This window comes from Oreochromis aureus, linkage group 7 (genome assembly GCF_013358895.1).
Source record: "Oreochromis aureus strain Israel breed Guangdong linkage group 7, ZZ_aureus, whole genome shotgun sequence".
Lineage (NCBI taxonomy): Eukaryota > Metazoa > Chordata > Actinopteri > Cichliformes > Cichlidae > Oreochromis > Oreochromis aureus.
In genome coordinates, this window is record NC_052948.1 from 19,704,337 (window position 1) to 19,992,694 (window position 288,358).

The 288,358-nt window shown below is 39.2% G+C and overlaps 9 protein-coding genes and 3 long non-coding RNA genes across 31 annotated transcripts; 7 read left to right on the plus strand and 5 right to left on the minus strand.

Annotated features, from left to right (window-relative positions):
• Positions 1–10,177: 10,177 nt before the first annotated feature.
• Positions 10,178–15,003, minus strand: avpr1aa (arginine vasopressin receptor 1Aa). 2 transcript variants are annotated; one of them, XM_031728895.2, is made up of 3 exons: positions 13,953–15,003; positions 11,979–12,200; positions 10,178–11,576 (listed from the first exon to the last, which is right to left on the minus strand). In XM_031728895.2, the coding sequence occupies exons 1-3, from the start codon at positions 14,899–14,901 to the stop codon at positions 11,464–11,466; spliced, it is 1,284 nt and encodes a 427-aa protein (XP_031584755.1). In that variant the 5' UTR covers positions 14,902–15,003; the 3' UTR covers positions 10,178–11,463. The 2 variants fall into 2 exon arrangements, with proteins under 2 accessions (XP_031584755.1, XP_031584823.1); XM_031728963.2 differs by having other exon boundaries at positions 10,178–12,200.
• A 56,248-nt stretch (positions 15,004–71,251) lies between these two features.
• LOC120441230 lies at positions 71,252–72,920 on the minus strand. 2 transcript variants are annotated; one of them, XR_005613898.1, is made up of 5 exons: positions 72,881–72,920; positions 72,074–72,183; positions 71,824–71,883; positions 71,638–71,728; positions 71,252–71,468 (listed from the first exon to the last, which is right to left on the minus strand). It is a non-coding gene; the product is annotated as an uncharacterized LOC120441230 (long non-coding RNA). The 2 variants fall into 2 exon arrangements; XR_005613897.1 differs by having other exon boundaries at positions 72,876–72,914.
• Positions 72,921–79,547: 6,627 nt separating this feature from the next.
• On the plus strand, positions 79,548–84,169 carry LOC120440970. The gene is made up of 4 exons (XR_005613679.1): positions 79,548–79,603; positions 81,720–81,750; positions 81,841–81,982; positions 82,148–84,169. It is a non-coding gene; the product is annotated as an uncharacterized LOC120440970 (long non-coding RNA).
• Positions 84,170–84,256: 87 nt separating this feature from the next.
• si:ch211-272n13.3 (ankyrin repeat domain-containing protein 26) lies at positions 84,257–123,236 on the plus strand. Of its 10 annotated transcripts, none has more exons than XR_005613678.1 (46): positions 84,257–88,074; positions 88,333–89,295; positions 89,608–89,722; positions 91,418–91,591; positions 91,733–91,839; positions 91,944–92,081; positions 92,348–92,505; positions 92,630–92,656; positions 94,024–94,060; positions 94,148–94,217; positions 94,296–94,347; positions 94,439–94,638; positions 97,090–97,270; positions 101,057–101,118; positions 101,202–101,286; positions 101,545–101,649; positions 102,087–102,154; positions 102,239–102,308; positions 102,396–102,440; positions 103,083–103,349; positions 103,515–103,613; positions 103,697–103,767; positions 105,213–105,902; positions 106,814–106,989; positions 107,284–107,499; positions 108,135–108,165; positions 108,258–108,399; positions 108,565–108,778; positions 110,436–110,610; positions 111,121–111,267; positions 111,440–111,902; positions 112,186–112,691; positions 112,817–112,969; positions 113,094–113,269; positions 113,458–113,551; positions 113,659–113,685; positions 114,108–114,185; positions 114,458–114,592; positions 114,676–114,788; positions 115,308–115,449; positions 115,598–115,888; positions 119,676–119,911; positions 120,055–120,286; positions 120,683–120,740; positions 122,317–122,362; positions 122,467–122,548. XR_005613678.1 is itself a non-coding variant. In XM_039614533.1 (46 exons), exons 3-46 carry the CDS (start codon positions 89,096–89,098, stop codon positions 122,592–122,594), a joined length of 6,942 nt encoding a protein of 2,313 aa, XP_039470467.1. In that variant the 5' UTR covers positions 84,259–88,074; positions 88,333–88,776; positions 89,012–89,095; the 3' UTR covers positions 122,595–123,236. The 10 variants fall into 10 exon arrangements, 9 of the variants coding, with proteins under 9 accessions (XP_039470467.1, XP_039470472.1, XP_039470469.1 ...); XM_039614533.1 differs by lacking the exon at positions 120,683–120,740 and having other exon boundaries at positions 84,259–88,074; positions 88,333–88,776; positions 89,012–89,295; positions 122,467–123,236; XM_039614538.1 differs by lacking the exon at positions 120,683–120,740 and having other exon boundaries at positions 84,259–88,074; positions 105,213–105,839; positions 122,467–123,236.
• A 4,510-nt stretch (positions 123,237–127,746) lies between these two features.
• Positions 127,747–132,873, minus strand: LOC116332982 (myoD family inhibitor domain-containing protein-like). The gene is made up of 4 exons (XM_031756463.2): positions 132,715–132,873; positions 132,103–132,192; positions 131,611–131,847; positions 127,747–128,950 (listed from the first exon to the last, which is right to left on the minus strand). The coding sequence occupies exons 1-4, from the start codon at positions 132,773–132,775 to the stop codon at positions 128,679–128,681; spliced, it is 660 nt and encodes a 219-aa protein (XP_031612323.1). The 5' UTR covers positions 132,776–132,873; the 3' UTR covers positions 127,747–128,678.
• Positions 132,874–135,091: 2,218 nt separating this feature from the next.
• On the minus strand, positions 135,092–146,364 carry LOC116313196 (forkhead box protein P2-like). Its single transcript, XM_031730846.2, has 15 exons — positions 146,212–146,364; positions 144,138–144,242; positions 142,934–143,014; positions 142,377–142,488; positions 141,956–142,133; positions 141,417–141,521; positions 140,509–140,596; positions 139,434–139,565; positions 138,514–138,694; positions 138,339–138,409; positions 137,046–137,147; positions 136,817–136,938; positions 136,195–136,264; positions 135,980–136,110; positions 135,092–135,890 (listed from the first exon to the last, which is right to left on the minus strand). Exons 1-15 carry the CDS (start codon positions 146,362–146,364, stop codon positions 135,761–135,763), a joined length of 1,761 nt encoding a protein of 586 aa, XP_031586706.1. The 3' UTR covers positions 135,092–135,760.
• Positions 146,365–147,387: 1,023 nt separating this feature from the next.
• Positions 147,388–148,567, plus strand: LOC120441001. The gene is made up of 3 exons (XR_005613706.1): positions 147,388–147,906; positions 148,044–148,110; positions 148,225–148,567. It is a non-coding gene; the product is annotated as an uncharacterized LOC120441001 (long non-coding RNA).
• Positions 148,568–150,426: 1,859 nt separating this feature from the next.
• On the plus strand, positions 150,427–156,731 carry ppp1r3ab (protein phosphatase 1, regulatory subunit 3Ab). Its single transcript, XM_039614385.1, has 4 exons — positions 150,427–151,426; positions 151,939–152,003; positions 152,112–152,200; positions 152,985–156,731. Exons 1-4 carry the CDS (start codon positions 150,585–150,587, stop codon positions 155,892–155,894), a joined length of 3,906 nt encoding a protein of 1,301 aa, XP_039470319.1. The 5' UTR covers positions 150,427–150,584; the 3' UTR covers positions 155,895–156,731.
• Positions 156,732–159,978: 3,247 nt separating this feature from the next.
• bmt2 (base methyltransferase of 25S rRNA 2 homolog) lies at positions 159,979–167,233 on the plus strand. Of its 2 annotated transcripts, XM_031729140.2 has the most exons (6): positions 160,126–160,230; positions 162,516–162,668; positions 162,791–162,932; positions 163,056–163,184; positions 163,843–163,957; positions 164,262–167,233. In XM_031729140.2, coding segments are annotated over exons 2-6 (1,020 nt in total). In that variant the 5' UTR covers positions 160,126–160,230; positions 162,516–162,667; the 3' UTR covers positions 164,895–167,233. The 2 variants fall into 2 exon arrangements, with proteins under 2 accessions (XP_031584923.1, XP_031585000.1); XM_031729063.2 differs by lacking the exon at positions 162,516–162,668 and having other exon boundaries at positions 159,979–160,230.
• A 622-nt stretch (positions 167,234–167,855) lies between these two features.
• Positions 167,856–172,830, plus strand: tmem168b (transmembrane protein 168b). Of its 2 annotated transcripts, XM_039614512.1 has the most exons (5): positions 167,856–170,255; positions 170,357–170,499; positions 170,652–170,926; positions 171,341–171,876; positions 172,580–172,830. In XM_039614512.1, exons 1-5 carry the CDS (start codon positions 169,122–169,124, stop codon positions 172,808–172,810), a joined length of 2,319 nt encoding a protein of 772 aa, XP_039470446.1. In that variant the 5' UTR covers positions 167,856–169,121; the 3' UTR covers positions 172,811–172,830. The 2 variants fall into 2 exon arrangements, with proteins under 2 accessions (XP_039470446.1, XP_031585115.1); XM_031729255.2 differs by having other exon boundaries at positions 171,341–172,722.
• An 800-nt stretch (positions 172,831–173,630) lies between these two features.
• ptdss2 (phosphatidylserine synthase 2) lies at positions 173,631–197,031 on the minus strand. Of its 7 annotated transcripts, none has more exons than XM_039614513.1 (13): positions 196,905–197,031; positions 194,935–195,268; positions 191,160–191,261; positions 188,473–188,555; positions 186,277–186,344; positions 185,503–185,637; positions 183,477–183,527; positions 183,116–183,229; positions 182,154–182,272; positions 181,944–182,058; positions 181,034–181,179; positions 179,884–180,069; positions 173,631–176,849 (listed from the first exon to the last, which is right to left on the minus strand). In XM_039614513.1, the coding sequence occupies exons 2-13, from the start codon at positions 195,138–195,140 to the stop codon at positions 176,696–176,698; spliced, it is 1,479 nt and encodes a 492-aa protein (XP_039470447.1). In that variant the 5' UTR covers positions 195,141–195,268; positions 196,905–197,031; the 3' UTR covers positions 173,631–176,695. The 7 variants fall into 7 exon arrangements, with proteins under 7 accessions (XP_039470447.1, XP_039470450.1, XP_039470448.1 ...); XM_039614516.1 differs by lacking the exon at positions 196,905–197,031 and adding an exon at positions 196,120–196,262; XM_039614514.1 differs by lacking the exon at positions 196,905–197,031 and adding an exon at positions 195,950–196,002.
• Positions 197,032–202,388: 5,357 nt separating this feature from the next.
• LOC116312175 (cyclin-dependent kinase inhibitor 1C-like) lies at positions 202,389–204,981 on the plus strand. Its single transcript, XM_031729570.2, has 3 exons — positions 202,389–203,275; positions 203,437–203,554; positions 204,118–204,981. The coding sequence occupies exons 1-2, from the start codon at positions 202,762–202,764 to the stop codon at positions 203,550–203,552; spliced, it is 630 nt and encodes a 209-aa protein (XP_031585430.1). The 5' UTR covers positions 202,389–202,761; the 3' UTR covers positions 203,553–203,554; positions 204,118–204,981.
• The last annotated feature ends 83,377 nt before the right edge of the window (positions 204,982–288,358 follow it).

The following is a 288,358-nucleotide window of genomic DNA, read 5'->3' on the forward strand; positions in this document are numbered from 1 at the left end:
GAGGAAAACAATGAAACACAGAGGAAACAAAATATATGAGTAATCTAAACAGATAATTATATAAACAGGTATCCATAACTCAGGAAAAGCTAGGAAGGAACCAGAGATGATATAGTGTATTAAGAAAATAGTTCAAAATACTAAGATAACAAAGAAATTATGAACCGAAACATACTTGGAAAATCAAATCAAAGATTCACTTACTTCTTGAGGAAACAGACTCAGAATGACAAATAAAGAAATCAAAACAGGAGTCTAAAGCTCAGACTTTGGAGACATGGAATAAAAGCTTCCAGGCTGTGTTTTAATGTTGCACTTTAGCTTTGTTCTATATTGGATGAAATCTTGATTTCAAAATTTGTGTGTTACTAGTTTTTATGTTAACAACCGACATCCCAAGCCCTTTAATATTTTTTTTTTTACATACCTTTGCGAAGTCTCTACAGAAATGTAAAATGCACCCCGATACTACCAGCTAATTTATTCTGTGTGTACCCTGTTGTTTTATTCTCTGACCAGTAGATGTCATCAGCTTACTGAAAATGTTCGAGGGAGTTCCTTTGACGTTTATGAAAACCACATATCACGTGGCGTGTCTGGCTGGATGTTGTTGTGCTTTCCTTACTAAAATACCGGAACGTATACTGTTTTTTTTTATGTGATACAAGGAGGGGACTAATATCACACCAGCCTCAGACTATAAGAGATGAATGTGTGTTATTTATAGCTGTTATTGAGCCCAGATTCTTTTCCCATCTCTGCAGTCACAAAGATAAGCTCGGGGTGGTCAGATTCCCCACAGGGTGAGCCTGGACTGAGCGGGCTGGGTCTGTGTGTGTTACTGCTTTTTTTCACTCTTTGCTAAACAACATCTCCCCCATGCAGAGTTAACTGGAGAGACTGTCAAAAGAAAAAGAAGAAGAAAAAGTCTGGGTTGCTGTTGTTTTTGGAGAGGTGTTAGGAACATATTCAGTGACAGTGCCATATCAGTGTTTAGTAATTAAGAATGACATCACATTAAAAAAAACAAAAACCAACTCTCTTGCTTTAGTGTGCCAGAGAGATAATTTGCAGCCTCTAGCTAAATCTCATGTTACTGTGTGTGTAAGCATATAAATAAACACATACAAGCAGAGGACATAATGTGAAATGGTGCTTTTTATTGCTTTATAAATACATGTCAATTACAATTGAAAAAACTTTTTGACATGTGACTTACAACTAAATGGATCATGTTTTTTTCACTACTGATTTTGCAGTTTAGGCTACATCATATTAAGAAAATATTCAAACATATCAGTTGCATTTATTTCATATACTAATATTTGTATTCTGTGTATTACACTTAATTAATGGAAACTCATACCAACACATCGCTACGTTTTACCATCAAATTGTGCCCCAGGGAATGGTGCAATATCCCATAACGGTCATAATAAAACCTTAACTGCTTTTCTTCTCGTACATTTAGTCGAACAAACTGGTAGCCAGATGACCCACTGACATCATAATGCTGATGAGTCAATGTTTTAAAAGGGATGTGGCTTTAATGACACCATAAAATCAAATTTATGCAAAAATAACACGCTTGACGGGGAATGTGGTTTTATTGTCCGTGACTAGCAGAAGTGGAGTTTTTAACCCCTAGTCTTACTATAAATCACTAGTTTATTAGGTTCAATGCATGAGAGTGAAGAAAATCCACGGACAAGATATTTACTTTCCTGCTGGCAGACTCAGGTACTCATCCAGACTGACTAACACAGGGCTGAACAATCCTGATCATGAAGGATCTCAAGGGTACAACAACATAAAACTATCATCCAATTACATACCTCTTCACAACATGGACGCTCCTATCAGGCATCATAACAGTTAATACATGAGCACAGCTCAGAAAGTCACTGGAAAAAACACCAGAATGCCAAAGCACCAACTCGAGAGAACAGTACAGTAGATCGCCAAGACCAGATGGACCAATCTCAGCGCTGCAGGGATTAACTACAAGAAAGTGCACGACTCCATACATGGATGGCACTGTACAAGGCTCATAGTGGACTAATAACATTGATCAAGAACTCAGTGGGACTATAGAAGACAGCACTGAAGGCCAACTCCAAGGCAATTACACAAGTCAAGGTGCTACACTGATGTTCTGCATGGGCCTCATCCCCTGAGCTAACGTATAACTAAGTGTTTATGTGGATATAGATTCAGGAGTAGAGTGACCATCAGCCACCTTAATAGCTGAAATACAAGACAGTACCTGGGTATCCCACAGACCAACAAAAACCCTGATGAAGATGATCAGATAGGTAAATGATGTAAAAAAGATTGAAGCCATTAAAACATATGCCCTACCAATCATCAGAATCCCAGGCAGAATCAAAGCTAGCCACGGGAGGAGAGATAGATGCCACTTATGTCAAAACTAAAAAATTCTTCACAATACATGGAGGTCTCTGCCTGGAGTCCAGCATCCTGAGGGTCCACGAGCAATGGAAAGGGAGGGTGAGGGCTGGTGAGTGTCAGAGCAACGATCCAGGAGGAAACACAGAGCATCCAAGAATACATAAAGAATGAGATGAGCTGCTCCCAGAATGCCTCAGCCAGCTCAAGACAGATGGTGATGCAGAACAGGAAGAGGATCTATCGTGGACCACCAACTGGCTGGAAAAGTATACAGGAACATCTGTACTGCATATGGACTACAAGTCCAAATATGCTGATGGGAGACGCCACCAAAGCTGCTGAGAACAGTACTGTGAAATTTTCAGTTCCAGCTGCTGGCAAACCAATCACACATCGTGGTGGTTAACAAGGAACAAAATTTTGTGAAACTTCCTCACTCCTAAGTATTTTGCAGTCAACCACTGGTTAGTGGTATTATAACAAAGTGGAAGGGATTGGGAATGACAGCAACTTAGCCATGAAGTGGTAGACCATGTGAAATCACACAGCAGGTTCAACAGTTGATGAGGTGCATAGTGTGCCATGGTCATGACTTTCTGCAGAGTCAATCACTGCTGATGTCCAAACTTCACGTGGCATTCAGATTATCTCAAAAACAGTACTTAGAAAGCCTCATAGAATGAGTTTCCATGGGCAATGCAACCAAGCCTGACATTACTAAGTGCAGTGCAAAGCATTGGATGCAGTACACTGCACTGTACCAGTACACCAGTGCAAAAAGCAAGGTCCATAAAGACATAGAAGAGCGAGCTTGATGTGGAAGAACTTGACTCGCCTCCACAGAATCCTGACTTCAACCTGTCAGAACAGCTTTGGGATGAATTAGAGCCAAGACTGCAAGCCAGGTCTTCTCATCTGTGTCTGTGGAATTCTTTTCCCAGAAGAGATGAAGCTGTTATAGTGGAACATTAAAGCCTATGGATTAAGAATGGTATATTTACATTCAAAAAACAATGCTAACAATATGACAAGTTCTGGTATGGTCTAATAATGGGGCCTTTCTTTGGGATAAATATCTCAGACTGCTATTTATACAGTCAACAATCAACTGTTATTGTACACTTACATTTAGGTATTTTGGTTATAGCTTAACAGGCTGTCAAAAACACAATCATAATGATTGAATTTCTGTTTTATTTAGTAATATCCTGTCATATTTTGAAATCACAGACATTTGTGGGCACTTTACTTTTACTCTCTACATTTTGTCTTGTTTTGTTTGCTTTAACAATTTTCTGCCTCACCTGTCTATAATCAAAGTATATTATCATCCCAGTATATAGGCCTATGTTTAATTACCTTGCCAGTTGCCTTGTTGCATTTTGTAGATATCCAGGAAATTTCTCATATTTTTTGTAGTTCAAGTCTATTTCTTTTCCTAATGTATGACCTACCCTATCTACCTACAGCCTTTCTTTAGCACAAGGGCGTCAAACATAAGGACTGGGGGCCAGAATCAGCCTGGTGAAGACTCCAATCTGGCCCACTGGATGACTTTGGAAAGTAAAAGAGGACATATACATTTCTGACTTTTAACTGTGTTTTAAAAAGTTTTTCCTATTGATAAAAAACTCCCCCATGGCTATGCACAATACACCAAAGTAATTTAAATATAGATTTCAGTAATTTTACACACATTTACCTTTTATCATCTAAGCCCAAAGAGACATAGATATTGTTGAAATTGCACCAGATGTGTAGTTAAACTTCTTGAGCTTAGGAGCTAATATAGAAAAAAAAGTTATAAAGCTACATGTTTTAAAGACTCTTGGCCCATCCTCCTTTTTATAATGTCCAGAAAAGTGAGCAGTACACATTAACAAGTTTACATAAAGTCTGTTTTCATTTATAAAAGAAATATTGTGATTCCTCTGGTTTTGGTCCTCAACATAGCCTAACGATTCTCAGGAATTCTCGGGGAACACATGTCTAAGAAGGTAACAGATTGTGCTTGTCAGCTACTGGAAAAGACATCGATCAAGCAACCATGCAATACCTCATCTCTGCCCTTCTAGTGACCACAGAGAAGGCTTTCATAATTAACGAGGGTCAAGATTCTCTGACCTGTGTGCATAAGCAATGAAATCCATTGAGCTGACACTTTGTTAATCATTGTCCACAAAAACAGTTTGACCTGCTACTGGTGTCTAAGCAACAACTCTGCTATGAAGGTATCACTCTCCTCTCAGGTTCTGGCCATTACATGCTCCACATTTTTGTGCAAAATATACCCCAGACTAGTAATAAACACCTATAGAGCAATATACTGTGATGTTTTATCATCATAATTTAATTATGTTACCAAATTCTTCAGTAAAGAATTTAATTATGTTTTGTATATTCTGTTTGTAATGCAGGGGCTGGTGAACTAATGAATAACATGTCCAGCAGCCTGTCATTTTGCCTCTCGTGCTCTGCCTTTGATTTCCGCCTGGGTTCTGTTTTTACACAAGTCTGTAATCTAAATGCAGACTACATACAACCCTGCGCTGTGATCCCATGGCACATCAAAGCACCTGTTTTGATTAATAAAATCTAAACATGTGACCTTTCCTTCTCTTTGAGAAATGAGACAGAGAGGTTGCTTAGGTGCATGCTAAAAGCACGAAATGCCTATCTAGAAAAAAAACCTGCTGGCTGTATTAAAGAACATTTATTTTTGAAAACATGTGATGTTTTCAGTGAAGTCATAGTTGCCACATTTCACTCATGTAGCAGTGGCAACAGAGAGAAGGTCACATTACTGAAAGGTCTCTGTATGAAATGTGTGACTTATGTCTTAAACCTCCACCCTTATAACCTTTAGAATGAAGTTTTTGTACCGTAGTTTTTGGATCTTTCTCAAAGTAAAAAATCATCACATTTACACCCACAACATACTGGGTGTGTACAGTTAAGAAAGTGTATGAAAAGCATTCTTGTTTCCTTATTTACACACCTGTTTTGTCACTTGGGTGGATAAAAAACAGACAAACAAACAAACAAACAAAAACAGCTATACTACTAATACTTTCAACAGGGGATTCTACTGAACAAAGTTGCCATCGTCGCTCATCTTTCACAGATTAACACATCTTGCCCCTCTGTGCTGTAGTAGGGCAGTTACCCTGCTTTGGGTGCAGCTGTAAAGAACTGCTATAATCACTTTGAGCCTCAGCTGATGTTGAATGAACAAATTAGCTTTAGCATGCTTTGGCTTTAAATTTTCTGCACAGTGGATAAGATGAAACACATGACCGAAACTATCTTCTATCTTACTATATGTAATAATCATTTCATCCAAAAATGTAACAAATTAACGTAAGTAACACATGTAACAACAAGTTAATGTAATTAATGTGTGTAACAACAAATCAGCACAAGTAATAACAAATTAATGTAAGTAGCATCTACCCACAAATTAGTGTAAGGAGTAGCAAATTAATGTAAGTAATGTCTGTTACAACAACTTAATATAAGTAGCAAATGTCACATCTAATTAAATAACACACAACTCTAATTCACAAATTTAGTACAACCAAAGTGGCAACATCCAGGGTTTTTAAAGGTCAATACACAAGTGCAAAACAAAAAAAAGAAAGGAAAAGAAAATTCTAATGACACGGCCACTTCATAGCAGTTATATAAGTGAGAAAGTATCCATACATTTATATTTAAAAAAACCCCCCATTTTTTAAAATTGATATTTGGTAATTGTACAAAAGGAGGACGTCTAATTAGCAACTGTTCAAGTATGCATACAGTCTCTGAATGCATCTTGCTAACTAAGAATGCTCATATTAGCTGATAACTTAGCACCCCAGGCTCTAGTCCCAATATACCCGTGTTCTCCTTTTTATACAGTCTGTGGTTAATGAAGCAATGCACATTCCCAGAGTGGTTTTAGAGCTTAAACCAGCTGAGCTACCCTCCATCATACAGTACATCTTGATCATCACCATATTAATTATTTGTAGTTTGTTTAGCTCATTGTCACCTACAAAAGTACTCAGCTTGTCAAGTCAGAACGGTCCAAACCAACCAGTCTACCTGGACTTTTTACCAAAAACACATCCAGATTCTTCATCTTTTGAATTTTTCTGTGGCAAACTATTTTTGTTGTGTTGTTGTGTACTACATATTTGAGAAATTTGTTTTAATAATAAGTTGATCATTACTACTATTAAGCTGTCCATACCAGTTTTATTATTTTGATATCAACTTAATGCTGCTTCTTTATTTAATTTTGTTTAGTTTCACTTTAGTTTAATGTTGTATTTCTTTAAGAAAATCCCACCTTAACATAATGATTTTATAAGTAATCAAATTCCACTCATTCAACAATCTGAACTAAATAAATTCTGTTGCAACTAGGAAACAATAACTTACAGTCGGTCATCTGGCCTAAGAAATTTGCTGACAGCTGAGACTAAAAGTAAACAATAGACATGCTGTCCACAATCTATGTGAAGGAAATTTGTTTGGTAACACAGAACATGAATAACAGAAAAAAAGTTAGTTATGCAAGCCTTGTCTGGACGGATGTGAATACCTGAACTATAATGCTTTCTTTTCCAGATTTTGCATACTAGCATTATTTTTTTTTAGATCAACCTGTTTGAATAGATTGATTGATCTCTGGGGGGTGATTAAAGAACACAATGGTAAATAGAAATATGTGTTATTTTCATGGACAACAGAAGGAGAACAATGGAGCAGGAAGACAGAGGCTTCTATGTAACCGAGGCAAATATGCTGCCACTCTGACAGACCCTCTTCTCATTTAACTCTCATCAGAGGTGAAAGAACTTCCTGTATTTGAAACTCTTTCAAGTCGGATCCACTTAGAAGCAACACATCTGCTTTGTTATGTTACCATTAACCAATTGCAGTCTAATTCAGCCAAAAAAAGAAGAAAGAAATCTGTATCCCCCATTTGTTAAAATGAACACTTCTGTCAGATTATTGACTTTCTAAACATTTTGTAAAGCCTGTTTCGTTTACATTAGCATGCAAGCAAGAATCTCTGTACCGGGTTGAGGAAAGGCCAGGGTGTCAGGTGGAGGGAAGGCAGCTGTGGACACAATTGTCCAGATCATAACAGAAAACAGGACTTGGTTCCTGCTAGAAAAACACGAGTTGTTTAGTCATTAAGAAAGGGAGTATGAGTCTTCTTGGCATGATTCCCGAACAATGCGGGATCAATGTTTTTTAGGCTAAAGAATATGACAGATTGGATATTATTAGGAATTCTTGTGCTGAATTCTGTGGCATGAACTTAAATGCTGAAGGAGAAGGTAAAGGATTTCCAAGAAAGAGCAAAGTGGTGCTTGAAAAATCATGTTTCATGGCTTTGAGATTTTGGAGCGAAGTCGGTGTGAAGTCGCTCTTCAGAAGGGTGCCAGCGAGCAAAGACCTTCATATGCATCTGCAGCTCATATCTCTGCATTTTTCAGCCCCCTTACTGACATCCCTCCACCTCTGTCTTTGCCTGAGGTATCCATAGATGCGGCACACAAAAGATATAAAAGTCTTTGATGCTGTCGCTCTTCACAGACCCCTGCACTCCTGTGAGATCCATTTATCCTTTTTTTGTTCATCTCCCAAGCAGCTCAGGGTGAATGAATGACTGTATGCTGAAAGTAATTTGCAAAAATAAGAAAGAAAAAGCCTTTCTCCACGAACTTCTATGTAAAAAGACCATCAGAATAAGGCATGATCACAGCCTGATACAAAATGCTCTGGTTTCTATAGGTAATAAACTACTTCATAACAAATCTAGGGGATAAATATTTTTTAGCTGTTTAATTTTTTTAAGGCTTCAAGTTACAGATGTATCCACTTTGACTGGCAGTTGGCTTCACCTAGACCACAGGTGTCGAACTCCAAGCCTTGATGGCCGCTGTTCTGCTTGTTTTCCAACTAACCTGCCCTTGTAGCTTCTTATCGGCAAAGCACACCTGATCCAGGTAATCAGTAGCAGGTAGGGCAGGGATATCTGAAAAACAAGCAGGATGCTGCTGGCCCTCAAGGACTGGAGTTTGACACCCCTGACTAGACGCTGTAGGGTTCACCTCTCCTGATAGACATCTCTGGCCATCTCACCTGCATTTGTGGTTTTGGTTTTGTACAAATCACATTGCTCCATGTTTCCAACACAAATATAGAAAACCTTGGGTTGTGGACTTATTCTGTGGATATGCTCCTAATTTTGAAGTCCTTATCCTAAGATGTCTGTTTTCTGAATTTCTAAGTTGGAGTCCTAGTTGTTCGAAGTCTCTAATGAAGCTCAGTTATTATTTTCTAAGTCTAGACTCTGACTGCAGACCCTGTCCCCCTATCCCTGGCTCATGGCCAGCGTTCTTCATGGTTGGCATTTTGTAATGAGATTCAGAGTGTATGCTAGGTGAGGAATTTGAGCTATGTTCACCATATCTAAAATAACTGTCTCTCCAAAACCAGTCAGAACTTGATGTACTCAGCGCTATTTGAAGGAGTCATCATTTCCTGTAACAAGTTCCTCTGTCATCCATCTATGACACAGCCAACAGACCCTTGTATTCTTTAAATCACATGGTTGGTGATAAATTATACCATAGAGGACATAGTGGGGTTGAAAGGTTTTAGATACTGCAAAGGAGGAACTCCAAAAAGGGTCATTATCAACAGATGCACTAAGCAACAGCAGATATCATTCTTGTTCCAAATGCTAAGCAGCAGTGTGGCGTGGCTGCTAAAGTAAATGCCAAGGAAACCTTAGCATATTGCTCAAATGTGTTAAAGCAAATGTTGTTTTCCACTGAAGTACTTCATTACACAATTAGGTTTAAATGAGAGGAGTAAGACATTTTGGTTATTGTGAAACTGAATAATGCAATAATATGATGTGTTACACAATCATACAGTATTATTATTATATTACAGTATTACCACTATTATTAAATGAAATGAAATTGCATTTCTGATGGAATTTAATGGATGACTGAAGGGTCAGCTTAAATAGGAAACATGTTTTCTCACAACGCTGGTTTCATGTGTCTGGATTTTAAGGATTTGTCTCTGAGATTTGTAGAATTTTGATTTAATGGATGAAGACAATAAAAAACAATACAAATCTTACCAGAATCTGGAACAACAACCTGGCCCTCTGAAAACTATTAACACTCTGTTTTGTGAAGCCTGTTGGGAACTATGGTTTTTGGATGGATTAAAGCAATGGTCTGGTGTTTGGGGAAGTGTGCTCATCTGGTTTCTTGTGTTGAGATAGTCTGTATGATAAATGTGATGCTACTGCTCACAACTGGTTAGCTTGGTTTATCATAAACATTGGGCTAGTCTGTCTTTGTTGTAATGATAACAGAATCTATTAAAAAGTTATGACTCATTAAATCTCCTTTTAATCAGCTAGAGTTGCCAACAGCTGGCAAACTCAAAGCAACAACTACTTTGCATCAAAACCCTGGAAAACTGTGGCACATAACACAGTCAAATCTGTAAAAATACAGTACGGTTTTACTATGAAGGGATTTTTCTTGTTAGACTTTTTCCCCCTATTGTTTTTAACCGCATGTTGAATTTGACCCTTTATGAAAAAACGGACAAAATTACCTGGACATTTTCCATTTTTCCATTGCCCATTTTTCTACTAAAGAAATCCTACAGATGGATGTATCTCAAAACCTCCTCCTGCTGAAAATAAACAGTAAAAAAATCTTTACTCAGTTGAATCGGTAAAATGACCTTTTAATGCAATGATTTATCACTTTATTACAAGGTGCTATTCGTTCTATTGGGACATATATTATCCATCAGTATGGGGGTGGACAACATGTTGACAAAAGGCTGCTCATTAGCAGAATTTCCCATTCACACGTTTTCAATTGAAAGGTCAAGCAGTTGCATAATCCCAGAGCTTGGCAAGCTTCAAGTGCTTAGATTGGCAAGAGACATGACTTCACAAAGCACTTCATTTTCAACAGAAATAACACACATAAATTTCCGTGGTTGTGCACCAGCTTCATGAAGCACAAACTATGAAATGTTCCATGTAGTAAAAACAGGAACAAAGACAACGTAATATTTAGTACATTGGCGTGTATATTTCAACATAAGGTGTTACAGTAAGTTACTTCTTAAAGATTTGCACAAGCCATTACAGACCAGCAACTCATGCCCAATAGATTTACATATATTACTCCTATTTACAGACATTTAAGTGCTTTTAATATACAAATATGCAACATTTGAATTGATATTTACATACTTTGATACACAGTGCACACATATATACACAACATCTATGTACAATCTTGATTCAATATAGCTTTTTTGGGGGTGGGGGGGATTAATTTTAATCCGACAACCATTACGGTGTCACATATCACATTGATTTCCAGGAAATTGTTTATCATGAGTGCAAATGAAGCCAAAACACAGAACCTCCAGTGGTGCAGGATGTCCGAGGAAAATCAGGAAGTGTGCTGACGTGTTGTGTGTGGAATGTGTGAGCTTCTTCCCAAGATTTTATGAAAGACATGGGAACAGTTTGTGAGAAGGTGGGCTGACTTATCCAGCAGTGGTCAGTCTCACTTCATCAGAGCCCCCTGCTTTCTATCTGTGAGTGTATGTGTGCGTGTGTGTGTGTGTGTCCATAAAACTTGAAGGAGATCTCATTTACCAATGCTGAGCAGAAATGAAAGCCATCAAATTTAGGACTGTCTTGTGCAACGTGAAACAATTCCTTCAACAAATCATAAAAGTGCACATAACCACAAAAATCTGGTTGATAAATGTAACTCCACATGCTTCCCTTTTTTTATATTTTATTTTACTTTTTTTCCCTCAGGTCAAAGCAAAAGGTTCGAATCAAATTTACAAGCCACTAAAATGTGGTTCTAAGAAAAACAAGAAAAATGGAAAGCTAAACACAAAGGATGAGGTGACTGCCTTGGTTACTTGGAGACGAGTGGTCTGGAAGAGTCGTTTTCACCATCACTACACACATCTCGGCTGCTATATGGGTTTTATCTTTGTAAACACTTTAACAGGAAAGGGTGTTCGGCAGCACTGCGGGGAGGCACAACAACCTTTGAAAGCATCAGGATTCCTGGAAAAAAAGGTTCTCGCTAAAGAAAAAAAAGAAAGAAAACACTCAGAAGAACTCATGCAGGAATCTGCAAAACACTGAATATTGAAGATTTATGATTACATTTAAGAGAACAACTTAAAGCCTGTGCACGCTTTTTTCTCATTATTTTTCTAACGTTTCTGCTGAGGTTATCTAAAGAAAGAAAGAAGATGTATGCACGTTCCCTAATGTGTCCATATTTTCTGCTTCTGTGAACCTCGCATCACCCTGCTTCATGTTTTTTTTCACACTAAAAAAAAAGCTTGATTCTCTGTATAATTTTCAGAAATTGCAGTTCCTGTCATTCATGCCATTTGGTGCCACTGCCAAACATGTGTTTACTCTGCTTGAATAGAGGACTTGGAGGAATTATCCAGCTCTCTCCAGTAGCCGGTACTACCTGTTGGGCTCCGATTGGTCATCTTAGTCAGCAAAGTCGTTCTGCGGAGGCTACTATCTGAATCTTCTTTCTTGAAGTCGGTGTTGACTTTGCGGCAACACGAGAAGCACTGCACAAAATCCTGGAGGAGGTGGCCGCTGAAGATCATGTATATCCACGGGTTACAGCAGCTGTTGAGACTGGCAAGGAGTGCAGACAGAGACACTGCTGTGTTCTCTGAATCTGGAGAACAGAGAGAGGAAGGAGGAAAAGGATGATTAATTCGCAAAACATCTGGTACAGGCTGTAGAAATGCCTGTTTAACTCAATGCCTCTGGTGTCTAAATGCTGCCTAAATGTGCCAGATACACAAACTCTGAAAGTTACAAAGGTGTGCCAAAGTTAGAAGAAATCTCTGTTGCAGATCCAACTAGTTTTAAGACTTTTGGAATAGAATGTAATTTTCATAATATAAGCAAAAGGCGGTAATCCACCTCCTCATACGCTGACACTTAGTCAGATAGATTTAAGTATAAATTCCTTCTCTCTTCCTACATCTGAAACACTTTAATTGGAGGATAATGTGATCACTGTCACAGAGTTCCTCACACTAGTATCAAAGGAAGCGACGATAAATTAACACATTTAAAAAAAAACAGGGTCTGTTTTCACTGCAGCCACGATCATTTTCTAAGCCAAGACAAGAAATTTTGGTGCCTAAAATTATAAGGAAAAAAATCTGTAATGAAGACGAGGAAAGCTATAAACAGTGGTCCAAATCTGGGAGGAATTTGTTTCATCAGCTGCCAATATAGTAGGTCCATATATATTAATTAGCACCTTGAGACTTGAGTTTATAGAGCTATATAAATGTTTTATTTTTGTTTTGTTTTTTTACCTGCAATCCTTCGCAGGTTGAGGACATATATAACAACAACAACAACAAAAACTACCATGGTGCCTTTTTAGAAACCAGAATCTGAAAATGTGTAACTGTGAATCATCTGTAAATTTTCCTTTGGGCCCAATTGTTTGTGGGCCTTGGCCTTCCAGCTAACTGCCACAATATCTGACTTTATCATCTAATTACAGTTGTCATTGTTTTTGTTTGAGTTGTTGGAATTATCCATCTCACTAGGACTTCAAAACCTTTATTTCAAAACACCAGAGATAATAATTAAAAGTGATACAGCTAACCTAAGAATTTTACTAGTAAATTTTAATTCTTAACATTTACCCCAAGCCCACCCATCCCAACACTGTCACCAAAAGTTAACAATTGATTCAGCCAAGAACTGAATTAACTTATCAGCTAGTCAGCAATAATTAATTCCACTGATCCACAGTCAGAATGATAAACTTTGAACAAAAGGCTGAAATATTCTTCTCTGAATTCATTTTTAACAGGTTGAAATACTTCAAGTAAGGCAAAGTAGGGCATTTGCTGATTAGTGCAATAATATAGTATTGTTGTATTAGTACCATATAAATTGTATAAAACAGGTTTTGCTAATGTGACTTACAACTTTTTTTAAAAAAATGATGTAATCTGATTTTGTCAAATTATTTCCATACACGGTTCCAAAGCGGTTCCCGTAACATTTGGCCACTTAACGTCTCAAAATGCAGATGTAGGATATTTTACTTCCTAAATCTCCGTGGAAAACTCAGGGTTTCAAAACCTAAAATTCGGCAAATAGAGACGCACGGAGCATAAGATTTAATTTATTTGGTGAAATGTAGTTGTGGGTGTGCGTGTGTGCGCGTGAAAGGTTTGAAGCTGTATAGGTTTTAAATTTGTATGTTTACACATTTTGGTTTTGTTTGTCAAATACGTTCGTGCGTAAAGGCGCGCGATTCGTGGATTTTTTTTCCTTGCGCAACGCGATTCTTAAGTTTCTGTTACTTTTCTCCCCCTGCAATTCTCAACATTTTTTTAGAACGATTAAAAGTGTGACACTTAATAAGTATTGTGTTCATTTATACAGCACTCACCATCCCACTGGAAGTTTTCATCCCACACAGACCACATCTGCACGATGAAAAACGGTGCCCAGCAAATAATGTACGCCAGAACGATCACAAAAGTCATTTTAACGGTTCTCAGTTTGGCTCTTGAGATAGTTGTAACGCTGCTGACCGAGTTCTTTCCAATCAGTCCGTTCCTGCTTGCAGCACCAGCCGTCGTTTTTCTTTTCTTGTATTTAATATTCTTCCAAATACTGTGGCAGATGAACCCGTAGCACATCATTAGAATGACCACGGGCACGAGAAAGATGCCCACGGTTATCCAGGTAATGTACGCCCTGGCGCCCCAGGGCTCGATAAAGCGCGCCCAGCAGTCGTAGACGCCCGAGCCGTTCTGGATCTCGCTCAGGGAGAAGATGAAGTACTGTGAACAGCTGAGCACCAGGCTGCAAATCCACGTGGAGATGATCATGATGTACGAGCGTCGTGTGGACTGCTGTAGGGTTTTCAGAGGGTGGCAGATGGCAATGTAACGATCCAGGGTCATCATCACCATCATGTAGGTGGAAGCAAACATTCCCATCACCTGGAGGTGCTTCACAATCCTGCAGAGAAAGTCTGGGCCGTAGAAGCGGAAGGTGATTTCCCAGCACAGCTGTGGCAGCACCTGGAAGAAAGCAACCACCAGATCGGCCAGGCTCAGGTGTTTGATGAAAAGGTGCATTCGCGACATCTTCTTCTTTGTGTTGTACATGGCCAGCAGGACGCTTACGTTCCCAATCACAGCAACCACGAAGGTGATGCTCAGAACCATTATCTCTATTTGAGCCACCTCCTCGTTCCTTGCAAACGGATCTGATCCGTTATGGTGGTCGGTGCTGTTTCCAGACGTTCCCATCATTAGGTCAGTGGTGACAGTGAACACCAAAGTCTGGTTCTCTTCGTTCAGGAGCATGCGTTTGTCAGGAGCGTACATGGCACTGCCCCTCTGTGCGCCCTAGCAAGATTCAGTGCCAGAGGGGCTGCAAAGTGCCTCTCCAATCCGTATATGGAGCTACCTGGAGCCCACAGAGAGAAACTCGTTGCTTTGTGAATTGTGTCTCCTGTCAGCGCTTTTTAAACTCGAGTCAAATTTCAGACTGCTTGCGCAAAGCAGGATGCACTGCAAAAACACGAGGCACCTAACGGTTAATTTATATGGTGGCAAGTTTGAAGCACACATTTATGCAAGTAAAATGTAAAAATAAATACAAAATGAACACAGACACAAATGAAGGGTACTTTTCAGTGAAGATGTAGCCTACCCAACGCAATCTAAAGTGTTCAAATATGCAAAATATGCATTTTCTTGAAACTGCGTTTGAATATCAGCATAAATATAATGCAGCCAAAAATGATCCGTGCTGTGTTTCCTATTCCTTGTCTTGCTTTGGAGACAAAAAGTTTAAAATGTTTCAAAACATGTGACTTCCACAGCATTATGGCTAAAAAAAAGCATTTTTTGCAGTGCAGAGCCAAGCCCTTCCCGATGCTTTGCACAACATCCACATCACCACAACTCCGCGTAGGTATTGCTTAGAAGGAACTTTTGTGGGTATTAAAAAGTCACAAAATGTGCTGAAAATGCAAAGTATTTAGAGTAGAATGAACTGAGTAACACATTTTTATTTTTATTTTTTTTTTTTACACACACTTTATAAATATTTGAGGTCCAATAAGAAAAGACAGTCTCACCCAACAGTTCACAAGTAAATTTAAATGCTTTTTTTCCAGCATAATAAGCTTTGCAGAGGAATTGTTATAAGGTAACGGTAGCTGAACCTGCAAACATTCGGTTCTCTAAATGTGTTGCTGTGATGTTGCTTTAATAGGAATGTGTTAGGCAACAGGCTGGAATGTTGTTTTTGTTAAAGCCCAGATAAAAACCACACTTGACAAAAACTGTTTAAACCGAACTGTGACTTGGTTTATTCTGTAATTAATTAATTCCAAGCTGAAAGAAATCCTCTTACTAATGATTAATAACATTAAAATTAGCTGATTTGCTGCAGTCGTTTTAGCTTCAGTTTCAGTCAGGTTTCCAGCAACTGACTTACTTTTAGCACAAAGTGGTTTTAGTTTAAACAATCAAAATGCACTGATTCATTTCCGAAAGAAATATCTGAAGGCATTTACTGTTCAAACTTGTGGAGAGGTTTACTGATGTTTTCAGGAAGCTATCCTGTTTTAGCTTCCGAGCTGCTACACAGAAGTGTTCAAAGTTTTGTTTGAAGATGCCAAAACATCCTAAATAATGTAAGTTTTCAGTGCTTTGAGCAACAGGTATATTTCCAAATACACTCTATAGGATATGATTATAAAGGAACTTTCAGCACATGAGTGGGAACAAAAGATGGAGGTGAAGACAGCCTTGTGCTGCTCAGTGGGGATCAAACCTCTTTAAATAACAAAGGAAAAGCACATTTATCAGAAGGACTTTATTTTTTTGCTTGACATCACTACAGTATTCTGCCCTGCCTGCAACATTTTCAGTGCATCACCTCTGGCTCTCCTGTCCTCCACAGTTTAACCTCCACTGCTGCTTTCTTACTTCTGTTGTTAGTGACGTTTCCAGGTGACCCATAATGTAACGTGAGTATCCCAGTTTCTATTAAAAAAGCACATGGTTGCAAACTGGCTGCGGATGTCTGGCAGCAATTCACCTTATCTGATCCATGTGCTGATACTGAGGATGGTTATCTTTATTGTGTTCACATTGCACCTGTCATCCAGATCTGCACTTTCATTTCCGGTTGAGCTCCAGTTATGAGCACTGCAAACTGGAGCTCCTGTCCTAAAATTTCCTGTGCACTGGTTAAACTGGTTCACTGTTATAATTAAGTTTTCTCGGCGACCCCAAGTCCATTTTTTGATAATCTTTTCATCAGAATCATAAGCAAGGGTAATTTCTGTTGACCAGCAAAACTGCTTCCTCCCTGGGAGCCCTGTTTTGTGTCAGATTACTATCCATCCACATGCTCTACAGCAGCCTTAGTGTATGTTGAGGGGTTCAAGGACAGTATAGCGGATGTCTTCCTTCATGCTGGACTTAGACACATTACTCTCATCTCCTGTTTTTAAATATGTTCACCAGAAACGTTTTGTGCTGTTATTACAGCTCCAGGGTTGATTTGTCCCATTGGTTACAAAGCGTGACAGCTCCGTTCACCAACCTAAACTGCGTGTTGTGTGTCTGGGCTCAGGAATCATGGGAATGCACGTTGTGTCTGCAGTAACCAAAGCAGTCAGTCTGAATCATGTCTGTGATGTTTCCCTCTCATTTGCAGGAGTATGTTTCAATAAGAGCTGCTCGGAGTCTTTGAGCATTTTGGATTTTTTTTTTGTTTGGTTTGTTTTAATGAGGGATAAAGAAATTTTGTCAAGGAATTCAAACAATGGATGCCACAGTACTTTGTCCAAACCATCTTCTTGAGGTGCGTAGCTTATAGTATTAGTAGTTTGGGACTCAGAATGCATTTTAAAAATTCCTTTCATTCTGTTGTTTGTACTTTCTCTGAAATGTTTAACTTTGCCATCCATGCTCATCCAATTTAGATTTATGGGGGGCTGGAGCCTATCCCAGTTGCCATAGGGCAAAAGGCCCTATGGCAACTGGGCAGGTTTTGTTCATTAATTCTTTTTGGCCATTCTAGAAGGGTTTCTGGGCTCAGTCTTCAAGATTGAATGAGTAGAGTTGCTACTACTCCTCATTAAATGAGAGTTGAGATGATGTGAATAGGATGCCTTCTTTATGCAGGACCTACCAGATGGAGGCCCCAGGGCAGACCGAAAACACAACTACTTTAAGAACTCCCTTGCGTCTCCCTTCAGAGGAGCTGGAGAAGGACATCTCTGCTTAGACTGCTGCCTTGGGGTCAGACAAGCATCAGACAATGGAGGGATGGATGGTAGATTTTGATGTTGATAGTATTTTTAATTACAGGTCAGCAATTTTGATTAGAGTTGCTAAAAAAAGACTAGTAATTTAAAACAACATTAAAAAACATTTGATGATGGTGCACGGTTGAGCAGTGGTTAGCACTCTTGCTTCATAGCAAAAGGGTTTGAATCCACAAGCCAGAGTGGTGCCTTTATGTGTGGAGTTTACTTGTCTATGCCTCTTCCTAACACATGTCACTTCATTGATAATTCTAAATTAGCCGTACTCTGCCTCTTGCCTCGGCTCCAACCCAAACCCTGAACTGGATAAACAGAAGAAAATGGATGGATTGATTGATTGATGAGCGCCCAGACCTAGAAATGCTTTTGTAACTTTTTTTGTTTTGCATTTCTAAAATGTTTTATCTAAGGTTCTGTGAAAGTGAATCATCGTTTTCACCAACGTCCAACCTGCTCCGTAAGTGAGAAGTCAGTGAGCTAACTTATGTGAAGCTCAGAGCACATTAAGCAAGCATTTGGAGCAGAAATTCTTGTAATTCCAACAGATTCCAAAGGATTTTCTCACACCTGTAAATCTTACCTTGAGATTGTATATGTTATTTATGTGACAGACATATTCAGTTTCACGCAGTAGAAGAATTTCCGCTCTGATAAATTGCTTTGATGCAGTTTGTTCTGTCTGGCTTACGTCTTCAATACCTCACACAACACAGTAACCCCGAGTTCATCATTTGACATATTCTGTGAATCTGACACAGCACGGCGCCAAGAAGGAGCACCTGCAAACGTGAAACAAAAGGGTCAAAAGAGAAACTTTAAAAGCCAAGAGCCTGTACCTTCTGATTTAGACTTCTGCTTCTCTTATAAACTCATGACTCAGATTGTCTCCTGGGCGACTTCAGTCCAACAAAGATCACATTAAACAAAACATTAAATTAACTCTGTTTACTTTATGACTAAAATGATGACAATGAACAGTGTCTCCAGAAGGGTCACTTATAATAGGTTCATTACATAAGTTTGCATGTACTTTTGCATGCTTTTGTTTGGCCTCCAGGCTGATGATAAATCAGTTCTTTAGTAAACAGGACATTGAGGTTTCTAATCATGACCTGCATAAATGACATAATCGAAATTTAACCAAAGTGTAATTTAGTAAACAACTGCTCGCACGATGATTAGAGAGATGATGATGAGAGATGATTGAGCCGACAGACATATGAAACAGTTTTTGTTTTAATTCAGCACATATCCCGGTCATTCAACTCAGGCATTTCCTTATTTGCCTGTTGTGTTGGTGCCCTAGTTTCAGTTCTTAAAATTAATGGATGCTGTGATCATCTTTAAGCTGGTGGACCTCCAGGGTATGAGCAAGGCAAATACAGGCTATATCATCTGAGGAGGGCTTATTAGCTTTGTCTGCTTTACACTCACCAGACACTTCAACTGATTGTTAATGCTAATATCTAATCAGACAATTACTTGGCAGCAATTCATTGCATTTAGGTACACAGACATGGTCAAAATGCCCTGCTGAAGTTCAAATTGCACATAAAAAAAAGGCTGAGGCTCTGGCTGTGCCTGAGGAGCTTGAGTTCTGTTTGTGTATTGCACTGGGGCCCGGCCCTGACACTGGGGCCTTCAGTGCATTGGTGGAACTAGGGGCCTCTTTAGCTGGCAGGAAGGTTTTCACCATCTTTTTGCAGGTGGTCTCTGATTTTGAGGAGCCCACTCTGCAGGCGGTGGAGGATCTACCAGAGGTGGAGCACGGACTCAACCTGGGTGTCTATTGTCTAATGTAGTTTGGAAGTTGACTGAATGTTAGCGTAGGTGTAGTTTTTCCTCTGCAGTGGGGTCGGGTGGACTGCCCCAGTCTTGGTGACACTTGGTGGTGCTACTGGACCCCTAGCTGGATGCCCTTTTGGATCCACTAAGGGGCAGGGGAGGTATTCCTTCTCTGTCCCCTCATGTGTCTCAATTTTATTCCACAGCTTAGACAGTCTCATTACTTATATTCTCATGACACATACAAATAGGGCCTTGGTGGTGGGCACACTGAACGATGTCCAGAGGGGTGCCAGTGCCCACTTCTCATTTTTAAATTGCATGTAGACATTGAGGATTTCTTGGGAGGAGCCGTGTTGACACCAGCTGTTGTCTGGCAGAGGGCCATTGGTGCCATGTCCCCCCCTGTCTTAAATTCACTATAGAACAGCGTGCATCAACACTACATATGAGCGGGTGGAGTAAGGCATGGGATTGACCATCTCTTTCCCCACCAAATCCCACCCGTCTCCCTGAAACTTTTGCCTGATTGGCTGGAGCCACCAAAGCTTTAATACATTTAGGGCTGCCACAAATGATTATTTTGATAGTCGACTAGTCACCGATTATTTCTGCGATTAGTCGACTAATCAGATCATGCATCCACTGGACGTAAAACATACAGTTTATTGCATCAGCATGCATCTCCTCTTATATAACTATCATTAGCTTACAGCTTGAAGTGTTTAAGGTATGTGCTAACTAAAAATAAAGACAAGATGATAGTTTATTAAATTTTAATGTCATTTGCAGATTGTTTAGGTGGAGTTTAATAAACTCAGCCGTCTGCTCCTTGCTATCTAAAATTTAACAGGACACCAGAGTATACTCTCGAGCATCTCACACTTCTGATAATCAGTTGTCTGCTTGATGTTTATTCAGCTGTGTAAAAACTATAACTTCTCTCAGCCAAACCGATTTACTCAGGAACAAATAAAATACTAAAAAAAGCCAAACAATAACATTTTTAAGTTATCTAAGTGACTTATATTACATGTTTAACCTGAGTAGCGAAAGACAGCGGTGGGTTTGAAAACGATTTGCCGGGAGGGTCTAGTGAGCCTTGAACCCCGGCTAGCTATCGACCTGGTGGGTAACAGACGTCTCCGAAAACGTCGGAGTGCTTTTGAAAATATGTGGTGTCTTGATAAACTGAGCAGATATTTGAGGTTAAACAGCTACATTCTGGCCTGAAAATATGTTAAACTTTATTTTGTGACCCCCCAAAAATAATAAGAGTGATAATAAAACTAACTAGCTGCCGCCATTGTTGACAACTGCGCTGGGCCGCGCTATGAATTCTGGGACACAGTTTCTTCTTCTTCGGGGTTTAAGGGCAGCTGGCATCCTTACACATGCAGTGCTGCCATCTTCTGTTTCAGTCCGTCATTACACTCTCAAATACTACTACTTATTCCTGCGTCTTTTCGGATTTTACAAAGCTTCAAACGACGCGTCGACTATTAAATTAGTCGTCGACGATTTTAATAGTCGACGTAATCGTGACTAGTCGACTAATTGTGGCAGCCCTAAATACATTACATACTAGTTAAATTAAAAAAAATACTGAAGACACTTTAAAACATAAACAAGAATACCTGTAAGTCAAAGCAGCACACATCACACACATCAGATGCCTTTGTGTGGCTTCCACGCTCTCATTTAAACTCATTTTATTATTTCATTAATCATTTCATATAATTTCATATTATTTCAATACATTTTAAACCACTCACTTTTTGTATTGTAACCATTAATATACATTTTTAAACATTTAAAAACACAATGAGCTTTTTTAAAAAAAAAGAGTCATCAAAATAAAGGAAGTATTTCAGCAGAGGATACAAGTGTAAAAATCCTACTATGATAACTGTCCTATTTGAAAAACTCAGTCACATTCCTCTGTTATCATAGATATAAATATCTCTCCTTTAGTTGCTTTCGACATTAGCATCGTTTCTCTACACTAACAACAGTGGTGAAATGACTGTGTAATGTGTGGATTTAAGCAGGTTTTATCACATTATTGTAATACAGTTTTTTTCTTAATTGTATCTTAAAAAAATAACATTGAAAACAAACCAAACCAAAAATAAAAGTGTTTTATTACAGCTCCACTTATACCGTAGGTTATTTGCTCAAACAACAGCCAGGCTGCACCTAAAAGTTTCTACACGTTCAACGAGTCACTGTGACGTTCAAGATCATTTCCTCAGCTGAATGTGAACTTCACTTACACTCATCCTGTGTAATGACCTGCTGTTCTGCTCTCACACAGTCATGGGAGTCTGATCCCATCTTACGTAAGATACTTGGGTCGTTGCGTTTTTCAGATCCCTCTTCACATGTCATTGCATTTTTGTTGTACAATCCATTCCCAATCACAATTCCAATCCAAAATTAGAGTGTTTAATCATTTACAGTACACAATGTTTACTTTTAGTATTTTGTATTTTATTCAACTCAGTTTCTTCACAGAGTCTGACTCATTCAGTAAGTTATCACTTAGCCTCCTCCATGGTACAGAGACCAAAACAGAGGTTCTTTTTTTGGCCGTCACATTCACCAAACATGTACCAGTGGAGGACTTGTGGTTGATCTTGTGTTAAACAAACACCATCATCATCGAAATCCCAAATAGGCACACATAAGCTTATTGTGGAATAGTCATCCAACAGCTTACTGCGGTACTTTATCTTGGTTTATCATTTGTTACCAACAGCAACTTTTCCACAGGAACTTTTCCCATGGACTAAAAACTTTTGGGTGGACTCTTTCCACAACAGGGTCTAAATTAAGACACTGGGAAATTATTTTTGACCCTGCCCCACCTCCTCCCATGAAAAAAAAAAGAAGTATTTGCTCAGTAGGTGATACTTTCTGAATCAAAAGAGTAGCCTGTTTGTACTGTTTTTGCTAGCAGTTTTTACCAAAGATTGGTAAAAATTAATGTGAAAATTGCTCATTAATGTTTACAAATCTGTTATGTAGACGTCGGGCCTCTTACTCTCTTTAACGTGGAGGCCAGGGGGGTTAAAACACAGTAAATCACAGAAAAAACAACTATATTTTCTAACGTTTTCTAGGCAGTTATGCTCTGAAGCAGAAATTATTTCCACACACCTCTGAAAATTTCATTTTTCATGCAACCGAAGAGCTTTATCCTGTCTGTTGTGGCTGCACAGCATGTGTGAGTGTATCTACCACCCATCATGCAGACACACAGACCTGCAGCTCTGATAAAAACAGACAACCGAGAAGGGAGAAGGAAGCAGCTGAGATGTAACCTGCCTGCTACGGTTTGTAAAATTCCATGTTTCGTAAGAGCAGTCTCTATGTCGGCGCACAAATTTGTCTAATCCTTGTGGCTCCTTAGACCACAGCAGAAACGTAGACAGTCTGTTAGATCCTTAAGAAAAAAAAGAGTCCTGGGATTAAAAGTTAAAGGCATTTTAGTTGGAAAAAAACACATCAAAGTGTGGTGTTGTTTTCATTTTCCTCTGCTTGTTTACTAGGACTGACAAACCACCCATAGCTGGGATTTAATCAGTGGAATCTCATCTTTAACCTTCACAGTTAATTAGAATATCTTAATCTTTATGGTTAAGACGCTGGCACAAAAGTGATGGGGCAAATGAGCCTAAGCTCATCAATGTCCAACACATCATTCAGGAAACAGGGTGTTTAATAATGACAGTGTTTCTAACGAGCATGCTGTATATCGGTGATGCCAAGAAAGGCTGATGAGGACAGTGTCATCTTTAGGGCTAAAACTCAACACTGTCAACAGCTAAAAAGCTTCTGCCAGTCATGAGACTGACATTACCCCTGAATAGATGAAACACACCTGGAATATAAAATGAAAAGTACTAATAAGAAAAAAGAAGACAACAGTTTTAGCTTTTGTGTTCAAATTCAGATTCTACATACGCTCTCTGTAGCCATCTTTCTGAAAGGTTTATTTAATGTTAGACGGAGTTTACAAGGTTATCACCCACATGCCAAGGAACGCGCTTAACCTGATTTACAAGTACAAGAAAGAATCGGTAATTTAAACTGACTGCACTTTGAAGTATGCGTGATTAATGGCCTGCTAAATTGTACTTGACTGCTTACTACAGCTAATACGGCGCACAGTATAAGACAACAGTATTCTTTTCTTTGTAGCCGGGCGGTCAGCTTATTGGCACCTTTATATTCAAAAACATCTGTTCTGAGGTATGATCACGTTGTTTTCTGCGTGAATAAAACTCCGGCAATATTCCTGCGGAAAATGCTTTGAAACCGCTGCCACGTTCTGTATAACTCAAAAAGCCAAGGCTGTTTGAAGACTGAAAGCTTTTCACAGAACACAGAAACTCTTACATCACCCAAAGAGGAAGAACCTGAACCTTGATCTTTTGAGCTGTATGTAATATTAAAAAAGTCATTTCGATAACACCTGAGCCTTCGCGGGTTGTTCCTGGTCTTATCGTTTCGTCTGTCATTTTTATGACCACTGAAAGAAAATCAGTACAATTCCAAGACACAGTACTGACATTTAATCCGAGTATTTTGACTCCATTACGTTTTACAGTGGCAATCTTGTATGTTTGAATGTACTTACTTTTATCTGGGTATCTGAGTACTTTTCCCACCATCATAGAAATTGTTAAACAGCGCATTCAGTTTGGGAGATGTTTGAAAAGGCTGGTGAGAAAGTCACGTAAACAGCTGCGCACTGTGGGGTTATTTGTACAAGGACAGATTAGCCGAGTGGAAATGCTAAAGGCGAGCGGGTGAACTTTGGGTGCGTGTGTGACATGTATGCAACTGGTGGTCTTTGTGTGCAAATATGTGCCCTGCAGCCAGAGCTTATGGGAAACTCGGAGGCACTGAAACAACTTATCATCTATCAGGAGAGCAGACAGCAATGTTCTCACTGCTGTTCCTTTGAATCCACACACAGTGACCCATAAACAACACCAACCCTCTCGGGGAGAATCACTGCCTCCCTTAATAAGGCAAACCACTGGACTGATGAAACAGATCTACATTTTTTTCCTACATCCCTAACTGCTTTGTTTCATTGAATAATTATTTTTGTCCTTTCTCTCCCTCTTTCCCCTTCCACCCATTTATTTATTTGCTTTTTTGAATTCCGGTGTAATGCCTGTGGGATTGAAAAAGGATTAAGTTATGAATAAAAGATATATTAAGAAAGAGCATGAGTAAAACATACACCCACATGTTTTTCACTTAACATTCTGGCTTTGTTTAAAATCTTAGACTCCCTATCTTTAGGATATAGATGAGTCAGTACCAGACAGACAATGCTTTTTTGTGTGCCGTTACTAATGACTGCTAATGGTTCCAGTGCACTTCTACTTTACTTTAATTGCTGTATGATTTTTTTTTAATTAGAAAATAGAAATTACATAAGATAATTGAATAAGATAAAAGTTATCCCTTTTCTTTTTGGCTTGCTTGAAAAGATTCAGCAGATATTGCCATTAAGTGCATTTGCACAATGGTTAAGAGGGTGGATTGAGTCCCATGTCTCTCTAGAGACACATAATAGCTCTCTTACTTCAGTCTGCAGCAGCTCAGAGAAACACAATGAATATATGGGGTCACAGGCAGGACAATGCAAACTCCAAAGAGCAGGGTTTAATGGACTGATGACGAGATGAATGTATCTTTATTTAGGTTGCTTGGCAAATGTAACCACGAGCTAGTAACTGAAATCACAGCTTACTGCATTGAGCATGTGTGTTAATTAAAAACAGCATTAAAACAGTAGACAGAAAAAGTTCCCACTATTACTAAATTCAGTGTGTTACAGATGCCAAAAAGAGGAATTCATACAAAATCAGGTACAAGATTTTTCTTGTTCTGAATGAGCATTTTTGACTGCACATTAGAGAGAGCTGAAGTCTGCTTGTGACAGATCTCGTCCGAGCTATGATGCCCTTTAGAGAAATCTGATCGGCAAACAGAAATAGATTTATCTGAGTTTGGAGTCAGCGTGCTGATAACGAGTATGAGTAAGAGTACTCCAGCTTGGCTTTTTACCTAGCCTAATTGCAGTCCTCCTCCTCTTTCGGTCATGCTCATATTGTGTGTAATTGACTCACAGCATTATCTACTGAATGTCATCCATGCAAGCTGAGGCTTTTTATTCCTGAGTGTTTATTCCTACTGTACATAAGTATTTGAACAGCACTGTAAACTACTCCCACCATGTAAATCTGCATTTTCAATTTACATTTACAGGTTTTAGCAAAGACTATTGTCAAAAGCTGGAGACATACAAGAAGATCGACTTCTTTAAATGTTAAGTAAAGTGTTGTTGTAGTGTTGGATTTGTATTTGTAGGATTGTAGATGAACGGTGAGTGATATATATATATATATATATATATATATATATATATATATATATATATATATATATATATATATATATATATATATATATATATACACACATATATGTATACATATGTATACATATATATACCACAAAAACAAGAATCATGATATGACCAAGTGGGAAAAGCCTTCTTCCTATTTGTGGATGCAGCTTCCAGTAAGGCATGGGAGAGATGTTATCGAAAATTAATATAAGTGTGAGCGTTGCTTGAGGTTCTGTCTCAGCACTCCAGTCCCCTGCAATGAAACCCAGACGGACTTCCAGCGCATCATAGTTTGTTTGTTTTTTAATTTGTTACATAATACCTTCCGGATTCACACTAAACATTCATTTTGAGATCCCCTAATAACTACTTATTCTAAAAATGAATTGATAAAATTAATATAAAGCACTCACAGAGTTTCTATGATAATATATACGAAAATATATTAAAAATCTTAGCTTATCTTAGCTAAGCTATAGCATGAGGAACTATTCACAGAAAATAGTTCCTAAATGTCGTCCTTGGTGTTGAGAATGACACCGTGTTTTTCTGCAGTATCCTTCTAAGGCAAAGGAAAAACTAGAGCGATATTTTCTTCATACATCTGTTCAGCACATGAACCTCATGAGTCATATTTCAGCAGCATGTGAGCTGTTTTGATGACCTTTGATGGCTGTATTAACTGGCACAGCTGTCAACCACATTTAAAATTTCATATCATTAGATTTTAAATATCACGCGACTCTGTCTTACTGCCCTGTATCGTCCGATATTTAGATCACATCCTGGTTCAAAGACATTAATAACATTACCAGTTTCTCGTGATTTATACACAGAAATGCTCTCCAGTATGAAACAGAAAGCAGAGCAGAGATCTGTGAGAAATTAATATGTTAGTGAGAGAATGCCTGGAGGTGCCTCCACTGATCTGCCTTCTGTCAAGGGTGAAGCAGAGTAAAATTAACGGGTATTGACAACACACACACACACATAATTTCTTCCAAGTAAATAAGCTGTTGACCATATCAGAACAGTTTGCTAATATGATATGGTTTTCCCGAGCTCCTGTGTAGCATTGGTAACACATCTGTCATAGAAACATCTCAGGCTCAAATGGAAACATCTGGACTTATCGGGAGCAACACAGACTGAACCATAGCAGCAGCCGAAACAATAACCATACCTAGCGACGGCTTCAACCATCACAGCCAGGCAGAGCAGCTGCAGCTGTTTTCGCAACAAGCAGCTGGATACTGTTGCCGATTAGCCTTTAAAAATGAAAAATGAACACTAAATGGATCGAGTAAAGGGTCACGTTGTGTCTGTCTTCCATAGTATGTGCAAAGTGTTACAGCTGCACTCATCAACACACCATCTATCGTTTTAGGGATGTAAAACCTGTTGGGATGGAGCAAAAATATATTGACAGAAAGGCAAAGTGGTAATATAAAATAATCCAGAAAACCAAAATCACTCTAGGACCTTTTTAGGAGATCTTAATGACTCTGATGGTTTAAAATACCCGAATTAGCCAGTTTTAGGGTCATTATTTATTTATTTATTTTAAATAGACTTGGATCACTTACTCTTTTTACTTGTGGAGATAGATATCTTTCAAATAATGAAATATATGAAATAATGAGGACATAGAAAAAACTCAGATAACAACAAAAAGCAAAAATATCTGTTGTTGTTTTCCCAACGCGGTGTGGGCATTATGCTGTCTACAATTATCTGTGGACGGTAAAGTGTGAGAGCTCTCAGGACTGAAGGAGCAAAATACAAAACACATTTTTGCACTCTGAGTCAAGACAAAGACGGGTGATTTTCCAGGTAACCACACGAAAGCACTCTAAGCCATCTCGAGAAAGCACAACATTACCTCAGCCCGGCAGCTTTACCATTGTTGCTTTGCTTCACGCTACCAGAGTCTTCTGTCACAAAAATGATCTTTGGGATCTCTGATCAAGCTGTTTCATTTACCTTCTGCCATTTACATCTGCAGCAGTCTGTCTTATTTCTGGATCTGCAGACATTTTCACTGAATACTGGGAGGCTTGAAATGCTCCCTTTTGCTCATCTCACTACACTGAGCTGGACTCTGAGCTTTGCCAGAAAGATTCCCACAGAAAGCTGCATGTGAGTCACAGCCGACAAATGGCCCTTTGACACCGTGTGCCTGTAGATCCCCCCAAAAATGATAATGAAAAGCCGATGAGTTGTGTGTCATGCCAAGTCATAGAAGTTGCACGAGGGCCTTGCGGGTTAGTTCCTGAAGCCTCCAGTGAAATTTTGACTACTGTGTCTACAAAATATTCAAATGATTACTGGACCTCATTCTGACTTTGTGGCTGCTTTTTGTCCTGCTTTTGTTTTCACCGCCAGATGCTAATTTGTGACTAAGCCTCCTTAATGCTTTTCTCTAAGGGATTTTCACCAGACCCGTAACCACTGAAAGTAAAACCTGACACGAAATCCGAGATTCTATGAAGTCTGAGTTTTCAACTGCACGCGGATAAATCTGCGTGATCGAACTCGGGCTGTTTCTGATAGTCCGTCTTTATCTGTGCAAAAGTTACATAACCTGTGAGGGCTTTAAGAGACACAAAAATGTTGGCCTCCATATATCAGCGTCTGTAAAATAAATCTTAGCAGTGCATTAAGGATTTTGCCAGGGACAGGACAGGACAGTACTGTAAATCCATGGAGAGCTCAAACTTGCATATCAAATACACTGAAAGCAAATTAATCTAATCCAGTGATGTTATTTTGAAGTATTTAAAAACTCTTTACATATATAAAAATAAATGCAGTTTCTGCTATCGTCTTCCAGCAAATCTATCACCAGCTCTGTTTCGCCTACAATACGTTTGCACATCAAACGTGAGGAATTTGTTTTCTTATGCCAACTGAGCTGGCCAGATTTTTTTTTGTTATTCTCTTTTTTTGTCTGGCACGCGCAGTGTCGATAACTCGCATGTGCTAAAAGATGCCCATTCTTTAAGATTAAAGTCATAATTTACTGAGTGTTACAGAGTGAACTGCTACGTGAGGTGACTGCCAGTGTGGAACACATCTGTCACCACATGGAACAAAACCTCAGCGCTGACTGAAAGCTCTGGACTGGACGCCAGCGCTGCTGTCCTTCTCCTTCTTTGAGAATCTTTTTTCAGGATCTTGCACATAATTTCACAAGACTGTCTTCTGAAAGAAATTTTTATTTTTATTTATTTATTTTTAATGGATACAGTGTTGCTTTAACTTCAGATTGCTGAGGCAAGCATCTTAACGTGTATTACACTAAAGATATATGTAATAAAGCTCCACTAAAGCAAAGCTTACAAAGCACACACCCTGAGCTGAGAACTTTTACACACGGATGCACATACAAAGTCAATTTATAACCCCTGTGGCCTTTTCACAATCGGGCATATCAGCGTTGTCAGCATGCAAAGTGTTCCTTTTAACGTTAACCGCTGTTGATCTATTCTGCTGTTCTTATTCTTATTCTGTGGTTCAGTGCAAGCATGCCAAAATAAAATTTATGCATTCAGAAAACATCACTGCTGCTGCTAATCTCTTCTTTTGCCTATCATGCTGACACAGGCACCTCAGGACAACGGAGCTGAAATGGAGAGGCCCTTATTTTTGTCTAAGCTGATGAGCCATGTTTCCTCAAGAGGCCACTTATCATGTCTGTGTTGAGATTCCAGACCCAGTCTAAATGGTAAAGCGGCAGAAGAAAGCATGTCCTAAGGCTGTATAGCTGCACCTGTATTTCTATAGGCAGGATATGTATTTTTAAATCTGTTTTAGAGCCATGTCACTGTTTTACAGAGTATTTATGTAAAGAGGATTTTAAGACATATTAATAACTTCCTTATTGTTAAAGACACATACACATTTTAAGGAAATATTAGGGAAAAGCATGGAATTGACAGAATCAAAGCAGCAGCAGATTTGTTTTCACAAAAGCATTTCCTAGTTAAATCTGATTATTATGTCCACTTAGCCTTGTTGTTCACAAAAGTTTTAATAGGACCACTTGGTAGTTTCAAATTCTTAAGTCGAGGGAACCATAGCTTTTTTGGGAAGCTGTAGTGTATGGTTCAAAATATTTTCCAGTGTTTTGCACCACGCTATCTTTTAGCAGAGCTTGAGATATAATTACTACAAATGAAACACTGAAAAGTACACACGAGTTTTAGAGCAACATATGCTGCCATCCAGATGTCTTTTTCAGGGAAGGCCCTGGATTCTTCAGCAAGACAATGCTAAACTGCGTACTGCCTTCATTGCAAGGCATAACTTCATAGTAGAAGAGTCCATGTGTTAAATTGGCCTGTCTGCTGTCAGGACCTTCCAGCAATGGAAAAAACTGGTGCATCAGAAGTCCAGCAGCTGGTCTTCTCAGTTCTCGTATGTTTACAGACTACTGTTAAAAGAAGAGGGGACGCTACACTGTGCTAATCAGTGTAGCGTCCCCTCTTCAGCAGTTTGATACAGGGCTGATCATAGCCCAAACCTTTTTCAAATGTGTTGCTGTCATCATTTTCAAACTAATTTTTGTTTCTTAAAATAGTCGATTTCATCACTTCAAACGACTGTTATGCTTTTCTGTGCTCTATTGTGAATAAAGTGTGTGTTTATTAGGTTTGCAAATCATTGCATTCTGTTTTATTTACATTTTATAGAGAACCCAAAGTTTTTGGAATTGAGGTTGTATGTTAATGGATTACATCAGGGATTTGTAGCAAGATGAAACAGACTTATTCAAAGTTTAGTTAAAAGTTACTGATATCCAGCAAAAAAGAAAAAGACCACCTTCATGGTTGTAGCATGCATGGCTCTGGCTATTCATGTTACCTGAACAAGACAATTTTCATTTCAATCCCACCAGCAGATATGGAGTAGCTGTAGCACTATATCACATACTGTGCTACTGAAGTCTCCCTTGAAAAATATGAATGACAGATATAATTAATGCTAGAGATTGTTCCATATTTGGCCAAATAACTTAAAGCAGAGGTGTGCGATCAATTTCCTGATATTTGTATTTAATAATGTCTTTTAAAGTGCCTTTGACTGAGGCGCTGTCTTAGAGCTGGGGTCAGTCCCTGGGTGCTCTGTGCAGTTTTTAATTCTGTTAATCCTCAGGAGGTGCTAAATGTAAAGAATAGTTCTCTCTATAGAAATCAAAGCAAGATCGCTAAATAATTCCATTCCTCCACATACATACTTTGACTTGTACCTGACTTTGACTTTTATTGTTCACTTGATTTACTTTGTCATAGAATTTGCAGTACTATGTCAGTTACAAGATTTATTTAAAAACTCAAACAGGATTGGAGCATAACAGCTGGCAAGGGACTGAGAAACAGGGCCTGAAGCACAGAGAGGATCATCATTAGCACATCGTTAGCTGGCTATAGAGCGTAGCTTTCACTGGAGGTGAAGCAAGATTTTGTGAAAACAAAGGTTGATATATTGTTGCTCATGAAAGGATGAACTGTAGAAAAACCAGCTGCAGAAGCTGGGACGTGGTAGGTTAGTAGCAACACAAACTGTGTTGTGAACAAGGATATATAAGGCTGTTATAAGGAAACCTATATGTAGAGGGGAAGACAGAGAAAAAACACGACTCTTGGCAGAGCCATAACAATGTCATACAGCATACTCTATATACAGTCTTCATGTGCTTTCTGAGTGGATTTTAGTTTGTTTCTTAATTGGATTTATTTTATTTCTTTATTTTTTTTTATGTTGCTCATAACTTTGCTGTCATTTGTCTTTTACATTATTCTGTGTTTAAATGTTTTAATATGCTTGCCATGTACGACTTCGGTGAAAGCCTGTAAGATGATCTGCCTGATGCTTTTGGAATTAGGTGTTAAATAAGATTTGGAGTTTGCATAAAAGTCTTTGTTAGACACATTGGAAGAGTTAAATAAAAGAGATTTGCTTATTAATCTAACCACCTCGTAAAGGCTGAACTATGAAATAATTGCCAGAAATTTCTATTTTTTTTTCTAGATTTTCAAAACTGGAGTTACTGAACCATGTGACCATTCTTTTTTAAATGTAATAACAATTTGGCCTTCATTTGCATAATTTTTGCTATTATTTTTGTGAATTTTTTTAGGATTTCAAGGGGAAAAATCACAGTGATAAGTCTCAAAACCTTACAAAAACACATGTATCAGATGGCATACACTAGCGCTGTCCGATACTGCACATTTTCTTATTGATTGGATAACAAGGAAATACAAGGCCAGTATTTCCGATACCAGTACCAATACTTTTACTGTATAAAGGCAGCTTGTGTAGGGCAGAGCAATGTTAATGATTTTTAAGATTTATGAGATTTGCATTTACAGATTGCAAATTCTGAATACATATTATTGATCACTAAATCACTGTAATTGTTGCTTTCCGCAATAATCAGTTAATGCAAAAAAAAGAAAAGAAAAAATCCCTGCACCGTTCAGCTTTTCATGTATTTTGAAACTTGTTTTTTGGAGACCTGGAGTATAAATGTGCCCTTCTCTAACACTTTGGTGACTTAAATGTGCTATGGGCCATAAATAAGACAGACATGGCACATTTCATAGTTAATGTTTGAGGTATTATGTTTTCATTTCGCAATAAAATAATTTATTTGACATAATTCAGTGGGCTATACTGAACTTAGAAGCAAGAAACAAAGTATCAGTCCGATCACGTTAGTATCGATCCCATACCAATACCAATGTTGGTTTCGATACTATTGATATTTGGATCTGCCCCCCTCTAGCATACACTTGGCTTTACAGGGTTCAATATAAAACCCTGAGTTCAGTTTAGTTTAAAGACTGGAAATGATTAAAAGTGTTTTTTCTTTCTTTAAACAGTATGAGTACATTTGAAGTGTATCACTTAACATGCTTTTTCTCACAACCAAAATTGATTTGATTGAGCCCACTACTCGGCAACATTGCTTTCAACAGGCGTGACTATCTGCATAACATTATGAGTAAAAATCTTTGTGTACCCTTTGGGATGCTCTCGAAGCCCCATTTAACTACAGGAAAACTCTCAGCAGTTCTCTGCATCTTTTTAATTTAGCAAAAGTCAACACAGCTGTTTTTAGATGTTACCATTTTTTAGGGGAATAAATCTGGATCTCCCCATTTTTACATATTACAGAAAATAAAGCAACCAGTTGTGGGTGAGTATGTGGAATAGGCAAGCTTCTCCTAAAGAGCAAGCCAAAGCAGCTATAAAAAAGGGGATTTAAAAGGCTTCTAGCAGGAAACAGCAGTGATTCATCCACAGCTCTAAGGTGAGCTGATTCCAAGCTCGTCAAACAGCTTCTGCTCACTGTGAAAGATAAAACTGATAATTAGGTGCCACTTTTTAGTTACAGCTGAAATAGCCATCCATTTTCATGAACACTTACTCAATCCAGGGTTGCAGGAGCATATTCCAGCTGTCATAGAGCAAGAGGCAGGGTAAACCCTGGGTAGACTGCCTGTTTATCAGAGGACCAACACAGAAAGACAACGGCTACGTCCACACTAGCCCGGATAGATTTGAAAACGGCGTTTTCATCAGAAAACGCTCCGCGTCCACACTAGCGTTTTCAGTCGTTTTCACAGAGTTGCACATAGTACTGCGCATGCGTGAAATGCAAGAAGATTTGACCTGACTCATTTCTGTCTGCCGCTTATTAACTTTCCGGCTCTTTGACATGTTGCGGCAAAATGTTGAGGAAAAGCACCAAGTTTTTTAAATGGACTAACAATGAGGTGGAGTTGTTGCTGCGAGTAACACAAAAGTACAAAGTTGCAAAAGCGAGTGAGAGTTAAAGAATTTGAAGAAAAGCTATCTGGAGCATGTACAGACTGATATTAATCTTTAATAGGGCTGTCAAAACTGAGAGCAAACAAAACAACTGCTGTATAATGCCCTCCGCTATCTTAGTTTAATTGGTCACATGTCTGCATCATATGACTAACATGCGTCATCGTTTTAGAAAGTCTGCGTTTTTGCTGTCCACACTGTGACGCGAAAGCACCGTTTTCAAATGTATTCGCTTTCGAGAGTGTTTTGAAAACGCTGCGTTTTCCATGAGCGAATATGCCGTCCCGGTGTGGACGGGAGGGCAAAACGGAGAGAAAACGATGCGTTTTCAAATGAAAACGCATTAGTGTGGACGTAGCCAACGATTCATGCTTATTTTCACATCTGTGCTGAATTTTGAATCACCAATTAACCTAACATGCATGTCTTTGGATTGTAGGACGATTCAAAGCAGAAACTGCAAACTTTTTCTAAACACCTTTCCAGTTAACATTTAGACTTAAAAAATAACAACAAACCATTAAAAATAACCCGAATTTGCATGTGTCTCATTTTGATGAGTAATTTACTGTCTGCAACTGAAAAAAAGCATTCTGTTTGATAGTTCCTATCATTCTCAATACTCAGTGTTCTTTGCATGTGAAAATATGGAAATTTTCAGTGCTATTATGTGAACAAAGGAATGCCTGTTGAAAACCATTTAGGAGTATTTCAAGCCCAGCTGTATATGCATATGTACACATGCTCTAATTTGGTGAAAATAAAGAATGAACAGATGTAACAGGAACAGAGGTGTTTGAGCTAAATCAGCATGAAAGTCGCTGCTGAGGATTAAGATTAGTCTTTTCTGTTTCCTTCACACTTTGACCGTTTGTGTGCACACTATGGTTTTATGTCAGCAAAGTGCATTTTTATTTTTAGCTAAAGCATTTATTCTTGATCCATCCTAATTGAGCTACAGAGCACATTTCCACTTCTCATTGAGCACAAAGACAATTTAATACATAAAGCGATCCAGGCAAGGCACGAACCCAATGACGTGCAGCCCTGGTCTGGTTAACGGCAATGTCTTCTTAGTGTTTGCCAAGATTTGTTGCTACAGACACCTCAGGCAACAGTGTCATGACTTCATTTCATATCCTGAATCCCATTACTGAACGCTGTAAAGAACATCAAATATTGATTCTTCTTCTGTGGTTTATGTGTTTTGTGGCAGCTTTTATCTGAAACAGTTTTTCGATAAGGCAGCATCAGTGAGAAAGATCAGCAAAACTTCCAAAGGGTATTAAGATAAGATAATCTTATACCTTAGACAATCTTAAGCCTTGAACCAGATTAGTTAGCTTCAGGATCCCCATACAGGTTTTGCTGCTTGGAAAAAAACAAAACAAAACAATTTAATGAGGACTCAGTTCTCAATCATGCTTACAAAAATCATCAATCATACTGTGCAAAAATCCTTGACTGCATAATCTTGAATGCATTTTTTGTTTTTAAAAATGGGAAATAAAGGCGATTTATTAAAATGTACAAACAATATATCAGGCAGAAACAGATACTTGAAACTCAATATTTGTTTTGACCACCTTTTGTCTTCAATGCAGCCCAAACCTTCTTGCATAATTTCTCTAAGTGGTCTTTAGGAATAATTCTCCAGACCTCTTGATGGGCATTCCAAAGCTCTTCTTTGGATGTTGGCTCCCTTTTGTTCCATGACAGAGCTCCCACTGTGTGTGTTACAGATGGCTGTAGACACTCTCTCATAAGACCTATTGCCACAGATTTTCAGTCCAGTTCATGTGTAATTTGGCATACCTTAGCCTTTACTCCCTGTTTCCCTTCTCTAAGAATGGATTCTTAACAGCCCCTCATCCACTGAGACCTTTTCTGATGAGGTTTTTGCAAACAGTAGATGGATCATCTGAAGGGCCAAATGCATTTTTCAGGTCTTGGGTCAGATCTTTGGTGAATTTTTTTCCCCATTTCTTAAGGACATGGATGTCAGATACTGTTCATCTGCTAAAGGTTTTTTAGGCCTGCCATTTCTTCTCTTGTCCTTCACTTGTCCAGTTTCCTTAAAAACTGCCAAGGAAACACTGAGATATGGTAAGTTTTTAGCTAATAGCTCAGGAGTAAATTTGTAGGAGCAAAACTACGATTCTATTTCAAACTAAGTTATCTTTAGTATTTTCTTGTAATTCCAGATTAAGAAATTGGAACAAATTCCATGTTTTGTGTGATTCTGCTAGCAATGAAGTGCCTAATGATACAATCTAAAACTGAATCTTTGCTAAGTTCTCTGTTATTGCAGACAAAGCACTATTTTACCCACTGATCCTCTGAAAATGGTCAGGTTCAAGCACTCAAATGAATGAAAAGCAGGCAATGCCCAAAGAAAGCTTTGGAAGACCCCAAAAAGCCTGGAGAACTATTGCTCAATACCAACTTAAAAACTACAAGAAAGTCAAGACTTTTGTATATCACTGTATTCTCTAAAATAAACTCCCCTGCAAAATTTCGAATGATTTGTAACTGAAATTGATGATTTCAAATATATTAACCAGTTGCATGAAAAATGCCTTATCGGAGAGGTAAAACAAAACATTCTCTATAAATCCAAACCTTAACTTGGTTTCTATGTACAAAATAAATTAATGAATTATCGATTTATTAACCGGATTTAGTGAGCTGCCCAATGACAAATTAGCTGGTATTCTGTGTTTCATTAAAAACATGTACATGTAAACATATACCTTTTTTTCCTGTCCTGGAAGAGAAAAGAAAAGTGGAGCACATGTTCACAAAGATAAGAGAGCTTCCTTTAACTACTCTTTTCTCCTCTCAGTGTTTGCTTTATTCCCAAACACAAGAGGATAATGTGGCTTAGCCGAGGTTGTCTTTGAGGTAAAAAACAAAACAAAAAACAATGTGTAAACTAACATTAGTGAGGTCTGGAAATGAACATTAATCATAAAAGAAGAAAAAGAGGGAGTTCCATGTCAGTGTTCTCATGGCCAATGGTGCTGGTGTGGTTTCACTGATAAACACATATTATACAACTGGTATCTTTGCATGAAGGTAATTTCTTTATGTCCATGGACACCGGTGCAATTCTAAAATTCCCCTGTGTTCTTCTGATATGAATTATTTGTAAAAGTTCACATGATGTCCATGTATACCACCGTTTCAAAATTACACTCAATTAGTAGTCTTAATAGTAATTTCTTCCACCATACATCTACCCTATCATCTATCCTTTTTTTGCTGGGTGTATTAGCCTTTATGCTAGAAGGCAGAGAGGGGGCTTGATCCCTCAGGTCTTATCCCAGCTGGACATGCATCCACAGACACGAAACCAATAAATTTGTCAGTCCCCCAGAACTATTCTTCTCCCATCCCTAAATCAGACCCAGAGGTACAACCCCTCACCAACCCAGAGTGAGCACTTCATACCTTTTCATCCTAGAACCATGCCGTCAGAGTTCAAGATGCTAATTCTTATCTGAGCTTTTTTTGCTATTGGCTGAAATCCTCCAAGTGTGGCGCTGGAAGTAACCAATCCTGACACTCTTCACTGCTTGGCTGCACCTAGAAATAGTCCATAAAAGTTATCGACACATTTGTGATAATAAGCAGTCCGGTGCCCACTGGGAAAGAGTTTAGGAATGTTCTGCATTTTGATTCAGGGCAGCTAAGCTTGGATGCTTTGCAAATTATTTACCACAAATTGTGAGTGAATAGAAAATGTTCTTTACAAAAATGCTGTCATTATAGAAAACCTCTTTCATCATGACTGAATGACGACTTACCGGTAAATTGCAGTCTGTTCAGTTCAAGATCCTTAATGCAACTGTTATAGTAATCATTTTGTTCTCAGTGGTTGAGAGATTTTGGACAGAAAAAATATTCCTCTCTCCATGTGACCTTTGGAGTTGGGCTGGGGAAACTAAAATTGTCTTTTGTAAGTTAGAATGCACAAATTAACGTGAAGAAGACCAGTGCTCTATGAAACATCATCAGTATTAACCTGCCAAGAAAATCCTTCTGCTTGGAACCAAAGTGAACTAAAAAAGAAAAGAAAAAACAGCCTACAAATGGAAACCCAAAGGCTTCCAAAACCCAAAAGCTACTGACAGATTCTGCATGTTAATATGAACATTTCTTTTCTGAAGTTTAACTTATAAGATGCAACAGTGACTCACATGATTTTCACATGATTCACACTCTTAAATCCCAAGAGTGACTCTTGAATCATCCGTTCTTAAGAAAAGTGGCCCAATAAAGATCAGTAAGCAAGGCTTGTCTCTGCTACTGACCTAGGGCCATTTTAATATCAGAGATATTGAAAACCAAGGGGAATTTCATTCATCAAAACCACTTTCCTGTCCCAGCTGACATTAAAACGCAATTTAGAGGATAGAAAATCAAAGTGTGCAATCTTTGCTGTGAGTGTTGTTCAGAAATTAGGTTGTCTGAATCATTAAACTGGCACAAAAACAGAAAATATGAAGGTTCTTGACCTCAAGGGTTGAAAACCACGTTCTCCCCTTGCCTCTTCAGCTTAACTGCTTTCATACAAACTAGGGACCACTTCTAATCGTTTTGTGACAGAGCCGAACAAGTGCCTCAGGGCGAAGTGGAAAGCAGCTCTAACAATGTAATGTATTTGTAATATAAAGCAACATCTGCTCTCCTGATGCAGCCAAGCTGGAGGAGCACTGAGTGGACAGAATCCTGATGCTTTAAACAGCCTTCATTCATCCTAAGCTCAGGTGGGAAATAGGTTATAAAAGCTTACAGAGTAAAAGACACTTCATTTATTGTGTAAAGTCAGCACACAATGATTTATCTTGGCACGAATACGGACACGCGCAGGAGTAACCAAATATCTCATTTAGAAGATAGTGTAGACATATGTATCATTTGTCTCTTTGAGACGATCATACTGGACATATTTCTTTACCTTAAGGGTAAAGAATGCACAGAGTTCAGTTAAGTTAACTTGTATGTAAAAAGACAGAAGAGAACATGTGCATATTATCTTAAACTGCATTTTTAACCAGTGTGAGTGTCACAATTCAAAGTTTCTCAAACCCTCAAGGCTAATTTGCATGTTTTTTTTTCTAGAACAGGGCTCAAAGTGCCATAAGCGCTAGCTAATAGGAAAAACAGCTGCAATGCCAATATCTAAAATACAGATGAATGATCTCTTACATGCCAAACTAAAAATGTATTGTTGATAAATGTGTGAATCCAGTTATCGATTGGTCTTTTTAAACTGCATTTTAAAACTAGATTTTAGAAACTCATTGCTTACTTATGAATTCCAAATTCATGATTTGTTGAAGGATTAATATTTAATTAGATTTTTTTTAATTAATTTTTTTATTGCCTATTAAAACATTAGGTAGTGAATTACTTTGTAATTATTACTGTAGGTATTTCCATGATCTTTGAAGTCTTCTATGAGAACCTGTTTAGGAAGCAACTAGATAGTAGGAAAAAAAATGGACCGTGGACAGTATTGCTAAAAATTCATTTTTTTCAAGTAGTGGCTCCAACTATTTATTACCCTGTCTATCACTTACAAAAATGTTTTTTTGTATTTCATTACGTAGGTGTTTTGCCTTAACCGGGCAGAATGATTTTAGAATTTGCATGTTTCTGTATTATGTCATTGATAATTATATAGTCCGAATTCACAAATGGCAACTTTTTTTTAGTTGGATTTTTAAACGTGTGTGTTGGACTAGGACTCAGTAATATCACAAAAGTTTTCAATAACAGTGCAACCAGTGTGATGTGGAAACTTTGAGTTTCCAGCCTGTGAACGCTGAGAAAATCAAAGATGAAGACATCTTAACTGCCTCTTAGAGATTTAGTTTATTAGTTCTGATCTGGCTTCAGAGGTTAGTTCTGTAGTCAAGTACAAAACTTTGTGATTGCCAAGTCTGAAAAATCCCAGAGGCACAACTCACACTTTGTTTTTTGTCTCATCCTGTAAAATGGCATGCCAACTATAAAATAGGGAGCCATAAATCACAATTGCAAAATTGATTTCTCTCAAGATAGTTAATATATTCCAGAAGTAATTACGTACGAAGGTTCTACATAAATGCAATCTCGGTTTACATTTTCGGTGAACTAAACCTACAACCTACCACCTCCTCTCTGTCATATTGTACTCTTAGGCAATAGTTTCCATTTGTATAAGCATATAAATCTTCGATCCCACAGTGTACAAACCGTTATTCATGCACTTTTAACTCTGGCTGTGACAAAGCCATTAAAACAATTTACTAGTTGTGACAGTTTGAGGACAGGTGGATGGGTAATGAGAGAATGAAAGAGGCGCTGGAAGATGTGCGCACATCTTTTGTTTGTGTCTGCATCTCCAGGTTAGTTTTAGGAGTAACGTATTACAAAGAGGAGAGAATGAAACATTAGGTTTGACCCAAATTCTTCTCCTTGTCTACCAGCTGAATATAAACTTTCGGGTTCTTATTTTGTCGGCATATTTTTCTGATGTTTTGGGATCACTGTTGTCACTTTGCTTGTTGCCATGATTAATAGGCTTGGTATATATACAAAAAAATCTGTCTACAAATGCAACAACGGTCTGCTCACTGATTTTCATACATGTCTCTTGAACGGGTTCTTTGCATAGAGATATTGTGCTGGTATTTTCCACTAGCAGAGTGGATGCATTACCATTTTTGGACAAACATTCATGGCTGCCACAGTAAAAATTCTTCAAACTTTGATAACTCCCTGACCACCTCACCTGGCTGCAGTAAGCCTGTTGATTGGAACTTTTGAATGTTTATATTTTTAGAGTATGTGGATGGTATGCAATTTCCATCTTAATGAATTATAAAAATGTAAATGATCCCTTTTAATCCAACATAATATAGGTCAAAATTTAAATTTATGCAAAAATTGCCTACAGAAATAATGGCACTCTCACTGGCATCCGTCTGTTCTTATAGCTAATGAATTTTTTTATTGTTCACATTGTCTTTATGCTTTTAATTTCCAGCTTTTAAAAAAGAGATTATATCCTAATTGGGTCAATAACCATGCTGGATATGCATATATGATGAATTGCATAATTCTGTGAAGTCTGATTACACATAATTACTTAGTAGTAAGTTCCTCTTGCTTCTGATTAGTCTTAGTTATTTTCATATATAAGGTGGAAGGCCCAGGTAGGTTAAGGAGACCCATTCTCCAAGAATTTTAGAAATGCTTAGCTTTTCAAAAAGCAACAGCAAATGGAAAAAGTAACCTCAGACAGGCAATTCAAACGAGTGATGAAAGTATTTTTGCTAGACATCAGGATGTTTATCTACTTACATGTCTGGATCTCTGTGCACACCAGGGTGAGAAATATGCCTGCAATTTTTTTTTAGCAGTCCTTAAATTTCCAAAAAGGCTTAGGGTAAACATAAACAAAAAAGAAATCTCTATAATCTTACTGTCACAGATAAGCCAAATATAAGCCTGATTTTTAAATTTTGCAAAGTTTATGGTAGGAGAAAATTTCGATTTCTGCTGGAGTAAGATGTGAAAAAGAAATTATAAGTCATCCAGAGTCAGAAATGATCACAGATGTTTTATTCATATCCACTCACTTAGCATCAGCTCAGCTGAGATGTAATCTCAAAAGCATTACTTTGCAGTTTTCTTGTATATAACATTTGATATAGTATTCAGAAAATATCCAGTATACAATCTGAGTGAATGGATAGTTAGATTACGCAAGGGGCATTTTGTTCGAGTGGTAACAGTTACAGCCAAATATAACACTGTCTGCTTTGGATCTACTCTGTATTTTAATGAATAACTATATAAATAATGTAAATACAAAATTTAAAAAAAAATGCACAATTTCAGTATTGTTGTCTTGTGCACATACTTTTTGTTGGTGTTGGTTTTTTTCTTAGTTTGAAAAAATATATATATATAAAATGCACATGTGTGGTTTATGAGTCCATGGGGGAATATTTGCTGTGAACTGCATCTCTTATTATGAGAAACTCTGGATAAATTTTATCTCAGGAAAACCACTAAACACCACTGTGCCAACCTATTAACCTTCAGATGTTTCCACCATTTACTTCACATCTAACATTTTTAGGAAGATTTTCCTAAAAATGTTTTCTGAGAAAGCTTGATTTGTGGCATAATCTGGAAGCCATGTTGCAATTAGCATTATAAGTGAACCTGAGTTAAATTCTCATTGCAAACTGATGTGTGACCAAAAGTATTTTAATAGGACAAACTTTATTAGTTCTGATCTTAACAACAAACTTTATTGGTATGGCTTATTTAATCAAGAAATGTGTTTCTAAGTACCTTCTAATAAAGATATGACATGAACGAAAACAATCACATTTTAAATACACCTTATAAGCTGGATAACTGAAATTAAACTTTGGGATACTTCTTGTTGCTCTACCTGTAGAATATATCAGTTAGGACCATCATTATCAAAATATGATTGGTGATAAAAATAAATTAGCAGATGTTGACGCCAAAGAAGAGTGGCCAAAATTCCTCCACAGCACTGTCAAAGACTCATTGCCAGCTCTCATAAACACTTTCTATCTCAAACAAATTCTATTTTCTAATTTAGATCTTTCAGTATGTTCCCGCAACCCGTGTCTGGCTTTTAAGAGCTTGAGTTCTGTACAACATCCAAATTTATATAGCTCATAATCACGTCACGTTACCATTCAAGTGACAAAAATAAACTGCAGTTTGTCTTTTCAAGCGGTCTTAAACTTTTGATGGGGACTGTATAACAATATGACTTAACATTCTTCCTTGTTCATACACAGAAAACTGGAAAGAAAGCATGCAAAAGCATGGTCCTCTGTACAGAGCTAAGCAGAACATCAGGTCATTACAATGTCAGAGAAACCTTAACAAGAAAGTACTGAGGTATGGGTGGGTTGCAAAGCAGCTTGCAGTTTCATGCTAATTAAATAGTGTATCTTTTAAGACAACCAATAGTAGTAGCAATAGTAGTCATAACTTGATGGCTGTGTAACTCTCAGTGGCACAATCTGATTGGCTGGTTCACATGTCTCAGCTTTTTGTGTAATACATATTATACTTCAAACTCTTGCAACATCACCAGAAATTTTAACAGCATTTCTTTTTTCTTTCTAAAATATATTCTGATTATGATATAACTTAAAGTTCAAAAGTAGAGTATGGTGAATATTAATTAAAAAAAATAAACATACAAAATGTGAGAATATTATTTCAATATAGTACAGAGACTGTACTGGCATTCAAGCACACACACATATACTCAAAATTTGAATAACTATGAATGTAAAGCTAACATTACATTGTACCTGGAAAGTATTTTATGCAACTCAAGTGTCGTTGTGTTAAAGTGTTAATCCATGATTACAAGTGTTTACTCTTAGCTTGTCATGTGGTAAGATCCAGCAGCTGGTAAAATTTCAGATATGTAAACTCAGTCTGGGTGAACTCAATATGACAGACTGCAGTTTATTTTTGTCACTTGAATGGTAACGTGACGTGATTATGAGCTATATAAATTTGGATGTTGTGCAGACCTCAAGCTCTTAAAAGCCAGACTCGAGTTGCCGGAACAGACTGAAAGATCTAAATTAGAAAATTAATAGAATTTGTTTGTGATAGAAAGTGTTTGTGAGAGCTGGCAATGAGTCTTTGACAGTGCTGTGGAGAATATATGGCCCACTATTCATTGGAAATGTTTTAGTTCAGCCACATTGGAGGGTTTTTGTTCATGAACTTCCCGACTCATTTTTATTTTAAATTTTGAGCCATTGACAGGTGGATTTGCTGCCATGTTTTAAATTATTGTCCTGCTACATAATTCAAGTGCAGTTGTGCTTGAGGGTATGAACTGATGGCCATACATTCACCTTCTAGATTTTTCTGATTTTTTCAGGTCCAAAAGCAGCAAAACAGCCCCAAACTATCACCCTACTGTTGGGTGATGGTTAACTTTTGTCTCATGAGTCCACAGAATATTTTCTGAAAACTTTCAGTGATTGTCAAAATGATTTGGGTTTTTTTTGTTTGTTTGTTTGTTTGGGTTTTTTTTTTTTTTTTGGCAAGTGTGAGACGAGCCTTTGTGTTAATTTTGGTCAGCTGTGGTTTTCTCTTTGGAACTCTCTCCCATGGATGCCATTTTTGCCCAGTCTATTTCTTATAGTTTAATCATGAACACTGACCCTGAAGCAAGTAAGGCCTGCAATACTTTAGATGCTGTTCTGGGTTCTTTTCTGATGAGTCACTGATGCATTTTTGGACTGACTTTGGCAGGCCAACCTCTGGGAAGGTTCACCAGTGGTCTAAGTTTTCTCCGCTTGTGGATAATTACGCCCATTGTGTTTCACTGGAGTTTCAAAGCCTTAGAAATGGCTTTCCAGACTGATAGATGTTACTGACTCTGATTCTCAGCTGTTGCTTTAGATTGTGGCATGATGTGGTGCTTTTTGAGATCTTTTATCATACTCCAATTCGTCAGACAGATTGTATTTAAGTGATTTCTTGATTCTTAGATTAGGTTTGGCAGTAATTAGGTCTGGTTTGTCTAGTGAAATCAAACTCAGCTTTTCAAAAGATGTGGTCAATCACAGCTAATTCATAATTTAATAAGAGGAGTACAATTATTTTTTCACACAGAGCTAGGTAGGTTTTTGCTTTAATAGATGAAATCAGCATTTAAAACAGAACTTATACTTAATTTATCTTTGTTTAAAAATGTAATGCTTTAAAACATGGCAGGTGTGACAAATATACAAAAACCTTAGAAAACAGGAAAGGGGAAATACTTTTTCGCAGCACTCTGTGTATCTAGAAATTGCTAGAAAGGTATATAATCAAATATATCTGAAACAAAGAAAAATACTATTATAGAAAAATCTACTCCATCATATTGGAGCTGGTGATTCTACCCACAAACACTGTTAGCTCTTAGCTTTTACTGTAGCTCTTGTGGTCAAAACAATAAAACCCAGCATTAAATCAGTTACTTGGAAACTTGTTTTTAACCAAGACTGGAGAGACAATAGCCAAACCTATAATATAATACTCTGTAGAGATCTGCATTAATCAAATATATATATTTCAGTATATTTGAACCAGCACAATCATTCTCCCTTATTTTCTTTGAAATTCTGCATCAAAATCTTGGAAAAATGCACACGTGCTAATGTTTCACTCTCTGGCTGGTCTGTAACCACCTTACATGAAAAGATTACCATGATGATAGTTCTGCAAGCCAACTCACATGGAATATATTATTGTTTGAATGTAGAATATGTAGTGCATGTAGTGTACAGGATCTGACCTCATCATTTCCCAAAAGATAACACTAAGGCTGGCTTACCACAAGGACTGATGACACAGTAGATAGACTGTGAGTTTATATGTAGGTAAGCATAAGGGTCAGCTTTGGCTTTGGTACTCGATAAACAGCAACACTGAGAAGAGCTGTTCCTGGAAGTGACAACATCACTTAAGAAACCTTTAAAAAGGCTGAAACAGCCAAAAGTAGCCAAACTGAGCCACTCGCCCAGTTTGGGGGTCGCTGCCTGTGCTTGCCACCTCCTGTGTTCTGATTATCACAGGGACGACCGTTACTTTCACCTTCCACATCTTTTCTAAGTCCTCGCTTAGCCCTTAGTATTTCTTGAGTTTCTTTTTTTCATGATGTTGTTATCACTCGGTGTAGCTACATATATCACTATGACCTTCGCCCTCTACTTGTCTATCACTACTATGTCTGGTTGGTTAGTCATCACCAGTTTGTCCGTTTGTATCAAAAAGTCCCACAGGATCTTAGCTTGGTCATTCTGAACTACCTTTGAGGTATATGATGTTTTAACTTTGGGACTTCCAAGCTATACTTGGGACCGATGTGCCAGCCCCTTGGTTATGGGATTCTATGTACACCCTGCCTGCCAGCATCTTGTGCCATGCTGTTCTGTCCTGGATGGTCTCAGGGGCGTATCTGCACAGCCTCCACCTGTATCTTGCCTGGTGTGGTAGATCCCAAAGGTACATCGTTAGGCCTCTGCATTGTGCATTCCGTGCAGTGGCCTGTCTTTTCATGACAGTTCCTCTTCTTGCTCCTCTTCTTTTTCAGGTTTCTACTCCCTGAGGTGTTCACTAAGCACGTGATCAGTTGTGTCCATCTTTCTGATGGACTCATGGAACTTTGTTGTTGTTCATCACTGATGATAGTTCTGAAACACACTGGTCCCCAGCCTACTTTTTTCTGCTTAGTGTAAATTCTCAGGGTGCTGGATTTGGGGTGAAACTTCTATTTCCTCCTATTTCCTCCTTTGGCCAACCTTTCATCCCAGCATGGTATCTGATGACTTGCAGGGCATAGGTGCTGACTGCCTAAATCTTGTTCTTCCCATTCAGTTGACTTGCCTTACTTTCTGCAGGTATTTGGCAGCTACAGCTTTAGTAGCGCACTCCTACTTGTCTGTGGGATGCCAGGATACTTATAGATATCCCGACTGTATTGAATGTTGCCTTCTAATACAATCCCCTCAGTTCTGACTACTTTCCTTTTCTTTTTCACCATCGGACTAAACTTTTTCTGTCCAAGTGATATTCTATATTCTAGAGCAGGGGTAGGCAACTCCAGGCCTCGAGAGCCGGTGTCCTGCAGGTTTTAGATATCACCCTGAGTCAACACAGCTGAATCAAATGATTAGTTCATTACCAGGGCTCTGGAGAACTTCAAGACATGTTGAGGAGGTCTTTTAGCAATTGGAATCAGCTGTATTGGATCAAGGACACATCTAAAACCTGCAGTACACCGGCACTCGAGGCCTGGAGTCGCCTACCCCTGTTCTAGAGGAATGGATCCGTGAATCAATGGCTCGCTCACTCCTAGCTACATGCATGTAGAGGAGGTGGCTAACTATTGCTCCATGCTGTAGTCTGTATCTGTAGCGAGTCTTGTTGATGATCTCACTTCAGGTCTATGCAGAACAGCAGTGGGGACAGAGCATCTTCTTTTTAAATCCTGCATATGATGGTGGATTTTGTACAGTTGTCTTAAAGTTGCCCCTAGTGTTGTTTTCCACATCTCCATTGAATTCCTGATAAAGGCCTTTAGGGTCCTGTTGACTTTCCAGGCATTCCAGGATTCACGTGTTTGGTACGGAGTCATAAGTTTTCCTGTAGTCAATCCAGGCCAGTGCACAAATTGGTCATTCTGGTCTTACAATCTGTAGTGACTCCACTGTGTACAAGTAGCTGGTGTTTTGCTCCTCTGGTGTTTCTGCCAACTGCCGCTCATATATTGAGTCACGTGCCTGTTCATCTTAGCTAGTATGATATCTGACAGGAGATATATACACTATAAAAGCTTCTTTGAAGTCTCTGAAGTGACCTGTCTTTGACAAGATTTTTTAAAAACAGGGCCTTTTAAAGTAAAATGTTTTCGTTAAGCACGTCCTCTCCCATATTTAGTGAAAGTGTTAATCATCAAGACGTAACAACACTGTTGAGATGCTGTCAGGGTTCCTGGGTCGTTGACCCAGTGATTTCAATTTGTTCATGTTCAGTTTAGTTTGCCACATTTACTTTCTCATTTCCTGTTTTCTGTGCCAGCATACCGCCTACGTATTGTGTTCCAGTTATTTCCATGTATCATTAGTCAGACTAAGTTCAGCTGTGTACTCACCGGTTTCTAATCAGTCATCACCCAGTGTGTATTTAAGTCCTCAGTTCCATCCGTTCAGGGTCGTGTCATTGATGTTGTCTTTCTGCATGTCTGTTCAGTTCAGTCAATCAGCCAGCCGGTCCAGTCCAGTCAGCCAGTTAGTTCAGTCACCCAATCAGTCGTTTCAGTTCACGTTCTGTTCATCCATCCTACCTACAATAAAACACCATTATCCTGCACCGTGAGTCCAGCGTTTGGGTCCTCCTTCTCTCATCCACGACACAAATCCTGACAGAATGACACAACCCCGCGTTGTGGACCCAGCGGACTCGGAACTTTTTGAGCGGCAGGAGGCAGCGCTCCTTCGCTGGACGGAGGAGCTTAGGGGGAAGCAGCGGCTCTTCGCGGAGAGAGAGTGCGTCTTCGTGGGGACTCGTCTGGCTCTGGGCGGGCCTCGGGGAAGCCGCGTTCTTCCGCCTGCTGCCTCTCCTGCATCGGAGCATTCGCCGCGGAGAGTGGGCGTCACTGGCCAAGCTTTGGCCGCTCGCTCCCTCGCCACTCCGCTCCTCGCTCGCCCGCCGGCCGCTTCACTCTCCAGCCTTTCCGCCTCGCCACGGCACAGCGGCTACACCTCCCACCTCGGCTCAACAGAGGCTACCGCGCCAGAGAGGCCCAGCTGTTTACCCCTGCCGCTTCCTCTTCCCGGAGAAAGCGGCGCACACGCCGCCATAATACGGACCATTTTGAGCAACTCCCGGTGGTGAGTTCCAGTGACTGTTTTTCGCACTCTTCGTCTGATTCCTCCCTTAAAACAAATAACAGACTCATCTCCGATTAATGGGGAGTTTCCCTCCTAGATGATGATGTAGACTGGGAAGATTTTTTCTGCTCTGCTCCCCCAAAGACTGTAAAGTTAAAGACTGTAAATAGTGGTGGCAGAAAGACCAGAACAATCCCTGATAAACCTGTCAGTATCACACACCCAGCCACTATTTCCACACCCATCACTCAGCCATTTCCTGCCAGCACGGCGGCCCAGATTCGGTCCTACTCTTCAACCGTTTCACCTTCTCAGGTGAAGACAGCTAAGGCTCAGCCTGTCCCTACAACACCTCCTCAGATGGCTAGGGCCCAGCCAGCAACCACTCCTGTGCCAGCTCCCAGGACGAGGGCAGCTGTGACCCAGTCTACCTCCACACCCGCTCCTGTTTCTCGGGTGGGGGTGACTGGTGTCCAGCCACCTCCCGTGCCTGTCCCAGCGCCCAGGCTGAGGGCAGCCAGAACCCAGCCTGACCTCGCTAGAGGCTTGGAACAGCTAACCAGTCCACCTGCTACTTCACCTCGTCATCCACCTCCTGATCCAGCCTTTCACGCCCTCGCACCATCCCTGGTTAGGCTAGCTGAGGTCTCCCGGTCCTCAGCCAGGGGCTTCCGCGCCCGCTGGCCCGGCCTGTCTCCAGCCAGGGGCTTCCGCGCCTGCTGGTCCTGCAGCTGTTGTTCCATCACCGCCGGCTCCCATGCGGCCGCCTGGTCCAGCCTCAGCCTCAGCTTCAGCTTCTGCTTCGCCTGGTCCAGCTTCTGCCTCTGCGTCAGCCTCGCCTGGTCCTGCGGCTGCCACGCCATCGCCCAAGCCACGTTCTGGACGTCATCGCCGGCGTGGTCGACCACCGGACCTGCTCAGTGGCCGCCGCCGTCTTCCTCGCGGCCGCCCACCAGATCACCTCCTGCGTCACAGCCGGCCACGTGGCCGCCCACCAGAACTGTCTCATCTCAGCCACCGGCCACGTGGCCGCCCGCCAGAACTGTCTTTGTTTTGGACTCCGTCGCTCCATCCTAGACCCCCTCCGCCCACCCTGTCTGGGTTTTTCTTTCTTTCGGTCGTCGGGTGCCAGCCTTTGAAGGGGGGGGTACTGTCAAGGTTCCTGGGTCGTTGACCCAGTGATTTCAGTTTGTCCATGTTCAGTTTAGTTTGCCACATTTACTTTCTCACTTCCTGTTTTCTGTGCCAGCATACCGCCTGCGTATTGTGTTCCAGTTATTTCCATGTATCATTAGTCAGACTAAGTTCAGCTGTGTACTCACCGGTTTCTAATCAGTCATCACCCAGTGTGTATTTAAGTCCTCAGTTCCATCCGTTCAGGGTCGTGTCATTGATGTTGATGTCGTCTTTCTGCATGTCTGTTCAGTTCAGTCAATCAGCCAGCCAGCCGGTCCAGTCCAGTCCAGTCAGCCAGTTAGTTCAGTCGTTTCAGTTCACGTTCTGTTCATCCATCCTACCTACAATAAAACACCATTATCCTGCACCGTGAGTCCAGCATTTGGGTCCTCCTTCTCTCATCCACGACACAAATCCTGACAGATGCTTTACAATCTCACGAGGATAGTCGCCTTTTTCAAAGTCGAGATGTCCTCTTTTTTTTTTTTTCTTTTTTTTTTTTCATTTGTCTTTGTTGTGCAATGCATCTGCTAGCTAATGATAAGGGTTATACACACAGTCAGGTTTTTTATAGTGTCTCATTTGTTCTCGTTGCAGCTGTATTATTACAGAGCAAGCATTCATTTGTCCCCTGCTACATTTCTGTCTTTATTAAAAATGTAGGCCTTGCGATAACAGCTACAACCCAGAGGAGATGAGATGTGGCATGTTACTCATCTTTCCCTGTGTTACTGCTGGTGCTGTAATTGATCCAATCAGTTTTCATTACGGTTCCAGTTTTAAGAGCTGAGGAAGAAAAAAGCAATTTTGTTGTGTGTTAAAAGTTGTGGCTTAGTGCTACTTGACCCTGGCTAGATAGTTTGTCTCATAATTGTCACATGTTAGGGAAGCTGATGAATGAGAAGATTACAGAGCAAAGGGTTGAATGTAAGAATAAAAAAATAAAAAATAAAAAACTTCACATAAGAAGTTTAAATCCAATGTTGGATATTGAATGTAGAAACGACTAATACATCTTGTGTTTTGATAGCTATTATTTGAGAAAAAATAATTTTACAGTGGAAAAAACTTGGAATAGTATTAAAAAGGTACTATGGGCAATTTATATTTGTAGCTAATTGGCCACCTGGAAATTGTAGTAAACTTTTTGGATGATTTTCTTTAACAATCAGGAAAAAGAAGTTCCCTATTAAAGAATTCAACTTTTATTGCAGTAAATGTTCCCAATCTTGTTTACCTTCAGTGAATCTTATGTAACTGTCTCCATCTGAAATACCTTTTGGTCTACGATAAACCCTCAAATCATTCTTGTGAAGAAACCCAAGATAAAGCGGGTTGAAAAGATTTAAGTAATCCATAATTTTTATTGACCTCTAAATGGAAATAAAATCAAAAGCTGCCTGGCACAAGCTGTATTTGATTTAAACAGTAAAGTTACATTTACACAATACTGATGAACAAAGACTTAAAGTAAGTCAACACCTGATATTTTTCTTCTTTCAGACAATGAATGCAAGCTGCGCAGTGACTTGAACCAGACAACTATGAGCATCTGGCAAATCCTCCACTGATTCACTGTTGCTGATCAATGACAAACAACGCTATTAAACCTTCACTGGTGTATTATGGTTTACTCTTATGGGACAATTACAAGGATAATTCTTTGCAGCTGCCTATTTATACAGTCAGAGGTCCTTAAAAAGTAAGTTGGATATTGAATTTCATGCATTCTTTTTTTTCCTCAAAAATGATCACAAAATGACTCCAGATTGTTTGGCAAACTTCTGTAAATAATAATAATAATTCAGATTGCCTTTGACAGATTTACTATGCACCCATGGAACATTCAACAGGCAGAGTTGGAGAATAACAGCTACCAAACTGCTGATAAATGAGAGGCATTAACAAAAAACAGATTTTCATTTATGCCAAAGATTTCGGTTTTGTCATTAATCTTCACCAAAGTTCTCTCACTAATCAGGAGCAAAAGCACCAAGAAAGATAAGACTGAGCTAGAAAAGTTTGTTTTCTAGAATTATCTGATTTTAATGACAAACTATAATGACAGTCGTAGTCCTCCAACAACGTAGTAGCTAGTAATTCAGCAGAGAGTAACACCTGCCAGAAATGGGAATCAAAGAGCTGGACTGTTTCCTGAAGCAGTTAGTGAGCTTAAATATCACCATATTTTTAATTTACCTTTAACAGGCTTATTAAAATTGTCAGATACAAAGTTCTGTCTGCATTAATGATTTTAATTTATGGGGCCTGAAAAGGTTTTCATTTTTCAAAGCCAAGTAGACATTTCAAGAGATACACAAATTGGAGGTGCCTACTTAAAGCTTCCTTCTATGTATATACACTTTTCTAAACGTTATTTGACCCTGGTCTCAAAGCTGTTTTGTGTTGCATTAGATTTGGAGATCATTTTTAGGAGTTAGATATTTTTTTGCAAATTTCTCTAATGCAGATCTGTCAACACATGATGTTGCACTTGCACACATCTGAATGCACTTTTTCCAAGTGGACAGATGATCTGCAGTGCAGCTCTTTAACTGTCACTTGAAAGACTAGTCTAAGTGAAAACATGCTTCAGAAGATGAAGCATGTTTACTTGTTCTCAGCCTGGCGTGTCATGCTCTTCAACCATAACCCCTCTTAATCCCAGCCTCCTTAGGTCAAGCATTATTCCTGAGGAGGTCTCTGGGGGAAGTAGCAAGCTGTCTATAATGCAACAGAGTGACAACAAGGCGCAAAATGCAGTTTAGCTTTTAAGGTCTTTTCATTAGGAAAATTTCATACCCCTTAACTTCCTGTGTAGACCACACAGTGTCAGCTTACTCTCATTTATACAACAGCTGAGCAATCGTTTTGCCAAATGCTCTGGAGAAAAGAGCAAATGAGATATTTAATATGGTTAAAGTGGGATTTACACTGAGCTGTCTGTATGCTTTTCTTCCCCCCCTCTGAATTGCCTCATAGGCAATGTAAATTTTACAATCTTGTGCTTGATGAGTGAACCCTGGATCCTGTTTAGTATTTCTAAACTAACTTTGAAATTTATAGAGACCATAGAGAAGGACCAAGTAAAACTGTTGAACACAGGGTTAGAACTGATAATAAAGCAGTTTATCGGGAGGCAATGACATATGAAGTGAGTTACCTGATGTGCTGTTTTGAATTTAGGGTATGGCCTTTTCTTAAACTGAGCACTAAGAACAAAGAATATGTGTGCTCGCTGCTTTCAAACTCATATTTATGGTCAGATTTTCACATTTTTCTTTTTCTGTTGGTAAGCTATGAACCGATACCAGAAAAAAGGGAGTCTCTCTCATTCACAGCTGCAATAAATAACTTTCTTGCCAAGTTTTTTGGTATCATTCTCCGATCTTCCGTATTTGTCAATGTTAGGCAAGAGACCGAACGATTATATATTATTTTTGTCTGCATACCAAGTTTTCATCTCTCTATCACACTTGGCAATGATCTCTGTTGAGATATAATGGAATGAATCTTATTTTAAATAGCCTTTCTACCAACACCTCTTATATATGAATTAGTCAATGGAACAATTTAGTAAGTACATTTAATTGTCTACTATATGCAAGTGTAGTTCAGTGCGGTGTTTTTTTTTTTTTTTTTCATTTAAATGTAATAAACCTACATTCTTTAATAAGTGGTGAAGATGTGAGCGAAGGCCCTTCTGACTGTTTTCTCAGTGTACCTGTCCAGAACAGATGTAGAATAGATAAATATGTTGGTTCAGCAGACAGACTACTACTTGATGTGTTCATATTAATAATAATCTATTTGTAAATATGCATTACTAATATAAAATAGGTTGCCCTACAATTATATAGTTACACAGTCTCTACAGTGTCTATATTATTAGGCAGCTTTGCTTTATTCAACTTAGTTAGCCTCTAGCTAGTACAAATAGAAAGCCAAGCAGCATAATTTCCACCTTCCTTATCTCTTCTTTCTGAAAGCCACACCAGAGGACTTGGACAGCTTTGACGAGGACAGTATCAATATGACAAATGTGACATGTTGACATCTGTGAATAGGAACGTCTGCCTGAGACGCAGACAGAGAACTTGACCCACAGTGCACTGTCCTGGTCACATTATTTAAGCTGAATAAAAAATTATAATAAAACTCTAATATATGCACAAGGAAAGGGTACAAGTTAGGGCTGCAAAAAATTACTATTATTAATTCTGTTGATACCCAGAACCAAGACTTGGCTCTAGATATCTTAACAATCACTTTGAAGGAGCCAGACAGGATCATGAACAATGATATTATCAGCTAATTCACATCAGTAAGATACATCCACAGAGTGTGTAGGAGCATCACCCAGACAAAAACATATGCTAATTAGATGTAACACATAAGTAACGTAGAATAGGCATTTCCTTCACCAAGAAACGTGGGTGCTTACTTCCTGGACAGTCTGTGCTATTAACCACACAAAAAGCAAGCAAATGCTTTACAAAAGCCAACAATCTGCATACAATAGTGACATAAAAAATAATTAAACCAGCTAACCATAGCAAGTGCAAAATCAATAATTTCAAATTCCAATTTCTAAACAACTGCACACAAAAAAATCTCCAAAAAGGCACAGAACCACAAACATGGATTAAAGTTCTTACCAAGCTATAGCATAGCAGAAGGTTGTTGGTTATAGTTGCATGCATCACTACAAAGTGTCACTCAAAGCAGCAACCCCCTAAAAGATCCATGCTATTAAACCTGATGAAATGAACATAAGATATAGAAAATCCAAAAGAACTGTGGGTTCTTTTGGATTTGGGTTTATTTTTAATCAAAGTGAATAAATGCTGTATGGATGACAATTTTTGCATTTCATTCAGATTGAGCGACTTATTAAAGAGGAGACAGCATACATACATATGTGCATACATATGATACCATTATTTATAGTAAGATTTGTAAGTTCCAGAACAATAGACTACAAAAACTGGAAAATTCATATACACTTGGAACCAACTCTAACATAAAAAATATGCAATACACTGCATATACAAATGATTATTATTTCAATTAATATCAGGAAATATCTCAAAATTAAGTTAATATAAATAGTAATGATATAATATATACAACATGAAATATATAGTTTAAACAAACTCTATTCCATGAATGTGACCTAATTTCCACAGTATCATCTGTAAATAGTTGGCATAAATGGATAATATAAATATGCTTGGAATTTATATTTCACCGGCTGCTGGAGCAGCTGAGGAGGCGAGAGGAATGTGGAAAAAATAAAACTTTAACAGGGTCTGAAAACACCAATGTGATCTCTGGGCATCCTGCAGCTTCAGTGCTTCTGCAGGGAGGAAGTGGATCACTGGAGTGATTTCATATGCATGCTGCCACTGAACTCTTAACTTATTTGCTACCATATCTCCTCAAGTGTTGTTATTATGTCTCTGGCTTTTGTCCTGCTGTTGTGACCACTTCAACAATAACTACACAAACGACACACTGGCTGTTTCATTATGCTTAATTAATGGTACTGGAATTGTGTTGTTTTACATATGTTTGCCTGTTTGCCCATATGTTTGCCCTACAGAGAGGGGTTTTCAAAAAAAAAAAACACAACAGCGGTCCTGTGCAGCTCTCCAAAATCCCAACTGTACACTGCAGAGAGCATCGGTTGTAAGATGTGACTGTGTGAAAAATATGTGAACTCCTCTGTCCCTGTTAGCCTACTATATATATACTATAGCCACTACAGTATATAGGCAAGTAATTAGTGTATAATAAGGTAGTGTTCTTTTAAAAATTCCTCTTTGCCTATATGCTTTTATCTGCTCAAGAATAAAACGAATATAACACAGACAGGAAACTTTTGTAATTCACTGCCCTCTGAGGAGCTTTATATCTGCGTGCAATGACGTCTACACCTTTGTGTTGGCTGTCAGTGAAAGTACCAAACCTCACAAAACTACATTGCTTTGCTGGCATAAGGACTTCCTTTGATTATTTGTAATTACAAACAGACAAAATAGTTTTTGAACTTAGCAACAGCTGGCACAAAACTCAGTGTTTGCACTCACATCTGGGAAACTTTTACTGCCATACTCCAGACTATTGCACAAACACATACACAGACTTTTATATTGCACTGTAGTATTCCCAGAACCAAAAGATTTCCCTGATTCAATGTGACACTGCCTGAATGAGCAAAATGATGACCAAGATAGAGTGTGATTCATGCACCTGTGGTCACATACCTATGAAGTATGTAAACCATCCATTTTCTTCCGCTTATCCTTATCAGGGTCATGAGCGGGCTGGAGCCTGACCCAGCTGTTATAGGGCAAGAAGCAGGATACACTCTTGACAGGTCGCCAGTCTATCGCATGGCTAACACATAGAGACAACCATTAGCACTCACACCTATGGGCAATTTGAAATCATCAGTGGTCAGATGGTGGAGTGGAGCTGAGGACCATCTTGCTGTGAGGCACCAATACTAACCACCACGCCCAATGAACCAAGGTTTTTGAGTTAACTGCAATAGCTACACCCTTTTTGCACACACTCTTCCTCTTATTCAGCTATTTATCAATAAGTGACTTATATGTATATAAGTCATGTATATATTGTATACCTATATTGTGTCTATTTCTTACTTAGTGTATTGTCTGTCTTTGTTAATGTTTATACTGGAGCACTGTAACCAAAATAATTTCCCCAAAGGGATCAATAAAGTATTCTGATTAACTTTCATACCTTATACCATAGTCACCACACCATACAGTAACCGTGTGCCCATACACGAACATAAATTCTTCACATTACAAATTAATGTAGCATTCTTGAAACACATTTTGTTTGATTTTGTCTGATGTTAAATCTTTTTTTTTATCTTACATGCTATTAATTAGTTTTCTTACTTTGACATTGGGCTGCAGAGGTCCACTGGTGACGTGATGTGATAATAGCAAATATGCACCAATCATTAAGCACTCATATAAAATGAGTGTATAAACAGAGATATTAATAGATAAATATTAAGTTGAACAGATAAATATAGAGATATGAATATAGATATAAATATAAAAAATATAAATATAAATATAAATATAAAAGGACAAGTATGTGTGCACATTGGGCCATACCAAGCATTACTTCATCACTGGGGTTTATGTCTGAGTCATTTATCTTAAACATGTTATTTTGTTTTCATTAATCCTGAATTAGATGTTTTTTTTCTTTTATTAACTGTTAAACAAACTGTCGGTTTTGTTTCTGTGTTGTTAGATATTTTTTAAGATTTGTTTCTTCTTGTGTGTTGAACTGTTTTGTTTTCTTGTGTGTTAGTAGTGCTGTTTAATGCTGCAAACGTTGGTACTGATCCGATACCAAGTAAATACAGTATTGGCAATACTGATACGTTTATAATGGCACCTTATGTAGAGGAGAGCAGAGTTAAATCATCATCAGTTTGCAAATTCTGAACACATTATAATGACCACTAAATCACTGTGATTTTTAATTTCCAGAATAGTTAGTTAACACAACAAAAACACACCTTTCAGCTTTTCATCTATGTTGAAACTGTTTGGACTTTGGATCAGCTTCTGTTGTCTAAATGTGATACAGACTATAAATAAAATAGATGTGACAGTCAACATGAAAAGGTTGAAACATTTTCATTGTATAGGTTTGAGGTACATTGTTTCATTTCCAAAAGGTAATGTATTTACTGCTTTAATATTTTCATGTATATATTTAATACTGAACTTTTTTGCCCTATTCATTTTTTGAGTAAATAAAACCAACTTCCCCCCCAAATTACTGCTGTGTCCAACTGCTTGGATGTGAAAGAACTGAGTTGGCTTCTGTAGAGCCCTGACCTTAACCCACTCAACAAAAAATTTAATCAGATCAAGTTCAAATTGATTTGTTTGCACTGATTCAAACACTGTGGCTGGATTGACAACAAGCTTTGCTCCCTTTTCCTTTTAAGGATGGAGAGAAGCAAAGCTATTCATTGCTGGTCACGACCTTACTTGGATTTATTCAATTGTATTCTTTCAGGTTAAATATTGTGGCTCTCTCTGTCAGGTTAGTTGAAGAGAGCAGGTCAGATTCTCACTCAGGTAATATTGATTCTTGTATGACTGCTTGGCAAAAGAATACAAGCAGGAGAGAAGCTTAGTGCTGAACTATGAGTTCAGGGATGTCAACAGAGGTTATACCCAATTAAGTGATCGATAAAAGAATGTTTTTCAGCTTTTATATAAAGCTTACCACACTAGCACCTTTACTTTAAGTTTACGCCCCTGCCTATGCCATTTTTCATGCCTTGCCAGTTCTGTGCTCAGATCATATTCTTTTTATTGAAAGTGCTCTGCTGAACCATTTAATGTAAGGTAACACACAGCTTCTGTTTTACTGCCAAATAGGATATGAATGGTTCATTTTATTATTTTTAGTTGATGCCACTGTTACTAGTATCGCTGCCTTGCATGAAGGTGTAACAAGTGGTGGAGCTTGGCATTTGTCCCCTAAGGAGCATTACCTGGGGAGCAAATTCCTCCATCCAGTTTCCAAAATCTAAAAGACTTTCCAAAAAGAGCAGAGGTTGTTATACCATATTAATGGCATATTATACCCTTTGTGTTGACATAAGATGTCAACAGTCACATATGGCTGTAATGGTTGTAATCATCCACATTTTTTTCAAGTAGTGGGGGACATTTTATGTATGGAAAACAGTGCATATCCTACAATTATCCCCATTCACTCAACATATAAAATTGCTATGAAATGGGAACGAAAACCTCATCTTGGTACTCTTTTTTTTTTTTTACTTTGATTTCAGTCTAAGATATGTATGTGAATGCATTTGCCTCACTGTTGCTTTCTGTGCCTGATGGTATTAACCAGCTGTCAGTGTACCAGTAAAAAAGGCTGCAAGAGAAGTCCAAGCCAACAGCCTCATGTATATACACATCGGGAAATCTTTGCTAAACACATGCCCTTAAATATATGAGCCCACTGTTTTGATTTCTTTCATCCACACTGAAAACCAGACAAGTAAGCAAATAGTATGGAGTCTTAAGCAATTTGAATCCATTTGTTGTCCAGTTAAATTAATCAAATCTTAATAACTAATATGTTTTACAAGAAAATCAGTGTCAGGCAGGATTCCAAGCTTATTACTCTTCAATAATACTATAGGACTTAAGCGAATAATGTCTAATTGGAGGGAAAACTTTTCCAAGCCAAACATGTCATTACCATAGCAAGCTTGAGAATGTTGTTTTAGGAATATAGCTGGATGTGTGAATGTTCATTTTTAGACAAAAGCAAAGTTGTGAGCAGCTTAAAAATGTTCAAGCATTATAGTTATTGCTGTTTTTAATCACAATAAATATAGGCCATCTTCCTCAAAAGTACTCAGAGATGTACATGCCTTTGTAAATAAGTCTGGAGTCTTTCTGGAGTCTAGTATGGCAAAACACATTTGGGAAGTATTTATTCTGCCAGAAAGACATTATATATATTTTTTTTATTCTATCACTGAATTTAACTTACTGAGACCTTCTTCAAAAGAAGCCAGATGACTGAAACAATTTCTTCAAGCCATCCTAAGACCTCTTTTTCAGTCATTGAAATAAAACATCTCCAAGTTTCACACTGACAAGTTTCACATTGAGGTAGGAGCTTATTTTTTTATGTAAAGGCAACATTCTCTCTTTTTTTGCATTCTATGGACTATAGCTGGGATTTGAGTAGATTATCAGAGTGGATTGGAGCTATGTTGTTTGGGGCAGTTTGCCACTGGTGGAGTCTCTCAAGGTAAATTGGTCCTGGGTGAGGGGCCAGACCAAATGCAAAAAGGACCTCAATGTAAACACCATTGGAATGTCCTGCCTTGTCTGGATCAGGTTACAAAGACTCCACACAGGCCAAAACTCCTGGTTAACCTTCATCCACAAGGGTACAGTGCAATATGGATTGGATGGCGGTCAAAGGCAGCACCCTTTGCAGTCTGACACAGAAAGCTGGAACATGTAAAGTTCAATTTTGTGGACAGAAGTTCTCTGTGGCGGAGTGTGGTTTGTGGCTCAGCTGCAGGGGATGGGTGGAACGGCATGTTTAGGGGACAGTGCCGGTACAGCCAGCCTCCCCTTGTTGGTGCATAAAAGCCACTGGGAAATGATAACCTTCACACTACCATGTCTTCTCTATGTCAGTAGCTGCTGGGGCCAGAGGAGGGAAGGCCTACCCGTTGCAGTGAAAGTCTGTTTTGAAGACATCCACCAGTTAATCATGGACTGTCTGGGCCTCTTGCCAGAGAACCACCACCGTCGCTCCGGGAGAGCCAAATTGGGCTGGAGGGCTGACCCTTTCCATGTCCCAGGCAACTGCACAAGGTGGCGAACTAATGTCTACAACCTGGTCCAAGGGAAGAAGATACTCAAGTGTGGGACCTTGTAGTGATGAAGCACTTTATGGTGGTGCTTCTGGCAGAATGGGTCAGCTGTCACCAACCGGCCAGCCTGGAAATCACATAGAGGCTAGCAGAGGACCACCTGGCAGGGCAGCCAGTGGAGCAGCCACAGCTGTGACCAGGAGGACGACCATTCACAGCTCTGAGGAGGAAGCTCCGGAGCATGTCACTCTTATAACCTCAGGATAATGATGATCGGAAACTCAGAGCCCTTATCAGGACATTTAATGACTTTCTGAGATGTCAACAGTTAGCCACATCACATAATTTTCCTTTCGTCTGTGAGAGACATTGAGCATAAGGGTAAGGTGCCAAGCGGGTATGCACCAGGCTATGGCTGAGTCAGGCTGCATGCAGATCCTGGTCTACCAAACCTTGGTTTGACCCAGGGCATTGCTGGAGGCAAAGTGGGTGCAGGTGTGTGTTTAGGTATGCATCCCTTAATTCTGGTGACAGATTTGCCAGGGTTTAATAACCTAATGGGGGGGAAGTGTGGGGATCCATTCACAACCTTTAGTGGTGAGTAGCATCTGTGCTCAGCAATGATGCAGGGTTCTCATGAGGCTCCGCAGGCTCCAGTAATTCACTCCACAGAAGATTTTCCACTAAAGCAATCTCGTGATGACATCCTACGCTCAGCCTTTGACCAATTGCTAAAAATTGATGGTCAAATCACCAAGCACTAACTTACCCGCATTTTGTATTGACATAGGCTGTATCGAGTATGTCATGACACACACCCAGTTGTTGGTGCATAAAAGCCACTGGGAAATGATTTTACAGGCGGCTCATTATTACACCATGGCAGGGCAAATGGGATATGATGAAACTCTGGAGGTAAAAATGGCCCGATTTTATTGGCTGGCCATTCGGGCGGATGTGCGCCGAAGGTGTGCGTCCTGCCCCGAGAGTCAGGTGGTGAACCAGCTGACATTAGTTCTGATGGATTATCCAATGCAATATTGACAGCCACTGTGCACTGTTTCAAAGAGCATGGCGTGGGTGCTGTTTTCAGGACATCTCCCGAGTTGGCATCCTAAAAGAAATACTGACTGAACAGGGCACATAGTTGATGTGTCGCACACTAAAGGAGCTGTACGAATTACTGTGCATTAAATCTGTTCAGACCAGTGTCTACCACCCTCAGACTCACGTGCTGGTGGAGCTGCTGAATAAAATTAGTCCATGATTTGTGAGTTCATTCACGAGGATGAACGCAATTGGGATCGTTGGTTAGACCCTCTGTTGTTTGCGTGAGTCACTCGCCTTACATGTAACATGTACTCAGAGGCATTATCAGCTAAACAAGAGAAAAGGAGGAAGCTTTATTTTCCAGAGCTGTGCACCCAGCGTTAAATACTAGTGATTACTTGAAAGCAGCTTTGATACATGAAGGTGTTTTAAATGGTGAAACTGAACAGTCGTAAGGGAAATAATCAAAAGTTGAGCTTTAATGATTTTAAAACAGTTGTTGTTGAGATCTTAAACTAATGTTCCATTCAAACAGGGGACACAAGGCAAAAGCTATTTAATATACATCTAACACAGAAATGTAGCAATTTTACTTTGAAAATAAAACCGCAGCAAATGTTTGCCATATTGTCTCAAGGAACATTCATATGCACTTAATTAACGCAGACATCTGTGTTCACTGGAAGCATTTAGTTAAACAACAGGAAATAGTATTATATGCAGACACAAAAACAAAAAAGAGATTTACTTTTCGAAAACATTTTTCCAAGACTAGTTAAAGACTAGTCAGGAACAGCATTCTGACAGCTTCAGATAATAAGCAAATCTGATGAATTCAGTTGGACAAATCCACAAAGAGACATGAATATCAGAGTAACAACAACGGTCAGCTAATAACAGAACAATTCACTATGTGACTTACTTTTATATAATTCTTTTACCCATGCTGCAATCCTAGGGATCCTCAAAGGGTTAACCCCTGAGGATATCTATTTGTTGATTATCAGATGAGAACTGAGAAGTTCTTACTGCAGCATGCTCGGTGAAGGGCAATGGCAGCCGTCACCTCGGAATAGCAGAGCTTACGATTATGTAACCAAGGTGAAGTAATGAAAGTGGTGCGCATCAAGGCTGGACATCTCAGTCAAATGGATTTTGACTTTGAATCAGGATTTTATATTTTTATGTTGTATTATAGCACAGATATGTATTACAGTAGTCAGGTTAGGTCGATTTATTCATTCACATCATAATAAAAGCAAATACAATCACTGAATGATAAAAAATCAAAATCCCGATTCCACACATGCCATTAGAAAAAAATAAAAGACAGAAGACTTACTTGGGTGTTACCATCCTGCACAGGCACATGTGCCATCGTCTACCTACATTAGAACATCAACATAGTTATCACACCCAGCCATCACATGTAGGGACGAAAGAAAAGGGGAGTAGCACAACAATGTTTGCCTGCTACAAACCATAGGAAAAAATCTTTTAAAAATAAATAAATAGAAAGGTTTTGTTGTGTCTGGAAAACAGCAGATGGAATCAATGGTGAATATGGCAAATCTATTTATTAGATGTGTCCTATAAAAACCAAGACAATAGCATAAACACAAACTAACAGTGACTATGATGTCACAAACCTGCCTCAAGTTAAGAAAATCAGATGCAAGCCTTCTAAATAACTTACAATTTAGGTGGTTTACATCAGCCAAAGCAGGATCTAGCAACCTGGATTTTGTTTCACAGTCAAGGCCACAGATATATTTACTGAAGTCTCTGTAATTAGGTTTGTGAGGTCTGGACACAGAAATCCAATCTGATCACTTGCAAATAACCACTCTGTCCTAAAGGTGTGTTTTCAGGGAAATTAATAATCTGATTTGACTGGAGTCTGAGCAAACCTGCTTACATTAGAAGGGGAACAGTAATGAGACATGAGAAGCATATCCGGATGGAGCGGGCAGGTGCAAGGGCAGGAAAAGCAGAAGGGCAGGAAATGGAGTATCAACAACAAGAAGAGAGGCATGCATATCAAAATAAATGCAAGCAGTCCGAAATAAAAATAATGAGCTGGATGAGACATTACTCAGGATAATTGAAGCATGCAGACTCACTGGGACCTGGTTTCTCCAAAATGTCAGGAGCAAGGTCATGGGAGCAAGGTCTGTTTGTTGTTGGCACATTATCACCACCTTCATTTTACAACAGCATTACATCACATATTTCCCCAGTCACAAACATCTTGATCTGTTCTTGCATGGAAGTATGCAAGGCCTAGCTTTAAACTTTAATCAAAGTCAGGTGTATTTGGGTATGGTCTGAGGTAGCCTGAAAACATGTTGCAACCGACATGAAAGCTTATCTGCTGAAACTAACTCATTTAGATCTAATTCAAGATAGTCGTGAATGTTTTCAGTGAAGATTAGAAAGAATGTTCCAAGAATGAGAGAGTGTTTATCTTCTGCTCTCCCCTGTTGGTAATTTTGTTTGCGCATTGTAAAGTTTCATGGGATTTTTTTTTTTTTTTTTACTGTCTCCTTCCATATGTTCCGATTTAGCCTAGATTTCAGCAGACACGCAAATTAACCAACTGGCCCCCAGCGAGGAAATGTGAGGGTGAACAGCTTCAGTGCTGAGCAGGCTTTCCAGTTGTGAATCTGTCCCTGGGCACTCTTCACAACAGGTGAAAACAGCTGGACTTCGACAGATGTGTTTATGTTAGGAGAATTTTAAGTGCATTTTGATTCCCAGGGATTTGCTGGGTTTCTGTTTTTGTTTCTAGTAATCAAGCATTTTAACCATACAATGGTTTATTTTGAAACCATCATTGTTAAATATGATTACAAGAGAAAAAAAAGTCTTATTCAGTCTATTCCTGCTGATTGACAAAAGAGCTTCCAGGATAACTACGAATTAAAGCCATCAAAATGAATTAGTCAATAAGCTGCTGTCTAAATGCAAAGCTTGGAGTGTTGTGAGTGCCTGATTTGTTGAAGAATGGTCTCTAGTTGACCACTGGGAGATTGTGCTCCCCATTGTATATATGATGTGTTTTCTCATGGTCGGTGTTGACTCATTAAACATTAATAGCTCTATTGAGTAATTGCATGTTCTTAAAGCCCCCCCCAAACCTGTTTGATTCTCAGCTGATGTGATGTGGGTATTGCCGTGCTTTTCTGAATACAAGCCAAGCTTCCCAGCCGAGCAGATGATGAGAAACAGTTAAATCCTTTCCAGATGTTCCAACCAATAGCCCTCATTAATCGACCGAGGAGTCCAAAAAACAGGGGTGATTTCCTTTCCTTCTGCAGCAGCAGGGCTTGTCCCTGATGGTGAAAATATACAGCTATGTTTGTGGCTTTACTCACTGACCCCGTGGATGCCCCATAAATTGAAATAACACTACCTTGTCAGTGCATGGCTTTTAAATTTATGCCGCCTCCAACGACTGTGTGCACTTCTGGCCACTGGGTCAGACGGAGACTTTTCAGTTTATGATAGGAATTCCTATACTATTTTACACCAAATTAAACCCTATATTTTGTGAGTAGTGAACATATAGTGCCAGACATCAGTGTCAACAAACATGTTGTTTCCAGCCATTTCCTCATTCTGGCTGACATGCCCCGGTCAGGCAAGTGTGCATAACATTTTCCGATAAGGAAGAAGATCATGTTGCCTCTTTTATTGTGGTTAAAACTTTATGCCTAAGTCAAGAGCAATAAGATTCATTAAATACAAACTTGCCCCGGCTTTTTCCAAGAAAGAGAACTCGAGTTTTATGAGCGTATTTTTTTAAAACAACAGCGATCAGTAAAAGAGTACAGGGTGTCAGGTAAGGACACTGTAACATCCTAAGATGTCTAAGGGGGGTTATTCAATGGGTGCTGCCATCATGCCATCACTTATGCCATGCACTGAAAAAGCTGAAGTGCTTTGTTGGACATGCCAACATAATTTTTGCCTGCCAGCATCTGTACTCTCCAGATTTGCCTTCCTGTGACTCTGTCCTCTTATTTAAAATGAATTTAAGTTAAGGAGTCACTGCTTTGACAGTGCAGTCAGTGTGAATGGAACAGAGCCATCTGTAAACAGCTGCAATGGAAAAACAGCACTGTCCAATGAGATTACCTTGAAGGGAAGAACTTTATAAGTTTGGTGGTTTGACTTTATTGTTTGGTATTGGAACTTTGTGATTACTCCTTATGATTGTACTTAAAATTAAACCTGCGGCCTGCATGAACAAAGTGAGTTCAGCATACCCAAGGTATCTTTCTATTGTCTGGACTCACTTATCCTATTATCAGCAATCAGGATAAGCAGTCACATGTAGCTGGTTATCAACTTGATAAGTTAATCCAGGGTTTCTACTGCATGTTCACATGAAAGCAGGGTTGCTGGCAGCAACTGACCAGTCACAGATATGATATAGATAAATGTACTGGCAGTAGAGTGGCTGACTTTAGAAAGGAATTTAAAACTAAAACAAAGGTTTTCAGATTAGTACACTGTGAAATCACACAAAAGGTTACCTCTGTAAGCTAATCTTTTTTGCACAACCATTGTAATGAGTCCTTTTATGGGCGTGGTTGTTTGTTTTTTCTGGTTTCCACCATTGAATCATAAGGTAAACAGCAGGGACTGTTTTTTCCTTTTTTCCAGTTTTACAATGTACCAGTTTTGTCATGCACTGTCAAAAATACCCGTGTAGGTGTGGACGTATAGCGTAAAAGAGTTAGTAGTATATTTTATTACTACCTGTAATTTATTGCCGTTTACTTGTAATTGCTTAATCGTTTACTAAATTCTTGAGGTGTGAAATAAAGCGCAATGGAGCAAAATATGGGTATGTGTGTTTGGAGGATGTGTTTAGGTGGTGGTGGGGGGGCGCGAACATTTTTCTTGTAAAACAAAGGGGGGCCTGGCAAAAAAAGTTTGGGAACCACTGCTTTACATTATTGCTCATGTGGTTGTAAGAGGAGTAGTTTTTCTTTTCTTTTAGCTGCAGTCTTGGTGGTGTTTGTAGCTGAGGGTGGGGAGGGAAAGTTGCACATAAGGATTTATGTTTATTCTTTGCTCAGTGGGGAAAAACAAAGACCCTTAGATACTATTAAAACATTTTAGACCCTCTTACTCTCCATGCGGAGGCCTGAGCGATCTTCAGTGGTGACACTGCTTTCCAGAGAACTGACTGATCAGTAGCACGTGATTTGTTGATCTCTAATCTGGAATCTAACCTCCTCCAGAGCAGGTTATGTTTGTAGCAGTTACCATGGTGACGTACCCCGGTGAGAAGTTAAACTACTTTGTTGTACAGAAAACCCAGGGTTAATCCTGATGTTAACCGGATAAGCCTAAATCCCCCTTCGTAATACACGCCTCTGGAGGCAGCAGCACACATACACAAATCACTGAGGAAGCCCTCCAGCTAAGTGACCATGCTGTTTCTCCAAGATTGCACAAACAAAATGACAGATTTTCTTACTGAAAAGCAAGATTGCACAAATGTTACCGATTTAAGCCAATTACCATTATGTGTACAAGAAAACAAAACTGGTCTATAAACAAGGATTACAGAACAGGATGTTTCAGATGGGATTTTTCTGGAAGAGGTTCAAAGTCGTGCATCTCCTAATTCTGCAGGCTGTACCTCCTACCACTCAGCGTAGCCACTTCTGGTTCCCATCATCACTCTTTGGACAGCCTCTGAAGCCCAGTGAGATAACTCAGCAACACATGTTTAATTCACATAAACACCATCAGTCATTTCTACATGACACTGTTTAAGCTTAGCTAGCGCAACCTTTATTCATTCCTCAAACCTACATTGCATAAGTGCAGATTTATTTATCATCTGTTCCGTTTGTGTTTGCAGATCGTATGTCACTGGGTTTCCTCAAATGTTTTCATTAAAGAATAAAAGATTAGGCTCTTTGACCGCAGGCTTTTCAATATGGTTTTTGTTGGGTGAGAAACAGGACCTAAGAAAATCACTGATTAATACAAATATCAACATGTAAAAGATAATGTTTGTGTCAGAATTTGACACCACTGGTGCTTGTTGCTGTACAAGTCAATATGCACAGATTTCTTTTAACATAGCAATTACAACATATAGCAAAGAACTTCTTAGTGTCTGAATACAGAATTTATAAAGCATGGCCCTTCTCAACATTAAAAAAAAGGGAAGGACTTTTGGGTTTAAGCTATAAAAAGAACAATAACATTTACACCAGCTGACTTTCCAGATCATTTTGTGGATGCATAAGTAAGGGAACATTTTTCCAGGGATTCAAATACTTTTTTCAACTTTTTTACAAGTTATTGCTGTTTTAAAATGAAACACCTTCAGGGGGTTTAATCCTCAAACAGCAGTTCAATAGTCTCATCACCACTGCAGGATTTAAACACACATCCAGCTCTAAGTTCTGTTTTGCTTGCTTGCTTTGGAAGGAATCTGTCTCTTTTGACCAAAAGATATCAAGCAAGACATGTTACGTATTCATTATTAAACTTATCTCCTCCAAGTTCATTGTCCTCTAGTTTTTTGTGTTTGCATTGATGATTCAAATATGCAGAGAATATACCATGCAGTGTTCTGACTGATCTTTTAAATGCAGTGTCTTTTGCTTTAGTAATTTCATAATTAAAAATCTTTCTCACTATAGGCACCACGTCTTTTATATCCTTCTTTTATATCCCATTTCTATTATGCAGTTTGGTATTTTAATGCTGACAAACCTGGAAAAAAAAATCTAATTGCACTCACAAGTTTCCCCTTTAAAAGTCTTTTCCAAGATATAACACACACTGTAATTTGTCATTTTCCCTGCTTTTTAAATGGAACAACACAGACACATTGGGAAAAATTGCTTTGGCGTTCTATAATCTCCACAGTCTTCTTTCACAAACAACATACTGAAGAAAAAAAAAATCAACTCCTAAGTCTGACCAAAACTTTGGCCTGAGGCTGGGCCCAGTGGGTGAGCTTAAAAAATAATACATCAAGTCAGATAATGTTGCACAAGCAGCTTGTGCATATTAGTAACTGCTGGCAACCACTTGGGGTGATTAGACTGTTTCAAAAACAGACAGCATCACATCATTCTCATCATACTTCACCTTCTTTAACGGCTTAGGCTCTGTGCTGAAACCAAACGCATAAAGTGTGTGAAAAGAACAAAAAGCAGACACACTCACCAGCTGAAACAGCAGTGCAGACTGTAGCCCACTGACTAAAGAACTAACCAGTAGTAGAGGACAATCATGACTTATGTATGTATGTGTAGGTGGGGCCCAACATAGGTCAGACCATGCAGCGAGTGGACAGAAAATGAACAAAAGAATTAGTAAACAAATATATAAAGGATTGCTGAGGTAAACTTGATCATTTTGGAAAGCAAATTTAACCAGTATTCATTTACCTCTTTTCAGATTTCCTGTCTACATTAAAGGTTAAGGCAACCAGTAATCAGTAATTTTTTGCTATTGAGAAAACACCTGCCAAGGACTACACACCCTTTTGGGGCAAAACACAAAATTAGCTCATGGAGCATTTAAGTAGTACTCTGGCACAGCAGTGATGCCCTTCCCCTTTCTAACTGTGCTCTTTCATAACTGCGCTGTGCCCTGCATGAATCTTTGTCCTAAATGTCCCCACATATCATTTATATAAGTGTCCAGGGTATATCCTTCCATGCATTCTTGGGTTCAGAGGCAGAGCAATGAGAGACAATTTGTGGAAGGGGATATTTTTACATCCATTTCCTTTAAGCTTGCCTCATCCTGGGTTAGAAATGAATTGACCTTATGCTGAGTTGTTTTAATTAGCCTTACTAAAAACTGCCTACAAAGGAGACAGTTTTTAGTAAGGCCTGCCGCCTCTTAAATGAAAAATAGAAGAAAAGGAATGTCCCTGCTTTAAACACAATTGCTGCCTAACTTAAAATCTGTTCCTTCAGTTCTAAGCTTTTAGTTTATTGTCATTTGCTCACAATTTTGTACCACCAAGGAAATGCAAGGCTTGCTGCCTACTGCTGCGTGTAAAATTGCCATAAAAATAATGATTATCTGATGTGAGAATTAGTGTCACACAAAAGAGAAAAGTTAATATGCATGCCAGGAAAGATGCATAAGTATACACATATAAAGTTCTGAGATTAATAATTCAATTCAATCTCATGCTCAGTTTGTGTTGTTTTATGAGGCATATTTAGGTAATGTGCCAGTACTGCCGGAGGAAAAAAAACCCCCCAACAACCTCCAAACCTTTATTTTTCTGCATTGCCTCACCGCTCACTCTGAAAAGTTTATTTATTCTAAATTCATATGTTGTTCCAGCGCTCCCCAGCCTCTACCTCCTGCAAGCTGTACATCCAGCATTAACACTGACACCTTTCTCTGCTCTTGTAAGAGGACCATTGGTAAACTGTCACTTTGATGAGGTGTTGATCAGCTCCTGGTGAGGGAAAAGAAAGTAAAAAGCAGGCCTTGGATTGAGTGCGGTTCTGTTTTGACTGGAAAACATGTGTTTGTTCGCATGATGTGAACAGGATGCAACTGTTAATTTCGTGTGCTATTTCTGTGTAAACACTGACAAATAAGAGCAAAAGTTGTTTTGGCTTTTTCATGGCTGCTGCGTTTAAATTAAGACTTACACTCACTTAAATGGGGAATTTAAATGAGGACAGATACTTCATTACACTGTAAAAAAAAAACTGTCAAATTTACGGTAAAATACCGGCAGCTGTGGTAGCCAGGAATATACCGTGAAAAAAATGTGGAATCTGTAAAAGACAATACGGTATACTGGTTTTGTAACCCTAAATTTTAAGGTAGACAACGTATTATTTTACCAAAATCATGATAGAAAAAAAACAAATATATTTGTCAATTATACAGCAATTTAATGTAAAAATGCAACTTTCCATAGCTTTTTACGGATATTTGCAGTAAAAAAGGTTATGATATAATAATATTTACAGTAATTTGTTGTTAATTTAACAGTAATAGGATAGACCCTATTATTGTAAATAACTGTAAAAATAACAGAAATATGTTAAACCTTATTAAAACCTTTGACAGTAAAAAAACACAGTGAAATTGTATAACAAATTACAGCATTTTATTTTGACCAGATACATTTTACGGTAAATTCCTGGCTACCACAGCTGCCGGTATTTTACCGCTAAAAATACAGTACAATATGAGGAACATAAATGGTTTACCGTACATTTTACATTTGCAACCGCTAAATATAGAAAAACCTAAAGATGCTCATATATAGCCAAGGTAGTGAATATTACTGATAAACAATGAGAAAATTTGACATACTATTTGAAAACAGACTAAACATATCATTTTCTCTATTCCTACAAAACAGCATAGATCTTGAGAATACAGCATGTGTCCATATATATGGCTGGTAATCCATAGAGGAATGAATAAACATGAAACAAAATATTACCTGCCCTGACCTATCAACAGTAATGAGTCACTGGGTCCTGCCTTGGTGAAGGAAAGGACTCAGTGGAGTTTCTAATGCGCATGGTGTCGAAGATACAAGCTCTGCAGGAGTACTTCAATGTCCATCAGGAGTTCACTTTGGACTGGCAGGATCCCTCTGCAGCAAAAAATGGACAAAGTTTGATCAGTGCTTGAGCAAAATGCACAGAAATGAACAAAACGTGCTGCCAAAAACAGATCTAATGATAAATGATTTCTTAAGTGTAAAATATACAGTTCTTAAAGGATAGCTATTGTCAAAATGCAACCTGGGCTGTTTTTTTTTTTACTGTAAACGAGACAAACATATATCTAAAAGCATAATTACGACAAACAAGCCGTTATTGAGATTGACCGTGATTTTGTTTTGTGGTCAATAGCCAGTGAATGGGAATACTAGGGGGCGGTGCATAAATTTGAGCGCATCAAAATCGATACAGTAAAAAAAAAAAAAAAAAACAGCCCAGGTTGCGTTTAGGCAATAGTTATCCTTTAAATCTACTTATGTAAAAGTGATACATAGACAACGCAGCCCTAATCACAATCATAATTTGTTGGAAAACGTATTTAAGTTTTCTATTGATTTATCATAGAACTTGAAGTTAATGGCTGAATGCATGGTGATGAGACCTATCATTCAATCTACATTTTATAGCGTATGAAACTGCTCACCTGGACATGAACCTGAGGAGCTCGGCTGATTAAGATTAGTGTCTCCTGTCCATCTTTCTTTAGCAAAACTTGAATAATACCACTGCTTACCTCTTATTGAATCTTTGGGTGCAGACTTAATTGAAGAGCCTCGTATAAACAGGCAGGGTGTGATGTTTAGGGAAACCAAAGAATACAGGCGCCATCATTTCTGCCAGAAGACTCATGGGGTGCAACGAAGCTTTCATTGTGGACTGGCTAGATACCTTCCGCATTCAGAAAGAAAACAAGAAGGGCATACACCATAAACAATAATAACTGACAAAAATAATGAGACAAGAAATTAAAGTAACAAAATAAGTGCAAATCAAGTTTCCCTGTGTTGCAGTGTAGCTGAATGTTTTTCAACAATTTGATTTACGGTAAAACACATACCAAATATTTCCAGCCAAGGTTTGTTTCAATCTTCAGCATGTTTTTCCTGCCACTGTCTTGAAACTGTTTCATCTGTCCCTCTCATTTGATGCTGTTTACAAAACAAAACAGCAATATTGTAAAGGGAAAAAGGAAAATGAATTTAATGGAAAAAAAAAGAAAAAAGATTATGACCTGAAATCTCACCATTTCCTGAGAGTCACAGGTCCTTTGAGTATCCTTATGGTTTCTGCTCAAATTCAGTGTCTGAAAAGGGCAGGAACAAAACAAACCTTTTAATCATAATAAAGACAAAATAAGATTTAGAGACAGACAACAAAGAAATGTGTAAAATATCTTCTTGAATCTGTTTACTCCCTCAAAGATATCATGACCTAGACATGGTGGCAAGCCTGGCATACAAGCGTTGAAGTATTTCAGTGAATTGAACACTGACCTGAACTTCACTCCTTCGACGTCTGGTGTATTGTCAATCTGGAGGCGATCAACAGCAGAGTTGTAGTTCTCTTTGGTACGTTCTGGTCCACACAGATTTGGGTCAGCACCCTGAAATTCAGATTTCGTTATCAGGCAGTACCTGCAGAAGTACTTTGAAGAACTAAAGTTTTCAGTGAAGCCACCAATACAGTGAGAACCCAGATTATCACCAGCAATGCAAAACAAAGTTCCTTTGACTCTAGTTTCATCTGATGCAACAATCCCACTGTCCTCCAATTCTTTCAAGTCTGCCAGTAATTCAGAGAACACATTAGCATGACCAAACTCTTTAAAATCTTTCTCCCTGCACAGTAAGACAAGAGACATGTGATCTGTGTCTGGCGTACATGAAGTGGCAAGTTTGCCACTGATGCATATACAAATAATACCTTGTGTTTTGTCCTTGCAGAGCCTAAAGGGTTAACGACTTCAAAGGCATCCTGGTAGAGTACTAGCTTGAGACATGATGGGTTCTGACCAAAAAATCACGTAGCCCCTTGATGACTGAACTACCTTACCAAGGAAATTACAGGTTAACATAACTCCATGTACTTTGGTAATTCCTCCCTAGCGAATTAAACACGCCAAACACAGAAACTAATCCAGAGCAATGCTTCCTCGTGACACTAATGCTAACTCAACTCACAAATGCTAACTAAATTCACAACCTCACTCATAAAAAACGAACTGCTAAAATTATCTATAAACGCTGGGCTGGTGGATTTTTATAACAGAGATAACTTGAAGTTGCATGTACTCACCTCACCTCGAACTAATTGTAAGCTGCCAGGATGTCTACAAATTCGAAGATGCTGTGGTCCAAGCAGCAATAAATGGCGCTAATATACGAGTTCAAAACTGTGTCCGTTAAGCGAAGCCAACTTGAGTCTCCTGCATGAAAAAGAGCGGTTGGCACACAGCTCAGCAGCGCCGCGCTATTGGTCATTTTCAGGTGACGTCATCCCGCAATGTAATGTCGCTCTTTGTTTCTTTAGGAGGAGGTTCGAATTTGATCAGAAGTCACGTCTGCAGACCGCTGCAGCCACGTCTTGCCTTGCTTCCCCTTTTTTTTTGGTGAAATGGTTCGCTCATACTGCACAATGTTGCTACCAGAATTTTTTTTTCTCTGCAATTCGAACGTAAAACGTCTGTACACAGTTTACCAGCAGTTTAGCTACCAATCAACAGCGATCACACAAACTCAAAATTTAAGGCGGACCCACTTAAGATGGTCTGATAATATGGCGTGAAACACAACAACATAAAGTTGTTTTAAAATAATAATTAAAAAGATTATTGAAATCAATTTTATTCACAACCATGAACTTTATTTTTAACATCTTCTTTTGCTGTTGATTTTTTTTTTATCAGAAGGTTAACAATGATATACTGCAGGCCTAACTTTTAATCTGTATATCAGTATCTGAATTTTAAAATAAAAAAAAATACTATCAATTTTATTGTCTTTCACTGCTGATATTTGCTTTTTTTTTTTTTTTTTAATGGTATTTACTGGTTGTATTATTACGGTGGACCCTATTTTTTAACATCTTGCTTCTATAAAATGAATGTTTTTGTTTGCTTAAAATCTACAGCTTTATACTGTGAATTCCAATGTGCACAACCCCAAAAGATGTAGTTTTACTCAAATAATACCGTAAAATCTAAGTTTTTCAGACATTTTCAACATTACAATATTTAATTGTAAAATGTATGCATATTTATTTGTTTTCACAGACAATATTTATAATTTCAACATTTTATTACAGTAAAAAACAAAGTTTTATCCAGTCTCACAATTAACGGTTATTCAATCTATTTAATACAGTAAAAGGAAGTTTTTGGTTTTACGCTCCATTACCGTTGGAATTTGACGGTGTTTTGCTGTATATTTTACTGACTTTTGTTACAGTGTAGGTACACCTTTCTAGTTTTGGGTTGGACCCCTTTTTGCCTTCAGAACTGCCTTAATTATTTGTACCATAGACTCAACAGGTTTGTGGAAAAATTCCTCTGAGATTTTGGTTTATATTGGTATGACATCATCACACAATTGCTGCAGATTTTCTAGCTGCACATCCTTGATTTGAATATCCTGTTCCACCACATCCTGGAGGTTCTCTATCAGTGACTGTGGAGGCCCTTTAAGTATAGTAAACTCACTGTTATGTTCAAGAATGCAATTTGGGATGATTTGAGATTTGTGACATGGTGAGCCTCCCTCCTGGAAGCTGCCATTGGATGATGGGTAAACTGTGGTTATAAATGGATGGGCATGATAAGCAATGCCAATGTCAGGTAGGCTGTGGTGTTTAAATTATGCTTGGCTGGTACTAAGAAGCCCAAAGTGTGATAAGAAAATATACAATTACACCACCAACAACAGTGGTGGTGTAATTGCCTGCCTGCCTTTTAACAATGGTGTAATTAACATTGTTAAATGGCAGGATGGATTCAAATTCTGACCCTGTCATATGAATGTTGCAGCAGAAATCAAGACTCATCAGAACAGGCAGTATTTTTCCATTCTTCAGTTGTCCAATTCTGGCGAGCCTGTCTAAATTACAGCTCCAATTTCCTGTTCTTAGCTGACAGGAATGATACCCAGTGTGGTCTTCTGCTGCTGTAGCCCAACTGCTTCAAGGTTCAACATGCTGCACCTTCAGAGATGCTCTTTTGCGTACCAAATATGGTCTGGTGGGAAAATCCCAGCAGGTCAGCAGCCTGTCATTTCTAATATGCTTAAATCTTATTTTTTAATTTTGAATTTTCTAATTCTAATTTCACCTATCCATCTGGTTAATACCTAACAGCCTTTGGACAGGTTGACATTAAATTTTGCCCACTAGTCTGTAGAACTGTATGTTTTCATTCTGACAACAGTGAACAGAAATGAATTCTTCATCAGATATATGGCAGGGACCTTTCTGCTTTTTGTGATTGAAATACTGGTGTTATATATAAATCAAAAGAGCACCAAACTTAAACTTGTTTATATTAACAATTCCATTCATTTTAAATTGTCATTCACAATCAGAATGTTGTGGTTTTGTTTTTTGCTGCCACTGCAGGTATGACCAGCTATTAAATCCAAAGGCCAGTAGACAAAAAGCTCAAGACAGAGTGTATTTTAGCTCGCTGCCTTTGAATCTCACAGACAGCTTTAATGAAGATAGACCAGAACCAAAACTACATCAGTGGGACTGGTTGAATAGCTTTGAAACAACCACCTTTCTGTTTGAGAGAAACAGGCAGTGATTAAAGATGAGAAGGTAGGTGTTAGAATTAAATCAAAACATATAATTTGAAGTGACGTGAAGATGTCAGAGCACAATAAAGCTTGTCGTCTTTTATCCACACCTGGAAAATTATTGTGTTTATCAGTCTTTTTTTTTTCAAACAGTGGCACTAAAGATAAGTGAATTGTATTCTGTTGCTTTAAATTTACTCCTCTAAGATAACTATTTAAGCTTAAATGCTGTCAGTAGGGAAGGGACTTAAATCTCCATAAATCTGAAATAGCAGGATGACTTATGGACCTGGGTTTTAGTAGAGCATATCTAAGAATGTGAGGTTATTTTCTCAGTCATAGCTAATGGGCAAACATTTGATGCTGCTCTCTCACTATGATTTACAGATGGATTTTGGTGGGATTTACTGTAACGGAGAACCCACGTCTGTGACGTCAAAAACAACCTGTTATGACATTTACTAAAAGCTAATATTATAAAAAATAATTCAGCAACTTCTAGTTTTTGTTTGAATTTCAGGATAGTTCTAATAATCTAAGGCCGTTACATCTGTTAAAGACACCTTAAAACACACAACATACGATCAAAATAAGCAGTGAAGAACCTGACAGCATATCAGGCAAAACAACTTGTTGGTTTTTATATTATATATTAATATGCAGATGATACAGGGCTCTAGAGTGCGACCAATTTGGTCGTACATGCGACTTAATTTCTCAATGGTGCGACTAAAAAAAATCCTAGGTCGCACCAGTGCGACCAGCCATTTGAATTGCACTCTGAAAGTTTCCGTGGGGTCAACAACAAATACACTTATGCCCATATCATGATCTAAACCAATCAGAGAGGGTCAGGAACGGGACCTCTCTGATTGGCCGTGCTCCAGATGTTCATGTAGTCCTACGTGTGTGTATGTTTGAAAGTGCAGGCAGATAGAGAGAGTTGAGTAGCTTGAATAAAGCGTTATCGATTAATTAAATCGTGAATCAGCTTTTAAATATAAATGTATTATGCCAGAAATGGTAGAATCTCAGGTTAAAGCCTACAAAACTATTTCAACAACCACCAAACAGATAATCAGCCAATGAGAGCAGGTAAACGGATTCCGCACAAAGTTGAGTCATGGTTTTCTTTAGTTTCTGATCTACTGCAGAATATTTTTAAGGCGGTTATATGCTATAAAAAGCCAGGCCAGGAAAATCTCCTTCATGTTTTTCTGTATTTTACCCTCAGTTACTTTGACACAAAGGCATCTGCTGTGATGCTTACACCTCTGATGAAGTAATCGAATTGAATCAAATCAAATCGGGACCTTGTGAATCGGAATCGAATCGATTATAGAAATCAGTGATGATACCCGAGCCTAGTGAGTAGCCTAGGCCTGACAGAGCATGGATGTAGCTGTAGGCAATGAAAAGATGAAAAGAACTATTGATAACTTTTTCATTAAGTTAAGGCCTGATCGGTCTGAAATGCAAAGCCAGTGCTCTGACACGGAGCCATCAACCTCTCAGGTTATGTCAAATACTGGTCCGGAGACGGCATCAGATAATGAACTGTCTCATGATCTAATCTCTAATGAGTGACTCCGAGCCAGTGCCCACTGAAAGTAAAAGGGGAAAGTGTATACATCTTGAAGAAAGTAGCTAGTTTCCCTGGCTAAGATACAGTAAAGCTGACAACATGACGCACTGCATTTACTGTCGTGAGTGTGGAAAGACCATGGCCGATAATACTGCATTTGTGACTGGTGCTAATATGGTTCGAATTGAAACGCTGAAAAAGCACAGTGTATCCAGAAAACACATTATACGCTGCGATAAATGCACTGCCCAAGTGTCCCCTCTCCCCACTGCTGTTCAGCGGCAGGCAGCAGCAAACAGGTCATCAGAGGAAGCCGAGATGATGATTAAGTTTAACATTGTCTACGATATTGCCAAAGAGTGCTAAAGTGCGAAAGCACTTTTTCAGTAACTTATCTTTCTTGTAGAACTGTGCTCTAAATAAAGAACTTTGTGTTGACAAGATTGTTAGTTAATCATTTACAAATCAATATTGTCTGTATGGGCAGCAACTTAAAAAAGTGAACATGTAAAACTGTGGGGTTCAGCGATGCGGTTGAAAAATTTGGGTGCACCTAACTTTTGTGCTTCTGCACCTAAGAAAAAAAGTTAGGCGCACCAGTGCAACCATGGCAAAAAGTTAGTCTAGTCCTGATATGATACAAAATGTTCTCTTCAGAAATTAATATATAAATAAATATATTAAATGTATTTACTTTTTTATTACAATAAATTTTCAATACCATTTGATCATGAAAGTTCATTCTTAAATGGAAAAAAAAAACTTAAAATAACATTCATTTATAGATTTCTTCACAGTTTGCAAAGAAATTGTGTTGTCTTTAAAAAGGACTAAAGCAAGAATATTATGTCAAACCACAGTATCCATTTATTTTTCTCTGAAAATGATAAATGACTGCCTTGCACTATAACAACATGTGAGTGGAACTTTTTTCTGATTTGAATAGTCATATTTTATCTGAAGTGTAACCTACAGCATTGCTTTGCTGCCTTGACAAAATAAACCATTGCTTTACATCACTGAGGCATAATGGTTTCCAAATGCTACATTTCCAGCAATGGTGTCACGGCATCTTCTGCAGGATGTAATAATTTTGAGAAGCTGTGCTTCAGTGGAGGTGAAAGAACTAATGTAGTGATTTATATGTAAGTGGGCTGTATCATTTTTTGTATCATAATAATTCATTTCTGGACAATACAAAATGTAGAAAATGTTTAAAATGTATATTTTCACTAGTTTGTTTTAGTGTTAAGCACTTTGGCTTTAAATGTGTCATAGAATTCAAATGTGTGTTTCCTTAATTTTTTACTTACTTACTAGGTATAAATTCTGGTGATGAAAAACTAGTTTGTGGCTATTATTTTTTTTATTCAGAAATGTAAGAAAAAACCATTTTGATTAGTTGAAATTTGCTAATGGAGTTTACTTGGATCACACATGATATGATTTACTGCACAATACTTTACACAGTGCTGTTTTTTAAAAATTAAGCAAACAAATAATGCATCCACAAGGCTCTGTCTTATAAAGTTGAGTAGAGAAATGCCTGCATCAGTGATTTGAATTTAATTAAAATGAGTGAGTCCTTGCAATTGTTCTAAAAAAAAGCATTTTGTAAGTTTTGGGTTTCAGAAAGCAGAAACTAGCCAGTAATGCCTAACAGGAAAAAAGGTGTTAATAATGCCAGAAATTAAGATCATAGCCATCGTAGTCAAACGATGACCTGGATGACTGAGAATCTTCACAGACATATCATAGCCATCCTTTTTCCTGTTCTAATTAATGAGAAGCAGACATTCAGCACATGAGAGCCATGTAAAATACACCACTCACTCCAATAAACACATACTGGCATTTTATAACTTTATACAGGTGTTCTTGATATAGCACTTACTACAGGATCTAAGTATGTTATTGTATCCTAAATCATAACTGAAAATGCAGAGGCAGTAGTGACTTTGGATACAATAGGATCCTCTTACATCTCACAGTGAAAGGCATCCTCTACATGTTTAGGGGTAGGATTTTCTTCCCTCTGCTTTTGAAATTGCTTCCATCATCTCTTTCAGTATGCTGCTATGGTGTGCTCTATATGTACTCCGTACTACAGAGGAGATTGCATTAGCTACTGTCTACTACTTCTAAAAGGATTTTTAGTTCTTAAACATCTATCCCTCCTTACAACTCGTACTTATTTGTTTCCCGACTGCCAAGGGGGGGGAAAAAACCCTAAAATATTTAAAGGGGGAAAAATTGATTCATTTTAAAATTGTGTTTGTATTTCAGAAATTAGATTATTTGGAATGTATATTATATATGTTGATTTCACATGTTTGTTTTTATTTATAATGTAAATCGTTTTGTTGAGATTAAACTGTGTGCAGCTGAGGTATTTTTGGTTTAACTATATAACTTCAGGATTACAGACAAATGTCTCCAGCAAGTGGTAAAACTTTGCTATTACACTATGGACTGCAATAACTCTCTTTGCCTTGTAAACCAACCTTTTGCATGAAGTTAAGCGGCCTATTGGCCAATTGTTCCATCCAGCTCATTTTTGATTGGTTACTTGAAAACCCCAACAACCAACAAGGTTTTGTGAGCTGCTTCGCTTTCGTCTAGATCTGTGATGGTTTCACTCTGACAATCAACAGGTTAGCGTTTGACTTTGTGTTTTGTAGTTAGGATTAGTTACAAGCATGCTCGCATTAACTAGGGTGTAATTAGGGCCGGGTATCGTCACTGATTTCTAGAATCGATTCGATTTCGATCCACAAGGTCCCAATTCGATTAGATTTGAATCGGGGAAATTTTGCCTCAGACAGTCAGAAATATTATAATTCTGATCACTTCTCAATACATATAAATATTTTTAAATTATTATATTTTATAGCAGATAACCTTAAAATATTCTGCAGTAGATCTAAAACTAAAGAAAACCATGACTCAAAATATGAACATTTTCTGATCCTGCTTAAGTGAAGCAGAGCAAAGTTGCAGAGGTTTTATTAGAGACGCAGCCAAAAAAAAAGTTAAAATTTCTTCAGTATTGAACAGCAGAAGTGAGACCATCTTGTCAGAAGTCAGTTAAATTTACAAAACAAACAAACAAAAAAAAAAACAGGGGCCGACAGCGCTGTAAACAACGGTAGACTGGTGGGTAATAAGCAAACAAATAATGCAGAAAACAGAGATTTTTAGATGGGAAACTGTTCTTGGGAGAGAGAGAGAGAGAGAGAGAGAGAGCTCTGCAGGAAGTGTGATTTTACCGTGGTGGAAGCAAAACAGCAAAAGTAAGAGGGAATTGATGACGATGTTTATGTGAAGAGATGTGAAGCGTAGTTTGATCTTCTTTTGCTGCTGGTTCAGTGAATTTTGGTTGGAGAGAGACAAAACCTGTAGCTTCAGAATGTAGCTGAATCCGTTTACCTGCTCTCATTTACTGTTCTAGCTGTTTAAAAATAAATTTATATTTAAAAATTGATTCAGGATTTTAATGAATCGACATCGCTTTATTGAAGCTAAAATCGATTTTAATTGGAAAATCAATTATAAAAAAAACCTACCCCTAGGAGTAATATCTTCAGATACATTATTCGTCTTCTTTGCTCTAATTAACCAACTGTCTACCTCAGGTTTGATTTTACGCATCTTAGCTAATTAGCATTGTGTTAGCCGAGTTAAGGTTGAACCATAAGTTTTTGAGTTGTACACATGTCAAATCAAGCTGAAGCACTTAAGCAGGACCCGGAGCCTGAGGCCCCCATGAGGTATGTGCAGTTTTGCTTTGTAGATTCACAAACATCTCCTGGATAGACAACATCTCAGCGGTCATCAAGAAGGCCCAACAGCGGCTGCACTTCTTGAGGGTCCTCAGGAAGTACAAACTGAACTCCAACCTGCTGCTGACCTTCTACCACTCGTCCATTGAGAGTCTGCTAACATACTGCATCACAGTATGGTACAACAGCTGCACTACGGCGGACAGAGGGAGACTTCAGAGTGTAGTCAAGGCAGCACAGAAGATTATCGGCTGCCTTCTCCCCTCCCTGATGGACATTTATTCCTCCTGCTGCCTCAGCAGAGCAGCAAACATCATTAAAGACAGTTCCCACCCTGGTTTTAGCCTGTTAAGCCTGCTTCCCTCAGGGAAACGCTACAGGTGCATCAGCAAAAAGACCCACAGACTCAAGAACAGTTTCTTCCCAAAGGACATAACCACCTTGAACTCACACATGCACCGATAACACAGTCCCACCACAACAATTTTCCCATTTCCCTCTATAAACCACCACGGTGCAATACTAAAGTCTATGTGCAATAACCCCAAGTGGATATACAAAACACTATTTATTTACATATTTTACTTTTTTCTTCTTACACCTGATTGTATATTTGTACATTTTATACAAGAAACATAAAAATAAAAAGGAGAGGTGTGTTATTATTGACACGTTATAGGATCATGTTTGAGCATTAATGATTTGTTAGCAATAAACCCAGATAATTTTGTATCACTGAAGTGGTAACATTTGCTTGAATAAACAAAACCCAGGTGACAAACATTTTGCCTCAAGTCTGAGCAAAGCTTTAGCATGCATTTTTTCTTTATTCTTTTCACTCTTTAAACTAACTGCTACCTTCCTATAACTGGATCGTATACTGCATCATACCAAATCCACTTCCAATAACTTGTCTCATAATTAAGGAACATTCATATTGTTTTTCTGAATGGCATGATTTTCTTCTTCTTTGCATTGCTTCGCTCAGTTTGGCAGCCAGTGGGCCAAAGAAAGATAAGGTAAGACACCAGTTCATACTTTGAACAAAGTTTGAACACAGTGAACAGAAAATGGGTAATGTTAATGTTACTTATTCTTTTGATATTCAGGACTGTGAGGAGGTGAGAATGGCAGAAGATTTTGATGAACTCACTCAGTCCTCAGACACAGCCACAGATGATGCTGATTCACCTGCTACAGGCTACAACCACGCATCCCTCCTCATTAAGAAACTGGACTCAGCAACTTTGGGTACTGATTCACCTTTTTCCACACATAAGTTAACTAATAAGTCTTGCTTTTTAGGAATTTGTGACACAAGTTGTTTATATGTAACCTACCTTTGAAACCAAGACCTTCTATGTGCCGTGAACATAATGAAACTCCCATCCAGCCTCCATCTGCTGTGTCTCACAGATTCAACATGCGTAGTGAAGCTGCAGAACATTTTCCATGAATATGAGCGCTCCATCAAGAAGGCAAAGGATCGGCATAGGTACTTGACTGATAAAGTGGCCCTGCTGGAAACAGAAAGGCGAGACTTGAAGAGCTCTTTGGAGGACATTAAAAATGCCAAGTCTGCCATGGAACGGGTGCCGTTGGAATTAGAGATGAGACCCATTTAATTGGTCAGTGCTATCTCAAAGTCAATTTTTCTTTCTCTTTCAGCTCATGGGGTTGCTGACAGGGAAACAAACCCCACACACACATTTTTTTCTGTCCAGGTAATCACTGTTACGTCCCCACAAATGGGGTCTAGGGGAAGGTGTGGGGAGCAGTAACAAACAGGACCGGGAAAGAATCAAAAAGGAAAACAAACAAAGATGTTTAGCATATATTACGGTTTTATTACAAATAATATTAACACAAAGAGACGACAACGCCGCTTTATCAATAAGACCAAGAAAAGAAAAAGGTTACAACAGCAAAGAAAACAACAAACAAACAACAAAGTAAGAGGGTCCACAGGCCCACCCTGTCGCTAGCAACAAGCTCTCCTGCTGTTGAGGCCCACAAGCCCACGCTACTTACTTGAAGCAGCTACTCTCCCGACTGCTCCTACAACTCCACACCACAGGCAGGACAATCACACAGAAGGACCTTTGCATCACCTAGAAAGCAGTGTAGAGACACGGGACGACCACCCCCGCATCACACAGTTCTTTCCCAACCTATGTAACCTCTGAGAAGTAATTGCTGACCCGGACAAGCCCCCACTGGTTACGTTCCCCTAAAAAGGTCCAGGGGATGAGGGAAAGTAAGAAAAGGTGTCCAGGTCGAAAAAAGGAGACAGGAAGGCAAAATTGTTAAATTAGAGTTTTATTAATGCTTCTATTAGTAACTGAACTAAAAGAGACAGACAAGTCGCTGTCATCTTTTAAAGAAACAAAACAAAACTCAGGTGTTGGTCAGTAAACTGAAAAGTAAAAAGGATTAGACACTAAACACACACTCATCTCCACAGAGCAGGAGCAAACAATCACCACACACAGCTCACTAGCTGCAATCACCAACATGGCTCTCTGGCCCTAGAGCTTACCTTTCTCTGGCGTTAAGTACTTCTAATTTCTGACGGGAATCAGCTGTACAAGAAAGATGGCATCTGAGACAGGAGAGATGGCAGGACACACCCAGACAAGGGCAATTTCAGGAGGATGCCCTGCTAGGGTCGTAACAACCCCTCCCATAAATACAAACCGGCGGGTTGTCACGGAAAATCCTACACATTGCAATAAGCAAACCTACTAACTATACCTGCGATTGTTACACCAAATTTTAAATATACCACCTACCAAACCCCATAGTAACGATTAGGCATAGCCTGCGGAATCTGCCAACACCTTCTGAATGGGTCCAAAACACTGGATGAGGTTTGCCAGATTCTCTTGAAATAGTGTCCCATGTGGGGGGTCGTCCGGGATCATGAATGAAAGGAACTGAAACAGCGATTGAGATTTGGTGTTTGTATGCTGTTTTTGGGTCGCTTATTTAGTTTCTACAGAAAAATATGAATTGCCTTCACTGGCATGTAAAAGAGTGCCTGATGAGCCCAGTTGTAAGTAAGCTATTAGGACCTGACTGTACACTGCATTCGGCTGTTCCTCCGAAAAATTAAGTTCCGCTGGAGAAGCTTTTCAACGCCTCTCTCTGTCTCTCACTAGCACAGTTGACCCAGACAACAAAGTAAAGCAAGTTTTCGGTTACGAGCCTGACACAGAACCCAACGTATTAGCCAGAGGTCCCTTTACTACAGTTTGGAGCCGCAGCCATGTTTTAGACAGGTGCGGAATAGTTTTCAATACGAGATCACTGCCAAAAGTGCAGTCTTAATGTCCACCCTACTGTTACTCATTTTATATTAAGATTTAAAAATGTAGATGGTATTGGTATGGCGAGTAGTAATAGTAATAAACCATACAGCAATAGTACATTCATGTAGTTGTAAAAGGCATGATAATATATTAAGTAATCCAAAGTTTTCAGAATACGTTACTCTCATTGAGTAACGTAACGGAATATGTTACAAAATACATTTTGGGGCATGTATTCTGTAATCTGTAATGGAATACATTTTCAAAGTAACCTTCCCAACACTGACTGTGGAGGCCCTTTAAGCACAGTAAACTGACTGTTCAATGCTCAATGTTCAAGAATACAATTTGGGATGATTTGAGATTTGTGACATGGTGAGCCTCCCTACTGGAAGCTGCCATTGGATGATGGGTAAACTGTGGTTATAAATGGATGGGCATGATAAGCATTGCCAATGTCAGGTAGGCTGTGGTGTTTAAATTATGCTTGGTTGGTACTAAGAAGCCCAAAGTGTGATAAGAAACATAAAATTACACCACCAACAACAGCCCAAAGCATTGTTAAATGGCAGGATGGATTCAAATTCTGACCCTGTCATATGAATGTTGCAGCAGAAATCAAGACTCATCAGAACAGGCAGTATTTTTCCATTCTTCAGTTGTCCAATTCTGGCGAGCCTGTCTAAATTATAGCTCCAATTTCCTGTTCTTAGCTGACAGGAATGATACCCAGTGTGGTCTTCTGCTGCTGTAGCCCAACTGCTTCAAGGTTCAACATGCTGCACCTTCAGAGATGCTCTTTTGCGTACCAAATATGGTCTGGTGGGAAAATCCCAGCAGGTCAGCAGCCTGTCATTTCTAATATGCTTAAATCTTATTTTTAAATTTTGAATTTTCTAATTCTAATTTCACCTATCCATCTGGTTAATACCTAACAGCCTTTGGACAGGTTGACATTAAATTTTGCCCACTAGTCTGTAGAACTGTATGTTTTCATTCTGACAACAGTGAACAGGAATGAATTCTTCATCAGATATATGGCAGGGACCTTTCTGCTTTTTGTGATTGAAATACTGGTGTTATATATAAATCAAAAGAGCACCAAACTTAAACTTGTTTATATTAACAATTCCATTCATTTTAAATTGTCATTCACAATCAGAATGTTTTTATGACACATTTGAACTAGTCAGAGCCCAGATCTTAACCAAACTAACTATACTTCTGAATGATTTCATGTGACCAGTTCATACCGGATATCTATCAAAGATGGATAAACTGACTTTATCCTGAATGGTCCTGAATTCTTTCAGACTGTTGTGCAGGTCAGTGATACAGCTAGCATACCACCAAATGATTACTTGTGGTTTTTGCTGCCACTCCAGGTATAACCAGCTATTAAATCCAAAGGCCAGTAGACAAAAAGCTCAAGACAGAGTATATTTTAGCTCTCTGCCTTCGAATCTCACAGACACCTTTAATGAAGATAGACCTGAAGCAAAAGTACATCACTGGGACTGGTTGAATAGCTTTGAAACAAGCACCTTTCTGTTTGACAGAAACAGGCAGTGATTAAAGATGAGAAGGTAGGTGTGGAAGTGTAGGTGGTGCACCTGCAGCAAGAAAAGGAGGTTTTCTTTTCAGGTGGGAGACAAAAGAGTCAGAGATGTGAGAACTACTTAAGATGCGGTGGAGACAGAAAGCATGTCGGTGCATGCCTGTGTTCCATCAGGAATGATACCACCGAAGAGTAAGTATCTAGTTTTCATTCTTTCAAGAGATCCACCTGCCACAGTATGAGACGTGTAATTGGTCCCAGCACAGCAAGGAGCAAAAACGCAAACGGGGTGTGACGTTAACAAAATACCTTTCTCCTAACTGTCATCTTTATTGCCACAAGGATTTGGAGACTCCAGCTCAGAATTAAATCAAAACATATAATTTGAAGTGACGTGAAGATGTCAGAGCACAATAAAGCTTGTCGTCTTTTATCCACACCTGGAAAATTATTGTGTTTATCAGTCCTTTTCTTTCAAACAGTGGCACTAAAGATAAGTGAATTGTATTCTGTAGCTTTAAATTTACTCCTCTAAGATAACTATTTAAGCTTAAATGCTGTCAGTAGGGAAGGGACTTAAATCTCCATAAATCTGAAATAGCAGGATGACTTATGGACCTGGGTTTTAGTAGAGCATATCTAAGAATGTGAGGTTGTTTTCTCAGTCATAGCTAATGGGCAAACATTTGATGCTGCTCTCTCACTATGATTTACAGATGGATTTTGGTGGGATTTACTGTAACGGAGAACCCACGTCTGTGACGTCTAAAACAACCTGTTATGACATTTACTAAAAGCTAATATTATAAAAAAAAATTTCAGCAACTTCTAGTTTTTGTTTGAATTTCAGGATAGTTCCAATGATGTAAGGCCGTTACATCTGTTGAAGTCACCTTAAAACGCACAACATATGATCAAAATAAGCAGTGAAGAACCTGACAGCATATCAGGCAAAACAACTTGTTGGTTTTTTATATTATATATTAATATTCATATGATACAAAATGTTGTCTTCAGAAATTAATATATAAAAAATATATATATAATGCATTGCCTTTTTCATTACGATAAATTTCTGACACCATTTGATCATGAAAGTTCATTCTTAAATGGAAAAAAAAAACTTAAAATAAGGTTGAGTTATAGATTTCTTCACAGTTTGCAAAGAAATTGTGTTGTCTTTAAAAAGGACTAAAGCAAAAATATTATGTCAAACCACAGTATCCATTTATTTTTCTCTGAAAATGATAAATGACTGCCTTGCACTATAACAACATGTGAGTGGAACTTTTTCTGATTTGAATAGTCATATTTTATCTGAAGTGTAACCTATAGCATTGCTTTGCTGCTTTGACAAAATAAACCATTGCTTTACATCACTGAGGCATAATGGTTTCCAAATGCTACATTTACATCAATGGTGTCACGGCATCTTCTGCAGGATGTAATAATTTTGAGAAGCTGTGCTTCAGTGGAGGTGAAAGAACTAATGTAGCGATTTATATGTAATTGGCCTGTATCATTTTTTGTATCATAATTGTTATCCAACTGTGATATTATCCAATGCCTGAAAAAAGACAGTCATCTGCGGTTCTTTCTAGAAAGTATGCTTTAAACAGTGTAAACACATACACTTGTAATTTTATAACTTATACAGGTGTTCTTGATATAGCACTTACTCACTACAGGATCTAAGCATGTTATTGTATCCTAAATCATAACTGAAAATGCAGAGGCAGTAATGACTTTGGATACAATAAGATCCTCTTACATCTCACAGTGAAAGGCATCCTCTACATGTTTAGGGGTAGGATTTTCTTCCCTCTGCTTTTGAAATTGCTTCCTTCGTCTCTTCCAGTATGCTGCTTTTATTTTGTGCTCTATATGTATTCCTCTTTTAATTTCACAAAGGAGATCAAATTAGCTACTTCTACTTCTAAAAGAATCTTTAGCTCCTCACCGTCTATCCCTCCTTACAACTCGTACCTATTTGTTTCCCGACTGTCATGGGGGAAAAAAAGCAAAACATATAAACGTCACCTGCCATAACAGAGACAAGGGGGCGTAATTGATTTTAAAACTGTGTCTGCATTTTAGAAATCAGATTATTTGGTATATGTATTATATATGTTGAACTGACATGTTATTTTTTTTTTTTTTGTAATGTTAATCGTTTTGTTGAGATTAAACTGTGTGCAGCTGAGGTATTTTTTGAAGAACTACAGTATATAACTTTAGGATTACAGACAAATGTCTCCAGCAAGTGGTAAAGCTTTGCTATTACACTATGGACTGTAATGACTCTCTTTGCCTTGTAAACCAACCTTGTGCACGAAGTTAAGCGGTCTATTGGCCGATCGTTGCATCCAGCTCATTTTTGATTGGTTACTTGAAAACCCCAACAACCAGCAAGGTTTTGTGAGCTGCTTCGCTTTCGTCTAGATCTGTGATGGTTTCACTCTGACAATCAACAGGTTAGCGTTTGACTTTCAGTGCTGTAGTTAGGATTAGTTACACGCATGTTCGCATTAAGTAGGGTGTAATATCTTCAGATACATTATTCGTCTTCTTTGCTCTAAATAACCAATTATCTACATCAGGTTTGATTTTTAGCGTCTTAGCTAATTAGCATTGTGTTAGCCGAGTTAAGGTTGAACCATAGGTTTTTGAGTTGTACGCGTGCACACGTGGGATGTTTTTAAGCTGAAAATTGTCTTGATTTTTTTTTCCAGACTTATAGCGACAAATCCATGTTGTGCTCAACTCTACCACACATTCATTTTAAATGTGGCGGTTTGCATCAATGCTGAAGTGACGACGTGGGAGGCGCAGTAACGAGCCAGTTGAAGCTACATACATATTTTTTTACAATAACTTATTTTGAAGTGATAATACATACAGTAGTATAGCAGTATTACACAACTGCGGTACAAAAAAATAGGTTTAGGCAATTTTGCACAGTAGCAAATTGGAAAACCTCAGCTACGTATCAATTGTACAGTCAGTTACCATGGCAACAGCTCTTAATCTCAAACGCTAGCTAAACGCATGATTAAAAAAAAAAACCCGGCGACCTCAGCTAACGCTATCTACGACAGATTCTCTGCTTTATCGTAATCTCGTAAAAAAGCAGCTTACTCACGATACCTTATCGTTAAAGGAATCCTCTGTGTAAGGTATGATTTAAAGAATGTCATTAGCATGACAGCTAAGTTCTGCTGTCATCCAACACCGTGGTACTCGGTGTTGCGTATTGCCTTCTGACATATGCACTCGATTATTATAGAGTAAACGTGCGAAAGCCACCTAATTCTGTATAGCGGTGGTTGCATTATACCTTATAATAAGCGACGCTGTAGTGCTTAGTACTGTTTCAAGGGCTTCTAATCCGCTTTGAACGTCTTATTTTAGGGATGGGAGAGTCGGCTGTGGTTGACCTCCAGATGAGTGGCAGGTAGCGACAGGTGCTAAAGTAATGTTTTGGTGCCATATACAATGAAGAAGATATTCAGCTTCACTAAGAAGAAAAAACACCCGTCCGACACTCCAGACAGTGCAAGCAGGCTTTCTGTTGGCTATGAACTGAAAGACAAGGACCTCGGGAAGGTTCACAAGGCTGCCTTAGCGGGTGATTTGGCAAAGCTGAAGCAGTTGGCTAAGAAGAATGATGTCAATCAACTTGACAAGGAGAACAGGTAAGTGGGGATGAAAGCACTAATAAATATTTTTGCATTTTCTGGATTTTGGCACTCACTTAAATGTTAACAGAAAGCTGGCAGCTGTACCCATACATGACACTGCCTTTTTTTTTTTCACTTATGTGTCAAGGTAGGATCTAGTTACCATCTACAATTAGTAGATGTCAGAAGGAAGTGAGTGCATTGAAAATAAATGTAGTTTGGCTGGAAGAAACAGCCAACCAAGGTTGTAAAACACCCATAATCTTGGTAATGTTTGTTAGAACAACCGTGCTTGCATATGTAACACTCTTTTTATTACTGTTGCAGAACTGCACTGCATATTGCCTGTGCTAGTGGTCATGTCGAGGTGGTACACTTCCTCGTTGAGAGCAAAGCCAAGCTTAACCTATGTGACAATCAAAATAGATCCGCCTTAATGAAGGTAATCTTGGATGATGTCGCTTCAAGTTGGTGACTCTTAATAAATTGACTATGTGCACGAGAAAATGCTAACTTCCTGGTTTGAGGCCGGATGTGGGGTTGTACATTTCCGGTAGCTTTACTTTGCGGTAAATCGCTACTGCAAAGATATACTCCAAAATCATGTCCAAAACTCGAAAACGGAAAGATTGCGTTAAGTTCCAAAGAGCAGAAGTTGGGAACACTCACCACTGTTGTGTCACAAAAAAATCCAATGATAGATTTTGACGTTTAACCACTTAAGCCCCACGCCCCTGATACCGGGGGCAAAAAGGAGGAGATCACGTTTAATCGGTTATAACGCGGGTTGAGAAATATAAGTCCAGACATGTGTGGTATCCACAGAAACCTCATAATCTCAGCTAAAATGTCATATAAACCATTTCTACAACCACCAAACACACCGAAAATAAGCCGCGATTAAACGAGCAGTTACGTAAATGCGCAGAAGTCCGCTAAACAAACAAAACCAAACCAGAAATTCTTCAGACTTCATGTAAGTAACCGGTTAAAGATAAGCTGGTTAGCTCCCAGAGCTATCACTGACTCCACACACCAAGTTTCACCACGATCAGACCAAAATTCACTGAATTAGCCACAAAAGAAGACCACAAAAACACACAGCGGCGCAAATGCGCTAAGACAGAAATTGGCTTACCGTCCCGATTTCCTCCATTATTTTCACCGGTAGCCGGTAACCACGTGATTGACGTTTAAAGAGTTTAGATCGATCGGTTGTTTGCATCACTCAACACAAGCAGAACTGCATCACTGCAGCATAAGACACATCGTCCACATTCAGAAGCACATCTCTGTATAGTGACTGGTCTTATTCTTTAAACAGGCAAATGTTCAGCATTCACACTACAGGTGAACAACAGTCACAGATGTTTCCCGTTATGTCCACACCTACACAGCATGTTAACAAACCATGAAAAAAGCCACACAAAAAATGAACGATTGCTGGTGAGGGTTTCTATACATAGGTATGTATGAACGGTATGTTGTGACTTACCTTCAAAATTACAGTGGTCCCTCGCTATAACGCAGTTCACCTTTCACCTCGCTGTTTTGCGGATTTTTTAGTGCAAGTTTTCATGCTTATTTTTACGTCACATTGTGTGCTGCGTCCTGATCGCTGCAGACGATCTCCTCCGTGACGTCTCTCCTGTACAGTACAGAATCGCTGCATCGATTGCTAGCAGTGTGACTCTGAAGTGCAGTACTGGATGTCCACGATGTCCACGCATCAAAAAATAAAATTGGCTACTTGATTTCACCTATCGCTGGTTATTTTTAGAACATAACACCCGCAATAAACAGGGACAGCTGAGAAATATAACATTTGAATCCCTTTTCTCTTTTGCTCTGAGGCGCGGGGGAAAAATATCGACAAGTCGATGAACATCATTTACAGATATATTGCGTAAATGCCCAAGACATCTATGGAAATGTAAATCGCTGCTTGATTCATTCATTTGCTTAACTTGTTTTGGACCGTAAACAAGGCGCGAATAGGACACCGGAAACAAAGTTCCACACAGGAGTTTTTGCACCGGAAGTAGCATATGCTAACATGCACATAGTCAATTGTAAAAATTCATTTTCCCTCATGTCTTGTTTTGGCCTGTTAATGTTAATTCTCGTCTAATAACAGGCAGTGCAGGGCCAGCATGACAACTGTGTGAGCATACTGCTGGAAAATCATGCTGACCCTAATCTGATGGACATCAATGGCAATACGGCACTACATTTAGCGGCAAACATCCCATCTGTCCCCACTGCTGTCCTGCTGCTGCAACATGGGGCTCAAATCAATTCCCAGAACAAGGTGGCTTTTTTCTTTCTGTCTGCTACTTTACAGTTTCTCTGCTTTAGGGTGAACATCGGGATACTCTTGAGTGTGTATGGAAAGCACTGTCCAGTGGGCAAGAGTTTTAACTGTAATTTTTAACTGTAATCTATATTTTAGGAGGGTTTCACGCCTTTGATGGTAGCAGTGCGAGAGAACCATGTTGAGATGGCTCAGTTTCTCCTCAAGGAGACTGCTGATGTGAATTCTGTGGATCAAGATCAAAGGTTAAGCGATGACACCTTTGTGATTCACTTTGGATTATGTTAATGTGTGTTACTCATTATTTGGCATGGTTGAACATGTTGCTGCAATTGATTTTTACCTGCAGGTCCCCATTAATGATAGCTGCTGGAAATGGAGAAGTCTGTATGGTAAAGCTGCTCCTGCAGTTTGATGCAGATACCACACTAAAGGATACCAAAGGATGTTCAGCTGATAACTATGCAGGAATAAATGGGCATCACTCGTAAGCACACTTTTTCAAAAGAATTTGTCTTTATGCTTGTATATGGGTATTTCTTCTGTAATTTATACATTTATGTGGGATTTTAATACAGAAATGAAATAAACTAAATAGCCAAAGCCCACAAATGGGTTGTAATAATTAATTTTTGAGGTTATTTTATTTTATTTTAATAATTTATTAATGTTTCTCCTTAACTCTTAGTTTGCCAAAGTTTCTCAGCAGTCATCACGTTATGACATTTTAGGTCTCTCCTCTGTTTTTGTCAGTTGTTCCCACCTGATCATAGAGCATGATACCCAGCGTACAGACAGGGCCTCCCTATCACATCAAGATCTGAGCAAGAAGAAGAAAAAAATGCTGAGCACTCCTTCCCAAGATCTTGAAGCAGGCTTCTCTTTGGGAGGACCAGCCACTGACAGAGATGGTATGCAATTTATTTTATCACATCAAAGCGATTGAAAATCATTATTATCATGTCTTTTAATTTTTAATTATTGACTTTGGTCATTTTACTTATTCCTCATGCATTACCTCTTGACTGGATCTAGAGCATGGAGCAGATGAAGCAGGGAGAGGTATTGCTTTCCTTAGCTAGACTTTGTTAGCAAAATCTGTCAGTTTTTTGTCCCCTTTTTAAAACCATTAACAGCCACAGGGATGAATATTAAACACAGGGAAATTTGTTTTGGAAATACAATTTTTCCTGCTGGCTCTAGGCTTGAGAAAAAAATTCTCTAGCAATAATATAGCAATACAGTGACAGCGAATATTTTAATAAATACAGGGACACTAACTAGGTTAGCCTGTTAATTTCACTTTCTCACATCGCAGTTTCATGACTTTTCATGTTAGCTAGTAGGGCTGGGCCATATCATACCGTTCACGGTAATACCGGTATAATGTTAGGCAATGATAAGAAAATGAAATATTGCGATAGAATATGGGTAAAACACACATACGCAGTGCCTTTGTTTTCATATGCACATGGCGGAAAACGCATGGCGGCGATGGAGAATGAGAAGGGCGAAAGTGGATCGTTGAATTAAACTGATGAACCAGAATTGGTTTGTAAAAATGGTGCAGCTTTAGTGGTGTGGAACTGGTTTGACTTTCGTCCCTCAGATGCACACCAAAGCACATTTTTTGTTAGAGCATGCAAGCGGGCCGTCCTTATTACCGTTATTACCAAACCGATTTTATGTGGTACACGGCGCTCAAACATCTGTCAAAAAGTTTTAGTACAACTTTGCTAAGCTACGAATTCGCACTGCATGATGGATTGTCGGAGCATTACGGCTACCGTAGTCAGGAGCCTCGCAGAGTGATACGTACTGTGCTTCAATATAATATTACCATATTGTGTATGTATAACTTTTTTTTAAGTTTTGTGAATATAATACAAGGTTATGCTCAGGATATGTTGGCCAGTTTCCACAGGAAATGCCTTTTGGTTAAACTGTCAGCAAGGAATTTACATTTGCACTGTTAAATTTTTATATAGCTTTAATGCACATAAAAAAACAGCTGCTTGTTTAAGTGAAAATACATTGATGGGTTTTTGTTTTGTTGATTTTGCACTAATAAAGTTGTGGAGTTTTGTATTTTGTCTCGCGTCAGTAATATCATCAGTTATATCATTATCGCAAATTTTCAAATATATCGTGATAAATATTTTTGGCCATATTGCCCTTCTCTATTAGCTAGTATTGGTGAAGAACAAAAACTCACTGGGGCAAATCAGAGGGATAACTGAATAATAATACATCTGCTGACACTGTTATGTGGTGAATACATATATATATATAAAATTTGTGTGTGTGTGTGCCAACATTTAAATCTTCTAAAGATTTCACCATTCAAAAGTTGTCCTATTGAAATATTACTTCGATGATTTGTTTCAGATCAGGCTGAGCTGAAAATATGTTTTCCTGCTTTCTTGCAGATTTTGAAGACAATTCTCAGTCAGAGTCACTAAGTCGGTGAGCTAATTTCTTAATGCTGTCTACAGTTTATACTTACAGCCGACTTCTTGCTATGACCATTTTCTTCCTCCTCCTCTTCTTTAGCGTTTCAAAAAGGGCTGCAGATGATTGGCCATCATCAGATGATGATGATGAATCTGTTTTAATTGAAAAGGTTGGAACTACTCATGTTTCTTTTATATTGTATTGTTGTAATTTTGCCCTGACTTTCATTTAATTGTCTGACTTGCAGAAACCTCTGAAAGTTGACCTCAGCAAAATGATTGCATCTAAAAGGGGAGAAGGTACCAAGAATCTTTCAGCCTTTTTTTATCCATTAGTCTCTTTCCATAGTTTGTAGTTTTAGGTAGTAACCTTCTATCCCTCCTTGTCCAGTAGCTTCGGCACTAGCTGACACATCGTTGAGTGGCTCAGACTCTGAGCCAGAAAGTGAAAATAGAGTTCAGAGAATCCCATCCCTCCCAAAGGCTTTCTCATCCAGCAAAAGTCTTCAGGATCCAGTAGATCCCACTCCCATTACCTTCCTTACCAGTGCATCCCAGATGACTTCCACTCCGCTTCCACACTACAGAAAGGTAAAAAATTTCTGTTGAACCTTTCTTACATGCTTGTGTCTGACAGCTTTTTGTCTTTTTCCCTAAAATCTTAAAACAAGCTGGCTATGTAGCTGAACAGGGGAAAAGAAAACACTCCAAACAACCTCTGGTTACTAAATCAAGATCATCGTCTCAAGAAAGAAGTTCAGATGCAGATGACTCTGAAGAGGAGGATGGCGAAGAAGAGGGAGAGGAAGACGATGAAGATGAAGATGATGAAGAAGAGGAGTCTAATGAAGAGGAAGAAGATGATGAAGAAAGTGATGAAGGGGAAGAGGAGGAGGACGAGGAAGAAGAAGAAATAGGAGAAGAAGAAGAAGGATCTGGAGAGGAGGAGCAGGAGGATGATAGCAACTGCGTGGCTAGTGTTAACCACAGCACTACAGAATTTAAAGCCCCTCATATCACACATGAGGCTGGCATCACTTCAAAGAGTGAAACATTTCTTGGAGTTGTACGTGAGAGTGTAGATACCTCAGAGAAAAATACCAAAACAAAGACTTTAAGCACCGACCTCATGCACCCCGCTGGGACATCGAGCTTTGTTACCCCAGCCACATTACATATAGTGGAGGATTGCGTTGTGTCAGCCATAAGGGTAGAATCTAAGTTTTCAGATGAAGATGACAGCCTGGGAAAGAAATATTTGAGTTCATCGGATCAAAACATAATTTCAGGCCAGGATTCAACACGACATTGTCCAGAAACCCATTCAGCAGGCAAGGATATGAAGGAATGTGAGAGAGACACAGAAAAGGATGATGAAGACTCATGGAGCAATAAACAAAATCGTGGTGATATGGAGTGGAATGACAGTGATAATGAGGAGGACAAACATTTGCTTGCTAATCAAACAAATGTATTACCTGAAGTTGGCATAAAAAACACAGACAATACTTCTGATGGTAAAGATGATTGTGGATCGCACAACAAGGTTTCCACAGGAGTGAAACTCAGGTCCTCATGGGGATCTTCATTAGAGGACAGTGATATTGACATACCTGAGGTAAGCAATGAGGTTTTTGATCAGAAAAGCACTGTTCAAGCACCAGAAGTATCATCATCATCGCATTTAAAAAACACACTGCCTCAGTCAAATGAAGAACATCCAGGTAGCCCATGGGATTCTTCATCACCAGTTGCATCTCCAAAATGTGTTACACTTAAGGAAGTTATAGACAACCACCAGACACTGTCTGGGCTAGGTCCAAAAACCTCTTCTCAGTCCAGAAACCAAGCAGCTGTAGATGAATCAGAGTGGGATTCCTCTGAAAATAAAGACCAAAATGATATTGGCACTAACTCTAATTGTGAAGTGGTGTCCCCAGTTTCCAAAGCAAATGAGACTGGAGAGAGGCAATTAGAGTCTAAGGAAGAAGAGGACAGAGAAAGTATTGAGAAAGAGTCAGATGACCCCTCACCAGTACTTTCATCGGTGCTGGATGATGAAAACCAACTTTTGGGGAATGATGAAGTTGAAGAAGATGAAAGCTGTTGGGATGATGAAGATGAAAGCAATGGCTCAGAAAAGCAAGAGAAAATTGCAATGAATGACAGTGATGTTTTACACAGTGAGGATATCCTGAAGATACCCGACCTAACCAAGCTGTTGTCTCCAAAATTGAAGTCCACAGCTACAGTACACAAGAAGGTGGCAGAAGACGCTAAAAGGGATAATCAGCATAATGAAGATGGTGAATTGGTTCCTCAGTCAGTTATCTGTGAAAATGATATGCTTGCAGAAAATGTTGAACTGGAAGAAGAAAAGCTGGAGGTTGTTAAGAAATACAGTGTCCGCAAAGATGATGAGACAAGCGAGGACTCCGACAGCAAGATCCAGAAGCTGCAGTACGATTTTGTCAATGCTTCAGTTAAAATGTCCACAGTAGGAGACGATTTTGATAAAACTGTTGATGGAGGCCTTTGTGAAGGTATCAGTGCAGATGATGAGGATGAAGCTAGATTAACTGCATACGTTCCATTTGAAATTCAAACTAGAGTATTGTCAGAGGAGATTAATGAAAACCCAATAAAGGAAAAGACGTTTTCATGCCCACCCATCAAACATCAAACCACAGCTTGTCGGCACAGTGATTCAGATGTGAACACATTTTCAGGTGAAGCACTACCTCAGACTGACATTGATGATGTTGATGTAGACTCACCTGATGAGGCAGAAAACAAATACATGAGATGCTCTGGCATTCAGGTAAAACGGGAATATTTTTACTTGTGTTTGACTCATTTAGTTTGGCTATTAATAATCTGACCTCTATAGCTAGGCCAAGACTTTTAAGACGGTTATATTCACATCCTTGTTCCTAGCTTAGCTTGTATGTATATTAAAGGTGACCTGTGGATGCATACTCACAGAAAAATGGGATTTACCATGCACAGTTTTGAATATTTCCATTTTTTTCCCGCACACAGAAGGAAGATTCCACTGAGGATGAAGATGAGGAAGAGGATGATAATGACAAAGAGGGGGAACAAGATGAGGAGGAAGAAGGAGATGAATCAGCTGAGAATGATCAGCTTGAAGAAAGTGGAGAGTCTTGTGACGCCAATTCGCCTGCTCCCGAGGCCGAAGTTTCTAAGGAGAAGAAGAGGGGTAAGGAGGAGTTACTTTGATGATCCACCTGTTAACCTAATGATGCTCTCTTTGTATTAAGCAATAAAAATCCTTGATGTTTTCAAAGTAAAATCCCATACTAAATAAAAATGAGAGACTTAATCCATGACCTTCACGTCTTTCCTTTAAACCACCTTATTAACAACTATCTGAACATTACAAAGTTTGCTTAATGAAAATGTCACCTCTCACAAAATACCTAATGAATAGAAAAGAATAGACAGTGTTTATGTCTATTTTAGCTGTAATGTGGTACAATTGAATGTTACAGTCCAGTAATGTAGCACTGTCCACCAGCTATAACTCAAAAGTGAGATGCAGAGCTGCAAAGCTGTCACTCTTGCCAGACATGGTGTGTAAGAGACAGGCACCCCAGGGGGTTTGCCACTTTGAGCACAAAGAGGATGTAACATAGGCCAGCAGGTGAGCACTAATCACTGTTAACCTAGTTCACAAGCAGGCCTTCTATTATTACTGGACATTAGTGGACGGATGTAAGCTAAACAGGTAAAACAGTTTTAAGTCATGACCTTTACTTGATTCTTTGTTTCTTTTTAAGACACTATTTTGGTATCTTTTTCAGTCTAAAGTATGTATGGTTAATAGGAACAGTAATAGGATTCAGTAGATGCAGTAGCTAACTTGTCAGTAATTTGTCATGATTATTAATTGATTTTATTAACAGAAACACTTTTTATTGCACTTTCATGTAAATGTAACTCTGCTTTCACATCCTTGTGCTAAATTTCTGCTAATGTACAAATCTTTGCATCAAAATTTACTGTTTGTCTTAGACGAAAAACACAATTTAAAAAACAAAACTTAAAACAGTTAAATCAAACAGTTAAATCAACAATCATGTTAAATCAACGGGGTTTCACTTTTACATTATGCTACACTCCTTTTAGTTACAACTTAATGAAATGAAGGTGTTGAAATAGGATGTCCTATATACCATCGCTTAGAACACGTGTCAAAGTCAAGGCCCGCGGGCCACATCCGGCCTGGTGTACATATATATCCGGCCCGCGAGATCATTTTATATAGATGTACTATTATTGTTATGCATGGCCCGGCGATATGAGGCGCTAATAATATACAAACTACAGATCCCATAATGCAGAGCTGCAGCCTCCTTGCTGAACGCTAGGCTAACTGGGAACATTCCCGCGTCAGTCAAGTCAAACTTCTGTTATCGCTCACAATGGTGGAGAGAAAAGTTGATTCTGAAAGCAGAGTCTTTCAGTGTCAGTGGGTGACTGAATATATGTTTACAGACATTGCTGGTAAACCCGTGTGTCTTATTAGTGGAGCTAATGTGGCTGTAATTAAGGAATTTAATTTAAGACGGCCTAAACCTAAATGCAGAGCAGAAACTACAGAAAGTAGAAGAGCTAAAGAAGAATCTGACATTTCAGCAGACTTTTTTCACCAGAGCAAAATCACAAAGTGAAGCTGTTGTGAAAGCAAGTTTTATTGTAGCAGAGGAGATAGCCAAATCAGCCCAGCACTCTGAAGAGCTGCATGATGAAGGTGTGCGACGTCTTGTGTCCAGACAAAACGCAGATTTTGGCAAATGTGAGCCTGAGGAGAAATACGATTGCTGATCGGGTTTGTGAGATGGCCACTGATTTAAGAACACAGTTGTGTGAAAGAAGCAAAAACTTTATTGCATACTCTCTTGCTGTGGATGAAAGTATAGACATGATGGACATTGCACAGCTGGCCATCTTCATCCGTGGAGAGGAAATATTGAACATTAAATCGATGCACGGGTCAACGACAGGAAAAGACATTTTTTAAAACGTATGTCAAAGTGTAACCGACATGAAACTGCCCTGGGACAAACTTGTTGGACTTAGAACAGATGGAGTGCCGGTGTTGTGCGGTGAAAAAAGCGGACTAGTCAGCAGGATGCGAGTAAAGATGCAGGAGGAGAACTGTACTGGTGAGTTATCAGCATATCACTGCATCATACACCAGGAAACACTGTGTGGTAAAGTCCTAAAAATGGAGCATGTAATGATCACCATAACGCAAACCGTAAATTTTATCTGAGCTAAAAGTTTAAATCACCGTCAATTTCAGTCTTTTATGTGGGAAATAGATTCAGAGTTTGCCGACATTCCATATCATACAGAGGTCCGTTGGCTGAGTTGGGATAAAAATTCTCAATAGAGTTTTTGAGCTCAGCAAGGAAACCTGTCAGTTCACGGACATGGCATGTATGATGTGGTGAAGGCATTTCAAGTGAAGCTGTCACAAATGCACCAGTGCAACTTGCCTCACTTTCCCTGTTGCCAAGTAATGTTGCACCAAGTCAGCGGACTTTGCTGAACTGCACCTGTGCAGATTCAGATGGAGCTGCAGTGTAATGATACACTCGAGGGAAAGTACGACACTGAATGGCCCGCACAGTTTATTAGTTCCATTCCTGAAGCAATGCCCCAGCTCGTCTACATGCGGCTCCAACCTTGTGTATGCTTTCATTTATTTTTTCTGGGGTTTTTGGCAGCATGTTCATATTTCTAACTTGCATAATTTTGACAGGATATATTTTTATGAAGAGCAAAATATTTAAAGTTAAAGTTTATTTTTTTTAAGTTTATTTAATCTGGAATAATATTCCTGTCTGTTTTTATTCATATTTATGTTTAAAAAACATTGTTTTCGTGTGTTCAATAAATGTTTATCTTGTTTGGCCCGCGACCTAAAGTGTGCCTTGAGTTTTGGCTCCCTGTGCAATTGAGTTTGAGACCCCTGGCTTAGAAGCTAATAAAGACTTTTTCTCTAGTCACTGTACCTGCATGACAGATGTGAATGAAACTTGTTACAAAGTACATGACAGGTGTGAGATTCATACAATACAGGTATTTTCAATTTGAAAAAATAACCCTGTGTGGGGACAACATCTTTTGTCCGGTAAGCTGAATATTTCCCGGAACCTTTATTACTCACTGTCTTTACTGGACAAATGTTTGGTGTTTGCGTTGGTGATTTTGGTGCACCTTTGTGAGCTGGACGAATATGCGGACGTGTTGCATAGGCTCACTTTGTTGACGACATCTGAGTTGGTGTTGGGAGATTCACGTCACCAGCCATTGCATTGTTTTCCTTGGCCTTCATGTATTAGTCATGCTGGAGTTGGTGGTGCGTGTTCAGGTGGCTGAATGAGTTACTTCTGTTGCTTTGCAGCACAGACACAAGTGAGCACTCTTTGGGTATGATTTCATCTTGGTTATAATCTTGTGCTAAATCCAAAGTGTTTAGAAATTTGCAGTGTTTTAACGTACTGTTCCTTGTTGAGGAAACTTCAGGCTGTGCGGCGCAGCAAAAAGCTGTAATTGACAAATAGTCAGGAGCTAATTTAAGGTGTACTTGATTTGCTTTACTTCGGTACAGCACACATTTCCAGTATTGTCTGATGAGATTCATGTTATTGTGAAAAGCTAAAAGTCTTGTATCTCATTCCTGGCTGAATAAAGGATGCATGGAAAAACAAAAACCCTTCCACTTTGCAGTTTTAAAGAAAATTTTTGCCATCATTTAGTGAGTTATTTGTTTAGCAATTCTCCACTTCTTCACAAAGTTTATTTTAAATAATCAGCCTAGTTACCTTTTTTAAAAAAAAATAATTTTGTGGACACATAAAACAACACTTAAACTATAGCTGTAATTGCTAGACCCAGGAAATGAAATAAGCTGTTCTTAAAAGACTTTTTTTTTAGTCCTGTTGCTAACCATCACTCTTAATGTTCTAAACAGATTTCCTGTCTGAGCTGGGTCTAGAGGGGGGTGAGGATGACCAGAGTTCATGGAGCTCTGAGGTACAGTAAAGATAAAGTTTTAAATGACATTCTGCATTCAGTGTTTGCCAACCTGATTCTCATAGACCAGCCTCATTTTTCAGTCCCACTCGGAAAACCTGAATATCGACGAGCAGAAACGAGGATTAAATAGTCAGAATGAAGGAGAGAAAGAAGAGAGTAAAAAGAGTAAGTCTACTTTGTAAATTCCTTTATTTGTTTTGGATTTTTTTTTCATATCATTCCAAGCACCATTTCATGCTGCAGAAACAGTGAGACTATTTGATCGTAAGTATAGAAAAGTGTGCTTTACTTTGTACATTTTCTCTGTCAGTTCTGGTTCAAGCTTCAATATGATGTGGAATGTGCAGTGCAATATAACTTGTGTCAATCAAACAGCCTCCAACATTTTTTTTTTTTTTTTTTTTTTACACATTTCTTTTGTAGACTTGTTATATGTTCCCTCATTTGTAAGAGGGGATAGAGGCAATAAGATGGCAGTGCTAGAGCCTCGGAGGAGTGTAGGCAGGCCAAGAGTCAGCCAGGGAGGGGGTATGAATATTTTGATTTATAGGTCAGAGGATCAGCATGCAAAATATACCAGAGGCCTGAACTTCACCTCATGATCACAATAATAGAATGCATGCAGTATACTGTACTTCATCCTGCCTGCTGCCCATAAACCTTATTTTGCCAGATTAAGTGGCCCACAGGTTGCACTAAGCTTGCTTGTTTTCCACAAGGTTTTGGCTTAAATGTTATTCATATTGGATGATGCTGAACTTGTTTCCCAATGAAATTGTGCTGGGAGTTGAAATGCTTTTCTAAAGGCTAAGCATGTGTGTTCATATTAATTAACAATGAGCTCATTTGCATGGGAATGCTTTTTACAGAGTTCTGGCAAACTCATCCAGCTTCACCAATGTTGTTAGATTTTTCATAGACGTTGTGTTTTGGTAAATGTAAGTAAGTCATCTTGCCTCTTACAGTTGCCAGCAGCAGTAATGATGATCTTGAAGGTGAACTTGCTGATCAATACAATAAAGTACAGAAAGAGGTAGGTTAAACATTTTATTTTATAAAAAATAATATTATCTGTAATTCAGTTAAATAAAATAATGATATTTTCTCTTTGTACTAGACCGAGAGGGTAAAATGGGAACCACTTAATGTTTTGAGCAAGCTTGAAGGCGATGTCAGCCGAAAGACAGGTGAATTTATTCAAAATCAAATGAAATAATTTGTTATTGTGAAAACCTTTTTGATTTTTAACACCATGCTTTGCTCCGCTTTTCTAGATGTAATGGAAGAGCTTGGTCTGGGTGATGTTGATGATCTGGAAGGTAAGATGTAACAAGGATTTTTAGATTATACATTGTAGAGTTTGCTGAAAACAAAATAGTGTAATATGGAAAGCGAAGGTTCCATGAATCATAAAAGCAATAACTGGACTCAAGTTACAGTAACACATTTTCAGAACATTCACGCATCAATTCCTAAGATTTTGCTCCCTTTTCTCACTCCAGGCTCTCTCCTTTTTCTCCCATCTCTATCTAAGAGAACCATATAACTCAAGCATAGCATCAAAAAACCTTAAAAAGTTTTCCCACCAAATTTGTAACCATTTGCATCATTACATATATGCTGCATGCAGTTGTGCTGCACACCATCAGAAACTTCTTTTTTTTAGGCATGTGTTTAATACTGAGTTTTCTATCTTTAATTTTTCTCATTAAACCTTTTGAAGCTCAAAAAGCAGGTCAGTAAAGATAAATTAACAAACTAAACAGCCTAAACTATAAAACAGTTTTGTAGCTGTGATTTCTTCCTTGCGACCCCAGTAGTAGTTTGGTAGTGTAACAGCCCACCTCTGATCTTTTCCATTGCTGTGCATCAGTGTTCTCCCAGTGTAAACTCTAGTCTTCAGCAACAGATTAGGCTCATTTGGTTGAACTGATATAAAGCTTCCTGCATTAATTTGACAGATGCATCGGACTGGGACTCAGCCAGTACTGCCAGTATGGGAGCCCTGTCTGGTCACAGGGTGGCGTCCCCTGTAGTTAAGAAAATACCAGAGTGCTCCAGTTCATCTGATAAGGACCAGGAAAAAGATGATGTTACCACAGCAACACTGACGCATCAGAAGAGCATCAGCCCAGACAAGACACTGCCCATCACACACTCTCAATCTGTTCCCCAGCCCCAACCTCGTACACGGAAGACGGTCCCTCAGAAACTAGAGAGTGAAGAAGGTAACGCATAGCAAGAGCTTTGATGTTCTTTCTTAAACATTGACTTGTTGTTATTATTATGATTATTATTATCACCTTTATTATTATCAGGAATAATAATGATTAAAAAATATATCATACTAACCTATTCTTGGCGGTTTGCCTCTTTTATTCGTTCTAATTCAGAATCTGATTGGGAAACCGAAAACATAACATCTTGCAAAACAGCTCAAAATGACAATCCGCTACAAAATATGGCTGAGCCTCAAGCAACAGTTAAACCAAGTAAGGTTCTTTGGTCTTTTTAGCCTTGCCTTTTTATGAACTTGTGCCCTTTGCTTTGTCTGATGTCTCTGTTTCTTTACTAGGGTCCGCTGACCCCTCACTGATGGAGAAAGACAGTGAAATCATCACAGAATTTGAAGAGCAGCAACAAAAGGTGAGAATTGGTGGTAAAATGGCCATCCCTACTAAGTATTTCTCTTGATTTATTTTTGTTTCAGACATGAAAAAAAAACGTACCAAGACATTCCTAATCAAAGGAATAAACAGCACAAAATGATATGTTCTGGTAAATCTGTTCACACATATTTATGACATTGCTTCATCATTAGATCATTTGTCATTCTGGCAGACAAAATAAATGTAATGTTAACACCATTGGGCTGGCCTCAAACTAACCTCAAAATAATTACATCATGATATTTAAAGAAAAATCAAAGTATTTTTTAAACCAAAATTAATGTTTTATTGATGTTTGCAGCATTTATAAGTGTAAGTCAATAAAAAGCATTTTTATTTTATTTATTTATTTATGTTTTTTTACTGTGGATAACACTGTGGATCTGTTGAATGAAGTTGCCAGCAGCAACAGCAGTATAGTGCAATAGCAGTGACACAGTATCATATCCAGTGACACAGCATAAATGTAATGTACAAAGGTAGTCTAGGTAGTGTTTTCCCTGGACAAGTTGGGTAAAAGTACAAAAAACTGTATAACACTTTAATTGAACTATAACTGAAGTAACTTCACCTTGTAACTCATCAGGAGCTGCCCAGTATTGTCACATTTTGGGTCAGATTTTTTAAGCAGCTGCTTAAAGCCCTCAATTTCCTCCATGTAACCACATCTGGCATTTCCATCAATTTGCTTCTTGCCACATGAAATGCATCTACTGAGTTCTACATCGATACTTGGTGGAGTCATTTGTTTACACCCCATCAGCTGCTGGTATCTATTCCTTTGTGGTGCGTTTTTGCCTCAAGTTGAAAAACAAGTTGTTTCTACCTTTAGCAGCAGCAGTTTAAATAGGTATAACTGCTATGTTTTGTCAGAGGTTGTTGAAGTATCTCCCACATGCAGCTCTTTCTCTATAGCTACACTAGGGAACATAAATGTATGATGCTATTGCAATGATATGCAAACTGACATTTTTATATCACATAAAAACATACTGGAATTATCGTGGACAAATAACATGACACAACCCCCAAAATTTAATTTATCCTATACTCTAAAGAAAGACTCTTTCAAGCTTCCAGGTGGCAAAGACATTATTATGTCTGACATCCTGATTCGAGCTGCTGATTCTATTTGACTGCATATGGTTTCCTGACAGCTTTACTATGTTTACTACTGGCATGTTTACCATGCCAGAAATCACTTATTTCTGTTTTAGAGTCTAAAAAGAAAAGGGTCAATCAAGATATCAAGTATGTTATTTAATAATCCTGTAAACATGAGTATTTTCTATGATGAAAATATAGGAAGAAGAATGAGAATGCACTGTAGCCTGAATATTTTCTCGAATATTTTATCAAGTCTCAGTTTTTGCATTTTTGTCTTGTCTGTTCTTTGTGTTATGTCCACTCATGCCATCAAAGGAGAAAGATGATGCAGTAGATAGAAGTGAGTTAGATCTAAATAAATCTGACAATGGAAAAAAGGATAACGAGTTTAGAGATCTTTGCAGTCCTGGAGAAAGCGGTGGCGTGCCATGGGAAAAACGTTATGAGAAGCTCTGGGTAGAGGTGGAGAAAAGAGAGGTAAAGTCCACCTTCAAGAGTGTCGCTGGTGAATTAAAAGAAAAATTTGGAGAACTGTTTAAATCAAGACATGACATCACAGAAGAACAGGTCACAGCTGGATCCGCCTCTGCAGAAGAAGATTCAAGTGATGAAGAAGATGGGGAAGTCATTGAGCGTCCTACTGCGAGAGCAAAAAGCACTGCCCTTCTCACCATACCTGAGCAGAGAGAGTCTGGACCAGAGGACTCTGCAGCTGAATCGAATGCAAACTCCTTATGCGAGGACAGGATGCAGGAGCAACCAGCTTGTGATGGCACCGTCACAAGCCGTGCTGATCTAAGTCAAACCGAGGAGAATACTGCAAGTTCAGAAGACGATCCCAACGAGTTTGCTATATGTCAGCCTCCCTTCAGAAGTTCAGCACCTGTTCCCGGTGTTTCTGATGAAGAGTTGGAAGAGGACATGGAAAGTTTTAAACTTGAGGTAGGGATGCTGAAGGTTGTCTTCCTCGATATGGAGAAAGAAAAAGCCCAACTTCAGAAAGAGGTAGAGGATGGCCGCCCCATCGATAGTTCCTTTCTTGCCTCGCTTTCTCTTTTTCTCATGTCATTCATGTACTTCATTTCTTTCTTTTACTCACCTGTTTCCAAGGGCTCAAAGTGGCCGTTCATCATAGGTGTGTGTGCGTGTGTGTTTGGGGGGGCTGTGAAATGGTAATTTTCCATGTCATATAGGTTTTCTGTAGATCTAATTTCAAGTAGAAGTGAGGTTGCATGTTTCTCCATGGATATTTGTCTTTAACAAACCTTAAAAAAGGTAGAATTGAACATTTGTTTGAAATTCATTTTCAGTACATTTTGTCGATTGTCCTTCTTGATTGCACTTTCACATTACACAAAGGGCAGTCTTGTGTTTTCTTTTGTCATGTCTAGCTTTCAGCTGTGCATGAGTTTTGCATGTATTGTTACATCGGTGTTGTATGACGTCTCTGTTTTTAGGTTTTGTATGAGGTTTGAATAAATAGTGGCCTTCTTGGCTCTAAAAAGAATCACCATAGTGATGATATAAATGTGTTGTTGTTTATTGTCTTTTTATGCATGCAATGCTTCAGTTTGTCTTTGTGCTTGTCTTTATTAAGAGGTATGAGGATTGTATTTTGGTCAGCCTTTTGAGTTATTTGCTGTTTTTCTGTGGAAAGAGATACAAACTTTATCTCTTTATTTAACGTTGATGACATTTTCTCATTTTAGTTTCCAAGAATTGCAGTGCATGTAAAATATGTCCTTGTAATTAAGTTAAAGGTGTTAGGTCTCCAAAGGGAAGGGTGGCACTAAATTATGTATGACAAAGTGAGCAAGTACCAACTCCAAAATGCATCTTAAAAGGCTGGACCAAACCTGTTACAGTTACAGTGAATATCTGAAGGCCAGCTATCAAATATTTACTTTTTTCCTCAGATTGGAAAAGGGAGAACAGAAATCGAGGTTGAGGTACAAAAATCAAGTACTTCCCAGGTTACTAGTGGAATAGCATTGGAGGAAACTGGTATGGGGAAACCTGAGACCAGCTTAGGATGCCTGTCAAATCAAGCTGAAGCACTTGACCAGGAGCAGCAGCCCGAGGCCGCCATGAGGTATGTGCAGTTTTGCTTTGTAGATTCACAGTTATCGTCAGTAGATGTTGCGATTGCTCCCTTTATTCAAAGCAACACATGCACAGTCCTCTAATCAGATGTTGGGCTTTTGATTTTTTTGTTTGTTTGTTTTTTCTTTTTTTCTTTTTTCTTTTGGCAGAGAGAGTCCAGTTTTAAGTTTTTTGTTTTGTGATGTCTCAAAGTTTTTTTCTTTTCTTTTCCATTAAAAATTGATACATTGTTGCATTTAAAAAGTCACATGTCGCTGATTATCAGATTTATTGCTCTCTGTAGCACCAACAGGGCTCCAGTGCAATTGCATCTCCCAGTCCAGCAAACCTGCATTAGCAACAAACAAGAGAAGCAAGCTGTAGTGGAGACTTTACAGTCAGAGTTGGTCCGAGGGGCCCAGGGCAGCAGAGCCCCTCAGACCAACACACATATTAATGGAGGTCCTCTCTGTGTGTTTGACGATGGCACTTTAAGTGAAGTGTCGGATGATGAAGGAAGGTATATATACAGTATGCCCTCATATGTATCAGTTCTACCTCTCTGTCACTAACCCGTAAGGTATGTTCAGACTGAATGCAAAATAAATTATACACGCAGCACAAATCTGTATATAGCCAGTGGAAAGTATTGAATAGGTGTGATATGTCAAATAATCAGTCTAGGTGCAGAAATTGAAGATTTTTTTTGGATAGTTTTTGTAACACTTGCACTACTTAATATAATAAACCTACTGAAATGAGAAGAAGAAGCATAGAAATAAAAAGGAGAGGCTCGTTATTATTAACACGTTATAGGATCATGTTTGAGCATTAATGATTTGTTAGAAATAAACCCAGATAATTTTGTATCACTGAAGTGGTAACATTTGCTTGAATAATAAAACCCAGGTGACAAACATTTTGCTTCAAGTCTGAGCAAAGCTTTACAATGTTGGATCTTGCTGATGATTAGCATGCATTTGTTCTTTACTCTTTTCACTCTTTAAACTAACTGCTACCTTCCTATAACTGGATCGTATACTGCATCATACCAAATACACTTCCAATAACTTGTCTCATAATTAAGGAACATTCATATTGTTTTTCTGAATGGCATGATTTTCTTCTTCTTCTTCTTTGCGTTGCTTCGCTCAGTTTGGCAGCAAGTGGACCAAAGAAGGATAAGGTAAGACACCAGTTCATACCTTGAAATGAAAGTTTGAACTAAGTGAACAGAAAATGGGTAATGTTAATGTTACTTATTGTTTTGATGTTTAGGACCGTGAGGAGGTGGGAATGGCAGAAGATTTTGATGAACTCACTCAGTCCTCAGACACAGCCACAGATGATGCTGATTCACCTGCTACAGGCTACAGTCACGCCTCCCTCCTCATTAAGAAACTGGACTCAGCAACTTTGGGTACTGATTCACCTTTTTCCACACATAAGTTAACTAATAAGTCTTGCTTTTTAGGAATTTGTGACACAAGTTGTTTATATGTAACCTACCTTTGAAACCAAGACCTTCTATGTGCCGTGAACATAATGAAACTCCCATCCAGCCTCCATCTGCTGTGTCTCACAGACTCAACATGTGTAGTGAAGCTGCAGAACATTTTCCATGAATATGAGCGCTCCATCAAGAAGGCAAAGGATCGGCATAGGTACTTGACTGATAAAGTGGCCCTGCTGGAAACAGAGAGGCGAGACTTGAAGAGCTCATTGGAGGACATTAAAGATGCCAAGTCTGCCATGGAGCGGGTCCAGTTGGAATTACAGACTGAAGTTACAAATCTCAAGTATGAAATAAGTCATTTTATTTTATTTTTTTTCTCAAACACTGGAGCACTCTGTAACCATTGCTTTACAGCTTCCTATCTACTGTTTTGTCCCTTTTAGCTTTTCAGAATAAAGTTAGACTCATTTAATTGGTCAGTGCTAGGGGTGGGTTTCGATAATCGATTTTCTGATTAAAATCGATTTTAGCTTAAATAACGCGATATCAATTCATTAAATCTGAATCAGTTTTTAAATATAAATGTATTTTCCCCGACACGCAGACTCTCAGGTTATACCTCACAAAACTATGTCAACAACCACCAAACAGATGAAACAGTAAATGAGAGCAGGTAAACAGAATCTGCAAAAAGACGTAAATACAAAGTGCGGACCCGACGCATCAGAATCAGTCAGATGAAAGCTTTCTCACCTGATGGGACGTACACAGACATCTGACAGATTCTGATGCTGCAGGTTTTGTCGCTCTCCGACCAAAATTCACTGAACCAGCAGCAAAAGAAGATCAAAACTACGCTTCACATTTCGCTTCACATAAACATCGTCATCAATTCCCTCTTACCTTTACTGTTTTGCTTCCACCACGATAAAATCACACTTCCTGCACAGCTTTTTCTCTCTCAGTGTACTTGAAGAAAAGTTTACCATCTCAAATTTTTGTTTTCTGCATTATTTGTTTGGTTATTACCCAACAGTCTACTGTTGTTTACAGCGCTGTCAGCCGTATTTTTTGTTTGTTTTTTTCATTTATTTAAGTGACTTCTGACAAGAAAGTCTCATTTCTGCTGTTCAATACCGAAGAAATTTAAACTTTTTAAAATGATGCCGAATTGCAAAATGCTTGGCTGTGTCTCTAATAAAACCTCTGTAACTTTGCTCTGCTTCACTTCAGCAGCATCAGGATAATGTTTATATGTTGATTCATGGTTTTCTTCCGTTTTTGATCTACTGCAGAATATTTTTAAGGTTATCTGTTATAAAAAGCCAGGCCAGGAAAATCTCCTTCATGTTTTTCTGTGTTTTATCCTCAGTTACTTTGACACAAAAGTATCTGCTGTGATGCTTACACCTCTGATGAAGTCTCACAAGTGTCAGTACTGACAAATGATCAGAATTCTAATATTCATGACTGTCTGAGGCAAAGAGGAATCGAATCGAATTGTGGATTGAATCGGGACCTTGTGAATCAGAATCAAATCGATTCTAGAAATCAGTGACGATACCCAGTCCTAGTCAGTGCCATCTCAGCTCATGGGGTTGCTGACAGGGAAACAAACCCCACACACACACTTTTTTTGCCATCCAGATAATCACCTACAGAAAAATATAAATCACCTTCACTGGCATGTAAAGAAGCATTTTAATAAACTTTCATAAACTTCCAATGTAAAGTAAAAAAAACAACAACAAAAAAACAAGCACAATAACAAAAAAAAAACTGGTGTTGAGGCAATATTGTACCACAGTGGAATTGTATAAGTCACACAAGGCAGGCACAGTTCAAAGTTAGCATGTCGTATACAATCTGATGCTAAGGGTGAACTTCAGCAGGTAGTCTTGACCATGGAACAACATGGACAGCTTTGACTATCTTTTTAATGTTCGTACTGTTTATTTTGATAATATTGACTTGAACTTTATGACTGACACATTGTGCAGATTTCAGCTGAAACAAGAACGGGAGAATCACCGCCACACCACCATGAAGTACAGTACCGCTGCCGATAAGATGAGGAGGATGGATGAGGAACATCAGAAAGAAATTCAGGAAATGCAGAAGGTGCACATGAACCTCGAGCTAGAGATTAAAAGACTTGTTAACAACATGAAACAGGTACATTTCTTGAATTCCTTTTTTTTGTGTGAAAGTAAAACTGTGAAATTGTGTTTTTATTTTATTATAATTATTGTATTGTATTTGTACTACCGTTGTCATTGTTAAATTATTTTTATTAACTGTTTAGGCCATAATTCAATCATGTGAAAAAGAAAGTACACACTCTTTCAGGTTTGACATATCAGGATATAGCAAACATGAATTTGTCCTTACCAGGTTTTAAAATTAGTATTAAATATCTAATTAAAAAACAACACATGACATATTGCACCATATTATTATTTATTTAGGCCTGTAGATTGTGAGCGGTAGTTCTTAGTATTTCTTTTGTTTTAGTTTTGTTTCAGATGTGCTTTTATTTTCACATGATTATGTCAGTTGGCATGGTATTATTTTTAATAGTAATTAATAAAAAAATTTTTTTTTATTAATGTTGATGTAATAATGACTTTCAGTATTTTATGTTATTGGTGTATTTATTTATTGTCTGACACATCATCTGTCTAGCTTGAACAGGCCCACAATGAGACGCAGAGACTGCTGGCTCAGGAGCGCAGTGCACGCACCCTTCAGGAGAATCTTCTGAGCAGCCATCTGAGGAAGCACCAAGAGACAGAAGAGGAAAACAAAAGAAACATGATCAAAAGCAGTGAAGTAATCATCATTTTAGAACTTTTTTTGTTGTGTTTTTATAAGTAAAACTTGCCTTTAGGTTTTGAAAATTTAGTTTAAATGTCTTAAGGATTTAAAAAGTTTTCAATGATTAATACATTTGAAAATCAGCACTGTATAGAAAACCCATCAGATCATTTCCTGATGTCCACAGGTTTTATCTCAGCTCACAGAAGCCAGTGACAGGGAGCGAGAGCTACTGCAGCAGACCGCTTCCTTACAGGAGCAGCTCACCATCCTGAGGACAGACTCTGAGCGTTTGCAGACTCAAAGCAGTCTGAACGAGAGCCACCTTATAGAGGCGAGGGAGATACTGAAAGAAGAGCTCGAAGAGGTACGGCGGGAATCCCAGCTTAACAATGAAACCATGGCCCAAGTTGTGTTCAACTACAAAAACCAGGTTACGACCCTTAAATCTGAACTGGCAATAACAACGACCCGTCTGGAAAACGAACGTCAGATTCGCGATAAACTGGAGGAGGAGGTTGAATTGACTCGCACTCGTCTGGCTGGGGCTGTAAAGGATGCCGAGCATTGTCTCGCATCTAAGTCAGAAACCGAGAAGGCTCTGCTCCGGGAGAAAGAGGAACATCAGCGTCTCAAAGACAGACTCGCAGGTTAGTTGGAGCATCAATATCACCAAGCAACAGAATTTTATAAATCAGATTTTTTTTTTTTAAACACACACTTAGTCAACTAGGCAAGTATTTTATGCTTTCTGTCAGACTCATTCTGTTGCTAGAACCATGCGAACCACTCTTATGGCACACCTGTTTGCAATAGCAGAATATGAATATAAGTCAGGTTTTATTTAGAGACAGCAGTTTCAATTAATCTAAACTAGTAAGAAGATTTGCTCACTAGGTTTTTTGAATTTGTCTCTTTCATTTATTCCTCAAGGTGAAGCAGCCAGTCAGCGTGAGGAAGTCAGCACCCTGTCCCAGAAGCTGGCCAAGGCAGAGTCCCACGCAAACAGCATGGAAAATGAAGTTCACCGTACCACCATGCAGCTGACGGAGAAGGGCGTCCTGCTGGAAGTGCTACAGCGCGAAAAGGACCAGGCAGTCGCTCATGTCAAGGAGCTAGAAAAGGCTCTGCAGACTCACAGGGAGGAGGTCAGCTGTAACAAAGCATGTCAAGAGGCCACAAAAGAGCGGCTAGTTCAAGCACAGAGCGAGGCCATGTTACTAAGGCAACAGCTGGAAGAGGCCCAAAACAAAGGCGCTGCAAAGGAGCGTGCTGTGACAGATGCCCAAGAGCGCTTCAGTGACATTTTGTCCAAGCTGCGCTCTGACTGTGAAGAGAGGGTACAGTTACTGGAGGACAGAAATAAGGAGCTCGCCAGTAAGGCGGTGGATCTCCGCGACCAGGTCTACAAGTTGGAGGAAGACAAGAATGAAAGAGAGGTAAGGTTGTGCAGAATAAGAAAGATTACATGACTGCTTCTCCAGAACCACTTTTAGCCTTTCTTCCACATATCAATTAAAGCATCCCTTCAAAACCTCCCTTTCTCTGAATTCTGCGTGCGCAGACTAGTCTGAGGCAGCTGCAGCAGGAACTCGCCGACTCACTCAAAAAGTTGTCAATGAGCGAAGCCTCTCTGGAGGTCAACACGCGCTATCGCAATGACCTGGAGGAAGAGAAGACTCGGCTCCTCAAAGACCTGGACAGACTCAAAGGAAAGGTATTAGTGGGAAATGAGGCTAGCTCAACTTTGACTTAAATTAGATGGTTTATTATCTATATTTTTAGGGTATAGGGCAATGATGTGGTGATGCTGATGATGTGGATGCGGTTTTGTCATGCAGCTGGAGGAAAGTGAGGATGAGTATGTGCAGTCAGAGAGACGTATTAACAGCCTGAAGAGCACTTTGGAAGAAAGGGAAAAGGAACTCTCCACTGCTGCTCAGAAACTCCAGGAGGCGCTGTCTACCTCAGCTGCTTCTGACACCACGATCAAACAGCTGGAGGATGCTGTGCAGAGGTACCTACAAGCACATGTTATCCAGATATACATTTGAGTTTTCAGTAGATACCACATATACAAACATTAAATGTAACAGAGTAGGTGTTATGGAACAAGCCAACCTTATCACATATAAATAAATATATATTATAATGTAATTCTATCTGATAGAAGCATCTTCAGCCATATCTTTTATGTCATGTCAGGCTGGAGATTGAGAATGCCAGACTAGAAGCTGCTGCGAAGCAACAGTCCAACAAAATTGATGCACTGCAGAAAGGAGCTCAGGAAGCTGCCGCGGTGAGTAGTCAAAGTCCTGACACACACAGGGTGTTCATAATTTGCCATATCTACTAGTTTTTGCAGTGGATCATTATTGTATTTTAAGGTTTGCAATCTTTTTCCAGCTATCTGGCTGCTCACCTGGAGGAGGGGTTGGTATTGTGGATGTAGACTTAGCTTTTCCTGTGTGGGATTACATTTTATAGTTTCCAAAATAATATAGATTGGAAAAAAGTAATGAAATCGGACTGTATTTGGATGAAGTTTTTTGGTGCTTTATGAGGATTCCTGCTACACCAGGAATTCAAAAATAAGCAAATAGAGAAGAAATATCTTTGGTTTTGTTGAGTTCTTCTTGGTGACTGAAAAATAAATGCAAATGCAAAAATTTCTCCCTTTACTTTTATCTCGGTGTGTGGGGTTTTCCACTCTGTGTATTCTTGGGTTGCATGGTGCATGTTACTTCCTTTAGTTTTCTCCTTTCCAAAATAATGAAGAAAAGTGTAACAGCGTCACAAAAAAACCCAAAATCCATCATTAGTTTCCGTTTAAGAAGCTTTTCTCATTTCTGTAGGTTCGAAGTCACTTGGAGGACATGGTTACGAACCTCCAAAGCAGTAAGATGACCTTGGAAGACCAACTGAATAGAGAGGTTGGTGGCATATTCTGTTTCCTCACTATTAAAACCTTTGGCATATTATATTTCAATTTCTTACTCTAGTAATCTTTTAAAGCCTTTTTTGATGGAGAAAAGAAAGATTACATTAAAATAGGCCCCATTTTAAACACAATCACATATTTTATCTGTAGCTGAAGCTACATTTTGATTAAACAGGAAATTTGTCGATGGGAGCTCCTGTTATATATATATATATATATATATATATATATATATATATTTCTTTATATTTTTTTTTTCTTCAGGTCCAGAAGCAGAGCTTGCTCTCTCACACGGCCCAGGACTCTCGGGCCTTGTGGGAGGAGGAGCTAAAAGGCCGCTCTAAGTTGGGAGTACGATTGGCAGAACTTGAAAAGGAAAAAGGAGAACTGAACAGCCAGGTGAGCAAGCTTACACCTCTGTACACAGCATGAGAACTGAGATCTAGGAGTCGTGAGTTATCTGGCTGTTGTTTGTGTTGCAGATGGAGATCGAAAAGAAGAAAGCCAAGAAAATAGCAGAGCAGAAGAAAGCTGTTGATACTCGTCTGGATCAGGAGATAAAGAGAAACACAGAGCTTCAAAAAGAAATGTACAGGTGACTCCTAACTTTCTCCTCATGCCCTCCTCACCTTTGGCAGTGCCTTATTGTGGTGTTTAGGTACACCTAGGATCCAGTAGAGTGCAGCCTTTCCTTGCTTTTGTGACTGTGGTGCACCAGTGTCTGTATCCGGAGTAAGGATGTGCTTTTTTTTTTTTAATTCCCAGACAAAATGTTTGTTTATAACAAGACTTTCTCTTTAACTGATGATTTATGTTTTGTATTTGAGTTTGTATTAAACTAGTCTTTTCTTTCTATGTATTCAAATTAAAGTTGTTACATCTCTATGTCAATTTTTTGTGGGATACAGTTACCTTAACTTTGTTGTATGATAACTGGATAACTGATTTTAAAAAAGAAAATCACAACCTAAATGACTTACTAATGAAGTTTATGCTTTAATTGATGTTTGTAGTCATTTTCAGTTTTAGATCAGATCATAGGATTGGTTTGTTTGTGATAAATGCTCAGTCTTTATTTCTCTATGTGAAATGGACTTGTGTTTATGCTTTTAAGGCTGCGAGCCTTATTGAAGACTGCAAAAAAGAAAATGCGAGATCAAGACGCTGGTGGTGCTGAGTTTGGCTCTCCTATGAGCAGCATGCGGATGGATCTGGGCAGACACACTGAGGGGCACTTTGGGCGAATGAAAGACAGGGTTTGTCCATCTGACACAGCAGATTTAAACCTTTCCAATATTACCCAGTATCTTTGAGAATGTGCTATGGCTCTAGTGTCAGTCTCCTACATGTAGCTTTATACATCAGCTGTCAAACACTGGCCTCAAGGATTCCCTTTATCCCCAGGTGGACGATTTGCAGGTGCAGTTGGAGAAGGAAGCATCTCTTCGCAGACAGCTAGAGAAGGTGAATGAGGAGCTCAAGGATCAGGTGACTTCCTTGAAGAGCATGAGCCACAGTAATGATTTGCTTGAGAGGAGTAAGAGGCAGTTGGAGGAAGAGGTACTGGACCTAAGACGCCGAATGGAGACTGCTCAGGTTGAGCAGAGCCACGTGGAGCAGTACCGGCGCGATGCAGAGGAAAGAGCTCGGCAGGAAATACAACAGAAGCTGGAGCAGGTTAACCTGTTCCTCCAGGTACCAAGCTACAGCGTGCACAACAGGAGCACAAATATAAAAACCCTAAAATAAATACATTTTAAAAAATGAGCATAATAAAATTAGAATGAGTGATAATGATAATGTAGCTGGTGTGTGAATGACATATGTATGTGGTTTCTGTGATTAATACATGCCTGTCCATAGTAACCAGTTTCCATAAAAAGTGAAACTCTATGCAAATAAATAATGATATAGTTATTATTTAATATATATTATTTAATCCAATATTTAATTAAAAATAGTAAAAGGACATGGCCTAGGGATCTGATTTACAGTGTTGGGACTAACGCGTTATTAAGTAACGCGTTACAGTAACTACGTTATTATTGTGGTAACGAGCACGGTAACTAGTTATTATGCCCAAACCAGGAACGCGTTACTCGTTACTGGGATTTAGAAAGGCTCGTTATTCGTTACTTCGTGTGGTGGATATCGCGGAGCTTCCACAGATTCAATAACATTAGCAAGTGGTGGAAGCCAGCAGGTGGATGAAGGAAAAGGGAGGCAAGAGGAGAGACCCGAAGCGGCCGCCGGTCCGAGAGTGTCAGGTGAACTGAACTTCAGGTAAGAAGTTATAACCTGCAGTCCATCTGGGTCAGATATAAACCAAGTTTAGGTGGAGTTTATTTTCGTTGTGCTGACTTTTTCGTACTGCGTGCTAGCTAGCATGATGGAGTTTCTATACAGCTGGGTGGGTGCTACTGATGTTGAACTTTATTTTGTTCATACGGTTAATTATTAGAGTTGCCAACCGTCCAGTAAAAAACAGAATCGTCTTGTATTCAGAGAAAATATTACGCGTTTGGTATTGAGGTGAAAAGGAACAGTGTGTCCCGGACTGTAGCTACAATAAAAAGACACAAAGCTGGATTTATTCTGTGTTTACGCTGTCAGCTGCCTCTTCTTCTCTCATTCTCTCCCCTCCCTCTCCTGTTGCTACTTCAATCATGAAACTGATCAATGATCAGCTGATCGGCTTTTCTCTCTTGTTTATTTATCGCCCACTTTGCGCCAGAAAGAGGAAACCAGCGGATGTCGTGCTAAACAACAGCAGCACGTTTAATCTTGATCAGCTGTTGTTAGAATTTATTTAATATTAATTGCTAGTATCAGCTAGAGCTGGGCGATATAAGATTTTTTCATATCACGATATGTTTTTTTCATTTCAGGCGATAACGATATATTTCACGATATAAGCCAAATAACTATATTTGTAAGATTTAAATGTGCCGTTGCTCACAAGTAAAATGTGAACTAATTAGCAGCTTGTTTTAATTAAAATATTTATTTCCCATAATAAGTTCAACAGGGCAGATGTACTTAAGGAACATGAGACTTCAGTTTCAGATAAAGGCAAATATTGTAAACTACACAAAAGGCAGCCGCTAAAGCGTTTAAGTTTCAAAATAGAACAAACAAAACAGACCACTAAATTGTCAATTCCACTTAGAAACAAAATTTTAATTCTAAAAATAAATCTTAGGTCGTTTTACAGAAGAACAGACAAAATTGACTAACTTTTGTCAATATCAAATAAACTGAGAACTAAAAGGAAATTCTCAGGCTACGTCCACACGCACACGGGTATTTTTGAAAACGGAGATTTTCCGTTTTGCGTTTTAAAAATAATCCCGCCCACACGTAAACGCAGAAATGAAGGAAAACGCTGCTAGGAACATGCCAAAGCAACAGGTGGCGATATATTCCTAACCGTGTAGAAATGTTGGCCAATCAGAAGTCTAGAAGCCTCGGTAGGAAATAGTAAACAAAGATGGGGCATAGAAACAGAACCGAGTCGTATGTGTGGAGGGACAGTAACTATGTGTGTATATGTAAGCATTTAAACACTGCAGAGAGTACAATTAACAGTAACAGTATTGTAGAAATTCATTTCACCGAAACAATAACGTGGCGCACAGTGTGACGTCAAAAAGGCGCACACCTTTGACGCCTGCGTTTTCTCCGCTTTTTCTTGTCCACACGTAAATGCAAAACGGAGTTTTCGAAAATATCCACCCTGGCCGGAGTTTTTAAAAATCTCCGTTTTCAGTGACTGAAAACGCCGTTTACGTGTGGATGAAAGGTGCAAACGCATAGAAAAATCTGCATTTTCAAAAATACCCGGGTACGTGTGGACGTAGCATCAATCTCTCCTTGTTGTATAGCTTAGCTTTTCAAACAGTTTTAACAGTTACTTTAGTCTGACAAAAGCCGAATGACGAATTAGCGCTTTCAGTCAGAGATTGAGCATGCACCGCTTTATTGTATTTCCAGACTTGCTTTCGGCACAATTTACAGTGCGGCGCTACTCTGTTTTTGTCAGACTTGAAATAGCGAAATACCTTCACACCACGGAACTTCTGTGGCCCTTCCGTTTGACAGTCTCTCCAGCATTGGAACCATCATCTGTTTTTTCTTCGGTAACCTTCGCTCACGCTCTCGGTTGATTTTTCTCTAGTCGGCAAACTCCTTTCCTTCATTACCCGGGCAGCCCGGCTGCAAAAACAAATACACATGTCATGTGCGCCTTGGCGCTTGTGCTGCACATAACAAGTCACCTGACGTGACGCTGCGGCTGTGATTAGTTCGGCTCTGCGCTACTTAATTTGGATTGGCTGTTCTTTTTTTTTTTTTTTTTAAGAGGACAAGAGAGATGAGGTCTATCGCAATAGTTTAATTTTTCTATCGAGAAAAAGTTATTTCGCAATACATATCGTTATCGTTTTATCGCCCAGCTCTAGTATCAGCTGATGTTTGCTGGAGCCACAGCTGTAAAGCTGCTGGTCATGATATCGGTTTGGTTATCTGGTGAGAGGGAAACATGAAGATGAAACCAGGAGATGTCCTTACTGAATCATCAGAGCTGAACAGGTGATGGAGAAACAGGTTTACCTGTTAGGTGACATGAATGAGTTGAAGGGAAGTTATGAACTGTTTCTGAGAGACAAATAACACCAGGATCCTTTTCTAAGTAGCTGACAGCTGGTAACTGTGCAGGGGCGGGTCTAGCCAAGTGTTGCCAGGGGTCCATGTAGGGCATTAACAGGGAAAGGGGGGCACAAGGAAATACTTTTCTTTCTTATTCTCATTTAAAATATCTAGCTTTTATTAAATAATTATCTGAGTCTTACAACAAACAATTGATAGATTGATACATATATACCATCAGAACAGTGTACATCACTGTCACAACAGTGTTTATTTTCATTCAAAGGCTTTATGATTTTTCCTATAATGGTGGGCCGGTCTCTAGTTAAGATGCCCGGGATGATTTTTTTCAACCCAGTCCAGCTCTGTATGCAGCTCATCTGCAGTCTGTTGTTACCTACATCTTCCTATTCAGAAGGCAGAATTTCCGAGTTCTGAGTACAGTTGAAAGCACCACAACTGCAGTTTTTGTGTTGGATGTAAAAAGCAGGCTAGAATCATGCGGCGGTCAACGATGGTCCAGGCGTGGGATGTCTCTCGTGGAAATGTGCACATTATTTTTTCCTTTCTATTGGTGGGTGACACAGTGCACTTGTGGCAAGTAAGCAAGCTAGAAGACTGGCAAACTTGCTGGGTATCCAGTTACAGAAGCAACACATTAACAAGAGAATTCTGAGTAAAACCAAAGTTACTTTCCCTAGTAACTAGTTACTTTGAAAGTAACGAGTAACTTGAAGTAACTGAGTTACTTTTGATAGAAGTAACTAAGTTACTAATTTAAAGTAACTTACCCAACACTGCTGATTTATAATATCTGTTTATGTTTTTGTCCCAGTCTCAGGCTGCATCACAAGAAGCACTAGACCAGATTAAAGCTGCCAATGAAGCTAGCCTGCGCTCTCAGCTGGAGCAGCGAATCCGGGAGCTGGAGGGGGAATTGGGCCGGGCCCGCACTTCCCAGCAGGAGAGCGTTAACCAACGAGAGTCCACACGCACAGAGCTTGAGAGATACCGCCAACTATATACAGAAGAACTGCACCTACGCAAGTCTCTGGCTGCTAAATTAGAGAGGTCAGAACATCTTACCAGCTGTTCCATGTGACACTTTCAAAATCAGTGCTTGTGTCTAATGCTGAATATGTCATTAAATCAGTAGATGCAGTCAGCTGGTGTGATCAGGCAGGGAGTTTGAATTTGTTGTTTTCCATCCGCAGGGCCAACAGTCGGCTCGCAGAAGCCAATTCCAAGTTGCTCAATGAGCGCAGCAGGTCACTTATCACAAATGGCAGCCTTGGAGCGCCATCTCTTGACTTTAGCTCTTTGGCTTCACCAGCCAACTTTGGAGCCTCACTTGGGCCACTCAACAGGAATCTTGGTCTGGGACTCTCTCTCCTCAACCCTGTGACTGAGGGACAGAACAGCAGGGTGGAGGACTACTTAGCCAAGGTCTGCATTAATCATTAATCTGCGCGCTCACTCACTCATGACGATTGCAGGGAATTGTTTTTTCTGTAGACTAGTTATCTATATTGAGCCATTTCATTTTCATAGTCATGGCATCCATGGTGTTATTTTGTAACTACTGGCATTCAGAAATGTTGCTTTTGGCCAGGTTAGTGTGTTGTTATGTTGTCGTAACTGCATAGAACATCTCTGGCTGTTTATGTGTTATATCTCATGTATTTTAGATTGAGCGAAAACATTCCTATAGATCTGAAGCTATTTTAATTTTCTTCTTTTCTCCTCCTTTCTGTCCTTTTCCTCCACTTGCACAATTTCTCTGTCTCTAGTCACTATAAAAGTACTTCACATCTAATCTTCTTTTATTTCTCACTGTTTTAGCTTCTAGCTCAAAAGTCTGTCTCTCACCTCTCTTCTCTTCAACCAGACTCATAATCAGGTGTGTAGATGTGTTTAGCTCAGTCCAGTTGGCTGCTGTTTTCCTCTATCTTGCTCATGGGATTACTATGGTTCTTTTTCCCAGCGAACATTAATGTTTGGGATCAGCACAGGGAAAAATGGATTTAAAAAAAAAAATCAAATCCACTGAGATTTCTCCATGAATGTCTCTGTCCCTTACCCAGTATCATAATTATCGGGTAAGGGTTATTTGGAAAGGTAAAGGGAAATTAAGGTATTTATCAATGCCTTAATATAAAAATATAAATTATACTGGTCAATGTAAGTTCATCATAGACCTATTTCTGGATATATATTTGAAAATGTAAGTATTTTTTTATAGCATTAAAATAAGAAACAAAAATATTACCAGGGTTAATGATTAAATATAAAAATGTGTTGAGGTTTCAAAAATGTGAAGAAAAAATTACTAAAAAAAAATCATAGAAATCATTTTATTTTACCTGTGAGCTGTGACTGTGTAGTAAGTCAGTATGCCAGCAGACATCGTAAACATCTTTGCTTTCAGTGGACTTTCTCTTTGCTCTTTACTTGTTTTGTAGATTAGAGATGATGTGGCTCTTTGTTTCATACTCTTATAATATTAGAGTGTATTTTGCTTTGAAACCCCAAATAAGGCGCTGTATTTATCATACAGCGCCTTATTCCAAGCATGTGATAAAGGACAGAAACAGCCTATTAAGATACAAAGAAGATCATGATCAAATAATCAGTCACAATAAGATGTGCCAATTTGTTGTCTGACACAACAACACACTAACTATTGTATTTGCATTCTGAGGCGGTATAACAAACATAAATATTACCAACATATATCCGACCCTGGTCAATATAAAACAAGGATGTAGCTTCTGGGTCAGAAAAATTAAGTCAATTAAGAAGTGCCTTAAATTCTTTCTAAAGGCTACAAGATGGCGATAGCGTGCCGTTTCTCAGTTCCCTCCCTCCTCATCACATTCGTTTTTTTGCAAAAAGGATTTAGACAGAAACAATTATGTTGAGAATCCAGTGGTCGACGTCACAGAAGCTACATCAGTCTTTTTGTTTTTTAATTTTTTATACCAAGTACGGATATGACTGCTTAAAGGTTTTATGTGCTTTTGGCTTTTTGGCTACTTTTTTGTAGCCAAAAAGCTTAATTTAATTTAAAAAATTAGTTGTTTAAATTTATAATTCACTCTTTGTATCATTGATATCAATATTATTACACAGCACTGCACTTAAAGCACCAGTCACACAGGCACAGACAACAGTTAGTGGTCACCATGGCAGCCATTGTTTGTTAAGAGGGAAAATGTTTGCTCTCCAACAGCTTTGAGATGTTAGAGGATCAGCTGTGTGACTGCGGCTGAAGGTGGAGCTTGCATGGTTGGCATGTTCTGCTGTGTTTCATTTACTTGTACTGACTTTCTTGCAGTGTTTTTCCACTATTTAATGTTTATAATATTGTGTCATTGTGCAAAATGTTATTCACGTGTCTGCTGTTTCTTAAAATGTCTTAATACTTAATGTTAAGACCATATTTATTTACTAACTACAGCTTTCTCTTTTTTCAGATGCAGAGTGAGTTGGATAGAAGCATAACAAGGGAATTAAACAATGGTGAGCACTGTGAAACTAGAGAGATGACAAAAGCCCAGTGGCATTGTCTCTTATGAATCAGAACCTGCATGTAGATGTAACTGTGGTCTGTCTTTGGTCCTCAGCCACAGCAGACCTGGATGTTGCCTCCGCCCGTATGTCACCTGTGGGATCTGCCAGAAAGGAGTTGGACCCAGTTAGCAGAGCAACGCAACAGTACTTGGAGGTACTGAAGAAGAACAGTATGATTTGACCGTTATCTCGTTTCAATCAGACACCACCTTTCAGCCAATAAAAACACCTGAATGTTGTTAATCTGTTCTCAGTCCGCTTTTATAGAAACATAAATAATGCACATTGCACTTAACACCTCAGGATCAAAGGACGAGTCATATATGTGATAAGATTTACATATCTTGAAGCATGAAAAGTATTTGAAACACAGTTTAGATTTTGTTATTTTGTTTGTGCATATTTTGGCATTCATAAGTGTGTATTTGCAAATGTGTTTGTAAGCATGATTAAGATATTTGCCATGATATTACATTTTTGGTACATGCCATCAAATGGTGCAATATCTCTCTTATTTTAGTGCTGTGTTTACTTTATTTATTCTTTTTTTTTTTTTTTTTATGAACACGTTATACTTGAACAAGACGAGCTGGAATACTCTCCGGCTATAGAAACAGGGTCACTACACTTCAGCTTTTCGTTGGCTTGTTTTTAAAGGTCACTAAGAGTAAGCTTTTTCCCATTACTTGTATATGCTGTAACAAAGATGGAATAACTAATGTATAGAGATCATATTCTGTCTAAAGATGTTCACGCAATATTTTGTAATTGGATCAACTCTGTAGTATTTTTGTGAACTATAATTAAAAATCTTCCCAATTTACAGTGTTATGAATCATTTCATTCAAATGCTGGCAGACCCTTAAGCAGTATTGCAAATCATTTTCTTTGCTTATTATTCTGAACTGGTAATATTTTAGCTTTTTGGGTACATGCTGTTAGGCTATATTTACAGTGTCTGCATTTAGTGAGTGTAAATATTTATTATAATTTTATTGTATAAATAAATATGTTGTGTAGCTAGTTTTAATCCAGTGATGCAAAAACTCACCTTTAGAAAATACGTGTATTCCAATGAATACACCATTTCACCAATACAATGGTTTTGGTGAAATGGTGTATATACATAAATATGTATATATTTATACATATTTATGAAGGCCCTTGAGGCGACTTTTGTTGTGATTTGGAGCTATATAAATAAAATTGAATTGAATTGAAATACACCATGCTCATATTGGAAAAAAAACAACTCAAAATCCATCAAATTGACCAGCAAAGACAAATAATATTCAAATATACTGATAAACTTACCTTTAATATTAACATTTAATATAACAATATTACTTATCACCAAGACCCTAAATTTGGGTTTTTCCAAATATATATTTATATGTGTGTGTGTGTACTTAAACTGTGTATTGAATTCTTTGTTTTTTTTTATGCCTTAAACATGTTTAAATTTCATGTATCTTACATCCAAAATAATAATACCGCTTGTCATCAATTCTTTATATATCTATTTTAAACCCAACCCTCATTAGCTATGTTTAGATTTAATTCACTGCTCTCCTGCCTCTCACACTCCGAGCGCATGGGAGTGATGGTATGCACTGGTTTAGAAACCATTTCCCTCACTTATTAAAATGAGAAAATGTGTTTATGATTGCCCCCCTATGGCACGTCTCTCTTCCCTTTGATCTATCCTCCCTGCGTCAGCATCAAATGTTAGATATTCAAATCTCGTTACATTTATTTTTGTTTCCTTTACAGCAGACGGGCACATCTGACAGACTATTAAGTGTTATTATTTCCCCTTTTTTCACAGTAGACTCCACAGCAAACACTACACAGGAACCACAATGATTGAGGAGGTTACAGCCATTGTCATGAAGCTTTGGAGGCAGGCGAGAGAATACAAACAGACAGATTCAGATTTTTTTTTATTTTAAAGGAAGTGTTGAAAGACTTGTTTTTGAATAGCGACTCGGGATTAAAACAAACTGCTCCACACTGGGTCATCTTCCATCTGTGATGCCCAGTCTTGTTATCTCAGGCTGCCAGTCCAACAACTGTTAAGAAAAACAAGGTGTCGGTTTGAAACCTCGAGCCTCCAGCGCGTGACGAGGTTGTCAGCTAAACAGGCCAATCTATTTATAAATCGCACCGCTACGGTTCGAATGTGCGAATAACATCTCAGAAACTTTGATTGCGAAGTAAATGAAAACATGACACTCATAATGAATATGTTTGCTCCTCTAAGGAAAAAAGTAAGATCTCAAGTAAGTGTTATATTGTTTAATTATTAATTTATATTTTGTGTGTGTGTGTGTGTGTTTTAACTATTTTCCACAATAAAGATTTTAAATTAGGTATGTCCAACTTTAAGAGTGGATGACAATTCATCCATCCTTTTTCTTCCACTTATCCAAGGCCAGGTCGCCAGATCTTCGGATGCCTGAACCACCTGGACTGGCTCCTTTCGATGTGGAGGAGTAACTTCCACATTGTAGATCTTTTTGAACTTTGTACCCTTTTTTTTTTGCTTCTGTTAATTGACAATTCACAGTAACAGATAATTTGACCAGCGGTTCATGGCACTCTGCATAGATCCATTCCCAACACTTTGTTTCTGTGTGGCAGGAGCACAACGTGTGCGGCAATCTGACAATATAAGCTGTGTCTATGTGGAGGGAGGCATCAGCTGTGGGTAAAGGGTATAACAAATCAAGGGGGACAAGTGGAACAAGCCAGGGTGTTTATCTGATGCTGTGTACTCGCCATGCTCTAAATTAGACGTCACCACTGTTTCTTGTCACGAACAGAATCCAAATGTGCTGTGGGCAAAAGAGATACTTAAATGCGATTTACTTGCTCTAACATGATTTAAATGAGCCTCTTGGCTCGCCCGGACAGATTGACAGCGTTGTCTTTATCGCCACTTTGTTTTATTTTTGGCTGTTTACTTTGCCTCTCTGCTGTCATCTCGTACTACCACTTTAAAGGAGCCTGCTTAGATCTTTAGAGATCTGGAGACAATAAGCATCCTTTTATGTTCTAAGTGCTTCATATGACAAATATGAAAAGGGAACCAAGAAAGAGCTGACAATTTTTGCGTCCCCCCGTTCCTCAGCTGTACAGAGCTTTTCAGGGAGAAGTCAAGACTGCAATCTTTTAACATTAGAAACCACGCAAAGAGATAGACCCCTCTCATTCAGGGTCTTGCTGGGTCAACGTCATTAAATGAAACTTCATGTACAAACAAAAAGCATTTCTGTGGAATAAAGCCTGAATCTTGAATACTCTGCGCACAGTGCAGTGTGGGTCTTTTTGTGCAGTTTGTGTTTATGAATAAGAGACCATTTGTGTAGTATGAATCACAATATTAGATTATTATTGTGTTCCCCACTGTTTTCAGCTGACTAACTGAAGATAGGACCGTGAAGGTTTTTTGTAATAAATTCTAATGTTGTAATCTGTTGTGCACAAACCACTCTCAAGATAAATAACTAAGCTAGTCAGTTTTTTTTTTAAAAATCAGTAGGCTTGCAGTGAAGCGAGATGCATAGCAGTAGTTTGACATATTACCAAAGAGATGTACTATAATTAAGTGCTATTAACCTAGGGAGAAGGTGATTGGACTAGACCAGTGATGACACAAACAGTTTGACAGTGTGGGAAAGTGGAAGTGATAAGCTTAGATTAAGCTGACAGCACCTGGGAGCGGACAAATGTGAGGCCATAGATCTTCCTTACTGAACTTGCAAAAGAGCTTCATTAGTTTAAGCCATTCATGAGCTTTGACTTACTGGACACTTTATTAGCCACAGCTTCCGACTACCCGGCTGGACTAGTTGGGCCCTTCTCCTTTGGCTTAATTCTTCAACATGCAGATTCAAGAAGGTGTTTGAAACATTCCTTAGAGATTTTGGTCCATATTGACACTCACCAGACCAGGCAATACTTTTACATTGTCCACTTTCTTCTATTGTAGAATTTGGTGAGCTCTAGTGTTTTGTACCCTTAGTTTATTGCTCTTAGCTGACAGAAGTGGTCTTCTGCCGCTGATGTGATTAAGGTTCAATATGTTATGTATTCAAAGATGCTCTTTTGCATACCTTTGTTGTAACAAGGGGTTAACAAGTTCCTGTTTCCTGCAGTGTGGCCATTTTTCACAAGGCACAAACAGCAAATGGAGATTTTTTCTTTTTCAGATAATTTTCTAAATTGTAGAAGTGGTTGCGTGGGAAAAGTCACAGTAAATCAGCAGTAATACAAGATCTTCTGGCATTAAGAATCATGCCAAGTTCAAAGCCACTCAAATCACCTCTGTTCCTCACTCTGATACTAAGCTTGAACTTTGTGTTGACCATGTCTGCATGCAATGAATTGTTGCCATATTTTTGGTTGAGGGCTTGTGTTGGATATGTCTCAGATGTACATAGCTACAATAGCTAACTATTTCATTACATATAAATATCTTTATATGTAATGAATAAAAACTTTCTCAAACAAAATATTTGAAGAAAAATTCTGCATTGCAGGCAATACTTTACATTGTCCTCTTTCCTTCTATTGTAGAATTTGGTGAGCCCTTGTGATTTGCGCTGCTTTAACACTGTCGGACTAACAGTGTATAATTTTTTAGAAAGAAGCAATGTCTCTGAAAGCAAATTAGACTGCTGTGCTAGTAGTAGCTATGGTCAGGCAGCACGGTGGCACGGTGGTTAGCACTGTTGCCGCACAGCAAGAAGGTCCTGAGTTCAATTCCACCATCAGGCCGGGGTCTTTCTGTGTGGAGTTTGCATGTTCTCCCCGTGTTTGCGTGGGTTCCCTCCGGGTACTCCGGCTTCCTCCCACCGTCCAAAGACATGCAGTTTGAGGGGATAGGTTAATTGGATAATCCAAATTGTCACTAGGTGTGAATGTGAGCGTGAATGGTTGTCTGTCCCTGTGTGTTGGCCCTGTGACAGACTGGCGACCTGTCCAGGGTGTACCCCGCCTCTCGCCCTATGACAGCTGGGATAGGCTCCAGCGCCCCCCGCAACCCTGGTAAGGATAAGCGGAAGCGAATGGATGGATGGGTCTGTGCCGTCGACCAAGTTTGGTCAGAAATCATAATATGCTGTGCTAGTAGTAGCTATGGTCAGTAACTGCTTACTGTAATGACATTGCAGTTCTCAGTAACATTATTGTATTACAGTTAAAATTATGTTGTTACTTGCATTACAAATGTTCTTCAGTTATTTGAACTACAAGTGCTACAGTCAATTTCATTTCGGGTGCAGGAGGTCAAAATATTGGAGTAGTTACAACTTTTGAGGAGTGGAGATATGAACATGGATTTTATTTTTATTTCAAGGATAAGAGCATTAGGGACATGCAAACTGTGTCCAGGACAGAAACAGCAGCAAAAATATTGATACAAGAACTTCAGGTCTTTGCAACCTGCTGCAGACTGGATGTTAACACAAAGCTAGCAAAAAACCCCAGCAGGATGTTAAAGACTTCTTTCTACCTGTTCATGTTTCTGAAGCAGACTCGCTTCGGGATCGCTCTGAAATGTCTTTGGGCTGGTTTTCAACTTTGCTTTCTGTTGTTGTATATCTGTCCTCATTAGGATTGGGACTGGTGTTGGTGTGTTTGTGTGTCCGGTTTATATTGTTAAGTTGTCGTTATGTTGCAACATGCTTCATGTCATTTTACAAAGAATTAGGAAAGTAATGTAACGACTAGCGTAACATATTACTTTCTACAGCAAGGACTAGGTAACATAAAAGTAATGCAGCTTTAAGGAAAGGTAATGTGTAATGTATTGCTTTAGTTACAACCCCAACACTGGCAGTGGTAGTCTCCAAGGAGTCTGTACTAAGTCGTTGAAGGAGTTCCCTTTTAAATGTGGCCAGCAGCCATGCTGGTGTCCCCTAAATTTCAGTCTTTATGCCAGCCTAAGCTAAAGGACTCTTGGGTCTTTTTCATTGATTCAGCTTCTAATATATCATGAAGAAACCCATTTTTACTGTTGTTTTTTCCCAATTGCACAACTGTTGTTGTTGTTTTTTTATCTGGCATACCAAGAATATTTCATTCGCTTAAGACGAGCAGCATCAAATCAGAGAAAAAATATTTACTTATCACATCTCACATTTGCTCATATGTTTACATCACGGTTAATAAAATGGTAGTTAATCAAAACCAACATCAGTGTACTAATAAATCCCACATTAGTGTTACTTTCTCTTATTGGCCCACAGTCTTTAGTGTCCTAGCTGCGATGGCAGATCTCGCAACACTCCAGACAAAACTCGAGACACTCGGTTGGCTCGCAGCAGGACTCGAACAATACGGAGTGGCAGTGGGCGTGGCAGTTGAGCTCCTCCACGGGAACCTCCCGAACGGCTGAACAGCAGCGGGTGCACGCGTGGCAGCAGGAGGAGCAGAGGGTGTGAAGGCATGAGGAGCAAGCCTCCAGGAGACCCAGGAGCAGCACGGAGCAGTGGCACGACAGGCACGCCAGCAGCAGGTGAAAGCACGTGTCTGCGAAGAACACACGCAAAATCAGACACAAAACAGATTCAGCAACATTCATCACGTGAGGTCAAACATGTTGTGTTCTAAGAGCTTGCCGCACCCCATCATAAACTGGGATTAACGACTCTATTAACCCTAAATTAGTCTCTCACATGTTTGTTTGCAGTGGCAGCTGAAAGTTGAAAGATAAACTATTCTGCCGCAATGATCAAGTGTGATTGTGTTTACTTAATCACAGAGCTTTGTTCAGTCCTCGGGGGAAAATAAAAAAGGCCGCAGAGGGCTTCCAGTGATGAACAACAACTAGGAAGGAGCTGTCACATGATAATTGTGCCGCTTCCTAAATTAGGTGCAGATGAAATTGCATACATTAACCCCACCAGTGGGTTACAGGGTGTCTCTCGCGATCCCAACAGTTGTATTGTTACGCAGCTAATGTTTTCATCCTCACACGGACTGGATAGCATGTGATATCATGCAAATCGAGCTGTTTTATCCTGTTTACTGAAGGAAATAAATGAAAAGGAGGCGGCAGAATTCCCTGGGGAGTGGGGTTGAGCGTTTTCCTGCTTAGCCGCCTGAATTATACACCCCCCACCTATAACTTATGGTAATACTTGTGCGTAGATGAAAACGGAGCATTATCTGTGGCTACTGTATTTATTTAATGAGTAACTTCATAGAGATAACAACATGAACACAGTGATAAACAAGGAATGGCCCATTGCACACTTGGAGAAAACAAGAGAAAGTGCAGCTTGAAAGTCTTTCAGCAAAACTTGAAACAGCTAAATTTGTATAGAAAGAGACGCTTTTATCTTCTTTGGTAACTTGAATGTAAACTATATTGCCAAAAGTATTCACTCAGCTGCCTTCACACACATGTGAACCTGACTGCCATCCCTTTCTTAATCCATAGGGTTTAATGTGATGTAGGCCCACCCTTTGCGACTATAACAGCTTCATCTCCACTGGGAAGCCTGTCCACAAGGTTTAGGAGTGGGTTTATGGGAATTTTGGGCCATTCTTCCATTCTTCAAAACAAATTTCCCACCTGTGGGACTGATAAAGGCCATCTTATCTTATCTTATCTTATCTTATCTTATCTTATCTTATCTTATCTTCACTGTATTTGTGAGGCCACGCACTGATACTCGATGAGAAGGCCTGGCTCCACTCTTAAATCATCCCAAACAAATGTGCTAAAACATTAAGAGCTTCTTAGAGCGAGCCATTCTTTCACAAATGTTCGTAGAAGCAGTCTGCATACCTAGCTGCTTGACTTTATACACCTGTGACCAGAGATGGGGAGTCTGATTCCTCTTTTTAAGTAACGTGTAAAGTATTACTATTACTATTGCAAAAAACTAATTAGATTACTGTTACTTTCCTGTAAGCACGCTGCGTTACTGCGTGGCCAAACCGTGATTTTGTTTGTGAGTGTCTCATGACAATGACGTATGAGTGTGTGTTTGATCAACAATGGATAATAAGGAGTGTGGGAGAGAGTATGACCATGCAGCGTGGAAGTACTGACATTACTTTGAGTTTGATTCTGTAAAAAATGACAAAAACATTAGCGTCCGCTGTACACGTGGAAGAAAACCTCTTTCTACAGAGAAAAATTAAACTTCAAATCTGAGCAAGCACCTAGCACACTGCCACAGGAATGTGAAATTCATAGAGAAAGCCCCGGATCCTCCCACTGACATGACCGCTGTGGCACTGGGCAAACCTCCACCAGCCCCACTCCTGCTGAACAGGTGAAAATAGACTTAATGCTGCTGAATCTTTGATTTTATTTATTTTTTGGTGTTTTACTTGCATCTATTTGAAAGAGTGAGTGTAAACATGAAAAATTATTTTATTTTAGATGCTGGAATATGCAAAAAATAGGTTTAAATGTTAAACAAATTTCTTCCAGTCAAAGGATGTTTCATATAATTTAATTTTTGCTTGATGCATAAAGTTAAAAGATTAAAACGAATAAAACAAGTTTTAAAAAGAGACTTTTTCATTTGATTATATTTTATATGATGGATTATGCAGAAAAAAATAGAACTGGACTGAAAGGTCTATTGCTTTATAAAGTAGTCAGGTTGCGTATCATGTTTTTAAAAAGTAACTAAGTAATAAAGTAACTAATTAGTTTTGAAAATAAGTAATCAGTAAAGTAAGGTGATCACTTTCTGGGAGAAGTAATCAGTAACACTTCCTGTGGCCATGGAGGGTTACAGGTGAATTTAATGATTTGGATGGGTGAGTGAATACTCACTTGGTAATAGTAAGTAAGTAAAGTTTATATAAATAGTGTATCAGTCTCTTCCTGACTTAACTGTATGTTCTCAGTTTATTAGCATAATCAATTCCTCAGATTAAAAGTGAGACTAGACAGATGTCACAATATAACCATATAGAAGCAGTAATATAGAAAAAAAATTAGATTTTTACTGTGTAATAACTTTTGATATTGTGTTAATATCACAGTTATTATTGTCTTAGTCCAGAAATACAGAACTTGGCTTGTCTTGGAAAGGAAAGTTGATCTGCTAGCGTATTAAAATTGCTTACTGTGTGTATCAAAATAAACGTTACAGTTTGTACTTTCGGTTCACATCGTCATTGTTCTTTACATAATGTAAATTAAGTCATACTATAGAACTTACCAGCAGGTGTAGCCGCAGTTTGGTGTGATCCAGCCGCAGCACCCGCCTCCCTTCTCCTTTTACTGCTCCTGCTGCCGCTGTGCACTGACAACCTGGAGCCCTGCAGTCTGTCATCTGGAGCTGCGAGGCCACACCGTGGACACACGGGCTTCTGCTGGTGGTCAGATGTAAGTTTCTTAAACGCTGCTGCCTCCTGTGAAGCCTCTGCTGGTGGAGAAACAGCAGGCAGAGGCTGAGCTGGAAATGGAACGATCAACTCGTTAGATCATTGCGACTAAATGCTGGATAAAACAGTTTTCTGGCACATGTCGTTATATGTCTGTCTTTATCATCAGTTATAATTTGATTAAGTATTTCGATGATTAATTACAATGTGAATTAAACAGGAAATTTCTTAGTTTACACCTTCTCAATAACCTGATCAATCAGAGTAACAATGTATTTTTGTTACTGTATTATTAATGCTTCGCAGGTCTCTTTGTTTCCACTTACAGCTGATAAGATCAGTGGTGATGGTATTTCCTCTGCTAACAGGGTCACCCACTGAAAGGATTTCCTGGGCTGATTTTAGAGACGTGCTACCTTGAGACACAAAAAGAAAGACAAGTTATATGTTGAGTTGTAAAAAGGCAAGAAGCTCTATCGCAAATGCACTCAGCTCTTATATATTTGCCAGAATATTGCAATATTTAACAAATATAATGGAAACTTCCTAAGTTGCGATCTCTTATTGCTGCCCCATGTTGCTGTATTGTGTCCAAAAAGCTTTTGACCCTTTCCCCCCTTTCTTGTGGAGAAACACTAAAACCTTTAAATACAGAAAAATAGAAATCCTTACAAATAGTGAACAGAGGAACCAAAAGTTGGTCCTTGTTTCTGCATTGGTTGAGAAAACCTATAAAACCTTGCACCTCCACCCTCACACCCACCCATTTCTCGTGATTTCTGAAAATTACACCATTGTTTACATATGCTAATTAGGAAAAAGAGCAAGACTTTTGTCAATGTCCATCAAATAATCCAAATATCTACTCAGACTTAACATCCTAGTAACACAACTGTAAGTTAGTTGAATTGTTTTTACATCACATCATCTGCACTTACCTTTAGTCTGGCTTGTTTTTTGCTCCTCCCCATCCACAGATAAGTGCTCTCCTTGTAACATGTCTGGTATACATGACTGCTCAGGATCCTTCTTACGCTTTGTTCACCCGATCTCCTCCTTCACCCTCTGGCTTCTGTCCACACCAAAGGGTCAGGAAACCTCCACCAACACCCAACATGCCGACATGAGTCACCGCTCAGGAGGCTTTTAGCTGTGCTCTTTGTGTGTGTGTGTGTGTGTGTGTGTGTGTGTGTGTGTGTGTGTGTGTGTGTGTGTGTGTGTGTGTGTGTGTGTGTGTGTTTGTTGTGAGTTAATAACAATCTCCTTCCCAACAGAGCGGCTGTGCCAAAAATTGCTGATCACAGAGCACAAAGAAGGCCGAAGCCTCGCTGAGTGACTTCAAGTTGCTTTCTCTGTTCTGCTTTTAGTCACCTAACACAATGGAGACACATACCCCATGAGTGTGTCAGCTGAATATTGTATATATGTAAACTCTCTTGCCCTCTTTCTCACACAAACCAAACCCATAAAAGTTGTCTGCTGTCTAGCTTTTAGTATGCATAACATAGTAATATTTCCCATGTGAGATGAGAAGATGCCACTAATTTCAAGAAAAGTCGTATTTTTATGTGTGCCATAAAGCAGGATATTTTCCTGTTTTGTCCATTACTCTGTTTACCTTTCACAATTGTTCACATTCCTTAAATTTGTAAAGAATATAAAGTAAAAAGTCAACATTTGTCATTGACGAGCCAGCATTCAGTCCTGAGCCTGACACGCTTGTTTTAATCCTAAGAGCTTCTGTGGAGAAACAGCGTTAAAGCTGCCAGCTTTGTTGTTTTTTTAATCTCCAATCATTCATTTCATCAGGACCAGAAATTTTAATCATTACCAATAAGGTGGTTAAGCCAAGAATGTTTTTATGACATTAGGCTCCTTTTTAATGACTTTAGATGCAATCAGTTTAATGTCTGGCATCATTTCTGAATTGTGACTTTTTTTTCAGCTGTTTAACTTATTTGTTAATAGATGGTTAATTAGATAGAAACATTTTGAGAAAATCCATTTACTTTTTATTTTCACACCAAAAGAAAACTTTTTAAAATTCAGACTTTGCATAGATTTTACATTTCTGGCTCACAAGATCAATTTCGAGTAAAATAAAACTAAAATTGCTTAAACTTGAGCTTGAAAGTTTCTGGTATGCACAGATTTGCCACATCATTGCATCGTTGGATTTAAACTGATTTAAAAGATGAAATCAATAATAAGTAGTTTAAATACATTTAAATCTTTGTATGTGGAGATATTGTTTTTTCCCGCAGAAGATAACTTTGCGAACAGAACGAGCACATGTGCGACAGCATCATCATTACCCACTGATGAGAAGATGAACAGAGACCGGCCTTTTTGGAGGGGCTGTTGATTAAGTGCTGTCAAAAGTGCTACATTAAAAAACATGCTGACTGGCCCGCCTCGCAGTGAGTATATGGCACATCAAAGCAACACATAAGTGAAGCTGTTGAAGTTGTCTAGCACCACGCTAACTTTCAGTCAGTACGCACACGGCACGGAGGCAATCAGAAGAAAATGTCATCTAATAGGCTGACAGCAAATCAAAGCAAGACCCGAGAAGGAACAGCAAACCTAAAGCTAACATGTTATCAGCAAAGACAATTACTGACAATAGTCAAAACAGGGAGCTGAAAAACCTTTTGTTCTGTTTGGTTGTGAAGTCTACAGTCACAGCTTCACTTCAGGGTGTGTATCAGTTGATGACACAATGTTGGGAGTGTTTATTTTATTATTTTAATTTGTAATAAATTAAACAGGGTTGTAGTTGAGACCTCTTACCAGTGATCTTCAGGAGACCATAAAAAAAGTAAAATATAATATAATATTGTAATATAGAAAATACTTATTTCAGGGTATGGTAGCATGATGTAAGTGAATGCAGAAGTAAATTTACTGTCTTTATGGAAATTTAATTATCTTTATCTAATTTTGAAGCACTTAGCAGCACTATCAAATTGTAATGTTAAAATGTTATGTAATGGTTGTACTGACAGGGGCTGCAGCCATTTTTTGAAACAATGGTTTGGAGAAACCTCACAGTGTTTAGGTTACATGTACATGTACCATGTCAAACAAATCCAAAAATGACATTACAAATTTGTCTTTTTTTTTTTTTTTTTTACTTTGTGTAAATCAGCATTAAAAATACCCAACGCATGGGTGTTACATTTTTAAGTATGCAAGTTGATAACTGAAGGAATAAGCATAATGTTGCACAGCCTTATAAATACAACATTAAACTATTTTATATATATTTTTATTGTTAAACGTTGGACACAGTCCTACAGACGGACACATCTTTACACACATTATACAGACCGTGTTCTCAATAACAAAAACAGAATCTTTATTTCAGTATACAGAAAATCCCACATTTTCTATCAATAATCATAACAGAGAAACAGTGAAAACAGAAGAAACAGTGCACAATGAATGCTTTTCAGTTATTTAAAAGTGTCTTTGAGACACAAAATATTAACAAACATTATCAACAATCATTTTCTATATCATCATAAAGAATTAATACAAAAGGATATGGGTTGTTTTTGGTGAAAAATCACAAATTGTTCCAAATTGTTGCCATTTTCTTGGCAAGATGTCCGTTAGAAAGTCAAACAAAACAAACAAACAAACAAAAAATACTATTATCCAAAGAAATGTGACTAATCTCGGTCACCTTTAAATCCTTGTCAATTTGTTACATGTCAGAACTGTTTGATATTTGAATAATAACTGTTATTAAGATATACAGTCCAATATTTAAATATCTGATAAAAGTATTCCCAGCACAGAGACCACAAGTGGCACTATATTCTACTTTCTTTTGCTGTGTGGCTGAAATTGAGGAGAAATTGAGGCTGCTCTAGTCTGACTCAAAGCTAAATTTACTTTATTACATTTGCCGATGAATAGAAAACATTCTAAATGGATTTAATGCTGATTTTACTGCTTTTATTAACAGTCAAAGAGTCATTCAAGGTCAAACAAATGCCCTTCATCATTTTCACTCATGTCTGGCTGCAGACTGACTGGTTTCACTGTCTGTATCAGACATCCTTGGTCATTCATCTTCAGCTTTTTGTCTTCAAGGAAAAGTGGCCTGTAAGAGGTTAAATAGAAAAGACATCAAACTTCAGAGTAATATCACTGAATTTTTTGGGGTGAATTTTATATCAAAGCTAAACTCACGGCTGGACACGAGGAGAGAAGTTTTGGTTTCTGTGGCTGTCAGCCATGCTGCTCTTTTGTATTTGACTCTTTGAATTTCCTCTTACGTTGAATTTCTTGAGTCCTGGCAGTGACGCCTCTGCCAGTGCGGTCTGAAAAGAAAAGTGAGCATAAATGAAAGAGTGGCCACGCCCCCAACCTGTTAGCACTCCTGCGTTGAGAATGCATCGGCTCACCTGCAAGCCAGAATTCATTAGGGTCCCAAAACCTGCACTGGAGGAAATACTTTTCATCAGTGATGGATTTCTGCAGATAATAGAAAATAACAGATAACAGCAATGAAAATTCATAATGTATTTAACAAATGAGTAGCAGTAAAGGGCCTCTACTGAATGGAATTTTGAATTTTCCAACCACATTTATATATATTTTAAAGATTTTTTAGGATTTTAAGTCAGATTAGATCAGATTAGAATTAATGGATCGATTTCAACTTAAATTTCAATGCTGTGATTCCTGGAAATGATAAAAATGTAACTTTTTTCTCCATTAACATTGTGCCTTATATTTCACAGCAATTTTCAATGAGACCTAGTTTTAAATAAATCGCCTGCAGAGATGTCTGTCTTCAAAATAAGGAAACTAAACCTTCCCTTTTGGTTTTTATAATATAGATGACACCTAGCACTGTAGTCCACAAGGTAGAATATAAATTTGTGAATTTACAAACAGCAGAATTTTGTGGTGACTCCTGATCTGATATTTTGATTATCGTGTAATTAATTATCATTATATTTATGAAATATGTACAGATACCCTGATGGCAGCACTGCGATAAACAAGGAGGATCTACTGTACCCTGTGATCTTCTGGGATCGCCTCCTCTGGTATTCCACCTCATCCACAGTCCACACCGCACCTTTCACATTCTCCACGCGCACGAAACACTTGTGCAGGCTCAAGTTGTGTCGAACTGCATTCTGATCCAGACGAAATCAGAGTGAGGAAGATATTTCTGAATGCATGCTGCATGCATCGGGTATAACACACAGTGGGATACAGAGTTAATCATCTGCAGGTGGGATACCTTCCAAGTGGCGGCGTTGCGTCGGAAATAAGCAAATGTCCTTGTGAACCAGTTGTATATATCGTTGAGGGTTAGTTGCATGTCTGATGCTTCCATGATAGCCTGTAGATGGAAAAGAAATAATACGCTGTAGCACAATACAGGATCAAATTAAAGCCTTCACTAGTTTATCGAAGGCAAGGAACAAAGATACAGCTTTTGTGTTTGTTTTAATTTAAGGAATCACCAATTCTGCAAAAATAATGCTATAGTAGAAACAGATTCATGTTTTTGTACCAAGATTGACACTTTAATGCTACGAAAATGTTGAAAAAAATTACAGCTATTTCACAACCCTGCAGGTGAGCATGTATCTGGACCAGAAGAAGACTCTTGACATTTACTGCTTCCAGTTATTTTTGAAGCACCCTGTGATCTATTACATGTCTCACATGGTTACAAAGTATGAGCTGGTATGACTGCTCGGATCCTCTGGCATGAGTCTGCTAGTTGCTCCAAAGCGCAGGACGCAATGCCTTCGTTGAGGGAACTTTTACACTCCAAGCTCCAAACAGAAATGTAAAACTGACCTTTTATTGGACTCTTAATTGAAGTAGCCAACTACTTCCTTCTTTTTATTTACTTACTTATAATGTGCTTAATCATTTCTATCCAGTTTTGATTTTACTCAGTTAATGATTCCTCTCCACACTTATTTTATCAACGTAGTTAAAGTGTACTTGCACAGTTATTACATTTTGTGCAATAGCAAAACAACATATAACACACAGTGACTCCACATGAGACATCAAAAATGTAAATGCATTGGCTGACTACATACACATATATAACATATAATATACAAACATCAACCTAATACAATCTTTTACACACACACACACACACACACACACACACACACACACAAAAACAGAATTTATGTCAGGTGGATAAAAATATTGAAATTGAAATTTTTTATTCTATTTTGTAATGTTATTTTGTCTTATAGTTAACTTGTAAGTCATGTGTAAACTACTTTTACTTATTGATCAGTTGTAAAATGTCCTCATGTCAGTTTCTTTCCATATTCACATAAAACAACAGGAAAACATTCATATTTAACTTGAATTAAAACTTCAAACACTGATTGAAAATTGTATCAGTTGAATCAAGTTATTCAAATAAATATGCAACATAGAGATTCCATGAAAACATTGTTTATCCCATCCCACAATAATACGGCGTCTTATTTTAGGGACCAGCAAATACAAAATAAAAGAAGACAAATAAAAAGTTTGAAAAAACCTGTCATACCTGTCGAATCAGTGTGGCATAGGTGAAAGGTGGTCTGAGATCAGTGTTTTTGTAAAGCTCATATTCATTTTCTGAAACAAGAAGAAAGCAGAACAAAGAAAAAGTAAAGTAAAAAAATCTGGAACGAGCTGCTGTGTGTCGAGCTGCTTAAACAAGTGGCCAGGTTACACTTCACCTGAAGACAGCGAGTAGACCAGAGGGTGATTACGACGTCTCATAGGCCCAACGCCTGACGTGTGAGAGGGGAACTCTTTCTCACCCCTCTGGGATGGAGTGCCAACAGGATCTAGAGGTCGAGGGGACACCTGGGCTGGGTCTGATGAGTTCAGCGAGGGCAAGCTGTTGACTGAAGTGAGCTGAGAGTGACAAAGGCATGAAGTTAACAAAGGATTGAGAGCAGCGAACACTCTGACAGGGAAACAAAACAGAGTGGGAGATTCATAACAGGGTGTAACGGAGCGATTGGATTCGCCTCTTCAGAGGTGATTCCTCTAATATCACAATAAGGAGGAAGCCAGTTATTGTTAATTATAGGGTGAAATTGTTTGGTGGGTGTTGTGATTATGGCGCAATATTTGCAAGATTAACAAATGATTAGCTCCCACATTATCACAGCACGTCTGTGCCAACAGCTGGACGGGGAGGGGAGAGGAAGCACTCTGTATATTTAGAGTCCTCGCTTTGAAAAAGCACCGAGGGCTCCGCAAAGTAAAAGAGCAAAGATCAAATTAGAGCTGTGGTCAAAAGGTGCACAAAGCTGAAACTTTTTCAAAAAATGAATTTGTGTTTCAATTTGATAAAATATTTCTTACCAGGACTCTCATCTCACATAGCATTGCCTCAAAGCTGTGTTTTCGTGTTTTTTCGTTCCTAAGAAAATGTCAGCTTGCTTTTGCAACTCATTCAACTGTAAAAGTTCAACAAGTCAATTACAGCCTGGCAGTATCTTCATCAGCGCTAGAAGAGATGAGGGTGAAGCCAGATGTGCTGTTTTCTCCACATATTTGGAGTTTTTCCTCCCCGTAACGCCGTAAATGTCACGGCTCATTTACTCGACCTGTGTTGTTCAAACAGCTATTACTGAACACTGCCTACCTGCAGGCCGCACGGGTCAGCAGCCGCGTCGGACTGTGGCGACTGTGCAGGCGCCGAGAGCGATTGAGCTTCTAAAGATGGCAGATGCAGGTGAGCCATCATTGCCTGCAGACGCTCCCGTTCTTTGCAGAGCTGTAAGAGGAGATGAAGAAAGGAAGCGGAAATTGTAGTGGATGGTGTCACATTGTAATCACCAAGCAGAGGTTATTGAAATGGAAGGCTGTGAACCTGACAGATCTCTGGAAGAAAGCGTTCGTTCTGTGTCAAACACCAGGAAAAGCACAGCAGGGGCTGAAAGTTGCATGAGGATTTAGCATAAACAGAAAGGTTTCTAGATAGTCGAGCATTGGGGAAATTAATCAAGTGTTTCTTGTTTGAAGTGACTGCAGACAAGCCTTGCTCCAAATATAAACTTTTTCTCTCTTTTTTTGGGCATATATAAACTATATAGCTTTGTCTCTCATATTTGGAAAAATCCTCTTATCTCATGCATAATATCAGGTATCACCCATGTTTTAAATTATGACCGTATCATCATCTCAGTTCATCATTCAGTCTATAGAAAATTACACATTTTGATGACGTAGCAACTAATCCCCCTCATGATCCATAACAATTTAGAGGTTATTGTAACGTGCGAAGCACCAAAGGAACGCTCTGAAAGTCAAGTCAAAGTTTATTTCTAGAGCACATTTTTAAAAAACTCAGCTCACCAAAGTGCTGCACAGGTTATACAAAGTACACATTCATCCATAACAGTCACCAAATACATACTAAAAATCATCAAATAAAAAAAATTAAGTATAAAAGCTACGGTTCTCTGCTCAACTAGAACTGAAAGCAAGAGAGAATAAGTAGGTTTTTAACAGAGACGTGGGCAGCTGAGCCACTGCTGAAAAGGCTCTATCTCCTCTGCTTTTAAGCCTGGATTTAGGAATACTCAAGTGCTTCTGGTTTGTAGACCTCAGTTTGAAAAGTGCACATAAAATGACAAAATTGACGTTGACCTTGAGAACAAGTTTCAATAAATCTGCTTCCTTTTCTGTCAGTGATACTTCTAAGTTAGAGTCCCTACCTGAAGCTCAAGCTGCTGAACCACCTGCATCTGGACTCTGCACTGGGCTGTACTTCTGTCATCCAGAGTGTGTTCACTGCTTATGTGCCTAAAACAAATAGAGCAAATATGTTAGGAGTATTTTTTCAAAGGTAGAAGTAGAGGCAGAATCTTCTCTTATTTCTTATCATATCTCTTATCAAATACTGTGGATAAAACAACATTTAGATCCACACTGATGATGAATTGAATGTTATGGGCTATAACAATAACAGTAAGTATCTAAACAAAAATAAATGAAACTCAAATCAGCTGTGTGGTTATGAATTAAAGGATTTTATAGTATTTGCTGCAAGTCTAAAAGATTAAGTTTATTTATATTTTTTTCATGTGCATTATTCTGTATGTTTTTATGTTTCGTTTTGGTTTTGAGTGAACAGTGAACAAACAAACAAGAAACACAAACAATAAATGTGTTAATTTCTAATTTAAGTTTTAAAGAATTAGATTTTTTTTCACAAAGTAACATAACTTCTGTAAAGATTGTTTTTCATTTTTAAACAATTCAAATAAAATGCAATTTGTATGCTGGAAATTTACATGTAATTCAATCATCATTACCCAAACAAAGACTGTACTTTATATTTAACTGTAAGCTGATCAAAATTAATAATTAATAATTTTAAAATAATAATTTTAAAATTGTAAAGTTTGAAAGAAGTAATCAAAATGAAACCAGCTGATCTATAACAGTGGACCTATTATCTCATTATGTGTCATCTCATTTTTTAAATCTGATTACATAATTCACATATTGCCCATCAGTACCTGAAGATGAGGTTAAGAGATGTCAATTATTCTGCTGCTTTGTTTTCACTGTGGATTTTTTGACGGCAAAAATTAGAAGTGTGAAGATTGTTTAAACCTACTTGATAAACTGGCTGAAGTTTTCACAGACTGACTCACAGCCGGGCCAATTACACACGCCGTGACCAAAGAGGGCGTGTTTGGCAGCGTGATCACCTTTAACAGTGCTGATCGAGAGAGAGAGAAGGGCCTGTCAAGATTAAAGAAACCACAGCAGACAAACAACAAAACAGCAATAAAACAGATATAAGAGTGTTTTGTTTTCTTTTCAGGTAGCATGAAATGACAGGAGAGAGGTGGCAGGGAGCACTGACAAAAAAAAGCACAAAAAAAGGATAACTATTTACTTTTGATTCGGGACGTGTACTGCAGTTACGTAAACTTTTTCTTTGCTGATCCACTTCAGGTGGCGGAACACAAAGCAAACAAACAATACAAAATACATCGTCCCCAAGGGGAATTAAAAGTGAAGTCTCAAAAGCAAACATCTCCTCACCCACACCTTGAGAGAAAAAAAAATGTCTACAGATGACAAGTCTTTGATGTTAACTGAGAAAAGGCAGCACTCCTGCTGCGTACAGCGAGAACAGACGGCTCTTACCTTTCAGCTCTGTGAGGACAGGCAGACTGCTGGTCATCGGCTTGTCTCCCTGGGACTTTTGCTGACATTATTTTGCCAGTGGAAGATTCTCGATTGGCTTTTATTGCGGTTTTATCTTCAGTCATTCCCAGTGTGAGCTCTTTCCATACTTGCTGCATCTCTGCAGGGCTGAGACAAGCTAAAAGATGATTGAAAACACAAAGTCTATCAATACTCCTGCAAATAGCAAAGTAGCTGTGGTGTATTTTTCTAGCATTGTAGCATTTTTTATTCAGTGTACATTAATTATACTAAGCCACTGCTGTTCCTTCAATCTCAAAATAATGACTTCAAATACATAGTATACACAAAATGAAAGAGTTGATTTGAAGAAACTTTTTTTTAATGTATAACTGTGGAAATAGATGTAAAGAGGAGTGACCTGGAGAGAGGGCGGGAGAGGACAGCGCCGGTCTGTGCGCCCGGAGGAGCTGCTGCTGTTGCTGCTGCTGGAGTTGGATGAGCTGCTGGAAGACGAGCTGGGGAGAGGAGAGCTGGAGGACGGGGAAAGAAAGCATTTCTACTGAGGTAGTAAACGCTGCCCTCACTCTCTTTTGCCGTACCACAGTGAGACCAGTCAGTCCATTAAGGGTCAGAGCTGGTAGATGTTTAGATATTGATTCTGGGCTTTTAAGTTTGGAAAAGCATAATTTTAAGTCAGGTGATATCACCATTTAATGATAACGTTCAACAACTTCATCAGATGCTGAAATGATTTTAAAATAAAAGGCCAAATCCAAATACTACTTCTGTTCAAGCTCAGATGTCAAATTTTTTTCAAAATAAAAGCCCAAATCCATTCATTATTTCACTTTAATCTCTACAATCAAAGAAAGGAAAAGAAATAAATATTTATTTTTTATATATGTATCAATCTTCAACAATAGGATATCCTTCAAAAATATATAGGTGTGTAATATTCTAGCCTTAGACTCTTACCTCTTTGATTTTCTTACTGGACTGTTGCTGAAGCAGCTGAATCTGTTGTTGCTGCTTCTTGTAGAACTCTTTCAGGTGATGCTATCAACAAATGTAGCATTATCACGATCATTTAGACACTTATAACTGCTACTGGTAGAAACGTTTGTTTGTTTTATTTATTTTAGGCTGCCTCACGTTTGCCAATCTTAGGTGTGTGGTACAATTTCAGTATTTGGTTTATTACAGAAGGTGGAAAGAATAACAAAAAGGTTTTTACTGAAGATAGAGATTTACAGACACACTAGCTGGGTACAGGCACTGTCTGATATTAAACTTGTTCAAAGACTGTGTGCTTAAACATTAAAAACCGTTTAACCCAGGCAAACTCTTTATAAAAATCACGATTCTTTGTTGTTTCCCTGCTACAAGAGGAGAATAAATAACAACAAAGCAACAACAACAGAAACCACAGAAGAAAAGGGTCATAGGCTAACATTGTTATTTCAAACACTGATATGTTGGTGATATGATGGTACTGAGCCAAAATTAATACATTCTATTTAATAAGATGGGGTTTAACCTTAGTGGAGAAAGTCTAGGTAAGTTGAGTTAAAATCCAGAAACGCAGGCCTTTTTAATTATTTTTAATAATTATACCTTTTGGTTCTCCTAGTATAAGTCAAAATGTGCTAGCACTAGCACTTAACTTTTACACTCTATCTAATGTTAAATATGTATTATGACATTTAGTAAGCTGCTGTATTATTGTTGTATTATTATTATTATTATTATTATTGTACTTATTGGTTGATTGGTTAACTTTGGAACACCAGTTTGCTTTGGAGCGACTAACTAACAAATTAGCTCACCTTGTTAGCTTTAAGCTCATGTTAATCATGGCCTCAGTCTAAACCATTATGCAGTAACATTAACTCAGATATCTATCCTTATAACCACAATGTATTCTCATTGTCCCATTGTTCCCATTGATAAGAGTTCTGTAGTCTTTTAAAGCTTACTCGTTTGCTAGCTAAGTGACTTCTCTTAGCTAGCAAACTAGGCTAAATTAACAACAATCATAATAACAATTGTATGTATATGTAAATCATAAATAAATAAATAGTTGTTAAAGTAGCCAATTTACAAACTTTGTTGTGTTATGTAAGTCATGTTTATCAAACACCACCACCCTGACATGTATATATGTTAACTGTGCTTATACCTGCTGAAGCAGAAGGGCTTGCTGCTTCTGGTGGATCAGAGCCTGCAGCTGGTTGGGAGCCAGAAACTGCTGCATCTGCTGAGGGGCCATCATAGCAAGGAAGACCTCAAAGAAGAAGGGGAAGGACAACATTTTAAAGGAAAGTCAGGAGTGCAGTCAAAACAATAACTGAGACAGAGTGTCAGGTGATAAACAGTAATAACCATCAAATGGGAATCTTTCCAATTACACAACAGTGTTGTCAACCTTTTGTGAACATCATCATGCTGGATTGTGTCACTGACCCAAAATGAGACTGGAGATAGGCTGACCAGTTAATTAACAACACAATTTCAAGCTTGTTGTGGCTCCTAATAGAAGTGTATGGGTATTAATAAAGGCAAACACTCCCAGAATAATAACTGATCTGCACTGTTACTGATAGGGTGACAAATAACAGGGCGATTGTCTCCCTTTGTAGTCACACAGAGCCTACAGCAATTACCATGACTGCATTAAGAAACAACAACATGCATATTCCACATGTTGTATTACAAACAACACATAAAAAAGGTGCTACTAAATGATTGTTGGGGAAAATATAATTTATTTGAATTTTGCAGTATGTGGTCTCGTTATCTATATATAAAATATCAACTATTATATACAGACAAAGGCTGTTCTTTGGGTTTGGTAAAGCTGTCATATTGAAGTAATATCTCAGCAGTCTGCAGGATGTAATGAAAGAATGCACCAAGGACCTCAAGTTTGTAATTTTTCCACCCATCAGTCCATTGAGATGTTGCCCCCTGTGTTCAACCAGACTGAGAAAGTTAGAGCAATAGACATTACATGAAGAACAAGGAAGGAAAGAGGTGCAGTAGTCTTATTTAGTGCTGAAACAGCTGGTCTTTTAATTTACTGGTTGCTTGGCCGAAGTTAAATCGACCATCAAGCTTATGTAGACATACTTTCTCAAAAAACAGGGGGAGGACAAAGACGCTTTACCAAAATTAGCAAGAAGAAAAAAAGCTTTAAAAAAGTTGAACTTTACCACTGTTAACAAAAGCAACACCCAAAAAAAACACAAACCACATGGTGGTTATGCCACGTTTTTAAAAATATAAAAGTTTAAGACAAATATATGTGTCAAACTTTTTTTGTTCTCCCTGAATGTTCTTTTGCATGTAGGTGCAGCTGGCTTCATTATCGCGCTTTACAAATCACCATGCATCCATTTGCTGCGTGCAGCCTGGATACAGGTAAGAAAGAAATCCATTAAAGATGAAGGTCCCTGCCTTTTATTATCGAAGAAAAAAAACAGTTTTCTACATGAATAGTCCTTATTTGTAATATTTTTAGGGTTTTCAGATTGAAAAAAAATATTCATATCACAAGTTATTATTAAATTCTGAAGACCGGAATCACACTCTGGCAGACAGACAACGTTGCAACGGGATAAAGTTATTATGTCAGCTGAAAATACCCCCCATTCACCCCCCCCCAACCAAAAAATTGGATCTTTAAATATTAACACCATGCAGTTGAGTGCTGGCACAAGTTGAAGTCCGGATTTAGAAAGTGAATTAGGAGAATAGAACAGAACAAAAGTGACAAGATGACAGGACGGACTGGAGGAAACGCTGTTGCTGGCCGCTAATTATCTCGGTTGTTTCATTGATCCCTTAGATTAAGATTACCAGGGATGGAATTGCAAGAGACAACCATAAAATTGTGTTGGGCCATGCTTATTTGCCGTTCACTTGCATCTGTTTGACCTAGGTCTGTGCACAATTATTCCTCCCTGGCTCTGACTCACAAACTAATAATGAAGGACAAACAAGAATTCTGCGTGTCAACTCCCCGCTCCCCTCGGATCTCATATGAAATCTTTGCCACTGTCAACAGAGCCGCGAGCTCTGGGTTTCGTGTCCTGCCAGAGGATATCCAATATGAGGCCATGGGGTATTTCTCTCTTGACATCTGTTTGAGGAAGAGTGTTCTGTTTTCCACTTATGAAGGAGAGGAAAGAGCTGAAGGATGAAGAAAAGGAGGATGAGGGGCACGATGAAGGAGTAGCAGAACACACACATACCTGTTTATACTGAAGAGTCTGCCAGTCGTCGCCACTCAGAGTGCCAGCGTTCCCATTAGCGACTCTTTCCCCACCACTACTGTCTGTGTGACTGAGGAGGCTGCTGGCTGGGTTTTGACGGGCTGTTGTGGGACTGAGAGGGGACTCTGGCATCTCAGCTAAGATCATAAAATAAGCTGGTTATCAGAGATATAAGCTGCAAACTTCTACTGCTATTTGAAAAAAAAGAAAATCTCAAAGACAGCACATGACTAAATGAGGACAAAGAAACTCTAATTAAAAATATTCTTACAACCACAACAAAAATAAAATGTTTCAAGGAAGGCCTAAAATAAGCTGAAAGATGCTGCAGATAATATTTAGAGGACTGCTGACAAAAAAAATATAGATACATATTTGACTTTCAAGTAAAGATTTCAACAATTTTAATGAATGTCAATCATAAAAAACATTAGTGCATACTTTTTTTGACCTGTTATTGACTTCCTAATATTTAAACGATAATACCCGTGTAAGATTAAATTATTTAAGACCATCAAAAATCAGAATGATTGATTGTAACAGGATGTATCCAGAATATCGATCTGTACATTATAACATATCTTAACACTGCTCAAAGGCAAAGCTAAAAAAAGGCTCCCTAACAATAGTTTAAACACATATCCTGTTTTGATATAAAGTTTTGATATAAAGTCCTAAAATGCACAGGAAGTACAATCTAAGCTCTCCTACTGAAAAAGAACAAAAGCTACGTACCGTTAAGGTGAACAGCTGAATTCAGAGCAGCCAAGAAGAGTTGGTGTCTTCAACTCAGCAGTTTGGAGTGTGGATGAGAGATAACTGATGGAGTTGTGTGACTACCTCGAGGGGAGGAGTCACAGCACTGTGAGCAGAAAAAAAATGTTATAAAATCAGCCGCAGCTACAAATATATTTAAAACATAAAAGTGCCGGCAAAAGTCTCCTGCAATGTTAAAAAGCTCCTCTAAAAATTTGAATTGATTAATGTTATTTACATTTTAAGAATACACACATTTATAGAACATGTATTATTCACATTAGTGCATACAGCACACACAGCGTTGTGCTTCCCAGCTACCTGTTTTTGTTTTTTTTAATCCTGACACTATTTTTCTTTGAGATATTCATAGATGTACACAGTGCAATAAGCAAAACGCCCCCTAACACACATCATTTATTGTCTTAAATGAAAAACAAAGAGTCCTTTTTACATTTTTTAGAGAAGACAAGTATAGTTTTACTTTATTTAGATATTCAGTATCTAAGACGTCTGAAAAAGAAAAAGGGCTCTCTAACCACACAACTGTCAAACTCTTATCAAAGAGCTATTTACAGTTGCGTCTGCACATTTGAAAAAAAAAAAAAACACACAGCAGTACATAAAAACAAATAGAAGTGTTTAATTTAGCCTGCTGATGAATGCAGTATACCCTAGAGTGCAGACACGCAACTGACAAACTGACAAATAACACCCTGAATAACTCTCGACATGTTTGAGACAAAATAAACTTTGTGGAAGACAGTTCTGCACAATCATTATGGATTTATTAAAAAAAAAATGTTTACTTTCAGCATGCCACCTTTATCATATAAACGTCCTCGACGAGGGTGAGGACTAAAGGCCAGACAGCCACGTCCTTGTAATTTATCTCCTGTTGGTATGAGGGATCGCAAGGTAAGGCTCAGAAACCTTTAGTTTGCCCTCAAATAATCCTGACAAAGAATTAATGTGTTAGCTTAATAAATATTTATAGAAATAATGCATGATAAAACGTGTTAAAAAGAAGCCGTTTACATCGTGTACATTCACAGGAGTAACAGCTGAGGGAAATGGACTTGTACATCTACACAAAAAGTACAAGATTAGACTTCATAGCAGGTAATGACTGACTTGTGTATATTGTTACCAAGGTAACTTTCTGCCACCTACTGGATTAATATTTACCTGCCTTCCAATTTGGATGAAAAAAGTAATAATGTGTTCTATTTATAGGCGCCTTTCAAGACACTCAAGGACACCTTACAAGCAATTAAGTATCAAAATCACAATATGGATATAATAACAGTTGGAAAACACCATCGAATTAAAAGTCAATACATCAATAAATACTACATGTGTTGTGTGTATTCACATCTTATATTTGTTCTGCCTCCAGCTTGTTCTGCTTCATTATAAAATTATTTAGGGATTTGAAAAGAGTTCTTTTATTTGTTTTGGTTTTTTAAAACTCTTTTACTGTTTCACTCTTTCACAACTGGAGACTGGAAACCTAACAGGTTACAGTGGTGGTGTCCTAGCCTTGATTGTGTGTGACTCTGTTTCAGTTCAGTAACCAACCCACTGTGATGCTCTAAGCCTCATAATGTGAAAAGGTCCACTCCGAAAAACTCATTTTATTCCTCTCTGTGTCCTGCAGACGGCATTGTGGCTCCACCTGAGCTAAGGACTTCACAAACCAGTCGTTGTGCTCGTTGCTGTTCCTCCAAACAGGACCGGGGTTCCTGAGGTAGAGAAACTGTTCCTTCATTCATCTGTAAAGAGACCTCAGGTTGAGTTTCTGGGAGGGGGAGGACAGGATGACTTTGGCAATCAGAGCAACACCACAGAGTAAGAGCTTAGACAAGGTCTATGTGTCCTCAGAAGATTTCGGAAGAGTTAGTAAGCATGCTGGAAAAGGTTCTGGAAAATTGTCAAAAAGCCTTATAAATTAGAAACTACGATTCTTATAAGTGTAATGTGTATTATCAGCATATAGGAAGTACCTTGTAAAGATGAAAATAAATAAATAATAATAATAATAATAATAATAATAACAACAACAATAATAATAATAATAATAATAATAATAATAATAATAACAACAATAATAATAATAATGATAATAATAATAATAATAATAATAATAATAATAGATAATAAAGAAAATAATTTATATGAGAAACTATGTTTTCTAAATATTCCCTATATGCCTATATTTACTACATATAAGCATATAGGGAATGATATATGGGAATTCTAAATATCGCTTTACTGTGAACGTCTGGCCTCTTCAGGGTCAAATAAGGTCAAAGTTTCATAATTTTTATCTTTAAAACTGGACTTTAAATTCTGCTGCCTTTCTATTGGTGACATTTAGGAAAGGATGCTGCTATATGAGGACTCTAAATATCACACTATAGTCTGCATTGAAATATCATGTGACGCTTGACCTCTGACCTCATTACTTTTCTCATCTGCCTTTCTTTCAAGTTGACCTCAAAAAGATTTCTAGCTATTAAAAAAAAGTATGATCAAGAGAAAGAGCATGAGCTGCCTAGTTATTTTGAAATATAATGTAGTATAATATTATCTCCATTCATTTACAAATCACTACCTATTATCCATCACCTATCAATACATGATGTTTATAGTAAACATCTGTCATGCTGCCCTCTCTCTGAGTGCTTCGTGTTTTGTTCTAGAATGATGCTGCTCTCCTCTGTCTCAGGTACATGGTTAAAATCACTAACTGCTTTTTTCTTCTATATTGTAAAAAGTGTCAATATTATGTAGCACAACGCTTCCTTCCTCTGTATTCATGGTTTATTTTTACTCTACCTTCCACGACTGAGCACTGCAATAAAAGTATTCTGTCTGCATCACATCCTCTGACAGCCAAAAAGTATTGTCTCATACGAATCAATCGAGTGCTTACCATTCATTCTTATTCATCATTAAACAATATGTTTTACTCACTAATACTAAGCACTCACCACCACTTTTTTGGCAATTATGCAAATTTGTCACAGCTGTAAGATAAATACTGGAAATATTACACACTAGAGCCATAAACTGTATCATGGTATCTGCCTATGTGACAGGTGGATAATAGATAAATCTAATGTGGAATGACTGTTTCTCACCTTGAGACTTTCACAGCTATTACATTATCAGATATTCACAGATTGGAAATTATTTTAAACAGGATGCAAGTGCAATGGAGCCCATTGTGGGCCAGAGTAACAAAACATAAATAGTTGCCATGGTAAATCCCATGTGGCTGTAAAAATAGCATTATTACTCTCTTGGGAGTCATGGATACTACAAAGATGTCCACAAAATATTTAGACTCTGGGGCGGTTTTGTAATAAGAAACTTAGATGATTATCAGCTTATGGTTTAGATTAGGTCATACAAGCCCTCTGCCTCAAAAAAACAAAAAAACAAATACTGCACTGGGTCATACATTCTCTTCAGGAGAAGACTTAGACTACTGCACATAGTTTAAGTCCCTTCTGGCCTATTTATAGTGTTGGCCCTCACAACAATGTCATCTGTAACTTGACTCCATCTGTTAAGTCAGAGCATGCTGAATGTCAGTTGCCAGAAGCAGCGCAGTTCATTTTCACGCTGAGTCTCTCACAGAGAGCTTCATGGATTTTTGGGGACAGCCAAGAGGGTCTGGGGCCTGTAACTTCTTAGGAGTCCCAGTCCTCAGCTCCTGGGACGTGGATGATGATGAGGGTGAGGTGGTCATCGACATCAGGCCTAAATCCTCTCCTCTCCCACGGAGAAAGAGCTCTGTGTCTGATGAGGACTCGGAGCCTGAGCCTCCCATGTGTGGCTCCAGGAGAGTGTCCTTCGCAGATGCCAAAGGCCTCAATTTGGTTCAAGTGAAGGAGTTCGACACGTGGGACGTGCCCAAACTGCCAGGATACGACACATCTGATGGGGAAGGCAATGATGAAGATGAATACATTCTTTCACCTCTGAATTTTTCACTCCCGTTATTAACCGAGGAGCTGCTGACCAAGGTCCAGGAACAGAAAGTAGAGCTGGAAAAAATTGAGTTACTTCCAGGGACCACAATAGTAAAAGGCGTGGTGCGCGTCCTCAACATCTCCTTCACTAAGGCGATATATGTTCGAACTACTTTGGACTGCTGGTCCAGCCACTTTGACCTCCTGGCTGAGTACATCCCTGGTTCCAGCGATGGGCTGACGGACTGTTTCTCATTCACGCTCACTTTGTGGCCTCCATTTCGGGACGAGGGGGCCAGAGTTGACTTTTGTCTGCGGTATGAAACCCCTGTGGGGACGTTCTGGGCCAACAACGCCAACAAGAACTACGTGCTGTCATGTTTCCGCAGAACAAAGGAAAACGATCAGCCACAGAAGGAAAACGTGAACAAGAAAAGCTGCCTCAAGACAGCCAGGTGAGAATAAAAAGTGATTTCATAAAACATTTTTTAGGCACATTTTTTAGGTTTATTTAATTATAGGAATTGTGCATGGTCAAGGGAATGTCCATTATGCTTGTTATGGAAGATTGTAAAGGCCATTCAGGCAGGAAGCCTTGAATTAAATATTGACTATTCATTAAAAATGTCCTTTGCTAGTTAGTTTTGTAACTTAAGTTTATTTTGGCGACGACTATGTGAGGTCTATAATTTGAATGACTCATATAAATAGAAGAAATGTGCTTTTTTTTACATTATAACCAATCTAGACTGTTTGTGAAACGCACAACAGTCACAGTTGGAAAATACATAATTTTGCATCTCACACATATAAATACTTACAAATTTTTAACAATTTAACACTTTTTAATCAAAACAGTTTGTGTATCTCAGCACTGGCACCTTACGTGGTTTGTTGAAGCTACGTGAAAAAGAAAAGCGAATTTAACCCTGACTGATCGCATTTTTAATTAATGAACTTATTACAGTCCGAACACCAGCGTGGAAAACAGTTCAGGAAAGGAGTCGTCAACACAGGGAAATATTGCAGCAGGTGAAAATTTACCTTTTCTCCACTGTGAAATGAAGAAATGACCTGAAATTGAAGAAAACTGCTTTGATAGCCCAGCAGGATCATAGATAAAATGTTTCTTGTCTCCAGATGTGTCCAACACTGGATTAGAGGGTGACACTTTGAAATCTAAGAATGATCAGTCAGGAATATCAGAGGAACATGGACAGAAATTACTGGTGAGTGGAAAAATAAATGTTGCCGATATGACTGATGACACAACAGCTCCAATTCTGTCCTGACATTGTAAATCCTCACATTCAAAATGTTGTAAAGCAGGGGTGTCAAACATAAGTCCCAGGGGCCACAATCGGCCCAGCAAAGACTCCTATCCTATTTTTTGTAATTTTGAACATTAGTTTCAACCCAAAGTGAAGTGCTGACAGATTATTTTCATTTTACAGCAACGTTTCCTTATCATGTAGAAAAAATGAGATGTGTTATTAATATTGTACCTTTTTTTTAATAATTAAATATCTCAGGGATTAAACGTGTAGTTCACTGGTCCGGCCCATGAAACATTATGGTTTACATTGCGGCCCTAAAGTGGGCCTTAATGTAAGATGAGTTTGACATCCCTGTTGTAGACTGTGTTAAGTTTTCTACATATTTGATGTATTATTAGCAGTGAAAGGGCATTTAAAGGATCGGTATGACTGTGAGGTGCAGGAGGAGCAGAGAGCTTAACATGACCCTGGTGCACTTTTTCAGAGAGGGTCACATGACTGGAGTTGGGTACCACCAGTGTAACATAATGTGCTGTGCACCTAAAAAAAAAAAAAAGGAAAAAAAAAGTGATACTTGCAGTTTGTGCTTTCTCACAGTTTCAATTACATTTAGTCACGCATGCTTTGTTTTTTTAAATGTCTTCTTGTTGTGAGAAATGCAACTTTAAATTTCACCTCACTTGGTTTTCTTTAAGGGGCATGTTGTTGAAATGAATCTATCTGTGTTGGTGGACAGATTGAGAGCGGAGTAAACGACAGCCAAAGGAGTCGCAGAAAGGCTGCACGGATGGCCCGGGTGAGGGACTACTTTGCTCAAAGAAACGGAGACGCCAACAACACAGATAGAGACGAATCACCTCCAGGAGTAACGCAGGCAGCTGGAGAAGAAACCCCAAAGGAAAAGCATACAGATGTGCGACTGTTTGCTGAGAGCAACCGCAAACCACAAGGTTCCCAAGCAAAGTGCAGCGAACCCCTCCTCAGTCTTTCACGTGATATGTCACCAGCACTTGACCGAACGTCTGAGGGCGAGCCAGAGAAATCTGAGAGCATTGCTTTGGCTGCCTCAGTCACATTAGCAGAAGGTGAGAGTGCCACGGACATCCAAGATGACCTGTTTGATAATTTTGCTCAAGCAGAACAGCAACATACCAAATCTCAGGACAGCAGTCAGGATGCAGACGTGGGTCATGAATATATTAGCAGCACAGCAGCAGAGAGAAATGAAAGCCTTGTTGGCCAGACCAGCAGCTTCACATTTGGCACTGTGGTGGCTCCGCTGTATCATCAGGTGTTTGGCAGAGTGGGAAGTGAAAGTCAGAGAGGAGCTGGCTGGGAAAATCCTGCACGGGCTACACTGAGTATTGCAGGCTTACATCCTCACACTGGCATGAGACAGATTAGTTGCACTGTTTCAACAGATATTAAAAGTAACAATAGTAAAGCACTTCGAAATGCGATTAATAACCAGAAATCAAACCAGGAATGCACAGACATAGCACCATGCAATAATCGTGTTGAAGAAGAAGAAGCAAGTTTAAGTCTGACATTAAATGCAGAGACTCTGCAGGATCCGTCTGGGACTGAAAATACAGACCGGAGATGCACAAGCACACTTAAGGGTTCACAAGCCTGTTTAGAAGACACATTAAGCTGTCCTGAGACTGTAAACATTTTATCGCAAGCAGATTTGTTGAATCCACAAATACCGGCTGAGAGTTTACATCCCTGGGGAGAAGCACAGGAAGACAGTGTAACACATGACCCCCAAGGCCAAATTACAGCAGAAACAACACAGTGTCCACTCCCAGAGAATCCATGTACACATGATAAAACTAATCTGGATGAAATGCACGCAAAAAGCGATACACATGAAGTCAGGACCAGTCCGCAAACATCATTTGTAGAACTTGAAAGCTCTTGGGACCTGCTGGGACATGTTAATGAAGGACCTGACCAACAGAGCGGCGGCTTAGAAGAAAAACGCCATGAATGTGAGTTAATCAAAGCTCTGTGTCCTGGTAACGCATCTTTTAGCGAGGTTAAACCATGTGAAGACTTGCGTAAGTTGAATTTGCACCACAATGACAATTCAGTTACAAAAGCAACTGTTCCTGACTGCAAACTTGTGGAGAAATCCGATTTCACAACACCCGAGACACTTCTGGAAGCTCGAGGAGAAACTAACAACATGGGAGAAGGCAGTAAAATGACACACAGCTCACTCAAAGATGAATCAAAATCTTCTGGTGAAACTGAGGTAACAGGGGAGTTGGCTGAATGCGTGACTACAGAGACACAGGAAAAAACAGAGCATTGCAAAATCAAAGCTAAGGAGGAGGCTCTCTGTTTAGGAGAAATCACTGAAGTGAAGGACTGGGAAATGATGGTTGAAGAAGAAGAAAACAACATTTTAATACATGAAGATGAAAGCGAGATAGTATATTTAAATCCGGGCGTCTGTGAAGTAAGAGAAAAAGAAATTGCAAATGAAGAAGTTGTCAAGGGGAGGGCAGTGACAGGAGTAGAAGAGGACAGGGAAACAATCGGAGAGGCTGTCTCTGGAGAGGATGGTGCCAGTACTGAGGTAGAATGTGCTCAAGTCATAAAGATGGACAAAACAGGTGGAAGGGAAGAATTAACTGAGGAGAACCAAGTACAAGAAACAGAGGGACCAGTAGAGACAGAGCTGCGCACAAAAAAACACTTTGCAGGAAAAGAGGTCAGTATTGAACGGGCACACATCCAAGAAAACGAGGAGATAAAGGGAGATGGGAAAATAAACTTGAATAAGGAAGGTGAAGGCGGAGCAGAGCGGGAGAAAGAACCAAAGGAGGGAAACGGAGCAGTAGAGGCAGAGCTTGTAGAATCACATTCATGTGTGGCGAAACAGGAACGAAAAGATCCAGAACTGTGTTTGGAAGAGAAGTTAGAAATTACAGGAAGCAAGGACGAAGAGGTTTTATCTGCTCTGGTGAACAGCGGGCAGGAGTTTGGCGGCGAGAGCGTACCTGTGAAAGAAAGTATAGGAGAAGAGCAAAGTGCACACATTCAAACTGAAAAACAGTGTCTTCACACCACAAAACCTCAGTCAGGAGACGGAAATGGTTCTGCTGCTGCAGAGGGGGATGCTTTAACAGATGAACCTGAAGGTGATCAAACAAGCCAGGACAGCGCTTCGGCAGAGTCGGACTCGGGCGATGAGGTGGAGCTGTACATACACTGCCTGAGGGCCGTCGGCACAGGAGGACGGTCCCACGAAGACAAGAGCACTGTGAGCAAAAGGCCCCATCTAAGCAGAACCAAACTGCTGTCTGCCACTATGCCGCCCATCACTGAATCTCAGGATGAAGAACAACACCTCAGTCGCCTTCAGGAGAAGCTTGAAGAAGCCAAGATTGCCGACAGTGCCACTGTATCCCCGGCAGAGGAGAGCATGGGTCAGAGTGTTTCGTGCTCGACAGACACGTTTTCCTGTAGCAATATCACAAAATCACTGCTATATGCAACCCTGCTGGTGGTGTTTTTAGTTGTGGCATACCATTATGACTTTCTTGCCTGTTTGGGGCTCTACTTGATATCTGTGGTTTGGCTCTGCTGCCGAGAAGAGAAGCAACCAGTTAAAAACGACAACACAATAGGCTGAATTAAAATGTAATAAGAAAAAACCCCCAAATCTGTTTGACTTTAAAGGTTTTCAGAGTGTACATGGTACTGATGTGATACCCAGTTTTTCTTTTCTATAACCAAATTTGATGACTAATGCATGATTTAGACTGATTTTTGCAGGAAATCTATGCTGTTACTTACACTGTAAACTCCTTTAACCCTGCACCATAACCTTCCACGTAACCTGCTGTGAGCCCACTGACACGTAACTACATGTCGGGATGTCGCAGCATCGACTTGAACAGTGTGGATGGATGTGGCGTAGGGTGAAGAGGGGTTTCCGGTTATGTCGTGAGTTAGGAAGTAGATTTCCAGCAGAAATCCAAATTAAGCTTAAGAGGACACAGTTGTAGGCAGATATCACACACATCAGAATAAATGTTGTCTCTTCCCTGTGGGAGGATGTTACCTGTCTGCTGTCAAGAGTGTAAGTCATTATTCTCAATGCTTCACTGTACATAAAACCTACATTACAATGGTTACTCAGTTCTGCAGCTTTTTCAAGGTGAAATACACTACTCACTGTGCTGTGTGTGTGTGTGACTGCCACAAAAACTCATAGTGCTGCCATATGATACAATAATATTAATAAACCACACAACTGACAGGTCAGTGAGTCTGGTTGTGTTTTACTGTTTTCAGTGCCGATACACAGTTTAACAACTTACCTGTTTTAGGTGTTGAAGCTAATGGGAATGTTTAATTTTAATTTTTAGATCATGCTTTAAAAAAAATGAAATATTCTTGTGTCATACTACATTTATTTTTTACTGTAGACGTCATGTGCATGTTTTTGTTTTGTTTTGTTTTGGGGGATTTTAGGTGTAGCCTTAAAATAGTACCCATATTAGATGTGCAGGTTCATCCAGGTCAAGGTAGTCTTGAGAGACTAAGGAAAGGAAGGAAATTGGGTTTGTGATGATGTTTCTCTTCTCATCCAAGAGGCTTTTTTGGTTCTAAAAAATGGTGGAGGGTCCAGGTATTTAGACTCCGGTAAAAGGCATGGGTCATTACTGTTACCAGGGATTAAGGGCTGAAACTACTATGAGACCTTTCCCCAATCCATCATGTGACCGACTGAGGTCACCTGAGGTGAGGTAAATGGTAAATGGTTCTTAAATGGTGCTTTTCTGCTCAAGCTATCAAAAAACCGTATGCCACACTCATTCACACACACATCCACACATCACTGTTTTTCCTGCATCTAAGTGCTTTTTAACTAACATTTACAGTCCAGTGAACGCACCGGGAGCAACTCAGCGTTTAGTATCTTGCCCAAGGATACTTGGCCGGGTCATTGAAGTTCCTGGGATGAATGAATAAACCCAGATAGAAATCAAGTCACTTGGGCCTATAGCTTTTGCTTCCACTCTGTGTTTTCAACTTTGACTTTTAGCTGTGCAAGCTGAACACAGCTGCTGTATAACTTCAGGGAAAAAAGGATTAGCGCTCTGTTTTAAAAAGAAACACCATAACATTTATAAGTCGGACACACAAATGGTATAAACAGGGGCTTCTTTTTGATTTGAAGTGTTTCTAAATAAAGACAGGATGTTTCTGAGGTATCATGTGAGACACGTGGTAACGCTGTCTTTTGTCTGTAAGCTCATTGACTTTGTTTAGTTTGCAGCCGTGAAACTACCCAGTTATTTGACCTAAAAAGGTGTTTCTCTCAGAAGTAAACCCTTTAGAGCAATAGTAATGCAGTTTTATAAGCTCGGCTGGCATGTTGACTAAACCCTATACCTCTTGGATGGTTTAATAACTATTACAAAGTGCAGCCAGGCAACTGCCGTCTTTGCCAGACTAACAGGTGCCTATCTGACCTCTTTCTAGGTCTTTTTACTCGAATGCAATGATAAATCAAATGTGCTGTGAGAATGGGGATAATGCATTTTTAAATGTTTGCTTAATTATAAATACTAGCGTGAAAAATTTATGATTTATATTAATTGTGTATTATGTGAACCACACTTTATGAAGCATAGAATTGCTTTAGAAGCAAAGGGAAATCAAATTGATACAGTAAAAATCATTTAAACCGAGATGAGACGCAATTAAATAAATTGTAACTTAACAGGGCCATTTTTTTTCTCCACCAAAATATTAGTACACGTCTCGGGTTCCACAGTACATCTAATAAGCATATCTCCAGCTAAATAAACAGTGCCTTAGCCACCATGTGATGTGTGATATTTTGGGAGAGAGAACCTTCACTGTCAGAGGGTTTAAGAATTTATAACTACAACAAAGGTTTAAATAAAGCTACAGCTGTCCTCACTTCACATGAAATCAGTGTTTAAACTGCAAATAAATATACGCCCTCTCCAGACACTTCATAAAGTACACTGTGCTAAAGTCAAGTTGGAATCCCCTTATCCCTTCAGAGCTGCCTTAATTCATAGATTTAACAAGGTGCTGGAAACACTGCTCAGATAGTTTGGTCCCTGTTAACATAGCGTCACACAATTAGTGTGGATTTGTTGGCTGCACATCTATGAGTGAATATTCTGTTGCATGCGCTATTGGACTTAGATCTGGTAACTGTGGAGGCCATCTGAGGTCAGTGAACTCACTGTCATGCTCAAGAAACCAGTTTATGATGATTTGAGCTTTAAGCTCTATTATCCTGCCCGAAACGTCCACTGGAAAATAGGAATACTGTGGTCATAAAGGGATGGACATAGTCAGCAACACACGACAGGAAGGCATCTAAAATTTTATTCATGTAGAATGTAGTCCCTGTGATGAAACTGTAGATTTCTAATATTTGTTATTACCTCGAGTCCATGTGGACATGGTTCTGCTGAACACCGATGTAATAAGTCCACTACCAATGTGGATTTAGTTACTGTATTATTTTCAGTGGGGTTGCACAGTGTCCGCTGTAAGCCATTACCTCATATTCTGAAATGACTGAACTTGCAGTTAATAATAGATGCTGTCCTGCAAATAGCATTGACATATATGGTATTTAACTTTTTCCGTAGCTGTTCACACAGTGGCAGTTTGTTTTCATTAGCCAGAGTCAAATAACCATCTCAGACTATAATACTCTCCATCAGGATTTTCCAAGCCAACTTCCAGAAAAAATAACCATGGATTGGCATCACTTGTGGGTTTTCAAATTCTTAGCCTATTTTAGAAAATATTGAATCATCTTTTCAAAGGTTTAATATCGCTACAGCTTTATAATTGCTCCTTCTTACACTATCCCATTTAACAGGACAAAACATCCTCTCCAGTCACCCTGTCTTAAATCTTGAGAGGGGTTGGAGGCGGGGGACTACATCCTTTATTTGGGTCTGTTATAATATAAAAATCAATTGGCTTAATGCAAAGAAGCCAAATGATATATATATGATATATATGGATGGCACATTGAACTGTGTTCACAGAGAGAGATTTCTGGAAGTGCTCCTGAGCTCGTGCAGTGATTTACATGACAGTGCTGCCATAGGGCATCCAGTTTTGATTTTCAGCCTTGTCCCTTGCACACAGATATTTCTCCAGAGTCTCATCACCTGTTGCTAATACTATGTATTGTGATGATGATGACGATGATGTCATTTTGCATAATATACAGTGCCCCAACTTTTTCGGAACTAGGTTTGTATAACATAATGCTAACAAATTTATTTCACAGGAAGTGCTTCCAGTAGTTTCTTCAACACATGTCCAATATTTTAATTAGAGAACTAATAAAAGAAAGCAAAAAACGACAAAAACACACAAAAAGTTATTCAGTTCAGTGGGATATTGTCTAAGAACATACATTTTTTGTAATTTACTACCTTTGAATAGTTTTAAGGTTTAAATAAATAAATCAGTTGGTTAAAAAACAAAGTTTAGTTTTCTTTTGTGGATAAAAACTTTTGCAAAACACAAAACTACACTGTCTGATGTGTTGTTTACGATTATTTCAGCAATTTACAGATTTACAAATGCACCTGAACGCTTCGCAGCACGCACGCCAGCTCGAGAATGCTTCCACGCCTGTGATTGGACGACGCGCTGTCAGTTTATGACGCGTGTATGCTCCAGGTAGCCAATCGGCTTCCCTGTTGTTGGCTGGTGTGCCGGTTCGCCGGTCGGGTTGCAGCTTGGAAAAGGGGAAACGACTGGCGGAGGGTAACATCGGTGGTGCGGTGCTATGGACCCCAGGGACAATGTCGAGACCGGGGAGACGGAAAACCAGTCGGAGCTATTCTACGTGCCAATTCCAAGTGAAGCACCGTGCAAGAAGGAGCAGGAGAAACTGTCGGGAGTCGTCAAAAACGTCCACAGAAAACTGCGTAGGAAATACAGGGAGGGTAAGCAGCCTCAGTGGGCCCCTCTGTTTCTCTGTGGCCCTGCAGCCTATGGGCTGATACTGTTAGTTATCTCACAAATGTTGAAGTAAGGTTAAAAAGTTAGCGGTTAATCCGGTAATCACGGATTTGTAAGTTTTTAACATTTTTACTTCTGGTTAGCTGTTGTGGTGGCAGACTCCAGTCGACAGCAGCGGGTTGCATCAAGCAAGCGAGGCCATGATTAAAGCTCTTTAGAAATAGATTGTGGCAGCTTACACAAGGCTCTTCTGCAAATAACATCTTATCTCTCTCTCTCTCAAACCTAGTCAACACACATCTTAATATGTGACTGGTGAAAGAAAAAGAGTAACTTTCGATTGGCTCTCTGTTGTCAATAAAAGATAACTCTGTAGACTGAGCAAACAGTTGCCGCAACTTATACAACCTAATTAGTGTTGTTTCTGAGATTTGCTATCGTTCAGAGCCAGACAGCGAAAATAATTTCATTAAAAGACACAATGTGATAGGCCAGAACTTTTTTTTCTTTCTAGTGGAGGTTTAACTGTGTCTCGAAGGAAGGATAAAAGAGCCAAAGGAGATCTGCAACTGTGGAGCTGAGATTGGGGAAAAGAAACTCGTCTTACTTTTTGCCAGGAGAAAAACCACAAAGACGACACAGCAGGTTAAATCCTGTCTGTGGCTGTTGCTTCCTGCTGTTTCTTTGCACACACATGTCATGTAAAGAAGGAAGTTTGTGGTAGGTGAATCATTCACTTTCTTTAAATAATTGGGTCCACTACATATGAGAGACAAGCGTGAGTCTTCTCCTTTTTTTATTTATTTGTTTTGTGGATAAATATCCTCATTTTGGTCATAAGGGAAAACACTGTCTCTAAAGGAACTTTGTTTACCACTATAATGAGTTTTAATTCAGGCAGTTTGCAATTTGGGGATAACTGAAGAAGCAACAAAGTGTCTGTTTAATAGCAGATTACTGTGATTTCTTTGATTTGTTAACTTGGTGGGTATTGATGTCTCTTTGTTTGGCAAGCCTTAAAACAAAGTACAAATAAAATGACCAAATCATTATTGGCCCTTTTTATGCAAAACACAATGCAACCACATGTTCTCATGTTTGTGTTCAAGTAGATGAAATGGGAGGAGGTAATGGATCTTTTAGTTGCAATCACTGTATCGGTTCATAAGCATCCAACCATCTGTCTTGCTTAAATTAAAAAAAAGGGAAGTTTGGAAAACCCCGATCTCAGCTCATCAGCATGCATACTTGTAGCATCTGTTTGTCTGCATCAGATGTCTTATTTTACAGCTCAATCAGTGCGGTTAACTCCATGTTTGAGTTAGCAGTTGAAAGATATATTGATCAAAGATGAATTTTTAAACGTCTTCTGAATTTTAAATTTAGCTGCAAATCCTACAGAAGCTAGGATTTGTTCTGTTGCTGACTGTGCGCTGTGCATAGTGAGGGAGTCCATGTGGGAGGAGTGCACAAGAGGCAAATTTAAAATATCTAGAGGAAATAAATCTTCGCATGAGTCAATGGCCAGGACACAATGGTTTGCAAGATTTATTTATTTATTTCTTCTTCCAGTATAAACTAAGAATATGAATTAATCTACTGCTTGAATGCATGGCTAGTTTGTTTCATTTGAATGCCTCTGAATCGAAATTATACAGTTGGCCATTTCACTGCTCAGAAATATGAAAGAAATCCTGGAAAGTTGTTTTTTTTTTTTAAAAAAGATTTTTTATTTTGAATAGTTAAAATAGTGTCATAGTAAAATGCAGGCATATTAAAATGTCAAGTCTTGGTGTCATTTGTGCATGCGCTGCCCTACTTTACCACCATAAAACACTGCATAACCCTGGTAGTGTATTTAAAATGAGCTTGGATTCATTTGTGGTTTGAATAAGACCTCAGCATTGGAGAGAGTAGCTGCTTGTTTTGGAGCCTAGAAAAGCATAAAGAAGTCATCCTGCGAGCAGATCTCATGATTGGTTAATAAGTAAAGCATGATCTGGTAGGCTTGGCATGGAATCACAGTGGTCATGCTTTGAAAGCACCACTGTTTACCACTAACTCCTCTTGTTGTCCTTTAATTTCTGCAAATCAGATGTAGTTTTCTTTTCTCCCTTCTGGTCATGGGATTTTTCCCTTGTTGGCATGTTTGCTTGTGCTACGGGCTGTCAACGTCTGAGCAGCTGCAAATGGAAAATTTTGTGGACATAACTTTTATTGTGAAATGAGTGTTTTGAGGGTGGGTTTGTTTTTTTTTTGTTTTTTTTAGATGCACAGTTCTGCTTCTGTGCAAGCAGAAACAAGTGAGACATAGGCAATATTGAAGTACCAGCAGTGACCTGAGATTTTTCTGCAGTTTTTTTCCCCTTCTCTTTTTCCAAGATTCTGTTTTGGTGATTTAGTGGATAACCAAAACTTGCAAGTAGGTTGTGAATGTTTTTCTGTTGTCATACAAGAGTAAGACTGAGTACTTAAAGCTGTTTTTTTGCCATGTTTTGGATATTGCTGACCTTATTTTTAAAGGGGTTTGATTATCTCACTTAGTGGGCGACTTTGACAAGATCTGGCGTGAGCACTGCGAGGATGAGCAGACACTGAGTGAGTACGCCCTCGCCATGAAGAATCTTGCTGACAACCATTGGACCAAAAAGTGTGAAGGAGAGGGCCGGATTGAATGGTGTCGCAGGTATGACCGCCCCCAGAGGTCTCCGGGCATCTTTTAGGTTTTATGGAGCCCGATGAAATCAGACTAATCTTAGCCTGTAAAATGAGCTTCTGTAAACGCAGTGTTTTGATGCCACTTCCACAGCGTCTGTCAAGAGTACTTTTTGGATGGTGGAATGAAAAGAGTGTTAGAGAAGGATCAGAAAAGTGCCACGCTTGCTATGGGTATGGGTACAGCATCTACGAGTGCCCAGCCGTACAGCACCATCCCCAGGTAAGATGAAGTAAGAGTGTTATCTGTCATGAGTTAACAGTATATCATAAAGTCTATGTCCCATTTCCATGCTACATATTAACTATACAAAGTACGCCCGTGTCCTTTATTACAGATGCTGGATTTTTGCTATAGAATGAAATGAAAAAATGATGCGGACATTGTTTAATTTGAAAGTTTTTTTTATTTTGAAGATTAGTTAGGAACTTGGTGTAAAGACAAGGCTTCACTTTGTATCACCTTCTGCTCACCTGAGATGATTCTAAGATCCTATTATTTAGTGAGATTTAATTATTTAAAATGCAACATAAAGAAACACTTTTTGCCGTTCAACCAACCAATGGCGCTCTTCTTGGCTTCTGCTGTTAGCGGGACAAAAAACAAGAATTGGTACGACCTGCCCTCACTCTATAGTAATAATAATGTGCAATAATAACAATGTGCAATAAACATACACTTATTCTTTTTATTACTTAAGTTACTGTGTTGTGTTGTGTCATGTTGTACGTAGTGCCGACGTGGGACAGTTTTCCAATTTCATTGTACTATTGTACTATGTATGACTGTGCAATGACAAAGAGTTATCTTATAGTGCGTGTAATGCATGTTTTTGTGTATTATACTCATCAGGCATTGCATGTTGTTGTTTGTGCTACAGTTCGATCTCTCAGCTGGGGAAAATGCGCCTTCTTGATGTGGGAAGCTGCTTTAACCCTTTCTTGAAGTTTGATGAGTTCCTCACAGTCGGTATTGACATAGTGCCTGCAGTTGAGGTACGAGTGCATATTAACTGTGTTTTAAATTTTAATTGACCATGTGCTTTTATACCATTGTTTATTCACATGAAATGGATACAGTTTCCCACTTGGGTGTTTGCGTTATAAAGCAAAAACAACACCAGAAATGAGTCATGCCCTTTGCTAGTGCTGTGGTTAGACTACGTGAAGAAAATCAGCACAACACAGGAAAATGACGCCCAACAGCTGCAAGTCATGAAAACAAACGAGCTGTGTAGAAATGTTTGCTGGCATAGATCAAGTTTAAACCCTGATTTGTGTTAAATTTGTGCTTTTTCAGAGTGTGTACAAGTGTGACTTCCTCAACCTCCAGCTCCAGCAGCCCCTCCAGCTGGCGGGTGATGCAGTCGAGGCTTTCCTCCGCCAGCTCCATAACCCCATCGATGCTCTGCCCGCTCAGCTTTTCCACGTGGTGGTCTTCTCCCTGCTTTTGTCCTACTTCCCCTCACCATACCAGCGCTGGATCTGCTGCAAGAAGGCCCATGAGCTGCTGGATCTGCATGGCCTGCTGCTAATCATCACGCCTGACTCTTCTCACCAAAACCGCCACGCTCTCATGATGCGCAGCTGGCGCGTCGCGGTGGAGTCGCTGGGCTTCAAGCGCTACAAATATGTCAAGTATTCTCACATGCATCTCATCGCCTTCCGAAAGGTGTCTCTGGCCACCACCAGTGACCTGGTGTCACGCAACTACCCTGAGATGCTTTACATCCCTCAGGACTTTAATTCCAATGAGGAGGAAGACTGTGAAGACATCCCAATGCAGGTGCGCTCCGAGTTTGAGGATGACCAGCTAGCTTGGGGCTTCACGGAGCTACCAGACACACCCTATGATTCAGATTCTGGGGAGAGCCAGAGCAGCTCCGTCCCCGGATTTCATGAGTTAGAGGATCCCATCCTGCTCCAGAGCTAGGCTAAACCAGCAACCCTTCCCGCCCCTTTCTCCACCTAAAGCCCCTTTCAGACATGGAAAACGTAACATCGCTAGCTTCAAAAGTCTGTAAAAGCGATGGAATTATATTTAGTTAATACTCCTAATGCTTTCAATCAAATATACCCCTGACAGTGAGCGAGAGAAGGCACAAGCATGAGGTTAGCCACACAGTATTATCAGTGTCAGCTTTTAGAAGTGTAACCACACTTTTGAAAGTTAAAGGAGGCTCTCCCACTCAAACTCTGAGAGAGAGAGAGACGGGGGGGGGGGATCTCTCTTCTGTAATGGGAATAGAAATGGGTCACAGAGGTTAGTACTCTCATCTGAGACACATTTATGTCCATGTTATTGCTGTTTAATGCATCCTCTAGTCAGCTGAGCAACTCACAATGAAGCACGGGACACATTAATGTTAATGTTTCAAGGCTTGACCTAGTAAGATTGGTATTGCCAAAGAGCGACCAGGATGCTGATTGAGACGTGAAGCCGACACATTTCGATGCTGCCAGGTTACCATAAACGGAGAGCGTGTCTGAAAAGGGCTTAATTGTCGTGTCCCCTCCAACTGCTGCGCTGCCAAATTTAACCAGCTGCATTCTTACCCCACTTCTACGTCTCCTTCTCAAAACAATGCAGTTTGCACAGTGTGAAAGAGAAACGTTTACAGATAATTTTCTCATATCCACACTCCTTTCAGAGTGTGCGCGCACACACACGCGCACACACACACACACACACACACTCACACACTAAGATGGATATATTTTGATAAATAGTTAGGTTTTTTAAGAGTTGGAAATCGAATGCCCGCAAGATCTCTGAACTCCCCGCTCCTCTTAACATCAAAAGTCAGCTTGTCTACGTTCTGTACTCAGTCTCTGTTTGAAATAAGCTAGAGTCGCAGGCTACTCTGTACAAAAAAAGCCAAATACAGCAAACCTAAGCAGCGCGACAGGGGTTTGATTGCACTGGTGAGACAGAGATGGAATAAGTAGAAGGGCGTGTTTGCTTCTGGCACATACAGCTCAACTTCCTGAAAACTTTTTTTTGATGTTCATTTTAGTTTTCCAAGACATAAAAAAAGCTTATTGTTTGGAAATAGATATCCATAGTCAAACAGTCAAACATTGGTGTTGTAAATTGTGGCAATGCCTTGGTAACTTGGCATTGAATGATTATGTGTATCTTTTACCAAAAAAAACAACAAAAAACTGGTATTTGTAGCATTTGAAACATTTTCAGAACCATACAGTAGTATTAGTAGGTTTACTAATGTGAAACGTTAACTGTTTACTTATAGTGTTTAAAAAGGTACAAGTGCAAAGTAGGTACAAGGTTTTTCTTTTGCTCTTCTCTTAAAGACTGACTTCATTCTGAATGATCTTTTTCCTGCTGTTGCATTTAATCTTTTTTTTTTTTTTTGTCTTAAGCAGCAGATTGGTACAACACTGCATGTCAGTGACTTTACACCAGTTTCCTTTGACACAGTTTTACAACTTTGATGTGAAAATACAGCACTCCACAAAAGCAGATGCAGAGTTCCTTAGAAAAATCACAGAGAGAAAATACATTTACACTCACTTTTGTAAAAAGGTGAAATATTGTATAATTTAGAAAGCGAGGTAAGATGTGAAAACGCTGTATGCTGCAGGGAGGTTTTAGCTAAGACACTACCAGGTGAAATGTTATTGTGTGTTCCTGCTGGTCCCTGAATAGACTAAATGTGTGGGTGTGGCTTAGAGTGTGTGACTGAAGGAGTGAATTTATAGTGTATGGATTTTTTTTTTGTTTTGGTCAGTGGCACTTTATCATTGATCCCAAAGGGTGTCACAAAATGTTGTCTCTTTTCAGAACTTTTCAATGTGATAGGCCCACAAAACGATATCAATAATAACTATAAGGTGCCTTCTGTGTTTTTGTATTCATCGCAAACAGACTTTCACGCCCCTGAAGTGATGATATCGAGCTTCTTTGGCCAAATGGTTGACACGAACTGTCAAGTTCTTCTTCGTCATATTAGTGGAACAATACGTTTATGTAATGCAGTGTGCTTTTGCCATTTCCATATCATTTTCTGGTTAATGCATATCTCTGCTGTTTTGTTTTTTCTTCCTGATTTTTAACAGGGGAAAAAAAATTTCACAGTACATATTCAGACTTTAAAGGAGCGTGTTTTGTGATTTGTCTTCCAGTGTTTCTTTTGGCCTATTTGCATGATATGGATCATCTTCATTATCAGCATTTTCAACAGTGCAGAACAATGTGTGCTTACAGTACCATTGTATTTCTCTTTTATAAATGAATGTAAATATAAGGTGGCGGCGTGTGTGTTCCTTCTTTTGTGCTAATATTTTTATATTTAAAAAAATCAGTTGTTTACAACTTAAAACATTATGAGGAGTCTGTGACTCTCTTTTACAACTTGGTCAGAATTTCTTCTTCTTTTGATAGTACTATACAGAAATATTTTTTCGAAAAAACATTCAAACCCCATGGCCGTAGAGTTTTTAATGAGTAATATTAAAAAAAGCAGTGTTAGTGTTTTTGTAAGGAAGGGATGTCATATTCATTTTACATTGTGGGCCCCGTACAGCCCACTTTGATGGGGCTAGACCGTCGAGTGGGCCAGAGCAGTGAAACTCCTCTTTCTGTCAGAGCAGACACATTTAACTAAACTTTTAATGCCTGAGATTATGATAATATAAGAAAAAAGTGCACTTTCGTGATACATGTGTAAAATAACAAGGTTCTTGTAGCTTATTACCCAGATTTATAAAATCTAAAATTATCAAGTTTATAAATTTTAACAACTTTATAAAGTCTCGTTTTGTTAATTCTGATTTTTTTTTCCAGACCCACTTTAGAAAAACTGACATTTCTTCAGTAGATGGTGAAAAAATTGGTGACGTGATGGAATTTTTGGTAATTTCATTTATTAACTATTACATGCACTACACAAAGAAACTCTTATGAACTCCTTCAAAGCCATCCAATTATTGTCTTTGCCAGGCTGATTCTGGCTCCAGCACCATATGTTTGACACCCCTGTAAAGTGATGGGAGACCTCTAATCTCTAAAGGGTTATCTAAATACATATGTGCGGTCAAAAGAGTAGCTGGTAGGGTCTCAAATTGAGCCCACACAGAAATCAGAACAACTTCAGTGTGCTTTAAACACTGCTCATCCAAAGTCCATGAAGTTGTAGTGGAGAGAAGCAGAAATGTAATTGTTCATCTGGTGTTTTAATAATAGTAGCAGAGTGCACTGACTGGCACGTTGGTCCAAAGTCTTCCATAAGCGTTCAACTAGGGTTGAAATTTTGAGAATATGAATGCTATGCAACTGGCATAATTATGCTCGTCAAACCATTTAGCGACCCCTCGTGCCCTGAGGATAGAAGTAAAATGGTAGAGGACGCTTCCATATCCACAGGAAAAAAGCGATTACTAAAAAAATTAAAAAGTAGTTAATTAAAGTGTTAATATCCTTATCTACAAGGGAAAATGTAGGCCTAAACCATGTCGGGGGAAAAACGTCAACAAACTGGATTTTCTAAATGCAGGGGTCAAATAATCGGATCTTCCTTGAATGTGTCACTTGTTAGTTCCTGCCAGCACGGAGAAAGATGCTAGCAACTACGGAAAAAAATAATACTATTTTTGTCTTTGTTTTGTTTTTTTGGCGGCGGGGGGTCTTATATTAGTTTAACTGAGGGAACTCATTAAAAAAATAAATAAAAGAAAAAAAAAACTGCATCAACAATACAGTTTGGACGTTTGAACTTTTCAACACCAGTTCTGACCCTTTATGCTTACCGTAGTCTTAGCACAATCATGGCGACTGTCATCTGACTGAAAAGTTTTGATGTGAAACTTTTTGAACTGATGTCTTTCACAGTCCCGCTGGCTGGCGTCAGAACAACCCAACTGCGATCGTTTAGAATCGTACCAAACGTCAGATGGAACAATAAAGCAAGTGACATCCAAGATGTGAGTGTTTTGACCGCTGACACTAACCGTCCTGATGATGTGCCGCTGAGGAGCTAACGCCAGCTAAGCTAGCTACTTTCAACAAGTTAGCCCGCTGGCTAAACCGAGTTTGAATGTCGCGGGATTTCAGATGTCACCGCGGACAGTAGACCGGGTAATATCTGACTTAAATGCCATTTTTTGGTTTCAGGTAGTTGGTATTTAATTTAAAAGGAAAATGTGTCGTTTTCTACGCTACTGTGTCAGTCACTGCCTTCACGCAGCGATGACCCGGCTGGAGGAAGTCAACGGAGAGATGAGCATGTGGTCATCAGTCCGGTGGCTAGGCTACTTGTCCGGACTTAACCTGCTCGTGGCCCTGTGCATGGGTCTCTATGTCCGGTGGGAGACAAGCGCGGAGTCCGCTCTTCTTGTCATTTTTGTTTTGGCCCTGGTTGTCCTCGGAATAGCCATTGGCCTCTACTACTTCAGTATGGAGAGGATGAGCCTCAGCATCCTCCACCTGTGGTTCGGTTTTTTGCTGGGTCTCCTGTGTTTCCTCAACTCCCCCGCCCTGGACGTCGACGTCAGGGAGCAGGTTGCCAACTACCTGCTGCTGGCCAGCGTGGCTCTGAGGACACTGTGGGCGCTGCTGGAGAGACTGGTTGGATGTGCTAGGTATCGCCCTGCCTTCTTGACCTCCGCGGAGCGGCTGGAGCTAGCTGGCTTTGCGATCGCCAGCACCGCGCTGCTCATCCAGAAGTCCCTGAGCGTGATGGTACTCGTGGTGGCTCTGGGCACGGTCATGGTTGCGCTGCGGATGAAGGCTCTCCTGGCTCTCGCCAACCTGGTGTCCTTCGCTGTCATCACCGCCGTGCTGTTCTTTCAGTCTCTGAACATTACCACCAACCCGTTCGCCCTCTCCTGCTTCTTCAGTCAGCTCATCTGCGACCCTCTGCTCGATGTCTACTTCAGCGGTCTCTCTGTGACTGAGCGCTGGCAACCGTTTCTGGTGTGGAGGGGGCTGTGGCGCCGGGTCTCCCTCCTGCCCCTGCTGGCGGTGGAGGTGAGCTTCATCGTCCTTTCTGCTGGGAGACTCTCAGACCTGGAACAGTGGTACCGCACGATCCCAGCCTTCGTAGTGTGCGCGCTCTTCTGGGGTATTTGCCACATGGTGTTTGTCATCACTGTGTGGGGCTTTCACTCTAAGCTCAGCGAATGCCAGAGGCTGTGCTGGTCCCAGGGGTCAGAGGTCAGCGGCCTGGACAAGGTGATGGCCTCCAAAGGCATGCGACATTTCTGCCTCATCTCTGAACGCCTGGTGTTCTTTACTCTGGTGTCCACGGTGGCTGTGGGTGCTCTGTGCTGGCAGGTAGGTCTGTCTCAAAAATGCTTTACTGCTACAGCACACAGGTTATTCTGTTTCCTGTTTCATTTATCCCTTTACATGACTCTTGTAAATTTGCTCTGCAGGCCAAAAACAGTTTGTTTGTGAGCACTTTCCTGCTCATTCTGCCCCTGGAGTCTCTGTTCCATGGACTCTTCCATGAGCTCGGGAACACCCTGGGAGGAACATGCGTGGGGTATGCAGTGGTCATTCCCACCAACTACTGCAGGTAGAGGTCCAGCGTTGTATCTGAGAATTAGAAACATCTTCAAGTCAATTTAGACCACATTCAGATTCATGTTTGGATTTACATCATTGATATTCTGTGCACTCAAATGAAATGGAATTCTGAAAGTGGCATAATTCTCCTTCCTGTTACAGTCCTGACGGTCAGCCGATGCTGCTGCCTCCAGACAAGGTGCATGAGTTGAACAGGCGCTCTACGGGTATGTTGAACAACGTGCAGCGCTTCTTTGCCCACCACCTGATTGAGACGTTTGGCTGTGACTATTCCACCAGCGGGGTAACCCTGGAGGCTCTGCAGTCCAAGATGAAATCCTTTCTGGACCTCCGCACCCCAGACGGCCCACGCCACGACACCTACGTGATCTTCTACAGTGGCCATACGCATCGCACTGGCGAGTGGGCGCTGGCAGGTGAGAGAGGCGTTAAGTTGAAGCAATCATGATTAGGAATCGCTCTTTTTTTTTTTCTAAACCTGCGTATATATTTGAAGAAAAAAAAAGTTTGGCACTTTCAAAAAGGAAACATGACCTGGGTTGTTGTAAAAATATTTTTTAACCAAATTTTGAATTTAAGTTTCATTTATTTTGAGTATAAAATGCTGTTTTGTTTATTAAATAGCCAGAAATATTAGGAAAATGCATATTAATGCATACTACATACTAAATGTACAATCAGTCATGCATATGTCTGTAGGTACTCCACCCAGAGGCCAATTTTGAACCAGCAAAAACCCTGGCAGTAGGATAATGCAAAAATGTTTAAATTGAACTGAGAATGTGTGCCATTGTTTTGGAGTCATCTGTAATCAGCTGTTTCATCTTTAGGTGGAGAGACTCTACGTCTGGATCACATCTTGGAGTGGTGGAGGGAGAAGAACGCCAACTTCTGTTCCCGCCTTGTTGTGGTCCTCGACTGTGACAACTCTCTGCCATGGGTGAAGGCGGTTAGGAAGGTGGAGGACCTGTATGTGGCCATCCAGGGAGCGACGCTCTCCAGAGTGGCGGACGTCGAACTGCACGACCTGCCACAGCTCGGAGACTTCACCTCCGAGTGGGTGGAGTACAACTGCAACTCAAACAGCAACATCCAGTGGTCAGAGAGGGGCAGGGCGGTTTCTGCTGCCTACGGCATCTCCAAACACTGGGGCGACTACATGCTGCACCTACCAACAGGAAGCGACGTCACCAATCACTGGAGCATGTATTTCCCCCGGGTGACCTATCCTGTGGTCCAGCTGGCGCTGTGGTGCGGCAGCCTAAACCTGCTGTGGACCTGCAGCGCCTGTCTGCGATGTCTCAAGAGACTCAAGCTCAACTGGTTTCCACCAGCAATACTGGACACGGGGCAGGGCTTCAAACTGGTCAGATCATAGAAATATGAGTGAACCTGTTTTTATTTGAAGAATATATTTCTAAAAATATTTTCTAAAGTTGATTTTGTTGTTGTTGTTAGGTTTGGGTTTCTTTTTTTTTTTTTTTAAATTCTTTTTGTATCCTAAAGACAGTCAGCTGTTGGATTATAAGATTGTCAACCAGAATCCTTTCAAGTTACTTTAAAAATAAGCCAGTTACTGATTGGGACGTTGACAAAGTTAATATTTAAAGTGTCTGAAAAGCAGTTCTGTTAATGTGTGACTGGATTCGAAGGTCTTATTCTTTCTTCCCCAGACATTAGACAAATACACAATGCAAGGTGAGACTGAACATGGACCCTATTTTGCACATTTTAGCACCGTATTGACTGTTAGAGCTGAGCCACCTCGGTTTCCTGCACATTCACACAGGTGCCTTTTAGCTTCACCAAAACTCAAACTTGCTAGGCTGATTGTTTTTAACCTTAAACCAAAGAGTCAACGGTACGTTTTCAGAGGAGGATCTCAGGCATAAAAGCTGTTCTCGGCACTCTTCAGCTGCAGATTTTGCTAATATTATTCTGTTATGATGAAATGATTCCTCGTACATGTTTCTGCACTCCTACAAATATTTTGTCACTCGTTGCTTACTGTATGCTTGAATGCACTGCTTTGTCTGTTCTAAACAACATTTTTGAATGCCTTTTACCAGGTGATCTTTAAATCCACTCCTGCTGCTTCAGGGAGTCCTCGAAGACTTAATTGTACCAATGCACTACAAGCCAGGTGCTGGAAGACCTGCAGTCTCTCTTGTAATGGAAGAGGAATTTGTTTTCTTCCTGGGGGTTTATTACAGTTCACTGAACTATGCAACTGTATGCCAATAGGCTGTGTGTATAGAAAGGGATTCATGGGAAGAAAACCTGGTGGCGCTATGCAATAAAAAGTCAAATATCACTCCAATGTATGAACTTACTGATCTCCTTATATTATTTTTAAAAAGGGGTATCATTTCATCCATCTCCTTAGTCTCTTATCTAGTTCATAGTTGCAGAGGTGCTGTTACTCATCAGTGCCATGGAGTCTGCTTGGATTCTGCTTATTTATCAGTTCTGATTACTGAGGTACCACTGTTGTCCTTTCACAAAAGGAACTGATAGTCGTCAGGGTATTTTTTTCCCCGGTGGATTGGGAACACTTGTCAGTCAGTGTTGAAGACTTTTTTGCAAGGCCACTATCTTGTGATAATTTGGCGGAAGCGCAATGGTGATAAGATTTATTGGAAATGTTTATCTTGTATAAAATCCATAATCACAAGTAACTTTATAGAAAACTGAGGAATCTGGAAAGCTGGAAATATTTCAAACTTAAGAGAAAAAAAAACTGTATGCCACATGTGTGACTAAGCATTTTAGTAGTTACTTCCCAAGTTTTGTGGCAGTTTCCACTTGTCACATGTCGAGCCCGTCTAACGAGTACATCAAGAGCAAAACAGATAAAAATTTGATGGAATTTGTTTCCATGGTGACACTGTATACAAACTTACCAAGCATGAAAACTTTCTGCCCTTAAAAAAAAAAAAAAAAAAAAAAAAAAAGCACTGAAACTCTGCAATAATAGATACTACAAAGGACACATTACTTACCTATAGTATCACCGATGGGTGGTCACTGTAACTGCATTGAAGCACCAACAGTTAATTCCATTTGAGGCAATTAAAACATCTGTCACCTGATTTACTCAGAAAAACAGACTGTGCAAAGTTGAGTTTTTATTTTATTTTATTGAAAACATTATAAAAGTATGTGTTGCAGCAGCATATTCACTTTTTATGATCAACATCTTCACATTTACACAATCCAAGTTGAAAATGGCATTTACAGCAAGCAGTCAATGATCAATCTCCAGGAGACATGACTGCACAGGGTAGAGATAACCAGGCATCTACCGCCCCCATGAGGCTGCAAGTGAAACTAAACTGAACCGCAAACACTAAAGTTCCTGTTTTTGTTTTTTTTAAAATTCCACTTTGCTCCACACTGCTTCTACGTGTTCAAGTTCTTTTTTAATTCACTATTTTCTAATGCAGAGCTGATGTGCAAATTCATAACTTGGGTTTAAGTTTTCAGTTACTTCAAACAAAAAACAGTTTTGACCAATTCAAGGCACGAACACAGGTACACAGTGGATACCCAGCCCGTGTCTGAAAGTACTTGACAGAGAAAAGGAAAGGAAAAAAAACAAAAAAACCCTCAAGCAGCTGAATTAGCACAGCACAGGTTAAACAAGCACAAAATCTGAAATATCAGCTAAACATTAGTTTGAAATTCACACAGAAATCGCTGCAGTCAGAGCAAGGTCCACAACACTCAAACCACTGACAGGTGAAGTGACTAACATTGGTCATGTTACAAGGCAATTGTCTGCTAGGAAACCCTTGAGTACATCCATAAGTAACTCCATCATGTACTTCCCAACTAAACAGACTAAACATTTCCCCCATAAACAGGGGCCTCCCTCAGAAAGTCAAAGTGGAGGACCCACTGCAAACAACCCACAAGACCCAAAGAATACCTTATTAGCATCCCAGTGCCAGACACCAAAGAGCTCCCCTGGAGGGCCTTTGGCTGAGCCCTGTGTGACCAGAGCTACCCAGTACCAGGCAGGTGGTTTAAATGTTGCGGCAGGAGGTGCAGCATTGCAGAAACGATGTTCAGCTTAGTGTTTGTGACCCTCTTGTCTGAACAGCTGAATCTGCTGGATTACATTCACGAGAAAACGACTGCAGCCTCACTAAAACAGACCAGAATTTGGATCTCATTTCACAGATATCAGTCACCGGGACACGGTGAGCAACACAGATTTAACTGAACCCCGACAGTCACAGGACACGGACGCAATGTTTTGGTAACAGTGAGAGTTGGGAGTGAAACTGGAACATGCTGATATTTCCAGCTTGTTTCAGTTTGACCACCTAAATCATTTTAATGTAAAGCTTATTTTTATTTTGAAACACTTTCATGTTTCACTAGAGCAGCGGTTAACACTTGTGTTCATCATCAGATTAATCTGCTGATCGTTTTAAGAAAATGTGTAAGCAAGTAGTGATTGGATGTTTTCAGGATGAATTCATTATCAGCACGATGAATCGTGGCAGCTCTACATTTAGCAGCTGTCACCGACACAGATCAAAAGCAACTAAGACAATTCCTCATAATTAGGAGTTTTTAGCTGTAATCATGGCTGTACAGGTGAATTTGGTTTTAGCCGCCTGACCTCCAGGTGACCTTTTGTAACACTAACTAGACGCAGACACTGACGGCGCTGAAACTCAGCTCAGAAAGAATCAAAATGAGCAGTTTGAGGTGCATGGTACCTCATGGTGGATGGTACTTATGGCTTTAGCAAGAAGCAGATCCTAAGCTTTGGCTGATTGCATGTGCAATATGGTGATGCTCGCAAAGCTGAGAAAAAAAAAAAAAAAATAAAAAAAAAAAAAAAAAAATCATAAAACCCCCCAAAATGTAAAACTGTGGAAGAATGTTTGGCATAAAAGGAATCGAATATTAAATTCTAAAGTGACAAATGGTAAAAAGTGTAGAGGAACACCCACATCTCTGCCATTTATCCTTTTTTTTTGTTACGGGGAACAAACACCTCACGGTCTGAGGAAAACCAAGCACAGCTTCCCATCAATGCGTCTGTTGTGGATGTGGATGTTAGTGCTGCAGGTTTCTCTGAACCTCATTTCACAAAAAAGGAATCTAGTGTTTAGCATTGATTTACCCTAAAGAAATAACAGTGATAAGAAAACAGCTACAAAAAAAACAAAAAAAACACTCAAGCTATATCCCAGACACCACGTATATTATTATCACCAGTTAAATAACTAGAATATAGTACATCTTGATTTTATTCTTTTTTTTAAACAAACTTGTCGTTCTTTTCAAGAACAAAGCTTGAGAGGAAAGAAAGGCTTTGACCAGTTTTCCTCTCGTGTGTGTGACTAAAGGAGGATCTGAGCAAGAACCCTCAAGGCTCAGTGCTTCCAGGAATGAACGCTGAACTGTAAATGAAAAAAAAAAAAAAAAAAAAAAAAAAAAAAGAGCTTAAATTGTCTTCCACATGTAAACAATACATCATGTACCTGGGACTAAACCTAGTGTAAGCTGTCAGAATGAATCAGGAATCAGCTGGTAAAGTAAGTGTCACTTAAACTAATCTGAACAGCCATGTGTTGTTATCATTACTCGCGCCCAGGGTGATACTGAAGATTGCATAGTAGTGGATACTAAAACAGAATCCAGATCAGTCATTACACCTTCAGAAACTCCTCTAAATGCTCTCCTTTTTCTCACCTGCACTGATATGACTGCACAACACAGGATTAAGCATATTTACAGTGGCAGATATGTTCCTCCTCCAGTCTTCTTTCGCTTTTTTGTTTTTAAAGACAAAGTGCAGTTGAGAAAATGGAAAAATTATTGGTCAAGAGCACATCTACTTTCCGATTCTGTACTGATTCATCTTATCACCAAACATTCAAAAATATATATTACTAATGCAAAACTATCTTGTCTGTTAATCCACCAAATGTTCTTTGAAACAGAATGAGGTAAATACCGGAAGTAGGACAATAACTACACATACACCGAATGAAAATTGCCCCGTTCACCCCCTTGCCTGTGTTATATGACTACTTGGTTCATGTAGGCACAAGAACAGTATGTGTCCATCCTCTAAGTGTCTTCTTGTGTTACATTTCTCCTCAACTCCTCTCACTATCCCCCTTCACTCACTGCCGACAGCGTGACTGACCGGCTTCCTCTCAGGACTTCCGCTGCCTCAGCGTCTCGGAGCTGCCGTTCAGTTTGCTGCGCCCGGAGGGGGCGGCCGTGCTGCCGTTGCCCAGCGGGCGGTCCCAGTCAGCAGGGGCTTCCTGTTTACGCCGGCACGTCTCTTTGTAGCGGAGTGTGATGTCACTGTGAGAAGACAGAAGGAAAGAGCACACGCATTATTTATAGCGTGTCATCCCTGAGGGTCATGTCTTCCCAGATGGTTTCTGGTCCACTAACTTTTCTCACAGAAGGTTTCTTTCTTATAATTCCTACGCCTACACTATACACTGGGTTATATTAAAAGAAAAACAAACAAAACAGCTGATTACTTTAACAAACATCACAAACAGAAGATAAAGCTCTGCTCTCAAAGTCTCACGTGAACTGCATTTCTTACTTTTTGAGACTAAGAAAAATTCCCAGTTTCTCTTTGTCAAATAAATCCATCACTACAAGAAATGATCAGTCAATCTGTATGAAATCCCTGCTTAGGAAGGGCAGGGGGAAAAATGATAACCAAATCAAACGACCCCCTTTGAGCAAGCACTTGGTGACAGTGGGAAGGAACTGGAAGGTAGATCCAGGCTCAGGGAGGGGCAGACATCTGCCGCCACTGGTTGGGGGTGAGGGCAGGGACCTTTTGTGTATTTGACAACAAATATCATTTGTGTGTCCCAAAATAAGCTGGATGCCATTCGAACAATATTAATATACTTTTTTCATTATATACGCTACTACTTGGCCACATTATACGGTGAAATAACATTTTGTTTCACTGCTATGCTGATAACACACTGCTCCATTTCCCAGTAAGGTTCAACAAGTTTCGTCAACCTTATAAACTGTTTAACCAACATCAAGAAACAGATATGTGCATTAAAAAAAATAAATAATAATAATAATAATAATAATAATAATAATGATGATGATAATAAAAAAATGTAAATCCGATAAACCAAAAATTCTTAGATCTGGTTTGGACAGCCTGCAGCCGAGTACCAACTTTATCAGTTTAATGAGTTGCCAGAAATCTGGGTGTGTTGTTTGATTTTAATCAAATTTTTTAAGAAACGAATGCCTGAGGAATAGTGCGAGGATACGATCAACACTGAGTTTTCAGTGACATTCATTTTCACTTTTACCTTCTCTCTGGTTATTGCAATAGTCTCTTAACAGGTAACAATCAGAAATGAATACACAGACTTCTGTTTGTGCAGCAACAAGACTTCCTACAAGAACGAGGAAAAGTGAACATATTACTCTAACCCTAATGACTCTGCACAGGCTGTCCATGACTTTTAGAATCGATTTTAAGATTTACTTATTTCTTTTAAAGCATTTCATCGCCTGACTGTACTTGAACTGCTGCATAGCAACCGGTGCAAGGTCTGAGATCCCCTGGCAGGAACCCGTTAACTGTGTCCATCTCATGCTTAAAGATGAAAGGCGATCGCTTCGGCTCTTTATCTTAGTTTTCTTTTGACACTGAACTTATTTTAAATGATATATAAATTGATTTTAACATTTCTTTTCATGCAAGTTTATTCTGTTTCTGGGAAGCGCTTCACAAAAAAGTACTTATTATTGTTACTATGTTTATTGTTAACATTAATATTATTTTGAATGCTCCTCATGAGGACCTCTGTAACACTTAATGGAAGAGCACCAGGCTGTTACACACCTCAAAACAAAACATGCACTCAGCACTCACCTCGGTCCACTCATACTAAATGAAGCATATTAGGGAACAGACTGGGAGTGTACAATAGGGTCAAACAGTGCTTGGAAATTCTTAAGGTTCTGTTTATAAAAAAAAAAAAAAAAAAAAAAAAAAAATCACTTTGATCAGAATAACTGGATAATGGCACGCTTTTGTCTTTAGTCAACCAGGAGAAGTGTTTGAGCTGATCTCATTGGCTCTTGTCACATGATGGTTAGTGTGTGGTTGTGTCTGTGTGCGTGTGTGTGTGGGGGTATCAGTTCCTCTGGGTTTCACTGACTCACTTTAACAGTGTCAACATAAACTGAATGCCCTCTAGCGTCACTAAACTGACTGGAACTGAGAGTAAAAATGATGTGAAGGGAAATGAAGACGATAAAATTCACCACAGCAAGAATCCATAAAGTGCCATGCAGGAGATGGAGCCATGCAGAGTATTAACTACGTTCTCTAGAGGATCCCATAGATCCTCTATTCATGATTTTAGATCCAAATGGTGATGTCTTAGAAAAGGGGAAACAAACAAAGAAAACAAAAACCCTACACTTTTCCTATACCTACCTTGCTTGGCAAGGACATTACTGCATTATTGCTGAGCACGAGCAGGAAGTAGTAAGGGAGGGGAGGAAAACAGACAACAAGCTTAACATGCCAGGGCAGGCTGCACCTAACAACAACAACAACACAGTAAAGATAAGGCAGCTAAAAAAAAATTAAATTACATTTAAAAAAAAAAAAAAAAAAAAAAAAAAAAAAAAAAGACAGAAAAGAAAAAAGAAATAAACACACTCCATGAGCTCACGAGGAATAACCAAATGAAATGCAGGAGCACACTGGATGGAAACTCACACGTGTGCAGAGATCTTTCTTAAACTGTAATTAAAACTGTATTTCCTCATCAGTCACCATGAACAGTGTATTTAAAGCAAAAGTGAAGTGCATAACAGCAGCATGGAAACAGATTGTCATCTTTTCCTGCATGAGTGTACAAAGTTCATTTGGAAACCAGCTGCTTTTTGCCAATTCCCAACTTCCCTTCCTATAATTAGCATGTAGGACGTCTCTACAGATCCATAACTGGACTCTATATGAAACAGACCAGTGGAAAATCTACAGAAAGTTGACACACACAAAAACAATACCGTACTTTAACAAGAACGACCCAAAGGTAGACTGGACCTGTCTCAAATAGACTGCACGGTGTCCAGCGAACCAAAATAGAAAAACAGAGGCAATACTTTGGACTTTGGTCTCAGTGTAGTTATTGTGTTTACTAGACACAAGCTAGAAATGGTTAAGAAGCTGAAATCTTTCCTCCTTAAAGCCTAATTGTTTTACACGAAGAGCAAAGACTTTCATTACATTTCAACAACCCCCCCCAAAAAACCCCCCAAACAAACAACAACAAATGAATAAATAAATAAATAAATAAATAAAATAACCCATCCCACTACTTACCGGATGAAAAACCGCCACACGGTCCAGATGAGTATGAGGAGGATTCCTAAAAACCAGCACTGAATGATAAGAGAAGGAATGGGCAGCATGATGGTGTGGGGGTCGTACTTGACCACTATTAGGAACTCCGTTACTGTGATTGCTGATACCAGCCACGCCTGCTGGCCGAGCTTCTTGTGGAACTTCCTGTTGGGAAAATGAAACAATGTTATTATGGAAAAATTATTCAATAGGGAGGATACATTTACTGTTTATTGTTTATTTTTAATATTTACTGGTTACATGTAAGCCTGTGATGAAACACCATAATGCACAGCACCATGTCAATACCCATGTGTTTCAATAGTCAACCGGTAAATGATACTACCATTTCTAGTCTACCAGAAATACTACAGTCTGAGTAATTATATGAATTTTGTTAGTGGACAACACTGGTTAAACAGAACTAGTACAGTACTGCAGTATTTTGCTATATATGCAAATTAATGGATATATGTAGGCTGTTCTACAATGAACTGGAATACAATCAGAGTAATTCCTAACAACAGCACAGGAGCTGTGATGACGTTAACCTGCAAGTAAAGAAGTCCACTAATGCTAGTCATATTTGGCAAACTAATCTGACACTGTGCGTGCACACCACACATTTCCCTGCATTTGGTATTTAAACAGTTAAAAATGGCTTTTAAATACATGTGGAATACATGGACATATTTAATTCAGTCTATTTTTATGAGACTCTAATCCCTCAGGTTTAATCAGTTAATCACTAGAAATACCTCTAGCTCCAACACGACCCAACACTGGAAAAATAGCAGAAAACTAAACATTTCTGTATGTTTGCGTTACTAGTAAACATATTCTTATCAATACACATGTTTGCTCATGGCTGGTATGTATGAATGGTGTTCTTACTAAATATTTTGCTGTGTATAGTACACAGAAGACTGACACATTTCTTCACTGCTGTGCTTATCTAGTTTTCTGATTTCAATTTGCACTACGATAACCAGTTTAAAACTCAAGAGCAAACACTTGATTAAACTGAATCAGTGCTGAATGTCAACAAGTTCTTTTTCATACAGTCTTTTATTATACACCCGGTCAAACTGTCCAACTCCCAAAAGAAAAGCTGCGCATTGCTACTCACGGGTCATCCATGAAGTCGTAGATCTCCCTCATGGCTACGCCCCCCACGTTGACAAAAAAGACAAGGCGAAGCAGCACCAAGTAGTGTTCAGGAGGCATCCACAACACAAATTTCAGGTAGAAGGTGTTCAGCTCTGCCAACAGAAACTGGCGAGATAGGAGATAAAATATCTTAATTTAGAAGCACTGAGAACACAAAAACAACACAGAAAAGCAGAAAAAGTTACAACAATCAGTCCATGTTGGGCACGCCTTTCTCTTCCACTAGCTAACAAGAACTAACCTTTTACATTTAGTGAACTAATTCAGGTGTCAGGCAGGGAACCAAAAACAGAAATAGAGCCAACATAACTACGCCCATATTTGATGAATTACAAATCTGATATTTTATTTCCTCTCTCCTCGATTTATGAAACACATTTCCCATGTGTCTGTTATGTACAGTTATTTGAGAGTCCTTTCTAAGACGACAGTACAGTGCTGTTTAAGCTTAATCTTGATCTATTGTCACAACAAGTTGTCTGGATTTGATGTTTATGCTCCACCCGCCTTTGCTCACATCGGGTGGTTGTTATGTTTGCAGCGTTACAATGTGTTGCTAACAGGGAAGTAGCAGAGTGGCCTCTGGCGGACAAACTAAGCAACGCCGACATTCAAAACATGGCTGAAGGGTGTTTCTATCACCTCTTTTTTTTACTTTTTCCACTTCAATTTATCAACAGTCATAAATCCAGATAGAGATATATCAGCAATATATTAATACATATATTTGTTAGGCCAGTACATGAACATGTATTATCGATATATCAGAGTCTAAATACATTACATTTGCTGTGCATTTTGATTGCATGGTGATGTCATCATTTTTTGCAGTGAGACAAATTCTTTCCCTTTATGTTAACATTTCTTACCATAAAGATGATGCCTAACACAGCAAGCCAGCGGCGAAGGTTTGAAGCAGGCTTCCACTCAAACTTCACCCAGCTGTAAGGTGTGAACTGGAATGCTATACGCTTTATTTTCCCCCTGCCAAGTACAGACAGAGATATCATTAAATATAAACAAATACAGAAGCCCAACATTAAAATGTTTGCAAAGAAATGTCTTTTATAAAGTCATACTTGTATGTAGGAATGTTCCAGAGGCCCTGCCACTGATACGGTTTCATTGACAACCAGGCCAGGGTCTTCATGCCACAGTAGATCCCCAACCCATTGCACACCAACACATCCATGATCCACTAGATGGAGAAACAATGCGAGAAAAGGGTAAGTGAGGTGCAGTAATCCTCCAAACCAACTATCACACACCACCTCTCCTCCACCTTGAACATAATTTACAACTACTATAACTAAGATTTTTTGTGAGTAACAAGTAGCAACAGCAACCGCAGTATTTATCTTTACAGTCGTGAATATAATTACAGTTTGTTTATATTTGGATTTTTTCTATTGCTTTCCAGCAGTGCTCACTTGGCTTTACCAGCTACCCCTTCTGTTAATTAGATCACCTAGTTAGCTGCTGGTATAAAGTTCTTATCATGCAAACAAATGAGGACTTTGTTGCCATTAGAAATATCACTAGCAAAAAATTCACTCCCGTGCTTCCACTTTCTGTGCTTTTACTTATAAATGTGCTGAAGAGCAAGAGATCCGTGACCCTCCCAACTTAACACACGATGAATATAATTTGTTCTGCAAAATGTCCGTAAAACCCTTTAATTTTACTTTTAAATTTAAAACACATTTACAATGCAATACTTGTTTTGAAAATTTTGTCTAGTCACACTTTGGTTCAAAGAAACTTCTTGTCTAATATAAACACATTTGAAAAATCTGTCCACATTAGGCAGGATTATATCTGCAGTAAACACTGTCACGCTTTAAAGAGAAGACATCTCGATCTTATGTTTATTTCTTCAATGTGGCAAGGAATTTTTTTTTTAAAGATATTGTTCATTTTTACTATTTGTGCCTTATTACAAAACACTCACTCAGAAAACCTAGACATAACAACCAAAGTAACCTCAAAGTGTGTCACACAGTATTTTGTAATCAAAAGAAACCAGCACAAATGTACGTACATGGTCCCACCAGCACTCTGAGAAGTTAGGCAACTGGTGCTCCAGGCTGTACTCCAAGAACTCAAACATGACACTGATTATCATACACATCCACCAATCCCGAATCATTAGAGTCTGGAGGGAAAATAGAGTGTGAGGAGGTCAGCAAGATAACAGACAATAAACAATAAAAAGGTGCAACTTTATTTGTCAATAAATGATCACACCAGAGTGGGAATGACCTCACTTGGCACTTATTGACTAGGTGCTCTGTAATCTTTGCAAAGTCAAACCATTTAAATCTGTGATGTGTACACAACAGCGAGGACTGCACGCTCAACTGCTTTTATGAAACATGTCAGACAGCTTATTGCAAACCTACCTTGATATACCATCCGAGAAAGTGAGCTGGCACGAAGCCATCCATCTTGTCCTGCAGAGACAAATAATGTTTAACAGCACGCCCAACTACAATTTTGCCCCTAAATCTTACACGTGAAAAGCCCTTTCATTAAACTGTTGATCGTTTGGACAAACACTAGACAGTAAAATCACAGTTAGCTATACATGTTATGCCAATGAGGCAAATGAGAAATGTCACATGGACACAATTAATCCAAACTAAAGCTATCAATATTTATTAAAGGGTTACACTTTACTTAAGGAAGGTTACAAAAATGTTATCAGCCCCTCAGGCTCCAAGCAGATGCACCAGTGATCTCAATTTCAACATCTGTAGTCACCTTGTTCTCAAGTTATCACATTCACAAGATTTTCAGAAAACTTGATCTGTGACTTTGAGGTCAAGGTCACAGATTTGAACTCGTTAAAGATTTTTAGTAGATAGACCCATGGCATCGATCTGAATCTACTATGTTGCTTTGTTCTCGTGTTATTGCATTTCCAAAGTTGGTGCCAACAAATACCCCCTCAGCCTTTTACGACTGAGGGGTAAAAATAACTCTTTTTAGGGTCAACTGGAAAGAAAAACAGATGTGAAATGTAAAAGTGAGATCAGAAATCAAATGTGACATAATCACATGCAAACTATAAAGTGACATTTAGAATCTTCAAATAGATCATTCCCTGTAAGCCTATATGTTGTCAATACAAACAATAATTATTAATCACTCCAAGCCTGTATATTGACTGCTCTCCATTCATCTACACATAAATACAGTGCACTGTAAGAAACTGCACACAGCTGCTCCTTCAGTGTTTTATATCCCAGCAGCCACATGTAGGCACCAGAACCCTGATCTTGATAACCATGCAGCCACTGATTTGTGAAATTCCACATCTGAGTGCAGTGCCAACCATCCACCGTATTTACTGCAAAGTAACCCATTTAACAGGGAGATGTGTTGCATTACAGTGGTAGTGGATCACGATAAGCATCCTATGGTTTCTAACTTTCCATTAAAACACAGACCTGCGACTGTCTGTGTATTTATTAACATTACCAAAATGTATTTCAGCTCATTGAGCTCTGTTTTAAGTTTTACTGCTCCACTGATATAATCCAAAACAGCAAGTGTGCTTAGAGACGCTCACAGCCTGTGCTCTAAAAAGTCCTGCTGCTTTCTACTTGTGCTCGGACAGTTAAAATAAGACCATCTGTGTTCAAATAAAGCATCACATCTAGTTCACACTGGAAACAGGAAGAAATGAGCACAGAGAGTACTGGGTCACTGAACAGGACAAAGCCTCTTTGGGCATCACAAAGCACAAATAAAATGCAATTAAACACAGTTCCACCCTTACTATTTGGATCATATTATTTCTGCTTAGTAACTCAGCACATTTTTATGTACTCATTTTTTAGCTTGTCCTTTCACATGCAACTTCCTACAACCGAAGTAAAGTTATTTATAAATATGTGGCTGTAATTTGACATTTTAAAAAGTCTATTCACAGAAATGGGGTTTTAGAGGCTAAAAATCAGACTGTTAGTGGAGATGGGCTCTGGGTCATGGCAGCAGAGAGAGGAAGGCCTGGTTCTATTGATGGACTGTAATCTGCGCCAGACTCAAGCTGCTGCACACCTCCACAGTAACTGTATTCTTGTGTGTGTTTGAGAATGAAAGAGAGATAAAGTAGAAGAAAAAGAGATAGAGAAGTTTTACTGTGACACAAAAGGCAATACACAGATTCATCTAAGCTGCCATATTTTTTTTTCCTGTATCTGGGCCACTTCCTTATTAGCATTAATTGAGGACAATATGCACAACATTATAAATGCATGACTGGACAAGAAATGTTACTTTTAGGAAGGCGGCCTGTTTCTTACTGAGTTGTTTTCAACGACATAATACTATCAAAAACTCAAGTCTTACAAACATTCCTACCTGCAAAGATACACGGGAGAGAAAAAGTAACATGAAAAGCAAAAAAATTCATTCTCTCACCCAGATGTTGTGGAAAGGGTCTGTAGTGTTTCCAGGGTCATAAATGAGGCAGTTTCCCCCATAATCGCGCTCAGGGAGAGGAACCCCCAATTTGGGGTCAATGTACTTCATGAACTGTCGTCCATCGTGAACCGTCTGGATAAAAGAGGATAAGAATAAGAGCAAGTACCACCAGACCTTACATTTCTACACGAGCTACATTAGATGGTGTCCTCCTTTAGCTAACAACAGATTTCTGTGGCATAAAAGTAAAATTTTATTGCTTTTTACCTAGCAACAACTTAAAATTATCCTCGCACAAACAGGAAGTAGATGCTTAAATATACCCCCCCTTTATTCTTCTTCTTTTACAGTGTCCAGGGCAGTCTGAAGGGTCTGGCTCAGTGACAATTTAATTAAACTGGGAGAGTGAAAAGAGGCTTCCAGGGATCACAGCAGAAAAAGCACCAAAGTCTGGAGCAGACATGTGATAGTGGGAGGGAAAAAAAAAAAAGCCCGATATTTTGCCCAGGCTTGACTACACTTTAAGAAGTACTTATGGATTCCATCTGGCCTTCTTTTTGGAGACCACGATTATAATTAAATGTCAAAGTAAACGTCCAGAAAACCTGTGTCATCAAAATCACTGAGTAGAAAACTCAAAAAGAGAAGTTTGATGTGGGAAAATTGTCATGTGATTGTGTACAGAGTTCCCATGAGCTAAGAATTTGCATTGCACGTGTTGATCTGACGTGTTTTAGCCTTTCCAGGCAGCAAAATTCTCACCACACCAACCTGAAACAGGATGAAGATGAGGAACAGTTCATAGACGACAGTGACGCAGAGCCAGAAACGCCAGTAAGCTAGAGCGAGAGAGAGAAATCAGTTACACTGAATAAAAAACTAAATTAGTACTTTGTTTTTAAAGACAATGAAAAAACAATAATAACAACTTTACATGACAATTTCCTATTTGTGCTGAGTAAACGTTCCACGTTCCAAATCTAACTACTTCTATTCCCTGCAGGTATGAACATTTGACACTCAGTCCAGAGTAATATTTTACTGTTCGGTTACATAGCTTCAACGTTGCTGCCCCAAGTCTTCCCACTAGTTTTCCAACAAAAACACCATAAACAAATGTATAATGTGGATTTTGGTTAAAGACATTTAAAAAGAGCACCTGATGACATACAGAAATGAGCTGCTAGGGGTCCTGGCATTTGGTTCAACCCCAAATCATTAGTTCATTTCCACTAATAAACATCTGCCTGAATTACCTGAGTATACACATAATGTCATAATGTGTTTCTGAAGATTTAATGTGGTAAACACCAATCTCAGTCCTAAAGTCCCACATGAGGAGTGCTTTTAATTCAACTGCTATTGAGCTGAATTATTGTGGTGATTCACATTCACAAGCTCAGTTTCCTTTGACACACCCAGTCTGTGATTCAGCAGGAGCGACAGGTTTTAATGCTGAAGGAGAAAAAAAACAAAAAAAAAAAAAAAAAACCCTACTGGGTCTTTTTCCCATGATGGTTGTCTATGGAGAGCCAACTGTAAGGTGACAAACACCAGGACCTACCCTGCTGGATTAACAAGCAAAAGATTGAAGCAACTGCATACACACACACACACACACACACACACACACACACACACACACAACCACATCCCCTCAATCAGCCCACAAAAGGTGCGAGTAATGCAGCCAAATACTTGCTCGACCACTTCACGCCTACCTACAACCGACAGCATTCAGCATGTCGCTGCATCTGCCTTCCACGCCCTGTTTTCCCTCCTTCCTTCCTCCCTTTCCCTCTGGAGTTAGCTGTTGTGTGTTTGTTGTGCGGGAGATGTTAAGTGTTTTCTGCATGAAAGCTCTGTTTAGAAAGCTGTGAGTGCTCTTATTTAAATAGTAGCACCTTTTACAAACTGCATCAGATTTAAAGAAGGAAAAAATAACTATCTGTTAGGATGCAAGTTTACAAAAGCATTAGAGTAGAAATCCAACTGCCACAGCTCACGTGCTGCAGTCAGGCACGTAGATTTTTCTACCTGGGCAACAGGTTTTAGCACAAGCAAAATCTACAATTGTTTTTCACATGTCTTACAACAGCTTTGTATTTCAGTGTCGTATAATGCATACAAGTAACAGATTACTCTCTCTCTCCCTTTTCCCACGCATATACCCTGAAAACCCTGCATCTGTATTGTAATGAACTCCAAATGTCATCTCTTTCCATCCACTCCCCCTTGGATGACAAGATCAAAGATGTTTCATATAAATTCATTTGCATGGCACAAAAAGCCTCTGTGGAGACCTAACCAACAGTTTAAATACATTAAAAGGTAAACAGGCAAACAACTGTATCAGGTGTGAACCTGTCACAAACTGCCATTTTCAGTGTCACTGAATAATGCCACTGCAATGCCTAATGCACCATTTACTAGAACCATATAGCCCATTATAAATTAGTCACTGAGATTTAAAGCCTCATAAAAATGAATGATTTGGGATCGTCTGTACTGTCTGCAAACTCATTTAATTTGACAACTGTCTTCAATCAACTGCTGATTCTAACCAGGATGTGTATTTTCCATTAGGAGGATGAAAATGTTATTACTACTGACTGAACTACTGACTCAACTGCCAGCTGCTTTTAATGATAAACATATTTTTATATAATCGGTTTTCACAATCCCCTTTTCAACCTTTGTTTTAAGGCATTTCAACTATTTTACTTATCTGGAAGCTTTAAGAGGACAAACAAATGTCAAACTGGCATATCCTGGATGTTGTCCAGTATTTAATGAAAGGTAATAAAACAGACCAGGGTTCAATACAAAGAGCACTACATGGCTTTAATATGAACTTCGACTTGCATTTCCAAGTGCCAACTTTGTTAACTTATGCTAGATTCTTAATATAAAAAGAGAGATTTGACATGAATTACTTTAACCTGGTGTTAAATGTGCTTTTCATACCTGGATGCGGTCTGGTGAAAGGTCCATCTTTGGCCTGTGTCACTCCAAAACAGAGGAACACCAGGATGCTGGCCACAATACCCCTAGAGGACACACATTTGGGAATTCATTGGAATCACAAAGATTTCTGTATTGATTACTCATAATGTGTTCTTACTGAACCACCAACAAACAAACAGCTTATTTTCATGTCTTTATACTAGGAAACAAGTGAACCTCTATGCTAACTACTACAGTGTTTAAATTACAGATATGAGACTGGAATGTGGTTAGACTGAAAAAACTGTTTGTCCTGTGTAACAAAAAGGGTCCAGCTCTGTGTGTGAGGAATAAAAAAAAAAAAAAAAAAAAGGGGCAGTACAACAAGATTTAACCGTTTGGAAAGTGTTGACCCAAAACAAATTAGTATGTGAGAAAAATTAAATCTTGTCCTTATCCCAATTGAGATGTCAGTATTGTCAATATTGATGAACAGTATTGTAGGAAGAATGGCCTACAATTCCACCACATCACTGTTCAAGTCTCAGAAGTAGCTACAGGACACATCTAAGGGTGATGGCTCAACATGTTCGCCCAGCATGTTCAATAAAGACATGAAGTTCACCTGTTTGTTTTTTTTAGCTCAGTCAAATTGTGTTTGTCCATTACTGTGACTTCAATTAAAATCAGTATGCATTTCAAAGGGGCCGAAAGGCTTTTATTACAGCTACACAAGTCTCAGCATTTCAACCCCGTTAACCTTTAAGATCTGTGATGTCAGATCAATCAGACAAGGCATGAATGGGAGGATAATGGCTTGGAGAATTAATAATTAAATAACTTGAATCTGGAGGTCTGGCCTGCTTCTTCTATTTCAATATTACAACTTCCTTTGTGTTTATTAAGAATCAGACCAGCCTAAGTTGAGCTTAAGTTGCTGTTGATTTAAGCGCTGAAAACCGGATTTGACCAGACGAGGACACTGTCCTGACCTTACAAGTAAACAGAGCAGGCTTAAAAGACTGAGCATACAATGGGATTACAGCGCGTGGTAGCCAACAAGCGTAGGAGCATGAGCATGTGAGATTTAGGGATCGATTTCTTCACTGTGTGAGTCTGGAATCAAATGAATGTGTGTTCAAAGAATACAACACACAAAGTGAAGTTGTGTGTGAACTAGTGAGAGTGGTCCCGAATTGCAGGGTTGACTGGGAGTCGAGGAGTAACCAAGCAATGCCTGAGAGTGAGCTCCGCTTCCAGGGTGAAGCTGTTAGGGTATTTATCCCAAGGAGCCGGACTACGCTGATGGCAGCAAATCCTGTTAAGGAGCATCCACACAAACGCAACCTACAAATCACCCCATCTGTTGCAAACACACATCATTGATAAAGCCTGTTTTGTGCCTGACCTTCTCAATACACCTAAGTACAAAGTCACCATAAATAAAAGTCAAAAGTAAAAACTACTAACAATAACACTGCTTTGTTTCACAGATTTTTAGCTGTAACACACGTAAATGGGAGTTTTAAGCCACATGCAAACTTGCCTTGACTAAATCTCACTGTTTGAAATACAAGAAGCTATAACAAACACTATCAGGGACAGGTCTGATCATTTCCATTTCCATATTTATTCAGCAGCATGGCAACAGCTCCAAAAAAAACTTTAGCCACAAGAAAAACAAGTTCTGCAACAGCTTATGTATTCCCATAGGAACAGTGCTCTGGTGCAACCAGCCTGCAGAGCACTTTGAAACTCAGCTACACCTCCTACTTACTGCCTTTTCCTAACAGGAAGCACAAAGTAGCTGGTACAACTTCCAGCAGTCACTCTGCAACTTTCTGTAGTTTGCAGTAATAAAAGAAACTGAAATAATCTGGCATTTATCCAAATCTCTGTGGTTTAATGAACGTGATAAAGTTGGATGTATTTTTTTCCCCAAAGTTTAAATAAAACCCATTAAATGCACTTGCTAAATGCTCAACTCGTATTTATAGTGTTCTTTTCATGGCCAAGGTGGTTGTATACATGGCCTTGAAAGCTCAAGGTGAGTGTGACTGTAAAGGCTAGTGACTCATCTCAAATGGTGACTTTTGCTCCTTGCCCATGTTTATAGGAAATAAGTGGTTTATTCCAAATGTTGTTTAAAAAAAAAAAAAAAAAAAAAAAATCAGAGTAGCTACTGGTTGGTTGGTTGCATTGCGGTGTTTCCCTCACATTTAGATTTGATCTATTCTCCAAGTATGTCGCGACAAAAAAAACTGAGCAATAAAATGCGCTGTCCCTTATGAAGCAGATGAACTCAAACCTCAGCAGTCTGCACCTGCTGCTGTTCCAGTTACAGTGACTGTCTAACTTGTAGCCCATCTCAACAACAGAAGAAGAGCTGCTGCTGCCAGTTGCAGTCTATAACAGTCGAGATAAAGATACAAATGCTTGTTGCTTCAATTTGTGGCATCATTCAAGGGGAAACAAACAGTATAAGATGTATTGTCAACAAACATTGTTACAACAAAATGACCAAACACAATTTTCCTAATGCTAAGTTACCAATAAAATAATCTCTCTCTCTCTACATAAACTGGTGCAAAAATGATATCATAAAGCTTCAGTTTAAAAGCCTCCTGGGGTTAAAGTAGACTTTTTGGGGCCTGAGTTTTGGAGTGTTTTGGCTTTGGTGGCACTAAGGAGAAATGCAACCTACTGACCTTTTAGTGTTGTAGGCCGTGTCCTGAGGAGTCTCCTCCAACAGCGTGACGTAGACCAGAGCGCAGGTCAGAATGAACAGCACTGTGACAGTATGGGCTCGCCTGCAGTGAAAGTGGGGGAAAGGACAGAGAGAAGGATGATAGTACCATTTGTAGAACAGAAAATTCAAATACCAGTCACCACAGGACATTAAAAAACAACAACCAAAAAAACCCCTAGATCAGCTCATGTTGTCTGACATCACCATGGGACAACATTGAGCAACACTGAGATAACACCACAACATTGGAACGGTCTAAACAAATCTGAACGTCCTGTCCTTGCTGCTAAAAACATCTTTGTTGCCTCCAAATATCAAAAGGCATATATGGGGGTAAATCAAGGACAAAATAGGAGATGAAATCTGTTGGGAAACTGTGTTGCTATAGCTAAAAATAGTTACAAAGTGTGTGACAAGCTTCAGTTCAAACCTTTCTTTAACTTAAAGTCAAAAATAGCTTTTGCATCACATGTCTCGTGCCTGACAGTGGATGGAAAAGCTTCGTATCAGGTCTGTTTAAACAACAGAATTTGTATGCTCTGCCAGACAAGGTGAGCTGGAGTTTGATAGCCATGTTGTTGGCTACAGGCCAAAGTTGTATCTTCCATCACCCCATGTCAGCAAACATACTTTGGCCTCTGTGGTATGACATTCTAGTTGTTTAGATATACGTCGATGCAACCTGAGGGATTTACCTCAGCTGACGGGGCAAAGTTTTACGATAATGTCAGGGTCAAGAGAATACACGCTATATAATGGGAGATTTCTCAATTATAAATAAGACAAAGGGACCTGAATGGTCTTTGGAATGCTGACAAGCACATAACAGTTGATAAGTTCTAGAAAGACAAATGGGGTGATTGCTGAGAACAGTGGCAGAGTCACCGAGTTTCCTTATCACTCCTGGAATGTTCGCGCTGATCAGGCTGCAGGTGGACTGAGCCAGTATTCATTAGGGAGGAGGGATTTCTGGGAATAAAGCTAATCCAGATATTTTTAAAACTCATTTTGTCTGTTGGTTAAAACCCCAAAGTGACGGGTTATAAACCCCGACACCAAGTAGCATCCAAACATGCAACATGTAGGTGAACTGTTAAGCTTTAGTAAATAAAGAACAATCAACACTGGTGTCGACCTGTTTACATGACAGCGTGTACCAATGACTGATCTGAGTGGTGCTCATACACGTTACAAAGCACTTACAGGAAACATTTGTACAATGACTTTTTCTTTGTTACTTAACCGTTATGTGAATACCTAAATATCTGTACCAAGCTAAGACATCTGTACCAAGTGTGACAACCAAATGCCAACCATAACACATCTTACATGACAGATGCCATCACGCCTCAAGTTTTAAACCTGTGGAGAACAATCATAGCAAGTGCATTTTATTCCTACCAACCCTCTCATTAATGAAAGGGTCACCAGGTGCAAAAGCCTCTTAATATTTGGGGGTAAACAGCCAAAGGATATATACTTTATAAATCTATCTAATCTAAAACTACAAAGGCAATGTGCTGCTCTGAGAATTTAGATTAAAAGAAAAAAATAATTGAAGGGTACCTGAAAGTGCAGTATAGCAATTCTATAAGAAGCCTTTCTTTATAATAAAGTGCCAACCTTGAATCATATTTCTTTTGGCTTCAAGCTTGATGTATAAGACAGCACGCCAGGTATTGTCAGCCTTTTTCCTGTTCCACCTCCTTATCCAACCTGTTTGGCTGGAGCCACAGGGGGAGGACGTGGTTTCTCTCTTCACTGACAACGATACACCACCACCAAGAGTGGAAAGGTGCAGCGGAAATACCGGTTTGCAACCAGCTAAGCTTAGAAACAAAGTTCACCTCTGAGCTTGAAGTTAAGATTAAAAAAAAAAAAAAGATTCTGCTTTATGCCAGCCTCATGACTAATCAGAGTCTAGATTTAAGGATGAAATGGGGTTAAAATAGCCTTCGACTTTAATGACAGGCGGACAAACTAAGAATTTAATACAATGTGCTTAACTGTCAGTTTCATCTAATTAGACGTTTGCCGAAACCAGTGTGAACAAAACTGCCACATTTTGAAATCGCTCAGCACTAAATCAATTTAAGGGAAAAATATAAAAGTGGAATGCCAGCACAATTACATTTAATCAGTCCAAGTTCGTTATAAGGCATATTAAAATGACCAAAAAAAAAAAAAAAAAAGAAAAAAGTTTGGCGTTGTCAGTTCCTTCCTGTGCCAGTGATGCAGGCTGTATGTCATGTGCATACCATTTTTAACCAAAAGCTGCTGCCATACAGCTTTTTACTATGAACTCTGAACACTTGGGAGACACACAGAGTCCATGCGGTGCCCTACCACCTACACACTTGGAAATACACCAACAACTGCCATCTTGTTCCTAACCTGCTTCATACATGCAGGTTTATCATCTGCAGTCAGCACTTGAAAATGTTCCACAAAAAAAGGTTAAATCTTACAAATAAAAATGTAATAATGTAATGTAGAATGTAAATTCAAATGACTCACAGAAAGAACCACTTTCCGTTCTTGTTTTTTTTTTTTAATACTAGACAGCAAAAATTCAGGATGCAATCGGTTTAACAACACCCACAGACTGTTGTTATGTTGACCCCTAAAGCAAACAGCTAAAAAGCCCTAGAAGCCAGCTCTGAATTTTACAATGCTACGTCGTAAGACTGCATCTGGATGACTGCTGACACATTTAATTGCCACATAAGTGGCTAAAACCTGGTTTAGGTTCAGTCTAATATAGCAACCCTGCCTTCATGTATTTGTCAATACTGTTCTGGACAAGTGACCCTGATTATTAATCCACATAAAACAAGATTCTTGTATTTTCATAACTGCAACAGACAAAGGTATTTTAGCTCCTGCTAACACCTCACTACAGAAACCTGATGCCAAGGCCGTACCACAGTAATGAGAAATTCTCATTAAGGTTCCCACTGGGAGGACCAGTTTCCTCTGCTGCCAATGATATTGGATAGCTTAGCAGATTCTTATTCAATCCTTTTTTTGTACACAAAGCAGAAATGAAAACCGCACACACACTCAGGGAAGCTTAAATATTCCTCGAGTGACAGGCTGGAAAGCTAATGTAGCTATAAATTAAAAAGGGCTGCAGAAGGGAATGCCACTTTTCCAGACTAGCTACATACCATACCGTAACGAAACCTGTGTCCTGCAACATGTGTGTCGTATTCCCATTGTGGATACTTTTTTCTTTTTTAGTTGGCTTATACATACTTTTGTTAAAGTAGTGAGAATTAAAATGTGTGGCGTTAGGAAAGATAAATGAAGTATGCTCTCATTTCTACAGTTTGCAGGACAGGCGTTATACCTGGCACACCTTCAGATCTGCCGTGAATGTCAAAGAATCTCTCAAGTGTCATGTCGGCAAGGAGCCCTGAGCTTGGATGTGCAACGTGAGCATCCATGACAACACTGCAAACCCCACAACACCTTTAAAAGTGACATTTAGTGGATCATTTTTACTGGAATAATTTAACCAGGATGGAAAAACAACAACAAACATTTCAGTTTGACCTGACATTTACAGCAAGGTCACATTATCTGCTATCATTAATGGAGGTCGCTCTGGGCCTGTCTTTCAGTTCACCTTGAAGCACATATTACACCCTGCTGTCAACTAACACATGCTTCCCCCCCTTCTGTCTCTGCAGGAGCCGTGAACTTGCACTGACACCGCCACAAACACTCACCAGAAAAAGGTGTTGGTCCCGTCGTCGTAGACTTCGCACTCTGTGTTTCTCCGGTGCAGACTCTCCCTGGAGGTCTGCTTCATCACCTTGGCTTTAATGGTAGTGCTCTGATCCGGACACGCTGGATCCACGGAGCCGTTGTTGACCTGCTCGCCGACGCTCTTGCCCGCAGCCACGCCGCTTTTCTTCGACTCCGGCTTGGTCATGGTTCTCACCGACCAGCCGCCCTGCGCTGCTTTAAAAAAAGCTGATCCCGTGCGCTTTGGTTTATCCCTGAGCTTTGCTCCCGTCTACTGTCATCCGCGTCAGCCCCACCCAAGTGGCTGTCAGCATCCTGTGGTGGTCGGGGGAAATGAACGTTACCAGGGCGACACTTGAAGGGTGGGGAGAATAACCTGAAAAATCACGCCCTGCTGCTGAGCTGACCTGCCCGGCACGGACAGCCGCACACACATGCAGATGAGAAATGCAACCGAGTCAGGTTTGACACCGCCTACTTATTTTAAGGCATTTCTACATAACCTGCAGAGTAACACTTCTATGTGTCAGCAATGGCGACCACTTTCTCACATGCCCACTGGAGAGGATGGGGGGGGGGATTACACGGTAAACAAATCACTGTGCCTGCACTACGATGGGTACGTAGCGTTGATATAAGGCAGCTTGGTGAACTGCATTAGCTATTTGTAGCAGACTGTTTGACCTTGCCAGCGAGACTGCGTTGACTGACAAGCTCCTTATCAATTAACCAATCAAGGCAAAACCATAATTACTTATGCCATCATTGATTAGCTAGCCATTCCTTGCCGGGGAAATAATCAAGCTAACATTACTTACCAGCTGAATTTATGGGCTTACTGACCGGAGTCCGAATGTATTTTGAAACTAGAAAAAGCTACATTTGTGTAAAAGTAAAAGAACCCGAGCAACAAAGGAAGTATTCTGGTGTATTACTGTAGCCCGTAACCCGTCTTTATTGATACTACAAACAGATAAACCGCATCAGCGACCTTACCGTCTACGCGCGTCACGTGGACATAGCGAAAGCGCTGGTGTGTGGTTGAGCAACCAAGCCGCCTCCGGTTTATTCGTTTCACAACAAAGTTCTCTACGATGCGCTACATTGAAGCAATTTTATTTTGAAATACAAATATTTCATTCGGAAGTTGAACTCTCGTTACTCACCGTAAATTTAACACATTGATAGCCTGACCTATTTGGCGGGTTTAGTTAAGGATCATCCGTTTATATGTAATATTGATTAGTAAATGGCAAGTTTTAGAAATTTCGCAGTAACAGTAGGTTTTAATGCAACTAACTGCAAAAAACTGCACTGTTAACTTGGTTAGACTATAAAACTATTATTAAAACCGCATTGTTTTGGCTAGTGCTATATATGGGTATTAGGTATGTCGTCATTTCCGCCTAGTTTAAAAGTCGGACGTTATTTGCATACAGAAATTGTTAAATAATCAGTTAAATATAAATAAACAAAATGGTATTTGTACTTATTATTTAAAGCAAACTGTTTTTTTTAGAGTTTTGTTTTTCATATGACAAAATGATATGCGTAATTGTTTCAGAGAGCATAAAAAAGCATTGCCAGGTTATTCAGTAAAACTCGTGAGTTATAAACAGCAACTGCGCTGACTTTCTGATGACGTGAAGCATTACATGCATAAAGTAAGTGAAAAACATAAGAAGCATAAAATCCAAGCAACTTTCAACAATTTCCACAAATAGTGTTTATAATACTCACCTCTGACATTAATAGTCAATTACTTATTAAACAATATGTTTCCTTTTTTGGCCTTCTTGAAATTGCAGGTTTACTGTCCAATAGCTCATACTTTTATTGATTATTATTATCATACTTATTGTTTCCCAATTAAATCAAAATATTTAATTGGGACCTTTAGCTCCTGATACACAAGATCTTGTCTCTAGTAATCAGTGTGGTGTAAACTTACCCAATATTCCTTGACAGTCTGATTTACCCGTAGATAGAGCAATCTGCCAAGATGTGAACATGTGTCCTTACTGTCTGTTCTCTGACAACTGTTACAGAAACTTTTAAGAGGTTGCCACAGTGAGGTCGGTATATTATTTGCTAAAACGTCCTCATCGAGTTTATTTAGGTGAAGATCCAAACAGAAGCTCCTCCTTAAGACGTCCCTCTCAACATACCTGACTGCACATGGCAGCTATTATTATGTGTTGTGTAACTAGAGTGCTTGCCAGAGGTGAAAAAGGTACTGATTTGTAAATAAGAGGACCTGAATAATTTAGGTTATTATATAATATTATACAACAGGATATTTCAAACTAACTAGACTTGACGAAGCTTTCTTTAAAGATATAACACATTTTGGGTTCAACTTGAAAGAGATGTGAGATGTAAACATGAGGTCAGAGGTCAAATATGATATGATATTTGGATGCAAAATATAAGGTGATATTTAGAATCCCCATATATCATTGCCTATAAGCCTATATGTTGTCAGTACAAACAATGTCAGTAGTAAATCGTTTTAAATAGTTCTGCATAACATTATTATCACTTTGACCTTCAGCTCAATCTATTGGCCTTGAAGGAGAGGTCAGAGGACAAATATGACATATTTTAAATATTTATATCGTACTTTGTATTTGTTGATATGTTGACAGCACAAACTACACTTGTAGGAATCATAGTTTCTAATTTATAAGGCTTTTTGTCAATATAGGCCAATAAACCATTAAGTTGACTTTGAAGACCTTGGTAGATGTGAGCCAAATTTTAATGGGTTGTTAACACGAACTCACTCTACACTTCTACGAAGTTTCATCAGAATTCATTCAAAACTGTTTGAGCTATTGTGTGTACAGACACAATGACATTCATGCATGCTGACGCTGTCAAAAACATAACCTCCTTGACAAAGGTTATCTTTAGCATTAATACAATTTTATGTTAACATATCCATAATTAAACCTTAAAGAAATAATTCTTTAAAATATATTTTGACCATAGAATTAAACATGCTACCAGTTGTATGTTTATAGTTTTCAGTGTAAGGTTTAGTGTGGCATCACTGTTTCTAAAGACCTCATATGAGTGCAGTGACTCATATGAGTGAAGCATGTGTTTGGCTTTTGTTTTCATAACGGGAATAAATGGTGTAGCCCAAAGCTTTAAGCATTTCTTGGAAACAGTTTGATTGGCTGGCTTTTAAAAACAGTAGCATTAAAGTATATATATTGCTTTAAACAGAGCATTCCTCAGCCTCTCTATCATTAAAAACATGGCATGGCACTTTAATTACCCTAGTGATAATAAAACTTTTAAAATTATAAAGCACAGCATAAATCAAGGAAGTAAAGCCCCTTGCAGTTAAAGTAATTGAGAGGCAGGGTTCAAAAAAAGTTCAGGGGTCATGTAGATGAACTATAAAGTCTTTTGCCTGAAGAGAAATAGAACAAGTGAGCCGCAAACCGCAGCGTGTTTTAGATATTTACTCATGCAAAAGTGCTATAAAAACACTGAAAGCACTATTTTAACTTCTGAACAAACAACTCGGCACAGAATGTTTTAAAGCATTGGACACAGGCTTATATAATTACAGCTCACAATTTGGCAGAAATGTACCATCCAGTTGGATGGTGGCTGGTGGATTTAGTAAGCAAATGAAGCATGTACTCCTTCAATTTTCTGTCAGAAAAAGAAGTTGATTTTGTGACATAACATTTTCATTTTCAAGTTTGTTTTATTTTGCTGACATGTAATAAGGCAATAGTCAGTAATGGGCAGTATTTACAAGGTGCTGACAGCAATGCACAACTTTAAAAATAACATGCGGACGTTTGCTTATGTCGTGCTGTTGCGAATGATTGCATCAGTAGCACAGCAGGCATTTGAAGTGTCTCTATATTTGCATTTCTCTTTGTATTGTAGAATATGCATTTCTTTTAAAAGGTCTAATGATCTTAAACGTTGTTTGACGGAGTGGGTCGTCACTCGTGGAGTGGGTCATCATGGGTGTGTCACATGTTTGCCAGCTTCAGTCTTCAGAGACAGCATGCAGACAAAACAGTTTTATAGCTATCATGTGGGACAGCGGGCCTCAATGACCGTATATTCATCTGCTGAAAGTCCCAGCGGTGATGCCTGCAGACACTGCAGGATCAAAAGGATCAGTTTGTTCAGGTGAGGGGTCTGCGTGTGTGTGCTTTTTAGTTACTCAAGAGCCGCGACAATAAAAATGGAGCACAAACAATGTGTTTGCACAGTCAACCTGAAAAACACACAAGTCCCTAGTTAAATACAACAATTGGGATTAATGCACTCATAATAAATCAGTAGACAGCTGTTTTCTTCCTTTTGTGTTTACATTCTTTCTTCTTCAGTTAACTTAAAAAAAAAAAAGACCATAGCCGTTGGCCTCTTTTTTTCATATACAACATATATGCACATTTATTTCACTGCTTTAACGTGACCAGTGGAAAGGAAACATATTGAAACAAATAAAATCCAATCTAAAAACCTACTGCTCATATGCCCTTTTTAATTAAATTTTTTATTTGAGTTCAGTTTAATTTCACATTCTGTTCTGTTTGGATCAAGGCCTTCCTTTGATTAATCAAGTGTTTGACAATAGCTCAAACACAATTAGAGCTCAACCCTCTTTGTCTGTTCCATCAATCAACATGTTGCCCACAGTCTAGTGAGCCTCCGGGGTCTTTGTTTTTTTTAACTTGGATTGGGCCCTCTGGATATTTCCATTCAAGTCAAAGAGCAAGTTAAGTCATCTGTAGTGTGTGTGTATGTGTCTGTGTGTGTGTATGTGTGTAAAGATGAAAGAATCATACTCCTGCATGTGTCAGCTAAATGAGTCAGGCTACATAGCTGACTGACCACTCCTGATGAAAGAGATTATTTTCCCCTTTGAAAAACTAATGGATCCAGACTTTCTCTTTGCACTTTAATTGACTTGAAACCACCAGCTGATACTATCAGCTGGTGGAGTATGCCCGAGGAACAGAAGAGTTATTCCCACAATCAAAGAATTGTAAAGCAAATCTGTAACCAGCTTGGGACTGAGTGAAGTGATGAGATAAGTTTTGTTGAGCACTGAGTTATATGTAAAGCAGCAGAGGCACTGATCAATCTTATCTGTGATCTGCTTAGGAGGATGTTGTGTGTGCAGTTAATTGGTTACCATCAGCATAAGCAAAATAAACCCGGTTTATGTGTTTAATAATTTACATTCACTTTACATGGCTTCAAATTAGGTTCACCAGCTGGGTCAAATTTTAGTAAACTTGTATTACCAGCAGGGGGCGCCAAAATACAACAGTGAGATTTCTGCCTGCCTACGTTCATTTTCACTTTAACCCTCAAGTGACCAAGCTGTTTATGTGAGTGGGCTGATTTATGGTTTACACACACACACACACACACACACACACACACACACACACACACACACACACACACACACACAAACAAATAAACGATCATAGGTCTGTGAGCTATGACTGCAAACAATACAGTGTAGTGAAGAGAAACTGAAAATTCCACTAAACATTGAACAGATACCTGTAAAATTTTCAGGAGTAGACTGACAAATTTGTGCTATGCAGAATGTTTATGAAACAAAATCACTAAAGCACATTTCATCTAGCCAGGATGGTCACTTCAAGGTTAAAAGACTCAAAAACAAATCTTTTTGTTGTTGTTGAAGAGCATTGTTCAAGCATGCGTGCTTTAAATGCTGCTTCTTAATAGACAATTAATTATTCTTGTGAAAAGAAAGATAATTATTTTCAAAATCATTAAAAAAAACTCTAATGAACCTTACACCCTTATAATATCGTGTCAGTCCTCATGGATTCAGTTTACAGTCCTGAATCAGGAAAAATGTGTCACATATTACTGTCACTGTCACATGACACCACCTGACCTTTACTGGAAGTGTTTTAGGAAGCCTGCACACATATGGTCAGACCCGGTGTCCCTCTGTCTTCTTCATGCTGCTTTGATGACACTCACATGTAAACCTCTTGACCTGTAGCTGAGCCTCATGTGACATCACGTTGTTACACAGAGCTTGCAGATCGTGCTCCTTTTCAGGATGAATGTGGATAAAATTCTTTTATAGAGATTTTCCCCTGAATATGTTACCTGTGTCACTTAAAAAAATCTATGTGCACATGTGTAAACTAGGAGGTGATACACTGAAAATCTTGCTCTTTATTTTCTTCTGGGGTTGATGGTTGCGTTCAGTTTGAGGTTGGAGCTGCAGTTTCAGACTGGAACCTCTACGGGACGCCATGCACCCATCATTGCACACAAAAAGGCGTTGCCCATCTCCCGTGACTGTTTCCCTGCTTGTTAAGACAGCCGGTACCCTGGAGTCAAACTTATGGAAGTTGTGCTTGCAGTGCCTGACTGTCAGTACGACTATGCACGAGAAAAATAAAATGAAATATAAATAAATAAATAAATACAGCGGAATTTCGGGAAACTCGTTTGTGTGGTGAAACACTGGCAGCTGAAGCACTCAGTACATTTTGGTGTGGATCAGGATCGTTTTCTTCAAAATTGCCAAATAGTGCATTGTCTTTGGCCCAGAATGAGCTCCCCGAGTCTCTCCTTATAATAAAGCTTGCTATGATATTTAAAACGTAAATCCTGTATTGTAGTAAATGCTACTGTGCATATTTTGAAGTTATTCATAAGTAATAATGACTATTCACCAGTAACAATCCCCAGAGCCGCACGCACACATTAGTGGTAACAGGCTGATTGTGATTTATGCCTTTGTGAGTGGATGGACGTACACTTTTAATTGCCAAAAATAACACGGCACGGTGCTTAAATTCTCGATTTGCTATGTTATATATTAAGGTAAAAAATAAAAAATGTAACAAAGCGCATTTAGAAAAGAAAAAAACGATTTCGAAAAGTTGCCTTGCTTTATTAAGTAAAAAAGACCTTTAAAAACTGTTAAAATTGTGGTTTATTGAGGTCTAACTAATGTTTACGTTGCTTCTGTACTGCAGACATAGTTGCATACTGTGGGGCAAATCCCCGCAGACTGGAATCGCTGTTATTGTGATCGGCGACAAAAAAAATACATAAACGAAAACGTGAAGAAATCGAAAAGTGGGTGGATTTATGTGCCGGATGACATGGCAGGGTCAAACATCAGTTAAGTGGTTAGATCGGGTTTCAGCATTTGTTTTTCTTTCCTTACATATTAAAGAATAACACACTGAAGCTGTTCAACTGCTGAACACTAAATATGAAGTATGAAAATAATGCGATGGTGCGTTTTTACGCCCTTGGTCGGAGGCATTTACAACTAAACACGGAAGACAAAACCAAAAACCAAGGTGTCCGAAAATAGAATCAGATACACAAATGCGAAGTAAAACACATTCCTGCTGACACGAGAAAAAAAAAACTGCTCAGTTTTCCCGAGGGTTGACACTCAGAGAGAGAAAAAATCAAAACGCTGCGCTCTGGTCGGCACGAAGCCAATAGGTACAACGGGAAATGGGAAATCAGGGTGGGGGTTTTGGAGAGGGCTGGACTTCCAGGCAACCAATGAGAAGGGCGATCAAGGTGCCCGTTAGGAGGTTATATACTCCAAAGACTTACTATGAAAGCTGTACATTTAAACGGAACGGTGCGGCGTGCGTAGGCACGAGCGTAAGAATTAGGATACACACACAAACGCACTTCGGGCTGAACAACAACATCATTTATCAACATACCACCTCAGCAGGGATCAGTCTATCACTTTGGATTCTTTTTTTTCCGGGGGAAATTTGTTTTTGGAGATGTCCCACGTCCAATTATCAACCACGCTAGAGAGGCTGATGGCCAGGAAGACCTTCCCTCTCCAGAGGCGCACCGGAGTCTGCCGAAACCTCTTCGGACCGGTGGATCACGATGAGCTGAACCGGGAGATGAAAGAAAAATTGCGAGAGATTTCCGAACGGGACCAACAGAGATGGAACTTTAATTTCGAGGCCAACACCCCGCTGGATGGGGATTACGAGTGGGAGGTGGTGACTGCGGATAAGACCCCGGTGTTTTACCAGGACTCTGTGCAGGACGGCAAAATCCGAGTGCCCGTGCAGTCACCCCCGGATTCTGCTCTCCCGGAGAGCCCTCGTGCGGACGCACTGGATCGTCTGGCCGTGCCAGAGAGCAGCAGCTCTCCTTGCGCGGGGGAGATCAACCAGGAGAACCGCACAGACAAGATCAACTCAGGGAAAGCGACCACCAGGCAGCTCCCGTGTGTCAGGCGCAAGAGGACGGCCGCTCCTGACAACAACACGCACATCACAGGTAAATTCAGCGGCTTTCGCATTTTGAAAATCGAGCCTGCTATTGGCTCCTATACCAGCATCCACACCATCCTTCTGTCCTCCCGCTGTGCGCAGCGCATCATTTCATCACGACCCATAAATCCAAATTCATTTCCCCCCTTGTTGTTTCCTTTGTCACAGACTTCTACGTGAAACGAAAGAGGCCTGCTGATATAAAACCGAGTGACATGACCGCCTGTCTCCTCTCTAAGTCTCCAATCCAGGTGGAACAAACTCCGCGGAAGAGGATCCGCTGAAGGTATTTTCTAAACGAATCAAAATTGTTTTCTTTTACACACTTAGAGGAGACAATGAAGCTTTATTATAAATAGAGTAACAGATTCTCATGTTCAGCATCCTGGGTTTTGGGGGGGGGGCAGTCTTTGTGTGTTTGTTATGGTTTTTACGCTTTAATTATTGCAGCGGATTACGTGAGCCAAAAGGCACAGACAGCCTTGTGTGTGTGTGTGTGTGTGTGTGTGTGTGTGTGTGTGTGTGTGTGTGTGTGTGTGTGTGTGTGTGTGTGTGTGTGCAAGGGAGGGTGGGGTGGGGGGGGTGATGGGGAGAGACTGCGGTGGTGAAATCGCAGTAGTAGTGATAGTAGTTGATGTAGTAACACCAGCGGTTGGGGGAAGGGAGGGAGGGTGTTCGTGCGTCACGATGTGGCGGGAAAAAGGGCTCGGGCAAAGGGTGACGCCTTCTGCTGAGTGCTAGTCTCAGGTTTCCACAGAAAGCTGACTCGCCGTCTTTCTTAGGAATAGCCGGGTTTTTTTCCTCTTCTTCTTTTCTCAGAAAACTTATTGCGTTTTGTTTCTTCCTCAGGTGTTTTTTGTTCTTTTTGCACTATTTTCCTGCGCATTTTGAGGATCACGGGAGACTGTTTCTCCACCACCCCGTCAACCGACCCACCCACCCAACCAACTGAAACGCAGGAGAGAGAGAAGAGGACGGTGTTGGGGGGACAAAGACGTCCGAACGGTCGGCCGGGGCTCGATGCGCCCCGGCGGAGCGCAAACCGAGCTCCTGACCAGGCTCAGGACTCCGAACGGTTTGGGGGTGGGGTGGGAGGGGGGGCAGGAGAAAAAGAAAGAGAGAGGAGATTTCTCCGAATGACTTATATCCAGTACAAATGTAGCATTTCATTGTTGCTTTTGCATACAGCCACTCGACAGTGTTAAATGTTTTAACATCTGTGCAATTCTAAAAAAAATTTCTTTAAAAGAATCGTCTACACTGGCCAAAAGTGTACAGCTTTATAGAGACAATACCTTATAAATGTTTATTTCTGTTCTCGTTTGTGTATGCGTGCGTGTTTATTATTATTTGTTTTCCTTTCGTTCGGTAAAATGTATATTTTTTAAGTCTATTCTAACTTATAATTTATTTATGTTCGTTCATATTTGATAAATGCCTTGTTGATTTAGCCAAAGGGCATATTTTGTAATTTTAATTTTATTATTTACATTTTTTTCTTTTGAAATTTTGTGGGGTTTTTTTTTTTTGTTTGTTGTTCTTAATTTTCGCAATCATGTAGCTTCCTCATATTAGTCCCACACTTGAAAAAAATAGTTTTCTTTGTATCTCTGAGCCGGTTTAATTTTGTATGTATTTTTTCTATACAAGTGACCTAATTATGTCTTGCGAATGACGTGAATAAAAATTTCTTTCTTCCACTTTAATTTTAAACACATTTGTTTGTGTGTTTTGTTATGAGAGTAAAAAGAAAAAGGAAATTGAAACAGAGATAGGAGGCAGATGACGTCTTTGTGTGGTTGCCACAGAGCTGCCATCATCAGCGGCCGGGTTACTTGTGAAACTGCATCGTGCTCCTCGATCACTCTGAGATTGGGTCACTCAGTTGCAAAGTTACACAAGAAACCCTGCGAAGAACACACATGCTGTTGTGACAGACATGTCTACCTGATTTTACCTTCCCCCCGGTGGAAGTGTGTCCTCTTCACGCAGACTCTTGCGGGAGGAAAACGCATTGAGTCGCAGCCGTATGCTGCTTGGCAGCTGCGGGATATAAGGCGAGGATTTAAAGGCCCTTTCGCTCCCTAAAAGAAGCAGCAGCTGCCTTTGGATCCCGCTTTGTCTGCCACGAAGACACCCCCACATCCACCCGCACTCGACAAGCCCCTCTAAAGACCCACTCACACACACACACGCACACACACTGTTTACCCCGGCGTAGATACACCGGGCGTGGAGGCCACCTGCCAGAGCTGGAAAAAGAAAACTACTAGTCTTTGTAATTGTCCTCGTCTATTGAAACAAACCATTCAACAGGTCATACTTGCAAGTTTACCCTTAATTGAAAGAAGCCAAATGCGGCGTCCGTGTGAATACGCTCCGGGCCCTTTGGGCTGTTTTCACAAGTAAATAAAGCCACATTTCATAATTTTCCACAAGTTTCTCCCTCGTTTGAGCAGCTTTGACTGCGTGACACGAGTGTTTCTGACAAAAAAAAGGAGACTTTTGATGGCCAGAGTGACTTTGTCATTTCCATGCAGCCATAAGCTCTGACGGAGCTTGTTCTGATTTCCAACACAAAGCGCTCTCCGGCTCCATTCTTTCTTTTTTGTTGCCATATGGCAAATCCATGTAGACATAGCCAAGACCTATTCAGTCAGCCACAGAATGTCCTGCATCACGGAACAAAAGACACTTTGTCTGGCTGGTCTATTGATACGAATGGGCGAAAAAATATTATAATTAATCTATGGCTATATCCAGCTAATTAACGCCCATATGCCCACGGGGAGCTGCGGGGGCCATTCAGCCGCAGTTTTAAATTCTCAATAGTTTACATGTTAAAGACAACAGCTGTTTATGTGTTACTTTAATGAAGTCCCAATGTTGGAGACTGGACACATTCTGGGGGCTCAAATACCCCACCGTGCTAAAAAGGGTCATCTTCCTTTATTTGTCTCTGCAGCTGTGTAACTATATAAAATTTGTCGCAGTAAATAGAACTTAAATTCGTTTTCGTCTTTTCAAACAGCTATTGAACTGGATCCATTATGGGACAGGTCACGGGTTAAAGCCTGAAAATCAACTGGTAGACTTCTGTTTAAGCAGAAATAATAATTAAAGTAATAATTATTTGTATTTGAAGTATATATATAAAACATTAAAACAATTTTATACGACTACACATAAATAATAAGCTGTATTATATCACCTTTCATTCATCAGCTTCAAGGTCAACGCCTAAAACTGTGTTAGTGGATGTTTTACAGTTTGAGCTTCACAGAAATTGCTGTTTGGCAGTTATGACTTCATTCAATTGAGCCCAGATATGATGGACATAAAGGAAAGAGATGACAGCGAACATACAGACCCCATTAACATGAATATCATTAAACAGCCAGCTGTTGATGGAGAGAATCAGCCTCAAGGGCCCTACACTCTCCCGTCTGACCTTTAACTCACATCAGATACATTTGCCTCAGTCACGAGCAAAACAGTGCGCATGTGCTTCATTAGGCCCCACAATACACAAATAAAAATGTAGCTTTCTTTTTACATTAGCTATGAGCTACGTAATTTCTGTGATATAGCACTTTCGATCATTACACAAAAAATACTATAGCAATTTTTTGCGATGTTGTTATATGTTGAGCATTACAATTTATATTCCGATTTATCACCATTTTCTCAAATCTTTAAAGAAATAAAAGCAGATCTTACTGTCATTTATCATATTACAAATACGATTCAAAAAACACCAACAGACGAAACAGGAATACATTTTTATTCGTCCTTTAATGTGACTAGACAATAAAAATATGTGCGTTGGCCAAAAGAAAATTATAAGTCTGACTCTTATTTGATGTTTTTTGATTAATTAAGTTAAGTCAAGTTTTATAAAATTGAAGGTTTGGTGGGCATACGGGTTAGATTCTCGCATTCGTGACTTTGTTATAAACTGTATGTTATAAAATGCGTCGGTGTTTTGTTTAAAAACGCCCGGCCCTACTGTTTTCTATGTGCTTCTTTAGTAGGCCTATATCTTATTGGTTTCGAGCAATGTAGCAACCAAAAATATAATTCCAGAGAGCACATTTTCCACTCAAAACACACAATTAACGGGGCAGTCTACAAAGACTGCAATTAAATATAGAAAGGAGGAAAATCAGCCAGGGGGAATTAGCATTTTCCATGACCATCTGGCATCGGCGCAGGCGACAGGGAACAAAGGCAAGCTGGATGGAGAGGAGAGGCGAGTGTGCCATCGCATTGACCTGCAAATGAGGCTTTGTCACCGAGTTAAAGCTCCCTGACCCCCTTTACCCCCCTTCCCTACAAAACACTTTTTTTTAAACCTATAGTGTGACGAATGGGGGCCTAAGTCCAGGCCTGTGTATGTTTAAGAGCTGCAGACCAAAACTGTCAAAAGAAGGAGTTATTGAGAAAGTGCAAACAGTGCAATATTGCAGGTCTGTTCGTCTCTTTCTCATTAAAATCTGCGTGTATTTCAAAGAAAACACAAGTTCAAATTAGTAGTACAGCTGTGTTTATGTTCCCTGCTATAAAATAATTATAATTATTGAACAAACACGAGGCTTCTTGGTTTATGTGTGGATAGAAATGCAAAAAGAAAAAAAAAAGAGTGACTCTCGATAAGCTCTGATATATTTTTAGGCCTTATCGATCTTTACGCATGAGCAACTCTTTCAGGGGTCTCTGCATTTTCTCCTGCGCATGATGCGATTGCTTGTATTTAACGATTTTATCTATCTATCTATCTATCTATCTATCTATCTATCTATCTATCTATCTATCTATCTATCTATCTATCTATCTATCTATCTATCTATCTATCTATCTATCTATCTATCTATCTACTGTTTGTTTCCCCGGAAGCTTGCACCCTGTTGTCTTCAGTGCGATCAATAGCAGGAGTGCTCTGTGCAGAACGTATCTGGGGAATGAATAAGTCTTGGACAGCTAGCTGGGACACCTGTCCTCCTCCACTGAGTGCGGATGAGTGGAGTGGGTAGACACGCATGTGAAAGGTGATTGTATTGTTGTATAGGGCAAATGGGCTGTTTGTGTGTATGTGTGTGCACGTTGTGTGTGGGGGTTAAAGTCTTAAACACAATGCTCGCCCAGTTAGAACAAGCAGTGGTTCTTCGTGGACCGTTTGAGTCACAAAACATCACGTACACGGTGAGATGCAAACAGCCTGTTGGAGTGCATAAAAAGAGGCCTCGAACTAAGTTAAAAATTAATATTGAGCCAGTTTCACGGGTTTAAAGGAGAAAATTTACGTGAGTATTCTCACGATGATACCATTCAAAAAACAAATACCAAATAATATCAGGGCTGTATTTTTTTTATTTTCATGCATTTGGTGACGACACCACAGGGAATTTCCGTATATTAAAGTACAACAAGAGAATTCACAGAAAAATGTAAGTCATGTGACTTTCAATTTGGACGCTACCATATGCAAACATGCCCGTGTTTCCCCCTTTCCTCCCTCCTGTCCCTGGCCTTTTTTCCCCCCTTTACATCCACTCAGTATTCATGCCTGTAGATAACAAAGAGCACGGCTCAATCCACGCAGGAGGCGGTGTGACAGGGAACTCGTGGCAGCTTTTCAAATATCTTCTTTCTGTGTCTCGTTCTCTTTCTCTCTCTCTCTCTCTCTCTCTCTCTCTCTCTCTCTCTCTCTCTCTCCCCTTTTTGCATCACGACTTTGGTCTCCGGTGGAGGAGGCGGAGGGAGGTGAGGGTAGAGGATGGGGTGGGAGGGGGGTGTGACTCGGGCTGGCACCTCAATCTCTAATTCACTTTCCTCTCCGCACGCATCAAGGGGATCGGATTTAATGCTGCGCAGAAAAATAAAGGCTCCTCCTTCGCAATGTTTCAAAACAAGAACGAGGGAGTGGCTTTCTGAGGTTTTGGACTAGAGTCTGGAGACATGTGCAGCACAGTATATAGACGATATCAATTTGATAAATATATGTTTTTTGTGGCTAATCTCAATTTAGGAATTTTGTAGCTCAAGGCCAGTTTCAAGTGTGTACAGGAAGTACAAGTTCAGCACAATTCAAGTAACGATAAAAAGTCCTAATCACTATAATAAAGTTTAATATGGGATTTTTATCATAAATGTTAAATATTTTTTTTAATCTTGTCAAATTGAATATTTTCTTCTTTTCTTCCTTCTTTTTTGTAGGTTTGACAAAAAGATCTTAATTTGGCAGATTGATATAAACGTCTCATATGATGCTTCTCTGACTAGAGCCCACTGTGGGTTGTAATTTTAAAGGTAAACATTATACAAGACAAAAATAGTGTAAAAGGTTTAAGGTCTAAGTTAAAGCCTCTCTGTTTAAATAAAAGGTGGCTTGTTTTTCCCCAGAAAAGGTGAAAAGGTCCACCACGTCTGGCACCACAACAAACCGTCTTCATTCCACCACTAAGAGGCTCAAAATTAGTCACAGTGTTTCTCACCACATGCCGGTCTCAACCTAAATAAAAGCAAAACCTCTATTTGTCTTGAGTTTGTCTTCAGGCGCTTATGTTAGGTGCACACAGATCAGACCTCTATATAACATGTGTCTTAAAGACTTGGAGAAAACAGCAGTTGGATTTGTCCAGCTGGAAAAGCAAGTGTAACTAATAACATTGACAATGGCACAGTACCATTAAAGTGTCCCTGTCAGCCATAAGAATGACTGAGGCACCTCAGTACAATACCAGGATTCTTGTACTGGCTGAAAAAATAGAATGGAGGCATAACTGATGATGTTAGCTACACCAATGTCATATTACTCCTGTGTAATTGTACTGTTGCTCCTAATTTCTAAAGTAAATAACAAACAAATTGACACTGGTGTTTCATGTTTGCCTGCTACACTGTCTGTGTTATAACTTTTTCCTGATTGCTTAATTCCTTTAATAATAATTAATTCAGTAGTGTTATTATCAATAGCACGCAGCTACAATCTGCTAGGTTGTGCTAAAACTTAGATTGTGGACGTGTGATGTGGTTTCCATTGTTTGTGTGGCCAAGAACAGTGTTAAAGCTGAGCTTGGCCACCATAACCAAAACTGCAGTAATGATTAATCACTTTTGGCCTCTGTTCAAGTTCAGGGCTGTCAAAACATTAGTTACAGTGACGATAAATGAGAAACTTTCCCTGACACTGATAGAAAATGAATCTTGTCATCCACAGTCAAAGTTTTAGCATAGCATAAGAGATTGTTACGGTTAAGTCAGGAATACTAGAGTCTATTAACAATGTTTAATTTAAGCAGCGACCTCTTTCTTACTTACTAAATTGGTGATTTATCCTTTGTTAATTTCACTACTCTGTTTAAGAATCACTCATTTGAAATCCATCCATTTCCTTAACGGGGGCAGCAGACTACAGCCCCCCCCTGCCCCAACACGGTGTCAGGGGCTGTAGTCTATCTCAGCTGTCATAGGGTGAAAGGCAGGGTGCGCCCTGGATAAGTCGCCAGTTTATCACAGGGCTAACACAGAGGGAGCCACACAAACGCACACCCTTACATCCACATCTAAGCCCAATTTAGAATCACCAATTAACCTGACAAGCATGCAGAAAGATTGCACACAGGACCAGAACCGTCTTGCTGTGAGGCGACAGTGCGAAACATTGTACCACTGTGTCCCCCGGCACTCAGAATGAACAGTCTGATGTAACTTGCTGCCTCGAGTTTTATCAGGTCTTAAGTAAAGCTGACCTAAACTTGACAGTGTATGTTAGTACATATTTGCAGCATTCCACAACTTATAAAAAGTCTAGTGGAGTGCTATGTGGTGACCTCTTTTGTGAATATTATTGTTAGTTTCTTTTGCTTTTTTTTTTTTTAAAATCAACACAACTGTCAGAAATGTAATTTGTAATTTTTAATGTGATTAAATGTCATTTTAAAAATAATTAAATAAATCAAAGGGCTACATGGCTGTGGTTAACTGCACAAAGCATCAGTCTCTGTGGAACCATGACAGATTACCATGAACATATGGCATATGTCGCATTCCCACACAGGACACACACCAGTGATGCTGTGTGAGTATCAAGTGCCTTTACAACATGAATGATACATGGGAATGTTTGGAGTACTTGTTATCTGGCAGCAGTTTCATTAGACATCAAGCAGCAACCTGTTAAATCTGGACTGTGTGGTATCCTCGAATCAAAATAGCGTTACCATCAATCAGTTGGCCGGTAGATAGTATATCTTTATTATCTACCTTACTGTCAGTCATCCTAACAAAAAGCAATCATACATACCCGAGGTGGGACTCACCAGACACCCCATGATACGATTTTATCACAATGCGTCACTCAGCACCGTCACTAAAACCTGTTGTAAATGTACAAATGTTAAATAGTCAGAAATTACATGCGTTGTGTCTACATAAAATGACAATGAATTACTTCATTTGTGTGCAGCAACCTTTCTGTTCTACAGCGATTTAACCAGAATACAACAAGCTGACAGCCAGTTAAACCGAGTCCCCTCAGGTTGCACATGTTAACTCTTTCAGACGGAAAAATGCCAGAAATCAGTTTGCATTTATGAATTATTATTTCAGTTATTTATAAAGTAGACAGCAATTAGTTTCAAACCTTCAAAAATCTGTCCGAGAGTGATTGCAGTCAGTCTGAGTCAGACTGCAACTGTTTGCAGAAAGGTTTCCTCCTCTCAGTTCAGTTCAGTTTTATTTATATAACACCAAATAACAATAAGAGTCACCTCAAGGTGCTTTATATTGCAAGGTAAAGACCCAACAATAATACAGAGAAAACTCCAATAATCAGATGACCTGCTAAGAACAAGCATTTTGGCAAAAGTGGGAAAGAAAAACGTCCTTTTAACAGGAAGAAACCTCTGGCAGAACTAGGCTCACAGAGGGGCAGCCATCTGTTGGGGGTGAGGGGAGGGAAACAGGACAAAAGACATGCTATCAGGTGAGATGAGACCTTGTGATTGTACTGTGTATTATAATATTGACAGTTGTTGCTCCTAATATCCTAATATCACAATGCAAAATATTGCAATTCTTTGCTGTATCGATTCTTCTCCCCCAGCTCTAATACATATGCAGAAGATACTTTAATCCTACTCAGTTGTTGTAGTCTGTGATAGTGTTTTCCATGTTAGCATTCAGAACACATCGTGTTAACAAGAGTGTCCCAGCGGCCGCTCATGCTAGGTCTAACAACAACCTACTGAGGCCCTTTGAGCTTCACACATACTGTACATATCAAAAAGTGCATAGCTTTGCTTGGGAGTGATGGCCTTACAACCAGAGAGCCATATGCAGCTCCACGGGAAGAGGTCTGCTTCATTGTGACAGTAATTGGACAGAGAGGAGAGAGGAGGAGAGACAGATAGTGTGATGACACTTGAGAAATGAGATCTAACTCCATCCCAGCGCCAGTCCTGACAGACAGAGTCCTCCACCTCCATTCTTCTCCTTTGTCCCTTTGTGCGAATCCCTTTCAGTGCGTCTCAGGCAAACCTGTTCCCCTTCACATCCCTTCTTCCTCGGGATGTGAGTCCTCTGTTGAGCGGCTGCTGTCTACGTTTTATCTGTCCATCCATCCATCTCTGAGGCCTCTCCTCCCTGCTCCTCTCTTCCCCGGCCCTCTCTATTGGACGTGCTGTTCTCTTCTCCTTCAATCATCTTGGCTCATAAAACTTAGGGAGGAGGGCTAGCAGGCTGTGTTTTCAGGGCTGGCTACACTGCTATGGGTGCACTGACTTGGACTAATGCTATTCACGCCTCACATTTGCTCACCAGGTCCAATGAAAAGGGATGGCCGTGGAAGCCTTTATGGGACACGTAACAAAGGGCCATCATTCATCAGGCAGCAAAGCACCCAGCGGTGGCAGAATTTGGGTTCATCTGACTAGCACTCGGCCGCTCGCTTTAGCCAACATCGTGTTCAGGCATGGGTGTCTTTCCTCTAATCTTCCGCACTCTTTCATGGCTCTTTTATCTATTTTTTTTTTTTGAAGGTGTTACGCACAGATTCAAACATCTCAGGTGTAGGTACTTTAAAAAAGAACAAACCGTACAGGCATTAATAAATTAATGTTGATTCTGAGCAAGAGCAGTGTGTAGTCTTCATTCTTCAAGGCTATTTCTTTAAATTGAAAATAAAGCATCTTGCAAAGTGTTACAAGCTTATGTTTCGTTTGCACAAAGTCTGTTCTGTGCTGAACTTTCACATTATGTGCGTGTGTGAATGCGTCTGGTGTCGATATAGATCTACAGCCATGCTCCCAGGTCACCAAGCCACTATTAATCTTCACCTTTCCTTTGGCTGCCCTTTCATACAAGATCTGAAGCTTTGGAGGGCTGTTGGCAGCTCATAACAATATCCAGAATGCCTCAGGCCCTTGTCAGCCTGTCCTAATTTGTGGCTGTGGTCCTGGGGTTGAATTCAGCCATTGCTGGCTGCTTGACCTGGCGGATTAGCAACATCTTTTAGTCTTCTCGCTGGGCAGCAGAAATGGGTTGATACGCAGTCTGCAATTACACAGCAGGAAAGGCCTGCTTAGACACGCACCCATATGCAAGCGTGTACACACACACACAGACACACACATAAACTGTATGGATGGAAAGAAGGATGGATGAATAGCTGGCTAAGAAGGAAAAAAGAAGCAGGTGATGTGACGGAAGGCTGCTTTGAAGAAGAATTGAGAAAGGGAGAGGGCAACTGAATTGAAAGGGAAACTGTCTCAGTGTGTGTTTTGGTGCTTTGTACTTACACAGTGGGAATTCAGCCTACATTGTGTACATGGAAATCAATGTATCGAGGAGCTGAGCAACAGCTTATCTTCATAGCGACCACGCTTTAACCCCAAAGAGGATCAGAATGTCAAATATGAAAATGTTGTGTTTTCCTCAGTGGCCAAAATTGGAGCAATGTAACAACAGTAAATGTTTTTGATCATTATTGTTTGTTTAAATTTTAGAATTGAGCATATTCCAGTCCCTCAAACTGATTATGGATTTTTTCCCCCACACATACTGCTAGCACAGGGGTGTCAAACATAAGGCCTGGGGGCCAGAATCGGCCCAATGAGGACTCCAATCTGGCCCACTGGATGGCTTTGGAAAATATAACTCAAGGAGGAAATTTTTTTTTGTAGTTTGAATTGTATTTTATCACACAATTTAACGGGTTTGATAAAGAGCTCCCCCATAGCCATTCATACCACACCAAAGTAAGAAAGTTCTAGATTTCTGTAATTTTACACATTTTAATTTTTACAATTTAAGCCAGAGGAGTCGTGCTGATTTCTGATTCCTTCATCATGCAGAAAAACTCGGACATATTGCTGAAATTGCACTTTCCCCCCCTTATATTACAGTTTTTCTCCATTGGTTTGGCTCATTTCTTGAAACAGAGATCACATTCTCAAAACTCTAAGATCATTTGGCAAAACACTCTTACAGTTCAGCACAACACTATAGCTCACCTGCAAAAGCTCATCTTTTCCACAACTGTTCACTCAGGCTTCAATCGAAATCCCTTTCCCATCTAAACAGTCAGTGTCTCCAAAATGGCAAAGATCCTTCTCAATAGCTTTGGCTCATTTCTCGACACAGATCGGACATTCTCATCATTCTTGGTGCTTTTGTCAAAACAAACCTGGATGGTTGATCACAACAACATGTCCACCTGCAAAAGCTCATATCTCTCCTAAAACAGTTCACTCATGTGTCAAAACTACATTTCTTGCTAATCTGAATAGTCAGTGCCCCCAAAATGCATCGTCCCTTTGGCATTGTGTGAGTACTGCCATACAAAATGTTTAGATGTTTTGTCACTATGGCAGAGGACCAACAATATACAACAGAAAAGAGTAGCCTCCAAGGTTTGACATCACAGATTGCACTCACACTACCAAGGAAATTATAACCATTCCATATTCACACGCAAAGAAAGTTTCATACATATGTAAAAAGAAAATGTACATTACAGTAGTAAATTGTATGAACACAAAATCAAAAAACAAGGACTTATTCAGTGGTCATACATTCTCCACCTCCAAGCAGAGAAAAACTCCTCTATCGGATTGAGGAAAGGAGAGTAAGGTGGTAGGAACCCCATGACCATCCTTGGATGCGTTGCAAACCAGCCCCTAATGAGTGGGCTATGGTGGAAACTGACATTGTCCCACACAATTACATAAATGGGTAGGTGAGGCCCTATGAGACCTCTCTCATTTTCAGGGATAAAATCGGTATAAAGGCGATCCAAGAAGATGAGGAACTTGTGTGTGTTGTATGGGCCAAGACTGGGGATGTGAGTGGCCACCCCATTTTCAGAAATGGCAGCACACAGTTATATTGCCCCCTCGCTGACCTGGGACATCCACTGTGGCCCGGTGGCCAATAATATTACGGCCACGTCTTCGGCCCTTGGCCAGGTTGAAGCCAGCTTCATCCACGAACACCAGGATGTGAGGGGTCTCATGTCCTTCCAATGCCATTATTCTCTAAAATAGAGTAAAGAACATAAAATCAGTCATACAGAAGAGTCATATACTACAGTTAGACAATTACATGTTCTCCCTCACAGGTTCAATATACTACAGGCCACTACTCCAGTGGTTCTAAACTAGTGATAGGCCTATGAGGAAGTACTGCAGGGGTATATGATAGAAAGGGGAGTGGGAAATACTGATGACTCACTGAGATGTTACAGTAAAACCTACAGTATTAGATAGATTTGATTGGGAGACAACAAAATAAGGATTATAATGAGGATTGTATCATACAGTAAACTGCAGTTTTCTGTTGAAATTGTTGAAGTCAGATGCAGCAAATACTGATTCTGAAATCAGGTACAGGAGGTATTGAAACTAAATAAGTGAACTACTGCTTACTGTGATTACAGGTAAGGTTATAATGAGAGACAACCAGTAACTGACTTAATTTACATACTGGTAGCGCAGCTCCTTCACTCTGTCAGAGTTCCTCTCAAATGATACCCTGTAGATTTGTTTCATTGTCATCTCATGCTTCTTCAAAACCCGGTCTATTGTGGAGATGCTTATTGTGTTTATATTCTGGAATATATGATTGTCCTGAAGAATGGCATCACGGATCTGTCTCAATGTGATGGCATTATTTGCCATCACCATGTTACAAATCTCTCTTTCCTGTTGTTCATTGAGCAGTTTTCCTCTGCCACCCACGCGAGGTTGTCGTCCAATCCTACACATAGAACAGAATACAGTAAGTTACCAGTGTAATTGTATTATTGTTTTACTCACAGTAACTTCACCACAATCCTAATGCAACATTGCACAGTGACTGGAATACTGCTCTAAACTGTATGAATTATGTAATTCCATAGTTTACAGTAATTTGTTCAATATCTTTCTTGTCATATTTAGTATCACAACATTCCACTAGTCCTCTCCACCTGCTAGTATAGACCTACTACTGTAGGCAGATGCACACAAAATCTCTACAGTAAGTTATACATTTTTTGCCTCACGCACAGTGCCCTGTCCTATACAACATATAATTCCATCATAGATTACATGGAGTACATACCTGTTTTCCCTGCGAAAGGTTTGGATGATGGAGGAGACTGTAGAGCGAGGCACATTAGGCTGCACTCGACGACCTGCCTCTGCCATTGTGAGGCCATGGTTTATGACATGGTCTATAATTGTGGCCCGAATTTCATTCGGGACAGCACAGTGTCTTCGCGCACCTCGGCCTCTTCCCCCTATTCCTCCACCACGCATTCTCAGTCCTCCTCTTCTTCTTCTTCTTCTTCTTCTTCTTCTTCTTCTTCTTCTTCCTCCTCTTCCTTGAGGGAGAACTTCCCCATGTCCGTTTGCTTGGCCTTGTCTATCCATGTTCAGAGATCGGACTGGCTCTGGTCAAGCTCTATATATCTGTGTTTGGCAGCACACAATCATGGAACACACCTGTGTGTGACACTCCCCCTTCGTTAGTCTAGTTTCACCTGACTGTCAATGACTGTCATCAATTTATCAAATATTCAAAGAAATTCATATATGCTATTCATGGTATTATGTTCTTGACCAATTTTGACAATTGAACAGACAGTTGTGCATGCGAGTACTTATACAATGAAATCATGCTGACATGTTTTGGAGAGAATGATCATTAGACTGGGAATCAACTAATCAGTTTAGATCTACAGGATCTATTCATTTGGAAAATGTGCTAAATGTGGGCTAACTGTATAACTGTAGGCTACTTGTACTTAATCATTTGCAAAGATGCACTGAGACAATTGAGACATGTACTAAGGCATTTGCCATTTGATAAAATGAATGAGAAATGCCATTCTGTTGTGAACATTTGCCAAGAGGTTTGGAGGTTTGTCCATGTTATTTTGAGAATGTAATTTCTGTTTCAAGAAATGAGCCAAACCAATGGAGAAAAACTGTAAGATTCATCAGGGATTACATGTAAGTTAAATTTCCATACACTGACAGAAATAGAGTTTCATGGGTCCGGCCTGTATGTGGTAGTCAACCTGAAACGAGTTTGACATTGTCTCTTTAAGCATTTCTTTTTTCAGGCACTTTCACAAAATAAAACAATTCCTCCTGCTGTTGTTTTTCTCTCTCTTTAGCTTTCAGCCCACAGATGACGTGTTGTGGTTGAGTGCTGTTGACATAACCTGTCAAATTGAAGCCACAAGACAGGTAGTTTGTGCAACACAGTCTGCTGATTTTTTTTTTTTTTTTTTGACGTAGAAGGTCATTTTCACTTACTTTGTGGTCTCCCCTCCCAACTTATTAACCTCCTTCTTGCTAATCAAGGAAGAGATTACAATGCACAGAAAGGCCCAATGTGTAAGAGTGTGATGTGTCATAGTTCTCAGCATCCTGCATGAATGGACAGAAAAAAAAATTGGGAACCGCTGCAACAGAGTACATTTTGAGAAATGAATTCTAAAGAAGTTACTCCACATCTTCAGTTTGCTTTCATTTATTAGCTTGGTCACCTCCCTTGAACTGTTTTGCATCCTTTATCTCGTGGAATTCAGAGATAATTATTACCGACCTTTATGTATTACCAATTATTACCAATTCCTGCAGTCAGCAATTTTGTTAATTCATTACAAAAGTTGTTTTAAGTGTGTTAGATATTATGGTAGTAGCAGAGGTTGATGTCCAAGAAGTAGTAAATATTGTATCTAGATTTAAGAAAAGAAAAAGAAAAACTCTGCAAAATACAACACGTCTCCAGAACTATATACACAGATGCATTTGCAGAGCTTAAGCAAAACAAAAGAGTAGACCTAGATAACAACAGGCAGATACACAGCAGGTCAAGCGCAGATCAGAATTGGCAGTGGCGCAGAGCATCTTACAATGCGCACAAAGCCCTCGACGATGGGAACAGGGAAATTGGCAAACCTAACATGGTATCCTGCCATCATCCCTCACTCCCTCCCTCTGTTTCACAACAGATGCTATGTTCCATGAAGACACTGTCAGCTGCACAAGAATGGGCCCAAAATTTGTCGACAATGACGGCGGACAAAAAAAAAAAAGAAAAAAGAAGAAAAACAAAACACACACACACACACACACACACACACACACACACACACACACACACACACACACACACACACACACACACACACACACACACAAAGAAGCGTTCTCAAAGTCAGCATCCAGAGTTAACAATAACCACACCGCACCACGGAGGAGGGCACCATCCAAGTATATGCACAGACCTCTCTCTAGGAATAGGACCTATCGCTATGGAAACACGCCCCTACCCCTATTCCTACCCCTCCCCACTACTATTACTATAGTATACACATACACTCACACACTTGTCAGCTGCAGTCCAGGCGCTGTCTGAGCCCAGATGGTGGTGAACTGCATAACTCACTTATCTGTCTCTGGCCTCTAAAGGAATGCTTAAAGGCCTCTTCAATTCCCAGTGGACGTCACCAAAAGAGAGAGCGAGAGGGAGAGGCACGCCATCTGCTCCCAGATATGGTGGGCACCCCCCTTTCCTGTCTGTCCCCCAAATTCACCCCCACGCCCTTTTTATTTTATTTTTTTACCTTTCACCCCTTCAAACCTATGTATGATCCCTGATCTGTTCCTAGAGAGTGGCTGAGGATGGGAGAGCAGCACGGACAGGGAACAGCTTTCTTTGATTTGTGCAATGAATAAATGCACCTGGACTTTTAACCTGCGCTTTTGTTCTTTAGCTTAGTAATACTAATTTAAAATAAACAAAACACCCCAAATAACATATTAGCAATCCCTGTATAGATCAGTGATTTCCAGACTTTTTATTGTACTCTTTTAAAATTAAGGATTAGCGATGGTTGTTTTCTACATTTCTGTGGATCTTTTAAAAAAAATGTTGACCTACAATTATTGTTTCACAGCGCTGAAATAAAAAGTACACAGACATTTAAACATTCGACATGATACTGGTGAGGATATTGTGAAATTTACATTGCACGAGTCTTTGCTTTCCATAGATCATGGAACTATGGTTCGTGTTCATGTCATGTATGCAAAAAAAACTGACACACTTTTCTTTTCATAGAAATATGTTCAACCGTCGCTGTTTTTATGCTCTGAGAGCAAGTCAGTGAGGAAGCAGGACAACAAGACCTTGCGTAATTTGCTCAGGGGCATTACAAATTATAATGCTTTCTACCTGTGCAACTTTCTGTATGGGAATCTTCTTGCTACTTGAGATGTGCACAGTTGCTGCACACGATCTTTGTAAACATATTGCTTAAAAAGGAGCATTATTTTTTGGAGGTTTGGAGAGTACAAGCTTTATTTTATTGTACATTATAAGTTGATATTTATAAAGCTTTATTATGCCAGGAGCAAAGACAAAGATGTAAATACGTAAGACTTTTTGAGAGATTGCAAACCTCGTTACAAAGTGTGAAGGTACCGATATGTTTTATCAAGATGCCAACTCTTCACTCTTACTCTTTCAGCCCTATGTTAAGGAGCTCTCCCATTCAGTTCACATTGTTCCGCATGGTGCCGAATAGTTCTGCTCTGTTTAACGAGGTGAAATGTGGTGATCTCTTCACCACCCACTGAGCCAAACGTGGCTCAGGTGTGTGTTCACCACATGTTGCTTACGAGCGTGCTGGTGTGTGGTCCAGTTCGTTTAAGCATAATCAGATGCTTTTCTTGGTCTTGCGCGCCCCTGCATGTGCACGCAGAGAGAACAAGAAATACTGGAAACTTTTTCAAAAGCAATAAGAGAGAAAGACGGAAGGGAAGGAAATCAGGTGTGTGATGTAGTTGCTTTGTCCTATAGCTTAACACAGATGTCAAAAAAGGATAAAGTAAGCTGGAAATTATGAAGTTAAAGTCAACCACCCATCCATCTTTTGCAACTTGTCCAGATCTTTAAAGACCTGTCAGCCTCCTAATTCCTCCATGGTGTTTTCTTCTTGAGGGTATTATGAATTTAGGCATCTTGGGAAGTCAAAGTTAGAAAAATAGGGTAAAGTATAATGACATTTGTTTCCTGGTGTCAAGAATCCAATTTTGGTTGCACTCATAAATCTCCAGAACCACATTGAAAAGTAGTGTACAGCTCAGTAGTCTTAAGTGTTGGTCCTCAGTAGTTAAGACTCGTTCGCACATAGGATTTGTAACATTTATGACTTTATCAATGTGTCATTCAGAGGTCAGTTCACATTAATATTTTACACATCTGCATTCAGATGTAACCAAAACTGTTGGAGAGACACGCGATTCATTGGGTTCTCAGTGCAGATTTCGCACATGCACTGCAGCCCTGTTTTTGAGGTGGGTCAGACAGATGGGACATTAAACACACTTCACACTGCCAGCTCTCTAACACAATTTTGAGTGTTGTTCACTCCCACCCATGCGAGAATAGCACAGGTAATTGTCCAGTGAACGACAGTTTAACGCCTGATTTAGATTTCTGCAGGAAATCTTTATAGAGCTTGAGATGTAAACTACATTCATGATTGTGCCAGTGTATTACGTGTTAATTACCATGCACTCCTGTCCCAGTCTTTCATATGCAGTGCCAGTTTGTTCGGGTAGAAACATATTTGTCTATCCAGTTTTTCCACTTCTTTGCAGATTCCCTCACATTTATTCTGATATTTGTGAATCCTTATATTGATTCTAAGGTTATTATTCCTTATACTTATATATTGACTGTTATTCTCTCACTGATAAATTCACAAAGTCAAGCACAAAAGTAGACAGAACTATACAAGAGGACTCCACAGCAGTGGACAGGCCAGACACAACAGTTATGACCCGATGTGTAGTTACATTTCCCGGAAGGTGCACATCAGGTTACATCGAACGTTATGGTGTATATAGATCTGGTGTAAGTAATAAGAAAACAGCTGAAGTGAACTATCTCCTTTGTGCTACATGTGGAACAGGAAACCTTCACATAATATGTGGACCAGTCTGGCGCTCATGTGATAAAAGACCTGACCAAGATTATTATGTAAAAATAACAAATGTGCTCATTCAGATGACTGACGCTGCCACTTTCACAGTCAAACACGTTAGGTGCTACAGATCCTCACTGTCTGCCGTGGAATGATATGAGATATTTAAAGTTACTAATGAGAATCACATTAGTTTAACCACTGAGTAGCTCCGCAGAGGTCACAACCTTAGCTGGTTGGCAGTGTTCAGTTTGACTCTGAGATAAGTTAAATGAACATGATGTTTATCAGTCCCCTGTGATAGCCCAAAGTCACCTGAGATAGACTCCACCCCTCATTATGACTCTGAATCAGGTGAGCAGTTAAGAAAATGAGTTGACGGATGGATGGAATATCAGTTTTCAAATGCCGAGCGCTCAAAATATCTTTATACTCATTTAGCCGACGTTTTGTTTAAATCTTAAGTGATCACATAAGTCTTTAACAACCGGGGACGAGGCTTTCATCACCAGCCTTAAGCAGATAAAAAGTCTGAAACAAATGGCACCAGTCAAATAGAGAAGCAAAAAGGCGAGGGGGGCCTCTGTGAAGTGTGTGTGCACAAGTCGGTGTGAGTATATGTGTGTAGGCAGGAGCGTGTGTGCGTTGATGAAGTGTACCCAAGCAGACAGGACGTGGTGTGTGTGGATTTTGCAGAGTGAATGGTGATTGTGGATTTTCAAAAGAGAGGGGGTGTCGCCCTGTGTGAGAGTGAATGTCGGAGCCCTCGGTGAGTGAGGGCGTGTGTTTGTGTGTGCGAGCTTGTGTGCATATGTCACAACAGGCCGGAGAGGGTGAGAAAAAGCGGTCTGCTGGTTCAAGTATGCCCCCGTGTGATAGTTGGGAGAAGTAAAGGGTCAAAGCAGGAGGAAGGCAGGCTTTTTTGTACTTTCTTCTTCTTTTTTTTAAAATAACATGTCAGTGTTGATTCTGGGTTTTGGAAGCCTTTTGTAATTTCTGATCTCCTGTATCTATAATCTAATGTCAGTCTGTGTAGCCTTCCTTTTAGTCAGAGCTTTTTTCCTGTAGTTATTTGCTCTGCTTCCACCTTCACTTTCTGAATCTCACACTTCCATCTGTTATCACTCACTGTGATGATTGTGGGTACATTAACCGTTGACTGACCCAGCTCACTGTGCAAATTCGGTGGAAGGGGGAGATTTTTATGAGCAACATTATTTGTGGAATCACTGCTGAGCTTCTTTTTGCTACAATTGAAAACAATGTAGCCAAATCATTATGACCAAGGTACACTTTGCAAAAACTGTCGTAACGATCATTCCATGGAAAATCAGACTTAATCTCTAGCGTGGCTGTCACCTTGGAAGTGGTCCCAACAAGTCCAGAATCCAGACATGTCAGGGCATGTTTGTGTATCATTGCCCCACCCTACCATCATGTTTGTCATTAAGGTCATGCGGGTCGAGGTGTAAATGGCAGTTAAATTACCCGGGAAAAAAATCTCAGGAGTGTGTTATAGGTTGCTGATAGCTGGTGAGGTAGGCCCCCACCTTTGTTCACTGTTAGCATATCTCATACGTTGAAGCTTTTGTTATAAGTAACCATGTGACATTTTACCTTCATATTGTGAACATTTTTCATGTCATGCATAAGTGTGGGTTCAAATTTTAGCGTTTTTCATTTGTCTTATTTTTCCAGTAATTCTGGTCCTTTATAATTTCCCAAGTACGGGAGGTAGGAATTTTTCAGTTAAAACCCAAGGAAATCTAAAGCTCCAGAACATTTTTTTACATGCAACATTTTATTTATTTATTTTTTGCATTTTATTATTCTTCAGCATGTCAGTACAGCAGATAAAAAAGGAAGAAGAAAACACGGAGGGAAATGAGATGCAGGAAGTGGCCTCAGGCAGAATCGAAACCAGGCCCTTTTAGTAGCCTTTTGACATATGGGTCGCTTACTTAACCTGGTGACCATAATGGCAGCCCTAGGTACAGCTTTGAGCATCAGTGCAATCAATGTAATGGGATACATCATAGCTTGAGTAGCAAAATTAAACCAATTTAATGTCGATAATACGCACTGAGCCCTGGATATTTGATCAGTTTTTTGATTTGTGGAAGAAAAATTGAAAAACTGCTTTCGGGTCATCCTATGTGAGATAACTGGCTGGTCAAAACATGTTATAGAATCTTAAATGTGACATTAGTGTGGAACTAGTCTTCCAACAAACTGATGCACTGTAGAAAGACGAGCGGGGACTGATTATATATGGAATGAGCTGTATCTAACATCTTCTGTTGTTCTATTTTTTCATTTTATTTGGTTATCTCAGATAGATGTTAGACAGTAAAAACAGAGATAACAATAGCAATGAAAAATGCAGCTGAATTTTAATGTGAAAATACAAGCTCTATAGCTTTAGCTTGCATTTCCTTTGTCTGTCCCACAACTTAACAGCCCCTACATAAATTCATATAAATATGTGAAGTTGTCCAGGATGTACCTTGCCCTACCCAGTATTATCTGGAACAGGCTCGCAGGACCTGTTCTGTTCCAGGACACTAGTTGTATAACTGGTTAAGAAATTTGATTTATGCTATTACAAATAAACAATAAAAAAACAAATTTTTTATAGTAATTGTAATTAAGATACTTTATTGTTTGCAAAAAAATTACAATGGCCCATATCAGATGCTGACAGGTGAAGTAAACGCCTCACCCTGTGGTATACTCCTGCCAGCAAACTAGCGAGGGGACCAGATCATGTCTTTTCACTGTGGATCAGAAGGCTTCATTCGCAGTTGAGAAGCTTGTTGGTCATCTCATTAACTGACACAATCCCTACTTTTACTGCATCCAAGAGGATTTTCACCCCTTTGATTAGAACTCCCCCCCCGAAAAACACTGTCAGCCTTAAGAGACACTTGCAGCACAGCTCAGAGGGGGGGCAAGCAAACCAAGCAAACAGACCCACTGGGACTTAGATATTGTGTGTTTGTCTTTTGTCCTTGAAAACACAAATCAGCCCTTTTTGTTTTGCTTTTTTCTCCTTTTTTTATCAGATGTCTGTAATGAGCTGCCTTCTGAATAGTTCAATAATAGGTCTTGTGATCAGAGGGGGCTCTTATCATCAACAGAAAACTTCAAACTGAACAACAACAAACATTTCGAAAGCCATCTGAATCCAAGGAGCCGGCCTCTTTTATCTGCCTCCCTCCCATCCGCTCTTAACGTGGAGATTGCGGAAAGCTCGTTGTTATCGAACTATTACGGTTAAGATTATTACCAGTTATTTCATCTTTTCTTCTACCAGATCACCGCTCACTCCTTGCTTCCCTTGATGGAAAAAGAAATGCGCCTACTAAACTCTTTCATCTGCCCACAGCGTCACATCTGGGCTGGGCTCCGACATCAGTGAGGAGGCCCGTGTCAGATGTGGGTCCCATTTAGCCAACGTTGCCTCACCACCCTACACCCCAGACAGAAAATCCAACAGACAGGGAAGCCTACATGAAAAGGGCATGAGGTGCTGGGTAGCTGGGCTGCAGTGTAAATACACAACTAATTGGCTGATCTTTATGAAGTTGGAAGCCATGTTACATGGTATGACGCCCACTTCTTCCACTCTAAAGTCACAGAGAGGCGACAACTACACACTATAAACACCACTCCAGCTGGATTTGTGGTCGCTGCGATCAAAGCAACAAATCGGGATGATAAGCCCTGGGCTGCATGTGTGCAAGCTTGTGTCAGAGAGAAGGTAATGTATGGGTTCACGAGTCGTAATTCTTTATGACTGTAGCTGCTGTACAGGTTGATGAGCGAACATTACGCTAGCATGCTAACCTCTCTGCGTGTGTTTGTAAAAGGCTGAGCTTATGATCTTTACTACTTTGTGGTATGCTTGGAGTTAGCTTTGAGAAACCATACCCAGTTTGTGCTTTGAAAGTTACGCATGCATACTGACTCTGATAATTAAATTCACATCTACCAGACCCCAGCAGATACTAACAGACTTACAAGTGCAGAATGTGTAATAGAGTCACTGGTGAAGCATCCATGATGGTTTTTTCATGTTGAAAATATAAGCTCATTTCCTACACTGGAAAAAAAGAAATTAGTAAAAATACACTACAATGTCCGATCTTAAAATCATCATACCATAAGATGCTTTTCCAAATTTTTTAACCAAGCATTGAGTTTTGCTATTCACAGATTTTGGAAAGTCCCATAATTGCCATTAAAAAAGTATTATATGTAATGTATAAGCATGTCTGTTAAGCAGAAAGACTTAAGTGTCCACACTCAACCAGTGCTAGGAAGAAGACTGAAGAAAGGTGTAGGCTTATGTGTCCATGTTTCCAACAATAGGGAATGCATGTCAATAAATTTTGCTAACAAAGTGTTTCAAACCAAACTGAAGGCGGACTGAGACTGTAGCAATTAGAAATTTGCTTTGTAAAAGATTTCAGTGTTACAGAGCTTGAAAATGGTGAATCCGTGAATTTTAGACTGTGGAAAGGACTTTCACCATATCCAATAATGTGATGTGAATTGATTGCAGGCAATACTGCTTAACTGTTGAGCTAAGGAGAGGCAACATTTTCTGAATCAGTGATAAACAGAGTAATTCATGCTACTCATTGAGTAATCAAAGGACCTTAGAAAGAAAAACGTCTGGACTTCTTTAAGTTTCCTGAAGACGTTTCGCCTCTTATCCAAGAAGCTTCTTCAGTTCTCAGACCAAATGGTGGAGAGTCCCAGGTTTTTAAGCCCTAGTGGGAGTTTTCCCTTTAGAGGGTCATTGACCTACATTTGATCACGTGCCTAATCACATGAGCTAAGGTGTGAAAAAGGCTGTGGATCATTATCAGCAGAGGTTTTAGGTGAAACCATTGTGAGACCTTGCCCCACCCTGTCATGGTGCTTATTTAGATCAACTGACGCAAGTTTTGAGTGGGCCTCAAGGTGCCTCAAAACTGGACTGTAAGTGGCAGACAGCTGGTGTTGTAAGCCACCCCTCTGTTCAAAGATGACCTTTCACAGTGGACATAGATGACTTCTTTCACTCCTCTTTCAAACTTCTCTGTCAAAAATGTGAACATTGGCATCCTCCAATGAGTGACCTTTGACCTTTAGATACACATGTACACCTGAGTCTTGACCTCTTGAGGTGGCTCTTTTATTCTCTTTGGTCTTAGAAGTGAAGAAGCTTCTCAGATGAGAAGTGAAACATCTTCAAGAAACTTAAACAAGTCTAGTCTCTTTCTTTCCAGGCTCTGTAGATTACCATGACCTGGATGGCTGAGAACCTACACAGACATTTCACTGAGAGGAGTAGAAAGAGTCATTTTGTTGTTGTTGTTGGTTGTTCTTCCTAAAACGTCTGTAAGGTACAAGGCATTCAAAACATAATTTGGCTGATTTCTTAAACTAATTACTATGCATGTTTTGCTTTACAATAGTACAAAAGGAAAAGTGAGAGCTTTCAGAAATGTGATCAGTGTTTCCTCATCCTTATACACAGACTTTATGCACTTTTTGGCATATTCCTCTTTTTTTCCTTTCTTCCTGTTCCTCCCTGTATTGTTCTTTGTGTTTTCGCCACCTCTTTCTTTCCTAATATTTATATATATATATATATATATCTCTTATATTTCCTTTTCTGATTTTATCACCTATCTTTTTTTGTTCCCATTCTCTGTGTTTATTACACAGTACATGGCAGTCTTTATGTTTTATTCCTTTTCTTCCCCCCTTCTCCATTTTTTTCTCTCTCGGTCTCTGTCCTCTCCATTTATTATCGCCAGCTGAGAAAAACAGAGGAGTCTCTTGGTGCCGAGCCAGGGCAAACACTGATATCCAACCAGACGCCCCTCCCTCCTCCTTCCACTGGCAGCTGTCCATATAACTAAACGCACAATGTAACAGAAAAGACAGGCACACACACTCCCTGGAGTGTCCACTGTAGCTGTTTGACATGCTCTACTATAATTGCAGTGGTCTGTATGGTATACTATAGCCTGCAGCTGTGGACCTTTCCAAAGCTTACAGTGCAGTCAACCAGAAACAGAAACAAACTCTGAACAGGCGGAAAATAAACAGACACTTTAGTCTTTAGCTTGGCCTCTCCAGTCATTTTTCATAGGATTGCCAGATTTTTCATAGCACATAAAGGGAAGGTTTTTTTTCAGTAAATAGTTTTTGTGCCTTGTTTATTCGAACAGAGCGCAAACATAGCAGCTGCTTGTTGTGGTAGTATCATTGCCACCATGGGCTTTTGTTATAGCCTCACAGTCACACTCTTATTGGTTTTGTCATGGCTGTTATTTGTTATTTATTTATTTGCAATTTTCTTTGTTCCTTTTATTGTTTTGTGCTTTTTCTTTACTGCATTATCTTCTTGTTTTCTTTTTCCAGAAGTGCTTTCTGGTGGACCAAAAATGCTAAAATACAGAAATAATTAAGAAAAAAACTCTGTGAATAAATTCATATATATATATATATATATATATATTCAATAACATTTTCCATTAAAAGATTTAATAGATTATTTTCTTTTTACAATTCTTTGTGAGTTTCCTCTTCCTTGTGCAAATGAGGGTAGAAGCATTGTCACTGGGTTCCTTCTACTGACTCATAGTCACACTCCCTTTTCTCATCATTGCTCCTCTCTTATTATTGATATTCATTATTTTTATTATTGATCTGTTTACTGTGTTTTTTTAGCTGGGAAGGCCAAAACACCAAAAATCCAAACTGAATAAAATGAAAATAAATAAATCCCTATACTATTAAACAGTAAAACAGCTGACACATGTACTATGCTATGCAATCTTGAACTGCCTCTCATTCTTCATTTCTTTATATTTTACTGACAAAGAGTCACACGTTCTTGTGTTTTTTAAAAGGGTAAGGGCCAATTTTAAATGGTATCTTTAGGTACTTTATTATTAGCAGTCTGTCGCAAAAACATGGAAAAATAAAAAAATAAAAAATAAATAGATGAATGAAAATCAGTGGCAACAGGCCTATTGGAGTGATGAATTCAAATGGGGATATTTTAACTTCAAATTGTTTTCAGGATGTAAGGAGAGAGGTGAGTGTCTACAGCTATCTGTGAAACACGGTGGAGGCTCTACCGTGGATTCGGCATTATTTCAGCCAGTGGTGCTGGGAATCTTGTTAAAATTGAAAAAATTATGAATGCAGAAGAGTAAAGTCAGATTTTGATTTATCGTGCAATATGATGTGGAAAGCGTCTGATTGACGACTTTGTTTTTCAGCATGACAGTGATCCCAAACACACTGCCAGTGCAGTATAAACCTAAATCAATAGAAAACCACACAGTGGAAACACTATCAGTCATGGATGGGCCTCCACACACTATTACCATTACAGTTACTGATACTTGGTGCTTAGCACTAAGCTCTGAAGCAAAGGGAAATAACCAGCTTTTGTCTTTGTAGAGCAGACACCCCTCTTCCTCTTTCACATGGGAGACAGGAGTCAATATGAGTGTCATCTTTTTATCTAAGCATCAGCAAAAAAAAGGGAACAAGCATATTTTCAAGCATGCCAGGTTCCTGTTTAGCAACTCTGACTTCTCCACATTTTATCTTTATATGCTGAAAAATAAGTTGAAGGTGTAACATTTTGCACACACTGAAATTGTAGGCAAAATGTTATGATTTTATCTTTGCATCATAAACATTTCCTCTTTTTAAGCCTTGGTTCTGTGGCTTTTTGTGTGCTATTCACCATCTTTGTATGCTGAAAACAACGGCAACAACAATAACAACAAAAAAAATATCATCACATCAAAAAACAGTTTTTCACAGACAAAATATGTTGCAACAGGCTTTGCTGCAGAAAAAGGAACAAAACTCTTTTAGCACGTTATTCCAACAGGCTAGCTTACTGAAATAGTAATGTCAAAATGATTTTTGCTTAAAACCCAGAAAATACCCTGAAGATGTTTTGAAAACCTGCTTTACCTTACTCTAGGTCATTTTTGGAGCTTCGATTACACCTACTTGCTTCACAAACATGAATTGCCTCTCTGCTTCCAGCATGCTATGTCTATCTTCTGGACAGACATAATGCTAGTATCTGCCTTTTCTTATAGGCAAGAGGGCAGACACGCTGAGAGCTTCTTCTGTTGAAGGCATCTTAGTATTTTCACCCATTCTTCGATTGAGCCCACAGTTTCACACCACCTTTCAGTCACATCCTGTGCACATATGCCCCTGAAGTAAGCCTTCAGTTGTTTCCACACACGTGGGCCTGCACACACACACACAATGACAGCTCGTTAATGACAGGTAATAAAGGTTGCGTAAACACATCTGTTGGTGCTGAGTTACCAGACAGTAAAAGGCCTTCTCTTCTGGCTATAAAACGGTGGGCTGTCAGACACAGTGCAGAGTGCCCATTATCATTGCTCTGAGCACAAACACTCAATGACAATTCAGTTGTTGGTCAGCACTGCTTGATTTGTTTGCCTTTTTATCTCTGTTGTGGCAGGTTGGTTCGAGGGATATGCTTGAGTTTGGATGCCCACCCTCTGTTCGACTTTGCCATTGTTTTCTATAACTTCACGCTTTGCCGTAAAATCTTACGATGGGTGTAGCACATGTGTGTATATATGCCTGTGTGTACCCCATCTCCTCCTGAACATGTCTGAATGCAACATATACAGTGACTATCAAAGCCTATGTTTAAAAAAGAACAGGTTTATTATAAATCCAAATTCTTTTTATTTTTGTATATATTCTTTTCATGTCATCATCCCCCTGCGAATCTAACGATTTCTGTTTGTTTAACATGTCACGTTCAGCGTATGTTGCCTGCACGTAATTTAACAGTTACCACAAGTGGAAATTTGTCCACCAGGAAATACGCAGAATTTTAAAAAGCGGCTTGAATATAATGCATGTTTTGAAGGAAAGAGCATGCTTGCTTGAGAGAATTTACATAAAGATAGTGAATTTTGAAGGGAGAATAAAGGCACTGCACCACCCCCCTTTGCACACGTTTCAACACATTAAGCAGTCGGCAGAAAATGGCAATAATTTTTGATGCAAGAGATGAAGATCTTTTGTACATGTCTGTGTAGGTTTTCAGTCATCTAGGTCATGTAGGTCACATAAACAAAACATATTCACTAAGGTATAAAATTTAGATTGGTGCAAAAATAAGAAAATGAAAAAAAAAAGGGTTAAAACAGTAAATAGCAATAACTCAACATGTACCAGGTAAGAGTGTAATAAATGATAGTAATAAAAAGACAAGTATAAATGCTGTTCAGTAGTACATAATGAGCTAGTGTGGAGGAGAAGCTCTGTAATGGATGACCAACTCACTTGAGCTTTGTATGGGTATGCCAACTGGGAATAGGTGCCACCTGGCAGTTAACCAGATCTGCCTTCAAACTGGACAGATGGCACTGCGCGTATCATTAGAACTGCAGATGAGGTCACCAAATGAGATGAAGCCGGCAGTAGCGATTAAGAAGAATCAATAACAGTGATTAAATGAGATTTTGCACAAAGGAAAGAACGCCGGAACAGAAGGGTCAAACATGATTCCGAAGCTGTTTATTAAAACACTGGCAGGGACTCAAAGAGTGAATGCCAAAAAACTTGCAGATTAAACAGAATTAATTTGACTCAACTCATTGGTGTTGCAAATGAATACATTGATTTTATCCTCTGTACTTTAATGAGCGCTGGCATATTCCCTTTTGAAATTCAAATTGAACTCTGATGGCTACAAGAGTCCCTTTGATGCAAAATCTGGAAATGTAGTTACATAAACAGGCCTGGGTATTCTGTCAAAAGGCTTTGCTATAGCGACTAATGCTTAAAGTCCCTTGAGGCAGACCCTAAAAATTTGACTTCCATCTGTTTGCTGTGCACACCTGTTATTTTCAGCAACACCATATTCAACATTCACAGCGTTCCTCCTGTTCCCACCTGCACAAAACAACCCAAGACACTGGAGCACACTGAGGTTTGCATTTCCTGAATAAATCTTACGACAAATGTATTTCTTTGAGGTGAAAATGACCATATATATACCTGAAATGTGGTGTTGCATATGCATCTTAAAGAACTATAGTTGAACCGTGGACATTAATTTGATTCAAGTGATTTCATCAGTGGGATTGAGGAACTAATGCTTTGGCAAAACAGGCCCTGCAGAAAAATGAAGCTGGTTCAGCCTTTATTGAAACACCGTCAGCAGCTTTGGGACAATACACATCTATATACACTTCCTAGTAGATTACTACGCACTGTCCACCCTTGTTCTTAACTGCTTCTCCAGTTCATGGAGATAGAGTGCTAAAGCCCATACCAAAGGCTGAAAAGCAGTGTACATCCTTGACAGCCATTATAGGGCTAACACAGAGGCACACACAACCATTCGCTGCTGCAGCCAGTTCAGAAACACCAATTAACCTTACGTGCATGACTTTGGACTGCGGAAAGAAGCCAGAGTACCCAAACAGAAAGGCTCCAGCTGGCCAGCAGATTCAAACCAGGAAACTCCTTTCTGTGTGGCCACAGAGCGCACACCTGGATGGCATCTTTTTGAATGAAGTGACTAATGTACTTTAGCATCGTTTTGCAGCATTGTGATGGATGATAAAACAGATTTTATAGTTTTCAGAGTTGTATAATTATTAATTAACAAACAGTCACATGAGTAAGCCTTCATACAGATTACACTTTTTATTCTAACTGGATTTGTAAGATCGTGTTGTTTTTCTAGTCCAGTCCAGCTAAGCACTCAGCTTTCTTTAACACTGGAACATATTAACATATGTTAATGCACTTTAGCTAAAGAATCTGGCCCCATAAAGACAATATATTCAAACCACATTTTTATCATATAATGTTTGGTTGTCTTTTCTGCTTCAATAATGTTGAGGGCCAGGCTCAGCGGAGGTCAATCCATGACTGATAGTGTTGCATTGGATGTTTTTTCTATCCAGTTATGATTTTACTGAATTCCCAGTGTGGATGGAATCGTTGTCGTTAGGGATGGGTATTGATAAGATTTTCACGATTCTGATTCCATTTTCGATTCTGTTTAACGATTCGATTCTTTATCGATTCTCTTATCGATTCTTATTTTTTTAAAAAGGAGAACACTAAGGTCGATTAGCTTAGAACTTTGTTTTATATCTTCTCTTTGAACAAGATAGAAATTTAGGAGTAACATGGCCTTACAAACCCAACAGTGAGATCTTAAGAGATCCACAGCCTACGGCTCTTCAATGGGGTGTCACAGGGTCCCCAGGAAAAAAAATTGTAAATGTAAAATAATAAAATAAATATTCTTAACATAACATAAATTATTCTGTAGCAATTACACAAGAATATCCAGTAATGTCACTGCCTACAATTAAACACATTCACTTACCGAAAATCGGGGGCATCTGCTGTGGCAAATGGGTGCAAGCCTTTGACCACAAACTTAGTCACTGCTCGGTGACATTCGTCTATCCTGGCCTGAAAGGAGACGCTAACGGTAGACTGCAGCGAGAACTGCCAGCATCTGAGCCAGCCAGACTCTGTCTGTCTCTCTCATCATGGTCACCTAAATGCAGCGCACAGTAATGGCAGGTTTTGTAATAAGGCAGATTGCGCTAACATAATATGCACTGTTAGCTGATTATTTACCTGCCGCATTAACGGGAGAGGACGTGCAAACGTTACAGCTGCTGCTGGGTTGAGATTCACGAGTCCGGAGCAGAATTAAAAACACGACATTCATTTAAGGTTATCGCGTGTTTTGTGAGCAAATGCTTTTGCATATTCGTAGTGTTTCCTCCTTTAAATGAAATATCTACTTTGCAAGTATTGCAAGTTGCCCTGTTGTCATCCGTTCTCGTAAAGTATAACCAAACTTTTGAGCGTTTGAGCCGCTTAGGCGCCGTGTTTCCTGCCAGGTAAATGACGCTCTGCAACGTGGTGACGTCATTCGGGGCGACTGGAATCGATAAGGGAATCGTTTGCAAAAATGGCAAACAATTCCAAGGAATTGAAACAGTGGGAACCGGTTCTCAACAAGAACCGGGTTTCGATACCCATCCCTAGTTGTTGTGCTGGAAAATGAAGCTGTTGCCAATCAGATGCTTTCCAGATGATATTGCATGGTCAAAAGCTGACTGTACTTTTCTGCATTCATAATTCTATCAATTTGACAATATCCACAAAACTTCTGGCAGCCACAAACCATGACAGAGCCTCCACCGTGTTTTACTGATGGCTTTCTAGCCAGAAGAAAAGGACTTACTTATTGTATCTCTCTTCTGACCTTCTCCATACATACTGACAATTTGAAACAAAAATGTCAAATTTGGATTCTTCACTGCAAAAGACCTGCTGATGATGATTTTTGGTCCATTTCTTATGTAATTTGATGTACCTTGGTCTTTTCTCCTTATTTTCATTCCTAAAGAATGGCTTGTTGACAGTCAACCTTCCACTGAGACACCTTCTGATGAGACTTCAGCAAAACCATAGACGGCTACACTGTAGTGTCAGCTCTTTGGTGGCGTCTTCTTTATTTCTTCAGGGCACAAATGTTCATCTGCTGTACATAGATTTTGAGATCGCCACTTGTTCTTTTGTCCTGCTCTTGTTCTAAGGACGCACTGCACATGATGCCAAGATCAGCTAACAGATCTCTGGGAATCACCTTGTTGGTGTAAAAATATCATTTCATGCTCGTCAAACTGCATTATCTTTGACATCTTTCAGAGGTTCAACTACAGCAATCTGTTTTTTGTGACAGACTGCTGTTACCAAAAATACGGTTTAAAATGGGTTAAGTTGTCTGTTATGTGCATACACCAAACTAGTTCATCCCTTGCGTAAGGTGGCTTTTTTATGGTTAAATGATTCAGGGTTCAGTACTAAGTGGCTTATAAAAATGAATGAACAAACAAACAAAACAACAACAAAAACATTCCTCTGAAAATGATCAGGTTGTAGGATCCTGGAAAACTATTGCTCATAACGATTTTTGAAAAATGTAATAAATAAATAAATAAATAAAAACACATAAAAATAAATATTACACAAGTGTGACCCCTGGGAAACAAAATGTAACGAAATGTGATAGTGATTTGAACAATTCTTAATTTACATATTGTTGTTTGGCAGCATACATAAATGTTTAGAGGGAAGCAAGTTACCAGTAAAGTGAATGGATCTTCTTAAAGGCTGCAATGAAGAAGGAGAATAATGCAGATTTAAAGTTGTAAACAGTTGTGGTCTGTATTACTGATGTCTATTATTACTGATCATTCCTAAATATTTTCATTTCAATTTTAACAATAGTAAATAGTATAAAACAAGAACGTTTCCACTTGCAGCTGATGTTTATTTGCTTACAATGTGACACACGTCTGATGTGAAGAGCGCCTTTCTATGTGCTAAGCTTCCACTGCTGTACAGCTCATATACTCGTATGTGTTTGCCTCTTAGTATGAGCCTGTTCTGCTACATCCCTCAGAATTATCATCTGGCAGTACTATAAAGTGTCTTTGGAGGAATTACAATGTACCTTATCACTTTTTTTTTAAATTAATGTTTTGGTAAGTTTGACAACTCTTTGTATAAACACAGATAGACAGAGAGAGAGGGGTATAAGATTTCAGTAAATGTACGAGACAGCACAGAGGAAAAAGGAGACCTTCACTCACTCCACATATCCACATCCATCCATATATACAGGCCCAAAAGCACAACCTGTTGGTTTTAAAACTCTTCCAGGTGTTCTCTGCAGGGACTATGAATTAAAAATGATATCTAAAAAAGGTGTCAAGGCCGGTGCAGCACATATGGTTTTAATAACGTTCACACTTCAGGACAGGACTTTGAGGGCGATACAGAGAGAGGATAGCGGGAGAAACACGGAGACAAAAAGCAGAATGAGAAAGAGCAAAAGGTAAAGAGCTATTAAGTGGGTTTTTCTCCTTTATTCATTCATGTGTGCAGGATTTAGTCTTCGGGGCTGAAGTACGGGGAAAGTACACGGGTTTTACATAATCATGTTCAAACTGCATTTTCTTTTCATCAGTCAGTGCTTGTCCTTCCTCAGACTGAAATGATCGAAAGATCTGGGATGAACCAAAAAGTAAAAGTGAGCACACCGATGTGTCCAGGCTTGTTTTCACGCAGCCTCTCTGACTTGTTTATATCAAATTATCGAAGCAGCAGTTGGGGGCTGGGTGAGGTTTGTATAGATTGGCAAGGACTCTGAGTCAAACTCGTGATTTGGGATTCAGGGCTATGAAAATATTGTCTTGGCACCGAGACTGATAGACAAGGCCAGACTTGTCCTTGTGCCTTACCAGCTTGGTGACTTGATTGATAAAACATTTTAGTAGCTGAATTTCTATTTTAAATTGGATTCAAAACATTTTGCTTTTAATAAATAAATAACAGGAAAATAATGAAAAGAGCTCCTGTATATCGGTTTGTCTTGCCTTTATCACAAATGGTGATTTAGCAAAGACTGATGTTTTAGGGGTTTTTTTTCTACTACAAGATCCTAATAGCTGCTGGGAACATTTGAGAAATCCCTCAAATTGCAATCAGGTTATAAACATTTGCTGTTTCTTCTATCCATTCATTCATTTTCTACTTCAGGGTTACAGCGGGGCTGGACCCTATCCCAGCTGCTGAAGGGTGAGAGACAGGGTACACTCTGGACAGTTCACAAGTCTTTTGCACAGCTAACGCAGAGAGAGACAGACAAACGTTCACATCTATGGGCAAATTTGTTTTACCAGTTAAGCTAACCCCACTGAGGCTGGGGTGTTTCTTCCCATTTTCTTCCTAACTGTCACTGCATTATAGAAATGTGTGTTTGAAACTGTCCAAGAAAGTCAATGCATTTTGACTACACTGTAAAAAAAAAAAATCCTAATATAAAAGTATTTTACTGTGTATTTTACAGTTTTGGTCTGTTCTTCTAGAATATCATTAAATTTACATAAATAGACTGTGATTTCACATTTCAAATGTAAAATCACTGTAATGTAATAAAACATAATTTTCTTGTTTTTTAAATATATTTGTCTGTACATATGCATGTTTAGATTGTTAAAATACATTCACAAATACATTCACATGTATCATGATTTCACAAATATGTGTCCGTTATTTGAAAGATTGAACTGTTAAATTCAAATGTAATGCTATGGAAAAATACATAAAATGATTCTCATAAACTTTTTTCACATCAAATAATTATTATTATTATCGCTCTTTGGGGCGATCGTGGCTCAAGAGTCACGGACACTCTTGGTCGTTGTGTCCTTGGTCAAAACACTTCGCCTACTGGTGATGGCCAGAGGGGCCTACGGTGCGATATGGCAGCCTCGCCTCTGTCAGTCTGTCCCAGGGCATGCAATCCATTATTATTAAAACTAACTGTATATTTCTGTACATTTAAGTATTATTATTCATATTGCCACATTCATTGACCTTGTTTATAGGTAATTTCATTGTTTAATCACATTAACATGTTCCTAATTTAATGTTTAAAAGCACTTGAAAAAGGCAAAATCCCATGTAAAATTAGGGCAACAAACTGTATTGTCATTACTGAAAATAAATGTATTTTTATGAGAAAGTTATTTTCTGTTATTTTCTGGTATTATTTTGGCGCCCCAGCTGCCGGAATATTACCGTTTTACTAGGATTTTTTTTTTAACAGTGTATGATACGATTTTTGATTTGACCGAAGTTGCATTATTTAATGGTGTTCTTTGTTAGAATATATTTTAGCCTTTATCTTTCCCAGCTCTAGCCATATGAAGCGATTTAATCTTGAGTTTTTAGTTGATGCCATTGGCTTTTTGTCCAGTAAGCATTACAGGATAACATACTGAATGTCCTTCCCAGCCTAACAAACTCCTATGAACAGTGAAGGTAATCCATCACTTTCTCTGCTCCTAGTCTTTTAATGGGCAAATTCTCTGTTGCATTTTGATATTTCAGGTATTTCACTTGACTTCAGCTGCAGCTTTTGCTGTGTCTTTCACGTTTGCCTTGATCAAAACTCGGGCAATGAACAGCTTCCTGCTGAGACATGCAACGCCCCTCTTATTGTTTCTAGCTTTGGCTGCTTCTCAGGACTTCACCACAGGCTATTGTTTTTGAGACTGTTGAAGAGAGAGGGAAGCATGTTTGCACAAAAAAGGACAAACTCACTCAACCTGAGACACACTCGTGCACACTTTTATACTAGAAATCAACCAAAAAAAAAAAAAAGATCTCTCAAATTAGCTCTGGACATTCATCGGACTATTACTTATGCCACTGTTACATGGGAGCAATCGGACAACAGATGCACTTTTGTGCTAAAGAACAGGTTGAACACTGTTTAATGTTTGATTTGGCTGCATCTGACATTTGCATTCACACAAGCACCTCATTTGGTTAATGAAGGTGTTGGCCTCCATCGGTTTCTTGTAGACTTATTATTGACTCTCCATACTCCATCAGTGGAATTCATGCCTGCATGCTCCTTTCTTATTACATGGGAGTCTTCTGGATGCAGGTAAGTGATATACAAGAAAGCTTTCTGTAGGTAACTGATTTTTCCTTAAAAACCTGTTGAGCTGGTGACAGGTGTGGTATCATGTAGTAACACGCCGAATCAGAGTTGAACATGGTTAAACAAAAATCGACCTATACATTTCAAACCAGTTCACATAAAGTAGATATTTTCACTGATCTATATTTGAGCTGAGTTGTATTTGAGGTTGCTGTTTTTAAATGTTAGACATATTTTTCTTTGTTTCTCTCTATTTCTCTTAGATTCAGGCATCTAAACTACTTGGGTTAATATTGAAAATGTTGGAAGCGGGACTGATCTTTGCTACCACCCTGGACAATGAATGACAAACCAGCCGCTTTGATCCTCATGTATTATTTTAACCAGTTAGGTGTCACCACAACAGAATGTTGTGGTAAGAAGCCACGGCCAATTCATGTATTTCCATGAAGCCAGCCTGCATGATATCACTTTGTGAAAGTAATGGTTAAGCGAACCAACTGCTCACACCAGATGGCTGCCCCTCCCTAAGCCTGGTCCTGCCGGAGGGTTCCTTCCTGTTAAAAGGGAGTTTTTATTTAACGCTGTTAGTTGATCATAGGCGGCTGTCTGTTTATTGGGGACTTCTCTCATATTATTATAGAGTCTTCACCTAACAATTTAAAGTACCTTAAGATGACTGCTGTTGTGATTTGGTGCTATTTAAATAAAACTGTATTGAATTGAAGTATATTTGTTGCTAACTCTTTACCCTTGTATGGTGTTCGGGTCTGTGAGACCCATGCCATTTAGAGGCCGTTGCCCCTTTAGGCAGTATATACCATCAAAACCTGCAAAATATGGTATAAGGATATGTACACTTGATTAGAACTGATTTTATTTTTTTTTTATAACATTTTATTGACAAAAAAGCGAGAAGCACATTAATTCATAAATATGATCGAACAAAGGTAAAAGGAAAAAATTAACCATGTTTGCTGTTCACATGGCTCGTAATTGGGATAAAGTAAACATCTGTTGAGTAATTTAACATAAAACTGTTTGATAGTGTTAAGTGGAAAGCCAAAACTCTAGCGGGTCCACCAGACCCATGAACACTGGCTGAGTAACAAAAATACGAACACCATACAAGGGTTAAAACCTTCTTTTGTTTTCTTTCCTTTTCTATTCTAAACTTAGTTAAAGTCAGTGGTCTCACTAGTGTGTGCGCCTGTTTATTGTTCAGTGGTTGAATTTGCTTTCCCACACCCAAAATCCCCTTTTTTTCCTATAAAATTCTGACTTTGCATCAGATCTGCGAGATACTGTTGTAGGATCCTTGCTGCATTGCAATGACAATGCTCAACACAATTCATAATATTAGTATTTCAGCTTTGACCTAACCTTAAATGCAGAAATGATTCACCAGAGCTCAAAGTAAACTGAGAGCATCAGAGAATTTTAGTACTGTGGCAGCAGCAGAGAAGTTAGTTAGGATGCTATGTGGTAGATATGTGGAAACCATTCTCACATAAAGCTCTTGTGGAAACTACAATGCACCTCTGGGTCTGAGAATGATAGTCCATAGTATCAAAAAATAGCATGAGTGTTTTGACTTCTCCACTCTCCCTTACTCTTTTCTTCATATCAGGAATAGTCCTCGTCATGCAGCCACCTCATGACAAGAAAATTGGTTGCAGTTTTTCTGTGTGATGATCATGTGCTACAGTTGTACCGTGATAATAGCAGGATGGTACACACAGCTGGTTTATACTCTACAGAACATGTGCAGTTTTGCACGGACTAATAGTTGGCTCTTTTGGCTCGGAGCTTGGCTCTGTTTCCAGGTTCTGTGGAATTGGCCAAAACAACGGAAAAATCATTTTGGAGGGGGAAGAGTCAAATTTCCAAGCAGGCTTCTTCTTAAACAACCACAACTATTTAAGCGGATGATTTTCTACATCAAGCTGTAGTGCATGCACACTGGGTGTGCACTCAGCCAGAAGGAATTTTTGCACAGACAGATATTCAACATAACTTCTGCTTAAGCAAAATAAATGAGAATTTTGACCAATACCTGGATTTCTGCCTTTTTCTTATTGAAAAGTTGATGACTGGACTTATAAACAAAAAGAGTACTGTTCAACTTGCTCCACAGAATAGTTTAGACATCATCAGACAATGCACAGTGAACTCATAAAAAGTTCCAATTCATGCCCGAGTGCAAATGTCCAAATACACAATCGTGTGGAGCCTGTAGGTCATTTAGCTTTTTTTTGTGTTTAATTTCCTCATACTTTGCTGGGAAGATTTCCTTGAAGCAAAAGTGCAATTTAATACAATATGTTAAAGGAAATTTTATTTTTTTCATTTTGAAAATGCTGAAACAACCTGAAATGACCAAGAATGGATCTGTTGTCAAACTGAGTGTCACTGTAATCCAATATTATACGTACAGTGTTCTCAAATATACTTTTCAAGCCACAAATCCTGCCTTAGGTATCTTTAAACAAGTACCATCTGCAGCCTATGTGGAAAGATATATCAGAACTATTGCACTGCTTCAATTTTTTGCCTACTTTCCAAAGATAAAAGATAAGATATCACAAACAGGCATCAACAGGTATTAAATCAGTAAACTTTACATGCCTTATCTGTCAGTTTCAGACATGTCTCCTGACTTAGCTGGGCTCTAACCACTTGGCTGCTGCCCACTTTAGATTATCACCCTCATAAAATGCAGCTAAGGCTAATTAGTTGGGAAGGGAATCTGTGACTTGTGGAGCTTTTGGCAAAAATATACACTTGAGAAGCCACATGGATAAAATTTATTCAGAAAATGTGCAAGCAACAAGACACAAACTCACGAACGCATATACACACTCAAACACTCACATATTTACGCATACTGGGGGCTGACACATGGCGAGGACCACCCAAGAAGGAGCAGCAGCTTTGAAAATAATGAAAATTCCGTTGCAGCCTGGTGCTGCACAGCAGGATGAGGCAGTGCTGTTCCTGCCCAAGAGACCATGGAAGGAGGCTTACATCACACCTTGCTGCAGTGGTTGCAGAGTAAAGGCAGAGCTCTGTAGTGATAAGGTGCTTCACTACATCCATCAGCGGAGAAACCCCCCCAAAAAACCGCCTCTGTGGGATTTCTGTTTCTCTGAAGGTGTCAGGGTAGAAATAACAACAGATGTCAATGACAGAAACTGGAGCGACCTGAGGCTAAATTACTGTATATGTCAGACAAAATTAGAAAGGTAATTAATTTTACCTCTTTCTTGTGTTGGTATTTGGTCATTTTAAAGGTACAGACATTTTTTAAGGTTTGTTTAATAGAAAAAAAGAATATTGTACTCATCAATTTATACTCATAGTATATGATTACATCTTCCCACAAACTAATTCATTCACATAAACTACACAGGAGTGGGTGCTGGTTTGTGGAAGCCACCATGTTGTCCTGCCATCTTGAATACAGTGACTGATTCTTAATCGTGTTTTATGTATGCAGCTAGAGGCATTATGTAAGCTAACGCTGGGCTCGAGTGGCCTAGAAATCACTTTCTGATAAACAATTTGACTACAGTCTCACATCGTGTGAGAGTTTATTTGTAAAGAGTTTTAGAAGTGTACAAGTCCAACAGGCAGTTTAATCCACAAAGAAAGTTTCACTAAAATTGGCTAACAGCAGCTAACAGAGGATAACAGCACCTAACAAAGGCTAACAGCAGCTAACAGCGGCAAAACCCGGAGTGCTTTAATCCACTTCAAAGAAAGTTTCACTAACATTAACAGCAATAAATAGAGGCTAAAACCAGCATTGCTTACTGAAAGAATATTTTCAACGACACTGTCATTAGACAAGAGTGAGCTTCCTTGACTTATTGACTCACGTTGGACTTTATTCACAAAGTTTTACAGCCTTCTCTAGAGTAAATAGATGAGGACCCCAGCTGAGATAAAGCCAGGGGACTGGCAGCCTACCCTCACTACAGATGAACAGAGTTTTTTCTCCCACAGTAACCACTGTAGCTAAGATAAAGCACTTGAATTGTTAGGGGTAAGAAAATACAATCTACTGACATGCACTGGGGACATTTTACACAGTGTACCTTTAATATAAAACACTGTCAAAACAACTGATATTTACAGCAATATTTTTGATTTCAACACAGCCTTTCCTCTCTTAATTGCTAAACAATATCGTGCTTTAAAGTGTGAAAAACTAAATTTTAAGTACTTGCTATGTTTACAAGTTTATGCTTCAATTTCTCACAGCAGCAGTGGAACTACATAAAAAAGGAGTCATAGTTACAAAGTGAGCCTAACTGAAATATTGTGTCTGCTGATGTAGTCATAGTCTGTATTGCTGCTTTAATGACACATCATGCATTTGCTGTCATGAGAACAAAACAATCCTAGTTCATATTTGTGTCACTATATGCCTGCTCAGAACTTTATGTTCAGAACAGTGCCTGCTTAACCATCGGCACGCCTTAATTAATACGCTTTCAGTTGCTATTTTGTAGCAGCACTGCCTGAATTTCTGGTGGGTTGGGGAGGTTATTATTGTTGATGAACATTTATATATAATCACTGCAGGAAATGATAATGGTTAGACATACAATGTCTATGCAATTATTACCAAAACAAAGAGAAAACCATGCAAAATACATTGAAAATTTCAGTTTCATTATTTTATTACAGTTTACAAATGACGATGGATTTATGTTAAAAAAAAGTCCACAATATCTTTTTCTCATGTTTTATACTGTATATGGAAAAGCACACCATGCATGACCAATAGCCTCTTGACAGCTTGCTTTGAGAAATGAAATTTTTAAACTCCCTTGGACTAACATATCAATCATCTAGCGAGGCAACAATAAGGCATGACTGAGCCAAACACACACATATAAACACACCTAGACAAAAACAAACACACACACAGTCACACAGAGGTGATCATGAACCACCTACATGCATGCAACCATCACTGACAAAGCAGGAGATGAAGTGAAAACATGGGCAATAACAAGGTTTTCCTTTAGTAGGAACCACACACAGTCCAAGGGCTCCATGGCTTCCTGTGACCAAAAAATTTTTCAGCCCAAAGAATGTAAACCCTTTTTCTTTACTAGTGAAGTTAAAGGGTGAAGCCGGAAGGGGTAGGGGTGTTATTTGGACCACAGAACCCTCCAGACTGTAACATCCATCACTAAAGTCAATCCCTGCCCTCTCGCTCTCTCGTCTGTGTGAAACAAGAGGAGCGTTCACAAATGTTTCAGGCCTCGCTGACAGTCTCTAAGTTATAAAATGATCACCCAAAATCCCACCAGTGTAAAAACGAGTTACTATTAAGCATGCCATTGTGGCTCTACAAGCTCTCTCCTGTTCCCTTCGGCCCCCCCATGGTGGAGAGTCACAAATCTTCCTGAGATCCCAAACAAGTCTTAAATAGCATAATTTTAGTTTTGTAACCCACCCAAATGAAATAAGCAGTACCTAGGTTATAAATCAGTAGGTCATAGGAAACTAAAGAAGGGGGGTCTTGCTGTTTTAAGAAGGCTGAAAATGGCAACTCAGGCAAAGCTTTAACCCCACTAAGCCCTCATACATTCCTCTTTGTGTGTAAGGTGATAAGACTTAAAAACCCAGGAAAATTAAAATGAAATCACCTGTTTAATAGATGTCTATCCCCTAAAGATAGCTAAAGATAGCCAAATAATACCACTGAGCAAAATCAAAGTCAGTGTTTTGACAGAGCTGTTTGCTTTCATGTCTTGCTTGAACGGGAAAGGATTGAGACACCATTGTTTGGCCTGGAAAAAACTAGAACAGGAAAATGTGTGAGACAATACAATAAGCTTCACTTCCTACCTCAATAGGACTAATGACAAATAGGCCAAAAGTCAGAGCCATAATGTCCTGAGAGCTTCTAACAAGGAGGAATTCAAGAGGAAATATTCCTGCTGGTGGAGCAGTTTAAAAACTGGTTCATTAAACAAGAAGGAATAACATAGCTGGATATCATGAAACAATGCTGGACGCTAGTTTGTTGTCATGTATTATAAAAAGGAGCCTGAAAGAAAAAATAATGACTGAATTTGCATTACTGTCTGAATGTTTTGTATTTTTGTATGAGTTGTGCTTGATCCGTCACTTTAAAGCAGCCTGAATGTGGGAAACTCTTTACAAGCAAGACAGCGGTTACGCTGGTCAAGAAACATCAAGATAATTTTGTACAAAAAAAAGGGAGTGAAGTCATTATCCACATCTATTATCACTGACAGAAATATGGTCACATACCGTAAAAACTCACAGAATTAATCATCCAAGTACATATATATCTAAATCTGGTGATAAAAACTTAGCTGTAACTGCATGATGGTAAAACACCACAAAGGCTGCATGCATTCTGTTTTCTTCTTCATCTAAAGGAGTACACACAGCAGCAGTGGTACCCAAGGTCAATAAAATCCAGCAATATAAACGGAGGATGTGAAAAACTAAACTAAACTAAACTAAAGAAACTGAAGGTGCTAGTAATAAAAGTAAAAGACATCATGTACTGACATATGAGAGGTCAGCTGCAAGGGCTCACGGTAGACTGATGAGACAAAAGTTGAAGTTTCTGGAAGATTTGTGTCGTGTTAAATCTGGCATAAAACTCACACAGCATTTCATAAAAAGTACATCATACCAGCAGGCAGACTTAGTGTGATGGTCTGGGGGCTGCTGCTTCAGGATCTGGACAACTTGCTGTGATTGATGGAACCATGAATTCTTGATTTTCTTTACTCATTTCAGGTATTACCAGCAAAATAGTTGCATGTTTAATCATCTGGGAATTTACCCAGATTTATTTATTTATTTAGACAGAGATCTTGACCCCCCCAATGTTCAGCACAAAGTTCCGCCGATGAATTCTGCTCCCTACCAGAAAATCCTGAAGGAGAATCCGTGGCCATCAGTTCGTGCCCTGAAGTGCACTTTACACTTTGGCTTTTGTAGCACAACAATGATTTGAAACACACCAGCAAGTCCAAATCCGAGTGGCTCAAAAAAAAAAAAAAGAAAAAAAGAAAAAAAAAGAAAAGGTTTTGGAGTGGCTTAGTTCAAGTTTGGTATTAAATCCGATTGTGATGCTTTGGCGATAACTTAAACAAGCCATTCATGGTTGAAAACCCTGCAATGTGGAGCTGAATAAAAACAAATCAGTGGGCCAAAATTCCTCCACAACAATGTGAAAGGCCTGCCAGTTATTGCGAATGTTTGATTACAACAACATTTCTTTCAGCCAAAGGTGGCACAATTATTATTATGTTTAGGGGGAAATTTCACGCAGGGCCAGGTGGCTGAGAACAGCATTTTCCCCCTAATAGATGAAATCACTGTTTAAAAATTGCATTTTTACTTACTGGGTTATTACTGGGTTTTACTTACTTGCTGGGTTATTTTTGATTGATATTAACATCTGTTTGGTGATATGAAAAATGTATGTGTGACAAAAGTGCAAAAAAAGAAAAAGAAAAGGAATCAGGAAGAGGACAAATAATTTTTTAACAGCCCTGTAAAATATTTCAAAGAACTGCATCAATCAGTGAAAACAAGCATGACTGATTGTCTTCAGGTTTTGGCACCCGTATGTTTTAAACAATCCTCTTAGTTCCCTAATTTCTGCCCCCGGCTGATCCTGTTGGTGTAGATGTGTAGACAGAACATTATGGATTCAATCTTAAATGAATGTTTTCACCATGTAATAAACTCACTGACCAGAGATAAACAAAACTCAATAAACACTTTTGATGCTGTACCAATAAAGTATACATATGATGACAGAAATTTTAGCCCACATTCATTTTATTAAATATTCTTTCACTGTTTCTTTGTTCCTAACTCACTCCCTTCCTAAGTTGGTTGTAAATATGGAGTATTCATCCACGTCTCTCACTTTCTCTCACACCTCAACTGACATCACAGGGACTGATCCAGCATTACCCTCAGCTAACTATAACCTAACCAGATATTAACTTAAAGGCACCTTGATCTTAAACTGAAACTGAGTGTCCATAAAACTGAAAGATTTTTGTTATGGGGACTCTTGAGCCTCTAAAAGAAGCAATGTCCCAGTACTACGAGTAATTGATGGACTCACACAATCAAAAACACACACACAGAACCTTAAAGTTTTGAACTAAGCTGACAGTTTTACACACACATCTCACACTGATACGTTCTAGGCCTGGATTTACAAACAGCTCAATTTAGCTGTGGTTAGCTTTAACCGTTAGCCACAGCCCCCACCCCAAGAGAATTAATAGGTAGGGGTGGACATAGACATCCCCTTGTCTCTGTCTGGCAGACCCCACACGGCACATGCACAAACACATACACACACAAATAACTGCACACAGGGTGTGCTACACTAAGTATAGTTGTGCAGGCTAACCACACATCAAGCTGGAGGTTTGGCTCCGAGACAACTCGGGCTGCCAGGCTAGCTTTCCCCCCTGGCTTTTAGAAGTGTCCGTCACACATAAACACACAATCACACTGGGGCCAGAGCTATTTTGAGAAGCCCAGTAAAAAGCACGAACTGCCCATGATGAAGTCTGCGCACAGCCAAGTATGCAGCTATCGCACATAGTTTAAATACACAAATCCAAAAGCAGACATTGGGCACACACAACGTATGTTTGCACTTGATAAACACCTGGTGGCTGAAAATAACCCGCTCAACAGCCCTTTTACCTGAGCTCAACGGGGCTTTTAGGACCTTAAAATACCCAAGCAGTAACCACAAGAGCGTCTCCGGGGAGTGTCAGGAGCCTACTTTATTTTGATAGGCTGAGAGACCTGGCGTGAGCAAAAGAGCTGCCAATGAGACTGACAACCAGTGCTGAAAAATGCACTGTGTTTTACACATTACCCTTTAATTACTATGTTACTTACATGACTTTATAAAACCCCTTTCATACATGCACTCTTGTCCATGAATCTGATACCATCTGAGCATGCGGGCATTGTGTCCAATGCCACTTTCCTCAAAAATTGCATCTGCACACTTACTAGATCGGACTCAGTGTCAACACGGCACAACTGTGTGCCACTAATTGGCAGTCAGATGGAAGATTATGACTGTGCATGTCTCATGTCTAATGAAATCAATTTTCCAACAGTTGTTGCTTGATGGAATCAGCCAGAGGGATGATTGATTCTGTTGTGATTGGCTTTCTGGAAACGCAGCTGTGGCTGGTTGTTTTGCTGGGTATATTTGGATGATGCCTTTAGAAATAGCGTCCGTTAATGCCCTCTCTTTAATGTACGTCAGCAAAGTCGTGTTAAGACAGGAAAGAAGTCAAGCTTCAAATTGTCATGGTAAACAAGCATTACTGGTATTATTTACTCTTCTGTTATTAATGAATCTCATTTAACCTTTAAGGTGTTTTCTAGTGGAAAAGCAAATATGTTTACTGATAATATCAAAATCTGTGATGAGAATAATGGCAGCTTTGTGGCTTTTAAATGTAATCATTTTTTTTCAGGTTGGTACAGAAACAGAAATGTTGTTTTGTTCACTAATTGACCAGGCTTGTAACTGAAATGGTGGCTCAATTATCTGATGTGTGATTTTTTTTTAGCACTGCTTCTATACACAGAGGACTCTTTTTCTTTTCAGCACGCGAATTCTATAACACAGCCCATGTTACTTAAAGACCTGCAAGCATCATTAATAATGCCATGACCCCTAGACGATGGTGAAAACAAATGAAACACTGTGTTTCAGAGCAGCTGTGGATCAGAGCTATACAACTCCACTGAGGGCTGTAACTCAGCTAAATGAGTGGGCTATCAAATAATTACAATCATTGCCTCCTTTCTACTAGATTAAAAAAAGAAAAAAAAAGCAGTCAGGGCCTGAAACCTATACTAAACTTTCGGCCCCTCCAACAAGGACCTCCCTTATCTCCTGACGTGCCCCCAGCTCCGGTCCAACCCCGCATCCCCTATAATAACCTCTCAAAGCAGACAGGGGACCCCCTAAATAGCCCTTAGACGACCGCGGGTGGGCAGACATCCACCCACGGGGCTGCTGCTGGTCCATACTCTGCTATTATATATGTACATACATTCAGGCCCACAGCCAAGAGCAAACCCAGTCAAATTATTATGATTGGGTTAATGAGTAACATTCACTAATCCACTGGCTACTGTTGGCTCCTTCATATACTAAACCACTGCTTCAGGCCTCTGCTGTCTCCCACCTGAACTTTCAGCTAACAAATTCTTTAAAAATCTATAAAAAATTATAAAATCTCTCATCTGCTCTTTGTGAGTTGACCCATCACTAAGGCAACGTAGAGGCACTCCTCTCACACAGGGTCACAGGTCACAAAAAATGAACACTGAGAAATGATTGTAAGTACTTTATCCAGAGTCCCAAACGGATTAGATATGCATTGAAAAAAGTTATGTTCAAGGGCCAATCAAATAGCATATTGATGATGCCAGATAGTATTAAGAATGATTTACTAATGACTGACAGTCCTGTTAGTTTTGTGTCATCAGCGGAGCAGCAATGAATTTGATCTCAACAAAGTTTCTAGCATGATCATGATTCTCAAAGATGATCCTCACAGTAAAGATTTCAATTACATTACAGTTCATATACTTGAATTTGCTCATCTTAATGAACTGATTTGCCATTACATCTGCCTTGGGACATTAGATAAATGCCTCCACTCACAAGGTCCTAGCAGTCATACTACAATGGATTGTAGCATATATGTCTTCTGCACCCCATCACCTCCTTAATGGTGGGAACATGTACACATGTACACTAATGATCAATTGCTATATGGGATTAGAAATCAAAATTCTTTAGATTTGTGTTTAAATTATGTTAATTTCTTCATCTCCCTGCAAATGCAATGTTACTATCTTTATAAAAGCTTTTTTTAATGTATCACACTCATTTTTGTGACTCAATGGTCACTAAAATTTGCAAGCAAATTAAAGATTTTTGTTCGACTCACCACTAAGAATTTAAAAAAAAAAACTAGCTAGAGGTGCGATATATGTAGGCCAGGCAAGCAAAATCCGTGCGTTTTTGTCAGTTACATTGATTTGACTTCTCGGCTTCTTCCAGCCATCCTTTTGAAGCACACTGTTGCTTGGTTGAAACTTATTCCATTAAAAACATGGATACAAATAGCTGGCAGCAAACTCTGGATAAAAAACTGAATTGTATCAAAGTCTGAAACCTTAACAAGTCCGATTTATAACCTGATCAAAGAGGCTTGCACTTGTGCAGTTTCAGCTAAAACAAACCAAATAAAAAAAAACATACAAACTTAAAAAAGTGGACCTTTTGTTCCAACTGCATGAACTTAAAGTTTGGCAAGCAAATAATTTTAACCAAATTATTACACCAACAGTTGTGTGCAACATTAGCTTTTATTTTATTACAAGTTCAGGCATGAATTTTTATAAAATTTTCTTGGAGTCATACTGAGTGGAATCCTGCCACACAGCTGTGCTCCCAATGCTTTTCCATGAATCCAGCCTGTCTGGACATGTGGTGCAGCCTGGAAAGTAAATGTAGCCTTTGACATATTAGGATGCAAGAGTGTGTTTCTAATATATGAGATATATTTATCTATTTCAGTTTTTAAGTGAGGCATTCAGCTCCAACATCCATCCTGGAAACCACAAATGACCCAAATGACAAAGTGTGCTTCACAAAGGGAGATCCAAGCAATTAATTATGCAACTTTTTCCCCCCTAATTGTTAGCTATTCCACTTCTGTATATAGATTTGAATGCCATTATTCCTGTTTATCCTGAGGCAATAACCTGTGACCTTGCTCTGTTTTTAAGTGTATAAACATAACACCTCAAAAGAAAAAAAAAAGTCAATATTTTTTCATTGTGACTCTTCCTTGTCTCATCCACACACACAGTGCACCCCAGTTTAAAATCATTGCTGGTGAGCCTAAACAGGCATTTTTCTGTCTGTCCAGTTCACTCTGACACTTGATTGTAATTCTTGCATCTGGTTCTCTGCTGCTAACATATGTCAGCTCACACAAAGCCTCTTAAAGTAAACTTGTAGACGAAGTCAGACGACAATCAGCTCAGTGTTTCCATCTTCTGGAGCTTTATAAGTGAATCACGCAGCATCCAGACGCCCAGACATGCCTCTGTGGGTCTGCAATCCCACAGGGCAAATGGCTAACACAGACACCTCCCCCCATTTTCTGATTTTGGAAAGGTGAAGGCAGATAGAATTTCTGACCCTATCTCACATTTATAATTTAAGGCAGGCATGAACACTGTAAAATGTAATATTGTGTTTAATTAAAAATATTAAATAGGCTGAACTCAATTATTATCAATTTGTTATTAGAACTCAATTTAAATAAGTTACCAGTACTTTTTATGCAAAAACGCTGATAAACTCCATTTATTTAAGTTGTCTTAAGTTAGAAAAACTAAGTAAGCTGGAAGTTTTGCTTCTCAGTGCGGAAGGATGAAAGATGTGTTTTGAAAATGCCACGTGACTACCGTCCTCCTCCCTCCCGGATCAGTCCGCATGTTCACGGTGCATTTTTTATGGAATATGTTGAGCAAACCTGGAGAAGCGTCAGCTCAAGATATTATTGTTGTCATTGCTGTGGATCTTTACCTGATACACTGACTTGGTGAGTAAATGTTTACTCTTATTCAAACTGATTTTGTGGCTTCTCTTAGTTTAGCACCAGGTTTAAAATCTTGCTAGCTAGTTAGTGTTAGCCTAGCGTTGCTGCTGCGCTGGGCTCATGTTACTTAAAAATTAACACCACAGCCTTAAAAACCTTACATAAAACTATGTGGTGAAATTCTCTGTTGATTGTTTGAAATAAATAAGTGAGATAAGAGCCCAGACAAAATTCTTCGGGAGGTGCAGCCGTTAGGGGTGGGGTAGATGTGGGGGTGGATAACAGAGCTCTCCGGCGTGGAAGCACTTTTGCAAATATGTGATATTTTGATAAATTAAGTAGATATTTGAGCATTACACAGCTACATTGTCGCCTGAAAATATCTTAAAGGTTATTTTGTGACCCAGAAAGGGTAATCCGGGGAAAAGGAGGATCGCATTTGTCGGCCACGGTTGTCGGAGCCTGTGCGTACTTTAAGTAAGCGGCAATGGCGGAGGAGCGCCGCTGAAAAACTTATTACTTTTTCTGGGTCACAAAATAAACTTTTAAGATATTTTCAGGCGAGAATGTAGCTGTGTAAATTTCAAATATCTGTTCGATTTATCAAGACATCACATATTTGCAAAAATGCTCCGACGTTTTCGGAGATGTCTATTTTTTTTTTTCATGCTTTGTGGCAGCTTTTGAACATCTGTGGCATCTATTAATGTCAAATCTAGCCTTTATTTAACAACATAAGCAAACTCTATGTTACAATGATTGCACAGCCATTAAGGATCAAATCAGTTTCTGAAAAATGTTCTGTTTTTTCTCCCTCTGCTGGCTTCTTACTGTCTTTGAGGCTCGGGACCAGCACTCCTGCTGTTGGACAGAAAGACATCAGTAAGTATTTTGGTTTTCCAATATATTAGCAACTGTCGGTGACATTTATATTAATCAGGCTGAACTATAATCATACTTTAGATCAGCCTGTTTTACTTATTGTTTTGTTTGTGCTTTGGTTTGGGGAAGTTGTTTCTTTACTGATCTTTTCCTGTCTTCTGTTATTAGACTTGAGATATGACTGCACTGTGCTGTTGCTGGTGACCACAGTTAATTCTACAAGACATGCTGTGTAAGTAAACAAACAACAACAGTTTGGTCTGCATTTCTTGAAAGATCACATCCCCCAAACTTAGTTTAGAGGGTCTACACTGTATATAGTGTAGTCTGCAAGTTTTCTAACAGCAAAATCTGTTTTGTGCCCAAAATCATTTTGCACATCATTAGAATGAAAGTTATTGACCATGTTTGCATAGCCTTTTTAAAATGATGCTTTCATGACATTATTGTGTGTTGGGTGGTGGTCAGGGCTATGCAGACTGACAATTTGGGACATTGAATGTCACCTCTCCGTGGGGAGGGGCCTGAGATCGTCTAAATTGGAGTCTGTTCTATACCGAATGCAGAAAAAAATGTTTTAAGAAAGCAATTAAGTTCATGTTCCAAAAAATATGATTGTTTGCTTGCAGGACAACAGGAGAGATGAGTCCTCCGTCACAGATGGTGTGGTCAGTGAAGATGGTCGCCTGCAGGTTCAAGCTCATTGCATCTTCAACCCACATCCACTGCCACTGTACTTAAGGGAAGTTAAAGACTTTCTTCTGCACCTACATTTGGATCACCTCGATCCATGACACTCATTCAGGCAGTAATGCCTGGACTGGAAACAAGCCATCCTTAAAATAATACAACATTCCAGCTCATGTGTTGGAATGGAAAACAAATGTGTTGTTTAAATCAGAGACTACACTTGTGACAGAACAATAAATATTTTATTTTGATTATATAAGTAAGTACAAAACAAACTGTGGTAGACCTAAACTTATTTTCAGAATAATTACATCTGAGACTTTGTTTCATTGTAAGATTAAAACAGTGATGGCAATATAATTGTTTGTTGTTCAGCAGAACAGTGTCCAGTATGTTGGCTGTTGTACTTTGTTGTGTTTGAAAATAAAAGTTGGGCTGATTTTTAACATCATTACAAAAGTGTTGTTAATTATTTTTAATCACATTCAGGTTACACAAATTGTTTTTTCATTTAGTTAAACTTGAAATGTTTGTCAGTAGGTAAACAAATAGTATTGTACAGTCAGAAATATCAAGTTATTCTTAATACTGCATACTTGCAATGTATAAGTTGTCCTAACAGTAAGCTTTACTTAGTTTTTTTTGAGGCAACGAGTTTCCATAATTTTTTGAGTTCTGGGAACTAACAAGGCTGTACAGTGTACTCAAAATGAGTAAGTTGCCCTAACTTGGTCATCTTACGTAAACTTGATCCAATTTTTTGAGTTCTGGGAACAAATGAGCTTGTACAGAGTACTCAAAGTAAATAAGTTGTCCTAACTTAGTCATTTTTAGCTAAGCTTTACTCAATTTTTTTGAGGCAACGAGTTTCCATAATTTTTTTGAGTTCTGGGAACTAATTAGATTTTACAGTGAAGGGCCAGTTTAAAGTCTTAAACTTGTTTAACTTTGTTAAACTTTATTATACATAAGCAAAGGTTCCATAATAATTAAAATGATACTAGATAAAGTATTAACCATATTATTAAAACTTTCCTAGAATCAGGTTTATCTCAGACTGATTTAAATACCATAACACATAACGTGATTTGAGAAATTTCTGAATTTGAGCAAATTCAGAAATGCTTGGTTGTTTTTACATATAACCACAACTATTACAGCTACATAATACATATGAACTAACCCAGAATAAAAAAATGCAGAATGACTTATTAGGACGTTAATGCTGCAAGAAACCAAACTTCTGTTTGAGGGCCACAGATATGTTTGTGGTTGTCCTGTAATAAAGGGGAACTGGCTTTGACCAAGTGTTCCTTTTTGGCCAGTGACTGTGATGTCTTGGTGTATTCTAGATAGACAGAAGCATTGAAATATAAAAGATGTTGCATGATTTGAATTTATGTATTTGAGAACAGGATCACGGAGGAAACCTTAGTGGTCCAACAATATTTTGGTCCAACTCTGTGCATGTGTACCACTGGATTCAAAAATGTTTTATTATTAAGCAAGCCTTTAATATTTTTGTTCACATATATTTGCATTTTCTACTATTTGTCAAAGCCTTTTTCTATTTACATTGCTTTGCAGCTTTTTGTATAGATCACGTAATGTCCTACTTAATCTTGAGAGGAGAGGAGAGGAGAGTGCTGTAGGTGATGTCAGATGCCGGAGACTTAGTGGAAGAAAACTGAAAAAACTGCTCAGAATTAAACAAACAGCAAAACACATCTGCATAATCATTTCCAACACCCTGGGGGACAGCAGGAATTTGGAGGCTCTCCAGGAATACATTCACTGGTGCTTCGACGCTATAGTCATGGAGAAGGCTCAGAGTTCCTCTTCCTCAGCGAAGAACCAGAAGCTGTCTTCCAAGAGAAGTTGCCCATCTGACTCCCCCAGAACAACATCACTGCTCTGTTAAAGACTGCCGACATCATGGACTCAACTGATAAGTGATTGTCCAGTTTCGATGCGACGATGCGATGTCTTTGGTCGAAATTCTACACTGGGAATTCTAATACCTAAGGGAATCTTTGGAATTCTGCCAGCGGCAGGCAGAAAGACTCGCTACTAGGGATGGGTATCGAAACCCGGTTCTTGTTGAGAACCGGTTCCCACTGTTTCAATTCCTTGGAATTGTTTGCCATTTTTGCAAACGATTCCCTTATCGATTCCAGTCGCCCCGAATGACGTCACCACGTTGCGGAGCGTCATTTACCTGGCTGGAAACACGGCTCAAACGCTCAAAAGTTTGGTTATACTTTACGAGAACGGATGACAACGGGGCAACTTGCAATACTTGCAAAGTAGATATTTCATTTAAAGGAGGAAACACTACGAATATGCAAAAGCATTTGCTCACAAAACACGTGATAACCTTAAATGAATGTCGTGTTTTTAATTCTGCTCCGGACTCGTGAATCTTAACCCAGCAGCAGCGGTAACATTTGCACGTCCTCTCCCGTTACTGCGGCAGGTAAATAATCAGCTAACAGTGCATATTATGTTAGCGCGATCTGCCTTATTACAAAACCTGCCATTACTGTGCGCTGCATTTAGGTGACCATGATGAGAGAGACAGACAGAGTCTGGCTGGCTCAGATGCTGGCAGTTCTCGCTGCAGTCTACTGTTAGCGTCTCCTTTCAGGCCAGGATAGACGAATGTCACCGAGCAGTGACTAAGTTTGTGGTCAAAGGCTTGCACCCACTTGCCACAGCAGATGCCCCCGATTTTCGGTAAGTGAATGTGTTTAATTGTAGGCAGGGACATTACTGGATATTCTTGTGTAATTGCTACAGAATAATTTATGTTATACTTTGTTATTGCTACAGAAGAATATTTATTTTATTTTACATTTACAGTTTTTTTTCCTGGGGACCCTGTGACACCCCATTGAAGAGCCGTAGGCTGTGGATCTCTTAAGATCTCACTGTTGGGTTTGTAAGGCCATGTTACTCCTAAATTTCTATCTTGTTCAAAGAGAAGATATAAAACAAAGTTCTAAGCTAATCGACCTTAGTGTTCTCCTTTTTTAAAAAGAATCGATAAGAGAATCGATAAAGAATCGAATTGTTAAACAGAATCAAAAATGGAATCGGAATCGTGAAAATCTTATCAATACCCATCCCTACTCGCTACTGAAAACACCTCGGTATGGGTCAGTTCTCTAACTGACAATGTGACCTAGCTGAAGAAAATAAAAAATAAAAGAGACTGTCATTGATCTCCAGGCCTGTAGCATGAGAGACAACCTGGTGTTTTCAGGCATCCCAGAGTTTCCTGAAGAGGACGCAGAAGTTACGGTTAAAACCTTCATCAAGACCCACCTGAAGCTTCTGGAGAACACCGTGAAGAATATCACCTTCCACTGCATCCATCGCCTGGGAGCCAGCAGGCCTGAAGCCCAAAGGCTGTGTCCTATTGTGACCAAATTCAAACATTTCAAGGAGAAGGAGACAGTGAAGAATTGTGACAGGGAGCTGAACGAAAGTGACTTCAGCATTAACGACCAGTTCCCCAAAGAGACCTTGGAGCGATGCAAGGTCCAGTCCGACGCACCTTCATTCAGAAGGGCTTCCATGCTGTCATGGCCAGGGACCAGCTCTACGTGGATGGACAGCTCTATATTATTGTCACTCCACATAAGAATCCGCTAGATTTTTCTCTCCTCCTCTTCCCTTAATATCTGTCAAGCCTATTCATGTCATTTCGTTAATTCAGTGTGACTTCATAACAGATAAATCAGCGTCAGTCTCCACAGCTCAAAGGTGTTGGTTACAATGTTCTTGTTTTCTTCTAAATTTTCTCTTTCATTCCTCCCTCGTGCCCCGTTGGATGTTTTTCTTCCTCTGCCCTTCTCTCACTGCACAGATCATCTGCTTTCCTACTTAGTCACACACAACTTTCCTCTAAGATTCTGAGCTGTTCGTTACTATTTCTGCACCCTCGATCTTTACACGATGATTATTTCATTTGCACGGCATGATCACACACATATGCACTCAGAGTCAGCACATCCACTATGACCTCACAGCGTACACAGACATATAGGACTCACACACACTCTCATTGATTACATTCTCATGACACGTACAGATAGAGCATTGGGTGTGTGCACACTCGCTGGCATCCAGTGGGGGTGGAGTAGGGTGGGGAATGGGTCTGTTCATTCACCCTCACTTCTGATGCAAGTGTCCACTTTTTAATTTTAAATCACATGTAAACATTAAGGGTTCTGGAGAGGGGCCATGCTGACGCCAGCTGTTGTCTAGCAGAGGATCCTGTTGGTACCATGTCTCCACCAGTTTTAAATGCACTTTACAACACCATGCAGCAACACCACATATGAGTGGGCGGAGTGAGACCTGGGTCTTTTCACACCCCCGTTCTCTGTTTGCCATCCAGGGCTGGAGGCGTGGAGGAAGTGGCGGTCTGGGGGACTGAGTGTGTGAATGGCATCCATTTCTGTGTGTCTCCATAGTGGGTGTGTGTGAGTGTTTGTGTATGTGTGCGTGCGTGAGAAAGGTAATGCAGGTCTTAGACTCCCCCTCTCTCTTAGAACATCATAGGCTCCCCCAGGTGTGGAACCTATTTCCTCCCACCACACTCCCCTGGCAGTGGCTGGTGCACCCTACCCATCAGTGCATTGGTGGTTCTCGGTGTCCGAGGCTGGGTGCTCAGGTGCGTATTGGCAGCTGCTTAGCTGGGCCTGGGCCCCCTGACTCTGTCAGGCCCCTTCTAAGAGGTGCCCTCGGGTTGCAGAGCCAGGTCTGCTCCAGCATAGCCGACTGCTGGTCGACCCTGCGGGCTCGTCACTGCAGCCCACTGGAGCTTTTGCACTCTGGCTGCTGGGTGACCTCTGGGGAGCCTCTGGATGTCTGGGGTCCAACTCTCCTCCATGCCTTCTTCATGCTCCCCAATCCCACTATTAGACACTTAGATGGAGAAACCTTATGAACACAAGTGCACTCACGCACGCAAGTGTTCACACAGGTTTGCACAGACACATACTATCTTGGGTTGCTGCTGCCTCTAAAAATGTCTTGTATTATTAGTACTGTGTGCTTTTAAGTAACATTGTCATTGTTATTTATACACATGTTTTGTTGTTGCTGTGGTTTCTCTGCTGTTTTTTTTTCTCAACATGTGTTGAAGCAGATTCTCAGAGTTTTTCTCTCTCTCTTTCTTTCTCTCGCGTCCCCCTCCTTCTCTTTCTGTTAACCTTCTCCTCAACTTCACTTTTTTCCCTCTTCTGTCCCCTGGTTTTGTCTGTTATGGTTGTAATAATTAAAAATAAAAAATCCTAATAAAGTAATAATAAAATATGACTGCCAAGTGGAGAATTATAGTGAATGCCGTAATGCTCCACTTGTGAAAGTAAATGGGTTTGGCATTTTATTGGCCGTCAGACAACAATTCTGATAGCTACACTGCTGGATAGGACCGTGTGATGTCCTTTTTACAATCTTATTGTGAAAGGCTAAAGCATTCAGCAAAAGTAAATAAAGTAAACTTTTAAATCTTTATTATTATTATTATTATTTCTAAGTTGTATACTTGTATATATGCATTTTTCAGCATAATTCCATCATAAAATTTGCCCATCATCAGAACACTATACTGCAAAATACTGCTTGCAAATATAATATGCATTTGTAATATCTTCCTGCTGCAACCTGCAGTGAACTGCTTAGCACAAGCACATCCACACAAGTGTCAATTTGCTCTCCAGTAATCCTAATCTTCAAGGCACTGGGCTAACATCCAACCACTCTAAGCAAACATCAAGACGAAAGTTTCTCCAATCCACCCCCAACACACACATTATATAGACTCACACACACACACACACACACACACACACACACACACACACACACACACACACACACACACAGAACTGGGGTGTTGCAATCACACTCACAGCCGGGCACCGAGCCAGTCAAACCTTCTGTATATGCTGTTTTTTTTTAGTTTTTTAGCTCTTCCTGCAGAAGCCCAGATAACATCTATCACCACAGTGGAAAGGGAGAGGTGAGGGTGGAGGCGAATAGAGTGTAAAAGACTATTATTTGTAACAGATATCCAAGGACAGACATGGCGTGAGACAGGAGATATATATTATTTTTACAAGTTATGCCTCCAAAACCAATGTCTCCCAAAACTTGATGAAAAGAACACATGCAGATTACATGTTGTAGACACAAATTATGTGATGAGTATGATCCTCTACCACAAATGATGTGACAATAGTTCAAGTTAGACTTCCCACTGCCTTGTTGGCCACATGTAATGGTTTGCAAAACTAAAACAACTATGATTAAGGCTGAGGTTACGAAGGGAAGGCTTAAATTTCACCCATACTGACATGAGGAGGAATTCAAACCTGGGTTCTTTGTCTTAGAGGGAAGAGTCGAGCCACCGTTTTAAACCAGCTGCATGCTTCTTTCGGAAGGCTTTGCCAACATATGCGAGCAACCGCAAACCACCACAATTAAGTAATTGCACTTGGTATGCAAAAATGTGACAGTGAAACGTCAAGGTCGTTGGCGGTGCACACGGCCCAATCACCTCCTTGTCTGACACCTTCATAAACACACATTCAAATAACTACTGTGTTCAAACACAAAAAAAGCATTTATCCTACACAAAGTGAACATATAGTAGGATTCTAGCTCTGAACTATCATAATAAGCTTCTTCTACAGCAGTTATAACTAATTGCACAGTTATCGCTGGACATAGATCAAAAGTGTTACAAAAAACACAATTTCGGCATGATTTTTAGAATAAGATTAATAGAACAAGAATGTGTGGCTTTTTGCAAACAATACATACATACCCACAGACAAAATTCTGTCTTTGTTGCTGTGAAAAGCATACTGGAGCCCATCAGAAGATCTGTTTGATGAATGAACAGTATATGAAATCCCCTCCCACCACATCTGCTTTCCAATGTTTGAATTTCCCCTCTAAACCCCACACACTCTTTCATCTGTCACTTTTCATGTGAACAAACGCTATCAATACCCTCCAGAATGCACCGTCTGTATATTTCAGTTCACTTTGTGATGACTGGCTTTTTACTTTGCCTTTTTTAGGGCATTAAAAGCATACCTCAGCCTTTACTTAGTTCACAGGCTTCTAAAGGTCTTTTAAGTAATATATAACAATTTAAAGTCAGTGTAATTTCTCCTCCAAAATAGCTCTAATGGAAGCTAACCAAATACAGAACGTGGTTAAGAATTGGATTTTGTATACAAACAGACCCACAAGGCAGCATAAGCATTCAACATTTACTGAATTTTATTTAGAAATTAGATTACTTATGAAACTGTGATGAGAATGAAGTTTAAACCTGAAAACATGATGGGAAGTGTCTTGGTTGAGTGTAAGACTGAGAGACAGAGAGAAACAAAGAGGTGGACTGTACTCAAAAGTTATCCTGTATGTTTGCCTGTTGACTTTTGAATGTAGGTGCCTGCTGGAAATTCTCTATCTGCTTATATTACTCGTGTTTCAGAGCTGTAAATCTGTCGGAGTCACTTTGTGGGGACCCGCCTTCTGCTTACAACACAAATCCTTAAATTTAGGGTTAAAAGTCTGGCTGTAGACTAGAGGTAGGGTTATAACATAGCCAAGTTGTGGTATGGTTAGGATTAAGTTAAGGCAACGTGATGTCCTCTGAAGTGATGGAAACACAGCTGGGTGTGTGTGGGTTGTGTTGATGCATGTAACCACAGTTTGTAATTTGACCTTCCATATATTCAGTGTGGCGCTTTCCTCCTCCTACTCTCTGATGTAAAGCTGATTAGACTGTAGCCACACTTCCGTTCTTCTCTATTTGGACATGCTAAAAGCTGCTAATTATAGACTGACCCTGACAGTACTGCTTCATGGTCAGCTGCTGTCCTCCCACTCAATATACAGGGCCTACTCATTACATATAGGAAGTACCTCACGCTCAGGGTCAAAAACACCCACACTGTTTCCACCAGTCATTCTGAAGTTTGAGAGGTGTGGACATATCTATCTATATGTGCATCATATTTGTTTAATGAAAACCTGCACCAATAATTTTAACTATTTCACAAAAAGGACAGTGTGGCATCATTCAGGGCACAAAGGCATCTTGTCAAGACGACAACATATTTTGCTTCTGCATTAAATCTGAGTGACGTAAGTACGTCACATCCATAATCTCTTCTCAGCCACTCATGCTGGCTATTTCGTGACTGCTATATAGATTCAAGTCTAAATTAAGCTTAAGCCTTCATCTTTGAAGGAGTCATTCCCACAGAATCATAACACGAGCATTCATGAGATGCTTCCAGGCCCACAAATTTACATCAGTATTCAGTGATGTATCGGGTGCAAATTATTACAAACTATATTATAAATCAAACTATATTGTATGCAAGTTTGATAATGAGTTCAAAGTAAATACGTCACAAAATGAAAACTGAATCTTTCTTAAAGGAGAAAGACATTGAGCAGGGTGGTGACTGAAGAGGGCTCCATCCACTTTACCTCTAGCCAGCCTGGCATCAGCCAGCCATGTTCACAACCACATGATGACTAAACTAAAATTAAAGTGGCAGTGATCGCATGCAGCTCTCCACATCTGTCTGAAGACTCCCTAACTAACTGTAGACCACTGGAGCCAGAGTGGAGCCCTCCCCAGACAGAGCTGCCCTGGGGCAAATGTGCTTCATGTTCCACCAGCCTCCCCAAAACAGCAATTTTGGTTCTTTGAGGTTGTTTTGGCAGACTTACTTAAAAGACATTGGCCATGAAGTATCAAAGGGAATTTTTTGTTGCCCAGAATGCTCTTTATGTGACATGATGGCAATAAAAATCTCAAAATACTGCATGTCACAACACAAAAAAAAGAAAATATTGTGCTTCTGTGATTTACTGAAAAAGCGGGGGAAAGCCCTTTGTAAGCATTACTTTAAAATATTGCATGTTTAGACAATACGTGTCATCAAATTAAAGAAAAAACGTATGCTTTTCTTTCTTTTTTTGCACATTACCAAGTTTCATAGAGTCTGATTAATTTCTATTTGCTGAGTGAGAACATTTGTTTTTAATCAAGTGTCCACTTAAGCAGTAGGTTAGCATCTTAGAGCCTGTGCCACCCTCTCATTAAAATCATTTGCTGAATTTGGGCTATAAAAGCAAATGTAGCAATTGCTGGCATGAGGCTTCAATTAGAGTTACAACTAGAGGAGCTGCATGGGGGGATTTTCCTTTTTGCGTATGTGTGTGTGCTCAGCATGCAGTCAAAGGAGGTGCTGTGACATGTCTGCCACGATTTTATATATCATCAAAATGTCTGTATTCATCTGTAAGAGACAGAAGAAGAAATATGATTAATATCCCGTGATAACTGATCATGCTGCAGCTTGATCTTGGTTTCTTCTTTCCACCTGTGGACAACTTGCAAGTTGAAACATAAGCCCGTTTCCTGTTTCATTTTACCTCAATGACATGTCTGTGATCAGTATGCTAATATATGCATATAAATGTACATTCTGGCATATGCAGTAAAAATTTGCTATATATGCCAGAAATAATTTACTGTATATTTACTGTCAGATTTGGCAGTCTTTACTTTTTTTTATTAGTTAAATAATAATTTCTGCTTGACTGCAGTAAATCCTGCTGAGTGTTCTTTGGCTTCATTAGTAAGACTAGACGCTGACTAGTTTTTTATTTGAGAATGGAAGCTGTTAGTTGTAGTTGTCAAAATGACCCATTTTAACATTTTGCATCTACAATTTCATAGTAATTTTATCTTATTTATAGCGAGAAAAAATATCCACCAAAAATCCCTGAACACAAGGAAAAAAAGAAAACCTTACTTTAAATCTGTACTCTTTAAAAATTACACTGGAATAATATTCAATGCATCAGCACATTAAATAGTTAAAAACATCTTGGTTAATTTTAGGAACAGCTGTATCACCCTAGGCTCTACAAGAAAAAACACAGTCCATGCCTCCTGTTGTCTCCAGGGTACTGAATCGCATCCAGACTGCACTGGCAGCTGAAACAGTGACTACAGAAGAATATGGTAATAATAAGAAAAGAGTAAATGGAGAGAAGAGATAAAGTTGATGAAGACAGTTCATGTTTTATTTATTTAAATAGCGATGGTCATCTGAATTCAGACAATTGAACAATAGAGTTATGTCACAAGAATAAAGTTTAAAACATAAGAAAAGTTGCAGTGTTTCTTTGGTTGTTGTTAATCCAGATATTTAAGATTTATAGAAATATGGTTCATAGTGTGATAAATATGGAAATAATGGATAATTTATATCTTTCACCTGCAATTTCCAGGATGGCTGTATAATCACAGATGAATTTATTATGTCAAAGTAATAATATTGTTTTCATCAAGATGAAATCTTTTGTGCTTTAATACTGAATGGTTGAATGACAATGGAATTTAGCAAATCAATTATTTTTTTTTTTTTTTTTTACTGCTGCTGAGGTTTGAAATGGGGACTTAACCAGTGACAGCCGATATTGGGTGTGAGGCAGTTACGCCCTGTAGGGTCAGTCCATCAAAGTACTAAACAGAGGAACAGACAACCATTAACACATACACACTTAGAGCCAGTTTAGCTTTAGCATTTAACCTAACAACCATGTCTTTGCACTGTGGGAGGAAACCAGTGTACCCACAGGAAAGCCAGCAAACTCTATGCAGAAAGGCCCCAGCCAACCAATAAGTTCAAACCCAGCACTGCTGTCAGGCAACAGTGCTAACCCACACCACCAACCAAATAAGGCAAAAATAAAATCCACCAACCGTTTTCATTCCAAGACCATCAAATGCTACCATTTTGTAAAAATGTCAGGCAGCTCACAAATACATACAGTGTATCCTTTGGTACTGGTGCCATAGATCAGGATATGGAAATAGTGAGACGGGTCTCACTATCTATTCATCGCGTGTGGATAAGTGTTACATGTGGACACAGGGTAAGTTTTTAATTACAGGGTCACTGTTGTGGCCATACTTTAACCCTAAACACAATCTTTTATTGAAGAACATTTTATTTCTAAATCTAGTCAGAAAGTGAAAGCAAAAGTTAAAAAAAGAAAGATTGAAAACATTAATACAGTCTGTGTACAGTTGGTCAGTTTAAAATTAATAGTTAAAAAAAATCATTCAGTGACACTGTAGTAAAGTCTCAGGATACAAATGAGGTGAGTAATAAAGAAAAAAATCACATCTACGCATGAGTTGTAGCTGAGAGATGAGAAGGCCCTGTCAACATCCTTATGCTTAGAGTACATGACGTGTAATTACAACAGAGTAAGAAAGCAGGAATCCACCAAATTACACAACAGCAGCACACCCAGGTAAAGCATATTTGGCTCAGTGTCACACTGATAGTTACTTCATGTCAGTATCAAACATGCAATGAGGTTCTAACAGTTTACTTTTTGTGTAGTTCAGTGCATTGCAGGACAGATCTTGGGACTCTGTTCTCTATGGCAGCATGCGATGCATGAGATAAGAGGATTGTGAAACTGACAGTTTTTCACTCGTTATCTCACACTGTCATGGTGGCATGTTGCCTAGTTCTCTTTTGCAAAATAACACAATGCCTAAAAAACTTGGGTATGAATTTAGGGTAAATAAACTTTCTCTGCACGCTCAACAATTAATTTTAGCATGTGTAAAAATACAGTCTAGCTGATAGAAGCACACAAAGGCCCATCTTTCAATATTTCAGAACATTTGCATCACATTATTATTTTCTTAAAATGTTTTCTTGACATAATTATTTTTTACCCACCTGATCAGGTGACGAGGAAAGATGCTTGGTAATCATGGCATACTGGTAGATATTGAGGGTGTACTGGTAGAAGCACCAGTCCATGATATCTTTAGTTTCTATTGTTAATTTGATCTGGCTGAACTAAAATTGCATTCTGAGGGAGGCTGGGGGCATTGAGTCAGAGAGGACCATATCACGCACCTCCATTGGTGAGGCGAGAGCACGGAGCTGTGGCTGCAAGGTTGTTTGTGCTTGTCGTGAGAGTAACCCCAGAACCAGATGGTGAAATTATGAAATGAGATCGTCTTCAGGCCGAAGACGATCTCATTCTGGCATAGACGAGCTATTCTGGCATCTCATGCCAGCTCTTTGGCCTCAGAGCTATTCTGGCAAACCATCAGATGACTCAGGAGGGGGAAGCAGTGCTCTGAAATGGTGCTGCCATTAACTGAGGATAAAGTCAGGTGGTGGATGGAACACTGTTATGTCTTTCTTACAGAAGAAGAGTCCGGGGATGAGTCTAAAAACTTATCTGTCACTTGGGGGTAAGGTCTCCCACTCCTTTGGATTGACAGACTGGGGTGGTGGCTCCACTGGTCAAGAATATGTGAGTGAGGTTTAGGTAAGGGATGGTTTCAGCCTCCCTGGAAAAGTCTGGAGAGGAGAGGTCATTTAGTTCTGGTTTATCCTTCCTATCTTTATATTTGCTTGGGAGTTTGACCAACTGGTCTACATATTTTCATGAACTTGGTGAAGGCTTTCGACCTTATTCCTTGAGGTATCCTGTGGTTTGGTGCTGGGGTTTACCTTAAAAAATAGGGTCAGGAGCTCTGTCATCTGAGACAGACTCAGACTATAGTCGCAAAACTGGCTGTGTTGAAAGGATCCAGTTGAGATGGTTCAGGCATCTGACTAGGACGCTTTCTGGAACCTGAAAGTGGCAGAAAATTGACGGATGGATTATTTATAAGCTATAAGTATTGTTTTTCTCTCATTGATACATTAAAAAAACTGCAGTGAAAAAGTACCAAATGATACCGAACAGGAACAAGTACTATAAAAAGTCCCCACAATATTACTAAGCACCACGACTTCAGGGATTCCCCTCACAATCCAGCAAACCTGTTGTTGTTTTTCCAGTCGATGGTTTTGATGGCGAAATGTCATCAGTGTCTACTGCCAGTATGAGCATGCCGATTACCTTGAGGCTACTGAGCTTTTTCCTGCTTGCAAACCTTTTTCAGGAAATGTGTGTCTCTTTCTGTATTGCTAAATAAATTTCGCGCCTAGTTTCAGCACATTATGGGCTTGTATCTTGCAAAACCGCAAAGTGCCAAACCGGCAAATGCTTTTTTTTGTTTCTGAAAGAGCTCTATTGTGCATGCACACTACTGATATGACTAAAAATCTCAATTATCACAGGGAAAACAAAGAGCAGAAGCACTGGAAAAGATGTCATTAACTATTAACCTTAAACAAACCACAAGTAAAACACTGGGTAAAAACAATTAGCTTATAAAAGAGATACATAAAAGAAGCCCTATATAAGAATCAAACTACAATTCATTTTTTCAAATTTGGTTCTTTTAAGTAGAATTTAAGGTACTCAATGCTTTTGCATTTGCTATTGGTTTTATACCAACACATACACTATCTGATCAGGCTCCATTTACAGTGGTGAATGTTTTCCAGACTTAAAGTAAGCTCATAGGGTTAAGTCTGAATTTGTATTGTGACTGATGTCAAATCTGTAACACCATGAGAGTGGAAGAATATCTGACACATACTTCATATATGCTTTTATTTAACATTTTTTTGTGAGATGGTCCACAGCCTACACATTTAAGAGTGACCACTATCCAGTGACGTCAGTTGAAGGTGAAAGTGACACTGTTGTTTTTGTAATATCCTCCTTTTCTTGCTACTATTACATAATCCCTTCTGAATTAAGGGCAGCAGATACTCTATTCACCATACATGGTAGCCGTATATCCCTTACTTGTGGTGAATAGTACTTAGTGCAGCAGGTTCTATTGTACCTGCTATATAGAAAGGGAGGCCCAGGCCCCCTTAGCGATCCAGTATCCTGCATGCTCAGGTTTCCTTCAGGGAACCCCTGGTACCTTTCCGTTTGGCCAACAATATGTGTGACTTCCTGTCTGTGGCAGGGGTATGACTGGAAGACCTCTCTGGGGACATGATGACAATTGTCCTCTTCTTCGGTTTCCCTTTCTTTTATTCTTGTATGCCCATTTTTTAAAACAAGGAAATCTACAGGAATTGTGTGTATGTGTGTGGGTAAACACAATGTTTAGGAGAAAGACATTATTGGCAGGGTAAGAAACAAGGTTGAGTACTTATCATGTTTTTATTTGATCTAATTAATTTGCATTTTAATAATCAGCATTGATTAGATAAGACCATAGAAGATAGACACAACTGGTCTTGAATCGTATAATACCCACCTGCCTGTGCTGTGATGGGGCATCTGTCCAAGCAGCCTTCCCCCAGTGCATGTCCAATGCAAAAAAATAAAGCTGACGTCTTTATGTTAATTATTTTGCCAAGCTTAGCTGAGGTTAATATAAATCATGAAGGCTGTTTTTGTGATCCCATGATTGCCACCTTCATGCAGTGTTTTAAAGCAGATATTTCCACAGACTGTTTTCATGCTTTACATTTTGATTCTTTTGATTCTTTGCACCTCGTCCTTGTCCTGCTTATTTTTTTCTAAGAAGGTTGTCATGTTTTCGTCAACCTGAGAAAGCTGAAAGGGTCCTCGTGGGAGTTTAGTAAAAGGTGAAACTCAAGACGATCTCTAGTTAGTGTAGCGTAGGTTAAAGCATCCTCTTTTCAGAGGCAGAAGGAGAAAGAAGGAAGGAGACAAATAGGTTCCCACCAGCAGAGAGAGGTCAGCTCTCCTGGGAAGCTTCTACACTATTCACTTAGAGTGAGGCGTGATAGAAAAGAGTTGTTTTTTTTTTTTACTTCAGTCTAGAGTGAAGAAAAGGCTCCCACCCATAACTTCACAATCTACCTCAGATGTCCACACAACACTATGTAACATCCGTCTCTCGCACACAAATACACACTGCATTAACCCGCTAATGGATTGACCCCCTCTGCTTTTGTTTTGCAGCAGAGATCGCTTTCCTCCAGCTCAATTGGAGAACAGCAGGCAAGCTTGATTCCTTCAAGCGCCCATCATGATGTTCACGAATAGGCCAATGATATTTCCTATACATTGTACAGACCTGCAACTTCACTAGGAATAACAGATGTGGTTCACATGGTTCTGTTTTCCAGCACCGCATTTGATACATTTGCATATCTTTGGTTTCAATATAAACTGAGTTTGAATTGAATTGAGTTTTTTTTTTATTAATAAAAAAAACTTAATGTATTTATCTGATGTACTAGTGTTAATGTGTTAGTTTCATAGACTCGTAATCACTAGCAAGGACCACAGACTCTACAATCATTAGACAAGGTCTAGTGAAACAAGGATGGTAGGTAACAATGAAGGCCTACATCCAGCTAGATCCCCCTTATGCCACTGAGAGAGGGTGACAAACTGAGAAAAGCAGAGTAAAAATCTAGCCCTGAAGACTTATGTGATAATTGATCTGAAACGGAAAAATGTTCTACAATTTAAAATATGGATGTTAGCACTCTGACATCGCCCTGAAGTTAATGCCTTGACTTTAGCATTCTGCAATCACATACTTGCTAATTAGTGCTATGTAACATACAAAATATAATGCAAGAATTCAATTCTGATCTGATGTATTGGGTGCATTGTAAGTAAAAACATAGAAAAGTATGTTTTCTGCATTAAAAATACTCCAAATGGCACAGTCAGGAAGTCACATCCAGTGATTCGATTTATCGGAGTTGAAGCCTTGACCAGGCAGCAGTGAATTCTTGGATCAAATGAATCAACATAAACAATTTTCCCGCTTAGAGTGTGTGAGATAATTCTTAAGCAGGGAAGGAGAACACATTTTTACCCTTAAGGAAGGACCGTCCTGTTGGTTCCCAGGAAAAATGTGATTTGTTGCCTTTGTCCTTGTTCAGCCATTCGCAGCTGAGGGCATGGCTAGCATGGCTTTCATTTAGTACCACTTCCTGTGCCATTATCGAGTTCCAGGAACTTGCCCGATGGGACAGTGAAAACAAAAGTAAAACCTGTGAGAAAAGCTAAATGTTACTTTACAATTGATTAATTGTTTGCTGTAGAGAAGTGCCTGTTCTGTGGTGAGTCACAAACAATGAAAAAATCACATAGTCAGTTTTGTTTTGAGTTGTTTACCCTTTTTGGTGTATGTTCTGACTCACACGGCTTTGTTCCCTTGAGCTTTAAGTCTTCTTTTTTTTATTATTCATGTTTAAGCATTAAAGCCATTTGGAATGTTGAATTTTATGTAAGAAAAAAAACCTTAAATTTGACCTGTTTTTGTGGAACATGACGATGTGAGGTGGATGAAATCTTATCTACATAACAGAATATTTGAAGTAAAGTCACAAAATGTTTTATAATTGTTAGATTAAAGATTGATGATTGATAAAGATTTAGTCACTTTAACCCTTTCAAAAGTAAATCTCTTGAACATTATTTTTAACATCTAGTTATGATCTGTTGTGTCTCTCAGTTTATCTGAGCTGCTTCCTCACCCTGACCTTTCTGGTTTTGAACAGATAATCCCTCTCTCTGCAGACACGTGTGATGTTTGAGTGCGCGACGAATGCCCTTGATCCACCTGAGTGAAGGATTTTGAGACAAACATGCTACCTCACACCAGCATCTGAGTCTACACAACCGCTTCAAAGAGATGTGGGAGATGACCACAGTTTCACATTTATCTGTTTTGTTTGGACATCATCCAAGGTGGTGTGTGTCTGTATTTAAATCTATTTGAGCTGAACTTCTGTTTATCACTGTGGCGTTATTTATTCCCATGTCAGTTAGACTGTAAAAAGCAGTAGTGGTCACAAAATGCCCCAAAGCATGCAACAAATACCAACAGCATAACAGATTTTGGCCTTCGTGTTTGCTTTCTAGTCAGTTACTTTGATTGACTTATGATAACAGTATTGTATCAAATGGTAGAAAGTAACAGTAACATATTAGCTAAAGATATTTGAATCTGTGTTTCTTGGGTAAACATATTCAAAATATCCTAAGACAACAGTATATATTTAACTAGAAACTAGATATTCAAAATAAATGAAATGTGAGACAGGACTAAGAAAGAAGCTGTTTATAGTTACAACTTTTCTGGTAGTTACAGCTTAGCTTGTAGTTTGTGAAATGAACCTGATTATAAAAACACTTTATTCCCATCATCACAAACGAAGAAGAAAAAAGGAGAAACGGACAGATTTGCTAGGTTAAAACATTTCCCTGCCTGACATACTGCAGATACAGCTACACAATATTTCAAAAAGATAGGACTTGTAACTTGAAACCTTGTGTCTGTAGCTGGAACTTGGATGGTATGAGGAGGAGGAGGAGGAGGAGGAGGAGAAAAGCAACTGTATGGCATATTTATCTTCTTTCTCTTTAAATGTATGCTGATCTGTGTTAGCTGAAGCGTTCACTGTTTTGTCTGTTTATAGCAGACAAAATGGTGTGTTTGTGTGTGAATGTGCGTCGCGGGGTGGGGTCGGGTGGGGGGAGTGTAATGTGATCCTGTTAAGGAGCAACCCCCCCTTCTCCTGGGCTTTTACAGCTCTCCTTGCTCACAGTCCCCCTCCCTCCTCCAACCATCGCACTCTGAAAGTCTGGGCACCTGCCAGGTCCCACAATCATTATCCTAATGAGCACTGACAGCCTAAAGTCAGTCTGGCTACAATAAACATTATTCACCAGAGCACCGTACATGTCAGAAAAAGAAGAAGAAGAAGAAGAAGAAGAAGAAAATGTTTGTGTTATGACCTGATCTAGAAATCAGTGAACCTTTCCACAAGGTTAAACAATTTAATTGTGGCTTATCATCTGTGTCTGAGTAATGTCTGACTTTCTAATCCTGACAGATACACAGTTTCTGGGTTGCATTTGGTCAGTTATAAAAATAAAACACAATGCCAGATCTATTCTTTAAAAACACACACACAAAAAATTACATCTATACTTAACCTCAGATCAACAGATCGCTCGGAGAAACATTCTAAGTAACTTCATTAGGCAGCTTAGATTAAAAAAAAAAAAGGTCTAGACACTGGTAGCAGCCAGTGCATGGATGATGAGCGAGTTCAGCTGAGTCTCCATAAACATCTTGGAAGTTGAGGTGATGATTTTGAGGTGATGGGCCATTCATGATCTGAAAATCGTCAGTGAATATAAATGCCAGGGACTGACTCACAACACGCTGGCTGCTAGATGCTAAACAAATATAAGAGGTGATCACGGAAATGTAGTATGTAGTTTTTGGGAGATTGGGTTGAATAACTCATGCAAATCCAAATCAGATCACAGCGAAATCTGATGTCTTTCTTCTCAGCAAAGACAAAGCAGTAATGTGTATTTCACATGGGAATTTTCATTAGCAAGACACCTGCAAGCTTGAACTCTAGCAGTAACCTGACCTGAAGACGTGGTGCGCTTCCTGGCATGACATCACCCATCTGGCAGGAACAGGAAAAATGTTAGTAAAGTGACTGCTGTGTGTGCATGTGAGGGTGTGTGTCACCATGGCAACTGTCACCGTGGGAACAATACCACCTGTCGCTCATAGTGGCCAGACAATGGAGGGCAGATGGGGAGCAAAGGGTGGAGTAAGTAACGAAATGCGGACCTTAGCAGGGGCATCAAACAAATTCTTTAGGTGCTCTTGAAGCCAAGAGCCTATGGTGTTATTGTTTATCAGTGATTTTGTTAGCAGTACAGTACATGACCATTTGTATTTCTCATTTTTATATTTTTTGTTTTATTGTCAATTTCCAGGTGCATATATTTAGTTAGACAAAAGTCCCTTTAAATTCTTAATAGTTGGCAAACAAGTTCAAGATAATCTCGAGAGTAATATTGAGAAAGTGGTTTAATGGTTTGCGGTTAATAATAACAGATTGGATTTATATAGCGCTTTTCAAGGCACCCAAAGCGCTTTACAATTCCATTATTCATTCACTCTCACATTCACACACTGGTGGAGGCAAGCTACAGTTGTAGCCACAGCTGCCCTGGGGCAGACTGACAGAAGCGAGGCTGCCACATCGCCCCATCGGCCCCTCTGGCCAACCCCAGTAGGCGGTAGGGTAAAGTGTCTTGCCCACGAAGACAACGACCAGGACAGAGAGCCCGGGGATCGAACCGGCGACCTTCCGGTTACAGATGCACTTCCCAACCCCCAGCACCACGGTCGCCCAATGTGAAAAAATTTTTGCCATGAAAATACTTGTATTTCCTGACAGTAGTTTTTTAAAGCTTTTCAGTTATGTCAGGGCAAACAAATTCATTTTTACCCAAATTGCTACATATATGCTAAGCTACTTGAAATAAAAGCAGGTAATTTAGTAAACTTGAGTATTTTTCTGTTTCTAATATAATACTCTTTTTTTTAAATTCTGAAGTTAATTTACATCATCTCTATTAGGCTATGTGCTATTAAAATAAGTGTTTTTGAAACACTCTGATCATATTTGTTAATGTTTGGAAAATATAGCAGTCACTAGTACAATGCATAATTAAATTTTATAGGATACCAACTGGTCTGTATTGCACAGACTGTGCAGACTTGTGCAGTGTGGTCTGAAATATCTGAGACAGAGTGAAAGTTACTAACCAGTTTCACATCAACCACAAAAAAACCCCTTTTCTGCATCATGTGACTTCTCAAAATGTAAAACAGTTATTACAAGTTAATTCTTTACTATCATTTAAGTCTTCAGTTGGGTTACATATGTATTACTGTTAAAATATTAACTCAAAAAGAATTATTAAGATGAGTCAGGTAGTCGGGTAAACGTCACTGTGTCAGTCAGCAAAGAGAATAAGCAGAAGTTGGACTATGACTTAGCTAGGATGTCGAGGAAGACAATCAGTCCTCTTCTTCACGTGAAATCCTATTTACCAGTCATGATAACGGAGCTGGTATTCCATTTTCCTTGTGTGTGTATGTCTGTGTGTGTGTGTGTGTGTGTGTGTGTGTGTGTGTGTGTGTGTGTGTGTGTGTGTGTGCCAGTCAAGCTATCTGTGTGTGGACCACGCTAAATCTTGGACCTTTCAAGTCAGCACATTTTTGGAAAAGTGAGGACTTCTTGGCCAGTGCTTTCTTGCTTAAGACATAATAATTGTTTCCTCTTCTGTTTCTCTCATGTCCTCCTATCTGCATCAATGAGCCCTCTCCTCTTTTCAGGATGTAGGGTTATGAATTAGCAAGTTAAATGATTTTCCAATTTTTGTTTATGAAATATCATTAATCATCATTAATGTTATATAAACTGCATGTAAACTTTACAGGAAATTGCTACCTGTGTATGACATTGTCAAACACAATTTACCTATTTCATTGCTGAAATTGAAAGTGAAAAAACAAGTGGGATTTTTTTTAAAGATATTTAGACAGGCTAACATTTTGACTTACTTGGCATAGTGAATAAAGTTGTTACAAAGTACGGGAACAAAACCACAAAGAAAATCCCTTGTAAAACAAAAACATCAGTTGGCATTAAAAGCTAAGTACCTCTTTGGCTTTAAAAGCTATTAACCCTTTATTAATAAATAACTTCTTGCATGTATTTTGCATAACCGTCTACCAGTCGCTTTTGCTTTCTCTCTCCTGTTTTTTTAAACCAGCTTTTCAAACAAAATTCTCTAAGATCAAGACATTTGAGGGTTTTCTTGCATCAAATGCACTGCACACTTCCAGACTAATTTCTGCTGGGACTTTTAATCAGCTTTTTTCTAGACCATCCCATAACTCTCATAATAAATAAATAACTTTGCATTATGTGTATGCACTCTTTGATATGATGCGGGTTTTATAGCTGAATCCATGTCTGAAAGCTGCCCAGTCCCTGAGGCAATGAAGAAACCTCAAACCAAAACATTTCCACCACCATGCTTCACAGCTGGTATGAGGCTCTTTTGAAAAGATGTTTTTGGGGCCTATGCCAAAAATGTCTGCAGCAACTCTATTTCTGGTTTGTCAGTCAAGCACATTGTTCCACAACCTCTACATACATGCATATTGACAAGACTTATCTGCAGATTCTGTGATGACATTTTAAGATTCTTGGAAAAAGTCTTTTTGTATAAAACTCTCTATTGGGTTGAATTTCCTTAGGACCTACACTAACTTTGTTTCAAATATCCCCCTTGTAGCTGATTTTCCTGGTATATTTTAGATTATCTGTGTTACCTGTTATAGCTGCTTTGGAGCCTTAGAGAGCTTTTTAGATCTTAGAACGATGGCACCATAGACTGCAATAACAAAGAGACAAACACAGGGACACAAGGAGGCTATAGTCACTGGCATCCAATCAGAAAATCTGCTTTCTGCTTGTGAGTATTTTAAGTTTAAATATGTTACAATTGTGACTTATCTGTTTTCTATATGTAATTTATGAAATTGTATTTTGTTTTATTATATAATGTGTTTCCATCACATGTACTTTTCCCCCCCATGGGAATGCTTGGTCCCCACTGTAGACTGTGCCAATGTGCCTTTGTCTTGTAAAAGCAGTATTTACAAGACAAAGGCAAACTGAATTTTATTGCTTATCTTAAAATTCATCTAAATCTCGTACTGTATGTCACAAAAAACAGGCAATCATTGAGTAAATTAGGAGCATTTACTCTAGCAAGGTACTGTGTTATTTTTTGTTTTACTTCTGTGAAATGTTTTTCCGTCACAAGCTTCTCAAAGTCACCAAACTGATTCAGTATCATGAAGGGCCTTTCCCCAATTATTGGTGAGGCCACACTTCTCAGTTCCAATTGCTAATATGATTACCCCTTGAAAAGAAATAGTTTGCATGAGAGAACAGATTTTTTTTTGTTCTTTTTCCCACTACAAACATGCATTCAAGTATAAATCTAAGCTATCCTTGCCACACATGCCATGCCGCAATTGGAAGTATGGGAGTGAAGGCTGAATAGAATGGGTGAATGTGGGAACTGGAGGTTTTCTACCGTGTAAGGGCCGCCATCTGCTCTTTATCCATGCTGGCACTAAGCACCAGTCCAGCCCTTGGCACCAGCATAGACACACACACGCATTCACTTCATGCATAATATAATTGTAACTTTGCTCAGAAAGGCGAACAGAGCCGCGCTCAGTGCACCGCAAACAAACTCGAAAAAAGACAAACAGTGCATTTCAACAAACAAATATTATGCTAATTTAAACATATTAAATTTGATTCAGGGCAGTGTATCTGCACATGAAGTGCTTCCTAGATCTTTTCTGGCTTTTGTAATAAATGAACAAAAGTAAGTGTTTATTTGTGGATTTTCTTGTGTGTGTGTGTGTGTGTGTGTGTGTGTGTGTGTGTGTGTGTGTGTGTGTGTGCGTGTGTGTGTGTGTGTTTGTGTGAGGTTTGTTTCTGCAGAGCGAGTGTGCATTCACAATTATTAAAAACAAAGAAAAACGTCTCAGAGTTTGAGAAGCTGGGGGTTCTAAGTGCGTACGTGTCAGTGTGTTGGTGTGTTTGCGGCTCTAACACAATGCAAAACCAAACCTAAGGCGATCGGCTTTTGTTTTTTGAAGGAGTGGATGGGGAAGATTGTGTGACAAGAGTGTTTTTTTTTCCCTTTTGGGGTTACTTGGCTCACTTGTGGTGTTAGTGCATGAGTGTACGTGTGTGTTTGGTGATGATGTTGGCTCCCAAAACAAAACCTGCAGCTGTTTTTACAGGCTCACACACAGCCATTCATCAGTTGTCACTTTAGTTCACCCCTCCTTTTCTTTAGCCATTTCTTTACACTTTCAAATAAATACGAGGGAGAGATTTTTTTTTTTTTTTTGGTACATCAACAATGTAGCAGTAATGCCTGATGAAGCGTATATGATTAAATGCATTAGAAATTTTGTACAATGGCAAACAAGTGTTCCGTGGCTACAAGGTCCACTTTGTTACTGTACGTATGGGAGAGTGTAAGCAAGAGAAAAGAGTGATCTTGCACAAGCTCCATGGTGACAGTAAGTGTTGGCATAGCAATGAAACACAGCTTTCTGAGGTTTACAACTGGTACAACATCTGTGACCAGTCAGATTGGCTAAAACTTCCATTTGTGTTTTGCATTTTGGTTTACATGATGGCAGTACTATAATCTCAAAAAACTGGTAACATTACCTGATAATAGTAACATCCTGTACATGGCATCTAAAACTGTGATTGGAAGTGACCTATCATGAGAAGGCCACGCTGTCCCAGACGCACAACTATTCTTCGAGCACAGCTACCTGCAAGAGCATGTGTTCCCTACACAACTTGGTATTAAAAAATAAATAAATTCTGCTAACTGCACTGGGCACTCAGCTGCTTAGTTCCACAAAAGCAACTTACTATGACATGCTCATGCTACATGCTATTTATTGTTTGGCCTGTTTGTGCTGCTAAAAAGTGAAAAACGATGGAAAATGTTAGAAATGGGAGATTTTAAGTCATTGTTAGATGACTTCATATATATCATGTATAATTCAGCATTTGTGGATATAATTGGGATGTTATTGTCATGAAATAAAAACGATAGGATTCTTTCATCAGGTGGCAGTAAGTGTATAAAGCCTAAAAACAGCTCATTGTAGCCTGTTGCTAGGTGGTTGCCAGAAAGTCTGCTGCTTTATTTATTTTTGATTACTTGAAGATCAAACTAATCAATCATTTTATTTATATGAGAAACATATGTGTATGTGTAAAACATTGTATTTTATATACAAAATACATCACAACATATCCCTACAGGACACAAATGCATGTCCTGAAAACAAACAAAACACAGAATCATTACACAGTCATCGACTGACTGACCTTCAACACATGGTGGCACGTCACCGTCGTTGTTAGTCACTATCGTATGCGAGTGACAAAATGCTTGTGTGTGTGTTTATATGTGTACATGGATTTGTGTGTTTGCGTGTTAGGAGTCAGTCCTTCCAAACAGGACTGCCATTAACCCTTGTAACTATTGAAAGACCACCCAGATGTTTGGCTGTTTGTGTGTGTGCGTGTGTGTGTGGCCTGCGGACTGGCATTGTGCTCTTTGTTATCTGTCCACTCCTCTGTCCATTTATGGTAAGATGACAATCCTCTCAGGGAGGAAAAACAGGACTTCATTATATCCCTAAGCTAACTTACAGTTGATATAAATGTTTACAGAAAATAAATCTTATCAGAATAAAATATGATTAAGTTGACGTTCAGCTGGGTTATTAGCGTAGCTACCTTTGTTTGTCTTAACCAGGTCATGTCTGTGGCCTAATCTGACACTTGCATGTGTCATCTAATGATACCTCAGGGCCCCACATGCCCTCTGACTGGCCTGAAGCAATTGGTTCAAATGGCTCCACAACTAGCCCAAGTTCTTTCTGTTTATTCAGTGCGAGTGCACTCTCAGTTATAAATGGCAATAACAAATGATTATTGCCATTACATAGAAATGATTAAATCTTATGTTTGGGAACAGGTCCACACCTCAGACCCTCCCTTCATACTTTACCCTGATGAATGCTTCCCTGCCATACATACATGTTTAAATGTAAACTGCATCAGTTTACATGCAAACTATTAAATCAGCAGTCTGCATTTGTTTTCACATGCCAGACCAGTAGATTGATTAAATACAAACTATATATTGGAAGTTAAGCTTAGCCCGATAAAAAAAACAAACATATTTTCCAAATTTCAATTCAAAAATCAGTCACATTTTTCTCCCCAAAGAGACAACAACACCTGAAACAGGCAAGATTTTCCACTTATACTCAGCTTTTTATATTGGACCTTTGCAGAAATACAGTAAAGGAGAACAATTCTTCATCACTTTCTCAACATTCACCTTGATTTTGGGCTTTAGCCTAACAGTAACCAGAGCTCTATGTGACTCCTGCAGCTGCTGAAACACACAAAGAGTCCATTCTTGGTTACTGTATATTGAACACACTGGTCCTCTGCATGGGATATGTTCAAAGATGGAAAGAGAAAGAGCATTACAGGACAGTTTCAAAGGGCAACACTCACTACTGGGCCTCAAAACCAATCCACCCACCCACACACACATACACACATACACACCCACACACCCCTCACACACCTGTGCAAACTATCTGTTCTACTTCCTCTCCCCAAGACACACACACACACACACATTTCCTGTGGGCTCATACACTACCCTGTCTGTTCTCCAGGGTGTTAGCTGCTGGGCAATTGGTCAATATGACCCAAGTGCAATGCTTTAGCGCTTTGAGACTGGCAGGCACACACAACACACACACACACACAGAGAAACATATTAATATTAGTACATGTTTATTCACATTGAGTACCAACAGAAAATATGACTACATTAACATTTTTTGATTGATAGCTAAAATTACCCTCCCTGTGAGGTTAAAGTGCTGAATTTCCATTTTAATTTAGAGATGTTTGTAATATGTAGTACAAGAACCAAAGTTTTACATTAGTTTAAAGCAGCAACAAATGCTCATTTTATATCATTAATTAAAGATATAAAATATAAAAATATAATAAAGCAATGTAGCATTACGAAGCATCATCACCTGATTCAACATACATACATGCACACAGAAGGCAGGGAGAGGGGACTCTTTCATTTATATCATGGGCGTGCTACATCCAAAGAACCAGGACTGACATAAAAGGCTGAAAGTAGTCGCTGCGATCAGCAGACGTCGCCGTACATCCTATGATGTAAATTATTGTCTTGGCTTTTTAGTCATTTCTGACTTAATTTTGATGTTTACCGTTAAAAACCTCTATGATTATATAAATATGAGAATTAATGTGTCTGACCCACAGCAAAATGTTGAAAGTCATGCCTTTTCCTCCTCCATATAAACATTTAATTTTAACCAAAATCATATTTAGTAGCAATTTTGTAATAATTAAGCTATTAAGGTTTATGATTTATAGGTAGAGCAATGTTTACAAATAACTGAAAAACCATGTAGACCAAGCAACATAAATAAGCTTTCATCATTTGTTCGTACGTGTGGTCTGAGGCATTTCTAAATTGGTTCTTAGAACAAACCTAGGTACAAAAATATTGATTTGTTGTGTAACATTTGTATATGCAACTTAGGCACAGATCATGTTTACACTCTGCTTGTGAAAGAGGCCCATTGTCTGTTTTCCTGCAGAAAATGCTTTGGATTATTTGTAATGTTCTCATATACAATACATATTTAAAAAATAAAGACACAGAGCCAAAACAATCAAAAACACAAAAATAAGCAACACCTTGTTAGATTTAGTATTGTATCAACACAGCTGAGCACTTAGTAAGAAAAGGAAAGAGCTGTGTGATCACACACACATATACACACACCACACACTACCTCTGTTTACACACCCCTAAGTAAACATCTGAAGAAACTACAAGCCTTGAAAAAAATCACATAAAACCCTTGTGTTGTGGACGACACTTCACTCAGCATTCAACCAGCATCAGTCCACCCCACACAACTGACATGACACACCATTAACAAACACATGTGCACACAAGGTGACTAAAAAAAGTCAACATCTCTCAGTTTTCTTAATTTGATTTTGATTTTAAAAGATTTGTAGCAGCAGCATTTTAACATCGCTCCCTGTGGCAGAAAAAAAGTCACCACGTTTAATGTTTCGATCATACAGCACACTGTACTTCTTTCTTTTAGAAAAACTGAATTTAAAAATGTATTTGATGATTGATAATTTTCTTTTAACTCTTTGATAAATAAAGTAATTTCCCTAAAAAACACTAAAAATAAAAAAAATGAGAGTGTATTAAAAATCAGTTTTGCAAAAGTTACAGCAACAGTACAGTTTTTGTTATCTGCTCTACAGTTGTGAGTGAGTTAAAGCATTAACAACTGTAACACCTCCTATGAGATCAGTGTTCACAGAGAGCATCTGATTGTTTGTTATCGTCTACTGGTAAAATCCTAAATATTAGGATCTTCAGGGTTGGTGCAAGTTCTTACCAGTTCTTTCATTTCTGTCTCTCCTGCTTGTCGCCTTTCTTTTAAACATGAAAACATTCAAACACATACAAGCTAAAGATAAACTGATTATAATTGGTTTCTGTATGCACAGCTGAGTAAGATTACAGTGTTGTTATATGGGTCGTTTCAAAGTTGCATCGAAAAAGAAGTAAATATTGTTAGACATGTTTAACTCTAGTGCCCAAATCTGCACTGAGTGACCCACATGCAGTCATCAGCATGCAGCTTTTACTTCTTACTGACCAAGACACTTTTTCCTCATGACTTGGCCTTTGACCTCTTCCCTCAGTATCACCTGCCATAAATGTCCGGCATTTGAACAACGCATTTTTAGTCCGGTGAGGTAACAATCTATATCAGTAGGCACAGAGAGCTGGAGCCGACCCCCTCTCTGCTTTATGGCATTCATTTAAGATGGCAGAGTAATGGGTACGACTTTGTGTTTGTGTGTGCGAGTGTGATAATAGTGTCTTCGTGCTATGTGTGTGTGAGGGAGCTGATTTAAGGCCGGTGGTAATGAGTGTGGTGGAATCCAGCTGACTCCACAGCTAGCTAACCATCAACTAATGAGTCTGTGAGGCAGACAGAAGGTCTGTAATATGCTCTGTTTGAGAAAGAAACATCACTCATGGAATAGTATATTGGTAAAAGCGAGTTTCTGTGGGCAGTTTTGTCTGTTTTATTGGTGTTGAATGGAAGGGCTTTTTCAGTAAGATTTAAGGCAGCTTGAATCATAACCAACACGCCCCTTTAAATAAAGAGGAGGTCCCCAAAACACACAAACTCAACACCCTCCCTGATAGGAAGGAAGAGTAGTTGTAAATTTGTTACACACTCAACAGGGGGCATTTGCTGGGGAGAGGAAACCAGCTGGAGCTCACAACAGGAAAGACGAGGTCATGTCTTTGGTGACAGTCGACACTGTGTATGTGAAAGTGAGTGAGTTAATCAAGCTGTCATTGTGTACATAAGAAGCCTCTATTACTGTACATTAAAACATAACCAGCTAGTCTACCTGGTATCCCTTCTAACTGTAACTATATTGTACTTAACTCTGACTTTTTTTTTCTTTTTCCTGATGCTTAAATCAAAATTGCAACACACACAAGCTTTATTGCATCAGTTAGCATCCACAACACACGACACATGACTCGCACGGACAAAAACAAGTAGTGGAAGTACAGCAGCTTGAATCCGCTATTCAGGGAGGGAGAGAGGGTAAAGTTAATTAGACTAGTTGACTGTTCCAAAAGACAGAAAACGTTTAAAACTGAGGCCACTGTAAACCAAAGAAGCTAAACACTGGACAAACAAATATTTCCTGTGTATTTTAGGAGCTATACAAAAACACAGGTCATGTTCCTCGTCAGTCAAAGCGTGGTTTCAGTGTTGTTGAAATATGCAGGACTTTGTGCTGTGTGCAACATTGCAAACACACAAAGTGTCAGATTAGTTTGCAGAGTTTGGCTAACTTTACCAGTGCTAGCAACAGTATCCATGGTGTCCTCCGTGCTAGCGTCCATTCCCTGCTGTAGAACATACTTAAGCTTTGCGTCGGTTGCTTGGTTATGTTCTAGTTCATTCTAACAATGCCAGCATTCATTTTTTACATCAAAGTACTGCAGAATAGCGCTTCTTAGCATGGGTGGCAACTATTTACTTTCCCCTCCGCTCGTTTACAGCTTCCATTCACAGACAGAGCAAGAGAGAGAAAGAGAAGGGTCTAGCTGTCTGTCAGGGCTGCAGGTAGTGGCCGGTGGCATTGTATGCTAATGGAATAATAACAATATAGGTTCTTATATAGTGCTTTTCTATTATCCTTGAGCACTCAAAGCGCTTTATACACCTTGCCTCATTGACCCATTCATACAAGCTTTCTATCTGACATTTATACTCTCATAAATATATCAGAAAGCGACTTGGGTTCAATATCTATGATACTTTTGCAGAATGGAACAACCAAGGATTGAACCACCAGCAGAGATGACCTGCTCTACCTTCTGAGCAGAGCATTATCATTCCCAACACGTAACATACCGCAAAAGGTACCCTTCCACGTCCTTATTAAACGCTCTGGGTTTTCCATTGACTCCAATATAAACCCGCTCATGGCGGTAAGAGACACTTAGAGCAGAGGCTCCAGCCGCCCAGTCCAACACAACCTCATGAAGGTATCACTGATAATTCAACAATAAAATAGCTTCATGGTGTGGCCATCACATAGTGTTTTCCAATGTGATTCAGGATCTAAAAATGAACAATTTACATAATGCTTTATTCGGTTTATTTTAATTTCACATTTATAGATTTGTTCCAACCCGCTTTCATTCCCAGCGTGTAACGTACCAACGGTTTGTCACAATAGTTGGTATGTTACGCGTTGGGATGAGAATGGGTTGTTCTGAGCTACAGCCACCCCTCTGACATCAATGAGCGAAAACAACAATGTTTAAACATCCGGTCAGCTAATATGACACTGGGGTTTTCATTAGTATTTACAGTTAAGTTTATATTAAAGACTACTTAAATTCTCTTTAACTCTCTTAAACTCCTACCACTTGCAAAGCCCAAATCATTGCTACCATATTTTCATAACAGCCAGAAATCACAGAATAAACGGAATATCCAGGCGTTTCCATAAATGAACTTTTTTTCCCCACCGTGATGGCATGGATATATTCCAAGATGCCAATGCCAGGATTAATTGGGCTCAAATGAAGAGTGGTTCACGGAGCGTGAGACATAGATTTCACACATGGATTGAACACCACAGAGTCCACACACTGGTCCAGACCTAAACCCCATTGAGAATCTTTGGCATGCGAAGCAGAAGACTTGAACGGTGCAACTCTCCCATCATCAAAACTGGGAGGTCCTGGCAAAAATTTAACCCAACTCTGGAGGGAAATACATGTTGTGACACTGCAATTTATCAATATAATGTCACAACAAATGCACACTGTCCTACAGTAAATTATTTATTTCATTTTTATATTTCAAGTGGCATCCATGAGTGTGTAAATGAATGTCTGAAAACATCTATTTAAATTCCAATCTCCAAAGAAATGGGAGAAAAAATGAGACAGACTTTGGTACTTAAGTTTCAATTAATCTAACACTGTCACTGCTTTTGCTGCTGTTGCTGCTGAGTAACACTTTTTGGTTCAGTGTCAGTCTGTGACATTTAAAATACAGCGACAGAATTTTAACTTACAATGTTTCTATTCAGAGAGATAGAATATGCACCGAATAAACCAAGTCTGCAATATCTTAGCATAATAATGCTTCAAGCAAATTAATAGCAGCTGTACTTACACTGCTGTCACATGACACCTACATAGATTATTGAAAAGTATAAAAGCATTCAGCATAAGGGGTAAGAAAATATTATATTTTGCAGCATTATAAGTTGCTGAATGAAAGCTCAGATTTGTTTTGTTAACCTTTGCTGGGTCATCTTACCTTTAGGAGACATTGGATATGAATCAGGGTTTGGTTTACATTGAGGAGCAGATGGTATGCACAGAGTTTGGAAGAAGCCTTTAAACATGTAACCCTATACAGCAAAAATCACATACACAGCGATACCGGGATAGTGTTTCAAAATATCTGTTGAACCTTGAAGTATCAGCACTCGTCTGTTTAAAATAGTCACGCATTATTGTCCAAGAACAGTGGATTTCACTCCAGCAACACAACCTGATGCCTGCCAGGTGCTTTGGGTATGAAACATCTGAGGGACAGACTGTTTCAGATTAGCAGCTATGAGATGAGAGCTGCTAATGTTGTCTGTACATAATACTATGTTGGGATGTTCATCCTAACAATGTATAGCTTTGTATTTCTTCAAAACTACTCAATTCTGAGTCAAATATGACATTCAGACTGATTATTGTGTGGCAAATCATGTTTTCTCTGTCTTAAATGGCAACAAAAATCACAGCACTTTGTTTTTAAATGCTGTCCTTCCCACGATGGATAACGAGACCTTTAGCTCTGTGAAGTGATCCTGTTATTCCTTCAAATGATAGTTTTTTTAGCTATCATTTCTTCTTTAGGGATTAGAGCAGTTAAAAGTTACATTGTAAGATTTGGCCCCTTTTACATTACACTCTGACAGTGCTTTGCTTTTTTTCTGTCTCACAATCCACCCAACCCCCACTGACTTTTTCCCTTTCTTCAAGCGTGTGTATGTGTGTGTGTATTTGTAAAGTGTGCTCCCTCCACAGCACAAAGCTGCGATTGGCTGGCGAGATTTGTTGGAGGGAAAAAAAACGGGTGAGTAGCAGGGAGAGTGGAGCTGCGAGATAGTGCTGACTCAGGCACTCGGCCCCATTGTTCTCCTCGTCTCGTAACCCTACACCTCCCTGCCTCCAGCCAGACAGCCCATTGGCCAACCACAAGTGCTGGAGCCAAGGGGACTGCGGTGTTAAACAGTACCAAAAAAATCTTATCTCTTCCTCCATTAGTCCCACAATGAGAGAATTCAGCAGCCAACATCACAGTGGACACAGGGCCATTCAGGTTACAATATCTCTGCTGCATCTCGACGAGTTGGAGAGAGGTATTTTGGTGATAATCAGGGCAGTTTATATAAGAGGTTACTACCTGTTTGTTGTATGCTGCTTTGACTGAAAGTGAAGACTTTGTAACCACTGCTTAAATAATGCAAATGCAGGTGTGTTGCTCTGGTTTGTTGTATAAGAGCTCTGTGAGACTTTGCTTGTAACTCTTCTTTTGTGATATAATAAGTGTTATGCAATTTTCCAGGTTGTGACTCATTAAAAATGGAAAAAAAAACAATTGATGCCTCACTGCTTCAGCTATCTCACCAGTTGTGATTAAGTCTATCAAAATAATATTTTTCAGTTTTTCTTTTTCTTTTTTTTTTCTTAAAAGAAGAAAACCCCAATGTACAAAACATGTTGTATAGCAGAAGTGTTTTGCATTTTCTGGAGAAACGTTTTCTGGAGATCAACATTTTAGATCTCTTTAAGTGATTCCTGTATTCAACCACAGAGCAGTGGCAACATTTTAAAAACTGTAAACATAGCACACATCCCAACTCCACAGGAAATGTGATATGGGCAGAATACTCGCCCTGGGGCTTAGCGAGATTACTAGGTAACAAATCAGCATTCGACAGGCGAGGAAAGTGAGAGTTTGAGCGGTTTCAGTCATAGGATCCTCAGTTAACTGGGTCATTTCGATCCTAAAGGTGATAAATAGGTTGTGCATGCCATAGAGGGGCCAAGTTTAGTGAGCTGAAACCTACAAGTATCGAGCAGAAAACTAGGTTATCACGTGCCTTATGTTGAACATCAGCACTGGCGTGATTTCAATGCATTACAGCAAAGACGTGATTAAAAAGTGACTTTGGTTGTATTAACTTTATAGATCTTTATTATCATGCGTTTTTCATTAATTTATTGGGTTAATCAGTCATTTCTGTGGTTTGAGTTGAATCGTTTTCAGAAAAACAGACAAAATAATAACACAGAAAAGAATGTTTGGACACTGTTATATATATCATATTGTACACAGTGTTGATCATCATTTGTTGTGAAGGGTTTTAGGTCAGTGAAAATGCTGTAATGTACTCTTGAGGCAGTGCATCTAAACCACGAAAGCTGTTGTTCCTCTTTCAACAATCTTCAAGGGGAATTTCTATGTATAGTAAAAGTTATATGTATAGTATGTGTAGTGCAGTAAAAGTTGTTAAACCTGACCGGTAACTGTGCAGCCTGTTATACAGTCATGCAAGAAACAAACTTATTAAGAAAGTACAACATTTTGCTCTGAAAATAAATAAATAATTTTATTTGTTTTATGATTTTACATTTTGTTTGAAGTGTAACTTCATAAACTAACCACTGATTTCTTTCCCCAGTTAACAAGGAAACTGCAGCACCACAAAAAACACATATGAAATGTCAGTTGTGCATGTCTGGGTTGTGCTAGAGGGACAAAAGTAATGTAACTCTGCACAGTACATCATAAAATAAAAAGCATGAAGGAGTTCATGTGTCTTTGGACTGGAACAAAGACTTCCTTTTTAGAGGACAGTAAAACGCTTTTCACAAACTCCTACTCTGTGTTCCCGGGAGACAAAGGGCAGTTCTGCCGAAATCTACATGGATATTATTTCTAATTAATAATTAGACTAATAAACTGCTATGATTTATATCCTCTGCATTTAACTATTTACTATTGTTTGTCTTAAGGCACTAAAATGTTCCAGCAGTGCACCAGCAACATGAGACGCCCATGGTAAACTGCTATAAGCCCTTTTATTGGGAAATACACTGGCAAATTGCATTGCCAAATACACTTTACCAGAGAAAGGTTGTTTGGACCTTTGTCTTGGTTACAATAACAAACACAGGACTAAGGAATGGTTGTGGGGTTTTTTTGTTGTTTTTTTTAATAATGAAAAGAAACCCAACTTCACATGTGGACGTTGGGGCATTGTGTCATCAGATATGTCCTTTCCTGATGCTCCTTAACAATAAAGTTCACGGTGAGTTTCTTAGGGATTCCTTACACAGACAATCTGTGGGGTCATTTTTAATGATGTTGGACAGATTCAAAAGATCTGCATAAATGGGAAGTTTGAGCGTGGAAATACTCGAAGATACAGAAATGTCCACCTTCAGCCACTTCTCAGCATGGATGCGAAATCACACGAATATACCCAATCTTGTCTGCGTTCTTTACGTTCTCAACAGTTTCCACGCTCTCATAGTTGAGGCATTGTTTCCCTACGATGCTAGACAATTAGCTGATTTTCCCATGTGAGACAACTGATTCCCCTAAGCCTACGTTTATTAGATTCCACCCTGTTTCTATGAATATGGAGGAGGGTTGGCGCTGGGGGCACAATGCCTTGCTGCTGTCCAACATTGCGCATCAAGCATGGTCATGGATTGAAAATTCTGCCCACAGTCACTATATGAAACAACAAGGCTCTTTCAGCTGGTGGGGCACTCAAAAGTTGGCTAGGCAGTAGAAGTTTGTGTATTTGTGTGTACAAAGCTGCATTGGGAAAAGTATTGCCTTAAAACATGCCAAATTAGCTGAAATATTTGAGCAACTTTTGGGGTGGGCAGAGAGGACTGACCAACTAGTATGAAACTAGAAATACTAGATGTTAATTTCAACTTGAGGACCTTGTCATCAAGAGTTTCTACACAAATTTCTACATATTAATCACATTCTTCAATGATTATTTATACTTTAAATGGTGCTTAACTGTGTGGCACTTTGCATTATGCATTAGAAACAGTGCAAGTTATATTACATTGTGGAGTATAGTAACTCTACTCTGAGCCTACTATCCTGAATGACTGAACTCATCAACGCATCTCTAAGGGAGACCGGAGCCACCCATCAGAGAAAGCTCATGTATCCGCCTTCAGAATACCTAAAAATAAAAACCCCAACAACACCTTCAAGCCTAGATTACCTAATAAACCCCATAATTAGTTTAGGCGTTTTTCTATAACAATGTCGGGACTGCAGCTCCACAACAATTTACTGGCATTGGGCATCAATTAAAATGTTAACAATTGGATTAAACTACTAGTACCGACTAGTGGCAATGGCAATGACTGCTCATCTAGTTACCTAGTGCACATCCCTAGTCTATATCTTTCCTGTCTTCTAAAAGTTAAACCAAATCCATTAACATTGGTCCATTTGCTAGATTTTAGATCTGTCAAACAATGATTAAAGACTGTACTATGCTCAATCCAGTCATTTGTCTTCTCTACCCTCATTCTTAGCTCCCCTACCCCTCCTCTTTTTCCTCCCTTCTCTTGTTGGTTTGGGGTGTACACTCAGCCTGGCCCTCTTTTTCATCTCCATGTTCCTTCAAAAGAGTCAAAGCAGGGCCTCTCTGAGGTATTAAATATCTTTATTAAACTGCCTCTTTGGGGGCTTCCACTCAGTCCCCCTGCCTCCTCCCTTTCTACTCTGTACACCCCAACTATCCCCACACACTTGGCCCCTATCGACTTCTCTTCAAAGGCTCCCGACATGCGGCTTCTGCCGGCTACCTGCTGCGTTGCAAGATTATGCACAATAGTCTCCGCTGGTCCCCGCTGCGTAAAACCAGGCAAGCCCCACCACACTCGGCTGGGCCACATCTGACGGGGGGGGAGTTTGCCCAGACGGGATCCACAGGATCAGCAAGATGAGTGAAACAGAGGTGCAGCGGGGGGATGAGGATAGTGAGGAGAGAAGGGGCAGTAGATTTTGCCACCAGCTGTGTCATGGTTTAGTGACTGCTATCAAAAGATGTGCTCTGGTGTTACCAAGTTGTCCCCCACGGATGCACTTTTTGATGAATTCCCTCATGCACATAGTGTCACTGTGTCTTCACACTCTTTGGCAGATGGTTGGTACAAATTTGTACCCTCATAGACAGGACAGCGTTTTTCTGATAATGACTGCACTCAAGCTGTTTTCACAAATGAAAATGCCAGGAGAATCAGGGCGGGACATTGTCCAAACTTTTCTCATATGCAAAAAACAGCAGGACATCATTTGCATCAGCCACAGTTGCACTGATAGAAATTCTCTGTGTGGTTTTGACAAGAAAGGTACCAATATATGTGTGACATGAGTCTCCTTGGTGAAATCACCCAGACTTTGTGTAATGTCTTCACATACATCTCTTTTGGGTAATGTCCCACAAAGTTCAGCATTGCAGTAAATGTGTGAAAATTCTCATTCAGATTTCTCATGACTTTTCACATGCTATCTAACACCTAGGTGGC

Coding starts and splice junctions, on each gene's coding strand:
- avpr1aa (XM_031728895.2), bottom strand. CDS start 14,901: ATGTACGCTCCTGACAAACGCATGCTCCTGAACGAAGAGAACCAGACT. Junction 12,201..13,952: donor TGAAAACTTCCAGTGGGATG/GTGAGTGCTGTA, acceptor TCTGTTCTCCAG/ATTCAGAGAACACAGCAGTG. Junction 11,577..11,978: donor GACCAATCGGAGCCCAACAG/GTAGTACCGGCT, acceptor TTTTTTCTTTAG/CGAGAACCTTTTTTTCCAGG.
- si:ch211-272n13.3 (XM_039614533.1), top strand. CDS start 89,096: ATGAAGAAGATATTCAGCTTCACTAAGAAGAAAAAACACCCGTCCGAC. Junction 91,592..91,732: donor AAATCAATTCCCAGAACAAG/GTGGCTTTTTTC, acceptor TCTATATTTTAG/GAGGGTTTCACGCCTTTGAT. Junction 120,287..122,316: donor TGGAGGACTACTTAGCCAAG/GTCTGCATTAAT, acceptor CTCTTTTTTCAG/ATGCAGAGTGAGTTGGATAG.
- LOC116332982 (XM_031756463.2), bottom strand. CDS start 132,775: ATGTTACAAGGAGAGCACTTATCTGTGGATGGGGAGGAGCAAAAAACA. Junction 131,848..132,102: donor CACCACTGATCTTATCAGCT/GTAAGTGGAAAC, acceptor TTCCATTTCCAG/CTCAGCCTCTGCCTGCTGTT. Junction 128,951..131,610: donor AACTGCGGCTACACCTGCTG/GTAAGTTCTATA, acceptor TGTTCTTCGCAG/ACACGTGCTTTCACCTGCTG.
- LOC116313196 (XM_031730846.2), bottom strand. CDS start 146,364: ATGCCAGAGTCCCCTCTCAGTCCCACAACAGCCCGTCAAAACCCAGCC. Junction 137,148..138,338: donor ATGCCACACTGATTCGACAG/GTATGACAGGTT, acceptor TTCCATCTACAG/GCTATCATGGAAGCATCAGA. Junction 136,111..136,194: donor TAATGAATTCTGGCTTGCAG/GTGAGCCGATGC, acceptor TTTTCTTTTCAG/ACCGCACTGGCAGAGGCGTC.
- ppp1r3ab (XM_039614385.1), top strand. CDS start 150,585: ATGTCAGTTGCCAGAAGCAGCGCAGTTCATTTTCACGCTGAGTCTCTC. Junction 151,427..151,938: donor AGCTGCCTCAAGACAGCCAG/GTGAGAATAAAA, acceptor AACTTATTACAG/TCCGAACACCAGCGTGGAAA. Junction 152,201..152,984: donor AACATGGACAGAAATTACTG/GTGAGTGGAAAA, acceptor GTTGGTGGACAG/ATTGAGAGCGGAGTAAACGA.
- bmt2 (XM_031729063.2), top strand. CDS start 160,071: ATGGACCCCAGGGACAATGTCGAGACCGGGGAGACGGAAAACCAGTCG. Junction 160,231..162,790: donor GCGTAGGAAATACAGGGAGG/GTAAGCAGCCTC, acceptor TATCTCACTTAG/TGGGCGACTTTGACAAGATC. Junction 163,958..164,261: donor ACATAGTGCCTGCAGTTGAG/GTACGAGTGCAT, acceptor GTGCTTTTTCAG/AGTGTGTACAAGTGTGACTT.
- tmem168b (XM_039614512.1), top strand. CDS start 169,122: ATGTGTCGTTTTCTACGCTACTGTGTCAGTCACTGCCTTCACGCAGCG. Junction 170,256..170,356: donor TGGGTGCTCTGTGCTGGCAG/GTAGGTCTGTCT, acceptor TTTGCTCTGCAG/GCCAAAAACAGTTTGTTTGT. Junction 170,500..170,651: donor ATTCCCACCAACTACTGCAG/GTAGAGGTCCAG, acceptor TTCCTGTTACAG/TCCTGACGGTCAGCCGATGC.
- ptdss2 (XM_039614513.1), bottom strand. CDS start 195,140: ATGACCAAGCCGGAGTCGAAGAAAAGCGGCGTGGCTGCGGGCAAGAGC. Junction 191,262..194,934: donor GGGACCAACACCTTTTTCTG/GTGAGTGTTTGT, acceptor CTTTCACTGCAG/GCGAGCCCATACTGTCACAG. Junction 181,180..181,943: donor TGTTAGGCATCATCTTTATG/GTAAGAAATGTT, acceptor CTATCTCGCCAG/TTTCTGTTGGCAGAGCTGAA.
- LOC116312175 (XM_031729570.2), top strand. CDS start 202,762: ATGTCCCACGTCCAATTATCAACCACGCTAGAGAGGCTGATGGCCAGG. Junction 203,276..203,436: donor CAACAACACGCACATCACAG/GTAAATTCAGCG, acceptor CCTTTGTCACAG/ACTTCTACGTGAAACGAAAG.